The 236,564-nt window shown below is 37.5% G+C and overlaps 9 protein-coding genes and 1 long non-coding RNA gene across 19 annotated transcripts; 5 read left to right on the forward strand and 5 right to left on the reverse strand.

Moving 5' to 3' along the window:
• Positions 1-10,675: 10,675 nt before the first annotated feature.
• On the reverse strand, positions 10,676-13,710 carry tfpi2 (tissue factor pathway inhibitor 2). Its single transcript, XM_053491398.1, has 5 exons — positions 13,552-13,710; positions 13,226-13,396; positions 12,299-12,478; positions 11,520-11,693; positions 10,676-11,412 (listed from the first exon to the last, which is right to left on the reverse strand). Exons 1-5 carry the CDS (start codon positions 13,628-13,630, stop codon positions 11,327-11,329), a joined length of 690 nt encoding a protein of 229 aa, XP_053347373.1. The 5' UTR covers positions 13,631-13,710; the 3' UTR covers positions 10,676-11,326.
• A 2,630-nt stretch (positions 13,711-16,340) lies between these two features.
• gngt1 (guanine nucleotide binding protein (G protein), gamma transducing activity polypeptide 1) lies at positions 16,341-17,248 on the forward strand. Its single transcript, XM_053491638.1, has 3 exons — positions 16,341-16,473; positions 16,597-16,695; positions 16,902-17,248. Exons 2-3 carry the CDS (start codon positions 16,600-16,602, stop codon positions 17,025-17,027), a joined length of 222 nt encoding a protein of 73 aa, XP_053347613.1. The 5' UTR covers positions 16,341-16,473; positions 16,597-16,599; the 3' UTR covers positions 17,028-17,248.
• Positions 17,249-18,849: 1,601 nt separating this feature from the next.
• zgc:85777 (uncharacterized protein LOC405871 homolog) lies at positions 18,850-39,641 on the forward strand. Its single transcript, XM_053491642.1, has 9 exons — positions 18,850-19,140; positions 27,621-27,741; positions 35,684-35,813; positions 36,080-36,186; positions 36,617-36,784; positions 36,934-37,107; positions 37,536-37,697; positions 38,646-38,796; positions 39,056-39,641. The coding sequence occupies exons 1-9, from the start codon at positions 18,952-18,954 to the stop codon at positions 39,144-39,146; spliced, it is 1,293 nt and encodes a 430-aa protein (XP_053347617.1). The 5' UTR covers positions 18,850-18,951; the 3' UTR covers positions 39,147-39,641.
• bet1 (Bet1 golgi vesicular membrane trafficking protein) lies at positions 39,626-46,456 on the reverse strand. Its single transcript, XM_053491643.1, has 4 exons — positions 46,290-46,456; positions 42,720-42,829; positions 42,543-42,599; positions 39,626-40,620 (listed from the first exon to the last, which is right to left on the reverse strand). The coding sequence occupies exons 1-4, from the start codon at positions 46,306-46,308 to the stop codon at positions 40,465-40,467; spliced, it is 342 nt and encodes a 113-aa protein (XP_053347618.1). The 5' UTR covers positions 46,309-46,456; the 3' UTR covers positions 39,626-40,464.
• A 974-nt stretch (positions 46,457-47,430) lies between these two features.
• LOC128518500 (sperm-associated antigen 6-like) lies at positions 47,431-61,630 on the reverse strand. Of its 5 annotated transcripts, none has more exons than XR_008357736.1 (13): positions 61,546-61,630; positions 60,220-60,315; positions 59,082-59,248; positions 58,308-58,491; positions 57,727-57,932; positions 56,966-57,139; positions 56,643-56,795; positions 56,132-56,323; positions 48,608-48,724; positions 48,368-48,513; positions 48,055-48,260; positions 47,627-47,927; positions 47,431-47,499 (listed from the first exon to the last, which is right to left on the reverse strand). XR_008357736.1 is itself a non-coding variant. In XM_053491640.1 (11 exons), the coding sequence occupies exons 1-11, from the start codon at positions 61,568-61,570 to the stop codon at positions 48,197-48,199; spliced, it is 1,524 nt and encodes a 507-aa protein (XP_053347615.1). In that variant the 5' UTR covers positions 61,571-61,630; the 3' UTR covers positions 47,621-48,196. The 5 variants fall into 5 exon arrangements, 1 of the variants encoding a protein (XP_053347615.1); XR_008357735.1 differs by having other exon boundaries at positions 47,627-47,711; positions 47,797-48,260; XR_008357734.1 differs by having other exon boundaries at positions 47,627-48,260.
• A 45,342-nt stretch (positions 61,631-106,972) lies between these two features.
• Positions 106,973-116,629, reverse strand: LOC128518990 (uncharacterized). The gene is made up of 3 exons (XR_008357799.1): positions 116,540-116,629; positions 112,316-112,559; positions 106,973-107,144 (listed from the first exon to the last, which is right to left on the reverse strand). It is a non-coding gene; the product is annotated as an uncharacterized LOC128518990 (long non-coding RNA).
• On the forward strand, positions 114,472-131,426 carry col1a2 (collagen, type I, alpha 2). Its single transcript, XM_053492470.1, has 50 exons — positions 114,472-114,672; positions 115,667-115,668; positions 117,524-117,559; positions 117,971-118,054; positions 118,419-118,475; positions 118,608-118,652; positions 118,759-118,812; positions 118,898-118,951; positions 119,036-119,089; positions 119,415-119,468; positions 119,705-119,758; positions 120,038-120,082; positions 120,221-120,319; positions 120,439-120,492; positions 120,715-120,813; positions 120,896-120,940; positions 121,955-122,053; positions 122,160-122,213; positions 122,325-122,432; positions 122,571-122,624; positions 122,854-122,952; positions 123,405-123,458; positions 123,578-123,676; positions 123,780-123,833; positions 123,937-123,990; positions 124,081-124,134; positions 124,485-124,538; positions 124,739-124,783; positions 124,900-124,998; positions 125,220-125,327; positions 125,512-125,565; positions 125,685-125,738; positions 126,595-126,648; positions 126,812-126,865; positions 126,959-127,066; positions 127,165-127,218; positions 127,314-127,367; positions 127,500-127,661; positions 127,779-127,886; positions 128,052-128,159; positions 128,768-128,821; positions 128,910-129,017; positions 129,192-129,245; positions 129,341-129,448; positions 129,556-129,609; positions 129,693-129,800; positions 129,893-130,139; positions 130,262-130,446; positions 130,545-130,787; positions 131,001-131,426. Exons 1-50 carry the CDS (start codon positions 114,603-114,605, stop codon positions 131,145-131,147), a joined length of 4,059 nt encoding a protein of 1,352 aa, XP_053348445.1. The 5' UTR covers positions 114,472-114,602; the 3' UTR covers positions 131,148-131,426.
• A 7,680-nt stretch (positions 131,427-139,106) lies between these two features.
• Positions 139,107-157,681, forward strand: casd1 (CAS1 domain containing 1). The gene is made up of 18 exons (XM_053492469.1): positions 139,107-139,260; positions 142,056-142,152; positions 142,243-142,363; positions 147,596-147,640; positions 147,731-147,793; positions 147,902-147,946; positions 148,055-148,178; positions 148,276-148,490; positions 150,559-150,981; positions 151,558-151,647; positions 151,731-151,850; positions 151,934-152,090; positions 152,179-152,258; positions 152,382-152,483; positions 153,913-154,053; positions 154,132-154,209; positions 154,304-154,396; positions 154,835-157,681. The coding sequence occupies exons 1-18, from the start codon at positions 139,128-139,130 to the stop codon at positions 155,090-155,092; spliced, it is 2,385 nt and encodes a 794-aa protein (XP_053348444.1). The 5' UTR covers positions 139,107-139,127; the 3' UTR covers positions 155,093-157,681.
• Positions 157,682-159,632: 1,951 nt separating this feature from the next.
• sgce (sarcoglycan, epsilon) lies at positions 159,633-176,123 on the reverse strand. Of its 3 annotated transcripts, XM_053491845.1 has the most exons (12): positions 175,963-176,123; positions 169,676-169,798; positions 169,374-169,531; positions 168,174-168,246; positions 167,649-167,847; positions 166,812-166,974; positions 163,850-164,064; positions 163,288-163,314; positions 162,601-162,789; positions 162,077-162,120; positions 160,240-160,277; positions 159,635-160,154 (listed from the first exon to the last, which is right to left on the reverse strand). In XM_053491845.1, exons 1-12 carry the CDS (start codon positions 175,997-175,999, stop codon positions 160,104-160,106), a joined length of 1,317 nt encoding a protein of 438 aa, XP_053347820.1. In that variant the 5' UTR covers positions 176,000-176,123; the 3' UTR covers positions 159,635-160,103. The 3 variants fall into 3 exon arrangements, with proteins under 3 accessions (XP_053347821.1, XP_053347820.1, XP_053347823.1); XM_053491846.1 differs by lacking the exon at positions 163,288-163,314 and having other exon boundaries at positions 159,633-160,154; XM_053491848.1 differs by lacking the exon at positions 160,240-160,277 and having other exon boundaries at positions 159,637-160,154.
• On the forward strand, positions 173,374-233,275 carry ppp1r9a (protein phosphatase 1, regulatory subunit 9A). Of its 4 annotated transcripts, none has more exons than XM_053491842.1 (19): positions 173,374-173,523; positions 184,116-185,544; positions 206,099-206,231; positions 206,573-206,693; positions 209,244-209,348; positions 216,168-216,303; positions 221,940-222,092; positions 223,197-223,250; positions 224,039-224,268; positions 224,884-224,980; positions 225,939-226,089; positions 227,317-227,420; positions 228,230-228,293; positions 228,985-229,057; positions 229,306-229,357; positions 230,678-230,788; positions 230,972-230,995; positions 231,801-231,983; positions 232,746-233,275. In XM_053491842.1, exons 2-19 carry the CDS (start codon positions 184,234-184,236, stop codon positions 232,917-232,919), a joined length of 3,276 nt encoding a protein of 1,091 aa, XP_053347817.1. In that variant the 5' UTR covers positions 173,374-173,523; positions 184,116-184,233; the 3' UTR covers positions 232,920-233,275. The 4 variants fall into 4 exon arrangements, with proteins under 4 accessions (XP_053347817.1, XP_053347818.1, XP_053347816.1 ...); XM_053491843.1 differs by lacking the exon at positions 173,374-173,523 and adding an exon at positions 182,357-182,446; XM_053491841.1 differs by lacking the exon at positions 173,374-173,523 and adding an exon at positions 182,389-182,622.
• The last annotated feature ends 3,289 nt before the right edge of the window (positions 233,276-236,564 follow it).

Consider the following 236,564-nt stretch of genomic DNA (forward strand, 5'->3'; position numbering starts at 1 on the left):
TAAGAGCTTACTAATATAGCAGGGAATAATAACCATCCTGTCACATACCTGCCTTGGAAATGTGGCAAAATGTGAAAACCGCAAAAATGCATCAGAGCAGATTTCTGTAAATGTTTTTGACTGTGCTTCAGCATTCAGGAAAGCGAAATCCCCATAATCGGGTGCATGCTTCTGTCCAAGTGACTGAGGTTGGTTATTTTAACTACAGTCTATTTTCTAGAAAAATGTGAAATAAATTTATTTGAAGTGATTTATTAAACAATTGATTTATAAATGTATTTAATCTTATTGTAAGATGTTCTTTTGTAATTATTACTATACAGTACATTTATCATGAACAGACATAAACTTGAAGGTGATTTTAAAGTATATATATAGAGAGAGAATATATATTAGAGTATATATATATATATATTTGGACTGTTCTTGAACTTGGAAAGTTTCTGTAAAAAATATATAAATATGTCATTATTTATGTGTTTCACAGGGTTTTAAATATCTTGGTTTAGGTGAGGGGAACTGCCTCGACAAAAACAATCAGCAAGTATCCATGACTTTGAGAGAAAATTAAAACAATCCTACAGAACAAAACAAACCTCTCTGTTATCCACCCATCATGCATGTGCATCCATGTACACACACAGATTTACAGGTAGGTGATAGGAGCCATGATGCATATTTATGACCCTTAAAATGGCCTGGTTTTAATTCTCTCACCATCTGTTTGGTAAAATACAGCATGATAAACAATATCAAGATTTCAACACAATACACATCTTTTTTTGCATCTTCAAAATAACTCCATGATTGATATAGTGCAGATGGCTTTTTAAATGATCAGGGTTTACCTCCATTTGGGTTTTCTCATTTGAACGAATGTGCTTTGTTTCATTTGCATCTGATAAGCACTGTAAGAAGTATAATTGGATGTTTCACACAAACTTAACATGATGCTTTCCAAAGGGCACACAGACCTAAGCTGAAGGTTAGACACAGCAACCAACTTAAAGTTGTTTTTAACATATCTCACAAAATCACTTAGTGTTTCATGACTGAAGTTGTTAGGCCAACACATCCTCCCTCCAAATGGAGCAACTCAGGCTTTTTTTTTTAACATAACCAACATGTTATACAAAGTGCAGGGGAAAAGAGGTCACATCCTACCTGTTTCATAAGCAGACATAGGCCCCTACTGAATGATGATAATGTCATTAGGATTGAGTGTCTCCCCCATTACAATTTTGTCTGATAAACTGCCAGTGACCCTGCAGGAGATCATTCTTAAATCACTGCCTTGTGCTACCATTTGACAAAAATGGGACATTGTGTGAATCTCGTGAATAGAAACTAAAAACTAGGGCCTGTGTTGTTGTTTTTTATTTTCCTTATGTAACAGAACTGCATGTGCAGATAAACTGGATTTACTTAAAAAAAAAAAGAAAAGGTAAAGTTCCATGAGAAGATTAAGTGATGAGTAATAAAAACTTTAGTGAATTTAATTTAAAATTTTACGATAAAAGTTCAGATTGATGAAATTAAGGCTGAAAAGTGTAAAAACAATTTTTATTTAAAATCAATAGTCTATTACAGAAACTTAAAACTTTTTACATATTTAATTCCTAGTATCAAGCAATTCCTGAAGCAGAGAAGACATCTGGGGGTATCTGGGCTAAGCAGAAAAAGACCTAAATTTAAAACCAAAATGGATTGAAATATTTTTGCAATGAATCAAGAATCTAGAGTTTCACTTTTTTCACTTAAATGCTTAGCGAAATCAAATCATAAAAAACACAATATAACAGTATAACTCATGGTAAATAATCATATAGTGAAAGTTAGAGCATTTCCACATGCACAATGCAAAGACACCTCAAGGGATTGGTAATCAAAAGCTAGGTAGGCTAATCAGAAAAAAAGCATAATGAGTGGACTGTGGAACATTGGAAAAAGGTCATGTAGTCAGATGAGTCAAGATTTACCCTATTTCTGAGTAATGGACACATTGTAAGAAGAGAGACGGATGAAGCGATTTGGGGGCACTGTTATGATCTGGGGTTGCTTCTGTTGGTCAGCTCTAGATTCAGCAACGTTTTGTGTCAAAAAATGTGGTCAGCTGACTACCTGAATATACTGAATGACCAGGCTTTTCCATTAATGGATTTTATGGGGTTTCAAAATTTGAAAGAGTGGGTCAGGGAGCATGAGACATCATTTTCACACATGGAATGGCCATCAAGCAGTACAGACATGAATCCCAGTGAAAATATTTAGGAAGTGCTTAAGAAGACTTTAAAACTCTCCCATCATCAGTACAAGAGATGTTTCACACAATGGTTTGGTTTTCACATATGATTGCATAGTCACATGAAGTTGCATTTATTTATTTAAGTTCAAATGTGAATTTTCATTTAATACACATCTAATTGCATTAAATTACAGTATATATATATGTTTGGGTTTTTTTGCATTATGAACTGTATGGTGCTCCACATGCAGTACAGTATTCATGCAGTCCTATCTAACACACACCATCCTCATTTTCTTAACATTTAAAATGGGCTAGAACCCTTAAACATCCTTTTGTGTCCAGTGCGTATTTTAATTTGGCAAGATGCATTATTCAATCCCTGAACCACTGGATATAAGTACAGAAAAGCCACGCTTTGAAGGAATTTTAAATGATTAAAAATAAATGCAGTAATTGTGAATGCCATAGTTGGTTGGACCAATCAGTGATTGGATATGGCTGAAATCATTTAGTCTTTGAAAGCAGGCAAAATATTGCTTTAAATGTTTTATACCGCCTTCTTTCTTGTAGCACAATGGAAAAAAGTCTTCAGCTTTTACATTCTGTTTGAAGTTCAATTTGTCACTTCCACTTGCTTTAAAATGACTGAATCAAAGCAGGGTCTCCTGGTGGCAGGAATCGAGATTACCCGACGGTGTCTTGCATCCTTTCATATAAATCCATGCATTTCCATCTCAGAAAAAGTTAATCACAGATCACAGGGAAAAAATTTTAACAGCAGATAAAAGCTCATATTATTTCGATTCTTTATTAGAAGCACACTGCCTTTCTGATGTCTCGATTTAAACGTGTCTTGACAAGAAATATGCAGTCTGCAGTCAGCAGTGTATGTATCTCAGGGGAAGTGTACTGCCACCTACCAGCAGCCACTTATAAAGCATCATTTTTTTGTTGCAAATTAGATTGTGTCAATATATATACCTGCCAAGCCCACTGAGAGTGACCAAATCTTTTTTCATATAAAGACATTAGCCTTTTGGTGACTTCTTTTATAATACAGCAAAGGATTTCAGATCAATGTTTCACAATTTGTTTCTTGCGTGTGGCTGTTTCAGAGTAAAAAGAATTATAATTTTTACAATAATCACAAAAGGGATTGTAGAAGGATTTTGTGTGGGAGTTGCAAACGGAAGATAAATTAAGAAACAACTCTGTTATGCTGTGTAGGGAATTTATATTTGCTGGGATGTTTTGGCTCCAATCAATACAACATTCTTTTGACTGATCACCTGCATCCTATAATGAAATCTATTCTATCCTGATGCGAGTGCTCTGTTCCAGGCTGATGATGCCCCCATTCATTTTTAAATAGGCACACAAGCAAGCAACGAGCTTCTAATAAATAATCAATGCGATATAAGAGTTTGTGTTGCTGTTACAAGTTCTGATTAACATTTGATCAGGAGAATGGATTTATGCAAATAGATTGGACAAACCAAATTATCTTGATACTAGCTACCAGTAGACCCATGTTTAATTCAGTCATTTAAAATGATTTATTCCACAAGAGGAAGACTTCTTCTCTGGGGCCTGGTTCCTTGCATGGTCTCAGGAGCAGCCGCTGGTTCGCTTAATAGGAATTTAAATCTATATTAACATTTATGCGAGGATGCTTTGTGACAGTGATTGAATCAAGGGCTCACTGATTGGTTTGATGAGGATAAAAATAATGTAAATAATAAGCTATGATTTTATTTATTTATATTATTTATTTACTCAGTACTGTTATAGAGAGTTTGGATTGAATTTGCCTTAAAACATGAATGCAGAACTCCACCTTGTGGCTGTTTGGGCCAAAATTTAAGTAAACAATCGAAAGTAACAAGAGTCTCCAGTGAATGTCAATACATTTTATTAAGCCCTTAACATTACAAAATCTTGGGTCAAGAGTTATACCTCTTGTTCATATCTATGCACATTTCCTATTGGATTCAATATATTTACTGAATAACATTTTTTAAAATAGTGACAGTACAATAAGATAGTATTTAAGGGGTTAAATACCTGATATTAGATTTACTTTTGCTTGACATGTGACATAGCTTTTGGTTATTTGAATCTTATTTATCCCATCAATCACATAACCCAACCCGAAGTCTTTAGATGACCTGTGGTCTAAACAGACAAGCACACCAGGAGGTGCTACAGAGACATTTATACAGCTGTATTTGGTATAAAATTGATGGCTTATCCCAGTCCATTAAATGCATTCATAGGATGTTAAGTAGCATTTATACAGTAGTCTCCAAAGGCCTGTTATGACGGGGTCTATTTTACAAATTCAAACTAGATTAGATTTGTACTCAGTGAACTAAACAGGCCTAATAAAATAGCCTTTCTGAGTGATATATGGATTATGTAATCTGAGCCCCATAAATTTCACTTCGCTAAAAATTCATGGAACAATCAATATGTTCAAGCTATAAATAATAAGCCAAACATGTCCTATATGGGTATCAACACTGCATTTAATAATAAATAGCACGTAAAACTGCAAGTCAGCTAGGAATTGTCTAATTATGCTGGGAAATCAGGATTGAAATTGCTTTTCAATTACCATCTAGTACTTGCACAATTCACCATCTGTCTCACCTTTCAAATTATAGCTCCTGATTTGCTGGAAATTTTCTATCACTTCTATTTCAGATATTTGCAGAAGAGAAGTAGAATTGTGTAATTAGCCTACTAAATAGAGTTATATATATATATATATATATATATATATATATATATATATATATATATATATATATATATATATAAAAGATTTCCATACAAATTCAGGTGTATTATTTAAAAAATTCCAAAGAATACCAACTTTAAAGATCTATTTAATTTAACTTAGTTCTGCTATATTATCATCATAGCCATATGTGGTGTCAGTACAAGTGCAAGATACATGTATGACATTGCTGACAAGACAAACACATTGCCCTAAATTAGAGTTAAAATAGTACTGAGCAATTGTACTTAGATAATTGTGTTGCATAGATAATGTGTTGCAAAGGGGAACATTTAAACTAATTAATTAATGATTCAAAAAGTAATGATCTTCAAGATTTATGACAAGTACTTTGAAGTTTAAAATAACTGTTTAAATAACTGAGTAAAAAAAAAGCCAAACATGTCCTATATGGGTATCAACACTGCATTTACTGTAATAATAAATAGCACGTATAACTGCAAGTCAGATAGGAATTGTCTAATTATACTGGGAAATCAGGATTGAAATTGATTTTCAGTTACCATCTTCTACTTGTACAAATCACCATCCTTCTCACCTTTCAAATTATAGCTTCTGGTTTGCTGGAAATTTTCATTAATGTCAGCCAAACGAGTCACAAAGTACAATTACTTCAGTGTTTTGGATGACAAGTGTACAGTCACAAGACATTTCATTTCCCAAAAGAATTGTATGGTTTTAATAGTATTACTTAAGAATTAGTTGTCAAGTTATTTTCAAGAATGAGTTCATCATCAGAGGGACAACCCATGTAAGATGTTTTGGGGATAAAGTCAGAAAGGCCAGATTGAGGTGATTTGGACATGTTCAGAGAAGAGATGGTGAATATATCGGGAGAAAGATGCTGAGGTTGGAATTGCCAGGCAGGAGGTCTAGAGGAAGACCAAAGAGGAGATTTATGGATGCAGTGAGAGAGGACATGAACTTAGTTGGTTTAAGAGAAAAGGATGCAGAGGATAGGGTTAGATGGAGGCAGATGATTCGCTGTGGCGACCCCTGAAAGGGAACAGCCGAAAGGCAAAGAAGAACTCAAGAATTAGTTGTAATTGTGATAATTGGATGACCAGAATTCCAGGAGTGCATATATTTAGCATAACCACGCTGGGACATTTCTTTCTCTGTGTCAGTTCACTTTTGTTACATAAGTTTCCAATTCCAGTACCAGAATTAGATACTGTATATCAGTGGGCATAAACAATATATATTTCATGAGTAGAACTACTAAAGAAGGTAACCCAATTTCACCAATTACACCTTTACAGAAATGTAGTGGCCTTAGTGGTAGGTTTCTCACCTGCCATGCGGAAGACCCGGGTTGGATTCTAGCCAATGTCTAAACCTCAGCCACTAAATGTGCCAGTCCTAAGCCCAGATAAAATGGCAGGGCTGTGTCAAAAAAGCATTCGATGTAAAACCTGTGCCAAGCTCATGTGTGGATTGGATGGCCTGCTGTGTAGTCCCCTTGATGGAAGCAGCCAAAAAACCAACAACACCTTTAACAGGAATGTACAAATCATTGTTTTGCTATTTCTATTCACCTAGCAAAAAATCTATATAAATAATAGAAAGGTTTTGTCTGTACAGTTGTCAGAACTCACTCTTTCATTAATGTTTTTATAATTCATTCATTGGAGGATCTACAACCAGTCTCCGAAATTTCTCTTTCTGTCTACAGTGGTGTGAAAAACTATTTGCCCCCTTCCTGATTTCTTATTCTTTTGCATGTTTGTCACACTTAAATGTTTCTGCTTATCAAAAACCGTTAACTATTAATCAAAGATAACATAATTGAACATAAAATGCAGTTTTTAAATAAAGGTTTACGTTATTAAGGGAGAAAAAAAACTCTAAATCTACAGTACATGGCGTGTGAAAAAGTGATTGCCCCCCTTGTTAAAAAATAACTTAACTGTGGTTTATCACACCTGAGTTCAATTTCTGTAGTCACCCCCAGGCCTGATTACTGCCACACCTGTTTCAATCAAGAAATCACTTAAATAGAAGCTACCTGACACAGAAAAATAGATCAAAAGCACCTCAAAAGCCAAGATCCAAAGAAATTCAGGAACAAATGAGAACAAAAGTAATTGAGATCTATCAGTCTGGTAAAGGTTATAAAGACATTTCTAAAGCTTTGGGACTCCAGCGAACCACAGTGAGAGCATAAGCCATCCACAAATGGCAAAAACATGGAACAGTGGTGAATCTTCCCAGGAGTGGCCGGCCGACCAAAATTACCCCAAGAGCGCAGAGACAACTCATCCGAGAGGCCACAAAAGACCCCAGGACAACATCTAAAGAACTGCAGGCCTCATTTGCCTCAATTAAGGTCAATGTTCACGACTCCACCATAAGAAAGAGACTGGGCAAAAACGGGCCTGCATGGCAGATTTCCAAGGCGCAAACCACTTTTAAGCAAAAAGAACATTAGGCTCGTCTCAATTTTGCTAAAAAACATCTCAATGATTGCCAAGACTTTTGGGAAAATACCTTGTGGACCGACGGGACAAAAGTTGAACTTTTTGGAAGGTGCGGGTCCCGTTACATCTGGCGTAAAAGTAACACAGCATTTCAGAAAAAGAACATCATACTAACAGTAAAATATGGTGGTGGTAGTGTGATGGTCTGGGGTTGTTTTGCTGCTTCAGGACCTGGAAGGCTTGCTGTGATGGATGGAACCATGAATTCTACTGTCTACCAAAAAATCCTAAAGGAGAATGTCTGGCCATCTGTTCGTCAACCCAAGCTGAAGCGATCTTGGGTGCTGCAGCAGGACAATGACCCAAAACACACCAGCAAATCCACCTCTGAATGGCTGAAGAAAAACAAAATGAAGACTTTGGAGTGGCCTAGTCAAAGCCCTGACCTGAATCCTATTGAGATGTTGTGGCATGACCTTAAAAAGGCGGTTCATGCTAGAAAACCCTCAAATAAAGCTGAATTACAACAATTCTGCGAAGATGAGTGGGCCAAAATTCCTCCAGAGCGTTGTAAAAGACTCGTTGCAAGTTATCGCAAACGCTTGATTGCAGTTATTGCTGCTAAGGGTGGCCCAACCAGTTATTAGGTTCAGGGGGCAATTACTTTTTCACACAGGGCCATGTAGGTTTGGATTTTTTTTCTCCCTAAATAATAAAAACCATCATTTAAAAACTGCATTTTGGGTTTACTTGTGTTATCTTTGACTAATAGTTAAATGTGTTTGATGATCAGAAACATTTTGTGGGACAAACATGCAAAAGAATAAGAAATCAGGAAGGGGGCAAATAGTTTTTCACACCACTGTATATGTCTGTCTTGCATTATGCAAAACTGGATGGACAGAATTTAATAAAACTTTTGCAGTATTTAGGTATTTGCCTGAAGTTAAACTTGCGCCATGAATTAAATTAAAATATTGAGCAAAAGTCATGTAATGAGCAGTTACTGTGTGTGCTGGATATTTGCCTGAGGTTTAACCTGCATTATAAGTGAAATCATGATGTTGAGTAAAAGTGATGGTATGTACCAGATTTTATAATCTACTTCTTAAAAAATAAACTACTAATAAGCTAATTGCTCAATTTATACAAACATTTGCACGCATAGTTATTAATTAAAAAAGCTAAACATGAACATTTTTACATTGAAAAAACTTCAATTTTATTGCGCTGGAGTCATTCTAAGACTAAATTTTATCTTTATCTACATTTTTCGATTTTTTTTTATGAACTTATTATATACATTTTTATTACTTGATTTCTCGTGTGAGATTGACTCTCCAAAAACCAAACGAGGATTATATTTGACTGACAACGAGCAAGAAGTACAACTATGTAACACCACGAGAAGGTAGTGTGGCGTGGGCGGGGTTTTGATGGTCTACCATCATGCTTTGCGGGAGGGATTGTTTTGTGTTCACCCTGTTGGGAAAAAGTGTTCAAGTTAGTGGCTTCGGCCATAGGTGTGTGTGTGTGGATGATGTGTGTTTTATGGAGGTTGGATGTGGTGGATTTTGTGTATACGTGAGGAGGAAGACAATAAATTACTCCCAGCCATTTGCATTGGGCAGCAAAAGCAGCTCACTCGTCTCTCCAAGTTCCTGCATAGCGGTGAAAACGCTACAGTATGATGTTTATAAGAGCCCAGACGCAGGCCTTTAGAAGGGTCAATGAAATAGGAGTTAGTGAGAGTGCTTATTACACGCACGGGGGGCCTTCCCGTTTGGCGTGGGATTATTCAGTAGGAAACTCAAAAAGGCACAAAAGAAAACACAAAATAAACAGAGCAGCCTGCCGTCTACGCAAGAACGGACGGGGCCCTGGAAACTAAACAAAAACTTATATCCTCTCGGGGTTTATGCCCTTACCGAGGATTTATCTGAGAGAATATGAATTTGTGCATTACAGCATAAACTTAAACATAGAGCGCACGCTAAACTTAGGCATTTTCTTTTCTTTTCTTTTCTTTTTTTTTTCTTTTGCCCTGATACCTTACCGGTGCTACCTAAAGGATCACACGAAGTGCCGCGTTATCAGGACCCTTAAATAAACACGCCGCCAGGTGTGGCGCGTTCAGGCTGATTGCGCCGTTGCCTGGCAACCGCGTGTCTATAAATGGCTGTGCGTTTGCCTGTCCAGAATTCCGCGTCCAGCCGCCTGCGGATCTGCTCGTTCTGTCCCTTGCGAGACCCGCGTCGTTACACTACTCTTTCTCATTCATTGTAATTATATGAAATGACAGTAGGTTCAAAATCTTGCCGTGTACATTTTGTACAATTTCCTAAGATTTATACCATATAATGGTGTCACATCAAACACAATTTTGTAAAATTGCTTTGAGACAATGACCATTGTTAAAAGCGCTATATAAATAAAATTGAAATTGAATTAAATTAAAATTTAAGTAAAAAAAAAAAAAAGAGGTTCATCTTTGTTGCAGGCAGACATGTACGGGGGCTTCAACCTGAAATAATAATAATAATAATAATAATTGCATTAAAGCTGATCAGCTTATTTTTAACTTAAACCTTTTAACTATTTTTACAAACTCTTTCCCTGTCAACGTCAAGTACTTCAGCTAGTAATAAATAAATGTTTTAAAAAGGGAAATATTGGGTATTGATATATTTATTTAAACAGTACTGAGATACTGTATAAAGGGAGTGCTTATTGCGACATTTAGATTGCTGTTTATATGGGATTTAAAGGGAAAGCTCGTGAGTTTTTTTAGGGTGTGTCTTAAACACTGTAACATTAAAACACACCAACTTGATTTTACTCAGTGGGATTGCAAAAGCTTTATAAGAGTGTCAGCTTTGGAACGCACCTTCACTCAGACCGATGTTTGTAGAATTTTGTTCTGATTACTCACATTGTACTCGTATTTCGGGTGACAAACCTCATGGCGGTGTGTAAAGCAGGAGAAAAAAACTAACTGTTCTTTTAAGCTTCAGCTATAGAAAGTTTTAAATTATAAAAATCTTTTTTTTTGTATTCAGACAATACCTATGCAGATTTTAATAATTTATATTGTATGATTGTAAAATTAAAGCTTTCTATTCTGATTTTTATTTATATAAAAAAGATGAAATTTATTTATCTCATTTATTTTATAATACATGATATTTATACAATACCACAGACTTATTACAAATAAACTGAAGGACTTTATTTATAAATGTACACCATACAAAATATTTTTTTTTTTACAAATATATACAGTACTGTGCAAATATCTTAGGCACTCAGTGTTTTTTCTATGACAAACTGTAGAAAGCATTTCTATGGACTTTTTAAAAATTGAGTTAGAACAAACACATTTCTGATTTTTAAACATACCAGTATGCACATTATTCTGCATAAGGCAACTGCTGGGTTTCACATGAAAAAAAAAAAAAAAAAAAAACAGTCAATGTCGTCAGAAGAACTGTGGGTGGTTCTTCAGGATGCTCAATAAAACTTGTTAGCTAATTTCCTTAAAAAAAAAAAAAAAAAAAACTCCTCCTGAGTCTAAAGGGTCCTCACAGCGTTGTCACACCAAATACTGACTTTGTTTCATTAATTACTGTTTAGCAATGTTTTTCATTTTTTGAAGACACCCTTGCTCTAAAGCATTTATTCGCATGTGCCTAAGACTTTTGTACAGTACCACACACATACACACGTGTGTATATGTATTTATGTACTGTATGTATGTGTCTGTAAATTGCATATGTAAAAATATATACCACAATAAAATACTGAACAAAAATGTGGTACAACTTTACATTAAACTAAAATTATAAACATGTGTGCTTACACTAGCACATCATAAAAATGAGCACGCATTTTTCTTCTTCTAATTCTTCCAGATCGCCCACGGGATTTCTGTGGTTTGCTTTCTGAAAAGAGAAAATTGAAATGGTCAGTTCATTAATGTGGTGATAATACATAAACACATTACCAATTCATCAGTAGCATACATTTTTCAAAGTAGGTAAACACTTACCTTTAACACAAACCCTCAGGCAATCTTCCATGGAGACAAAATTGTTGTTGTTTCCTCCACTTCCTGTATACTCAAACTGTTTACATGTTTTTTTGGCAGAATCATAGTAGTATCTTGGTATAGAAGCATTGCTTGTTCCTTTGTCCAAGCCATCAAGGCAAATCACAGGTACAGCTGAAAAATAATACAACAACAGTAAAAAAAAAAAAAAAAAAAAAAAAAAATTAAGCAATAATTAAATTTTTTAATTACACACTCTGAATATTGAAGTCATGTGAAATATTGTGCATTCATATTTTAGGAAAGCGGGCTGATCTAATACATTGGTCTCTGGTCCCATACACTTACACACATACTTTGTGTTAACAACTTCTAGATGCTAGATAGGCTTAACCTGTTCAACCTGCTTTATGGCAAAAATTGGCCTTTAAATGACTTTCGTGTACTGCTTTTCTGCCCATGTCTTTGCCCCATCCCCAGTGAAATGTCAAGAAATTAAAATTAATCAATGTTTTAAATTAGAAACCAATTAATTTTTCTGAATGATTGTCTATAAATTAAACAGACAAATTTGCACCATACCCTGCAGCACACTTGTTTACTCTAATTAAAGTAAAGATAAACAAACTAATAAATTTAGCAAGCGTTTTTTTGTTTTGTTTGTTTTTACTGGTAATGATCTGTCATGATTTGTTTACTCCAGCTAAAGATATTTTCTTTCCATAATTGGTCATTGGTTAGAATGAGGTTAAAAACACAGGTGTTTGAATTTAACATACACTTTGGAGGACTGCAATATTCCATGCACATGGCACGACTTTCGAAGTTGTTATTATTTCCATGACAGCCTCCATAGAAGAACTCTTCACACTGCATGGAGGTCATGTTGAAAAAATAACGCTTGGCGATGCCAAAGCATAGCCCCTTTTCTCTTGGAAGACGACAGATTCTGGGAATTTCTGCAGAAAGAAAAAATAAATATATGTACATTTTTAATTACTGCATACATCTGAAGTAAAATTACCCCCAAAAAACTATTCCATTTGATACTAAACAAGACAATAAGTGTGTTAAGTTTCATATGTGGTCCTTCAAGAGTAAAAAAGAAATATCCAAATGTGTACATTAACATATTAGTAGTTTAACAAATAAGATTGTGAATGTCTTTGAAACATTTGACAGTAAATCTATTTTTGACAGTTGTAAACTTTTGCACTACATATTACAATTTATCCACCTACAAACCTCTGTAGTCCAATTATGGACCATATAGGCCAATGGTGACCATTGTATTTATTCCCATTTCCACGGGCAACTCGGGAAACGCCAATTAGCCTAATCTGCATGTTTTTGGATTGTGGGAGGAAACCGGGCTACACGGAGGAAACTCACCAACTACCCATATGTTTGCACTAAACATTTTAGAAATTTTGTGTAAAGTTTTATACAAAGCCCTTTTTGAAGTTGCAAACTTGCATAAAACTTTTTGCAAAGTACAAGTTAGTGTGTGTAAATGCAACTACATACTGTATATACTTTAATAAAATATAAAGACTATATGATATCTTAAAACATCAAAAATATTCAATGCACAAAAACTTGTAGCAGAAGTACCACTCTACCCCAGTGTTACCCAACTAATGAGAACTAGAAAACGGTTAGAAAAAATTCAAGTTGAACAAGCTGAACTTGCTTAGATCACGTACTCGGAATGGAGTAGCAGGTCTTAAGGCACTCTACAGAAGACTTGAAGTTGTTGTCGTTTCCTCCGCAGCCCCCGTAGCTGAATTCCGTACACTGTTGTGTCAGGGTGTCGTAGTAAAAGCGAGGTATATCCGCTTTACACGGACCATCATCCACTGGGAGAAGGCAGACTTCTGAAAAGAGATTTTTTTATGAGCAGATTTGAACCACATAACCAGAAAAGGCGTCGTGCGGAAAGCGCAGAAACTCGTTCCCAACATTCCCCAATACAAATCCCAAGCAAGCCTGGAGCTGAGAGAGAGAAAGAAAGAAAGACGTTGGAACTCACCTCTGGGTAATGGCCTGTAAGCGAATGCGCTCTGGATTAAGATTATGAGCGAAAAGCATCCGAAAAAACGTCCCTCCATTTCGTTCTTGGTCTTGGGAGTTTGTGTGAGAGAGAGAGAGTTCTGAAGTGGGGCGCTTTCCTTTATTTATAGCGGACGCGCTGATCTCCAGTGGGACATAAAAGGGCGGGCTTAATTTACTGACTAAACAGGATTCCACGAAGACTCGCCGTACTAGGTTTTGATGACGATTATTACTATTTTTCTATAAAAATTATGTCGTTTTCGAGAAGAGGGCGAGGTAAGGACGGTGACAGGATGACCATTCCAAACCCTGAAGTGCATTATTGTTAAATTGTTCAAAACATCTTCCCTACCAGTCAAAAGTTTGAAGACAAGTTTGAATTTATTTTCTACATTCTAGAACTATACTGGATTTCTTTCTATGAATTTACACATTAAGTAATTAATTAACAACATCAGCACCAGTCAGTTATTTTAAGACATGAAGGTCAGCTGTTCTGTTACTTTCTCATCCCTAGAAAGCAAGACTATGGTATATGGTATAACTTACCTCTGCTGCGGAGAAGATGTTCATTTAGAGTTACCAAAAAAAAACAAAAAAAAAATCACCAGTTAACAACAACTCAGATTAGGGCTGTTATGAAGGCTTTACAGAGAATTCTTAACAGGCACCAAATAATCTCTGTCCCTTGAAAGACAACAATAATTTCAATGGCGGTTTCTTACAGGGCCAAGTTCCCAACCACATTTTCATAGAGCTGCTGCAGGTTATTAAAAATGTAAAAAAAATCAAACGTCTCATAGACAAAGGGGGTAAATTATGAACAATAAAATCCAGTAAAAATAAATTATTTACAATGAGAGGAATAGTAATAAGAGGAATAGAATTCCTTGAATAAGAGGAATAGAATAAAATATACAGTCACAAGAAGTAGAAGTAAAAGATGGAACGAACACATGGGAAATATTATAAAACTCAGTAACTCAACACACAGTAACACACAGACGGTAACTAAAACTCAGGCTCTAACTAGGAAGCTTGGGACTGTATAAGCAATGTAACCCCTCTTGCCCTTAAGCAGTATTTTATATACAAATTATTAAACAAACATGTGGAATTTTTTGGAATGAAAAATGACCAGGTGAAAAATGTCTGGCTGGTACCAGACTACAACATCTCCTGTGTTCTGTGTTGCATGGTGGCAGCCAAAACAATAAAAGCTATAAGGATTTTTTGACTGTCAATTTTTTTTTCTTTTCTGTTTGTTAATTCTTATTTCAGATTATCTGTGTATCAGTTTTATACAATACAAGGAATTTTTCATCAGCGATATATTTACTACAAATGGGCCCATATTTCCTAATACATCATCTACTTAATGGTTTTGACAAGTGAGTATCAAGCCAATATTTTTTTGGCTGAAGTTGCAATAAGCATGAGCTATTTACAAATTATTGCTGTAACCCATATTTAATCATCCACACACCAACTTTTTTCTCTACACAGATGTGGTTTCCACATTGAATGTCTTCAGGGGATTTTTTTTGCATTACATGTTTTCATTTTATGTTATGTATTATTCTTCTATTTTTTTTAAACTAAAAACGTGTAAATCAACCCACCCTGATATATTTTAGAAGCTCTTGATAATTTGAAAAAATAACATTTTCTTTGCATAGTTTCAGCTAGCAGTGTAGCAACCTCTTGGAATATTACTCATGCGGTTATAGAATGCCTGGTCACTTTCTCTGGAGTATTTAGGAATTTGCTGTCTAGTCTTATTTAAACTGACTTTTACACACCCTAATGTATTTAATAAGCTTTGTCAAAGTTTGACCTCCCCCCCCCCCTTTCCTCCACTTTTGATACCTAGGATAGTTGGTTGTACAGATAGACAGACAGACAGACAGACAGACTGATGAACAGAAGTACTTTTTTAATCGTAAAGGGAAATTGTAATGTTACAGCAGTAAGTTCACAGACTATACAACAACATATAAGCTATAAAGTTAAGGCTAGGTTAAAAAAACACAAGGATAAAAGGGTACATTTATTTAAAAAAATTATATGAAACTCTATTTGCAATATTGCAGTCAAGGGGGAAAACTGCACATTGAGGTCCATTAATGAGGTAAACATGTTTGAAAGATAAAAGTAAAAATATACTGCTTTTATGTAAATGTAAATGGTAGTACTAACCACTGCATACCAGAAACACCATAAAAGACCTGTCATTACTAAGATGCTCTGACCCATTTGTCTATAGCCATCACAATTTGGCCCTTGTCAAAGTCACCTGCCTTACACTTGCACATATTTCCTTTTTTTCACCACTGTACAGTTACTGTACGATCAATGCTATTCACTTCACCTGTCAATGGTTTATTACGGCAGATTGTAGCATGCTTTCAGATTTTTTTTATTTAAGAACATGCCAGAAGGATAACTTTTTATCATGTTGATGGCCAAAGTGCACATCTTCCTCTAAACGTTCCTGGGGTAACATATGCATCATCAATAATTCCGATGTGTTATTCAACATGACAGAATGGGGGTAAACACAGATAAGCTTGCTTATCAATGCAATTTATAATACTGTGTCCCCTTGACCTACATTTCTACCATAATGTTATCATAACTTCGTGAACCTGGTAAATCTCAGACTTCCAAAAATTGCACAATCTATTTGCAATTTGTTAAACATTTGTGATGGAAAAAAATTTATTAAAACAATGAACACATTTAACATAATAGATATATAAATTAAATAAGAGTGCTTGCTTTAATAGGATTATGAGCTTGCTGTGTTTATACAGATTACTTTATAACCCGGATTGAGAGAGAGCTGAAGGATTCTCTATCCGTCTTCAGGGTGGAAGAGAACTCACCGTAAGCAGCAGTAAGTGTAAACCTTATTACTAACTTAATGCAGAATGTGTACATTTCTATTATTCGTTTTCCTTCCTTTTTTTCTTTTATAACGATGTTATAAACCATGTTTATTTGACTTATTTTGTCACAGAAAATGCCAGTTATAGATGTAGAGAACCTAACAGACTTGGATAAAGCTAAAATGGAAGTAGATCAGTTGAAAAAAGAGGTAAAACTGGAAAGGGAAAAGGTAAGAACTTTGTGTATTTAGAAGCTTACTCATAAGCCCACTGGTTTATATGATAAATAATAGTTTAAAAACAAAGTTAAGCATAGCAAATTGCTTTGCTTCTGATTCATAGACTAATTTAATGCTAATTTTAAAACAAAATGATGATGAAAATGTATGCTCTTTTGAAAACAAAATGATGATAAAGTCCTTTTTTATTTGGGTAGGTGTCTAAATGTTGTGAAGAAGTCATGGAATACATTCAGAGTGGTATGGATGAAGATCCCCTGGTAAAAGGCATTCCAGAGGAAAAGAATCCGTTCAAAGAAAAGGGTGGATGTGTCATTTGCTAATGTGGACAGACTAACTGCCCTTTACAATTTAGACTCTTTGCTACTAAACGTGGAGACCTGCTACTCTTTAATCTTAGCCAGAATCTTCCCTGCTGCTTGAAACAGAGAAAATACAGTTGAGGATAGATGCTAAAATTACTCTAAATGACTTGGAAATGGACGCTCTTACATCATCTTGTATATTTCCCTTTGAAGTGGTGAAATAAAAGAAAATAAATTTGTGCACTGATCGTCAGTTTTGGTTCAAGGCCTGATGGGTTGAACATCAAAATGTACAGAGGCTCTTTTAAAAATATTATTTAAAAAAAAAACGTGTAATGTCATTAGTGTCTCATTACCATGTCATCTTATCTTTGTGGTTGTGTGGTATGTTCCACATAGGACTGTACAAGGGTTTTGATACTGTTTTTATGGCTTATGTTTGCTTATACCAAAGTGTTATAAAATTACATTTTGTTTGGTCATTAGACATTCAGTTGTTTACTATAATATCAGCTTTAACAGTAGAGTCATCTATAATTTAAATCACAGGTTTATATTAATGTGCTTATTCTAATCGTTTGTAGTTTATATACTAGCTACTTTAACTAATCTAAATCTAACAATAAACAGGATTAAACATGTTTTGTTATTCAATGGAAAAAATTTACTTATTGATATAGCACAGATTTCAATAGGGCTTGTGTTATTTTATTTGTAACTAGATGTGCCTGCGACTTTGTTCACATGAAATTTAATTGCACACACAAGGCCATTTTAAAAATGTACAGCACATCCATTTTCAGTACGGCATTTTCCATTGAAAATTTAAATTACTATAACCTTTACTCTTTCTGTGGGCTGATTCCAATAAAACAAAGCCTATATGTTACCTCAAGCTCAGGCAAATACACCTGTGAAAACAAGCATTCAAATTCGTTCAGAAGGTTTTAAGGGGTGCACAGACAGACAGACAAAAAAAAAATTCAAAAACCATCTTGATGTGTTCTATTATTCATCTTAAGTCACCCAAAATTATTTTTTTTTCGCAAATATCTTCAATATGCAGACACGCTAACTTTACAGTTTGCGATATCATTGTAATAATGTAAATTTTGCTTTTTAATAATTCTAGGATTAAATAATCTTATGTTAATTTTTTTTTTTTTCATATCCTGTTACCTATATCATCCCATACTAATAATTTTCCAGTTACAGTACATGTTATAAGGCAACACAGTGGCTTAGTGGTTAGGACTCCATGCACCTACAGTGTCCGGGTTTAATTCCTGCCTGTCAGTGTGCATGGAGTTTGCATGTTCTTCCTGTGCTTGGTGGGTTTTATCTGGCTACTCTGGTTTTCTCAAACAGTCCAAAGACATGCGGATTAGATTAATTGGCGTTCTCAAAACGCCTGTAGTGTGTGAATGAGCATGTGAGTGTGTGTACAGTATGAGTGAGCCCTGGATTGACCCTGTCCAGGGAGAGGCTCCAGTGCCCCCCTGCAACCCTGTATAAAGGATAAAGCAGTTTAGACTGTGAGTGAGTAAGCAGACATTATATATACTGTATATATGCTATTTCTTATTTATATACAGTCCGCTCCACCTAATAGTTAGTAAAGACAATGAAATATATTGAATTAATAAAAAATTTAGGTAAACTGATAATTCTACTGTGCATTAGATGTACAGGGAGTGTAGAGAGCTCTTTAGACCCACAAGAGAACCAGGGGCAGTTTTAGAGACACTTGGGAACTGTAATTCGTTTATTTAACATAATAAAAATATTTATTTTTTTTTAAAGGCAAGATCAAAGTTTTCCTTGAGTCAGACCATTTTAAAGAGTAAAGCTTAGTGTAACTTTGAGCCCTGTGTGAGCAACGGCTGAGTTCTGTCAATAACACAACGCCAGTGCGCATGCGCCCTTTCAGACGGTACTGAATATGGCACTATACATCAGGGCACTGCGAATGCACTTATGTGCAAATCGCCACTTTTTCAAAACAACTGCAGTTTATCACAAAAGGCACTCATCTGAAATTGTTTCCTCTAAGCCTAAGGCAAGCGCCAAGACTGATGATCATGTTCTCTACACACAGGAGCACTTTGCATTGAAGGACTCCTTAAGAAAGGTAAATAGAGCTGCAAATAGAAGTGTACGAAACATTGGTCTTCACTTTTATTAACTCTAATAAACGTACGTAAAACTTTTGATATTTATGTATCCCCTCCTCTAAAAAATGTATATAGACCGCAGTGTTTGTTTTATTAATTATAAACCTGAAACGCCATTACTACAGTTCCAATGTAGGTAAGAGGTCACTGTAGTTATATACCGCTAAAGCTAACAAGCTAACTTAGCGCAACAGCGGATGCTGTGAGTTTTTTATTAAATGTTAAAATATAATGCTGGGAAATTACACGTTTCTTCAAATAAATCCAGGAAGGTTTTTGTTTAAATTATCTTCCCTGGTTGCTAAAAACACTTCACATTGTAACACCGACTAGACGGATCCTCTTGTCTCTAGAGGAAATCCGCGCAGTCACATGACTCAACATCACAGCGTATCTCATGAACTGAGTGGCGGCGTCGAAATGACGCAGAGGTGTGCGCCTTCACAGACACAGCTGCCAATTTTCGGTATTAGCGCATAATAATAATAATTGTTAATAACAACAATATTAGTCTCTTTGTATTTGAAATTCCATAGTAGTGAAACTATATTCTGCCATGATGTCATTATTATTTTTATTAGAAGTAATCTTTGTCATATAACAATATCATAACAGCCAGGAACACTGGTCATTAATTAATTCACTTTATTTGTGGGTGGCAGATGGTGTAGGGTTTAGCACTGTGGCCTCAAACCTCCAGGGGCGAGGGTCTGTGTATGGGGCGTTTGCCTGTGCTTGTTGGTTATCCTCACTGTATTAACTGGTATTTCCAAGTTGCCTGTAGTGTGTGACTGACTTGTGTGCCCTGCGAAGGATTGGCACCATGTTCAGGGTGTGCCATGCCTAGTGCCAATCCGAGCCCCCTGTGATAGGCTCCACAACCCTGAACAGGATAAGCAGTATAGAAAATGAGTAAGAGAAAACATCATGATAATAGTATGGTAATATTATATTAATATAATATACGTCATACTATTTTTGTTTTGCTTGACGTGTGTTGTGTCACAGGCAGTGTGCGTAGTAAAACATTTTGTGAAGCTTCATGAAATCTGTTATAAAATGTATATTTGTTTGAATATGTTGTTGGAATTTTGATATAATTTTTTTTATTATTTCAAAATGAAGCCCATTTAATTCCGTTTGCCTAAGACGTATAGTTACTCATATATTCATATTAAACCTTATGCCAATTTGTTTTTTAAAATACGTGACATATTGGTTAGCACTGTCGCCAGGGTCGGAGTCTTCTCCCACAGTCTATAGACATGCACATAAGGTTAATTTTGCGATGACTGGATGTCCTTCTACAGCCAGAAAATGGGAGCATTCACTCACTCATCTTCTATACCGCTTTATCCTGTATTCAGGGTTCAGAAAATTCAAAGTGGGTTTGGGTTTGACCTTTTGTCTGGGCCTGAAACAGTCCTCTTTGGGACCATAGCTGACTTGGACACAGTTAGCACAAAGTGAAATAAATTAAACTTTTTAACATGTAGTTTTTTATTCGTTGCCTCCTGGCAACATTATGCAGTTAGACCACTTTTGTTGGAACAATAACATGCATCGATGGAAATGTACATTCATTATATACAGTATATACTTATATAGTATATACTTATATACTGTACATTATGTACATTTTGTGTATTTGCACAAGTAGTTCCGTCACAGCGCTCCTACTGACTTGTAGGATGTGTCATCGACAACCTTTATATGATACTGTGAATGTATTACAGGCGTTCCCATTAAATCCACGGTGGTCATTGATTGTGCGTTTGCACAGGCAGTTAGTTCCGTCTTGGGCAAGGAAAAAAATGCTGACCATGGTTGGAGAAACCTTGCATGCTGTAAAGTGTTATTATTTTTGCTATAATAGTTCAGTTATTTTTTCCAGTAATTACATTGAAGCACACCCTGTCACTGAGGATGATAGGTTCTGAAATCAACATCCCCTATCCTGTTGTGGTAAGAAAGTACAATTAAATTAATGCACTGTACCGCAAAAAAATCAGGTCAAAGAAGTGGTACCACCAGTTGATGTTTTAATTTATCGGCATGACCGTCGTCAGGCTGCTTGGCTGCTCTACAAGAGAGGTTGCAGCAGCATTGGGATGAAAAAAAGGAAGGAACAGATGAGGCTTTATACTTCCACATTGTATATCGCAGAAGGCTTGTACAAAAGGGTCAAGAATCTGGCAAGAGAGGTTGTCCAGGTTCCACAACTGCTGGGAGGTATAAACAAAAGGGAAGAAAGGACCCACCACACCCATTTTGGTTCTAGAATGGGAAATGCAAGGGAGATGCACGATATACCCACAGCCAAGTGCCAAATATGTGCTGCCCATCTCTTTCACTGAAAAACACACCTCGTAATCTCTAAGCCACTGATCGATGAACCATTTGTGGCTGATGTTTAAATAAAACTTCTAATGTATTTATTGCTTTACTTGTTTCTTAATCCACTTATATATTATAGAAAACCTTAGTGTTTTATTACCCTCATAGCATGTTGTTGCCCTGAGTCATCAAACCAAAATCTGGTGGGGGGCTTGTGGGGGGACAATTTTTATAATTGATATTAACATTACCCCAAAGCTCCCCAAAAACTATTGTAAAATATTTTTTTCATTATAAAAAAAAAATTATGCCATAGAAGGATATATTATAGTGTCTCAAGGGCATACAGTATGCAGTTTTGCTGGGGAGAAACTGGAGTATCTATGCAAACGTCATGTACACATGGGTGATATATATATTTGCAACCCTAGAAATGTGAGACAACAGTGCTGAGCAGAGCCATCATGCTCTTTTGGCATAAGTATAACTGGTTTAGTAACCCTATTAGGCCATTATGTGTAGCCGATTAAAATTGATACCTTTTATGAAAATTTTACAGGTACTCACTGTCAGGGGTAAATTTGATTTAAGTCTCAGAATTGTATTTCCAGTGATACTTGGTAAAGTTCAGCAGCTGCATTCTGTGTGTTTATCTCAGGAAGGGGTGCTTTAATCAAACAATGTAAAAGAATGAAAAAGCTGCTGTAAGCAGGCCTGTAGGTATTGAGGTGGCATCTACCGTAATTGTTACTTGCGAAATTTAAAGAACTGCAAAAGGCAACTAGACAGTGCAATTCTGAAACAGGAAGGTCTCAACTAATTTTACCTATAGGTGTCAGAATTTAGATCTTAAACAGGGTCATGCTTCCTTTTCTTGTAAGTGTAAGAAGCCACTGTGCATGCATGGAATCAAAGCGTTGTTTCTCTAAATAGTGTCAATAGGAAAAGGATATTACATCGAAAAAGGATGTGGCTTTGTGTTATATTCCCAAGTGATTTGGCGTAGGTTAAAATGGGATAACTTTCTTTTTAGTTTGTCTTAAGGAAACATTGTTTTTTTGTGCTTTTATATATAAAATATTCTGTTTGTTGAATGTGCTAAAAAGTTAAATGCCCTTGACCCCCCCATTTAATGTCCTAGAATTCTTCACTACAACAATAAGCTTTTCTGTGAAGTTTCCTGAAGACCTCAATAGTTCCCGCATTGCTTTTTGTAGTACCTCCCTTCCTTTGTTGTAAATAATCTTTTCACAGTTGACTTTGGTGACTGGTTTAGTGTGGTTTTTATTACTAGGATACTTAAGAAATTGAATGATCTTTTCAGATATCTCAGATATGTTCAGTGTACTTTTGGTTCGGTTGTGAAACACTGTTATCATTGGCACATAAACTAACCTGGGACTAACTTATCAGTGTTTTTGGAAAGGGTTAGTGTGTTTTCTTCTGGTCTTTAAAACATTCCATTGTTCCATTACAGACTTTTTCCACAGGCAATAAAAAAGGGTTAGTTAGTAAAAATCCCTGCCTACCGAGGAAACCTTGTTCAAATAAACATTTACAACACATTTACCTGTTTTTAGCAGTCTACTCATTTATGTGGTTCTTCTAATCCAACCATGCACCAACAAATCATGTCAGATCTATATACTCTGTACATCCTTATATTCAGTCTATATAATTAATCTGTCCAGTCAATCCATTTGATCTTATGTTTATATTGTATCTGTCATCCATCAAATTCATCTATGCTTCCATCCAGTTCACTAAATATTTATAATCTATAATACAATAAAATATATCTAGTTTATTCATCTTTGCAAAATTCTTGTCTATCCATGCATCTTTCCATTAAGTTGATCCAATATTTTTCAATCTATCCATCCAATCTGTCTTTCCACCAATTTAGCGCATCCATGCATCTTGTCGAATCTATCCAACTATCTACTGAGCCTGCCCTTTTAATTAATATTCTCAACAATATAACAAAATATAAGGTTGTATTTAGCATTCATAGCATGTTTCTCAGGTTGTACCAATACTTATAAAGTGGCATTTCTAAAGAGGTCCTGAACAGAAGCTATACAGTTACCAATGTACACTATAGCGAATAATTAGATAATAGTAAAATGCAGTTACAGATACAGAATATATTTTGAAAAGCATTTTAATACAAATTTCAAATTGAGGCATTACAGTAGTGTAGTGGTTAGCACTGTGGCCTTGCACCTCCAGGAGTGTTTATTATTTGGTTTGCATGTTCTCCCCGTGCTTGTTGTGTTTCCTCCGGGTGCACCTGTTTCCTCCAACAGTCCAAAGACACGCAGATTAGGTGAATTTGCATTTTCAAATTGCCAATTAAAATTGTTTTAAATGTGTAAGTTGCCAAGACTTACTAAATGTACAAAATTACATTATATATTTGATACTCATGATGAATTACTTAACAGGGAACATACTAAATGGAGGGACAGGAGTGCCTATGTACAGTATTTTGACACGGGTACTGTATGACTGAACAGGAAATATTTTCAGCAGGAAAGGAAATACTAGCATGACTATGAGATGCTTGTAAAAAAGTCTTTTATAATATAAGCATGATTTTTTATGTCACGCTAGTGTTCTGTTGAAGAATTTTATTAGTTCCGTTCATAGCTCTGAAAATGACATCTTTTCATTCTCATGCTGAAGTGGGTTGGGGGGGGGGGGGGTGAGCACAGTCTATAAGTAGTTTAATCATATTTATTTTCCTTCAGAAATGTATTTTATGGGATCTCAGGCCAGATAAAAACTTTACACATTATGTCAAGGTGATTTGAGAATTGATTGATTGAGAATTCCTAACACTGAAGAGTCACTAATTGGTAAAACTTTATTAGATTGAGTCTTTTATATATAAGAATGTAGTCTTTTTTTATTATATTATATTGATTTGCCATTGAAAATGCTAAAAAGTTAAATATTTTTAAATCTAGGAATAATGCATTAGTACAGTGTGGTTCAAAAGGGTTTTTTTTTCACAAAGGCTCTCATTACAAATGATGACAGGAATAGCTGGTGTGAAAAGTAGAATATTTACACAAATTAGAGTTTCTTAGTACTGGTCCATTTTTTTTTTTTTTTTTTTTTGCTTCAATGACCTGCATGCTTACCAGAAGGTTGTGTAAATTTTGATGAGCCATACTAGAGGAAATCCATCAGTGTCTTAACAGAAAATCTGATATTTTGTACAAAGGAGTTAACAGGGCCAACATCGCAAAATTTCCTAAATTTAAACAGTGACCATAAAATTGTGCAAGATCTTTAATATTGAAGAGTCAAGTTCTAAAAGGTTCTTTTCATTTAAAATGAAAAAAAAAAAATCAGTGGTTATTTACTGTACATCTCAGACTTTTGGACTCTACTGTATGTGTTTGGAGAAACAGTTTATGCCTCACCCCTCAGGGTAATTACTACCAGTAAATATTACATATATACTCAGCTACTAAGCAACCCTGGATTAAACAAAGTGAGGTCTAGACTGGTTTTGTGTACATCCTTCCATATAACAATAGTAAAAAGGAGTTCCAGCAACATAACTTCCCCAACAACAATGAATGCTGGTCTGAAGTCATAGGTTATTGCGGTCAACGATCTCTTAGCGAGGTGCTTTTGGATGGATTGATGGATGGAAGAGGTAGTTCCTGGTCGGAAATGATCTATTTTTACGGAAGGGACCTAGTAGGAAATAATTCATCGTTAATGTATGCTACCAAACTGGAACCATTCTTGTGGTGTCGTGATTCAAGTCGTGATTAATGTCTGTTCTTTTGGTGCGGAAGTGTCGACAGTCATACTGTATAACCAACTTTCTCTTTTGGGATAAAGAAAAAAAATGTTTTCCTTTCAATTTTCATCTGTCTAGTTAAGCATTAACTGAAGCTCGTGGCCCTACATATGCATGCATTTAGTTGTTGCCACATGATTGATAGTTGCATGAATGAGCAGAGGTACAGCTGTTCCTATTAAACTGTCCGGTAAGCAACTGTGCTCATATGTAACTGGCATTTCTGCTGTTTTGTTTTTGACGAGTATACATGGATAAATGCAGTTCTATGAAAGCATGCCAGTAGTGATAGTAATCGTATACTGATGTTGAATAAATGTATCTTTGTTAATTTTGCTCATGTTGTAACTGGAAACCCCTCACAAGTTCATGTAAAAATTGTACCGTGTTCAAGTGCTTACTAATGCTAATGAGCCAACTATCTTGTTAACTGGGTTTGCTGCAGCTACTATTCGTACATTTGCATATACAATTTAATAACAGTTAGTTTTAGAACAGAGAATGAAGAAGTGCTGCAGATACCATCACTGTCACATGTTTATAACTAATCATATGGGTTCTGCTTTTAAATGTTCCCTGCCAGAAATTGGCATCCATAAGGATAATTTAAGTGGTTAAAGAGTTGTTAGTGCATTGGTGTGGATGGAGACACCACTTACGTTTCATGCCTTTTAAACTTGTGTAATACTTAATTACCACAAGTAAAACAAGAAAATTCTCCTTGGCAGTTTTGGATAAAAATAATGTAGTGTACATTCTAGTGTAAACTGGGCTTGTCGAGATCCCTTTTAGAAATATAGTTCCTGGTAGGAAATGGTCTATTTTTTGAACATCCTGAAGGGAAAAATAATTTGTTGGTAACACATGATACACAATTATAGTAACTCTCCTAAAAGGCTTGGTGACTCATAGTGATTCAAGTACGATGTCTACTTAACTCAACTCCATGTTGTTTCATCACATCAGCAGTGGTTTTCCAGCTGTTCTTTGGAAAGGTTAGCTCCCGGTCAGTTGTGGCACTGAAGTTTACTACAGCCCTTGTGGGCGATGATGCTTCTGCAGGCAGTCATGTTCTTTTGACGCACTTTAAGGTTGGGTTGTTATATCCCTCTCAATGAAAACTTGTTTTCACACGCTATAATAAAGTGCTCTAAACACTACTTTCCACTTAGGTGCTTAGTGACGTAAATGTGATCTGTCGTCATTTAAACTCAGAAGAGTGAATAGGATTTCTGCTATGTTGTAATGAGATTCCTAAAATGAGTCATATTAAGAGCTGCGCCCAAACATTTAAGGATACATTAAAAATGATTTTTACATAGATTGTGTGTGGCATCTAATATATTTGTAAATTAGCTGTTACTATAGAAAAAAACAACACTAGAATGAGAGTATAGTATTATTATAACCTGGTGATTTAATAATACAGAACATGGCAAAGACGAGTTTAAATCCGCATGGCAATGAATAAGGAGAACTAAACTGTGCAATGGTCACAGGAACTGATTTCATGGCTGTTCCACAACATAAAACTGTTAAGTGTGATGTAAATGAAAAAATTGTTAGCATTAAAATTTTACTGGATGTGCAGTTGAAAAAAAACCTGCGTCACATTGCCATCATGTGAGTCCCTTTTTACATAATGTAGTCCAGTCATCTAATGAGCCATTTCTGTAGCAAAGTGTATTAAATAGCTAAGTATATTAAAAAACTTTTACTTAACATTTTCTCTTATTATAGATATCATGTATAAATGTGTATATGTATGTGTGTGTATGTGCATATATGTATTTATTTTTTTATTCAAAGATTTAAAGATTTTTTTTTCAATTTACAGTTGCTCACGTGTTATCCAGTAGAAAGGAAAAAGTAATGAATAAGAAAAAAATATATAAAGTAAAATAAGATAGAATAGAATAATATTTAATTAAATAAAAAGAGTCCTTAAACAGTAAACACCATATTGCACACTAAATATGACTCAAGAACCCTGAAAATATTGTACAATTAATACAGTAATCTAATATATGTATGTAATAATGTATTACATATTGTATTATTACAATATTACTACAGGTACAGTATTGTCTTATAGTGTTATTGTTACTGACAGTGAATATCCACATAGTGTACGAGTTACAGAGTTGTATAATTTTATGGCCTTATATAAAATACTGTAATATTTTCACATACTAGGAAGTCAAATCTATATTATACAGGAAAAATCTCTATTTGATTTTGAAACTGAAAAGTGTTTGTACGTTTGCACTCTTCCAGCTCATCGATCAGGAGATTAACCCTCATGTGGACAAATGGGAGGAAGAGGGTCAGTTCCCTGCACATAAAATCTTCAAGATCCTTGGGAACGCTGGATTCCTGGGAGTCAGCAAACCAGTGGGTAAGCAGACTATAGTTTTAAATTAAGCTGACTGGAGGCTACAGTCGTTAACCATGGGGAGATTTGATGTATGAGAGGGCAATGTTTGATAATGGCTATTAAGGGTACACTTTTATGAGTGGACACATTCACAAAGGAATAGATAGCATTGTGCTTTTTGTAATGCATTTCTGAGGTAAAGCTCTTAAATCTATAAGCACCAACACTTTGCTTAAAGATTTCAAATGTTAATAAATGTAACTAGACTTTAATTTACCTGCTATGCCAGTTAGATATCTGGGTAAATGATTAAATCTGTATTAAGCATCAGTTCCTATTAAAGTTAACATTGGAATTCATGAAACATGAAAATCATGAAAAGTCATCATTTAAAAATAACATAATGGTTTGTGCCTCAAAGAATGAGTATATGTGTGTGTGTGTATATGTGTGTGTATATGTGTGTGTATATATATATATATATATATATATATGTATATATTCTTCTTTCTTCTTTGTCTTTCGGCTGTTCCCTTTCAGGGGTTGCCACAGCGAATCATCTGCCTCCATCTAACCCTGTCCTCTGCATCCTCTTCTCCCACACCAACTAACTTCATGTCCTCTCTCACTGCATCCATAAATCTCCTCTTTGGTCTTCCTCTAGACCTCCTGCCTGGCAGTTCCAACCTCAGCATCCTTACAATCTCTCCTCTGAACATGTCCAAACCACCTCAATCTGGCCTCTCTGACTTTATCTCCCAAACATCTAACGTGGGTTGTCCCTCTGATGAACCTATTCTCGATCCTATCCATCCTTGTCACTCCCAAAGAGAACCTCAACATCTTCAGCTCTGCTACCTCCAGCTCTGCCTCCTGCCTTTTGTTCAGTGCCACTGTCTCTAGGCCGTAGAGCATCGCTGATCTCACCACTGTCCTGTACACCTTTCCTTTCAATTCACTGTGTATATATACACTGTGTATATAATTTTTTCCTCCTGCTTTAAACTCGAAAAAAGCCATTAGCCATATACAGGGGACATAAGGATCAACCTTTGGAATTACTTTTTAATTCTTTTGTCTGACAGCTTTGCAGGTAACACAACAATTGTTTAAAGTAGATCCAACTAAGTGTTCGATAACCTTAAATGAAAAACCAGAAAAAGGGCACATTACTACTTTCTGATAAATACTAGTTAAAATCACTTCTTCTAATAAATATTAGTTCAATAAAATTTAAACAAATACAACAAAATTATTTAACTAAGCTTAACACATACTATTCCATAAACCTTTTAGCAAACATGTAATACACATTATATTACATTCTTTGTGAATACATGGAAACACTTAAATAACAATCATAACATAACATAAGTTACTCTTTCTCCCCTGTATTAAGTACAATAGCAATTAAATCAAACATTAAGTGATCAGCTCTTTGTATAAGTAAAGTGCAGTATCATACCATCAGTGTCCCTGAGATGATCGTCAGCTGGTGCGCTCCCCTGTCTCACGTTACTGACTGCAGTCTCTTACACACAGGTTTTTATACACAGTACTGTTATACTGTATACTGTTACATCATACAGTAGTTACATCATAGTAAAGACTGTGGGGTGGCAATTCTCTGTCACAGGTGGTGCTTGTATGTTGAATCCGCACCTTTTTCCCCCATTAGTGACTGTAAGGTGAGGCACACTGTGATGTCATACTCTGATTGTTTCACAGTTGTTCCTTATCGAATGACTTCAACTTCACTGATTTTTAACTTTACAAACAGTATCTAAAGCAATGTGGAATTAAGTTTATAAACCAGTGGGTAAGGAGCCTGGGGCACTTGCATTTACAAAACGCTGACAATAGGAATGCTATGCATTAGTAGAAAGGATTAAACAAGAGCTTTAAACAAAGGCTCACCTTTACATAAGATGACCATCTGGAACCTGAACTCATTACATTAGAGATACACAAACCTTACTTTTTACATTCATTGTGTATCAAGTTATAAGATAACTTTATTTATTTATTTATTTATTTGTTTTTTTTTCATTTGTGTTAAAAAAAACGTTTGTATTCCTGTTATGCCTAACAGAGAGGACTAATATCTCGAGTGCTCAGAATATTTTTTTCGGTTTAAAGCCTTGGCTCCGCACTTCTAAAATAATTTTTTTTAAACATATAAAACTCCAAATAATATCTTTAAAGTCAGTCACATCACTGACTCAGATTCTCAGATCTGATTGGTCAGAACATGCTGATTAATTTCTCATAACAGCAGTTTTGCAGTTATGACAGACGAGACATCACACCAGAACTTTGCACTTTCTCTTTGACATGGCAAGCTGAGTTAAAAAAATAATCTTGTTTCATTATTTTCTGTTATTAATGTCCAGACAGACAACAGTCATACTGTGAATCTCCCATACTACCACATCCCATAGGTCATGAGAAACCACACTGAACTCAGTGTCATGTTCACGGAATCAGTTGGAGTTAACTTCGTGACAAGGCATATTATAATGCTGGAAGGAGCCATAAGGGCTATAAAGCGATGCATGTGTTCAGTAATACTAGTTAAACAGGCTGTGGCATGATGCCAGATTGATATTAGGTGACCCAGTCTATGCGATAATACTCCTCACACCATTACACCACCACCACCACCAGTCTGAACTCTTGATACATTTACATTTACATTTAGGCATTTGGCAGACGCTCTTATCCAAAGCGATTTACAAAAAGTGCTTTAATGTTTACAACATTGGATACATACTTACACTGGGTTAACTAGGTTAATAACTAAGTACCATTAGTCAAACACATCTGAGTTTTTTTTTTTTTTTTTTTTTTTTCGGGGGGGGTTAGTCCAAGTACTGGAGAAACAGATGTGTCTTGAGTCGTCGTTTAAAGATAGTCAAAGTCTCTGATGTACGGACATCTAGAGGAAGTTCATTCCACCACCTAGGTGCCAGAACAGAAAAGAGCCTGGATGAATGCCGCCCTCGATCCCTGAGAGATGGTGGGATGAGGCGAGCAGTGCTGGAGGATCGGAGGGAACGTGGTGCAGTTCGTGGTGTAATTAGCGCAGAGAGGTAAGTGGGTGCTGGGCCATTTTTAGCTTTGTAGGCAAGCATCAGTGTTTTGAATTTGATGCGGGCAGCCACAGGAAGCCAGTGCAGGGAGCGGAGGAGTGGGGTGGTGTGGGAAAACTTGGGAAGGTTAAAAACGAGTCGTGCTGCTGCATTCTGGATCAGTTGCAGAGGACGAATCGTGGACAAAGGCAGGCCTGCCAGGAGCGAGTTGCAGTAGTCCAGTCTTGAAATAACGAGGGACTGAACAAGCACCTGAGTAGCCTGTGAAGAAAGAAATGGGCGAATTCTTCTGATATTGTAAAGAAGAAATCGACAAGAGCGAGTAAGGTTAGCGATGTGTGGGGAAAATGACAGATGATTGTCCACGGTTACCCCAAGATTGCGGGCAGTGGTTGAGGGAGTGATTTGGTTGTTGTCCATGGATATCACAAGGTCTTGACCTGGAGATGAGTCACAAGGGATAAACAACAGTTCGGTTTTACTGAGATTAAGCTTTAGCTGATGAGCAGCCATCCAAAATGAGATGTCTGCCAGACATGCTGAGATCCGGGTGGAAACCTGAGTGTCAGAGGGAGGAAAGGAGAGAACAAGTTGGGTGTCGTCTGCATAACAGTGGTATGAGAATCCATGCGATAATATGACCTTACCAAGAGACCGGGTATAGAGGGAACCATGGAACCATTGATACCATGGAGTGATGGGTCGTTCATGAACGATTCCTTCTTTTTGAACGAATCTTTAACGTGACTCAGAAGAACAAGTAGTCTCAGAGTTATTCGTTCATTTTCTACTGGGCGCGCATGTGACAACATTGCAAAACCTCTGTAGGTTATGGACAGAAAACAGAATTGAGCGGTTCATCTAACGAGTCTTCTAGTCCGAGTCCTTCGTTCTTTTGTCACGTGACTTCCATAGACGCTATGTGATAAAAGAACGAACGACTCAGACCAGAAGATATGAGAGGTGAGCTGCCCATTCTGTTTTATATGTCGTTAGCTGCATTGTAATATTTTCATTACTGAAACTAGAGCCAGAATTTATGTGAGTAGACATGTTGGGGGACTGTTTATTAAAAATTATATTTTTATTTTTACTTTTGAAAAAATTTTTGCATCAAGGTTTCATTTAACAAGTTGGGAATTCTAAAATACTTACTGTTGGCTGACTACAGTTGTATAAAATGGTTTATTTTACTGTAGCAATCGTGTTAACTCAAGCCAGTGTAGCTATGCTTTTCTGATCTTTAATATCAGCAAAGAGATTTCATCCGCCGAATTGCTGCATAATGAGTGTCTTCTGTGAGTAGAAACCCATCATCCAACACCCATGCCATAGTCAAAGTTACTGAGATCACATTCCTTCCCTCCTGATTTTAAGTTTTGAACCAAAACCCTTAACCTTTATCCACTTCATCCATTTTGACCTTATAAAAACCTTTTTTGGCTCAGGATCGCAAAATACGTCATCCTGATATTGATTCATGTATTTGTCTTACAGCATGAACATTATTATTGCTATAACATTTTAAAAGTACCAACATTGTAGTAAATCTAAGGATACAGTGATGCATGATACATTCCGGTCTTCCTGTTCAGAGTTTGTTGAAATCAATTTATATCCTCATTGGTGATGATAGAAGAATCTTTTTCCTCTAAAGAATAATAACCCCAGTGCTACAACCACTCAGAAAAAGGAAAGTGTGTGAGCTGCACCTCTGACAAGGTCGAGCAGCACATCAGTGACCCCCTTCCCTGCTGTGATTTTAACTCGTGAAATATTTGACGGTTGCTTAACTTGGCAGATCAAAAAGAATTTCTATCCTTTATCAGGTTCAGTGGTGTGTGTATGTGTTTAAACTGGTTGCTTAAATTAATTAACAGAGAATGCACTTTTTGTTTTTGTATTAAATTTTTCTGGGCCTTGTTTTTGTTCACTGCATTAACCATAATCTAATAATGTTCAAGGGAGTTCTTTTGCAACCTCTTTCAAACTCTTCTTTGTTATCCATTTACACTGCAGTCCCTTTTAGAAAAACTGGGAATTAGTTAAGACTGCTTTTTATTTGTACACTTTAATGTAGTTACAGTAATTATACTCTCCCGGGTGTAGATGTAAAATAGCGATCAATCATACTGTAATTAGAGCCATGATCATGAAGCACACAATAAAAAACAGACAATTAACTCTGACTGAACCGTTTTTTTTTTTTTTTTTTTTCATGGTCTTTGCCATAGTCAACCCCATGAGATTTTGCACGCAGTGGCTGTTTGTCTCATCAGGAAACTGAACGTTATCTGTTTGGATGCTTTACCAAAGTCAATATTCTTCTTCCTATTATCACTGCACTAGTCTTATCACTCTACAGCTGTATCTATTTCCTCTGCTTTCACTTTTTTCCTGCCGGATCCAGAGACTCATCTCCTGAACACATCAGGAGAAAATGACCTGTAGTGCTAAAGGAAATATTGTAAAGTTATAATGTGCTCAAATACAACATTCCTGAGCCAGTGTAATGGATAATTGCTCCTAAATAAGGTAGTTTCAAGGTAAAGTTTATAGTTTGTAGCTTGTGGGGTATTTGCATTGTGAACACATGGTCTAAGATACAGTATCACAGCTTTTCACTTTTCAAAAGCTTTTCAAGTTTTGTAACTATTTGTTTTACTTAATATGTTACTTACAGTACTTACAGTTTCATTATGTGGTGGTCTGGAAAAAACCCATCTCATCTGACTTTGTGGATTCCTGGCAAATGGGGGATCAGGGTTTGACGACCCAGGGTTTTACAGGGGTGACCGAGTTTTGAAATCTGCCTGTCGAGTTATCTGGGAATCTGCACATCAACTTCTGCTTCAAACAACTCACCTTTGGAATCACTTTTTAATTCTAGTGTTTGACAGCTACACAACAATTCTTCGGAGTGAATTCAACTAGAGTGGTCGATAACCTTAAATGAAAAACATTTATGCCTGTGGAGAGCAAAGGCTAGTCTGTCCAGTCTGATCCCACAAAAAAGTCAATGCAGCAGAACTCACTGATTTAAAAGGTAATGTAAGCTCTGATGAAAAGGCACCAGGACACTCAGTGCACCAGAGTCTGCCACACACAGGGCCTAGCCGACAAAGAACCCAAAGATGCCAACCCAGCATCCAAACTCCCGATCGATTGAATCGAGCGCACGTGGGATGCGGACAAACAATTCTGATTCACAGAGACCCCACTGTGCAACCCACAGCACCCAGGGGATCCGTTGCCAACGTCCTGGGGCCAAGCAGAACAGCTCACCCACAGTGGTCTTGCGGAGCTGCCCCAGTGGCACAAGGGGAGCCTAAACAATATGTTTTGCCTTGTAATGTTATGGCTGATGTGTATATCTAATGTTTATTATTGTACTTATTACTTTTACATTTTATTTAGTATATGTTAAATGCAAATGATCTCAATAGATAATAAATGCATTTGTGTGACTCACTGAAGTCTGACACAAATCGTTAAATGTAAATTTCTCCACTTTCACCTTTTGGGGGAAAACAGATATTAAAATATTTTAACTTTATTTGTGATTAAGGTACATGCAATTGAGAAACTTTTTTTTTAAGTAGAAAATTTCACCATGTCAACTTTTTTCCCAGTCCGCCACACATTTAAGACAGAACTGAGAAGGGAATTTAAACTGAAGCCTAGTTTATCTCTGAAGTGATTCTAGGACTGTCCTAAAGTTCTGAGCATTTATGTGTTTTGAACACTAGGAGGAAAGTGGGCCATAAATCATACCAGTTCTAGACAGCCAAACCCTACCAGCCCATGCAGGGCAAAAATTCAGCTATTAGTGTTACCAAGAAACACTGTTACACACACCCTTAAATAACACTCAGGACTGCGTCATTCATTCATTTCTGCTCCAAGTCCCTCTAGATTAACTTGTACTATAGATGTGATAGAAAATACAACACTATGGTACAGTAGATACAATATACTGTATATTGACCAAGTGTTAATAAAACACCACAATTCTATTTTCTTCACCTACCCTGTACATAAAGGCAGTAGTGGTAGTGGGTTACTGGGTTACTGATCGGAAGGTCAGGGGTTTAAACCCCAGTACCACCAGGCTTCCGCTGATGAGCCCTTGAGCAAGGGTCTTAACCCTGTCTGCTCCAGGGGGCGCTGTATCCTCCTAACTGGGATATGTGAAAAAAAATCATTTTACTGTGATTAATTAATTGATTAATTAATTTATTTATTTATTCTGTAGGGATATTAATACAAATTAATTTTATTTGCCTAGCACTTTTGACAAATTCTCATTGTCGCAAAGCCGCTTAAGAAATTATGAAAGTTTGTATGAAATCATGTGAAATGTGTATGAATCAGAATAATTAGATAGTCTTAATTAATCACTTTTTTAAATATGTTTTAAAAAAAATTCAAACTATCTAGCCTTTATCACTTCTGCTTGATAAAATGTAAAAAATAAAATAAATAAATCAGCCTTTGCTGTAGGTAATGGAAACTTTGTATAATAAACACATTTAAGAAATCATTATACAATAGTTGCCAGTATCCGGCTAGTATAACATTTATTCACTTTTCTGCAGGCCAGTTGTTTTGAAGCTGGGTGGCCTGTTCAAGTACTTTTTGATGATGACACACTGCCACGCACATTTTTAACATAGCCCTAATCTCTTCCTGTATCGAAGTAATCTAAATATTTAGCTTTGTGGAGGCTGCTACTTATGTCAAACTTGTCTAAAGGAAGGATAAGAAGTAATTAATGGATCGTAATATTATTAAAAGTATCCTGTATATAATCAGAAATAAAAGGAAATACAATTAAAACAAAATCATTTGGTGTCCTTTGATACTGACAGAATATGGAGGTCTGGGGTTGGACTTCAGCTACAGTGTGGCTGTGGCAGAGGAACTGGGCAACATCAACTGTGGTGGCATTCCTATGGCTATCGGGGTTCAGAGTGATATGGCTACTCCTGCGCTGGCCAGGTAAATGACTTGGTTTCACAGAGAAATTAAAAGTTACAACTACACATCTTAGATTGATTAAAATTTTGGATTTTTCTGCACTCTTCTGTGTCACTTTGGTGCACATTATTGAGGCACTATCATTGTAAATTACTTTTCTTTTATTAAAATATAAATTTTTGTATGCATTTTTTCCCCCATCACAATCTCATGAGATTTTTGGCTGAATAATAAATAATGTTCAACTATCGCTGTGCGCTATGTAACTGAACTTAGTGCCACTGTAGATTTGGATCCGAAGAGCTGAAAAAGGAGTTCTTGCTTCCGTCTATAATGGGAGACAAAGTGGCGTGCCTGGGAGTGAGCGAAGTCGGTGCTGGCTCTGATGTTGCTAGTAAGTAGATTTTTACCCCAAAGGAAAAATACAATGAGATTAACAGCGGACTTACATGGGACATAATATGTGATTAAAGTGAAGAAAACCATTTTAGGCAAGAAGAGATGTTCAGCAGAACTAACAGATAGATACACAGTGTTTTGTTCATCTGTAGTGTTTTTGTTTCTAAGAAAACAGCATAAAAGATAGTTTTTTCTATGGAGGAACAATTAAATGTTCATTTTTTTAGAACGCAAGTCAGGTTAGCCAGCCAAAGGAGCGACTGTTAGGAAACGTTTTATTTTTTTTATAAACACCATGTTGTATTTGAGCATCCTTAAAATCAGAATTGGCAGTTGCTTGTTTTTCCAATAACTTTTGCAAACTGGGAAACAGTTTACTCTAAGAATCTGTTTTGGACCGAAAACTAAATGCTGTTGTGTTCCAGGCATCAAGACAAAGGCAGTGCGCAAAGGAGACGAGTTTGTCATTAATGGAGGGAAAATGTGGACCACTTCTGGAACACAAGCTGATTGGATGTGCCTGTTGGCCAATACAAGTGATGGACCACCACACAAGAACAAGTCCCTCATCTGCCTCCCAATGAGTTTGCCTGGTAGGTATATATGCAAAACCAGGCAGCTTTTTGACCTGGTTGTGAAAACACTGGCTTTTCAGTCAATAGGGATGAATACTTGTTTTTCTATGACCAGTATCTCCTTTTTTGAAGGCGCCTTGCTTTACTCTGGGGGTGATCTGTTACAGGTATTCATATTGCCCGTAAAATCGAAAAGCTGGGCATGAGGTCCTCAGACACGGCAGAGGTGTTCTTCGAAGATGTTCGTGTGCCATGTAAAAACGTTATTGGTCAAGAGGGAATGGGCTTTACATACCAGATGCTGCAATTCCAGGAAGAACGTCTTTGGGGAGTGGCCAATAGTAAGTGCGAGGGGGGGGGTATTTCCCTTGTATCCTGTACGGAGAAATGTTCACTCCCTAGTGTTGAGAGAGTATTTTAAGTGTGACTCACTGGCTGTGTCATCTTGACATCACACGAATTGCTGTTTATAAAACGTAATATAACATACAACATCTACTTTGTAAAGTGACCTCAAAATTTGAAAATGTGTTGTACTGTAATTTGAACACGACTTCCTTCCTGATGGACAGTTTCCAGGATGACTGATTACGAACGCATATGTGGGAATCAAGTTGAGCTGGAATTTAGTTTTATTTTAATAGATGAGCCTCCGTCGAGGTCAGCAGCAAGGACATGTACCCCTGGCTATCTGGGATCCAAATTATTTCAAGCTCATTATTTTTCACAATTTTCTACTGACTCTTTTTTTTCTGTTTGTAATATAAAGTTCTAACGATGATGGAAAAAGTGCTGCAAGAAACGATCAACTACACTCGGCAGAGGAAAATCTTCCAGCAGCCGGTGCTGTACCACCAGGTAGTGCATTTCAGGTTAGCAGAGCTGCAGACTGAGATCGAGCTCCTGCGCTCTCTGCTGTACTGTTGCACAGGTGGGCCAACTCACTGACCTAAGCAATTCAAGTAACTGAAGTGCTAAAAACAGCTATAATATATTTAAATTTAATATATACTACGCTGAAAAAAAATTCATTAAACACCAGACACATGAGAAGGAGTCTCATCAACATTATTTTGTAAGGCTGATAAACTTAATACAGTGGTAATGCATGTTTACAATAATCAGCCAATTCATAAAGACAATTTACATAGTATGTTTACCCACTCTTCAGGAAAGAGCAAGTTAATAAAGCTCCGCACTCCAATGAATGAACACGGTTCCTATCAATCTAAATTAAAAAGCATGACTTGCACATTAATTAAAACAGTTTTCTTTTTAATCATCCTTAACGGCACTGAACTTCAGATAATGTGTCCGAAGGTGATAAATTCAGAATAAATTATAAAGTAAGACAAAAAAAATGGCTAAAACAGCCTTAAATCAGAAATCAATGGTCTTTGAACAAAGATGAACGTCACTTGTAGCTTTTCACTAGTGCAGTAGAAACAGGATTTTACAAAATCAGACCTTTCTTTCTTTTATTTATAGCCTCAGTAAACTTCTTACCAGTTTCTGACTTAAAACTAAACTGTATTTAAACCGCTCACTTAAGGTCAGAAATAATAAAATATATATAGGCTATTTAAATTTTTTGTTATATATTTATATATAATAAAAGCAGCTGGAGCTGCCCATTAAGCCATTTTTTTTCTTTTGCAGTTGTACTGTAAATTTGCTCTTTTCTTAAAACGTAATAGGATTAAAGTAAATATATCTAGTAAAGTTCAAATTCTGTGCTCCGACATGTATGTTTTACTGGCTGCCCATGTAATTTGAAAAGAAAACCAACGTTCGCAATTACTGCCATTAATTTACAGTCAGGAGTTTAGATATAACTCAGTAAATGTTTAGATAATGTCTGTTTTTCTCCTGTCATTAGCGATGTACATTAAGGGCAACGATGTGACAAAGTTGGCAAGCATGGCAAAGCTGAAGGCAGGTCGTCTGGCACGTGAGCTAGGAGACAGCTGTCTGCAGTACTGGGGCGGGATGGGATTCACCAGCGATGTGCTTGTGAGCAGGTTCTATAGGTGAGAACCCCTGCAGTCTCTTTGGATCCACCTCCCTCAGTGATTGTTCTTAAGTCTGTTATTAATAAATATTAAGTTAGAGTGACACCTAGTGATGTGGCTGATAAAAGCAACGGTACTTGACATGAAGGTTAAAAGATTGTAGTTTCTAAACTTTCATGGCCGAGATAAAGAAATACATAATGCCTCACAGTAACAGCTCTTAGATGTACCCCAGGTTATTATGTATTTGTGAGTGTATTTTGTATGTTGTCACCAGGGACTCCAGACTGATGTCAATAGGTGCAGGAGCAGATGAAGTCATGCTCTCAATCATCTGCAAGTACATGGATACCCTTCCCAGGAAATAACACCACTGTGTCCTATCAGTGTTTGTGCAAAAAAAAAAAAAAAGAAAAGAAAAAAGTGTTTTTAAATTAGTTTGAACTAAAGCAGAACTCATTTTGATAAAGTAGGTTTTTCAAGACCTGATTATTGATGATTTCTATTTTTAATAAAAGACTATTTTAGGATTATAAGTCACTTCCTGCCTTAACAGTTCATGGAAAACCCATCTAAATGAGTACTTACCTGAATTGTGAATATTGTATATTAAAGTCATCACACAGAATGTTTAGGCATGACATAACCCATGAGAGACTGAGTGACAGCTTTTTCAGCCTGAAGTATGGTCATACTCATGTATATGTTACAGTTTTTAAAAAAACAATTAACACACTTAATTGTTTTAGGACTTGACAGGATTGAATTGAAGTGAATAGGTAACTGATATTGCTGAATAAATATCATTTACTTGTGTGTCTGTTAAATGTGTATATAAACCATTAAATTACCTCCAACATTTATTGCCTAGTATTTTCTTACATACAAATCACATTTTTTGGAAATACAACATTTTTTATAAAGAGCTGTTAGCTTAGGACTGTGTCTGGATATTCAGAACTCATATTCTTAAATCATATGATTTGACTATGAAATGATTAAAAGCTTAGAAAAAGATGATAAGATGATTTCTTATAATTAATATCACTTACTGTTTTCCTCCTCTGAAAACATTCCATGAACAGTAAAAATGTCCTGTCCTCCCCATAATTAAGAGCTTTTGTGCTCACTACACTACAGTCTTGTCACAATTATTCTGAAAGAACAGGCTGACCGGTAGGCCAGCTCAATAAGTTGTTTATGCCAAGCATAGCCAACAAACTTGCTGAACAATTAGCTTGGCAAAACAATGTTTATCTCACTGCTTTTCTGTACTCTGACCTGCAGCACAGCCTGGATCTGCATATTTATATAAAACTAACTCTCTGTGGGCCAGTTTATATATAAAAAAACAAAACCATTAAAATATGATGCATGCATTAAACTGTGAAAAAACACTATTTCGGGATGAACAATCCTAGGAAACCGCAGCATATCTAGATTGGCATTGCATTAAAGACTATGCATCTCACTAGGAATACATAATACAAATGTTTACATCCTAAAATCATGAACCTGTAGCAGGTCCAAACTGTTAAGTGATGAAGTATGGAACACACAAGATACTTTTTACATTAATCATCTCAAAAGCATTGCAGTCCTGACTCAGTTTGTCTGAAGCAGTGGAGCATGGCACACAGGGTAGTGAACATCGATGAAGCAGGCAAATTAATTCCAGTCCGTCCATCACCTCAGTTTGATCACCCAGTAAAGAACAGTGAATACAAAGAGAGCGAAGAGCAGCATGTAGCAGTAGATTTTGGTCTGGCTTCCTCTGGACAAAAGCTTCAATCTGCCCATGGTGGCTCCCAGCAAACCACCAGTTGAGTCAAAATCCGAGTCCTATGGCAAATTAAAAATGTTACGTAAGGCTTGTTATGGGCTTAGGCCAATAGCTAGACATCATAACTAAAATGCACATTTTTAAAATTCCTGAAGTAAACAAATTCCATAAATTATTTTATCCTACTTAGATAACAACAGATTATTCAAAAATTGCCTCTGAGATAAGCAAATTCCATTGTCTATAGAACATTTTCATATGCATATATACAGTACTGTTTTAAACCACTCTTCATTTCTTCATATTGTTCTTACAAAGAGGCAGATTTTCTTGTATTTTTTCCTTTCGTCTGAAATCGGTGGAGAAGTATTCCTTTCCTGGCATCCTGGATCCACAGTGATCCAGGAATCATTCAAGCATATAAACTATCTTTAAGGCATAAGCCAATGAGAAATAGGTGCAGATGATAATGGCGACAGATGAGTGTACTGCTGATGCCAAATACTGAGTTGTTTGAACAGACGAGAGGGGAAATTAGACTGCTCCTGAGGTTGTTACATAAACAACAGACTTCTAAATTCTATCTTTAGGTGCTTTACATTTAGGTGTCTGTAGCATTAAAATATTTAATTTCTTTAATCTAACTTAATAAGAAGAAATGAGGGGTGTCCCCAAACTATACAGTACTCACACAGTATAGTATAGACACACTGACTTGAACAGCCTCCTGAACGTTCCCTCACTAAGAAATAAAGCATTTAGCTTAAATGCTTGGTATATAAACCTGGTATATCTCACAATAGCACTCATGGGTATATCTCACAATTAGCACAAATGCCTTAGGCATAATGAGACTGATCATTTAGAAGACATGACTACAACCTTTAGATTTCAGATAGGGCAGCAATTCTTGGAATTGGGTTCTGAATTGTCCAACACATTATGGAAAAGCTTATTATGTAAGGATAGTTCTGGACTGTCAATGTTATGGAAGAAATATGTTTGGGGGGTGTCATACATGACCAGATATCTTAAAATGCCTAATGAAGTTCCGTTCTAAAGAATCAACAGTAGAAATCACATCCATGTTTAATACCAAAAGAACACCCACAATGCGACAAGAACTCACAGGATTGGGACTAAATAGTTGTGTGGCCATAGGAAAACCATGTTACTAAGACTAATCATAAAAAAGATTCAGTTTGCTAGGGAGCGAAAATATTCAACTTTAAAACTATGAAAAAAAGCTCATGTGGTCTGATGAGCTCAGACAGACCCTAGCTCACCAGAGCGAAGGGTGCGTCAGGGTAAGAAGGAAAGCACATGAAGCGATGCACCCACCATGCATACTGCTTACTGTACAAGCCTTGCTTCAGTTAGTCAGGTCTCGGCTCAGCAAGATTATGTGGCAATAAAATGAATTCAGCTGATGACCTGAATCTCTTGAATGACCTGTATGACATTAATAGAGCTTTTCTTTGCAGAATGCACAAGCATGTTCCAGGATGACAATGATGTGATTTGTCAGACTCAAACAATTATAGAGTTGTCCTGTGAGCATGGGAACATGGGAACATATTTACACGGGTTAGCCTCCACAAAGTCCCGATCTAAACCCTACAGAATATTTTTTAGAATTTGTGTAAACAGACTTCACTGAGTGGATGACAATGATGTGATTTGTCAGACTCAAACAATTACAGAGTGGTTCTGGGATCATGGGAACATTTTTACACGAGTTAGCCTCCACAAAGTCCTGATCTAAACCCTACAGAATGTTTTTTAGAATTTGTGAGAACAGACTTTACTGAGTGGACTGACTCTCCAGTCACCAGGACAAAATCTTGGCCAAAACTGAATGCAACTTTGGGCAAAAATAAATGTTATAATGTTATAATAAAAGGTTATTTAAACAATGTCTCAGGGAGGTTCATGAACTTTAGGCAACTGATGTATAAAAAATTAAAACATATAAACTTACCATGTCTGTTAACATTTTATTTTGGTGTTTGACTTCAGTCCCAATGTCAATAGTGAGCTGGCAAAATACAAGAAACAATTCATAATTGACTATTTAATGAAGTACACTTTTAAAATACACCAAACTGGCTATACTCTGATACTTAACTGCAAATAATATAATATTCATATAACTTACATGCTTCAGTGCATTTACTTTGGCTCTAAGACCCTCTTGTAAATGTTCATTCTCCTCCTCATAAACGCTATAACCGCTGGCCACATAATTTCCCTGTGGAGCACCTTCACCTGTGAACCATTAAAATGCTTTGTTTTAATGAATTTGATATTGCATTAAATGCTGGTATTATTGTTGCATTATGAATAATAATACCCTTAATCACTATACTGTGACAAATCATAAATTCATGGTTTCAGTATTGTGGCAACAGACCACTTAATACCAAAGTATATGGAGCCATATGCCAAAGAAATTATACAAATGCAAGTTTCAATGGCACTCCATGTAATACATTACATTTTTATAAAATAATTGAATTGCATAATGATATATTTAAAAAAATGTATTCTTAAAAAAATAGTTTTGCCATACTGATGCATTTAAAGTCAAATAAAATGCTGCAGCATTTCTCCTCTGACCTCCACAATTCCACCCACAGCAGTACCACCCACAGGATGTTTTTGTGCAATTCTGTGTAAACTTCAGAGACTGTTTGGTTTAAAAAGCCCAAGACATCGGCAGTCTCTTAAATATTTCCCCACCCTCCCCATCTGTCAATAATCAACAAGTTGCAAAAATGCAACAAGGTCACATTTTCCCATAATAATAACCACACGAACAAGATGGAGTTAACGGAATAGTGATCACTATATGCTCTGTAAGTTATAGGCCTTTATTACTTCTGCTTTTACTTGCACAAGAACATTTTAGAAAGTACAGTATCTGTTTTTTTGACATTAGAGAGTCCAGGGAAAAGAATAGAAGGTCACAAGTGATGTGTGTTAGGCATGCACCGAATGTTCGGCAACGAAATTAAAATAAGTAAAAAGGCAGAATTTTTTTTTCCGAACAATGACGTTTTTAATGACGCGATCAAATAGTAACCCGCGTAGAGTGAGAGGCGTGCGCTTTATGCAGTAAACATGTCAGCAGTGTGGAAGCACTTTAAAGTGTCAGAGAAAGAGGCAAAAACGGCCGTTTGCAGACACTTCTGCTGAATTGTCCAGAGGGAGTGCATCTGCAAAAACGTACAGCACTTCAAGTTTAATTTATCACTTAAAATCAAGACATCCCGAACATAATGCAGAGTACGAGAAAGACACGGCTACGGCAACAGCGAATCCACATTTTTTGCACTATTCAATGCACATTTGTTGTTGTAGACATACAGAGTTACATTCTTTCAGCAGTCAGTTATAGGCCTAACATAGGCTATTCAAGAAGGGGGGCTTCAAAGATGGCCAAATATAAATATTTGCCAAATGATGGCCAAAATATTTTTTTATTTTACTAATTTATTTATTTTAAGTTATATTGTGCTTTGTTTGTATAATATCTGCTGGAATGTTAAAAAAAATGTTCAGTGTTAAAAAAATATTTTGAAAATTTATTTTTGTTATTTGATTTATTTCTCTGAAAAGCAACACAAAATAGTAAAAAGCAAATTTTTACTACTTAATAAATAATTAATAAAAATTGGCAAAATAAATGGGAAAAAATGCGAAACACCGCATTCGGCCTTCGGCCAAGCATTTCATTATTATTCGGCTTCGGCCAAGAATTTCATTTCGGTGCATCCCTAATGTGTGTGTGTGTGAGTCAAATTTAAGGTTAAGTCAGGTTTTCTGTCTTTTCAGACAAATCCCAGCTTCTGCATTATGACTGGTTAGAAGAATTCAGTCACATCTATAACTGGCTTGACGCTTTACTAATTGAAAAATGGCGAATCAATCAGTGCCCTTTCCTCAGCCAGAGATGACACAGTGGATGAAATTCCAAGCTAAAGCAAAGTATGGTGGGACAATCACCAAGTTTACTGATGAGGACTTAAAGCAAAATTTCCACCCTGGAAACTCAAGCCACCTAATGTTGTTACCCCACATGGGGCATCCATGATCAGAAAAAATATATATTCTAACAAGAAAGAAATAATCATATCGACTGTGTACATGGTTAATATTTGTTTCTTATTGAAGTAATTATGAAAGGTTAAGACCAGGCCGGATCAACATGATGTATTCTTATTCTAATTATTAGTAGAATATTAGGGTCCACGGTAAGCACACTGCTGATAACAGGTAGAAATCTGTGATACCAGCAGCTGGATTTGTTTCACATATGTTATTCAACAACAATTTGTATGGTTAAGATCTTTATTGTAACATAATAATGTAAACTAATCAGTAAAATGTAAATAGTACAAAATGATTTAAGTTATATATCATGATTCTTTTGTGTGGCAATTCATGGCTCCAAAATTGATTCTTAGCTTTTGTATTTATTTAGGTTTGCAATTGAGGTAGTAAAACACTGCAGTTCTTCTATAATCCTGCAAGTAAGTCCTTCACTTGCAAATGTTTTTTATTCCGAGAGCATGTTCATAAGTTAGATTTGTTTGTAAAACTTACAAATATAATTATTTTTATCATAAAGAGATAGTTTGGGTGTTTTAATACCGCATTATACTCTTGCAGGAGGAATCTCAGTGACACTGCCATTTTGTCTAAGCTGTTTCGGACTGTGAACTCTTTTTGTTAAGGTTGATTTACTGAAATTAGGATTATTCACCATTGGGACAGCTTTACAGAATTTTCTATCATTGTGCTCTTGGACTGATTCTTAAAAACTGGTGAGGCTGACTCATTAATCCTGTACCTCCACACGCACACATACAATATGGCGGATTTTGAACATTTTATACGTTCACTTACAGACTGACAATATTGTAAATAATACTGGTATCTGGTTTACTGCAGTGTCTACCCTTTGTACAATACATGTGAGCTACTTCTGCGATTTGTTCTCATCTACAAATGTTCGTAGATCCGTGGCCCGCTCGTATCTGCGGAAATTCATAACTTAAATGTTCCTAAGTCGGGGACTTGCTGTATTTATACAGTGGCAGGCAGCACAGCATATTGTGTAGTACTAGCTAATTATTTGCTTACTTTGTTTAGAATTGTAAAAAAAAATTCAAAATAATAATAATGGGCGATTTATAAAATCTCATGGGAATATAAATCAAATGTGATATTGTATCAGGTGATCCCTGGTGATTCCTATTCCTAATAAATAGAGTCAGAAATGCTGTGTTTTTGTCTTATTTGTTCCAAATTTCCACAAAATGTATTTATCTCTTTTGGGTTGTCAAATAATGCCTTAACTTGAATTTACTTCCTTTCTTCCTGTTTTTTTTTTTAATTATGGAAATTAAGGCCTTCTTTAAAGTCAGTTTAAGCCCTTGGTCTGGAGTTTACCCCAAAGATAACTGGAAAAAAAAGATGCTTCCACGTATGACGTTCCATCCATTCGTGCTAGCAAGTTACTCAAGTAGCCCCCTTACACATAGAATAGATATAGTACAGCTTCCTGAAATTAAACATCGGTAAGTAAATGGATGTGATTCCTACAGTACATGTCTTATCTACACACGAAAAACGGGAAATGACTGACGTGGAAAACGTAAGCAGTTAGCTGTCCTGTTAGCATGTTTGTTTGGATGACTAGCATTATTTATAAATGACTTACCCAACCCTGCTCGCCGCATTATACCTCAGTGGTGTTTTTCCACAATCACTTCAACTCTCTGCTGCTTTTTAAACAGTTTATTATGAACAGAAGATAACTCCCTCTATAACTCTGAGAAAACTCTGACTACTGTTAGCTCGGCTTTACACGTCACAACAGCCTACGGAAGCCGGTCTGGACCCTGAGTGACACGTCATCGCGTAAAGAAGAGGAATGTGGGAAATGTAGTTTCCCCGGTTTCCGCGTAACGAAAGATCTGAACTACGTATAATAATAATAATGAAAAAAATCCAGGAGAGAAATATTATCCGAACAATAATAATAATTATGATTATGATTATTATTATTATTATGATTATTATTATTATTTAGGGTTCTGCAGAGCTGCAACTTCTGTAAATAGCTCATAAATAGTGGTTTGTAAAAAAAAAACTGGCACCCGTTGATTTCCTCTTGGTTTTTATTAGTTAGGGAGCAAGGGAAGCACAGCATCCAGTGGCTGGGGTTTGGGTCTCGGATGGGAATTGAACCTAGGCCTTCCACATGGAAGGTGAGTAACCTACCACTGAGCCAACAATGCCCACAAGCAAATACACTATTTATAAAATTATTAGTTTTATGGCACAATTAAAAATGTCACTGTCGCAAAGCAGCTTTAGAGAATGAAAGATGTGTGGGAATAAATTAACATGTTTGGACTAAGTATGGACTATAAGATCACTTTATGCCTGACGAGTAAGCCAAGGGCAATGGTGGCAGGGAAAAAAGCCATGAGATGACAATAGAAAAAACCTTGAAAGAAACCAGACTCAACAGGGAACCCATCTTTATTTGGGTAATAATCCCTCTTTTTATTTTTTCATTTTTTCTTATTGTGGCCCAACCTAAACATAATTAGGGGCTCATCCGGTGCATTCCTTAAATGTGCTTGTGTGCGTGTTGTTCGTCTAGCAGTTTTTGTCTTTGTGGGGAAATTCTTTTTAAGAAATTGCTGATAAATTTAATCCTAAACAGTTCACAATTTCCTCCTGCTGTAGAGCAGTTTGAGTGCTGCTGCTTGCTGATTTCAAACAATAATAAGTGTGATATAAAAAAAGGGACTGTATGCTGAGCTGCTGGAACAGCGCATTATTCTTTAGCATCACAAGACGGGTGCTGCATCGCACTCGGGTGATCTGGGGGATTTGGCTGCAGCAAAGTGCAAAGGCTCCTGCAAGCATAGTATGTACAGTAGACAGCAGTATAAAGCTCAATAGCTACCATGAAACTAAGATAAGACTAGAAGAGCTGTTACAACAGGTAATGATTTAGGTGGTGGTAAGTTTTTTTTTACTTACCTGTAAAACCTGGGGTTTCTGAGATGAATGAGAGCAACGCACTGTCATGTGATCTTTTAGCATGTGTCATGATCGGCTATCAAACCTGCAAAATAAAAAATGCAGACAGTTTTTATGATTCGTTTATCTGTAGTGACGATCCAAAGTTTAAAGACAAGAATTTGCCTTACAGTCCACATACTGTGTCAGTGGTTAAGGTTATTTCTATACAGGAAGACCATTTTGGTAAATGGGGCACTGGATGAGGGTAGCTTGCTGCCACTCAAATTTGACAAGTAACTCTTCTATTGTATGTCTGTAGCTGTAGATAGAACAGAGGTACCTCAGTACATGCAAAAGTGGTCACCCTCTGACGCTGAGCATGACCAAAACTGTACAGGGCACAAGTTTTACATATTGCCCATGACCACGATCAAGGGAAGACCTACTTCCACATTTAAAAGAATTTATTTTGGCCTGCTACGAAGTCTGATGCCGCTGTACGAAGTCTGATGTCGCTGTACGTGATCCTGTCATGTACAGTTGATCCTGTCAAGTTGCAGGAAAACTTATGGAGGTGAGCTTTCTGTCCTAAACAGGGTGATAGTTGTCGAGCCTTTCCAGGAGTGCTTCTGAATATCCAGGTGAGAAGTACCTGTTAAAAAAAGCTTAACTATTAAAATATGTATCATAATACTTACAAGTAGAAGTTCACTGTTTCATTTTGCCATAAATAAGTGTTTATTAAAAACAATTCTAAACCTGACTATCTCCTCAGGGAAGCAGCTGATAATGGTGTTGATGTACTCTTGCAGGGCAGAGTCGTGCTCAGCCTTCATTTTTTGCACCTTCTTCAGTCCTCCGCTAGTTACAAACAACCTCCGTGCTTTACTATCATGAGGAAGAATCTGCAGGACATGAAACCAACAGGACTGATTCCCTCACACAGCAAGACATATTAATAACAAATGTTATGTGTTTCGTGCAAAATGTGGAATAGACCTTGCTGAACTGGCAGATAACGTGTTTGAGAATATTGCTGGGAGCTTCGGAGAGGAGTGCCTCCAGAGCTGGAAAGTAAGTGCACTTCTGAAGGATGCTCTTTAAAGCCTTCTTTGCCTGCATCAAGAGAAAGTTTTTAGTTGTTGTGTTACAACCAGAAACTTTGCTTTTAAAAGTGCAATTGCTCTCGGGCCTATAAAGCCAGGACACTACTGTACAATGTATTCCTAGGGACTGCATACAAAGTAGTTTATTTTCCCGAGAACTCTATACCCATGGACCTATATTTCTTTGGACCAAATATACTGTACCTAAGGTTCTAAATTCCATGTAACTACAGTACATTCCTATGGCCCTGTGATAATAGTCACTATACTGTATACCCAAGGCACTACATTCCTAAGGACTGTATACCTACTTTCCTACTCTTTTATAAATACCTGGGTGTTCAACTGAACAGCAAGCTGGACTTGACAGACAACACTTATGCTAAATCGTATCTTATCATTCCTAGGAAATAAATTCCCTATCCCTATATTTTTAGGGACTACACACCTGTAACGGTACGCCAAGTCACGCCCTCTGCTCAAGCCAGGTCATGATCTCCAGCGACTCCTTTCCACACTCCATTCCGTTGCTTCCATTTTGCCGCCTCATTCATTCATGCTCGAGCACACCTGCGCCTCATCTCATTCATCACTCGCACTCTATATAATTCTTTCTCAGACAGCGAACTCTTGCCGAATTATTGCGTGCTCCAAGCCAAGTGTTTTGTGTCGTGTTTTACTAAAACATACTTTTTTGCCTTTCACGTTGTTGACCTTTTTCTCCCCTAGTTACGCCTTTGCTTCACGATTTGGAATTGTTTGCGTCGTTGACTGATAACCCGGCTCTGAACATTTGCTTTCCCTTTCGACTGCGACTCTGTCTAAACCCATAGGATCACTGCAGCTCTGATCTCGCTCGGCTGCTGCTGCTCTCCCTCTACCGGCGCGCCGGATTCAGTACGCGCGCAGCGGACTTCTCTCCACACAGCCGCAGCTTTTGTCCAGCCTGCGCGTTCTCAGCAGCGCGCGCTCTGCTGGCCACCGCGCACGCTCTGTGCCACTCGCTCCTTTACTCCTTTCTACAGCCCCTGCTCAGCCACGCCACAGCTCACTTCAAAGTAATGTTTTTTTTTTATTTCAATCTCCTCCTTTTGACTTTCATTTTCTGCGTTAAATTAGTGGTATTTAAATAAGGTAACTTTCCTTTTGATTATAATTAATCTGTTTTGACCTTGACATTGTGCCTTAAAATCAGTTATATTGAACATTTTCTGTTGTGTCTGCTTTTGGGTCCTCCGAGCCTGCCTCACACAGACCACCCCACTGACAGAATAATTCGGCCAGAATGGACCCAGCAGACCTAGGACAGCTCAGAGCCGCCTTGGAGGCCCAGGGCACCCTCCTCGGCACACACCAAGGGGAGATTCAGCAGGTCAACCAGAGCCTTAAGCTAATGGCAGACACTGTCACTGCACTGACCTCTCAGATCGAACGGCTTCAGGTCACACCACCTCCAGTTCAATCTTCACCACCACCTATCCGAGAGCCTCGTCTGCCACCTCCTCAGTCCTACAGCGGAGAGCCTGGCACCTGCCGATCTTTCCTTTCCCAATGCTCATTGTCTCTCGAATTACAAGCCTCAACATTCCCTACTGAACGTTCCAAGATCGCTTATGTCATCACCCTCCTCTCTGGAAGGGCCCGTGAATGGGGAACGGCCCTTTGGGACGCCGATGATCCTCGTTGCACCAATTACCAAGCGTTTACTCAGGAGATGAAGAGAGTCTTTGATCGTTCACTTTCTGGCCGAGAAGCAGCAGGGCAGATGTTGAGACTCCGCCAAGGTACACGTTCAGCTTATGATTATGCCATTGAGTTCCGCACTCTGGCGGCCTCGTGTGGATGGAACGACTGTGCCATGTATGATGTGTTTTTTCACGGGCTGAGTGAGGCTGTCAAGGATGAGTTGATCTCTCGGGAGCACCCTGCGAACCTAGAGGAACTCATGGATTTAGCCGGCCGCGTCGACGCACGCCTCCGACTTAGGCGCCGTGAGAACACACAACCTCTAAGAGTCAGACCAACCACCCCTCCACAAACTACCGATCCTCTAGCGGAGCCTATGCAGGTTGACCGGACCCGCGTCTCTCCTGAGGAGCGCCAACGTCGGCGGGAGAAAGAAGCCTGCTTCTACTGCGGTCAAGTAGGTCATTTCCGTCTCCAGTGCCCATTAAAAGGATAGGCCCCCCAATGAAACTGGGAGTCTTGGAGGGCCACTCTCAAGAGAACCTCTCAGGTAAACGCTCCTTACTCCCTGTCATGATCGTCTGGAACAACCAAGCTCAACCACTTAAGGCCCTCATTGACTCTGGATCCGACCAAGACCTGATCTGTGCTGTCACTGCAAGGGAGCTGGGAATCCCTTTTCTGCCCCTTGACAACCCCCTGTCTGTCCAGGCCCTTGACGGCAGCTCTCTATCTCCCATCACTCATCGCACCCCCCCTGTCGCTCTTAGAACCTCAGGTAACCATGTAGAGACTATCTCTTTTTTTATTATGAAGAGCTCTCATGCCCCAGTCGTCCTTGGGAATCCATGGCTGGTCAGACATAACCCCAACATTGATTGGGCCAAGAATACTATTCTCGATTGGAGCCCTGCCTGTCTGTCTTCATGCCTTCAATCTGCTAGGGCTCATTCACCACCCTGTGTTGTTGTTGATGAAGTTTTAGATCTGCCCAATGTCCCGCCTGAGTACCATGACCTCCGGCAGGTGTTTAGCAAGTCACGCGCCCTCTCTCTACCACCCCACAGACCCTACGACTGCTCCATTGATCTGCTCCCAGGTACAACCCCCCCGAGAGGCCGCTTGTATTCCCTTTCGGCCCCGGAGAGAGAAGCCATGGATAAATACATCACTGAATCACTGGCAGCAGGGATCATCCGACCCTCATCCTCGCCGGCCGGAGCAGGTTTCTTTTTTGTGGATAAAAAGGACAAGTCCCTTCGCCCCTGTATCGATTACCGTGGCCTAAATGCAATCACTGTCAAGAATCGCTATCCCCTTCCCCTCATGTCATCCGCGTTTGAATTGCTGCAAGGAGCTAGTATATTCACCAAACTGGACTTGCGAAATGCATACCACCTGGTAAGGATAAGGGAGGGGGACGAGTGGAAGACCGCATTTAATACACCCACAGGCCACTACGAGTACCTAGTGGTCCCCTTCGGGCTGACCAACGCCCCTGCTGTTTTTCAAGCCCTGGTGAATGACGTCCTAAGAGACTTCCTTAATATCTCTGTTTTTGTTTACCTAGACGACATTTTGATTTTTTCGCGTTCTCTGAAGGAACACAAGCTGCACGTCAGACAGGTCTTGCAAAGACTCCTCGAGAATAAACTTTTTGTTAAAGCCGAGAAGTGTGAATTCCACCGAGAGTCTGTGTCATTTCTTGGTTTTATTATTGCCCCTTCCAGCCTACAGATGGAGCCTTCAAAGTTAACTGCAGTTACCAACTGGCCCATACCCACCACTAGACGAGAGCTCCAGCAATTCTTGGGGTTTGCCAATTTTTATAGGCGCTTCATTAGGGACTACAGCTCAGTGGCAGCACCTCTCACCATGCTAACCTCCACCAAGGTTCCCTTTCTCTGGAACATGCAGGCTGAAGAGGCATTTACCAAACTAAAGCTTAGGTTCACATCCGCACCCATTCTGATTATCCCGGACCCGTCCCTCCAGTTCGTGGTGGAGGTGGATGCCTCAGAGTCAGGAGTTGGGGCCGTCTTGTCTCAAAGGTCACTCAAGGACAAGAAGTTACACCCTTGCTCCTTCTTCTCCCGTCGTCTCTCCTCTGCGGAAAGAAACTATGACATAGGAGATCGGGAACTGTTGGCGGTCAAACTCGCCCTAGAGGAGTGGAGACACTGGTTGGAGGGAACTACCTCTCCATTCCTGGTCTGGACCGACCACAAAAACTTGGAGTACCTCAGATCAGCCAGGAGACTCAATGCCCGTCAGGCCAGGTGGAGCCTATTTTTCTCCCGTTTTGATTTCACGCTCTCGTATCGCCCAGGCTCCAAAAATGGAAAACCTGACGCCCTATCTCGACAGTTCTCCGCCCCCCACGAACCAGTGCTGGCAGAGACAATCTTACCCCCTCGTTGCCTTGTGGCGGCCGCATTCCTGGATATCGAAACGCAGGTGAAGAGGGCGCTCAATCAGGAACCAGGCCCCAGCAACGTTCCCCCTGGCCTCCTCTTCGTCCCAGCATCAGTTCGATCTCAGGTGCTGGAATGGGGACACAGCTCCCGAATTGCCTGTCATCCGGGGGGAGCCCGCACCCTATCCCTCCTGCAGCAACGGTTCTGGTGGCCATCTATGAAGGCTGATGTTCAGGGGTTTGTGACAGCCTGTGACACTTGTATTAGAAACAAGTCGACTAACAAACCCCCTGCTGGTTTCCTGAATCCCCTCCCAGCTCCTCACCGCCCTTGGTCTCATATTGCTCTGGACTTTGTTACCGGCCTCCCCAATTCTGAGGGCAATACATGCATACTGACCATAGTTGATCGCTTCTCCAAAGCTGCCCATTTTGTCCCCTTGCCAAAGCTCCCGTCAGCCAAGGAAACGGCTGAGTTAATGATCCTCCACATTTTCCGTTTGCATGGTCTCCCCTCCGACATTGTCTCCGATCGTGGCCCCCAGTTCTCAGCAGAGTTCTGGAGAGCATTTTGCAGATTAATCGGAGCAACACCCAGCCTATCCTCTGGTTATCACCCTCAGTCAAATGGGCAGACAGAGAGTGAACCAGGAACTGGAAAAAGGCCTTAAGGTGCATGGCCTCACGAGACCCAACCACGTGGAGCAGGACACTCCCCTGGATTGAGTATGCGCACAACTCTCTGCCAACTTCCGCTACTGGCCTCTCTCCCTTCCAGTGCTGCCTGGGCTATCAGCCTCCACTGTTCCCATCCCAAGAAGAGGAGGTAACCGTGCCATCAGCCCTGTCTTTTGTGCGCCGTTGCAAGAGAGTTTGGTCCCAGGCCAGAACCCGTCTCCTACGCACCATCAGCACCTTCAAACGGCAAGCTGACCGACGCCGCTCGGCAGCCCCCAGGTACAGAGTGGGCCAAAGGGTGATGCTGTCCACCCGAGACATTCCCATCAAAACAGTCTCCCACAAATTGTCTCCCAGGTTCATCGGACCATTCACCATCACCAAAGTAATTAACCCTGTGTCTGTCAGGCTTTCCCTACCCCTCTCCATGCGCCGCATCAATCCGACGTTTCATGTTTCTCAGCTCAGGCGACTGGTGTCCAGCCCTTTATCCCAACCCCCCCGCCCTCCTCCTCCTCCCCAACTCATTGATGGAGGTGAGGTCTTTACAGTGCGCAAGCTGCTGAGAGCTCGACGCCGAGGAAGGGGTCTACAGTACCTCGTCGATTGGGAGGGTTATGGACCAGAAGAGAGAAGTTGGGTCCCTGCCAGGTTCATTGTTGACCCGACTCTAATCTCTGACTTCCACCGGCAACACCCAGAAGCACCAGCTAGGACGCCCAGTGGCGCCCATAGGAGGGGGGGTACTGTAACGGTACGCCAAGTCACGCCCTCTGCTCAAGCCAGGTCATGATCTCCAGCGACTCCTTTCCACACTCCATTCCGTTGCTTCCATTTTGCCGCCTCATTCATTCATGCTCGAGCACACCTGCGCCTCATCTCATTCATCACTCGCACTCTATATAATTCTTTCTCAGACAGCGAACTCTTGCCGAATTATTGCGTGCTCCAAGCCAAGTGTTTTGTGTCGTGTTTTACTAAAACATACTTTTTTGCCTTTCACGTTGTTGACCTTTTTCTCCCCTAGTTACGCCTTTGCTTCACGATTTGGAATTGTTTGCGTCGTTGACTGATAACCCGGCTCTGAACATTTGCTTTCCCTTTCGACTGCGACTCTGTCTAAACCCATAGGATCACTGCAGCTCTGATCTCGCTCGGCTGCTGCTGCTCTCCCTCTACCGGCGCGCCGGATTCAGTACGCGCGCAGCGGACTTCTCTCCACACAGCCGCGCTCACTCTGCTGCAGCTTTTGTCCAGCCTGCGCGTTCTCAGCAGCGCGCGCTTTGCTGGCCACCGCGCACGCTCTGTGCCACTCGCTCCTTTACTCCTTTCTACAGCCCCTGCTCAGCCACGCCACAGCTCACTTCAAAGTAATGTTTTTTTTTTATTTCAATCTCCTCCTTTTGACTTTCATTTTCTGCGTTAAATTAGTGGTATTTAAATAAGGTAACTTTCCTTTTGATTATAATTAATCTGTTTTGACCTTGACATTGTGCCTTAAAATCAGTTATATTGAACATTTTCTGTTGTGTCTGCTTTTGGGTCCTCCGAGCCTGCCTCACACAGACCACCCCACTGACAACACCAAGTTCCCTCTATTTCTAAGGACAGTATACCCATGAGCCTGTATTCTTATGGACTAATATACTCAGAACCCGATATTCTCTCTTTTGTTATTTTTGTTTTAGAGTGGTTGGCATCCAGTAAGTTACATTACTGCCTCCCAAGTCAACTTTTCTCTGGCTCTCTTTTTAATGATCTGGGCCCAATATTCCTAAGTGACATATTCTAAGTTGCCTATATTTGTAGTGACTACATTCCCAGGGCCTTACATTCATGAGAACTATATATCCAGAGTCATGTATTAATTTATAATGTATATACCCTGGTCCCCTATATAGCCTGGGACGGCATTGCCAAGTTCCATACATTCCTTTGGATCATACACCAAGGACTTAAAACTCCCAGAGACTATACATGCAGGGCCATATTTTCTAAAGCAATATAACCCCATATTCATAGGGATAATAAAACCAGGGCAATACGTTCAATGGAAATATGATCATACAGCCCTACATTCCCAGGAATAATACTGTATATCTAGAGCCCTACATTATACAATATAACCCTACAATATAATCCTAGGGCCTCATATTCCTAGGAATAATGTACCCAGAGATCTACATTTTAAGGAGATATACATCAAGTGCCTAATATTTTTAATGATACTATACCCAGGGCCCTACATTCCAAGGGAATTTGAACGTGGCCCCCTATGTTCCTCAGAACTACATTCCCAGGGATCTACATGTCTATATGTTCCCACAACCCTACATACCCTGCCAGATATGTCCCCGGGGCTCTACGGACCCATGTTCCAAGGATCCTATGGTTCTCAGCGACTATATTTCAAGGGCTCCACATTTTTAGAAGATACTGAAACCCAACAACCATGTGAGTACACATTCCGTGAACCGCATACAAGTCCAAAGCTTTAATATTCCTAAATTTATAGGACTCAAATAATATTGCTACATGAAGTTTGCTGTATGTATCAGGGTCCAATATTTCATTAGGAACTAAAAACCCAAGTGTGAAAATGTTCATTCCTTGAATGAGATTTTTGTTGGTGAAAACCTTGATTTGCAGGTCCACTGAGCTCTGTGTGTCCAGGTAGAGACTCAACAGTTTGGGAAGAACATTGGACATGGCCACAGCTCTTGCATGCTCAGGAGTGTGATGGCCGATCTGTCCAAGAGCCCAGGCTGTTGCAGCCTTTACGTGATCCTCTGTCTCCTCCAACAGACAGATAGCCAGCTGTGGTACGCCCTGGTGGAATGTTCAGGTGAGCAGTAGAAAAAGCAGAAACTTCAATGCTGACAATGCTAATTTGTGACAAATTATTATAACTGCGATTTTAAACCTCAAATTATGTGATTGGATTAGATGCTGGCCAACTTGTAAATGAAAAATAAATAAATATAATGTGAGTGTGGAATTATAATGTATCGGTGGGGCAGAATTCCAGTCATCATCGCAACAGTCTTAAGGTATAATTTTCAGTTTTTCAGTAAAAAAATAAAAATAAAAATAATAATAAAAATAAAATCTATGGCAATGCCAATATAAGAACTGTACAGAGGCAGACCTTAGATACAATAACAGCCATAGCAAGGTTCTCAGAGTGTGCAGCCATGTATCCAAGCATCAAGATACCAGGCAATCGCATATTTCCTCTGGATTTAACTAAATAATCAATCACAGCTGCTACACCACCAATGTTCACGAACATCTGAGATAACTGTAGGGAAACGCACACAAACACACATTTGAGCTATACAAAATATGGCAATGCTGCTGGAAAAAAATGTACAATACACTGGACAAAACAATATAATGCATTTTTGCTCGCCAGTTGTACACTTTCGTTATTCTCCACATAAAATGCTTTAGTGGCTATTTCAGGTATACCTCAGGGGTGTGTTTTGTGATCTCTTGCATCAGCATGCTGAGGTTCTTCCTCACATACTCATCTGGGTCTTTAAAGCAGGCCAGTACAGCAGGAAAGATCTCAGCCTCCACCACCATCTCTGCCAGATCCACAGAGTGCTTAGAGATTTGGCAGAGAGCCGAGAACACGTGTCTCTACACAGAGGAGGTAAAATATACATTTTTTAGATATATTTCCTTGGGCAGGACTATTTACAATCAATACAATGTTAAGGAATACCATATAGAATATAAAACTTTGGGATATTAATAGTTCTTCACCAAGTATTTATTTTGTTAAACAGCCACACATTTTTTAATAAATTCATCTATTTATTTTACTGTACAATTTCCTTCATAAAACCTTCATTCAAAATGCTCTAATCTGAGATGCAGTAAATTGTTACTTTTTTAGGCTAGTAAGTTTTGTCTTGCTTTCCTGGGATGGTCTTATTATGCTGCTTGGGAGGGGGTTTTGCAAATGCACCGTTTTTGCAAGAACTGTTAGAGAACAGCTGACCTTCACGTCGTTAAATTACCTCTAATTGTTGTTGGTGTTTCTGTTACTTACTTACCTAATTATATACATGTAGTTTAGAAAATCTCCAGTATTGTTCTAGAATGTGGAAAAATAAATCCTTGTGTCCAAACCTTTGACTGGTGTGTCCAAACTTGGTGTGTCCAAACTGCAAACTCCAAAACCGACCATGTTGGAAAGTCTGGTCAAAGAATTACACACTAACCTTCAGTTTGGTGTCTGGGTTCAGGGTCATCTGCGCCAGGTGTACAATGGCTCCAGTGTCTACTACACTTTGTGCAAGCTCTGGTGAGTGTTTAGAGATTTCACTCAGCGTTGAAGCACCGACCCTCTTTAGGGCAATATCAGGCTCCTGGAGGCAGAGAACAAGCAAAGGAACAGCGCCTGCATCCACCACTGCCTCAGCCAATGCTGCATTATAGAAAACATCAGTAAGTGTGCGTTACTATGGCGGTAGTGATTAAAGATGAACTATTTTTCTTTAATTGCTTAAGAAAGATGCTGATTACTATGTTGAGCATAATGGAGTTTAGGCCAAAGTGTTGTATAATATACCCCATTAATGTAGAAATGCATTGCTTTGGTGAACAAACTTGTGGAAAATCAGTAACCCATTCTAGAAATAAAATAAAATGGGTAAGCAGCAGCTATTCTCTAAAGTCTAAATATGCTTAAAAAAATAAATAAACCCAAAATCTCCTACACTATTGAATTCCAACCCTCAATGTCCTCATAGCTAGTTATGCAATGTGGTAGCACATGTTGCTTTGAAATCTTCAGACTTACAGCCATTGTGAGAAGAAATGTAGCCCAGTACCCATGCAGCAGCCTCCTGCACTCCAGGATCAAACTCTTCCATGGAGCTGACGAGAGCATTGAGGGCACCGCAGTCTACCACGGCTTGTGCCAGCTCAGGTGTGTGCTTCGACACGGCACGGAGAACAAACGCTGCTGCCTTCTTATAGAAGCGCTGTGGAACGCATTTACATTTAAGGTGGAATTTAAGAGCACTCATACTGTACACCTACTGTAATTACAAACTGCAACTATAAAGGTGAACTGAATTAGAATTTTTTTTTATTACTACAATTAATGTTGCTGAGCCTAGACCTGACTAACTGAAGCAACCCCAGATCATACCACTGCCTCCAGAGGCTTGAACAGTGGCCACTATAAATGATGGGTGCATTGTTTCATGTGCTTCCCGTCTAACACAGACGTACTTATTGCTCTGGAATAGTGTGAACTCATTAGACCACATCACCTTTTTTAGTTGCTCCAAAGTCCAATCTTTATGCTCCCTAACAAACCTTTTTTTTTTTATTATCCAGACTAACAAGTGATTTTCTTATGGCGACACAGCTGTTTAGTCCCAATCCTGTGATTTATCATCATATTGTGTGAGAATCTTATTTTCACATTTCACAGATTCCTAATTGATTTTCAGGAAATTCAAATTTACAGTTTTAAAATATTAACATCAGTTAATCAACAGTTTTAAAATATTAGCTATATTGCTGTTTAAAAAAAAAATTTTTTTTTTTTTTTAGAATATCTTACATTCTGCTCGGCCATTGAGTAGACCAGCTGAGGCAGAATGTCTCCCGTTACCACAGCCCTGGCCAGGTCGATGCTGTAGTTGGCGAGTCTTCCTAGAGCCAGAGCGGCCTTCTGCTGAATGGTTGGGACTGCATCCAGGAGGAGAGGTCTCAGAAGGGACATCACACCTGGAGTGAGAAAGGGAGAGAGAGAGAGAGAGAGAGAGAGAGTGAGAAAGCGAGAATTTTGATTCCAACAAGACATCTTTGACAACAACAAATAATTATACCTTTTTAATAAGCAAAATCTGAAAACCCGAGTCAGACCCAGAATCGGACTTTATTAACTGATTAATTTAGAGTATGCAAGGAATTTTACTTAAATGTTAAGCTATCCCTTTTTTAAGTACATATTACAAAGTAAATTTGGATGTAGCAGTTTATAACACCATCATAATGGAATATTAAAGACACCTTTATTATCTCACATAGACAACATGTAAAATAAAATACAAAACAAAAACACTTGTTTGACTTTAACAAAAGCAGGCTATATACGTTAACTGTTAAAAGACAAATGTCACGCAGAAAGTTTACATGAAGTTCACGGTCTGATGTTGGTTCTGAGGTGCTTTTCTGCTCCCTGTAGTTACCGTAGTGGTAAAAAGTGCTTACCATACATAGCCTTCCTGTAAGCTTCAGCCAGTTTTAAATTCCAGCCTGCACTTCATCAGCTTGACCTCGACCCCTTATTATTTTCTTATTTAATTCATTCACTCACTTTCTATCCTTATCCTGTTCAGGGTCGTGAAAGGCCTGGAACCTTTCCCAGGGGAGTTGAGGCAAAAGGCAGGTTACAACATGGACAGAGTTCCAATCTATCGCAGGGCACAAACACTATCGTGGACCCTGGGTAATTTGAACTGTGGGAGAAAATCCTTTAAGCACGGGGAAATCATGACAACTTGAACCCTTGACCTTGGCTGGAGGTACGAGACTACAGTGGTAACAATTAATCACGCTTTAGTATTTTAATTAAATCTTTCTTTGTATTTACCATTTTATTCTTATATATAATATGGTCTGCATTTTGCATGAAAATCGCCATTATTATTATAGACATTCAATTGACAATAACACACAAAAGATCAAGAACCTACCTGCATTCTGAAGTGTTTCGATATTCTGAGGTCTCGTTGCAAGCTCTGCAACTGTTTGTACAAACCTCAACCTTTCTTTCTGGTACTGCTCAAAAACTAAAGGATAATAAATATGAACATTTTTGCAAATACTTTCTGGTAGGCTACACAATGCAAACAGTTTAATTATGCATAATCAGATACATGCACATTTTCAGTTTGATACCTTCATGTTTGAGAATGTGGAGCACTGGAGTTATAAAAATGGAATCTGTTAAAATGCTACAGTAAAAACAGTAAAGACAAGCTACACTATAATAATAATAATAATAATAATAATAATAATAATAGGCATCCAGAGAAGGACCAGCTCCAGCTGGATTCTGCTTTATGATGGTTGGAGCTACACATGCTGCTCCTGTGCTTCCAGTGATCCAGACCCCATCTGCCCTCTGCACCTACTGATTCATCCCTATGCTGAGCTGGACTTTATATTAATTTAAAGAACTTCTGGTATATTGAACCTTCAGCTGCATAACACACATGATGTCATATAATTTCTATCTGTTATCAACCAAATAAGAATGGGTTCCCTGACTGAGTCTGGTTCCTCTCAGGGTTTTTTTCTATTGCCATCTCAGGGAGTTTTTCCTTGCCACTGTCGCCGACACCGTTGGCTTGCTCATTAGAGAAATTTCATTCATTCATCATTTATTCATTCATCTCATTATTATCCAGACACATTTTTCTCACACATACACACTTCCAAAAATTTTCTACTTTTTTGTTTAATTATTTATTTTTTGTGAAGCTGAGATAATGACCATTGTTAAATGCACTATATAAATAAAATTTAAATAAATTGAATTAATAATAGCTTAATATAAACATTTGTGTATAATACTAATAAATATTTTATGAAGCACAAAAATAATCAAAAATTTTTACTGAATTAATACTAAAACTCCTATGGGAATTTAAAAAAATAATCCTAATGTAGCTTCATTTAGCTTCAAGGTCTGCTCACTTATTCTCAGGATTACCTGCTATCTATATCCTAATACTCAGACCCAGTCACTTGACACTTTCATCCTGTTCTTTTGCTCAATCATGTCACTTTGTCATCACTAGAAATGTTGTACTGCATTTCACTTATTATTATTTTAATTTTATTTTATTTACAGCTCACATTTACGTTGTGTCTACCGACTTCATGCAAGTTCTATATGTTCTGAATGTTTTATAGTGTGCATTCACAATTACAATATCTCCTTTGTGTTATTGTTCTCATTGGCATTACTTTCGGTGTCTATCAATCTAATGCGAAAGCATGTAAAATCCTCTCACCTTCTATAACGTGTCGGAGGCTCATAATTTCAATCCCACTAAAACAATCAGCGTTATGCCGGTTATTAGACTAAATAGTGTGCGGTATTTATTAAGTCTACAAACATAAATGTAAACGTTACGATTATGACATTTCATTTGTGACAACGTAGCGACGTTGCCGCTTTTTAGACTTTATGAAAAAAGATATCGATTAACCCTCCGTGACGTCACCCATAGTTTTTTGTTTCTCAACAGCGGTTTTGAAGTGTTGGAGCTCTGGTCGTCGCCATCCTGGCAGGAGCTGACTCCGCCCAAACCCGCTGCTTAGTCCATAAATGGGCATATGGGCGGAACAAAAGCAGCATAGTTGCTGTTTTGTTAAGTTACCTCAGATAAAATGCTTCGATGGCTAATGTTAATTCATATGCTAAAGCCATATGATTGAACCAAGAAAATAGAAATAGTGATTGTATTTATTTATACCTATTACAACCCAAGCAAAAGACTTGAGTAAAGCAAGTTTGAAGAATTAGAAGGCCAGACTAGTAGCAATTTGATATGATGTTTTAAAAAGCATTAGAAAAATCAAACTGAGGAAAGTTTAAGGAAAAAAAGTGATTGGTTATGCTAGGTCAAAGTGGAAATGAGCATAGAAAAAATGGACAGGATAATAAAAAAAAAAAGGCAGTATTAAAGTCCATCCCTCAAAGTAAATGCAACAAACAAAGGAATGTGGTACTGAGGAGGAATGATCAGGGTAAGTAATCAGTGAGAAGCAAATAAAGCATTTAGGCTGTTTAAAAAACTCATAAATTTTATCATTTAATTAAGTACAGCAAGCTCAGGCAAATGTTAGATGAACGATTAGTCAGCTTAAGTGGACTCATTGGAGGAAGTGTTGTGATAAAATTGGGTATTCTATCCAGGTAGAGAAGGTATGGGGACGATAAAGAAGTGAGTGTAGCTACCCCGTTCTGGTGGATGAGGATAAGATTACAGAAATAATTACAAATAAGGTGCAAATGCTGCTCAAAAGATATGCTAAGTTGAATAGTCCAGTGATCTGAGTGAAAAGGAGAAAAAAAGGGTAGGTAAAACAAAATCAGTGATGGCCCTGAGTGAAAAGGGAAGCATGGATAGTGAGCAAGATTTCCCGTTAACAATAGAATAATTAAGTAGGGTTCTGAGTAATACAGGAAATAACTTCCCTTGGTAACGATAAAATCTGTTATATGATAAAGCACCTAAATAAAGAATGTCTGGGTAAGCTGTTGTGGTTAAATAATAGGATATCGGAGGAAGGGAGGTTACCAGAAACCTGGAAGGAGGCAATAATTTTACCTAAAAGAAAACCAGGGAAAGATGCTGGGAACATTCCAGGGAATTTTATGATTAACGGGTATGTGAATGGCCAGCTGTGTGCATAAATTACCTGAAAAAGAGCTGGAATGAATCTACAGCCTTGGGTAGAAAGAAATCAGCTTTAACCTTGCTTCATACAATTCTGTGTATTTTTCTTATGATCATGGGTGGTGTCACTGTGCTTGGTCAAATAAAAATACAAAGATACTCAGATTTACCACATTAGTTATTAATATATATTGAAAGCAATGCACTTATACCAAATACTCTTGGTCATTTAATATCAGTGTGTTGAGCGCCATTTATGATTGTTTCTGTTGATATACTAACGTACAATATTCTGCCCAAATATCCAATCATGACACATAAAGTTGAAGTATAAGAAGAATTTTATTCAATATATCATATGTCCAATGTAATTCGGTTTTTGTACATGAACACAAAAATTGCCAGAATCAAAGATATATAAAGATTCACAATGTTTGCTCAGTTTCAGTAATGTCTTTATTAGATGTTGCTATTTGAAAGGTAAATAAACAGATATCTTTTGATACCACATGAAAGCACAAAGTCCTGAAGGCATTAAGTGGAAGTAGGCACTTCTGACATTGGAATAAAAGTGTTTTCATCTCTGTAGCAGGGTAGGGCTGGAAAATGAGATACTGTATATGCACATATTTTGCTAAGCACTCACACTGAGCAGAAATATGATATTGAACATCCCTGACTGTCAAACTTGTCAAAGAGAAGTCAAAGCAGCAGCTCAAGGGAGGTAAAAAGTTGACAATACTTCTAGACCATTTAATTGTGGAATAATTGACATAGATAAAGGGTTGAATTTCTAACAAGTTAGATGGACATTTTGCCTTTATTTCTTATGATGCTGATCCATACCAACAAATATAAGGTCATTTTAATACTTGCCAAAGTAAAGTGTGATCCGCTATTCCCATTTTCTGTCCTAACCACAGCTTATATACATGCATAATAGAATATGTTCTAATTATATTCATAAAAATAAAATTAATTGACATAACCTTTCAACCTCCACAAATATTGACTTACTACAGTATGGCAAATGTAGCTTATTTTTAAAGGGAAAGCCGCAGACCTTGTAAAAACAAAAAGGCAGGACTGTGAGCTTGAGCTCTGTAAACCTTATGGTCAGATGTTACTTCCTCCAACACATGCAATATCATGCTATCATTTGAAGTGAAAATGCAAATTCAAACAGAACTGGCATTTCGTATTGGCTGAAAATGAGAGTGCAATCACAAATGTTTCTATTACTTTGTTAGTATGGCAGAATCAGTTTAGGTATTGAAATGAAATGACAAATGGACTTTGCATTTGCATTTAAATTTTTGCCAGGCGTAGCCATGACATTGCTATGCACAAAAATGCAAACTGATATGCAGGTTTTGCAGATGAGCTTGAATTATGATTTAAATTATGCATACTCATAAGGGAAATATATGACTGAATTAGTATTTTTTAATCAGCTTAAATAAAGTCTGAAAAATAATGTCATAACCCTTAAAGAAATAGTGTATCAGACAAAAAAAGCACCTTTTGTTGCTGTTGTTTTCCCTCTTTCCCTGTTGTTTTCAGAGCCTGTTGTGGCCAGGAGATTTTATTGATAGCTGAATGAAAAAAATGTAAAAAGAACTTAAAGAGAAGTAATAACTTATAGTGAAAATGGCTCACTCTTCTTCTATCCAAACATGCCTAATAAGAGAAAAGCCTCCTACTGTGTGTGTGTGTGTGTGTGTGTGTGTGTGTATAGTATTTATAGTGAAGTTATTATTTATTAACCATTTCTACTATTTCTTAGTTTGTTTGTTAGTTTGTATATATTGTATGTATAATTTTGTATGTACTGTATAATACATAAGGTATGTATAACTTAAATAATTTTAATGGATAAAAGAACTAAAAACAGAGTAGCACTAGAAAGTGTGATGTGACGCTGGATTGTACTGGGATAGAATTTTACTCCCATTTTTGATGTAACACAATACGTATATTACTCACTTTTTTTTTGCAATACTTGGTTGCACAAGAATTTATTGAAAGGCAGTGAATGGTTTTGTCAAGTTTCTGGCATGATCGTCATGCTGGCTGTGAAATCATGTTCAAACTATCCAAGGTATGCCTGTTGAACTACTGAAGCATAACCAGTTTCTCCTCCTCTCTTTTCTTTTGAAAGTTTTGCTTTCCTACTGTAAAACAATAAATGTATATTCTTTAATTTTCTTTTTACTGGAGAATCAGCCTTCTCATATTTGCTTGGAAGATAACAATTCAATGTAAACCCATATGTAAATCCAAACATTAAGAAAAAACAAAGCATTTAGTATACTGTAGTTGCAAGCAACAATGATTGGGCCCAAAAAAGATGGTGGGCACAGTGGGCACATGCATTTAAAGGGAACATTCTAATACCATTATGACATAATTTTAGGTTATGAAATTTTCTAGTAAGAACTCTCAAAACCCCTGAATGCTGGAAAAAAAAAACTCAATATAATGTCACACAGGAAGTTATTAACCACTTTACAGTATGTCTCTTCCTAATTCCCATTTTTCCTTTTACAGGTAAAAGGTAAACAGGTAAAGCTTATCATTTCACCACATCATTGGTGGCGAATAAATCCTTTAGGAGGATTATATAAAATTCCATTGGGTGTGTTTTGCAAACGACCCAAAATAACTGACTTCCTGTTGAGTAAAGCTCATGGCATGCAATGGGAAAGTTGTTCAGCTCAATGAACTCTAAATGTTGTAACCTGTTTTGTGTGCGTACTGTACACGCAAGTGTGTATCGGCTCAGTGAACTTTAACTGTGTATCGGGTACTGTAAATAACTGACGTCTTGTTGAGTAGAGCTCATGGCATGCAATTGGAAAGTTGTTCCGCTCAATGAGCTTTAAATGCGCACTGGGTTTCGCATATACATGTACTGGGTTTTTGTGGTGTAATTGAGTTGTAATGAAATCCAGCATTTTTTCTATTTACTGCAGGTTTACAGGGTGACAGCTTCTTTTTAAACGTTAATATGAATTTGTTGAAATAAAGTGACTTGCCTTGGCTACCACCTTTGCATCCCCAAAGGAAACAGTAAATGAACCACAGGGCCATACTCCATTATAAAAGCAGGTGCTTATCATTCCAGGAACAGCATCACTGATTTATATTTATGCGTGCTGCTTTTAGTTGAGGCTCTTACAAAAAAAATAGACCAGGACTTTACCCTTAGACAAATTTCCCTTGGGCAGCCTGACTGTTGACGGACTGAATGCTCTAGGGAAAGAGCCATCTGCTGAGCATAATCAAGCCTGCTTTTAATAAGAAAGAATGCTTTACTTTTGTGGAGATATTTCTGAAAGTGAATAGATTAAACAGAGCTACACAATAATAAAACAGAAACTGTGGCATGTAAACAAATGAAGTTTTCTTTTAACTGCATGTGAATTGGTAGACATTTAATGTATTCATTTTACCACCCATATTCTACGTATTGAAACTGCAGCAGACTAATTAAATTAATATTTGTAACAGAACAATACCCAGGTTCATGGTGCATCATTGAAGGATGGTATGCTTAATTAAAAGCTGTAATAAATGCAGACAAGTGTTAATGAGTCGTTGGTGCTTCTAATCAAAGAAGCTTTCACTCCTTTTAGGAGACCATTTCTTACTCAAGAAATTATTGAACAAGACAAAATATCTTACTGTATCACATTTTAATGCTTTACCACTGTTTTTATACAGTATCTTCATATAATTGATACCCTAGTATTATAAACTATTAGTATTACTGTATTATTACCAGTTCCTCTATCGACATCTTGTATGAGGACAATGAATATAACTCAGGAACATTAAATGTATTGATTACAGTTCAGTTATCATTATGTTGTTTCTCTGCTGAGAAGCACTCAAGACTATGTGCTGTAGAGCAGGTGCTGCTTTATAAATTTGCCTTCAGATGCAGAGAAAAGGATCAACAGTGCCATCTAGTTTGGAACAGTGTTGTATGTCTCACTGGATTTACAGTACATTTAAAGAAACAATATAATGACACCATTTAACTGTTGTTAAAATTACTTTCATACATCTCCAAAACATTTACTCAAGTGGAAAATATTATACAGATTGATATAAACATTTGTTGCAACATGGTTACTAAAGCTTCCAAAAATATTTTCTGTCAAAATCTGTAGTGAGTAAAGGGCTATGCAACAATAGGTTAGTAACATCACTTAAATAAGAAGTAGAAGAAGGAGTAACCACTGTGAAGTATGGCAGAAAATTACTGATGCATGTAAAGTAGCACTTTAAGCATTAAAAATGCTCTGGTTTGCTAATCAGAGCTTCTGGATTTATGCCCCGCCACCGCTGTGACACCACTGTTTGGTCCTTGGGCAAGGCCCTAACCCTACACCCCTTTCAACCACAAGACTGCATGCAGTGCTTGTCCCTTGCCACCAAAATTTGGTCCAACTCTTGGGGATCTAATGATGCAATTTGTAAACATCTAGGATAAATGGACAAAGCCCAAGAAAAAAAAAAAAAGTAATTGTGGTGATGCTGATTCTAATTCTGAAATGAGTGCTTTACAAAAAAAAAAAAAAAAAAAGCAGAACTTCAAATTGAAATCATTTCGACATTGTCAATAAATCTGGAATTGACTGCATATGTGAATACAAGTACAGGAAAGCTTCCTTCAGAAATGTAATGCCCACCATAACACGAACAAGGACAAATCTGCTTGAGGAGAATTGTCAGTGATAGTTAAAATGAAGGCAAAAGCACTTCGGCTGCCAAAGGATTGTTGACTTTTACAAAACAGATTCACTTAAAATAAAAAACATTACCCTGAGGAGAAGTCTAAAGGACAAATCTGTCATGCCTGATTAAATGTGTGACTTTCATAAACATTGATTAAGTAAGGTGTCATATAAACAAAGTCCGGTGGTGATATACTGTACAGTACAGTATATATCACATATTCTATATTTTCGATCATATAATAACCACAGTTAGAGCTTCTAAGTAACTTCTAAGCAATAGTAGCAATTTGGCAAATTAATGCATCATCCCTGATAATAATCAGTTATATGGGAAAATTCCCTTCTATGGGAAAGGAATAGACCATGTTGTGTCTAGACCAAATCAAAATACGCAGCGCAGACAAATTCCCTTTTTTTTTCTTAAAGTTATTGCTAGCACAAAGGCAGTTCTCAGACAAGCCAATTTAAGTTTCACATTCTGGAAGGGAGTACCATGCTGGCTTCCTAGTGATTGATGTGGATGGAGGTCTCACTCCTTTTAGAGAGCCCTAAAAAATGCTACCGATAGTGCTGTTGTGTACTGGGATAGCTGTTACATTCAGTACATTTAGCACCCTATAACTTTGGTATGAATGGCATAGCATGAATTGTTACCACTGTCTTATAGTAGAACTTTATTCAATGTCTTGGGAATTGCTTAGCTAAAGGGTTTTTGTTTGGAATGTGTACTGTAGTTCGGAAGTTTTTACTTCTTCAAAACTTTCCCATGTTTCGGCTACTACATTTGAGTGCACACACCACTCCTCTGCACATATGCCCCCAAACTGCTCCGCATCTCTTTTTGATAAGGAACTGCTGCCACCCAGACACCATTTTCATGTCTATAGCTTCATCAAGCCTAAGGGGATTTTATGAGGTACATGCTGCAAAAGGACAGGATAAAGACATGACAGCCAAACACCCTAAAAAGCTAGTTTTTGTTGCTCTGGCAACTACAGTACCAGACAAAGATCAGTCTCGACAACAAAGTTCAAAAACATAATCCCACTTGAAGATGTATCACCATCTCAAGGAGAAAAGGATAACTTACCGATTTTAATATTGAACTTTTAGACCACTTTTTTTCCCCTACCATGGCTGATGGAATCCGTGTTGGGACCTACCCCAGCATGTGTGTTTTAGCTTGCCTGTACACAAATGAAATAGTTCAGGATGAATTGGGGGAAGGCAAGAGAAGGGTCACAGATTGACTGCAACACCCCCAGCTGTGCTTGTCCCATGGTCAACAATGTGGTCATTTTCTACAAGGACTTTTGCAAGGTGAATGCAATTAAACATTTAGTGTCTATATAGTACTTCATACTGCATTATTAATGCCCTGGACAGGCTTGGTGTGACTTTTGTTGACCAACGTTTTCGGCTGATTCCTTTTTTGCCAAAAAACAAGTTAAAGCAGCTTACCACGCTATTTGGGTTCCACCAGTTCATCACTCTTGTGCTAACTATGCCACAAGATCTAATATATTGTGTGCTACAGCGAGTTCCATAATATACTACTTTGTATATACGGTAGATGACACAACAATCAACTGTATGATCATGATTGTCAGTCCTAAATTACCTGGGACAAACAGCCACATCATCAATCAAGAAAATTTGTTGATGTGTTAAATATCAGGGCATCCTTTAGGAAAGGGGTGTCCAATCTTATCCGTGAAGGGCAAGCGTGGGTGCAGGCTTTCATTTCAGCCAAATAAACGCCACATCTAATAGTCCATCGAAAGCCAAGAAAGTCTAATTAAACAGGTGGAATCAAGTGTGACTTCAGCATGATTGGAATAAAAGTCTGCTTACACATTGCCCCTGTCTGGCTAAGATTGGACACCCCTGTTTTAGGGTCATAGGCAAGTGTTTCCCACAATAAGATGCTACTCACTGCATTAGATAAGGTTAAAATAATTTTTGCCAGCTAAGACATCTTAATCACACTTGTATTTATGAAATCGAATATTCTTATATAATGGCTTATTAAAAGCAAATGGTGACCTTTTTTCGGCTGAGCCAAAAATAAGACTTATTAACTTCTGTGACCATGTGCAGCTGTCACAGACTCCACAACTTTGTGTAAAAACCGAGCTTCCACATTGGAGCAAGTCCACTGGCATGTCATCTGAACACATGATTCAGTGGAAGAGTTAAAAGGCTTCTGTATAAAGTTGTCAACATGGTCTGTATCACAAATTTGCTTAAATTAAAATAGTAACCGAGGTAATGTGCAACATTTTAAATACATAAGAGATTTTTTTGTTTGCTTTAATTAGGTCTTACTTTGATTCTATAAAAAAAAAATCTTTCCACATAATTTCAGGGTTAACACTTTTCACTGACACAATAGATTAGCAAACACTGGATTGTTCTGGTTCTCTGGCCTTCCCTCTGTGTCTTTCAAGAATATTGATCTATGATTCATCTCCCTTCAATCTTTCCTCGAAGGGATGACACCATATTTAACCTTTATTCATGAGCTCCGGTGCACACTCTTGGCACATTAGCAAGTCTGATGCATGCAGATGACTAAAACTTTCATTCCCTAAAGTGAAATGTGCTAATACCACTGTTAGTCCCAAGGATCTCTGGAGCTCAGGATTTTTCTTTAACTTTTCTCTCTAACTCCACAATTCTATCTTAATAAATGTCTTTACAGTAAATCCAGAGTAAAATATACATAGTCTTTGACATAGTCTTTGACATAGTCATTGATGTATTTTGTCATTTCTATACATACATGTACTGTATAAACTGTATTTCATTGATTAGTAATTTATATTGGTCATTTAACATGCTTTATATTTACCTAGCTGAAGTACCTGTTGATGACAGAAAAAGAGTTTGCAGAAATAATTAAAAAGGTAAAGCTAAAAATAAGCTGATCAGCTTTGATGTACAGTAATCATTTATATTATTTCAGGTTGAAGCCTACGTACACGTCTGTCTGTCTGTCTTACTGTAAGGCAGAACTCTCTGCCTAACTTATTCCTACAGAGAAATAACTTTTGTAAGGTTTAGTATCTTACTCCTTGTTTACACTAAGTTGTCCTTTTTTATTGTCAGCCAAATACACTCCCTGTTTAGTAATTGGACAGTGAATCACAGATGAGAATTGAAAGAGTTTTGTCTCAAAATGACTTCAACATGTTAAAATTAACTTATGGCACTTTACTGCTGTTATTATTAATTATTTGTGCAGGTGTTTGTTTACATTAAGCAAGTAGCTTAATGGTAACTTATTTTAAGGTAGGTTATCAAATAACTGTTCATAACATCGATTTAACATTTTGATTTCACTTATGGTGCAGGTTGAACTTCAGACAGATATCTATATAAAGTTTGCAAAAGTTTTATTAAATTCTTTCCAGCCTTTGCTTGTTGCTGTAACAAATCTGGCTGCCAGTTATTCATACAGACATGCAGACAAATAAGTTTTAAAGAAAATGTATAGAACATAAAGATATAATTAAAAAAAGCGACCAGTGGACAAACAAAACCATGTGAAAATTTATTGAAGCTTAATAATAATAATAATAATAATAATTATTATTATTATTATTATTATTATTAGGGGTTTAGATTTGTTGCAGTTATTTTAGTGCAATCACTGAGTGCCATCCAGTGGAGGATTATGATCACTGCTATCAAAGAATTTTTCCAGAGACTGTTATGTACTGTACAATGCTTTAACTGATTAGTAAGGAGCACCAGCATGGAGGAGAATTTGGGGGAAAGTTGTCATTTCAGAAGGGTCGAATCATTGCCCTGAGTCAAGCAAAGTGAACATTAAGATGACTGGAATTGGGTTTGGATCTGTCCGACACATTAATAAAACCTGAAAGAATAATGCTAATCCATCTACTTCATAAAAGAAATGTGGTGAAGTTGCATTATAGAAAATCAACACTAGGGGGTGTTTGTTGTTAATATTTAAAGTTCTTCTTTTATTTGTTCCTTTTCTCTGCGGTTATTAGTTCTGGGAAAACTGGAAGTTAATACTGTTTTATTGATACTGTGTGCTGAAATTGATTAATCTCCTTGTAAAAAGACCTTGAGAAAGACAAAGTAAAAATATTTTTTAAACCCACAATGTTATGAGAAACTGACTATTTGACTATTTGACTAAACTGTTTCATGGCCATAAAAAAAACACTTGTTAATGAGGCTAATTGGGAGGGGGAAAAATGATTTGCAAGGAAACATAAAGATTGGACTTTGCAGCAATGGATAAAGGTCATGTGATCTGGTGGGTTCAGATTGACCCTATTCTTAAATGAGGGATGCATCAGGGTAAGATAGAAAGCACATGAAGCAATGCACCATAATGCATAGTGCCCACTGTACAAGCCTCTGGAGGCAGTGTTATAATCTGTGGTTGCGTCAGTTGCTCAGGTCTAGGCTCAACAACGGTACAGTATATGGCAATAAAATGAAGTCAGCTGATCACCTGAATGTACTAAATGACCAAGGTATCTATTCTATCACTGGTATATATATTTTTTTAATTATTATTTCTTCACATTTTACTACATCCTCTGCAATCAAAATTCTCTTATACTCTCGTTAGTTTGGATTTCTTTTTTTTTAAGTCATTCTGATCAGATTTTGACAGTCCTACACAGCCCTATTATATTATTTATATTATTATTATTATTATATTATAGGGGATTGAAACAGTTGTGATTGGAGCAGGCTGAGTAGGATGACGTCATGCAGCCGAGTCTCGCGTCTATAAGTTTTGTCTATGTGCATAAAGGGCTGATTTCACCATTTCTATTTTCCACAAGTTTAAAACTACAAAACTTGTACAACTACAAAATTTTGTGGACGTTGATGAAAATTTACACTTATGAATGTGATATTTTCCCAGTAAAATAAATACGTTTCCTATATATTCAATGTTGTATTTACAATGCGAAAAGTAACAAAATATATCACATAAGGTAAAATCAATATGTGCATTAGATTTCGAAGAAAAGAATTTAGATAAATCAATCCAAAAAGTTTTAACATGGGGACATTTAAAAAAACAAATGAACTGTGGATTTAATACTGACATTACAGAAATTACAAATTAAATAATTATTACTGAATTTGGATGTAATCTCGTTTGTGGGGTATATATTATGCAAAATCTTTAAATGCACTTCTTTTACTTTATTGGGGATACAAAATTTATAAGGTAATAGCCATGCTTTTTTCCAATTAATCTTGTTAATTAAAGAGTTCCAAACAAATTTTCCCCTCGGAGTAATTCTTTTCCTTGACTGAAACAATTTTTTTTTATATAGTTTTATGCTACACTTTGGGTCATAAATACATTTATCATTCACCAAAAAATTTGGCTTTCTTTTTACAATCACTTGAAATGATAAATGAAATTTCATTAAGTGAACCTATTAGGTATAGCTTTAACAATTGTAAGAAATTCCTTATGAACAACAGGGAAATTATATTTAAACATGAATTCAGAATAGGAATAAAATTTCCCTTAAGGATACAGGTATAGCATGTCACAAAGATAATCAATACCTTTTTAATGCCAATTCTTTAATAAAATACATTCATTGTTCCATAGCTTCTCTTTATGCGGGGAGAAATTGTGAACAAAACTAAGTTTCAATGCCAAAAGTGCCTGTTCATGAAATTTAGAGAGTTTTATGGAGAGTTTAGAAGGAGATATTTCACACGATAACAAAAATTTAAGACCTCCAACGTTTTTATAAATATTGTGTGGAATAAAGTACCAAATAGGATCGGGTGCATTGACACACTTCTTAACCCAGTTTACCTTGGAAGTGTAATTTATGTCAAAGAAATCAATCATATCAAAACCTCCATCAGCTTTCTTACCACAAAGAACATGTTTCTTCAAATGTTGATGTTTGTTTTTCCAAAAAAAAAAGTTAAACAATAGGCTATTAATTTGTTTACAAGTGTTATCATGTACAAATAATGAGAAAGATGGGTATATAAAATGAGACAGATCTCCTGCTTTTATAAAAAGAACTCTACCAAGGAAAGACAAATCTCTTTGAAGCCAATTGTTAAATATTAGTTTAGCTTTTTTAATTTTAGGAAGAAAAGAGAGAATTTCTTGGAAATGTAGATACCGAGATATTTCACATTATCTTTAATAGGTATATTATTCACGGATGTTTCAAGGTTATCAAATAAACAAAGAATTTCACATTTAGGAATAGGCCTCTGAGAGGGTGTTAATAATTTTAAGAACTTTTGCAATCTGATTTGTGTGAGATTCTATAAAGAAAACGATTCCTTTAAACCCCCGCGCTGTACCCGTTCCTGCAGACACCGCTCAGTCCTATGAAAACACACACACACATATGATCAGTCACAGATGAAAATACAATGGTGCACGGCAGTGAACAGACAATGGGATAAGGATTGGGCTGGGCTATATATAGAGACACACACAAGGGTAGACAGGTGATCTTAATTTGGTGCACACTAGGGGGAGACAAAGGGTCAGTAATCCGGTGACCCAGATCTTAACCTCTCAGACTGAGGTGGGATATTACAGTACCTCCCCCCCCTTAGGACCGGCATTCCGAGCACACCCTCCGCGTAACCGGAGTAAGTGGGAACCTACCGGCCTGATGGAATTGCCGGCGGGCGGGTCGACCCAGTGGTCGTGGTGCTGGGAGATCCGGCCGGGCTTGATGGAATTCCGTTATGAGTTCTCTACTCGCAGCTCCTTTCCTCCGGGCTGTACCCCTTCCAATCCACCAAATACTGAAGGGAGAAACCTTCCGAGCTCTTGGACAGTCCGCTCTGCTTGCCCATTCGACTCAGGGTGGTAGCCTGACGTCAGGCTAACAGTGGTTCCCAATTTCAGAAAATTGATCAGATCAGAAACAATATCCCCCCGGGATACCGTGGTACTGAAACACTGAATCGAATAAGCTTTTTGCCACCTGGAAGGCTGACGGGAGAGAGCTAAATGGAAGGAAACGACTTCCCTTCGAAAATCAATCCACCACTACGAGAATAGTCATGTACCCTTTTGACACCAGCAGATCCATCACAAAGTCCATGGCGATATGGGACCACGCTCTGTTAGGTGTAGGTAGGGGCATTAATTTACCAACTGGCAACCTACGGGGGCTTTTAGTTGTGGTATATGTTGCACAAGACGAAACGACTGTTCTCACGGTTTCCCGCAGTTTTTGCCACCAGAACTTGGGTTCTAAGAGGTGGATGGTACGTGATACGCCGGGGTGACCTGATAAGCTTGTGTGAGCCGCGATCGTCACTCGGTCGCGTAGTGGCTCCGGAACGTATGTTCAATTCGGAGGACAGTCCCTGGGTGGGACCGTGTCAGTTGGGCTATCTCCGAATCGATGTCCCACAGAATCAGAGCCACTACGAGTGTCGATGGCAAGATGGTTTTCGGATCTACGTTTTGATCCGGCGTCATGTAGTACCGGGATAGCGCGTCTGCTTTTTTATTGCGTGAGCCGGGGTGATACATAATAACAAATTGTAAGCGCGTGAAGAACAGCGCCCATCGGGCTTGGCGACAGTTTAGTCTTTTTGCCTGTTGGATGTACTCGAGATTCCGATGGTCGGTGAGTACGGTAAAGGGGTGTTTAGGCCCCTCCAACCAGTGCCGCCACTCCTCTAACGCCGCTTTTACTGCTAGCAGTTCTCTATTACCAACATCATAGTTGCGTTCGGCAGGATTCAGTTTTCGTGAAAAGAAAGCACAGGGGTGGAGTTTCTCTGGGTTGCCATGACGTTGTGACAGAACCGCTCCCAGCGCCACCTCAGACGCATCGACCTCAACTATGAAGGGCTTCTCCAGGTCAGGTAGTTTTAGAATGGGCGCAGAAGTGAAAGCTCGTTTGAGACACTGGAAAGCTGCGCGCGCTTCCAGCGGGAACTCACACAGGCGCCGCCACTGTGCTGAAGCCCCCGAATAAATCGCCTATAAAAATTGACAAACCCCAGGAAACTCTGTAGCGCCTTAACTGACTTGGGTTCCGACCATTGTTGCACCGCCTCGACCTTGGTCGCCTCCATTTTGACTCCCTGGGATCTCATGTGATAACCGAGAAATGCAATTTCCTGTAGATGAAAATCACATTTCTCCGCTTTCGCATAGAGTCCATGTTCGCGCAGCCGACGAAGGACGTCGGTTACATGCTCCACGTGTTCTCCATATGACCGCGAGTACACCAAGATATCATCCAAGTATACTATAACATAATGGTTTAACATATGTCAAAACACGTCGTTCATGAACCCCTAAAACACAGCAGGTGCGTTTACCAGCCCATACACCATCACGTTGTATTGGTAATACCCGGATGTGGTGCTAAACGCAGTCTTCCATTTATCGCCCTTACGAACACGTACCAGATTGTAAGTGCTGCGGAGGTCGAGTTTGGTGAAGATAGATGCGCCTCTGAGTTGGTCGATAGCAGCAGGAACCAGGGGCAGAGGGTGCTTATACTTTACTGTGGTAGCATTTAGACCACGATAATCAACACAGGGCCTAAGGCCCCCGCCTTTTTTTTCAATAAAAAAAAATCCTGCCGAAGCTGGGGACGTGGACCTGCTGATGAGCCCCTGCTGGAGAGCCTCACTCACATATATCTCCATGGCCCGAGTTTCTACCACAGACAATAAATAAATGCGCGAGCAAGGCGGTGTTTTCCCCGGCAGGAGCTCAATTGCGCAGTCCAACGGACGATGGGGGGGAAGTCGTGCTGCAGCCCTAACACTAAACACATCTTGAAATGCTTGGTACTCCGATGGTATAGTAATTGATAGTTGGGCGCTTGGACTCTCAATGGTTGTTGTTTGGACCATCAATGGGGATGGTTTACAGAATTTAGCGCATCTAGGAGCCCATGATGTGATGCGAGATTGTGTCCAATTAAAATTCGGGTTGTGATAGCTGAGCCAGGAAAAACCCAGCACGACGGACTGGTCAGCCTGAGGGAGCACAAAAAATTTCAGCTCCTCGGTATGACCCGGGAAAGTTAATCGTAGTGGCACAGAGAGGTGTTCAGGAGGCGACTGTTTTAGATTTTGACCATCTAGAGCTTTTACTGGGATCGGGTAGGGAAGCTTCGACACAGGAGCTCGTAGCTTGGAAAGAAGAGTAGACAAGACGAAGTTGCCAGCCGAACCGGAATCTATGAGGGGGAAAACAGACACAGTGGGATCATTGTAAGTTAAACTGGCATGCAAACAAAAAGAGTGATGAGTTTGAGGTGGTGTGTATGTGTTTACGTTTAATAGTGGACAGGTGTTGACTTTGTGCATTCCCCCCCCCCACAGTACAAACACAATCCCGACGTCACTCTTCGTCGCCGCTTCTGGGCCGAAACCAACCTGGGCCAACCTCGATCGGTTCAGGCTGGTTACTTTCGCGCGGGTCGTTGGGGGGTTTGCTGAGGCTTTCGCGGTGGCTTTGATCCGATCTTCCCGCGGCACCTCGGGGTGGGAGGTGCCTTCGTTGACCGCGGTGGTGAGTGTGCGGAGTGTGCGTAACATTGACGGCTCATGCCAGGCCGTCGATTTGTCCCTGCTGCTAGATGATGTAGTCTATCGCGGGGGTGGCATCATCCGGCAGCGGTATTCCTGCTGCATCCTGCATGGTCTGTTCATCTGTCATGTCTGTGGGTGAAGGAAGCGAACGCAGATGCAGGATTAAAGATTTAGAGGTCTTATTTCTTTTTCTTTTTCAAGTATACACAACCAAAAAAAACAAAAGAAAAAGAAAACAGAAAACTGTGGGTCTGCAGGCAGGTAGGGTTCGACAACTTTAAGCAACATAGCAAAGAACGAATAGCTCTGAAGGGGCTCAAAAAAAACCGTAACTTGGCTATGACCGTGAAGACGGTTCCTTTAAACCCCCGCGCTGTACACGTTCCTGCAGACATCGCTCAGTCCTATGAAAACACACACACACATATGATCAGTCACAGATGAAAATACAATGGTGCACGGCAGTGAACAGACAACAGGATAAGGATTGGGCTGGGCTATATATAGAGACACACACAAGGGTAGACAGGTGATCTTAATTTGGTGCTGATAACAATACAGGGAGACATGCACACACAGACACACTAGGGGGAGACAAAGGAGCGGCTCAGTAATCCTGTGACCCAGATCTTAACCTCCTGGACTGAGGTGGCAGGAATGTTACATAGAGTAGAAAATAAAAATTTGTGTTCGATGATATCAAATGCTTTGTAAAAATCTAAGAACAAAATTATTACATCAGAGGTAATATAATTTGAGTAATCTATGAGATCCAAAATTAGCCTGATATTACAGCTTATATGTCGTTTAGGCATGAAACCAGTTTGAGTTTCATTAATTATGTCAGATAAGCCTGTTTTTTACCTTTTTGCGAGAGCTAGTGATAAAATTTTATAATCTAAATTTAGTAGAGTGATTGGCCTCCAGTTGTCAAGGGAGAGAAGGTCTTTGCCTGGTTTTGGAATCAAGTTAATAAGGCCTTGTTTCATGGTAGTACATAATTCCTCATTAAGGATACATTCATTGTACATTCTAAGTAATGGTCTCTTAATAGATTCCCACAAGTATGCATAGAATTCGAGAGTAAGGCAATCTGTGCCCGGGGATTTACCCTTCTTCATAGACTGCATTGCACTAGTCAGTTTGTCTAAAAAAAGGTCATTTTCACAAACCACTTTAAACTCATTTGAAATTACTGGAGTGAATGATTCGATTTTTTGTATAAAGGGTCTTGCATAGTTTTCATTATAATTTGAGCAATATAATTTGTTAAAAAAAGAATATACGGCTTCAATCCTTTACTTCCCCCTGTACAAGTTCTCTTAAGGAAGAATGGGAGAAAGAACTACGAGTGGAAATTTCTGAGGAAATTTGGCAGAGGAGTTTAAAGGATATTAACAAACAGTCTATCAATTCTAGACACTGCCTTATTCAGTTTAAAGTTATTCATAGATTACACTATTCAAAGAAGAAATTACATAGAATTTTCCAAAATGTTTCACCTATTTGTGACAAATGTAATATAGTGGATGCCGATTTGTCCCATAGTTTTATTTTTTGCTCAAAAATTCAGAGTTGATGTGCTCTCTGAGATTTTCAGGGTGCAATTGCAGCCGGATCCAGCACTTTTGATCCTGGGATTTTCTGAAGCTATGCATTCACTATCAGGAGCACAACACAAACTGCTTGCATACAGTTAAATTACAGCCAAGAAGTTAATACTGTTATTTTGGAAGAAAAAAGAGGCTCCTACGTGTAAGCTATGGCTTGGAGAAATGATTTCTACTTTACATTTGGAACGAATTAGGTACTGTTTGAAGGGCACCTTTGAGCAGTTTGACAAAATCTGGCATCCTTTTCTCTGTTACTTTGATTTAAATACCACGGCTTAATGCATGATTTCATGTTTTAATATTCTTTTTCATCATACTTTATAAACTAATGTAAACAGGTTGTGTAAGGGATGGTTTGTGATGTGGGTCTTTGTTTTATTCAGTTTTGTTTTTATTATCTTTCTTTTCTACTTTAATTGTATTCTGTGTACATGTAATAGAAACAAAGGATGTGAGATTGTAAATTAATCATCAAAATCTTGGTTTCTCAATAAAACTTATTAGACAAAAAAAAAAAGAATATACGTATTTATTAATTGGAGGGCGAAGACTATCCCGTGTTTCCTCCGAACCGCGTGACGTCAGCCTACCGCATTTTTTCAAACTGCTTGCTCACGCACCGTTAGGGGCGGAGTAACACACTCGGAGGAAAGCGCTAGCCGCTCTTTCTGCGTGCGCGAGCCTACAGACGCCCCTGATTGGCTGTAGAGCCGTAATTAATGTGGGAGCGCAGGTACCTCTCATCCCTCCCCCCTGAGAGAGCTCTGCCAATCAGCTCTCTCTGTGCCTCCGGCTGTGAGAGGAAAACAGCATCACCCGGGGTTCGAACCAGCGAGCGCTTTACCACTGCGCCACTCGGAGGCCCCTACAATTGTAATCTAATTTTATGCCATACATTAAGAAAGATTTCCTTGTTCAATTATCAGCTCCATCCAAATCAGTCACTGTTTCATCAAAAAATAAAAAATAAAAATAAAAACCTTTCAGTCACTCTGTCCTCACATTGGTTCTCTGTCATCCATATGGTGTGTTTAAGAGTCATTCCTTGTTTTAATGATATGATAATACAAGAGTGTTTAATATATTATATTGTTAAATATACTGTATATTGAGAGCCACTATCTGATTGATTGATTGATTAATTAACTACTTAGAAATGTTTCTGTTGTGCTGTCACTCATTAGTGGCCAAAACCTTCATTACACAGCAAAAAAAGAACATTGAGCTAGCATGTCATCTTCCCATTTTATAGATTCTTTTCATTTATTTTAAAGTGTAGCGACATGCAGCCCATCAGCATGTCAAAATAAAAACCAGTTAAGTGTTTAAAAAAATAAGTTGCTTAACTAATTATAACCAGCAAACATGTTTTTAGGTGGCTTTGCTTTGTTTGTTATACATAAATAATTTAAAACTGTTATTTGTGTACTTTATTAGAAAACAACAATGTCCACTGTCAGTCATTGTCATATAATATTAGTGTTGCTGAAAATACAATTATTAAATAAAGAGCTTGGCCTCTACAATAAACAACACAGATTAGCCCTTATTACAGTTGTGAAACCTTCTTTGTAATGGTAAAAATTAATAGAACACACAAATTGTCACATTTTTATCTACAATCATACAGTACAATAGAATGTTAGGTGTTCCTGTTTAATTTTTTAAAGAAGGTAACAAAGAATTAGAGGAAAATATGCTCACACTTTACCACAACTCTAACATTCCATATGCATTATATTCTGCAAAAGTACAGTAAGATATGTTCTTTTTTTAAGTAGTAAGTTTAGGAAGCCATTTGACAACAGCCTTACTGTTGGCCTCAAATTTCCAGGGACGAGGGCTCAAATACTACCTCGGGTCTGTGTAAGTGAAGTTTGCTGACGTTTGTTAAGTTTCTTCCTATAGTAAAAAGACATGCAGGTTAGGCTAGCAAGCATTTCCAAAAGGCGCCATGGTGGTGTAGTGGTTAGCACTGTCGCCTTGCACCTCCAGGGAATCTCAGCCAGGGCTGATTCCCCTTCTGTGTGCATGGAGTTTGCATATTCTCCCATGCTTGGTGGGTTTCCTCCGAGTATTCTGGTTTTCTTCCCACAGCCCAAAGATATGCAGATTAGGCTCATTGCCATTCTCAAATTGCCCGTATTGTGTGTGTGTGTGTGTGTGTGTGTGTGTGTGTGTGTGTGTGTGTGTGTGTGTGTGTGTGTGTGCAACCTGCAATAGATTGGCACCCTGTCCAGGGTGTACCCTGCCTTGTGCCCTAAGCCTCCTGGGATAAGCTCCAGGTCTTTGTGAATATCAAATATCTATATTGAATATAGAATATCAAATGGCGCAAATAAATCACTTCTAGTTCCGTGTCCACTTTGTTGAGGTTACCAACTGTTCATTTGTAGAAAACCCTAGTTATAAAACTGTGCCAATTTCAGTCTTAGAACTACTTAAGCAATTTCAGTCACATCACAGACAAACTTTGCATCAATGTAGTCCAAAGCCCTTATTATGAATATGAAGTGGAACTGTCATCAGTCATCACATGCATTCTCATGCAGACCATGAACAATAACTTTTATGGCCAACATGTTTCCATTCAAGCAAAATTAGTTTATGCCTAAAGCGTAGGAAAATGGCAAACATCATCCCAAAAATCTTGGTGATGAGGTCACAGAGATCCTTCTACGATGAGGCTTCAGTTGCCCACTGACCTGTTTTCTGAAACTGCTAAAATTGGTGCAAATAAACTGTTCGTTTAATCTATTCTTTCGGATCGTAAGACAAAACACCTATGAGATTAATAAGAATAGACCTGTTAAGATTAATGCCCGATGGATTAGCTGGTGAAATCAACAGTGGCCTCCGGAAACACAACTGGAGCCTAAGGTTCATTTATTTCTTAGTACAGTAACCACGCAGTGACTATGTTTAATCATTTACTTTAATATCAATTAGTTTTACTAGTTTAGTTCAGGCCTTATTCACAGGGCCGTAGTTAGTTGCTGTAAACACTCGGGACTCCGCCCACAGCATAGTGGTATAATACTGTCCATTTACTGAGCTCTAACAGCCAGGGCACATTTTCACTAAGCTCCTTAAGCCTAAAAGTTGCTTCTAGTGATGAAATTTTCCAAGAAAGAAAATTCTTAGAATTATGACATTTTCTCAAATAAAATCTTAGTAAAAATAAAAATAATTCATGAAACATTTTTAGCCCAAAAAACAGCTCCAAAGTTAAAAATTGTTAAAGGTAGAGATGAGAACTTTTAAGAGGCCTAAGGGTTTCTATAGTAGAGGACACATTGGTGGAAAGAAGAAATATTCTCCAAACACTGAATGTAAAGCTAAAATTAAACACCGCTCTTCTGTTCAATTTGGTTTTCTTGTTGTTTTACTTCCTTCTATCTCTCTTGGATTGTTGGCTACATACAATCCAAAAGTGCAACTTAAATGGACTGTCCGGAAATCATGTAAACTGGTAAAAGGTGAGCCATTTTGCTCCCATCAATCTGAAATGGATTACATGTAATAAAATCAGTACAGTAAACAAATGTTAAAACAAAACCTAAATATAGTAACTACTGCATGGAAATTGGTTGCTTCAATAGTAGACACATCTTGAACATTTGGCTGTTTTAGTTAACTTTAAGATAATTAGCCTATAATATAAACTTTGCAGAAAGTATTCATGATTATACAATTTTTTCTATTAATTCTATTATCATATATTCTTTTTTTTTCTTTTACAAAGTGCGCATCTATGACCTTTATGGATTTTTTTTATCAACCAATCACAGTTGAATTGCTGCGTCACCCCTAGCAACGGGGTCAACCACACCACATGACCAACTCACTGCCTCTGTTAAGATTAATACAGTAGTTGCTGATTCACAAACCTGAAACATCTTTCCACGGCTCACTGTAGATGGCGACATTTCCCAGGGAGATGTTTATATATTCTCTCTCTCTGTGTCTCACTATTTATACTGTATGTTCCACAATAGACAATCACAGTTCAGAAATAGCATGAACAATACAATTGTACAGTAATGTGACTTGTACATAATTGTATATTGTCCAATTTAATTATCCAATAAAATTAAAAACATAAGAGTGATGTAAATAATCTTCCACATTTACACTTTTCTATGTCAGCATTTTTAATGAGAGTTTTATCCTAAAATTATTGCCGAATTAAACACTCAATTTATTAACAGTTTTTACAGTGGCGCTTTAAACACGGCTAAGAGCAATTTTAGGAAAACAATTGCGACGTTTGCAATTTCAGATCTCCCTGAAGGACACTAGGCAGAAAGACAAGAAAACTGAGGAGGCCATTGATAATATGGAGGCTGAGTCTGAGCTGAACACCAAAAACAAACAGCAGTGCACAGTGGAGAAATCAAGTAGCACATTATATAAGATATGAACCGGTGAAAAACAGGTACAGGTGATCAGGTGATACTGAATTAAGTGGTAGGAACAGATGAGGGAAGAAATAAGGTTGCTGCTGAGGTTGTGACATAAACAACCTATTTTAAAACTGTATCTTTAGACACTTTGCAAAAGTTTTGATCTACTTCTTTGATCTACTTTTGATCTACTTCTACAATTAAATTAATTGATTTAATTTAAAGAAGTATTAACAAATGTTTAACTGCAAGAGGCTGCAGAGTGTTGTATCTCTCTTTCTTTCTTTGTATCTCTATTTCTTTGTGTTTACACTATTGCCCTTACCTTATGAGGGGCAAATTGATAGTTATAGTTACCTCTACATTTTTCTGTACATTTTGAAATTTATTTTCACATTTGCTGTTTTCCAATAATGCTATACAAATATAATCATACTGTATAAATACACCAACTGTCCGGCCACAAGAAAGTCACACACTCTCACAATATTTAATTGGACCACCTTTTGCATAGATGGAAAAATCTTGTTATTCAGTTTATTCAGGTAGTCAGCTGACTGTATTTTTTAGGGCATATAATGTCTGAACCATATTAATCACTGAAGTAATTATCCTGTGGAAGATTCTTACCTATTTACTTAGTACCATTTTGGTAGTGCCTTTTTTGGCTGGCCAGTGTCGTTGGAAATGCACAACCATTGACAATGTGGCAACAATGACTGAACATATACAGTACCATAAAAGCAATCGAAAAGCTTTATAAAGCAAAAAAAAAAAAAGATTAGAATCTTAAATGTTTCACCAAGTTAGTCACCTGACTTCATTAACCAAGTTAAGCATGCATTTTACTTATTAGAGACAAAACTAAATACAGAAAAAGCAACAAACATGTTGCGACTGAAAGGGCACAACATAGACATTTTCATCCAAATATTAAATATAATCCTATATAATTTCTAATGTAAATTTATACAGTTTCAAAAATATTATTATCAAACACCTTGAACTGAACTACATCACTGTGGTGGAGAAAAAATTATGAAAAGTGCAGCCATACCCAAATTCTAATAGACGTTGTATTTCCTAAAAGGGTAATTTATTTAGTTGCTTGACTCAATTAAATAGAAATTGTACAGTACATTCCATTATTATTGTCTACTCTTATAAGGAGATGTAAAAATTAGGTGTGTATATATATATATATATTTTTAAACAGCTTTTTACTGTAATCTACGAATTCTTCATCAAGATATGCATACAGAATCAAAATTAAAAAGAAACCTCCACTCCTGGACTGTAGAAGTGGCACACAGGCCTGCCCCAACAATTTTTCTTCCTTATGCATACATCCCAGCTTTCAACCACAAGAGGATGCTGGTCTCCCATTCACAGTACATGCTAAAGGGCAGATAAAATCTATTAGATGAAGTGCTTTTAGTGTTTGCATACAATAACTACCGTAGATTTCCACCAGATAATAAAGAAGAAGAAAAAAAACTACCCATCCACAATGTAAGAAAATAATGAATTCTCAAATATTTATTATATTATACATTTTAGAATTAATTTTGCTTTAGAGTGTTGTGTGTTAAGCTGTCTGTTTTCTCTTCCCCTCCCTCATCTGGTGAAGTCATTTGGAGAAAAGATGATGATGAATGCTTTTCATATCTACATTGAACTGCAAATAATTCTCTACATATGCACTTGCTGAAAAAATAAAAGGCAACAAAAAATATTATAGGGTTTTAAACAAATATTGTTCTTTTATAGAGCAGAATATAATAAATGGTTAAGAGTATTTTTACGATATATGTGAATTGTTTCTGTAGATAAATGGTCCCAGGGGTTAAACTTGGGGTAGGACAGAAGAAGTGAGCTGCCCCTCTTTTAGTTCATGTAAGCAGAAAGTGAAGCTGAGCTATACTACGGTAATTTAATAGAAATATAAATCATAGCATGCTGTAATGTTAATACAAGCTTATAAATGTTCAGTTTAAAATGGTAAAATGCTTATTTTGATCACTTTGATGCCTTAAAAACAAGGAAAACTGAAAACATACTGTGCCATTCAAATGCAGTTAAAATGTAAAATGTAAAATGTTATATCTTACTTAACTGATCATTAAAATCACAGGATTTTTTGTGAATCAAGACTGAACCTCACTCATTTAATTATGTACCTTCCCAATTAGTTTCACTGTGCACTCAAAAGTTTAATTAAAAAAAAATATATGGCCTAGTGTAGCGTTTACCTGTTTATTACATGACTATTTTTATTAAATTAACTTGTTTGTACTGTACTTAATTATATTTAATTAGTTTAACATAAACATACCATTATTTACCATGATTTATCTTTGTCCATTTTTTTTACTTAACTATGATGATAAATGAATCATTGTTCTCAGTGTAGTTACTAAATAATTGTAGTTCAGTAATAAAATCCCTTAAGATGAATAGCTGATTCCTTTTTAGCTTTCCAATTAGTACATCCTTTATGTCTCTGAGATGTGATTTTTCCCATGGTTTTTCTGTACATATTTTGCACAAATAGGTTTCCTCAGGGTTCTCTGGTTTTCTTCCATTTTCAAAAAACATACCTCAGAAAGTGCACAAGTGCCCACTGTGCCCTTTAATGAATTGGTATCCAATCCACGTGGCTCAGGATTTACAACAAAAATAACAGTAGGGGGACATTAAATTCTGAATTATATTTAAATTATTAATCCTATTTACTATTATATTCTTATTATATTTTACTAAGTTAATTTTGCATATTCAAACTCACAGGAAGCTTAGTAGCATGACATAAAAAATAAAAGCTTGTAACCAACTGCATGATAACTTTTCAGATGCTGCATTGAAAAGCGTGCAAGCATCTTACATGTCTCATTTAACTGTAAATGAAGTCTTATGCCAGGTACATTTTAGTTTTACAACTTACAGTACATCCATACTATCTTTACCAAGGATAATTCCTTAGATTTTCTTGAGTAGTGTCCCAAAACAGCTTACTCTGTTGGACGTTTCTACATAGTACTTACTGGATAAGGGCTCCTACAATAGAACAAACTAAAGAACCCTATAGGGTTAGAAAAAAGGAGGAAAAAGCTCTGTTGTCACTCTGGGTAAACTATTAAAGGCCCTGTGTAGAACCCTACAACAAAAATGGTTCCACACAAGAACTGTGGGTAGTTTTTAATTGTAAGTTTTACTTTAAACAGAAAATTATGGGTGGCTTCTAGTGATTACAGGAATTCTGCTATATTTGTGCCTCCTATCTCTTGATTTTTAATCTTCTGAAGACCAACCAAAATAAAGGATATAGTGGGCCCGAACACCCTCACAATACCCACCTTTACTAATCAAAGCCATGCAAACACCTGCATGTTATAATTTTGCTACTACACGCTTTTGCTGTTCTTTTACTAATGATCTTTTTGCTACAGTGTTCCTTTTTCTACCCAAATGCACAGGGCAGATGCCATTTATTCTGTCCTGTTCTTCCATCCAGTACTGCGCTCTGTTGTCCTGTCTAGTGGGCCACGTCTTTGTGGTTTCATGAATTCTCTCAAGCCACCTTGTGTGAAAAGTTAAAACGCCCAATATCCAATTTTTTGCCTGTTTCAGATGACAGTGCTTATTTTATATCCAACAAATTTCAATACACTGTGACCCTCACCCATGCATCCTGATAAGATAATCCAGACATTAAAACACAAAATGGATTTTCAAATGCTATTTAAAAATGTGCAGGAAACTGCACATTGACCCTGGCACACCCTCTAACCCAGCATCCACCACATCATAAGTCTTAGCAATGAACAACTTAGAGGGCAGAGAGAGAGAGAGAGAGAGAGAGAGAGAGGGAGAAATGTGAGGCGAGGAGGGATGAGAGACAGGGAGGGGAGAGAGAATGAAAAAGACAACGTGGCAGACAGCAATGCACTGTAATTTTTGGAAATGTTAACATTACTGAAGGTTCACCTGAGGTGGCACAGGGGACTGTGTGAACTAATGGCATCAGTCAAAAACTGTATGAGTATATTATGTACACAAATACACAATGTCAGAATCAATTTAAATATATAATATATACTTATATACATGATATGCCTATTTCTGTTAAATAAATATCTTTGACCAATTATGTGCTGTTGCACTGTTGGGTCATACAAACCAGATCTAATAAACTAAATAGCGTTATTTTGTTAACAAGCTAACAAGCTGATTTTTTTTTTTTAATGTGGCACCATGATTTAATCACTAATACATCTATTTTTCCATTGACAGAGTAAGAACTAAGAAATAAAAAAAATGGTCTCCAATTTCATGCACCAATAAAAAACCTTATCCAAAGCATATCAGCCTTATCTATAAAACATGGCTGCAAGTGGAAATAGTTCGTCTTTGGTAATGATTTCCTATGTATTTAAAATTTTGCTATTTATATCCAAGTGTAGCATAGTGACACTTCTGCAGTGAAATCTGTGTGCTTTTAATGGTGCATGGTTTAGTAAAAACCCTTATAAATACTGTACCTATAAATATACAGTATAATAGCTATAAATATCCTTATGATTTCATTTTTATAAGTGCTTCTATGTTTAAAATCTCTGCAAATCTCAGCTGGCATTTTTTATGCCAGGTGACATAAATAGACATCCATAATTTAATGATAAAATGTATGGATCTAAATTTGTTGCATTTTTAGCAAGAAGTTTTATAAATTTTTTAATACTTTGTTGATTTTCCTTCAGCTTTATGAGCAACAACTCAGGTAGGCATAGAATGCATGATCACGTCTTTCAGATGGTACAGGTGGACCAGATCATGGATTAATGGATTTCTGATTTTCTTTAAATTGACATATTAATGTGTTAATGGTTAAAAGGGATATTTTAGGATTCCTTGTTATTTGTCTCTAGCACAGTCCATACTCAGACTGACCAGAAATCTGTAAAAATAAAATAATAAAATAATTATAATAAAATTTGGTGCATGCATTTTATTATGAAACTATAGTTGTCTATTCACCTTCTTCTTTTATGTTTGTGTATGTCATTGAAATGCTTATTCTTCAGGCTACGAAAGGTATAATATAAATATAATTGTAAGTAATAAACACTTTGTTAAGCATACATCAATCAGCTATAACATTAAAACCACTGCAAGGTGATTAGTATTCTATTTATTATTAATTTTATTCAGGTAAACTGGTGACAAGATCATGGACACTTAAGTCTCATTTATGACTAAAGACTAAAGAATTGCCTGGTCCAATCCCACAGAATAATATATATTATTATATAAATGGCCAAATATAAATAATGGCCAGTACAGAAAGGTATCAGAAAACTCAATGCATCAAAAACCTGTCTAAGTTTTGGGGCTTAGCAGGCAAAGAGTCCAAGATTTTTGTTCCAGCCTCCAAACTCTCCAGATCTCAATTTATCCAAACGTCCATGGAATTGGATAAAACAAGTTCAGTCCATGGAGGGCCACAACCCATAGCACCCAAAGAATCTGCTAGCAGCTAACATCAAAGAACCAGACACCACAGGACAACCCCAGAGGTGTTGTGACCTGAGGGGCCAGAGCTGCTCCGGCGGCACAAGGGGAACCTATACAAAATTATGCTTAATGTTTTGCATTTTACTGTTATGGCTGAGTAATATACATCCTCTTATATTTTGTTGTGGTTATGACACATCACTTAAGAAGGCTTATGATAGTTAACCTACAGACATGCTGGTTGACTAGTTTAATCAATGGCTTATGTGAGTTTTTGGTTTTCTTCTAATAATAATTTTAGTGCTTTTTTATATTTATTTAGGGGCTAAATATTTCCTCTAAAGTATCAAGTATCTAAATTTAGGCAACCCAAATCTGCCGCTCTTTTTATTGAACTGCTTTATTGAACTATACACACTGTCTTGGCTTAGAAATCCAAAGCATACTATAATATTATTTATAACAACACCATTTAGCCAATTCAGATGAATAGTTACAAATGGTTACTAAAGTTAGCATATGTATCTGTTTTTTAATCATTCAGATTAAACAGCTTCATATCCAAACCATACTGCACTTACAGGCATTGATGCTAATTTGCTGGTAAATATACCAAATGATTTAAAGTTAATTTGTTTTTTTTTTTGTAAATATTAAATACTGCTTGTCTCTCACTGTATTAATTTATTTACATGACTCAAAACATGTCCTTAGTGTATACTGTAGATCACCTTGTAAACCAATATAACGTGACAGGGAAGCCCCTGCATGGGGTGGGCTGTGGGGACGTTTTGCTCCTGTTTACATGTAGGTGGGCAAAATACCAGGAAGTAGGAGGAGTGTAGAGAGCTTGATAAAAGCTTTATTAGGAAAGGGGTGTCCCTCTCAAATTCAACAAAAGTGATGTATGCAAGCGCCGCCTCCCAAAATATAACCCCTATTTGATAAGACTTCTTTGCACCCAGGAAGAGCAAACCCCTATACTAGTCATTAAAATGACCACATGATCTAACCAGCAGGGGGACAAGAATAGCACCATCCTCTGCTTAAAATTATGCACCTTAAAAACCCTTGATTCCTTTCTTCTGCTGTTTATTTTCCAAGTCAGATAGACTGAAAAAGTGTGAGAGAGAGAGAGAGAGAGAGAGAGAGAGAGAGAGAAGTATGAGAGGGAGGGGCAACAATTTTTGTGCCCATGGAAAATGAATCACAGAAGCTGAGACAAGGCAGAGAAGAGAAACCCATCTGGCCAAAAAAAGACAAAAGGAAAAAGAAAACTTTTGCATGCCTTAAACCCATTTTCCTTACGTTCTTTTCATTCCTTTTCTGTTTTCTAGCTTTTGAGTTTACACCTAAAGGTAGTTGCAAAGCACTTTGGCAGTTGTTTTGTTGATTTATGACCATTTTAAAATACGCTTGAGTAACGACCCATGCCATCCATTAGGGTAGACCATATAAAGACTACTAGCTTAGACCTTCATAAAGATTAACTCAGCACCCACAGTGTTACTGCCCTGTTTCTAATGTTATGTTTTTCTAGGCTGGAGCTTGTTGTCCTAAATTCTGACCCATCTTCCCCCTGAAGGAGGAGCTCAACAGCAACTCGAACTGCAGCTGCATGACTCCAAATCTCTTTGGCTCGGTTTGTATATCATTAGGATTTTTTCCTTCTCTTTCTGAAGATGTGTACAGCAAAGAGCAGGCCTTGAAATCCTTCCTTTGGACCGGCAGCCACGTCATCTACTGCTAAAACAAAAAGAATTGTGCTTGTGAAAAAGAAACCGCATGAGCTGGCCTGCCAACATGCCTTAAGCATAAACTTTTGCCCAAAAGAAGAACAGACTTTGAAAGTAGTTACTAATAATCTAATGACATTATTTTATTTTATAATATTGAAATATGATCAGTAGTACAATTTAAATAGTCCAGCAGAACCTTGAATGATGAGAAATACTTCATGAATTTGTTAATCTTTTAATTTAACATCACCAAAGAGAGACAAATACATGGGACAAATGTAGTGCGATGAAAAAGTAAAAGAGGAAAAAGAGCATTCCGGACATCTTGGAGGAAACCCAGATGGATAAAAAGCTATGGACAGGATTTTTTAAAGCACGTCCCACTTCAGCTAGCCCTCCCTCCTTACCACTTATCTTCTTGTTCCATAACACATGCTGCATAAAATAATATGTAAAAAAAAAACATTTAGAAATACCTTACATCAAGTACTAATTCTATTAAAGTGACAAATTATACTCTGAAACATCCTGAAGCAGCAATACTCCATACATGCATATACAAAAATTTTTTAGATGATCAATGGATAGAGGATTAATGCATCACTGCATGTTTAGTTTCATTATAGAGAAACCTAGCAAAGATTAAAAAGTGGATCTCGGACACATCTGCGGCCAGTGGGGCCGATTAATACTCCCTTTGCGGCCTGCATGCACCCACATGTACACACACTCATGACACCAGCTGAAGATCAGATGAGAGAAAACACAGCAGCCATGTTGTGAACCAGCAGAGGGGAGGTCTGGATCTCGGGTAACTATTGAGTGTGTTTGTCTAGCGGCCCCAGGGACAGGCAAAGGAAAGAGTACTGCGCCAAACTCTGCAAGATTTCTCCAGCCTGCTCCAAGCTAAGAAAATATCCACTCCATCACAGCTACTCAAGATTCACAACTATATTTCCTTCACCTGAAAACAGGACGAAGTGTGAATTTGATTTGGCCAAGGATTTGTTAGAATGAGAAGTATACTGTAGATAAGAAGAGAGGATGAACTAAACTCTTATTAGGGCTCACAGGTAGTTAAATTCCACAGTAGCGTGTAGAAGCTAGCCAAGCTGTGCCAGTTGCTTTTTTACCCTGCAGTCACATTTGAACATTGTTCACCTCTGTCAGTGTGAACGTTTTATTCATAAAGGACGCCAAGCTTGATTGAATGTCCAGTAAAAGATAGTCCAAAAAAAAAAAGAAATTTCTGAAGATTCTTCCCTTTAAATATTAAACCAAAAATTAAAAAAATTACAAACATTTAAATTTAGCCTTCTTGATCAGGTCTCTCTTAAGATCAAGGCAAAGATGGATATACACTGCCTGGTCAAAAAAAAAAAACAGTGACAAATAAAATGTAAAATGTGCAAGACGTCACCGTTGGGTTAAAATGAGCATTTGATTGAGTTTTGATTGGATAATTACAGCAGTGATTAATATTCAGCTGGCAACAATTCTTTCAAAATGATGCAGTATGAAGCTTCTCTTTTCTTAAACAACTAAGTATGGAGACATTTATCGTGGTTGTGGAAAAGATGTGATTGTAGTGAAAGAAGTGATTGTTGAAATAAATTAAAAAAAGTTAAGAATTGTCCATACCATTAATAAAAACCTGGAAGGATAGTGTTGAACCATCAACTTTGCCAAAAAAATTTAGTCAGAGAAAAAAAAAATCACTTGAACATTTTGTGAAGCTGTATTTTAAAATAAATAGTAGAAATGTGACAAGAAATAAACTAGTTAATGGAGACAAATTTCCCAGAAAATGGTCATGTGGTCTAATGAGTCCAGATTGACCCCATTCCAGAGCGATGGGTGTGTCAGGGTAGGAAGGGAAGCTCATGAAGCGATGAACCTAACATGCATAGTGCCCACTGTACAAGCCTCTGGAGGCAGAGTTATGATCTGGGGTTGCTTCAGTTGGTCATGGCTAGTTTCAGCAACATTATGTGGCAATAAAATTAAGTCAGAAATATTTTCCAGGACTCAAATTGTGAAAGTGGCCCTGAAAGCTTGAGGAATAATTTTCACACATGAATTAATCACCACAAAAACCCAACTAAACACACTTGACTTGAATAAAATAGTTTTACTGTACCAATAATTCATTTAATTAAAAGTAGTAAAGTATTTTTTGTACCTGAAACCTTTTTTACATCTATCAATAGTTCAACTAATCCATAAATGTTCTATATGAACAGGTTTGAACAATAATGTTAGTCAAGAGAGAGACTAAAACTAAGCAAAACTAACATGAACAGCACCTTGATTATTAAATCAATAACTAACCCTAACCTTGCTGTAACAGTTCTTAGATATATAGTAATGTGTAAATGTTAGTGCCCTCTTTTAATTTTGTGGTTTTGTGTAAAAACATAATAGAAATTATTCACTGTTAGGCCCCGAGATACATCCTGAGATCACGTGATAGCACATAGTAGCCTTAATGTGAAGACCCTAGTGGTGGGGAGGAATTGGACACGACTAACTTAGGGAGAAAAAATTGGGGGGAAATCCTAGAAAAAATAAATAAATAAAAACAATTATCCATTGTACTGTAGCAGGTCTCGGGATTAGTCAAAAGACGAACAGCAGCATTTTTTTCACTGTGCCATTATTTATTTAACAAGAATGAAGCCAAAATGAAAAATCATGATTCAACAGATTGTAGATCTACCTTTAGCAGCAATAACTTGAAGTTATCACTCTCTGTATAACTTTATCAGTCTCTCAAATTTTTTTTAGCCCATTGTTTTTTTACACATTGCTTCAATTCATGGAGGTTTTTGTGCTATCACTTATGCACAGCTCGGTTAAAGTCCAATCACAGCATTTCTTCATTGGACTGAGACCTGGACTTTGACTGGGCCATTCCAAAACATTTATTCTTTTTTTCGATTAAGGTATAGCTGTCATGCTTTATTGTCCTTTTTAAACAAAAGAGGCTCCTGGCAACCCTTTCAAACAAACCATACTTGTTTAGTTGATGCTATCCTCTCCAGTGCTGCCTCAAGATCCAAGCTCCAAGCCACTCACCGAACCAGCTCTCCTGACAACCTTGTCTAATCGTGTGGCATCTCTACTTCTGAAGCTTCCTCCTCAGCACACTACCTCGTAAAAGAGTACACTGGCAATGACTAACTAGTAAAACATCAGCAGGAGCTTTATACAGATGAGCCTAGTCTCCTCAGGAAGAACAGCTGATTCTGATTATTTCCTTTCTTGTACAGATAATCAGTATAGCAATGTTTTGTAGCAATATAGTATATTGCAATACATTAGGATGATAAATAAAAGCCTTATGACTGTTAATTATTTTGCTTTATATAAATAAATTGTCTACTCACAATATCAGCAATATGATATCAGAAAAAAATTGTTCCTGTGATGAAAGGTGAGTATAGTGAAATTTCAAAAAGTTATTCTTAACCCTTGTGTTATCCCAATCCCAATCTATTCTTTAAAACCCATCATGGACAAAATAAATGTTGCACATAGAAATTTCTTACAAAATGTATTTCTGTCAAATACAGTAATTGTTTGATTTTATACAAAAATCTGTGCATCCATCTGCCCCAAAATTTCAGGCAATGATGATGGCAGTGGAACCAGTTGTTGGTAACCTGTTCCATAGCCTGGAAATGCTATTTCTGCTTAACCATTTGATGACGCCTGCTTGCATTGTATCAAGCTGTAGCATTCTGCTAAAATAGAGGTTAGCACTATCGCCCTGCACCTCCAGGGTCCGGGTTTGTTTTCCAGCCATGTTCAATTCCTGCCCCTGTGTGCATGGATATTGCATGTTCTTCCTGGGTTTCCTCCCACAGTCCAAAGACATGCAGATTAGGCTAACTGGCATTTCAAAAATTGAAACACTGTGTGTGTGTGTGTGTGTGTGTGTGTGTGTGTGTGTGTAAATAGGCCCCCCGTGACCCTATATACAGGATTAAGTGTTATAAACTATGAGTGAGTGAGTATATTTAACAGTTCAACAGTTTTTCTTTTTTAGACAGCTTTACTTACATTAAATGTTAATAACTGTTTAACTGCGGTCCGTCCAGGATGATGGAACAAAATGAATCTGTCTGATTTACCTCACATCTGTTTTATAGCAGACAGCAGTAATTCCTTGTTTCTGCATTTATGTGGGCGTCTGAAGAGGCTAAGGTAAAACATTTAATTAAGAATAACTGCACATAGTGCGTATCTGTAGCTCAAACACAAGCCCAATTATATACCCGGTCCTATACATATTATTTTGGTTGTTGTAACATAATACCTATTGCTATTGCTTCTCAGATCACCTCAAGGTTGTATTCTGAGTCCGCTGCTCTTCTCTCTCTACACTCACGACTACTATGCTTGACACAGCAACAACTCCATTGTGAAATTTGTGGATGACACAAGTGGTTGGTCTGATCCAGAACAACGACAAGACAGTTTATCTGGAGGACACAGCAGCACTATCTTCTTGGTGTAGGTCAATAACTTAGACTTACAGTAAATGTCTCAAAGACCAGGGGATTGGTGCTGGACTTCAGGAGAGAAAAGCAGGTCTCTCAGTACACGTCACTCAAGATAAACGGGTCTGTGGAGGAGAGGGTGACCATCTACAAGTATCTGAAAGTTCATATCTCTGAGGACTTGTCATATACACCTCATAACTCCTGACAGGTGAAGAAGACTATGCCTGGAGCCTATCCCAGGAGCACTTGTACTACCTCAGACAGCTCAGGAAGTTCAGGATCTCCTGGGGTCTGCACAAAACCTTCTACACCTTGATCATCCAATCTGTTGTCTCTGGGAATATTACTGTCTGGTATGGGAACAACAGCTTCCAGGACAAAAAGGACTTGAAGAATGTAAACAGGTGTGCCAAACGCATCACTAGGACTGAATTGCCTGATCTACAGGACATTTACTGTACATCAGGCGGTGCAGGTCCAGGAGACAGCGCATTATAAAAGACGTTAACCACCCAAATCACAATCTGTTTCAGTGGCTGCCATTTGGTAAGAGACTCTGGTCACTCAGGGCACAAACTGAAAGACTGAACAGCAGCTTTTTCCTTCAGGCTATAAGGGCATTAAACATACAACCTCGCCAATGACTGACAAATTCAGCCCACAGTCACTTGCATTAACACATGTCATTTAAATACATTACAGTACAAATATATTATCATTTAACTATAGAAACAGTTAATTCAGCAGCACTTTGTTGTTAAACTTGATGTAAAAAATATGACTCAAACTTTCATGGGACAGGATGTTTGTCAAGTGATTTTTCTTATAAAGAAGTTGGGTTTTAAGGCTTAGTTAATAATGCATCATGAAGTACATGCCATAACATTTATCATAAAACATTCTGTACAATAGATTTTTTTGGTCCACTATTTGACTGGATAAGCATTGTTCCAGGAGTGCCTATGGCCAAATCACAGCTGTGCTGGTATTCAGTTCAACAGCACTTTTGTGATTTCTCTTAAATAAAGTATTTTATAACTACAGCAAAATTAGGTATGCTCTTCTGACATTAAAAATAAACTATATTTTCACAAAGGGGAACATGACATTCTTTTAACATCTGCTATATAGTACAGTGGTATATAACATCTGCCACGACACAGAGGTGATGTGGTTCTGTCAGTCACATGATGCAGGGTTTCCGAAAAGGGATAAAAATTGCTTACTTTAATTTAACTCTGACAATCATAATACTCTAAAAAAAAAAAGGTAACTGTCCTGTGTTCTTTAATCTAACAGCCTGACACTGATGTTTCCAATATTATTACACAAAAAAATCACAAGTATACAGTTAAGAATAATTAAATGAAATAATTAAACTGGTTCCAAAAAAATAGTGTAAAAAAAAAAAGTAAACAAGTTTATGATTGTAAAATGGAATTTTATTATTCATATTCAAAGGTTATATAGAAACAAGTAGCTTTGATTATATTCTTTTGTCTCAGATAGCTAGTGTAAAAATCTGAATCCTAAAATTAGTAAAATAACCCGACTTTGTGTGCACAGTGGAATGAGGCTAGAAAACCGAGAATGGGTGTAATTTGAGAGAGATGGATCTGCTGCAACACCAGTCAGGGCTTGTCCTCACACACTTCATGACCTGAGGGTGTGTTTTCTCCATTCTCAATACTAAGAGCCCTTAAACTCGTTTTTACTTCCAGCTCATAATGCAACGCTGGCAACGGCACAGTTCTTTTTAACACTGCATTTTATTGGAATTTACTCAAAAAAAATCATGGTGTTCAATGTAGTTCTACCCTACCCCTAATTATAATATAAAGTCCCACAGTCAATTAGAGTTCCTGCAGACAAACAAGAAATAAGATAATAGGATGATAAATAGGTAGGAATTGTATAGTTAATACACAAATATTATATAAAAAGTATGATCCTTGGTCCCATAATCAGCATCATGGATATGTACATATTACTTATAAGTTCACTTGGATAAAGTCTATTTATCTAAAAAACAAACATGTGAGTATGCATCTAGTGTTTACCTTTATGGTTAACAAGAATGTATCTATATAAAAAAAAAAAATTTAAACCACTAAAATATGATACTTCTTCTTGGTTTTCAATCACACATACTGAGTAATTAAACAGTAAACTGTTTGAGATTTTTGTCAGATTTTGTCCTCAAAGAAAGCTGTGTTATATATGAATGTGAATATTAAGAATATTTTAAAACACACACACACACAGGCAAGGAAAAGTGTGTGAAACTTTTGGAATTTCATGGTTTCCTGCATCAATTTGTCATAAAATGTGATCTAATCTTCAAGAGTATTGACAAATATAATGTGGCTAAAATAATAATGGAAAAAAAACTGATCTTTTATGTCTTTATTGAGAACAACAATAAAAACATCAAAGTGCTAGTGGAAAAAGTATGTGAATCCTTGAGTTAAAGACCTCAAAAAAGCTTCTTGGCATCAAGTGTTAGCATACCTAGAGTTTAGAGTTTGGAAGTATGAGCACTAGAGCTACTTTGAGTGATAAAAAACTTTTAATTTTTTCAATTTGTTTCACACAAGAAAAATATGCTTATGTGGGCCATCCCACATAAAAAAAAATCCAAAATTAATTAGAGGATCTACGCACACTATATTGCTAAAAGTACGGTTTAATATGATGTTAAACCAAAGACGCTCATCAATGTCTTTATGGACCTTGTTTTGTGCACTGGTGTGCAGTCATGTTGGAACAGGTAGAGGCCATCCCCAAACTGTTCCCACAATGTTTGGAGCATGAAATTGTCCAAAATGTCTTGGTATGCTGCAGCATCCCTTCACTGAAAGTAAGGGGCAGAGCCCAACTCCTGAAGAACTACCCAACACCATTTCCAACATGACTGTCCACCAGAGCACAAAGCAAGGTCCATAAAGCCATGGATGAGCAGATTGGGTGTGAAAGAAATTGACTGGCCTCAGATAGAACACCTTTGGAATAAATTAGAGCAGAGACTGCAAACTAGGCCTTCTCGACCAACATTAGTATCTCTCCTCACAAATGCGCTCCTGGAAGAATGGACAAAAATTCCCATGAACACACTCCTAAACCTTGTGGAAACCTTTTAAAAAGAGTTGAAGCTGTTTTACCAACATCAAATAAAACCCTATGGATTAAGAATTAAATGTTACAAAAGTTCATATGCATGTGAAAGCATGTGAGAGAATACTTTTGGCAATATATTTATTTATATAATTATTATTATATTAATAAATAAGCTATATCATATTATTATGGTTTAATCAAGACATTAAGATTAAAGGTGTGTAATTAAAAGGAAGATGGATGTACAGTACTACAGTATATAGTATGTACAGTAGTATGACTAGATCTGAAAAAAGTTAGCAAGCATGTTAGCTAGCAGCGCATGTTGGGTAGAGAACATGTACAGTAGATAGCAGCTAACATCTATTACAGCAGATTCAGCTCACCACAACATATCTCTTTGACTCCATTGTATACTCCTTTAGTTGTAAATTAGGTCATGCAACAAAAAAAAAAGAATAGCATATTAGAAATGTTGTGTCTACAAGACTGCAAACACTGTACTGTAACTCAACAAACAGAAATTGTATTTCTACGTTGAAAATTAATGTTGTGTATTATCTACCTGGCTCAAAATAACATTCTTTCATCTTTAATTACAGTTTTGCTACTATATTTGCAGCTGTATTATGAAGACTTCCAGTCCCCCTGACTGCAGACGAGCACAGTGGGTGTCCTGATACACACTGGTCACAAAAGGTAGGATGAGACACAGGTTAAATAAAGAATAAATAAAAGAGTGCCATGATGTCTGGCATGTGTATTGTTAGCATTATGGCTGGCCATTTGATCAGCACACTATCACCCAGCACGGACTTTAAGTACACCCTGTAGAAAGACATTGAAAGGGTTAACATTTGAAGCATGCTGAAATGCACACGTGGAAGAAGTCTGATTTAGGAAGGAATGGAAGGGAAATAATCATCTTGATGTCGGCTCCTCCTCCTTTGTATAACCTAGAGAAAAAGAGAGCTAAGGCTTTGTGGACACACCCAAGAGTTTGTCTAGTTTACTTTTTTTCTCCTTAGATTGGAATGAGAGAAGCTTGAGGCAGGCAAGCTTGCATCCAAACCTCTGACAAGTCTGAGAATGGCTTATACTTTGTGTGCGTGAACTCATTTAGTTGACGACGTATGGTTATTGAATTTAATTAATTGTTAGTGAGGACATAAATCCGTTTGAAAAATGTCATTATAAAACTTCAAAAAAGTAAGGAACCAGTGAAAGAGGTGGAAAATCTGATTTCATTTATGTACAACCGCAAAGTATGCATTTCCCAACAGTTAAAAAAAAAGGGAGGGTGGGGGATCCAACACTGATATACGGGTATCATAAGATAGATGCAAAGAGATGAACAGATGTAATTTTTTGTTCCCATTTTCTGTGTTGATTAGAGAAGCACCACCTTGTCATTGCATGATGACGTCATCACATGACCAGTAACCGTGACTGGTACATACATGTGCAAGACATATATAAAAAATTATGCAAATATTGCAAAAAATATATATATATAAAACGCTTCTTGTTGGGGGTTTGTTTGTCTTTGTTTAAAAAGGAGACAAGCTGAGCAAATATGAGAGAGAAAAACAGAGTTAGTGAGAGAGACGAAGGAAAAGACTAAATATTTCAACCAGATGCTGTGGTGTGCAGTTGGATAGGAGCCAGTAAGCATGTACTCATGCTGCAGCTATGTGGTGAGCGCAGCCTCCTCAACTCCTCACCCCCAATTTGTTTCCACCCCTTTGCTTTTTGTTATAACGACAGACCCTGAGAGCTGGTTCTACAGATGAAATTGACAACACAACCCCATCACCTCCCATTTCAATCTTTTTGGAGCCAATGCCTGTGATGTGGCAGCTTTCTGTTTGCAGACATACAGGGTGATGATGCATAGCTGCTCTGGCTTGGTCAGCTCATCTACTTGTAGACTTGTACTGAGTGTTACAACAGTGACATGACCAGAATGAAATGCATTCTGCGAGTGAGTTAGCAAAGAACAGAGTTTTGAGAACTGTTTAGTTGAGAGATGTTTAAGAACAGGGGGCCGAGCCTCGACTTAGCAATGACCATGATTTTCCACTGTGTGAGCTCGCGGAGGAGAGAAGGGGAGGGACTAGACAAAGAAAGGTGGAAAAATTACAGTCGACTGAAGTTCTCTACTGGAATTTCTGGCATCATCTTCCAGACCTGCACATTTAACCAAATGGTAGGAAAAATCTGAGAAAACTTCATTTAAAAATGAAGCGTATAAGTGAAGTCTATATGATGGGAAGCAACTGGGAAAAACTTCAACAGTTAGAGCTTTCCAAATACAAATTCTCAACAACCTTCATTTATTCCAAATCACTCCTGTAAATCATCAAGCAGATTATGTTTTAGGATAAACAAAACTGATATAGTTACAAAAGCATCCGTAGATGGGCCTGATGAGGTTTTAAGACCCATATGTACTTTGTATCCATGCGTCTAATATCTTCCAGGTGCCTTTGGAAGCTTCTTACTGACCCTTAAAACCTCACAAATATCTGACCTTTACCCAAGCCTGAAATTTAAATAGTTTATTAAAAGGACAACAACTTTATGGTGGCTGCTTTTATTATAAGAAAACAAATCGACATATTATGTAGAAAAGAAATGCCTTGTGTAGAAAGACACTCTCTATACTGCTTATCCTCTACAAAACCACTGGAGGCTTGAACCCAAACCCTGTCGAGCTGGGGCACTGGGATGGAATACACCCTGGACAGGGTGCCAATCTATCGCAGGGCATATACTCTCAGACTACAGGCAATTTGAAAATGCAATTTAGCCTAATCTGTCTTTGTATTCTAGGAAGAAACCAGAGTACCCAGAGGAAACTTACCAAGCACAGGAGCATGCAAAGTATATACTCACAGACCCGAGGCGAGACTCGAACCCTCGACCCTGGATGTGTGAGGCCACTGTGCTAACCACTATGCCACCATGCTTCCTGACATGTTTTTCAGTTAAACTAAAATAGCTGAGCCACAACAGCATGGAATGCGGAGTCTTTCCTACTGATCTGAACGTTGAATAGCTTGTATAGCTAGCCTCATCTAGTTTTCTTTTCCTTTTTTTTCCCTCTGCTATTAAATATAAATATGCATGTATAATACTTAAGGTTTACATGATAATTCATCAGTTCCTTCAGCTCAGTTATTCCATCCAGAATAATCTCAGGACCCATTTTAGGAGGAACCAGAGGAAATCTGATTAGCTTCTATTTGTTGTTCTTATCTAATTTAACATGATTTTTAAATGATTTGTTTGATTTGTCATGGGATTTTTACTCAGTAATAAAATATTAACCATGTTAATTATTGTGAATGAAGGAAACATTCGTCTTTTTGTAGAGATTGCATGCACAGAAGGTCGACAACTGTTCATGAGATAGCTCTGTAAAGGTGATATTGGCAACAAAATCATTTATACTTAAGTGTAATGTTATGGAACATCCATGGAACCAATTTGTTCTTATCACTCATATTTTAGCAGATATACTCATATGTTACCAGCCTCTCTCTTTCTCTCTTTCTCTTCGACAAAAAAAATAACAACTTATTAAATTAACTTATTACATTTTTGTATTGTAGTACATTATTTCGTGTTTGCACTAATTCTGCCTTGTACAAATGACACACAATGAATATTAATGCAATTTTCACAGGCACTTCTAGTGTATGTCTGTACTGTAACTACTGCAAGCAGGAGACCTTGTCACCTTTTATTTTTTGGAAAGCAGTACTTACTTCACTATTTGTTTTCTATAAAGAACTGAAGCAGTCATTAACTAGGCACAACTACCGGCTCCAGTGTTTATCCTGCTTTCCATGCTTTTATTTCAGACAGTGCACGCCCCATCTTTCTGTCTCTGGAAAATACTGCAAAAATGCATGCCACATCATACGAGAGCAAGCCATTATGTGCAGTATGAGCATGTTAGAAATACACTATATTATCAAAATCTGCTTGGATTTTTCAATAATTAAACTTTTTAAACTTTATACAGAGGATGGATTACTGCCAAGTTATCTGTACCTTATTACATTTGGACAGCAATCCTAAAATAAAAGTTTGAGGCAGCCTGTAGAACAGACAGGAGGAAATAGTCAGAGAAGAGAAAAGCACAAAGTTGGTAAAAAGTAACAAGGGAAAGGCTGAGAGCTCACACCTGCTGCTGATAAGATAATTAATCTGTTGCTAAAAACAGATTTAACGGTTGTTAAAAAAGTGAAAATGAGTTATGACTTCAATCATTCCTTACATTGCTCGTCCTGCACAGGGTTGCGGCATACCATGAGACTCTAGGCAGGATACACCCTGAATAGGGTGCCAATCTCACCAAGCACAGGGGGAGCATGGCCACTCCACATAAACAGACCCGAGGTTGGAACCACATCTTTGACCCTGGAGGTGCAAGAAGAAGCCCAGAGGACCAGCAGGAAGTTTCTCATCTTTTTCCTGACTCAGTTACCAGCTTGATTCTTTAGGTTACACAAGCTTTGTGCTCACTAAAAATGAGGTATCTTATATGCTTACTATAAGTAACGCTCAGCTAAATTGCAATATATTGTGGCAGGTTACATGCTGATGCACACATCATATCATATACAGTATGGAGGCCTACATGCAAGGTGCTAAACTAGCTCGCATAATAAAATCCTGTCCCTTTTCAGCTGTGCCACTAAGAGACAGTGGTGTATGGAGCCTAAGGGCTTTTACACAGGTTGTGTGAAGTTTAAAAGCAGCCAGTTAAAAATGCAATTGGTAGGCAGATGGGGGTCTCATTACAAACAGGTGGCAGTTTCCATGTCTTTTTTCTCCATCAGTGATTCTGAGAAGGATGTGGTCCTGTGAACTTGAATAAATTTGAAACACATCACATTCCGTTACAGCAAGAAAAGAAATATCCAAATACAGTATCAATAAAAACAAAAAGAGGAAATTTCACCACTCTTATAAACTTTTTTTCTATTTCTAGTTCACTTTTTAATAATTACTGCAAATCCGGCCAAATATTTTTAACATAAAGGTTTTACTGTTACAGATATAACTGAGACTGATTCTGAATTGTTTAAAAAAAAAATGCATTTCTGCAATATTCAATCTAATACACTTAGAGGATTAAAACGTTTAACATGTAAAACATATTTTGAATGTTTTTTTAAACACTTCATTGTACAGTTCTTAGATGCTTAAAAAGCTCCAAGCCTAGAACCCCAACTAAAATAGAAACACTTTGTTATAGAGTATTACATACAGAAAATTTTTCGGGTTCACCCAGACAACTAAAGAATTCATAACATCTCAAGATTTGACCTAGGATAAGATAAGTGTGGTCCCTCTCTGGTAGGGACCCTATGTTGTACTCTCCAACAAACTGTAAGTACTTATTAAACAAAGTTCTTTGTGGAACCCATTTAGGATGCTCAAATTCTATAACTAAAAAAAAAAAACGACTAATAAGCATTTTCACTAAGGGTGAAGCACTTATATATTTAGTTTTGTTTCAATATACTGCTAATTTTTTTTTTTTGTATATTGCCCTTATTATTTTTTAGTTTATATTGTATGAAAAATTATATATTTAAAATATACAGGTACATTACAAAATGAACAACGTGTCTTCGTAGGGTGTTAAACCACCAAAACCTCAGCTTCTGCAAGTCTCTAAAGAACATTGGTTGGTATTTTAACAGAAGTAGTGGTGGGAAGTACTGTCTAATACATCACTGAAGATTCTCCCACTGTCTTCAGCTGGATCTGGTGAAGGTGAAGACCATTGCACATTATTTGCATCTCTTTTATTTTCATCAAACCATTCACCTCTCTACCTTGTGGATGAAGCAGGTGTTGGAAGAGACCACTCCCATCAGGATAGAAGTGTTTCAACATAGGATGAAGGTGATTGTTCAAAAGAATGTTGTATTTTTTAAGGTGACCCCTTAAAAGGTAAGCACTGTCACCTTGCACCCCCATGGTCCGAGTTCGATTCCCACCAATTTGGTCTGTGTACATAGAGTTTGAATATTCTCCCTGTGCTTGGTGGGTTTCCTCCGCATACTCCGGTTTCCACCCACAGTCCAAAGTCATGCAGATCAGACTAATTGGCATTTCCGAATTACCTGTGGTGTGTAAATGTGGGTGTGAATGTTGACCAGAGGTCCTACCTGGTAACAAAATATGGAATAAATGCAACTGTCACAAATGGTCTCCACAGTCCTTAGTTGGACTACAGAGGTTCCTAGATGGAAGGATGGACCCCTTAAAAGATGAACAAAACCATGGTTTGCTTTTTTTCTACATATTTTATCCCAAAATGGATTTTAAAAACAACATGTCACAAATAACATATAAATGGCTTTTCAACAAATGTAGTAAAAACTCTTTTTCCACCATATATTACATTCACAATTCATGTTTCCTTATATTTATTTGATGTTTTGATGCAAAATCCAGCAGGAGTGTATTTTCTCCTATCTGGCTGCACAGTCGCTATAGCTGTTTACCTCAAAGGTCAGGTCTAAGACCTCTAGGGGTTGTGTGGGGGTTGGGGTGAGTAACAACTGAACACATTTTCTTCTTCATGTCTGGGCAAACCCTTAAAATAATAAGCCTGGAATGATTCATGTAAGTTTGAAATAATGACTAAAAATGCTTGTCTAACATCTTAAAAGTGTACGGAAAATATACACTTTCTATGGCTAAGGTGAAAAAGAGACACATAGACACTTTCCATTTTGGAAAATAAATCTGACCAGTCAACGCTCTAAACCCACTTTCTTCACATACCTCACATAATGCAAAAGCACAGGAGAGGACATGTGATGTGGGAGGGACATGTCTCATATTTACATCACTAAGATTAATATTCATGAGTAACATTTCTGTCCTTTTTCCTTTTATTCATCGAGAAGGAGGGGCATTGTTTCTAAAAGACCAATAAGCTAAGGGATGTGAGTCATCGCGCTTTTGCCCTGATAAAGTTTCGTACTTCCCACACTGCTGGAGACGACTTTATCCAAGCCATGTAATTTTACCAAAGGCTTTATATTTGCCTTCTGTTGCTGGCAAAAAAAAAAACACACTGTTCCTAGGGTTGTTCACTTTTATCTCCATTTCAGAATAAATTTAACTTTACTTGGTGATCTTTATTTCGTAGCTTAAAACATACTACACAGCATTACAAAACAAGCTCCAGATAAAGTTTAAAGTGAAGCTTAAAGTGGGTTTTCCAGATGTTTAATGATATACTGCACTAAATCTGCCCTTTGCCAGAGAAAGAGTGAGAGAAAATAAAAGAGGGGGTGGGAGGTAGAAAAAGGAAGAGAGACAAGAAACAGACAGAGTGAGAGAGAGAGAGCAAGAGAGAGAGCAAAAGAGAGAGAGAGGTCCCAGACAGCTGGACTCATTTAAACTATTCCTCATGTGCTGCTCTATGGAAAAGATTTCTACATCCAGAGAGCCTTTAACCATTTAATGGCCCACCTCTGATTAGGCCTCAGGCTGTGAAGATTTTATCACAACAATAATTAAATCTCAATTTGGTTTTAATATTACAGGGCATTTTGTGTGGCGGCGGGAGTTGGGATGACTAAGTTTAATGATGATTAAAGAGAGTAAACACTGCAGGAAAGGTTTGGGATATTAAAATGTACACATAATAAACTTTTTTTTTTATCATTTTGCAAAAACATATCATGTTGTTTTATAATACAAGGACAATTCAAGTCAAAATAGGACTTTTGATTGTGCAGAATAACAGATCACAGTAATGAGAGTAAAAACTCATAACCCCCTTCTCCACTAATGCACTCATCCCAGTGTTTTACTAGTGCTTTGATACCATTAAGGTAGAACGTTTTCTTAGCACACAGGGGCCATGAATGTCTGCTTCTAAAACGCTGGCCTCCCAGGAACTTTCTTAATAGCCGAAACTTGTGGACATGAGTTTGAGCAAGGTCAGGTCTGTATGGAGAATCTTCATGGGACGGACTGCATTATGGGCTCCGAGCTACCTCAGCTTAAATCTTTATTCACATACGGCATACAAACTTCTTTTAAAAGTTTGTGCCATTCAAATGTGTCTTATCATCATACTGTGCTTGAAGTCTTTTGTAACTGTCTATAGGTTTTATGACTGTATTCACTAGAAAGTTTATCACAAGTCCTCGTTTGTGAGAAATTTATGCTTCTTGTTAATCTTGGGCTTTAAACATTTTTTTTTTCAAAAGAATTTGTTTTTATGAACATAGTCGTGTAAACAACAGTGCATAACTTACATCTTATACTTGGAGAAAACGAAATCTCCAAGAAGACCTAAGCTATGAATATAACTTTCCATTGCATTTCTTTAGTCAACACTTCTCAGCTCCTAAACTCAGCTTAATGTGCGTGGAGCATTTCACATGGTTTCCCTGTGTTCCTCTGGCCTTTATCTCCCATTGGAGAATAACCCAAACGGGTAGGTGGATTGGTTCTGCGAAAAAGGTGGACTGCTTTGTCTATGCTAAATTGCTCACTGCTGTGAATGTGTGCAGATGATGCTTTGTGATGAACTGCCATCCTATCCAGGGTGTATTCTGACAGGATATGTTCTTGGTTCATATTATGTTTACATTTACATGAAGTCATTGGGATATGCTCTTATTCAGAGCGATTTACAAAACTGCTGTACTTAATTTTTTATTTTTTATTTTTTTGGTGGGGGGATATTAAAAAAACACAAAAAAAAAAAAACACAGATAGGTCTTTAGTCATGGCTTAAAGATTTCTAGTGACTCAGCTGTACAGACATCTAGAGGAGGTCCTTTCCACCATCCAGGTGCCAACAGAAAACAGTTTAGGTGCATGTCTTCCTCGATTTCTAAGGGATGGTGGGACCAGTCGAGCAGTGGTGGAGGACTGGGGGGAACATGGGAACATAATTCATCCTCAGTAACCAACTTTCCCTGGTTTTCCTGGTTTCCTGAAAATAATAATAACATGATGAAAAAAAATAGGCAAGAATGTCAATTCAGCATTTAAAAATATATGATAAAAATTTATCATATACTTCTTTAACCAGCATTATATATATACAGTATATATATAATGTGACTGCTCCAGAACCACTAGCCATGACTAGCTTTGTTAGTTGTAATCTTAGTCTGACAATCCCTTATTTAATCTTGTTAGCGTAGCTTTTCCCAGGCTAGCCATCTAATGCTAGCAATGGCAGGGCAATCTGTGAAGTTTAAGGGGTTACTTCAGCTTAAATAGCAGAATAGCTATTTTATACCTAAAAAAGCAGGATCTGCCCAATGGAAATAAAAGAAACATTGATCCAAATTTGTACAGTAGATTTTTTTTTTTAGCAATTTATTTCCATAAAAAATTCATATGATATACAGTGAATGTTTAGTGTCTAATCTATGAAGTATCTGCATCCACAGAGAACATTAGCCAATGTATAAAAATGTGAGATAAAATTTATTCCTAATGAAGCTATCTATATTAAAAGTGACATTACATAATTTATTAATTTGCCTTAGATACAAGATTTTCTGTCTGCACAGGGAGGCTTTTCTAAATCTACAGTAATCCATGTCAAAATGTTGACATTTTCTAAAACTAAGTTAAAGTTTCATACTCTCTGGTCAGAACTGTTGCTTTTTGCCAAGCAACCCAGTAGCCATGAAAATGTATTATATGTTAGGTCTTTGCTCTAAAACCACGTCCAGAGGTATCCACTAATTTGTCGCACTGTGTATTCTAGTGACATTGTGTAGAGATATTTTTATGCCTTTTATTATGCGTTTGCTGACCAAGCCGTGAGTCATGTGGATGCTGAAAAAAAAGCTAACTATGTGTTAGGCAGTATGTGGTCCCTCCCTGCTCAGAGATTCTCTGCTCTTGCAGCACAAATGTATCCTCTGTTACAGGTAAAATATTACAGAAAGATCCTAATGCAAAGAAAAGGAAAAGTATTTAGCTTTTATCATACCAGGAAGTAAGATAGACGTCCTGATCTAAGTTTCCAAATTCACCCATGTTTGTTAAGTGATTTTTATGGAGGCTGCTCCCCTCCTCCATCCTCAGGGTAAAAGCTCTGGAAGCCCCACCTACACATTTTGCATGACTCTAGAACAGTGGAAATGAAATGGCCGGCAGATGTGCAAGTCACACACACACCAGACTGAGAGCTGAATCATTTCGAGTGCATAAAGAAAACGAGGTCTCATTAAATTGCTGCTGTTACTAGTTGCTGAAAGTCTCTTAACATCTAAGATATGTTTATTTAAACATATAATGTTGTGCAAAAGTCTTGGGCCACCACTCATTTCTTCACATTTTACTCTCAAAGACCCAGACTTTCTTGTATTTTTAATGTCGTCTTGAGGAATAGTTTTGGAAGCTTTCTGAAGGACTTTTTAGCTCAAGTTTTTGACTTTCATGTTCAGTCCAGTCCCAGTACCTGAACAGTTTCAGATTAATCTTTTCGTTTGTTAAGACAGTGAAATGAATCAGTGAGATAAAGATGCAGATGATCAGGCCAGTGATTAGTACTGTATACTGGAGATGCTCCTCTGAAGGTCGAGTGGTTGGAACAGACGAGAGGGAAAATGAGGTTGCTGCTAAGGTTGTTACTGTACTGTAACTGTAAATCATTCCGTGACTTTGAAGGGAATGCCACTGGTCATTACACACTGATATGTGCTCAGACCTGTAGCTTCAAGTGGCAAATTCTTTTCAGAAAATGTCTAAAAGCAATAAAAATAATGAGGCTACTCAGTTTTACATTATTAAATGCAGAAGAGTAGTAAACAAATAGGACTAATCAATTTCTTTTAAAACACAAATCAAGTATATTCATGGGCAGAAATGTTCAAGTTCGATTTGGTTCTCTCTTCTCTTTCTGTCTGTCATATGGAAAGTTCATTACCACAGAGTCCAGAGTTAGGAAAAAAAGGATACTCGGCCAGAGAATAGCCTGTAATTTAGAAACCTCAGTCTGCTCTCAGTCTCTCTCTCTCTCTCTCTCTTAGTCTCTCTCTCTCTTTCTCGCTCTACCTTTCACTGTGTGTGTTACACGTGTGTGTGTCCTCACCTCAGTCAGTGAAATGAGTATGTTATGAGGAGCTCCTCCTATGTAATGACCCTTTTTGTACTGCTGCAGACAATATACCCCGAATGCCACGGCAGCGAACAGCCTGCACGCTTTCCCTGCATCCTGCCTACTGTTTTAACTCAACCCTGTTTCAAGGCAATCACATTGTAGCCTCACTGTATTCATTAACGTGACACATCAACAGTTTGAGATTATACCATGTGAGCAGCACCACAAAAAGTCATTATATTATAAAGTTTTTTATACCCTTTTTAACCCTTTAATGGTTATTAGTCAGTTATTCATCTTAAAACAGATTATTTAGCGCATAATATAATAATTTTAAAAATGGTGGTAAAAGTTTGTGGTTTTTAACATTGTTTATATACAGTGGTAGCCAAAAGTATTAAGACAACATATGCCATGCGTTATAGTTCTCCCTGTGCACAAAACTGGTGATTCCAACTTTTAGTTCGAGCTTATCTGGCTGAAGAGTTGTGCTAATTACTGTAGAATCACAATGGCATAGTGGTTAGCGCTGTGGCCTCACACCTCCAGGGTCCAAGGTTTGATTCCTTCCTCTCCTCGTGCTTTGCTCTCAGTCCAAAGACATGTAGGCTTGGTGATTCCAACTTCCCGATAATGTATGAGTGTTTGTGTGCTTGTGCCCTGCAATGGATTGGCAATAGACAGGAATGCGTGGCCTTCCCTTATGCCCCGAGTCCCCGGATATACTGTAGGTTCCAGGCTTCCCGTAAGCATACAAAACTCCACGAAGACAGTAAACTGAGCTTAGTATTAAACCAATATGCCAAACTCGGGTTACTTTTTTAGGTTTTAGCGTTTTGAATCGAGAAATAAATTAAGAAATATTGCAGATACATACATGCATGCCTTTATACCAAATTTTGGATATGTCATGTTTTTGTCACTAACAGTATTGGGGTGATAGTATTGCTACCTCGCAGCTCCAAAGATAACCAAGTTTTTTATGTTTTCCTGGGTGTTCATGTCAGGTTTCCAAACCTTCCAAAAACTTGCCAGTTTGTGAACTGGTTACATTAAATTGCTCCTAGGTGTAAATAAATGTGTGAATGTATGTATTATGGTGCCATGTAACAAAGTGGAAGACATCTTTACACTCGTACCCTGACCAAGATAAAATAATTACTGGTGTAAGTATTTACACACTAATGAATAAATGACACAACTACATTACATCACTCTTGGAGTAAGCTATGTAGGTTCTAAAAAGAATTAAAAATACTGATAATTTACAGATATTAGGGCAATATAAAGAATTTTATTAGCACAAATTTTCAGGTGGTCTGTCCATACAAAACTGCTTTTTTTCTTGTGTGATTGTACTAATAGCCTCGTCTAACACAATAATGTAAATCTCCTAGGAAAACCCATTGAGGAAACCCTTTTTTACAGCAGAGTGTATTTGTCTTCTAGTTGTACCATGTGTATGTGAACACATGAGACACTTGTTGTGAATGTAACACCTGTATGAGATTCCAGCAAGGGTTTTGTTGGATTTGGTTGGCAGGTGTAATGTACACAAACACCTACATTAAATGCATGTCCCAAAAAAATTTAAAACATTTACCCACCCAGGTACAGCATGAGGTTGTAACCCACCTAGTAAACAGTTGAGGACATCTGGAACCCAGCAACATGCAGCACTGAAAAAACACTCTGAATACCACAGAGAACTATAAAGCTATGACACGAAAAAAAGGTTTCTTTGCAGAGAAATCGTCGCTAGTATCTCTTTTTTCTGTAACCTTAAAATTGTGTTCCTTTTCCCCAAGTTTTCATATTTGCTTTTAATATTCATTTGCTTAATACAGTGACAGTGGTAACTCAAAGGGCTAGGGCACTGAGTTACTAATCAGAAGGTTGGCAGGTCAAGCCCCAGCTTCACCAGGTTGCCATTGTTGGGCCCTTAAACAAGGCCCTAACCCGATCTGCTCCAGGGGCGCTGTATTACGGCTGAACCCTAGCTCTGACCTCAGTTACCCTCTGGGATATGCAAAGAAAGAATTTTACTGTTCAGTGATGTATATGCGACAAATAGAGGCTTAACAGGTTCTTGGCTATATTGGTACTGTAAGTCAGAGTGGCGCATATATATCTGGCCAATTCAGTTGAATATTAGAAATAACAAAGCAAATATTGAGTCAATACCATATGTCAATTTGTAGCATTTTCATTATTGATACGAAATGAAAATGCATATCATATTATGGACAAATTCAGCTTCTTCCTCTACCTGATTAGATGGAGATATTATTTGGTGTACTGACCTTAAAGCCAAAACAGAAGGGCCCTTACCACATTGGAGTTTTTTTCAAGTTTATTTTGACTGTTACAAAGACTCATTCCATTGGATGTAAAATAAATATTTCCTTAAGAAAGTACATCTGACACATTTACACTTCCTACTTATTGGAGCATATAGCAAAATTACCACATGAACATTGCCAGGGATAAGGTTATTAAATAAATAAATAATCACCTTTAAAATAATTAGACTAGAGCGTTCAGTGGTTATGTAAAAATTTATCTATTAGATGTATTTAAATGGCTAGCATAATCACTAAGATCAGCCTGAACCACACTGTAAGTACATGCACATTGCATATACTGTACCAGCACCAGTGTATTCTCTCACCACAGTATTCCAGAAGCATCCCTGAGACATGACATGAGTCACACTGTTAGGAGGACATATCAATCCATGTCACTCATACCAGTTATAACCAACTAACTTTGAAATGTTAAAAAATAATCTAACTCAACAAAATGTCAAACATCAGCATTCAAACATTCCATTTTCAAGGCATTCATCCCTTAAATTAGTGTTTTGCAGCATCTTTGTTTTGGAATCAGTTTTTTAAATGATGTTTTGCGTTGTGTTTTTCTCTGTATTTTAATTATACTTTGGACATGCACCTCCTGAAGGCTCATAATGTTCATTGGACAAAGACATGCACTAAACTTTTCATAATGTCATTTAGTGCATTACAGAGCTTTACATTCACCTTTTCATGGAGGTAAAGTAACTGTTACTAAAGCGAAGGTGGTTCATGTCTGACTCCAATGCAGCTCCTCCTGTGTGCAGATTTTCATAAAACATGCTGCACAGCTCAGCTCCTTGGCCATCTTTGAAACACATTTCCTCTTACATGCTCCTCCCATTCAATGCTTTCCTCGCTTCGACTTCAGCACAGTTGTCTGGATATTCCAGCAGTGACTAATATTTTACTGGCACAGCTCCTAAAAGTCCTTTGAAAAAAGAATGGTAGGAGACGCCATGTTGATAAAGCTTGTTTCTCACCAGGTTTACTTAAATCAGCCTAGAAATCTGTATACCTATAGACGACAATACATGTTTATAGTGTATAACAGAAGTGCTGAAGGAGATATTGTTTTAATACTTTACTGTTATCTAATTTAAAGTATTAACATTGTGAGAAATAAAAAAAGTTAAAATAAAACATATGAAAATATATAGGCATGATCTAATTTCCTGCGTACATCATCTAATTTCGTGTGTGTGTGTGTGTGTGTGTTTTTTCCTGCACATGCTGGGTTAGTAAGAAAGTTAAAAATGCCTAGTCCATGAACCTTCCCATACAATTAACCAATGAAACAGTTGGAGGGCTGTTACAGTACTCAGTAGTTCATTAAAGCAGATTAATGGTAAACATGGCTGCATAGTCACTGCAGGGGGATGCTTTTTCTCTGCACATTGTAGGCCCTAAAAAAAGATGTCTCCATAAAACATATGTCTCCTGAAACAAGCCAGGGCACCATGAATGTTATGTAGTGTAAGCAGTGATTATAACACTCGCTTGTAAAACCTCATCCCACCTGAAAATGGGAAAAGTAGTTTAAAAGTTTTTTTTTGCATTTTACATTATTAGCAATGTGGCATGATGTACTGAAATCTAATGCATGTGTCGTTCTAACCATCTGTAGAAAGAATGTAGCGTCTGTAAATGCAGTTTGTCTATGGCATTCTGTGATTAGGAAAAAAACCAAAAGCTGATTTTTCGAATACTTTGTAAAACATGCTGAACCTTCTATTTTCAATTGAAATAATTATAAAAATTATTATTCAGTGATAGTATAGATTCAGTTAAAAGTTGAGCAGATGCTTGTGAGTTCCTGCAGCTCTGCTTTGTAAAGAGTGAGTGGTGAAGCTTGACTACGGACATGTCTGGTCCTGTGGCCTGCTTGGAGCTGTGTGCTGAGACTCAGAGCTGAAACTGGATCTCCCTCACCTGCCTTTAGTCTTTAAAGCAAACTTCTTTAGCTCCATGACCTTAACCTGTAGGCTAAGCAAAATCCCCAGTGCAATGCTTGGTGACCTCCTGAAGAAATTATTTCTTTTTAAATGAGCTCAGGACACACCTAAGCCAGGGACAAATCAACTCTTTAACCTGGCACAAGTGTATTAGGAAGTGGAAGTTATGAAAAATGTGAACTGGGGGGTTTTCCCCAGAAATTACAATTGAGAAGATATGAGGAGAAGTTATGAAGTTGAGAAAGTTGGGGAGACAGAGGACGAAGGAAACACTGGGTTATTATTATTATTATTATTTTTTAACGCACAAACAGTTAACATATAGAGCGCAAACGTACTCAGACACAATCGACCTTAACAAACATGAGCATAAAGATTCCGCACGAGCTTCTCCGGGTTGCACCGCATCTGCCTGCTGCACCGCACCTGGTCCGCGCGCGCCTCAGAGCTCCAAAAGCGCGGCGTAAAAGCGCGCATCTCACGTGCCACCCATCAACCCGACCTGTCCTGAGCACACGGGGCTTGCAGCAGCAACAGCAGCAGCCCTAGTCTACAAACCCCTGCAAGGTTACGCCTCAAATACGCCTAGACCCCCAATAAGAAGCCTGGGACAAAAAAAAAAAAAACGCAAACGGGTTTCGGATCCCGTCTGTGTCCACGTCCTCAAAAGAATGGATCTAATTAAAACGTTGCACTCGTCATCACGGATAGAAAGCTGCCAAAGTTGGCGGGGAGTGGGACGGGACCAGGGGAGGTCACGTGACCCACCCGGGCCGTTCACAACTCAGGAGCTCTGTAGAGTTGCGCACACCCGATTGGTCCAGCGGTGGCTCTCCGACGCGCAGTCATAGGAACCTCCTGCCGTATAAATAGGGCTGATAGGACTTTGTTATTCCAGCATCACGGCAGCAGGTTCCCACTAAGTTTGGAGTTTAAGTTTCCGCGGCTGTATGTCTGCTTGAAGAGGTGAAAAAAAAACCAGGCACCGCGGCACAAGGAGTCTGCATGTCGGACTAGACATGCTCAGCTTTGTGGATACCCGGATTCTGTTGCTGCTTGCAGTGACATCGTACCTAGCGTCATGTCAATGTAAGTTTTAAATGTGCTTCTTCTGTTTTGTTTTTTTTTTCCTTTTTTTCTTCTGGTGTGTCTTCCTAAGGACCGTTAAACCTCATGTATTCCTTTGATGGCTGAGGATTCTTTTGGCTGCCTGAGGCCACTGTACTCGGAGTTGACCTGAAGAACAGCTATTCACATTGGCTATCAAAAAAGAGAGAGAAAGAAATAAAGAAAATAAAGGATTCTTGTGCGTTTAAAGGATGCTTCGTGATTTGACCGTGGATATTTTCATCTTTTGAATTTGCAAATGAAGACCAGTCACTTGACCGCAAATCATAGCCGAGTAACCTGCATGTAACAGAATTTGCTTAAGGCAATGCAATTCTAGGGTTTTTAAACAGACTTTAGTTTGGGCGTTGCAAGTAAGGTTTTTTTTTCCACGGTCCTGTAGTATATGATGATTTATTATAAGGATAGGCAACATACTCACACGCGACCCCTGCTGGACGAATTTTGTCACAGCACATTCTGGAAATTATATATTCAGGCTACTTTTTTTTATTTTACCTGGCAATACGGACGCTCTTTAGTTCAGAGAAAATAACAAAATAGCAAATAAAACAGCAGAACTAAAAATAATGTTCGTTAATAAAAAAATAAGTAATCTATAATTAAAGTAATTAAAAGTAATAAATTTAACTTTTTTCTAACAATTTCAACCCAAAATGACTTTTTTTTAATAATACATTTTATTAAATTTGTATACGTATTAAATGACGTTTTAAAACGTGCTCATCTTTGTTTAACTATCTTGAGGATACATTTTTTGTAACGTGTCCAGATGCGCCATCTAGTGGAGATTCTGTGACATAACGGCGCCGCCCTAAAGCGCACCCTGCTATTACATTGCGCCACCTCTAGTAGGCATTAGAAACGATGCGGGGCTGGTCGGAGCAGGGTAGGGGGGCGTTAGCTCCGCCCACAAGACCACTCATCTATAAGGTTGACTGGATGACCCTAACAGCTGTACAGTACGCAATTTATCCGGAAAACCTAAACAAACCAACAGGAGTTGTGACGTAGCCTACATGAGTTTCAGAACTGATTTCTCTCTATCCTCTTTTTAATTTAAACTGCATTTTCCGTTAGGTATTTCCACAGTTTCATGTCATTGTGTACAATAATAGTCCTATTATTATTATTATTATTATTATTATTATGAACAATAACAACTATAATATTAATAATAATATAGACCATTTAAGAAAAGCATGTTATTAAAAGAAACAACCATGAAGTATTATTATTATTATTATTATTGGCACTGTGGTTTCCTCTTTACATTCTAAAGAATGATGGAATGATGTCCACTTTACTCCATCTTTATGGTGCATCATTGAAATTAAAAATACCTGCTAACCAAGAAAGCTCTTAATTCCTACTTGTTCCTATTACAAAAAGTCAAAGCAATTTAATTCCTAAATGGCTAACCAATGTCACCATAAGGCCTATGCAACAGTCCTCAAATTACTCTATAAAAATAGTTTAAAGTTTGAAGGTCTAGTACAAAACAAGTATTTTATAAGGAGTGGAAAAATACAGTGGAAAAGGGACACATCTTGTTGACACATTTTAGCATATTTAACATTAACATTTAAGGCCAAAAGTTTTTGGGTTCCAAGATGATTATTAAAGCATATTTGATAATATTGTCTTATACTAGTAGTGTATTTTAATAGTGCATATTTGTCTATAGTTAATTTTTTTTCTAACTGATTATTTCTCTCTCTCTTCCCCACCCTCTTTATCTCCATGCCTTTTCACCTGACGTGTATCATCAAAGCGGTCAGTAAACTTTCATGCAATTATTCTTTAAAAGTCCAATAAAAATTCTTACCCTTGAATGTTTCCATACTGAGTGATATTCGGTGAACAGATCCATGCCAGCCTCATGTGCCACAGTATTATGTGTTATCGAGAGATTTCGGCAGTGCTGGGTTTTTTTTTTTTTTTTTTACTCTTTCCTGTCAAAAAGTGGCCGAAAGTCCCATTGGCTAATGGAAATGTCAGTGAAATCAGAAACCACTCACATCTTTTGGGCAGGCTGCTCTGGTACAATGAAGCCCTTTTAGATGCCTGTCTGAAGGGGATGTCTTTAAACGGAATCAACATGGCCTAGAAATTCCTAACCCAAGTCCTGCTACACAACAGGGCCTTCAATTGACTATATCATTTGTTTGAGATTATGGCAGATTGTTCACTGAAATATCACTTAACATTTTTACATACCAATATATAATCCTAGTTTGTCTGTAATCTAAATGAGGCCTTTGCACTCCTTAAAGCGTCTTTGCTCATTATACATTACGTGATGCACAAATCTCAAATGACTACTGTCATTGTTAATCCAGTGCTGTTTTATCCTAACCAATACTAGAGCATGTTGAAAGTTTGGAAATATGCATGCTTAACTCAGAGCTTTGTGAAATGAGATAATGCAATCCTACACATTAGATGACAAACATAAAAAGATGGAATAAATAAATCTTGCATTTATTTATTTTTCTTTTTGTCTAGTCTTATCGTAAGGTGAGCATGAACTGTTATGGTCATTGTGATGTATGTAGCATGTGGTATGTGTGAACTGAGATCCTGCTTATATAACTTGTTAATTATGATCGAGCTTAACTTAGTATCAAATCGTTGAATTCAGTTCACACATCCTCACAAAAAGCCTTAAAGCTAGTACACGATGAATGCCATATTCAGTGAAAGCCAATCGACTTCTGCTCATACATATAATGAATGCCTGACTGCAGACCTTTTAACTAAAAGTATGCTTCGCAGTGTGTGATTTATTAATATATATTTCTAATAATAGGGCCTAAGGGGAGAAAAAGGACCTAGAGGTGACAGGGTAAGTCAGAAACTACGACTCATCAATATCTATAATAGTTTTATTACTAAAAAGGGTCAATGAGCAAAGTGCTGAAAACATTACTTTGTAGAAATCATAGGGCATGACAGACACAAGAAATCATTCTTTCCTTAAATCATAATGCAACATAATAACCCTTAAGAATCTATAATTCTTATAATTTAAATGATTCCATTGGTTTGGTACTAAGAAATCACTGATCAGTCCTTCTCTGCTTCTGCCACCGGAGAGCCTTTCAAACAACAGAACTATATCGCTCACAAACAGTATTATTACACTTGCACTACATTGTTAAGAAGCTCAAACAATGTCCTGGTCAGAGTCAGCACTGAGTTCCAGGTTGAGCAATTATTTTCTATGTTTAGACGTTAATCCATTTTTCTCTACCAGGGTCCTAAAGGGCCTGATGGCAAACCTGGCAAACCTGGACTTCCTGGGCCTGCCGGCCCTCCTGGCCCCCCTGGTCTTAGTGGAGTAAGTTTACAATTCATCATTTGACGTTTTAACTTGTTTCAAAGGTTTTTGATTAATGGTTAGATCTGTAGTGTTTTTGAAAATATTTTGATTCCAATGTCCTATTGACCTGTTGTGTCTGCCAAGGCTGATTGCCTCTTAACCTTTTGACCTAATGACCTTTGAACTTTAATCAGTGTTTGAGTTTATGATATGAGTTATGCTTATATTATACTTTCTGCAACATTTAATAATGCAGTGTGTATTGATTGTTATTATTTATGTTGTTATTATTATGATCATTTTTTTAAAAAGACATTTGATATGATTATATGTTCTCTATAACAATCCATATTTGTACAAATTTGTCTCCTTTTTTAAACAGAACTTTGCTGCTCAGTATGATGGCTCTAAAGGACCTGACCCTGGCCCTGGACCTATGGTTAGTGCCAAAAGTTCAACCTGAAAATCACAAAACAATGAACCATAGCTTGTATAGGCTATACATGAATTAACACAGAAAATAAAATGAATACCCATGCATGACTTCTGTGATTTGTATTCTGATGTTTAGGGTTTGATGGGACCTCGAGGCCCTAGTGGACCACCTGGTGCCCCTGTAAGTACAGTCCCTAAAATCTCTCATTAGTAGACATAAAAGTAGATTTTATACTCTGTTATACAACCTTTTTGAAGCTTAAAAAGTGTTTTGTTTTAATACATAGGGACCTCAGGGACTCCAAGGACATGCTGGCGAGCCTGGAGAGCCTGGACAGGCTGTAAGGAAACTAATTAATACCCAGTTTAACATAGGCACACAGTAGACTTGACTTTTAATTATTTATCACTTTTCTCTTATGATAGGGACCAGTTGGACCTCGTGGACCCCCTGGACCTCCTGGCAAGTCTGGTGATGATGTGAGTGAAATCAATTAAAGAAAATTACTTTCTCAGCTTTTACCGATCGGGCATCTGATAACATTGTTTGTAACTTTTATTCAGGGTAACAACGGTAGACCTGGACAGCCTGGAGACAGAGGTGTAGCTGGCTCCCAGGTAAGACCACACTGCTCCTCTGTACACTGCACAATTAATTTGCATGTGTCAAAGACACTTGTTCTACAAAAGTCAAACCAGTTTACCTTGCTTCAACTTAACTTTTCATTTATATAACTCCTAAACATACATATATATATATATATATATATATGTTTACCGGTCTGACACCATCAGCATTACAAAACCCCATGTATATAGTTGCTTAGCTCTTACAATCAATATACATAAACCTCAGAATATTTTGCATTCTTTGATGCTCATATTGTTAAAATACAGGTATAAAACGAATATTCACGAATATTTAATTCTTGTACCTTTACAGGGTGCTCGTGGTTTCCCAGGAACTCCTGGACTTCCAGGCATGAAGGGACACAGAGTGAGTAACATGTGGAAGAATAATAATATTTAAAATACTTTATTATATATCTGATATTTATCTAATTCTGGAAAACTAATTAGTATTTATAATACAAAGAATGTACCACGCTATATTTACATATGGATATACAGTATGCTCCTTTAGATTTACTATATTTCACGAAACAACTATAATATATAAATTGTCAGATGAATGCTTCTCTATAGCGATATAAATTGTTTTCTTTGTCATAGGGCTACAATGGTCTTGATGGGCGTAAAGGAGAGCCTGGTGAGACCGGACCCAAGGTAAAATTTGAGATAAACTGATCCTTCAGACAACACAAAAAGATTCTGTTTAGATCAACAAATCTACAATGCTAGTGTCATTGTATAAGCAATGACCTCAATCTTTTCATCTAGATACTTATTAGTTAAAGCACATAACCTACAGTAACTTCAGTAAAACCAAAAGTAAAGCAAAATAATCTTTTTTGCTATCAACTATGCCTTTGTTTGTTTGTTTTTTACAGATGGCCTTTAATCCGTATACAGTAAATCCCAAATGTGCTATTTTATCTGTTTTAGGGTGAGAACGGTGCTCATGGCTCAAATGGAACCCCTGGACAAAGAGTAGGTTATGACTCATCTTTTTTTCCCTTACATGAATACTTATATAAATCTTGTAGAAAAACATTCTACCATTCCTTTATAATTTATAATAAAGTTTAAAAATGAAAAGGTCCTCATAATAAACACTTGTTTGTATAGGGTGCACGTGGTCTGCCTGGTGAGAGAGGTCGTGCTGGTCCTGGTGGTCCAGCTGGTGCCCGTGGTGCTGATGGAAACACTGGTGCTGCTGGTCCCGCTGTGAGTATTTGACCTCGAACCCTTTTGTCTCCCAGACTTTATTTTCAATAAAGTCTTATCAAGTCTTGAATCAAGTCTTTCAAGTCTAATACTATTTTGTTTGTAATCTTCCTTTTCAGGGTCCAGTTGGATCTGCTGGCCCTCCAGGTTTCCCTGGTGCCCCCGGACCTAAAGTACGTGACGTTCTTTTGTTTCAAGCTGAGAAATAGTATAGATTTAAAAGTGTAAAAAATGTGTTTTACAAAAAGTTGTAAGAAATTATTTTAAATAAACTGCTTGCATGTCTGTATTGTATACTGTATGCTTACTTAAATGAGCACCTGCATTCTTGTAAAAACAGTTAGGCATCAACTTGCCTAATAAGCTCTTTCTCTGACTTCATTATTAATTTACAGGGAGAGATTGGACCTGCTGGTCCCACCGGACCAAATGGAGCTCAAGGACAGAGAGGAGAGCCTGGACCAAATGGTGTCGCTGGCCCAGTTGGTCCTGCTGTAAGTATGCTTACTAGTTGAATTTAAGCAATGTGTTATCATTAGAGTAATGGACTGACGGCTTAATTTTTCCCCTTTGTAGGGTAACCCTGGTGCTAATGGCCTGAATGGTGCTAAGGGAGCTTCTGTAAGTATCCAGTGAGACTATCTGATTGAAAGAATGACAATAGAGTCTATTTGGAGGTGAAATGCTACAATGCAAGGCAGGATAGGGCAGGTTTATTTGAACAGCACATTAAATACACATTAACAAGCTTGTATTCTTCAAGCAGTATGGAAATACTCTAGGCTTTTCAGCGAGTCAAAGAAAATCAGCACAAAATCATAAGTTACTGTTTCCTACAGTAGGTTTGTAAGACTTTCACAAATATTCAATTTAGCTTTTTCTCACTCCCAACACCTGTACCACATTTTCAGTATACAGCTTTTAAAGAGTTGGGAAATGGGAAAAGGTAAAATTGACCCAATGATTGATTTGGGAAACATGATCTAAGTATATAAATAGTATATAAATCAGACTATATTAACAGCCTATTTGTATAAATTATATGCTTGTGTAGTGCCATATTTCAGGAACCCTTTTACTCCCTCATCTCTCATATTTATGTATATAAAATGCAATTAGTTTGTGTGATTTCCCCGTAAGCCTATGCCTTCCTGTAAACCCAATTTTAATATAGTACATGATCATATTTAGTGTCTAATCATGATTTAAAGCAATAACAAATGTAGTAACAAACAAATTACAAGAAAATGCCCATTAGGTTTATTTGAAAACATTGTTTTAGAGGCAAAGTAAATTATAATTAAAAATGTTTGACAGCTGCATAATGTGTTTTAAATAGTTGACTTAAAAAATCAAGTGTGCTGCATCCATCTTATATTTATAGTAGTGTCCTGCTACAAACTAAAAATCGGTTTTTAGGATATACTGTATGGTTTACGTTTAACACTACAAGACAATATTTAAATATTAGAACAGTTTTAATCCCCCAAGAACCACTGAGAAATAAATTTTCCTAAGAATACATTTATATATTGTACGATCATAATATTGTGATTTATTTTCTTTTATGTTTGAATTAATTTATTATAATGTGCATTTATTTGCCATCTTTAAACTCTCTGGTTGATCTTGCAGGGTCCCGCTGGAGTTGCTGGTACCCCTGGTTTCCCTGGACCAAGAGGAGGCCCTGGCCCTCAGGGACCTGCTGGAGCTGCTGGCCCCAGAGGTCTTTCTGTGAGTTCCACTTAACCAGACCCTGATAACAAAACTATTATCAAAACTATGCATATTGTGTGTCAGGACAGTTCTGAAAGATCTTTTCATTACTTCTGCCTATTAGGGTGACCCTGGAATTGCTGGAGTGAAGGGAGATAGTGGTGCCAAGGGTGAGCCTGTAAGTATAATTATAACAAGTATTTCTATTGTTAAGCATGTGATATTCATGTGATAATCATTTATATTTATGGTTGATGTGTTTTACTTAACTTGTGCTTGTTGTGTACAGGGTAACATTGGCCCTCAAGGTCCCACTGGTGCTGCTGGCGATGAGGGCAAGAGAGGCCCAACTGGTGAGCAGGGAGCATCTGGACCTGTTGGTCTGCGTGGACCCAGAGTGAGTAATATTAATATATAATATTATAGTAAAATAATTATGTATGTTATGAGTAACAGTTTTCTATGTATTTGCTAGATGTTATTTAGATATTAAATCGTTCTGTGTTTCAACAATGTCTATCCTTTTTCTGTTTAGGGAGCTGCTGGAACTCGTGGTCTTCCTGGTCTGGCTGGTAGAGGAGGACCAATGGTTAGTGAACTATGCTCCTATTAAAAATACATACTGAATGCCTGTTTGTTACGTTTGAGAAAATATGCTAAAACAGTTCTGTTCCACTAAACATACAGTATAGTGATACATATTTGTAATGAAGGCCTTCATTTTTACCTGCTGTAATATTTAAAAGAAAAACAATGCAATTTCTGGTCAAATTTAAAGTTATGTGGTAATAATGACCTTTAAAAAAATTTGCTTAAAGGGTATGCCTGGTGCAAGGGGTGCTACTGGTGCTCCTGGTGCACGTGGTCCTCCTGGTGATGCTGGCCGACCTGGTGAGGCTGGTCTGGTTGGAGCCAGAGTAAGTATTTTAGCTATAACAAAAAAATATATAGAGAGAGGTATATATACAAGGATATATATTTTTTCCAATGATGTTCACAGGAAGCCTCTCAGTAGTCAATTTAATTAATATGGCTTTTAGGCTATTAATTACTTTAATTTTCTCAGAAATGTGGTCTAGACAATCTATTTTAAAATTATGGAACATAGCATGGGACATGTTGGGATAATGGAGAGAAATTATCCAAAAGTACTTATCCAATAAAGCAGTATCCTTTTATTATTTTCCTTGCTTGTGAGTGTGGTGTATCAGCACTGCAAATTAGAAATGTTATTAAATGCATAATAAACTGGCATGCATTTGCATAACTATAGATAGGTATGGTATATACTGATAGTCATTATGCAGATTTAAAAATAGTAAATTACACAAGTGAAATTGCTACACATTAACTTGCTCTCTGGTTATAGGGTCTCCCTGGTAGCCCTGGAAGTTCTGGACCCCAAGGAAAGGAGGGACCTGCTGTGAGTGTCCTTTAGTAAAACATTATATAAATATCGATTTATCTATACAGAAATTAATTCTATAGAGAACTGTTGTGATCTAAAATGAAATCACTGATTCTGTGAATCTCTATCTCCAGGGTCCTTCTGGTCAAGATGGCCGCAGTGGACCTCCTGGCCCAACTGGACCCCGGGGCCAGCCCGGTAACATTGGATTCCCAGGCCCTAAAGGACCTTCTGTATGTAGAATTTAATACATGTTACAATATTACAAATAAGCTGTTGTCAATATTTAATAGCCAACATATTTTCTCATAATATATCTGCTGCATCCATCTCTAGGGTGAGCCTGGCAAGCCTGGAGAGAAAGGCCCCGCTGGTGCTACTGGTCTGAGAGTAAGCATCTTATAATTTCATGCTACTACTATCAACATAACAAAATCTAGTTTTATACAGTAATATAATTGTCCAGTCACTGAGTTATATTTTGTTTATTTAGGGCCCCCCTGGTCCTGATGGCAACAATGGACCTGCTGGTCCCGTTGGAGTTTCTGTAAGTAGACTTAATAAAACCAGCAAATCTACTAACCTAATATTATTGTACGATCTCTAATGGTTAAGCTGATTTTTATTTGTTTTGCAGGGTGGTCCTGGTGAGAAGGGTGAGGCAGGACCCAGTGGTGCTCCTGGTTTCCAGGTATGTGTAGAACTCTTATTTATTTTCTTATTTATTTATTTATGCCTTTTTGAAAGAATATAATTACCTACACATACCTATACCAATTGCATTACAGAGTTTACAATGCAACAGTAAAATATATTGTGTGATTAACTATGCTAACATGTACTCCTGATTATTAGTTAGGTGTTTGAATGCCTTAATGACTCTATCCTGCATATTACCTTACATTAAACACATATTAGCATAAAGTTGAAATTGGTATACATTATTGTAAATTGTACAAAAATTGGTATACATTATTGACTGTAAATGTATTATTTCATTTGTCTGTCTGAGTAACCAATCTCTTTCTTTACATTTTACAGGGTCTTCCTGGACCTGCAGGACCTGTCGGTGAGACTGGCAAGCCTGGAGACAGAGTAAGATCTTTATAAAATGGCAATATTGAACCATAATAGATCTTTCTCCAAAAAAGAAACATTTAAGAATATGTTTTTCATGCTCACATATTCTACCTCACATACTATGTCTGTAGTAATTTTGCAATATAGTTTTTAGTTCAATGAATTTGGCATCAAAGAAGTTAATTCGGTTACAAATGTGTTTTATTTAATGATAGGGTATTCCCGGAGACCAAGGTGCCGCTGGACCTGCTGGTGGCAAGGTATTGCATTTATTTTTCCATGAAACATATGCATATTCCATAGCTAATTAAACCAGATGAAAAATTAGAAGCAGAATTTCTGACCATCTTCCCACATCTTCTGTGTTTCCACATAGGGAGAGCGTGGTAACCCCGGACCTGCTGGTGCTGTCGGTGCCCAGGGACCCTTCGGTCCTCGTGGACCTCCTGGTCCTCCTGGTCCTGATGGAAACAAGGTAATCTGTGGTTTATTTGTGTCACTGATTATTTAGTATTATCTTTTTATATTGACATAACCACCAAATTTATTTAAATTTAAATCAATTTATAAATTTATTTATAATGATAATAATTTAACTATTAAAGTTTAACAGAATGTGTTTTGAAGTATACAGAGATCATACTGTTTCCCCACAGCAACACAGAGCTTTCAGCCATTGCTGTCATTTTCCTTTAGGGTGAACCTGGTGCTGCTGGTCTTCCTGGTGCTGCAGGTCCCCAGGGACCTGTTGGCATGCCTGGTGAGCGTGGTGCTGCTGGTGGACCTGGAGGCAAGGGTGAGAAGGTCAGTTCTGGAAAGATCTATCTCTTTACCTTTTTTATAATTGTGCATTCTTAGAACAAGAACTACTGTTTTAGCTACATGTTCTCTGTGACTTCACATGATGAAGACAGGGTTGGGGTTTTAGAGGACTGTATCTGACTCTCAATTTAAAAAAAATCATGATAATTTTCTCTCCTACAAATAGGGTGACGCTGGATACAGAGGTCTAGAAGGCAATGCTGGACGAGATGGTGCTCGTGTAAGTTGCAGTTTAGGTTCCTTTAAAAAAAAGTATCACATTTATCACTTAAATGTAATTATGTCATCTTCCCATCTTCTGTATGCATAAGTTAAATTTCTGCTTTTTCTACCTACCAGGGAGCTCCCGGACCAAGTGGACCTCCTGGACCTGCTGGTGCCAATGGTGATAAGGTAAAGAATATTTTCTGCTTTATGACACAAACTGCATAAAAATATCTTTTCTATTTTTTAACTGACAATTTAAACTCTTTGTGGATCTTATTTTATCTAAATAATGAAACCTCCACTGAAGGGTCAGCAAATCATCACCATGGCTACTATAGTCCACCATATAAACCCTCAGCTAGGGAGAAACCACTTATCCAGTGGACCTGCCCTGTGGTCTACATACATACTAGAGGGACAACAAGAGGATTAGGACATTTTTATAATGTTAACCATATAATATTAATTATAAATGTAAATAAAAACTTCAATATTACAAGAGAAAATGCCATATACATTGTTGACATCAATACATTGTTGACATCAACGCAATACAACAAGAATCACTATGTTGATTTTTTTTATTTTTTATATTATCATTATTATTATTATTTTTGCATTTATCGCAAAGAACATTAAGGCTTAATTAAAAAGAGAAGAGCAGTTGAAAGTTAAACTAGCTGGAAATTAGACATTAATTGATTTAGTTCTGGCGAAAACAAAACAATATCAATTTAAATAACATCAGTCTGTCACATTGCTATTGCTCTGCTTGCACATAAAAAACATGTCGGTGATGTACAATTAATGCAATGTCAGGAAGTATTAAACTGAGTTAAATTGAGTTTATGATATCACTTTGAATGTACCTCATATCTAAGAGTTTGGGATTTAGGAATATGGGAATATGTCCAATTGTTTTGATAGCAAATAAGTTTCTAGGACACTACACGTACATCAAAAATCATTTGGTTTAACAAATTCTGTTGTGTGATTCATTCATGCCTGCTAAACACTGTTAAACATTCCTGTTCTCATCCAGGGTGAGAGTGGTTCTGCTGGTCCTGCCGGCCCTGCTGGTGCTCGTGGTGCCCCTGTAAGCACTTTTCCTTTATATCAAAATGTTAAAATCCCCTCCATAAACTACTGGAAAACAATACATTTACACATTTACAAATCACTCTTAATCAATTTGTTGTAGTCATATTACCTCTGTTGTGCAGACTGCACGTTTAATTTATGTCATTATCTGTTAATAGGGAGAGCGTGGTGAGGCTGGCCCTGCTGGACCTCCTGGATTTGCTGGTCCCCCTGTAAGAACGCAAACATGTCAATGTTTGTCCTGACATGGAGTATTTATATGTTTCACCAAGGTCAAACTGACAGGATTTCCATGGCTCTTTCAGGGTGCTGATGGCCAGACTGGAGCTAAAGGCGAGAGAGGTCCCGCTGGTGGAAAGGGTGATGTTGGACCTTCTGGCCTCGCTGGTCCTGCTGGTAGCCCCGGACCTGCCGTAAGTTTAAAATAATATAACAATAAAAGCCTAACTTTAAAATATTATGGTTAATTTTTTTTCTCTATAGCTTAGTGTTTTATGTTGTGTTTCATCAGGGTCCCTCTGGTCCTTCTGGCCCCCCTGGTGCTCGTGGTGAGACCGGTCCCACTGTAAGCTCCTTTATTAGTATTACAATAATGCCTTATGGTTTTAGTTTATCAAATTATTATTCACATGTAATGTTTTACCCATTTCTCTGTTTTAGGGTTTGACTGGTTTCCCTGGTGCTGCAGGAAGAGTTGGTCCCCCTGGTCCCGCTGTAAGTTTACTAATACCTGAACACCTCAACAAAAAAAAAAGAAAAAAGACTTGAACCTAACATGTTGGATTAACAAGGGTTGACTGGCATGATAAGGATAGACTTGATTGGTGGCGTCTTCTCAATCTACAGGGTATTAGTGGACCTCCTGGACCCACTGGTCACGCTGGAAAGGATGGTCCTCGTGGTCTTCGTGGTGATGTTGGACCTGCTGGACCTCAGGGAGAGAATGGCCTGATTGGACCTCCTGGCCCATCTGGTGAGAAGGGATCTCCTGGAGAGTCTGGTGCTAAGGTATTGTTCTTAACATTCCAAATACACTATAAGTTATGAGAGTTTCATTCAGCTGTCAGTGTATACTCAAATTAATATGAACTATTTAAGCAGAATTCAATGTTGTTTTGACTACAGGGACCCGCAGGTATTGCTGGACCTAGTGGGCTGAGTGGACCTCAGGGAATCACTGGTCTTCCTGGCTCTAGAGGTGAACGTGGTACTCCAGGTGGTGTCGGTGCTGTTGTAAGTGATTTCATCTTTTTGTATTCACATTCTGAACTGTGATTACCCTGACTTTAGTATAGCTTTTAGATAGCATAATAGGTGCAGTTACAGTTATTTTTGAAATAAGTTAATTATACAGTACTACCTCCCATGGTTAACTGAATAATCTGATGTATTACTTAGGGTGAGCCTGGTAGAGTTGGCCCTGCTGGTGCCCCTGGCCCCCGCGGTCCAGCTGGCAACATTGGTCTGCCTGGTATGACTGGTCCTCAGGGAGAGGCTGGACGTGAGGTAAGTTATACTGTGCCTTTTTGGTTACAGTGCCATATACTGTATAAAGGTTTTGGTGGTGTTCCATAGCAGGAATTATTAAACTGTGTGTTTAAAATGTAGCTAATTAGATAACACCTTAAAAAACATGCAAGCAAATTTATTAGAAGGTTCTATGGAGGACTGCATATTGTAAATTTCTTAAATGTTTGACTTTTAAAACATTTATTAACACAAATAAATATGCACTTTGAGACAGCTATACTTAAAGATGCAAAATACAAGTTGAAAGCAATGCAAATTGATTTTTTTTTTTTTCTGAAATATAATTTACTAAACTTTGAAGGCCACTTTGGGAACTGCAACTGGTGAACAATTGCGGAAAATTAAAAATTAAATTTTTGTAAATTAAATCAGCACCTAAAAAGTCACATTTTATAATGTCTATATGTATCAAAAATATACATTTCATATACAGAATTTATACCACCTTCACCAGTTATCTACATCATGGCTAATCAAACCCATTAAACCTCACCAGGATAGGATAAGGATGTTATGCTTGAATAGTGTTTATGCATATGTTTCATTATAAAATTGATTGATATGTACTTTATATTTGTCTATAGGGTAGCCCTGGTAATGATGGACCTCCTGGCCGTCCTGGACTTCCAGGTGTAAAGGTAAAATTTAAACAGCTTTTTAAATTTTTTTTGTAGTCTAGATTAGTAATATGGTCACATTTTTAACTGGACTATTTTAAACTGACAGGGAGACCGTGGTGAGCCTGGATCCAATGGCCCCGTTGGAATTGCTGGTGCTCCTGGACCCTTGGGACCATCCGGTCCAGCTGGCAGGCACGGAAACCGTGGTGAGGCTGTAAGTGTCCAAGCCTAAACCACAACAAGAAGTTCTTGATATATTTCATTTATATGTTTATTTTTCCAGTAAAATACTATTTATGTTTCCTCAGTAGTATGTTAGCAACCTCCAAACTGTTGTTGACTCTATGACCCATTTCCCATCCCATTTTCACATTTATTCTTTTTTTAGGGACCCAGTGGATCTGTTGGACCAGCAGGTCCTGCTGGTGCAAGAGGTGCCCCTGTAAGTAAATTGTCTATAAAAGATCCAGAAATTTGTTAGCTGTTTATTAATACTGCTAATTGAAAAATCACACTTTTTTTTTATTTGTTCAACAGGGCCCTGCTGGAGCCCGTGGTGAGAAGGGTGTGGCTGGAGACAAGGGAGATAGAGGCATGAAGGGACTCCGTGGACATCCTGGTCTTCAGGGAATGCCTGGACCTAATGTGAGTGACATCATTCTAGAATTCTGGGCTATAATTTCTCCAAATAAAACCTAAAATTAGTTTATATTTTTCACTGGCTCAGCTGTAATAATGGCTTTACCTTACAGGGACCTAGTGGTGATAGTGGCACAGCTGGTCCTGCTGGACCTTCTGGTCCCAGAGTAAGTAACCTACCTTCTGTAAAGTCACTATTTAACTGTAGACCTTGTACTGTTAGTAACATTTTCATAATTTACCTTTATAGGGCCCTGCTGGTCCTAGTGGCCCAGCTGGTAAGGATGGTAGACCTGGCACTGCTGGTCCCGTTGGGCCTGTTGGACATCGTGGTGCCCCTGGACATGTTGGACCAGCTGTAAGTAGACATTTTTGTCCAAGAATGATAAGATGCAATTAACCTTTGAAAAGTATGTAGTGTAATTAAAAAAGTACTAACTTGATCTGCAGGGACCTCCCGGATCTCCTGGCCCCCCTGGACCCCCTGGTGCCGCTGGTGGTGGATATGATGTTTCTGGTGGTTATGATGAGTACAGAGCTGACCAGGCTGCTCTCAGGGCTAAGGACTACGAGGTGGATGCCACCATCAAGTCCCTCAACACTCAGATTGAAAACCTGCTCTCGCCTGAGGGCTCCAAGAAGAACCCTGCCCGCACCTGCCGTGACATCAGGCTCAGCCACCCTGAATGGACTAGCGGTGCGTTCTCATACTGCGTATATGTAACTCTCTTAAATTCTAATAAATATTTTTAGTACACCTAGTACTGATTTCTAACTCTTGTTCAACTAGGCTTATGGCATGTTTGTTTTGTTTTGTAGGTTTCTACTGGATCGATCCCAACCAGGGCTGCACCATGGATGCCATTAAGGCCTACTGCGACTTCACCACAGGTCAGACCTGTATCTATGCTCAACCCGAGAGCATTGCACGCAAGAACTGGTACAGAAGCACCCAGGAGAAGAAGCATGTCTGGTACGGCGAGACCATCAATGGTGGCACAGAGGTGTGTTTTATATCTCATAGTTTATAGGTTTGTCTGTTACTTAAAGATAATTCTGCTCAATCCAAAGTTACATTTGGTTTTTCCTTTTCTCTCCTCAGTTTGGCTATAATGATGAGACCCTGAGCCCACAGTCCATGGCTACACAGTTGGCCTTTATGCGTCTGCTGTCCAACCAGGCTGTCCAGAACATCACCTACCACTGCAAGAACAGCATTGCCTACATGGATGGTGAGAACGGCAACCTGAAGAAGGCTGTCCTCCTGCAGGGATCCAATGATGTCGAGCTCAGGGCAGAGGGCAACAGCCGCTTCACCTACAGCGTTCTGGAGGATGGCTGCACTGTAAGTTCAATATCCGTGTATCTCTATGTATTAGCAGGGCATATACAATCTCTATATGTAAGCACATAGATTTAAATTTCCTTTTAACTTTCCAAAAAGTTAATTTATTTAGTAAAATAAAAGCATACTTGAGATGAGATTATTATTATATTTAATTGTGACTTATATGATGTTTTACTAATGGCTGTTTCAACCTTGTGATTTGCCCTGCAGAAACACACTGGCCAGTGGAGCAAGACAGTCATTGAATACAGAACAAATAAACCATCTCGCCTGCCCATCCTCGACTTGGCACCTTTGGACATTGGTGGCGCTGATCAAGAATTTGGTCTGGACATTGGCCCAGTCTGTTTCAAATGAATAGACTCAAGATAAATTAAAAAAAAGAGAGAAAGAAAGAAAAATGAAAAAATCTCTGCCCTTCTTCTCTGTGTTGTTTTTTATACTGAATGCTGATTTCCTCTGCACATCCACTTGCTTAAGCTGGGCTCTATCGGAGAGGACCAATGGACTGAACAGAGAATGGCACAATGCAAATTAATACAGCTGCCCAAAAAGAGATGCTGGGAAACACCATGGTGTGGGACATGCCATCATTTTGTAAAAAATGAAAGAAGTGTAATAAAAATGATGAAAGTATGCATCACTTTGTGGTCTTTATATATCTTCCAAAGAGGAGGTTTAAAACCACAATTTCCAAAAGGTTTAAACTACCTCATGCCTGTATAAAGAAAATATTACCAGACCTGAACCACATCCTACTTATTGGTACTAAGGCTTCAAGTTCTGTCCCGTGTCAAAGGTGCTCAATCACTTGAAGTGCGGATATATGGTGCTACATTTACAGCTGGAGGAAACCACTTTTACTGTATTACTTTGTATTGTCTTTAAGGAGTATTGCACAGGTCCCACTGATAACCCCATTTTTTAAGCAGGTGGAAAATTCCTAAATCTGGTGTTTGCCCGGAGTTTACTTTTCATGTTTTCGTGATTTTGTTTTTAGTTTTGTTTGGATTCCTTTTTTTTAAGGCATTTAGTTCAATCACACCCCCAGTGTTCATACTGACAATCACATTTCAACCATTTAAAAGGGTATTGGAGGCCTCTCTCTCGCAAAAATGAACCACAAAGTTTATTGTACCTATTTTGTATATGTGAGATGTTTAAATAAATTGTGAAAAGTTCTGAAATAAAGCATGTCTGATGTTCTAAAACACAACATTCCATGACTTAAGTGATTTAAAGTGTTTAGAACAACTGAAACATCCATGAAATTGATATAACCACTTCAGAACTTTTGACTTCTAAACATGCAACAAGATAACAGATTCCCTTAAGGAACCAGTTCAGTCAGAAATGAAAACCTTCAGTAGGTGTCCCTCACCCCAAATTTGATTATCACCCAAAACATATTTGATGTCCAAACTTATATTGAATATTTCCTTGGATATAGGAGCTATGAGGCTATTTAACACTAAATCGAATATTCATTTTGAAATTATATTACCATATGAATAACATAACCTTTAAACCTTTGGTCACACCTCCTCTCTAGGTCTGATGCATACCAGAGTGATAGAAAGTTCTGCCGAGAAAGACATCGATTTCACCTTCACCTCGTCCACCTTGTAGCTAAATAAAAAAAAGCAAACTTCAGGCCTTAAACATTGGTGTAAGGGGTACAATGTGTACATATTATGTTTGGCTTGTTACCCATCACAGTCTTAACATGTGGTGTCTGACTTTTCCTTTAGTTTTGCACTGGTGGTAGTAGGCTAATGTAGCTAACAAATAAAAAGGCATCTATGATATTTTCTTAACAGCAACAACCTGCATTATTACTCGGCTGTCTCAAACCGTTGAATGTGTTGCCCACAGCATTCTGATAGTAGACTGGGGATAATTTGTTTCGGCACAAAGCGGCTGTATTACTCAAAAAACTTTTGGGTGTGTCTTTGTTGAAAGGGAGGAACCTAACATGAACCCACACTAGAAGGGTTTAATGAAAGGATATGTGGTTGCACTCGCATATTCTGTGTACATGAACCAAAGCGGTTGAAATACGCCCTTTATCTACACAGGATACAATTCATTATATCTGTTACTCTTACTGTTACCTTTTTCATTATTATCCACAGACATACAGTACTGTATATATTTATCTAGAATGCAAAGATTAATACAAGCAACAAAAAAAAAAAAACAATACCTTACCTTCTACTTGTATTAAAATATTGTGGCGTGGGCGGGGTTTCGGGTAATAACCATCATGCTCTGCGGGAGGGACTGTTTATGTGTTCACCGTGTTGGGGAAAGGTGTTTGGTTTAGTGGCTTCAGCCAGGGTATGTGTGATAGGGTGTCCTTCTTTTAAGCCCTCTCATGTGTCCGAGTTGTGAGATTGTGTGTTTGAATAAAATACTCCCAGCCATTTGCATTGGGCAGCAAGATAAGCTCGCTCGTCTCTCCACCATCCTTTCAGGCGATAAAAACGCCACAATATTAAAGTACCTCAAAGTACCACTTTTTCTTTATAGTTTTCTAACCTCCCCAAGCTGATGGCATTTTTAGCCCCTGGTCTAGTGAACTAGCAAGAGCACCTTCTTTTGAAGAAACTACAAAGCACTTCTTTAAACCCCTCTGGTTAATCAATTACCATTTCAGTAGATTCCGTACTAGGACAGCAACTGTGAAAAAAATACCTCAAGCTAGCTTCTGACTTAACAAAATTTACTGGATTTTCTAAAAATTATTATTTACTTATACATTATATACTTATAATTATTTTACATCAACTACTCAAGTTCTCTGGTTTCTAATCAGTAAATAGTACATCCAGAGTGGAATGACTGTGCCCTTTAAAGCCACCTTGTGGTAGAAGAGAATATTTTTCATTACTCACTCATTGTCTATACAGCTTTATGCTCTATACAGGGTCACGAGCCAATCCAAGCAAATTTAAGGCACTAGGCAGGGGGCCAATTCATCACAGTGCACACACATAAACACACATTTACATACTTATGCACACACTGTGAGCTAATTTGGTGATGCCAGTTAGCCTAATCTGCTTGTCTTTGAACTGTGGGAGGAAAAACAAACCAAGAGAGAACATGCAAACTCCATGCACACAAACCCTAGCAGGCCCTTGCAGGTGCAAGGTGACAGTGCTAACCACTGAGTAATTTATCAATCTATGCAGTACCATCGGTGGGTTGCCCCACCCACATACTACCCAGCAAACTGGTCCCAAAAATTGGGAGGGTTGCATCAGGAAGGGCATCTGATGTTAAAACCTATGGCAAGTTATGCTTGGATCACATGGTCTGCTGTATCGACCCCTTAACAGGAGCAGCTGAAAGAAAGTTGCTGTTGTTGCATGCAGTAAATTTATCACTAAAGAATGCAGTAAACCTATTGCACTTATTGGTTCAGAATTTTCAGATTAAGTGTCCCGGAGGTGTTTTCTGACTCTGTCTGTTGGTATATAAAAGAATACAATTTAGAAGGATGTACTGTTACTACTAGCTCAACAGTAAAAGACCTGGGCATAATATTAGACAGTAACTTGTCCTTTGAAAATCATATTTCCAATATCACAAACACAGCCTTTTTCCATCTTAGAAATATTGCCAAACTTAGGGGCATCTTATCCGTATCTGATGCAAAAAAGCTAGTTCATGCATTCATGACCTCCAGACTGGACTATTGTAATGCATTACTAGGTGGTTGTCCTACATCCTCAATAAACAAGCTACAGTTAGTCCAAAATGCAGCCGCCAGGGTTCTCACTAGATCCAGAAAATATGATCATATAACCCCAAAATTATCATCCTTGCACTGGCTACCTGTTACAAAATAGTATAACTTACATACAAGGCTTTAAATGGTTTAGCTCCCACATACCTAACCAGTCTTCTGATATGCTATAATCCACCACGCAACTTAAGATCACAAAACTCTGGACTTCTTGTAGTTCCCAGAATTTTAAAATCTACAAAAGGGGGTAGGGCTTTTTCATATTTAGCTCCAAAGCTTTGGAATAGCCTTCCAGACAGTGTTCGGGGCTCAGATACAGTTTCCCAGTTTAAATGTAGACATAAGACGCATCTCTTTAATCTGGCATACGCGTAACTCATCCCATAACTTCATACTCCAGTACATCTATCCTGAATGGCAACTACGCTAATTCTCTCCATCTGTTCTGTACTTTTCTACCCATCCCGAGGCATCTGGAGATTGTACCAGCTTCAGTAGACAAAGGCCAACCCTGCGAGGATCCTGAGGCATCCAGAGAAGGACTAGCTCCAGCTGGATTCTTCTTTATTATGGTTGGAGCTACACATGCTACACACTGTGCTCCCTGTGATCCAGACCACATCTGCCCTCTGCACCTACTGACTCATCCCTATACTGAACTGGACTTCACGTTAATTTAAAGAATTTCTGTTATATTGTACAAACCGGATTCCAAAAAAGTTGGGACACTATACAAATCGTGAATAAAAACTAAATGCAATGATGTGGAGGTGCCAACTTCTAATATTTCATTCAGAATAGAACAGAATAGAACAAAAGTTTAAACTGAGAAAATGTATCATTTTAAGGAAAAAATATGTTGATTCAAAATTTCATGGTGTCAACAAATCCCAAAAAAGTTGGGACAAGTAGCAATAAAAGGCTGGAAAAAGTTAATTTGAGCATAACGAGGAGCTGGAAGACTAATTAACACTAATTAGGTCAATTGGCAACATGATTGGGTATAAAAAGAGCTTCTCAGAGTGGCAGTGTCTCTTAGAAGCCAAGATGGGTAGAGGATCACCAATTCCCACAACGTTGCGCAGGAAGATAATGGAGCAATATCAGAAAGGTGTTACCCAGCGAAAAATTGCAAAGACTTTGCAGTTATCATCATCAACTGTGCATAACATCATCCGAAGATTCCGAGAATCTGGAACAATCTCTGTGCGTAAGGGTCAAGGGCGGAAAACCATACTGGATGCCTGTGATCTCCGGGCCCTTAAACGACACTGCACCATAAACAGGAATGCTACTGTAAAGGAAATCACAGGATGGGCTCAGGAATACTTCCAGAAACCATTGTCAGTAAACACAATCCACCGTGCCATTCGCCGTTGCCAGCTGAAACTCTACAGTGCAAAGAAGAAGCCATTTCTAAGCAAGATCCACAGGCTCAGGCATTTTCACTGGGCCAGGGATCATTTAAAATGGAGTGTGGCAAAATGGAAGACTGTTCTGTGAGTCACGATTCGAAGTTCTTTTTGGAAATCTGGGACGACATGTCATCCGGACAAAAGAGGACAAGGACAACCCAGGTTGTTACATGTATCAACGCTCAGTTCAGAAGCCTGCATCTCTGATGGTATGGGGTTGCATGAGTGCGTGTGGCATGGGCAGCTTGCATGTCTGGAAAGGCACCATCAATGCGGAAAAATATATTCAGGTTCTAGAACAACATATGCTCCCATCCAGACATCATCTCTTTCAGGGAAGACCCTGCATTTTTCAACAAGATAATGCCAGAACACATTCTGCATCAATCACAACATCATGGCTGCATAGGAGAAGGATCCAGGTATTGAAATAACCAGTCTGCAGTCCTGATCTTTCACCTATAGAGAACATTTGGCGCATCATAAAGAGGAAGGTGCGACAAAGAAGGCCCAAGACAATTGAACAGTTAGAGGCCTGTATTAGACAAGAATGGGAGAGCATTCCTATTTCTAAACTTGAGAAACTGGTCTCCTCTGTCCCCAGACGTCTGTTGAGTGTTCTAAGAAGAAGGGGAGATGCCACATAATGGTGAAAATGGCCTTGTCCCAACTTTTTGGGGATTTGTTAACACCATGAAATTTTGAATCAACATATTTTTCCCTTAAAATTATACATTTTTTCAGTTTAAACTTTTGTTCCGTGATTTATGTTCTATTCTGAATAAAATATTAGAAGTTGGCACCTCCACACCATTACATTCAGTTTTTATTCACAATTTGTATAGTGTCCCAACTTTTTTGGAATCCGGTTTGTACTTTCAGCTGCATAACACACATGATGTTATATCATCTTTATCTGTTATCACCCAAATAAGGATGGGTTCCCTGTTGAGTCTGTTTCCTCTCAAGGTTTCTTCCTATTGCCATCTCAGGGAGTTTTTCCTTGCCACTGTCGCCGTCACTCTTGGCTTGCTCATCAGAGACATTTCATTCATTCATCTCATTATTATCTAGACACATTTTTCTCACACATACACAATTTATTATTATTATTATTTATTTATTTATTTATTTTATTTTTTTTATTTTATTTTTTTTATTATTATTTCTTTCATTTTTGTGAAGCTGCTTTGAGACAATGACCATTGTTAAATATATATAAATATATGCTATATAAATAAAATTGAATTGAATTGAATTAAACTTATTCTCAACTAGTTTTCTATACTGTACTCAAAATAAAAATGAGTTTCCAGTCTCATTTACCCAGTGTTCTCTGGACTATACACTAGATTTACTTTGATCCTGACAAACATAAAGTGATTACTAAAGATTTTCCTTTTTAGTCCCGTTTAACCCCTTTTAACCATAAAGAGGTGGTGAGACTTAACAGGCTCCCTGAAATAGACTGTCATCCCATCTGGGGGGCTAGGTAACTGCTTGCAGCTCTAGGCCAGTAGATGGCATCTGAGGGCTGATAAACCAATTTATTATTTATTAAATAAGTTTAGGGTAAGCCATAGCTCAGCCCATGTACAATCCTGATGTCTGCGCACTACCATTGCCAGCGGCCTGTCATCTGTGGCATCACTGTAGACGCTCTGCAGTCTGCTCTAGAGTAAATGACTCTCCACCCAGCATTCACAATCTATACTGTATATAAAAACAAAAATTTAATTTGTGTCTTTGTGTGTTAATAACTGGCTTTCTTCACTGATGCAACACAAGGCAGCATGTTGTATTGTAAGCGTCTCAGGCATTCCTCTCCTGTGAGCTGCTCACAGTGAGCAGAAAGCGTCCTTCAAGAACGTAACAGTAGGCAGTGTCGTCTACAACATAGTACGTCAGGTGCTGCCTTCTGTTGCATCAGTGAAGAAAGCTAGTTATTAACACACAAAGACACAAACAAAGACATAAATAGAATTTTTGTTTTCATATACAGTATAGATTGTGATGAATGCTGGGTGGAGAGACTCACAACAGACTCTAGAATCACCTATGTGAGAAATAGTACATTACACTTCTCATTTTTTAAATTGAGTACTGCAATCTCCCAGTGGGCCTGCAGACTACAGGAGCTCTCAGGTCATCTGTGGGTCTTTAGTGCCTTTAGGTCATCGCCATAGTAATAAGATATTACTAATTACTTTTTGAGTATGAAGATGCCCTAAAGATGACATTAGAATAAGGATTTAAGTATTGAAGTCTTGAAATTAATCCTGAATACATTTGAGGTATTAACATTTTTAGGGCTTTACTGTGTTCAGAAGATGTCGATAGCACAACAATAAAAAAAATTGTGAAAGAATAACTGTTTGTGTAGGGTGTTGTTTATCTTCAGTATCGCAATTGGGCATTCGCTAGGAAAGATTAGCTGCCCCTTTTGAGTCTGATTTATCTTAAAATTTTTAATGCTCCTTAGATATCTAAATCTAAATTAAGATATACACTATGGACAAAAGTATTTGACCAAACCTGCAATGATATTGTATCCAAATACATATTCTGTGTTAGTCTGCCTTTTGCAGCTACTGTATAACAGCTTCCACTTTTCTAACAAGGCTGTCGACAAGATTTTGGAGTGTTTCTGTGAAAATCCGTGCCCATTCATTCTGTAGAGCATTTATGGCAATATCCATCTTTCCAGTTCATCCCAAAGGTGCTCGATGGGGTTGAGGACAGAGTTCCATGCGGAGCCAGTCAAGTTCTTCCACACATTACAGCATTCTTTGTCTTTATAGCCCTTGCTTTGTGCACTTGGGCACAGTCATAATAGAATAGAAAAGGACCTACCCTAAACTGTTGCCACAAAGTTGTAAGCATAGCATTGTCCAAGATGTCTTAGGTATGCTGAAGATTGAAACACCTAAATTTAATAATGAACAGGTTTGGCCAAATAATTTTGTCCATATAGTGTACCTAGGCTAAGATATACTTCTGTAAAGATGATTTGTGTCAAACTCTCCTGTCCACCTTTGTGTGTCAAAAAATAAATAAATAAATAAATAACAGGGGGCGTGGCCATCCTCGCGGGAGCCTGTCACTCGCCGAGAGGGGCGGAGCGCAAATACCGCACGTCCATCTGCTCGTTGTCATGGAGGAGCAAAGATGGCGATACTGGCCTACAGCCTGGGCAAACGGGAAATAAATCAGTATTTTAGCATTAAGAATGCTAAATTGCTGTCTCTATTTGCTGTCATTATCCTCACCGTGGTACACGCAGTCACTCGGTATTATGGAGGTGAGTGTTTCGCCAGGGTAAAACACCGCGGTGCGCGCGAGCTCCGCGCCGCCGCCGTGCAATGTTTTTAACCTGACAGCGCGCGTGAAACATTAGCCTGTGTGCTGTGTTAGCTTAGCCGCTAATGACTGCTGCAGAGTCTGGGGAACGAGCTAGATAACCTGTCTGTGGAACCTTAAAGCTCCGATGTGTTCTGATTTTGAGCTCTGATTTTAGTATGGTGTATATCAAAGTGCTCGTGTAAGAGTTAGTTATTCATCCAGCATAAGAAATGTTAGTAATGTGAGCTGTAGGCAGAGTGTTATACAGAAATGACATAATTGACAGTGGTTACAGCATCTGAGCTGAACTGTCACAGTCATTTAGTTTATGAAGAATTTCATAGCATTGCAGAATCATTTTTATTATGCAGCTTAATGAGCATAGCTTATAGCTTGGCTAATGGGGCTGAATGGTCAGGCAACATTCCTCTGCATTTGTTCAAGAATGTCATTTAGGTATGGCAAAATGTGACACACCTTGACTGGGTGGAGAACTAAAATGTAAACCTGTAGATGTCATTGTTTTTAGGAATGTCGTGCTCCAGGAGCCTTTATTTAGATCCCTGCTGAATTCTTATTACATAATTATCCATAAACACTACTAGTTTTTAGTAGTAGTGACTATAATCACTATTATGGTAGTAATAGTAGCATTTCCAAAACTTTCCTTTCTTTGAGCACTATCTGCCTGTCAGCTCGGCTTTCCCCACCAGGGATGTATAGTTTTACTTGCTTATGTTGTTTGCACAAAAACAGATTAAAGGAAACTGTAAAGTTTGCGCCGTTACCTGAATCCTCTACTCTGTGACACAAGACATTATGTTTTTTTTAAACTATTTTATAATATTATGAGCTTAGTGAATCTAATGCTTTGTTGTTGCAATGTAATGTGCGATTGTGTTATTATATGGTATTATATTATTATTTTATTATTAAATTAAACCGTGTTAAGGTGTGGTGAATTGTTTTGTAGATAACAGTGTTTGTTGATTAGCATTATGAATTATGGCAATTGGAACTTTTAAAAAAGTAAAGAGTATGTATGTGTGGCATGACTAGTAACCTGTTTTTAAACCTGTTTTTTTTTTTTTTTTTTAAGACCTGTAAACATATCGCATAATTTCAGGATGCATTTTTAACATTGTCTAAAATTGTCAACATTTTTGAAGCTAAAAGGAAAAATTAAAATTTTGGGGGCATAAGCTGAAAGAGTTTGTTTGCAAGGAAATCAGCTCTCACACATAAAAAAAAAAATAGTTTGGTTTATCTCCGGTCATCATGCCGTGTTTTTCTGTTGTTCATGGCCATTGTGTTGTGATGTGATAAAATGGAGAAAATGGGAATCATTAGTCACCCCCTACTTTGGTGCTGATTCGATTATAATTGCAATTCTATTTTAAGTATCATGATTTTATAAATTTCCAGATTTAATATAAATAGGCTTTTAAAAAAGTTTAATGAATAGTTAAATGTAGTGCGTCCTAACAACATTAATTGTCTTACTAAAAAAAACAAGTGCAGCATTTATACAGTTTATTTGTATTTGTATCTTATCTATAAATACAAGAGTTTAACATTAAACTGTGCAGCACATATCTCTGTCCTCTATCAACATTATTATGTCTAAACAAATAATTATCAAATAATTCACTCCTAACAAGCGGTATAAAAATGTGTAAATGGGTCAGTGTATTTTCTGTAGAATTATAAAGAAACGACAACGTGTTACCTTTTCAAATGTCTAACAAGTCTTGCAACTCTACTTCACAGTGAGCACGGGGGCGTGTCTCTTTTCTAAGGAACACACTTTTTAACTGATAAGCACTAAGTAATATGTGGGTTTGAGATTAATTTGCTCGCATTTAATGCAAGAATATTTCTGTTGCACCACTCGGAAGCTTTTGCGCTCTGTACGGAATTGTTCATATCTGAGACTGATTGGCTGATCACCAGTCATGGCTAATCAAACTAAAAATCTGCCAATTCTTTCATCACTATTATACTGTACATGTAAAAAAATGTAAAACATTGATTTTGATTGCAGAGAAGCGATACATGAACTGCCAACAAAAAAAATCATAATTCATACCTAAATATATATTTTTTTCCCCTTCTCTAGAGAATATGATGAGAGGATAGAGGAGAGATAGTGTTTTAAGTGTCTTCTAATTTAAATTAACTTGTTTTTTTTTGTTAGTTTTTTTTAAGTGCTGTACAATTAATTGCATAAGAATCACAGTTTAGACATGTGCAATTATTTAATCACATTAGGACTTTATTCCTATCATATTACTATGCAATTTATTACAGGTAGTATGCAGTAGTATGCAATGTTTACATATATATATATATATATATATATATATATATATATATATATTTATATATATATATATATATATATATTTATATATATATATATATATATATATATATATATATATACTGTATATTACTAGTATCATTTGTCCAATTATTTGCTGTTAGCCCCGTTTATAGTTCAACATCACATTTTGAATCCCAGTCTTTTCACAGAAAATCTTTTTTTGATCAAATGGGTTAGCCTTTGTTTTTTCTTTATTGAAGTTCTAGTCACCACATGCGGTGGTTTGTATGTCTTTGCTGAATGTATATTAACGTGGCTCTTTGAGTTTTATTTATTTATTTATTCATTTATTTTTTGCCTCTGCTGTATATCTGGGTACACAAGTATGAGTACGTGTTTTTATCCTCTTACTGCACTGTGTTTGCCAGGCCGGGACACGTGTGAGTGGCTCTTATCTAGTGGACGGTTCCTAGGAGATGATGCATGGCAGCCGTATGGCTGCATGATGCACAAGTACAAAAGCATGTGAGTCACACCACAGTCACTCTCCTATAACACACAGGGTCATTATCAGAACAGCTGTTTAAATGCATCGTCATTCTGTTCTTTTTTTAGTGAAGCAAAAGCTTGCCTCAGCAACAAGAGGATAGCATTTATCGGGGATTCTCGAGTTCGCCAGCTCTTCTATTCCTTTGTCCAGATTATCAACTCTGAGATAAGGGAAGAGGGGATCAAGGTTAGTTTGTGACTACTCTGCTAAAATAACAATTATCCTGTAAACATGGATGACAAAAAGGAATTGCTAGAAGAAATGAGGATTATCTCCCAGTCTGTAAAAAGGCAGCTTGTACACTGACTTAAAGTTAGTCATTCTCCCAATGCTCATTCTCTCCTTTGCTTTTAACCATAACTTTTCCATAAACCTCTTTTTTATTCTGATTATTTATTTTTTTTCTTAATTATATAATATGTAATACTATTCTGGAAACTTAAAGCACCTTTTGTGGACTGGAATTTATTTATTAAGTTGAACAGTGTTAAGCTGTGGTTAACTCAGCCATTGAGGTTGCACAAGTCAGTGTAATCCTAGTGTTGTTTCCAAGCCCAAATAAATGAGGAGGCTCATCAAAAAGGGCATTCAGAGTAAAAACATGTGCCAAATCAATATGCAGATCATAGGTAAAAGATTTCCATATCGAATGGGTTGGGCCCTTGGTTTACAACTACTGCTGGTCAGCAGGATACCTGTGGAAATTGGGCTATTGTTGACTGAAGAAAGAAGATGAAAACAGGAGCAGACATGCCCAGAGAGAGGGGGAAATATAAAAACTAGATATACTGTGTGTACAAGAGACCAGTTGGAAGGAAAGCAAGGCTAAAAACATTGGAGGTGGGTTCAAACTGATTTACTATAGTGTATATAATAGAAAACAAATTACGTAGGTCTAATACTGAGGGAAGAGGATGCCAAGAGTATAGGGGAAGTGAGGGGAGTGTCTGATAGAAACTGGAATCAGTTGTTTAGGTGGTAATGATAAATGTCATCAGTGCAAACGCTCCACAGGTGGGTTGTGATGTAGAAGAGAAAGAAGGTTTCTGAAATGGACAAAGTGGTAATGTGTGTCTCCAAAAATGAAAGATTGGTAATTAGTTGACCTTAACTGGCATGTTGAAGAAGGGAACAGAGGTGATGGGTGGGAATGGCGTCCAGGTGAGGCATGTGGATGGACAGATTATTGTAAATGTCACAAGGATGGAATTGGCATTGGTGAATTTATATTTTAAAAACTAAAAGGAACACAGACTGACCTGTAAGAGTGGTGCAAGATGTACTCAGGTGGACTATTTGCTGTGTAGGAGACGCAATCTGTGGAGACTGTAAGACAGTTGCAGGGGATAGTGTACCTAGAAAACGAAAATGATGAGAAGAGTAGATGGGAGTATAATGTGTACGATGTATGGTGAAGAGGGAATTGGAAAAGGCTAATGAACAGGCATATACTGTGGTAAATTGTCTGAGAAGCTAAACTCAAAGCAAGGAGAAAAGGTTTTATATTGACTGGCCAGACAGACGGAAGGGATATACTACAGGCTAGGGTGATAAAAAACGCAGATGGAAATGTACTGATAACTGAAGAGAGTATTTTGAGAAGGTGGAGGGGAGTATTTTGCGACGCTGATGAATGGAGAAAGAGAGAGAGAAGTTGGATGTGGTGGAAGTAGTGATTTGGGTAGTACTGTGAATTAGTAAGGTTGAAGGGAGGACAACTATGAAGAAGATAGAGAATGGAAAGGCAGTTGGTCTGGATGACATTCTGGTGGGGGAATGGAAATGTTTAGGAGATCTGCCTACTAGATTATTTAACAAGATCTTATAAATTGGGAAAATGTCTGATGAGCTGAGATGGGTTTTGATTTGCTGAGATGTGTTTTGAGATGTGGAGATTTGCAGAGTTGCAGCATCTACAGAGGCATAAAGCTGATGATCCACTCCATGAAGTTATGGGATAGAGTAGTGGAGGCTAGGTTGGATAGAGATGTTACAATCCATGAGAAGCAGTATGGCTTCATGCCAAGTAAGAGCAGTGCAGATCCCATGTCTGCTTTGAGGATGCTGATGGAGAAGTATAGAAAAAGTCACAATGAGTTGTGTCTCTCTGGATCCGAAGAAAATGTATGACAGAGTGCCCAGAGATGAGCTGTGGTCTGGCATGAGGAAGTCAAGAGTGGCAGAGAGGTATGGTAAGGTGCAAGATACAGTAGTGCTCAAAAGTTTGCATACAATGAAATACTTTTTTAAACATTGCCATTTATTTGGAAAATATGACCGATAATGCAAAAGAATTTTAGTAAGACTTTTTCTATTTAGGGATAGTGGTCACATGCAGACATTAATTATCACATAGTTGTTTGACTCCTTTTTAAAACCTAATTATAACTAAAATTACCCAAAACAACCCTAATCAAAAGTTTACATATCCTTAAATGTTTGGCCACATTAAAAACACAAAGGTTGACAAACACAGGTTTAAATTTAGGATTTAAGATTCAAAGACCTTTATTAATTCCAGAGGAAAATTGCTTTGCCTGGGTTACAGTTGCTTACTGTTGTTTTAAAAGAGTAATGCATTAGATAGGGCGAAGGGTGAGAAGCAAAACTTTAAAAACAGTAAATACCTTATTGCACTCAAGTAAGATGTAGCACATGAGTGAAGACTGAATTCACATATATTGCACTTGGAATGGAAGAAGGAAAAACAATCAAAAAGGGCCATCACAGTCTCCTGATATCAATATCATTAAGCCACTTTGGGAAGATCTCAAACATGCAGTTCATGCAAGACAACCAAAAAATTTACAGAAACTCGAGCACAGTATTCCACCTGAGAGAATGAAGGACCTCAGTCACAGTTATTAAAAAAGATTGCATGCCAGCATTGATGCTGAAGGGCCAATACATGATAATAAGAAAGGGATTGTTTCCTCATTTTCTTTATTGTCATTGTGTTTGATGTTTGTGTTTATAAGTCCTATAAGAAATTAAAACAAACTTGTTTTACCTTCTCGCTCATGATTAAAAAAAAATGCTTGCAAATTCTCCCAAGGTACAGTATGCAAACTTTTGAGCACAACTGTAAAGGTTGTCGAAAGGTATCGGCAAGAATGAAAGGAAAAGTTAACAGTCTAGTGAAACCAGCAATGTTTTATGGTTTAGAGACGTTGCCGCTGACAAAAAGCAGAGCTTTGGAAGTGACAAGAATTAGTATATTAGAGGAATAGTGCAGGTAGGATGGTTTGGGGACAAAGTTAGAGGCCAGATTAAAATGATTTGGGGTATGAGGTTGGGAAGGTATAAGGGGTATGTCAGAAGAACATTGTTGGTGATGGAGCTGCCTGGCAAGAGGAAAAGAGCAAGGCCCAGGAGGAGGTTTATGAATGTGGTGAGGGAGGACACATGCAGAAGGTTGGAGTGACAAGGAATGATGTGAAGGACAGAGTTAGATGGAGACAAATAGTCCGTCCGCTGTGGGAGCCCCTAACGGGAGCAGCTGGAAAGAACAGAAGTTGTTGAGCTGTGGTCAATTGTTTTATAAATGACATTGTTTGATTAGCTTTATGAATAAATGGAAATGTACTTAATTTGGGGCTACACAACATATTTGATAACATATAAAACATTGGGTATGTAAAGAGTATGTTTGTCTGGCATGAAAAGAAGCTGTAAACCTGTTTTAAACCTGTTTTTAAAAAGACCTGCAAACATGCCACTTAATTTCAGAATGCATTTTTTTTTCATTATAATAAGATGTCAATATTAATTAAAGCTAAAACAAATTAAAATACAAGCCATTTATGGTAATTAAGTTATTTATAGGAGCTGAACTGAACTCTTGTGCAACTGAACTCTTATGCAACAAGAACCAAAATGATTTTTTTTCCCTTTTTGTATATTTTTTAAAAATATATATTGCTGTGAAAAATATTTGCCCTCATCCTGTTTATTCCTGTTTTTTTTTTATTATTATTTATTTGATTTTATTATTAAACAAATGAACGTCCTAGACGTTTATGTTGTGTTTTGTGTTTTGATCCACGCTCACCGGACGCTACGAACGCAAAAAAAAAAAACGCTCTATTTTAAAGACCGTGTGAACAAGGCCTTAGTATCTGCATGCCTTGCCATAATTGATGGAATCATGAATTCTGCACTCTACAAAAAAATCTTGATTAGATTGTAACCTCAAGCTTACTTGGGTTATGTACTGGAGCAGGACAGCAATTCCACCTCTAAATGGCTCCCAAAATACTAAATTAGAGAATTGGGGTGGCCTAGGCGAAGTCCAGAATAAAATGATGGGGCGTGACCCTAAACAAGTCAAACATGGGGGTGGCCATTCATGCATAAAAACCCTCTAATGTGTCTGAATTAAAACAATTCCGCAAAGAAGAGTGGGCCAAAATTCCTTCACAGCGATGTGAACTTTTGATTGCAGTTGTTGCTGCCAGGGCACAACCAGTTGTTAGGATTAGGGATAATTACTTTTTCACAGTGCCAGGCAGGTTTGGACATCTTTTTTTTTTTTCTTAATAAATGACATCATTTGCACTTAATTTACTCAGGTTATCTTTGTGTAATATTACAATTTGTTTGATTATCTTAATCATTTAAGTATGGCAAATCATTTTACACAGCACTGTATGTAATTGTCTTTAGAAAAGACCATTGAATAACTTTAAAATTAGAGGTCACAAACCTCTTGCCATGTATATTGTCTTTTTTCTTAATGTGTCAATTTTATTTATTGTACTGAACTACACTGGGGCAAAAAAGTATTTAGTCGCTCACCAATTGTGCAAGTTCTCCCACTTAAAAAGATGAAAGGTCTGTAATTTTCATCATAGGTGCTGTATACCTCAACTATAAGAGACAAAAGAAAAAGAAAAATCCAGAAAATCACAATGCAGGATTTTTAAAGAATTTATTTGCAAATTATGGTGGAAAATAAGTATTTGGTCAATAACAAAATTTCATCTTAATACTTTGTTATATTTGTTGGCAATGACAGAGGTCAAACGTTTTGTATAAGTCTTCACAAGGTTTTTACACACTGTTGCTGGTATTTTGGCCCATTCCCCTATGCAGATCTCCTCTAGAGCAGTGGTGTTTTGGGGCTGTCGCTGAGCAACACAGACTTTCAAAGATTTTCTATGGGGATCTGGAGACTGGCTAGGCCACTCCAGGACCTTGAAATGCTCCTTACGAAGCCACTCCTTCGATGCCCGGGCGGTGTGTTTGGGATCATTGTCATGCTGAAAGACCCAGCCACGTTTCATCTTATATGACTTCTAGTCATTTTGTAATTATTTTATTTTCTTGAGATGCCTCGTTGCTTATTAAATAATTAGGACTTTAGTTTACTCCTCATTGTATTTAATCTTTTCTTCTTCTTGTCTGTGACACGGCCAGCATGAAAACATTCCCTTTACTGAAAGAGAATTTTTCGTAAACGTGGTAAGTGTTTTCTTAACAACATTTTCTTCTTCTTTTTTTGAGCATAAAAGATATAAAAAATAGTTGATTGATTGATATATATTTTTATAGGACTTTTTATGGCATGCTGAAGTAAATAATTCCATGAAAGAACAGTTGACATCATGGACAGAGGTAAAATAATAATAATAATAATAACAAAATTGCAGAATTCCAGATTGTTAACACCTGATTATTAGTGTTGCATCTTCTCAATTTGGTTTTGTCCACTCATCAATATAGAAGCCCACTTCCAAGCCAGATGTCATCATTATTGGTGCTGCAACTGTAAGTCCAAGCCACATGTTTAGATGCAACATTAGCATTTTTTTTTCTTTTTTTGCCTACTGCTTTAGCATAGAATTCAGAGTTGTCATGCTTGTCATATTTTTACAGTGGTCCATTAAACTGCACAGCGGCAGCAGCGAGTCACTTCTCCAGTACAAAGCAAACCTCACATCTATAGCAGCACCACTGGAAAAACTAACTGAGCACAGTGAAATCTTTTGGATTGTACAGGGTGTGTATAAAAGGTGGATGTTTATAAAGTGTGAAGAACATCTTGAAGTGCAAAAGGACTCTTAAAGCCTTGTTTTTCTTGTGTACTTTGCTTTTAGGTCCTGTCTATGAAAAGGTTTTAAGCGAGAATCGTAAGATGATCACCAATGAGCAGATTGACTTGTATAATGCAGCAGCACTCAGCACTCTGAACAGCAGCAAAAGGAATGCCAAGGCTGGGGTGAAGTTCCTGCAGGCCTCAAGGCAAGCTGCTATGGAGACCATCACCCAGTCAGAAGATGGCCTGCACCTTCCTGTGAGCGCAAGGAACGTGGTAGGTGATTAATTGTTTAAAGATTTAAAAAAAAAATGGAAAAAGTCAGTAGTCTGGTCTTCTGAAACAAGCACATTGCATACCTGTATGTGGGCCAACACTTTTTTATTTATCAGGGCTAGAAGGCTGCAGTACAGTATATTGGTCACCACTGTTTGCTCACTTATTTATTTTTTTCTTTTTCACTTCACTCTCTATACTTCTTTAAATGTAACATTCTTAAATTGGTTATTATTCCCTAATCAGTCATTTTTAACCACCTGCCCAATGCTGTATAGGGGTGCCCTTAAAAAAGCTCTGTTGAAGCATGGATTCCACAAGGCTTCTGAAGATGTGGGAGGTGATAGCTAGCCCCAGGATCCTTTAAGTGCTCAGCGATTATAATTCTCTCTTAGTTGGAAGCCAGAGAGGCTATGTATAAGATCAGTAAAGAACTTCCAAATAATAGGCAGTCCAAAATATTTTTGAATGCTTTGTCCAACTTTTGACTAGACTGCACCTTGTCCATTTCAGATGGTAAAGCTCTAAAAGTAAATTTTCTTATTTTAGTCTGCTTATACATTTTGCTATATGATAGTTTACTATCAGTGGATGACTGAGCCCTCTACTAATCAAAGCTACCAAATTAAACTCATGCATTTCCTTTAACAATATGTATAATAATTAAATAATATGAGAGCATAATATACAGTAGCTCCATGGTGTATTAAAGTTAGATTGAAGCTAAAATGTGCATTTATAAGCATGGCAAAATACCACCAAACCCCCAAATTATGTCCAGCAAGCAATAGAAATATTACACATAACGATTAAAGTTAAACAAGACTACAATTAATTCAAGGTTTGTGACGAAGGAGGAGCAAGAAGTCGAATTTCAGAATGGAGCAACTTTTAATCCAACCACTATCTACAAGGACAGTACATTCCAGCAGCTTAGATCTATTACAGTTTGCAGGTAGATGAGCCCAAATGCCATGTTCACCTGCTAATTCCCATTATACAATATAGTGATGCAATATACAATATAACTGATAATACACACAATGCATAACACAATTCAAGAGAAATGCGTTATTATTAAAAGAAAATAACATCCAGATAGAGATTCAGTGGGTGGCCATAATGGACGGTTTTGTCGGTTCTAGTTGTGAGGTTAGCTTACTGGTTTGTATGTTTCCGCGAACAGGAGAGAAAAGAGGATGTGCAAAATTGGTGTCCTCCAGTCTATACAGCTAGCAGACTTACAGTACGGTGTCCAAGGCAGGAACATAACTAAAGATTAATCACTGTCTATTCAGAAGGTTTTGTATGTAGATAAAGCTTAAGGTTTATGTTTTTTTAGTGAAGTTACACCTTGTACTGTATTTATTGTCAGTGATGAATCTTTTCGGAGGCAACTGTCTGTTCATGGAGTTGTAATGCAAAGTAAACAGAAAACACATTATAAAAACACACAAGTATCCTTGTGATTGAAAAGACCTTTTTGAAATAAACCCAATACATACTGTTTTTAATTAATCCACATACATGACTTATGTTTCTTTTAAAAATTAAAGTGTCTCTTTGACACTCTGACAGTACTCCACAATTAACTTTACTGCAGTTGTAGTTTTAAATGTTGACATTTGGGACAGTGTGTGCCTGGAGGCTGTCTGAACATCTGAGCTGTAAAACATACAGTAGGCATTTTAAAAGGCAGACAATTAATGACTCAAAAACAAATATTCATGTAGGCTTAAGGTGTATCACAGTGTCTACTTGTTTAAAAAGAAAAAATGGGACGCACCTTCTCTAGAAATGTGGTGTGACACCCATGAGGCTTGAGTGCCCATGATCTTGTCGCTGTTATTCTGCTTTTGAATACTTGTTAAGCAAAGTAAAGATGCTATTTGCATTTAAATATTTTTACTTGGACTAAAAGGAAATTACAGAGCATACTTAAAATGTAAGCTAAATGTTTTCTGCTTTGGTTGTTAAAAAAAAAAAAAAAGAACTCATTATAATTCTTAAAAACAATGACACCGCTCCCCAAATACTGGCTAAACTTTTTTTTTTGCTCACTCTTTAGGGGGCCATGGTTCTGATGAACTCCATATGCAACAAGATCCAGAAGCCTATCGATGGTTCATGTTGTCAGAGTGTACCGCCATTGAGTGTGCTACAGAAACTGACTGGTGGACTGTTCCTGTTAGCTGCTGTCTGCTTTTTTGTGTTGCATGCACTCGGCTACACCGGGCACTGGAAGAGCAAGCCTGTGTCTGATGTTGAGAGCGGAGAGGAAAGGAAACCTCCCACCCCTGCCGTTCCACTCATCCTAAAGAACGTGTTGCAGTCCATCTGCAAGATGGGTCTCATCATGCTTTACTTCTACCTGTGTGACCGTGCAGACATCTTCATGAAGGAGCAGAAATTCTACACACACTCCACCTTCTTTATCCCTCTCATCTATATATTTATGCTGGGGTTTTTCTACAATGAAAACACTAAAGAGGTACAGGAAATAGCCAGTTTCCCCTAAACGTTTATAAAGCGTTTGCTTTTGTTCCAGATTTTCAAGTTTTTCAAGTTTGTGTTAATTTTGCTTGAGAGCAGATTGGCCATACCGTCAGGAGGAAGGGGGATAGGGTAACATACCTAAACTCTCGCATTAATCATATTGACGTTAGCTTATCTTCGGCACCTGTGAGCTAACGCAAGCGAAAGGGGCTGGGTGGCTCTTGTGTATGACTCTATTCCCGACTTGCATGAGTGGCAGTATAAAAAAGATATTGGTCGCTCGTGTCACATATCTCAGTGGATAGCACAATCTATTGCTATTGCAATAGCTATTGCTACTGAGCTAATCAAAAAAATCATCCCGAACAAAAAAGAGAACCCATTAAGTTTTGTTTCTCCCAGGTGAAAAGTAGAATGAAAGTTCAATTAACTGTACTCGATTTAGTGAAAGGTTATTCATTATTCAGATGCCACTTTTTAAATGAAAAAAACCTGAATTTAACTAATTATCAATTAACTAATCATTCAACTAATTACTAACCTATTATTTAACTAATTGTTTATTTTCCAGGCAAAACTATTGAACAGAGAACAGACTGATGAATGGAAGGGCTGGATGCAGCTAGTTATACTTGTCTATCATATATCCGGAGCCAGTGCTGTAAGTTTTCATTTGGATGTGTTTACACTTGCTTGACAATATGATCACCATCTCATTTTTGGTATTGGTTTTTATTTTTACAGTTCATACCTGTGTACATGCATGTCCGTGTCTTGGTGGCAGCTTATCTCTTCCAGACAGGATATGGCCACTTCTCCTTCTTCTGGCTGAAGGGTGACTTTGGACTCTACAGAGTGTGCCAGGTATTTATTCTCATCCTTTTATTGATTCACATTACAGTATGTCTCATAAAAGACTAGTACCCTAAGAGTTTTGTTTGTTCTAGGTTCTCTTTAGACTCAATTTTCTGGTGATAGTGCTCTGCCTTGTGATGGACAGATCATACCAGTTCTACTACTTTGTGCCTCTAGTTACCTTTTGGTTTGTGATCATCTATTCCACAATGGCCATGTGGCCACAGGTTCTGCAGATAAAAGCAAATGGTAATAATGGCTATTAAAAATGAATAATGAAGTTTTTGTCCTACACACGTGCCACTATATTTAAAGTTCATATATTTGTGTATTTCAGGCAGCACTTTCTGGCATCTGGTACTTTTACTGAAACTATTGGGGTTACTTCTTTTTATTTGCTTCTTTGCATACTCACAGGTGAGCTCTTACACAAATTGAAACTAAATATCTCTGCATTCTTAAAGAGTCGTTATTAAACTGTCTCACTTCTTTACAGCACACACAGTAGTATTTAAACTTTCTGCCTTTCTTTTTAAACAGGGTTTCTTTGAGAGCATTTTTTCTGTGTGGCCTGTTTCAAAGCTCTTTGAACTGCAAGGCAGTGTCCATGAGTGGTGGTTCAGGTGGAAGCTAGATAGATTTGTAAGTAATATGCCTTACGTCATCCAATGCTGTATTTGCATCCTCTTAACAAAATGTTTTTTGTTTTTTTTAACAATGGTTCAGCACAGAGCATTATTGAAACAAATTAAGATAAGAATTTAGAGACAGAAATACAAAAATGTCAACTCATCAGTGAGTAAATAGAGACAACTAGATGACTACTTTATGCTCAACTTTCTGTGTTTTCTGTCAGTTTTCTTTTTTCTCTTTTTGTAAAATAAAAAAAAAATGCTTTCACTTTACTTTCCCAGGCAAAAGATTAGCCCCAAATGTCACATTTTTTAATACATTGATCACATTTTTAATGTTTAAAGTTATTACACAGTGGGACTTACAAAATGTCTGAGCAAATGATGGTGCAGTGAGAGAAAAGGCCTTGCACATCTTAAAAATTTTATAACCGGAATAAGTCAAATGTTAGTGCTAGAGTGATGCGAGGATAAAAAAAATTAAAAAAAAACATTAAAATACAGTTAGTGCATGCACAATATAAAAAATAATTGCTAAGAGATGACACTTTAAACTTATGTGCCTTAATAAAATAAATATTAATAATGTACCTTAATAATAATTATTAATAAACTTATAGGCTATGTTTACATTACCTGCCTGATTTTTTTTTTATTATTATTATTATTTTATTCTAATGTAATACAGCTCTGATTTTTTTTAGGGCTCTCTAAACAGACAAATCTGATGATTTTCAAATAAGATCTGAGTTGTTTTTATATGTGATCCTACAATAGATCAGGTACATGTCCGATATGCAGGCACGTGACTTACCTCTGCACATGCGTAGGCCACAGACGTCAGCCAGCACCGGCAGAATGGGGATTTCTTAGCAGTTTTAGGAGTAGTTGCTAAAAAAGCTCAAGCGAGGTGTATTGGTCTGGTTTGTTTTTTCTTCTGGACCTCAACAAATATACCTGGCTGCGTGCCATTCTCCAGCCAACTGCATGCCATCCCATGTATATTTTTGGCTAAACTCTTATCCATTGTTCGAAATTGTTTAAACAAGTGCTCGCATGAGCTTACAGTACAATGTGTTGTAACTAAGATGGTGCAAACAAAAATGTATCAATGTTCTGTTTCAGGGCGAGGCACATCCGCATTAGAATCAGACAAAAGTAACTTGTGATTATGAATGTGAACTTCCATGAGATGCAAATCTGATCTGACTAAAAAGATTGGAATTGAACAATGTGACATGTACTGTAGTGTGAATGTAGCCATACAAAAGGTGATCAATGCAACGCAGCAATGGCTTATCTTGTGTTAAGAGAGAGATGTGTTGAAATTACAGACGACAAAAAATGCCAGTTAAATGCCAGTTCAACCAATATATTTTTTATTAGTTGTGCTGTTGGCATGCCATCCTTCTGAGTGTGTTTCTCCACATCTCCTGCAGGCTGTCATCAATGGCATGGTGTTCGCCTTTATTTACCTGGTATTGCAGAAATATCAGGTTCTATCAGAGGTGAAAGGCGAGCCACTGTTTTCCACCAAGATCTCCAACTGCTTGCTCTTTGCATCAGTGGTTTCCTTTATAGTAAGTATGTTCCTTGTTTCAGCTTTTCAATCTTTAATAAATATTATGTTATCCAACGTGTTTTATGTCCTTCTTTAGACATATTCCATATGGGCAAGTAACTGCAAAGACAAGACTAAATGCAATGAGATGCATCCCTACATATCAGTGGTGCAGGTAATGTCTTGTAAATGTTGATGTTCCTTAAGGTGATAACCCTGCTTCTGCAAGCTGTATATTGCTTCTTTTTTTTTTTCCCCTCAACCCGCAGATTCTGGCATTTGTTCTCATCAGAAACATTCCTGGTTACGCCCGTTCTTTGTACAGCTCTTTATTTGCATGGTTTGGAAAGATCTCATTAGAGGTAAGGTGCCTGTGCCAGGAACAATCATTTGCAAACTAAAATCAGCAGTTTAAAAAGATTTTCAAAGAAAATATTTGTGAAAAAAAATAAGGACTAGAAGACTAGAGTTTTGTGCAGATATCAGAAATAGCTTAGGCTCCAATGTTGGTACTCATTGTATACCAATGCAAAGGTGAAGGTGACAGCAAAGCAGTAGAACATGTAACCATGTCTATTGCCATGGTCACTTTCTTTCAGAATTATTGGTTGAATGAAAACTTTAATCTGCTACAGTAAATGCTTTGTAGAGGTGTCTGGATATAACGAATTAACAGACACCTACAGTACTAGCCAGGTTACAGGTATCAATCATGGACATTGTAAGTTTTTTATGAGTGAAGAATATGAGAGGACAAGTGGAGTAAGGTTAATGCATTTGTCTATCTCTTGCTCTTGTAGCTTTTCATCTGTCAGTACCATATCTGGCTGGCAGCTGACACCAAGGGCATCCTGGTCCTTATTCCTGGAATCCCCTCCCTCAACATTATCATCAGCACTTTTATCTTTGTGTGCGTCGCTCACGAGATCTCCCAGATCACCAATGACCTGGCCCAGGTGGCCATTCCTAAAGACAATGCCACTTTGCTCAAGAGACTGCTGTCGACTGGACTCTTCATGGGGCTACTACTCATGCTATCTAACCGCGGCTGGGCCTAAAACATCAATTTTAGAAACAGACTCTTTGTTGACAAAGTACCATCCAGAATACCACCTGAGAAGCATGTCTTGGAGCAAAACCAATGGTGCAGTAATTTATGAAGATAGTGAACACACATTTTTACAAAATGCATGCAGTGCACTTCTGCAGTACTGTATGTGTGCTCATTAACTAACTTTTCAAATAAGCCTAAATCTCCTAAAACGCCAACTCCCGAGGCAATGGGAACAACCTCCTTTCTGTCCATGTTTTGTACAGTATTTAAATATTTAAATTAAGTTTACTTTGTACAGGAGTGTATTTGTGTCGCCTTAACGTCCTGTTTGTCTGTCTGTCGTTTCTAGTTTCTTCTTGTTTTTATGTCGAGCCCGTGTGGATGAAATATGAATGAGTTTTGAGTTTCGCACTTCATGCAGTACACACAAGACTATACGCCACCAACTTCGTCTGCCACCAGTCAGTTCATTACTGTGTAAACAAGCCCTATACTTATTGATTTTATATTTTTTATTAATGCCTTTAACAGATTCAGTCCTCCTAAATCTCAACCAGGGTATCCATGGGTCATTACTACAGTACATATAACCAAAAACATTCATGATTTTTTTTTATGGAAATGTTAGAGGCATTTAACATTGAGAAACATTTCTTTATATTTGCAAATTCCTTAAATTAGCAAATATAGAAGCCACTAATAATCCAGTAACTAGCCACACCATTCTTTAGTAAAAACAGAGATGGAGTAAAAACTAAGAGTAGTACACATTATATAGATGACTAGTTTTGTTCTTTTAAATGCTTTATATACTTCTACTTTTGTACATCTGCTGTTATTACTGAGGTATGGTGTGGTCACTTCCTGGATTCTTGGTGGATTTTATGTACTCATAAACTGTAAATAAATAACTGACAGATGATCTAAAGTACACCCATGTAATAATGTTTTCAGAAATGTTGACCTTTCACAGGTATCTCGCTTCTGTCTGGTAATGTTCGTCCATTTCTTTCTCTGCTCTTGCTACAGCGTCCCTCTGCACTAGTAATACTAACATTGAAAATACACTGATGCATTCAAAGAGTTGTTTGATATTCAGCTTATTTGATATTTACCTTTTATGTAAAACGTAACATTGTAATAGGTGTTTAAAAAGCTAGGACAAAATTCCCCAGAACCACATAATCCCACACAAAAAAAATGTCTCATAGTAGAATCTTCTTATACCAGTTGAACACACATCTGAACACTTTTTATCCGCAAAAGGGTCACTGTACAAACTACTAAAAGCCTGTTTACCCCAAGACTCTGTACCAAGAATTTAACACTTGCTATCATCACAGTTTAATACCCTGTTATTTTTATTACAATTTTAACATGTAAAAATTAACCAGTTGGGTTGAAGTTGCTTTGTTGTTATAATTCTGTGATTAAAATATTGATGATGAACCAAAAAATAATAATAATAGCAAAATGTGAGCGAGTGAGAAAATGCCACAAATTGAAGGTGTAGGAGTAGGAAAAGGCTTTAAACAGTGCAGGAGCTCCATTCAACCAATCTAAGCTAAGCTTTAGTGAAGTTATGGATTTTTATAAAAAACCTATAGCTAATCATTTTGTGCTTTATGTATGGCTCTGCTTTCAAGCTTTTAAATGTCAGTATGTACAAAAGGCTAAACCTACGTTCCCCTGTGTTGAATGTAAATCTTTTCTCTTCTACTGTGCATTGATACTGTCTAGAGGTTGTTTTACCTTTTAAAGCTACTAACAAGGAGCTTAGAAATACAGAGCTTTAATCCTTTAACTGAACGTGGGACATAATTGGAGAAAAGTCAGAAAAAAATATATATCACCTGTACATATTTTCTTGTTTTTGACTATGGCAGCTGGAAACGTGGGTATAGGATATAAGTCTGCATGCTATTAATGGTGAAAAGAAAGTTGAGAGTAGCTGTTTTAAAAATCAGCTTACTGTAAATGGTCAAATCATGAATTAACTGATCTACATTTGCATTTATTTATGCTGTTTGAAAAACTATTTGGGTGGTCAGAAATTAGTAATTCCAGAACAAGGAAGTATAATGTCCTTAGCTGGGTACAGTTAAATAGTTTTCACATATTGTGCCAATACAATCTTCATCATCCCTGTGTAACAGCCACTAGGTGGATGCTAGCTACAATTACAGAAATTTGTACTTTTACTTTTGTACCATAGTTTTGTTTCATAGTGGTAATATTTTGCAGATCTACAAAATCTGCGTCTTTTTTTTTTAGCCTTTTCTTCCATTATAGGAAGACGAGTTAACAATCAAAAAAGTAAAAGTAATCATTTTATTTCCTGAAGTGGCGTTTAAGCCAAACCGCAGCTATGATCTAATGGATTCACTCCACCTTACAGCTATTTATCCAATTGTAAATGTATGGATTTTATTTTGTAAAACTTTGTTCAAATGAATTGTATTGTTACGTTGGACCGCTGTAAAAACAAGATGCATACCACGCTGATGTAAATAATTTTTGGTCCAGAAATGTGAAGGGATGTATTTTCTTTTAGAAATGCTGTTGTTTAATCATTGTCAGTGATAAAACACCTTGCGGAACAGGTTTTGTACTGTTTTTTTTTTTTTCTCTCAGCATATCCACAGCACGCGTCAAATTCCAAATTGTTTTACATTGCCAGGCTTATTTATTTATTTATCAGTACATATTTAATATAAGTAAAAGAAGTAAACTGGAGTAGCATACTTAGTTGCAAATCTAAAAAAAAAAAAAATCTAAATACACAACGGGTCACAAACAAACATAATGTACGGCAGTGTTTTAAAAATATTAATGGCACCTGCTAATCATGTAACCTTTTTAGTATCATGTGATCTTACGACATTGTCTTTTCTAATGATCCCTTTTTTTCTTTTTGTTTTAAGAAACAAAATGGATAAGTTTTTTTGAGACTCTAGGTGTCTCTTGTTTCTAGATGTCACTAATGTCAGCACGCTAAGTGCAAAGTCTAAAGTACGTCTAAGTACGCTCAGTTGCAGCACAAATCTTGTTTTTGCCTATATGGTGCTGTCGCCTAGCAACTGATCGTGTGGCTGTCCATAGATCTGACTGTTCGAAAATCCACAGTGTAGCTACCTGAGGATCTGCCTGCTGGGAGATCTTCTGTGTTACAAATCGCTCTGGAATTTTTCACATTTCAGATTCCGAGGCACGTATACATTTCCAAACACATGCAGATTAGGTGAGAAAATACAGATGGGAAAATTATCCTAAGTATGCAGTCCTTTACTGGTGTAATTCTGATCCTTTCTTTGCTTAAACCCATCCGATCTGACCCCACAGCAGAGTCAGTGCTTGCTGTAGTAGAAAGGTATCAGAACACATCACAGCTTGCTGTGTATTGGGCTTAGCAGGCGAGGCATCCAAAGTTGTTTATTTAGGTTCCAAATTCCCCAGATCTTAATCCAAGCAAACTGGTCATAGATGAGTGGTTAGATTAAAAGCAATTTAAATATCATTATGAAGAGAAAAACTTAATAAGTCTGATATACTTCAAAGATATCTCGGGGACGGGGGTGGTGCCCCAGAGCTAGGCTTGAAGAAGCTCATTTGTGAGCACCTAGTGATTGGGACCTTACCCAAGGGCACAGGCCAAACAAACTGCTGTTCTCCAGTGGGCCCACCACTTGCAGGAGGAGTAGTAGGTGTGTGATGAAATGTGGATTGGGTAGGCAAATCCCTGGCTACAGAAAATGGCTATAAGAACATTCCCTCTCCGTACTTGGAGCTAGTATGGGAGCTAGTAAAATATACTTGGGCTCACCGAGAGAGGAGCTGTAATATTGTATGAGGAAGTCTGGAGTGGCAGAGAAGTATGTTAGAGTGGTGCAGGACACCTATGAGAGCTGTGAGACAGGGGTGAGGTGTGCTGTAGGTGTGACAGAAGAGTTTAAGGTGGAGGTGGGTCTGCATCAAGGAACGGCTCTGAGCCCCTTCTTGTTTGCTATGGTGATAGACAGGATGACAGATGAGGTTAGACAGGAGTCTCCATGGACAGTGATGTTTGCAGATGACATTGTGCTTTGTTTAATTTTACAATCAAAAAAGTAAAAGTAATTGTTTTATTTCCTGAAAATATTCCTCTGACATGTTCAGAGGAGAGATTATGAACATTTTGGTAAAAGGATGCTGAGGTTGAAACTGCCAGGCAGGAGGTCTAAAGGAAGACCAAAGAGAAGATTTATGGATGCAGAGAGAAAGGGCTACACCAAATTTCCTACACAATCAAGATTGTCTCTCCTATTTCTCAAGGAAAAAAACAAAACAAATGAGATTACTTTTTACATCTACCTTCCTTTACATTACCTACTAATCTTTTAGAAACACAGGATCACCAGTTCTTTATTCCTAAAACTGCATGACATGGACAATAATGGAAGATTCCTTCAAGATTACAATACATTTTATTATAAAAATTCACATACTTAGAGATTTGTTGACCAAATTTATTTTTTTTCACTTGGTAGCAAATTAACAAATCGCATATTTGACACAAAACACATTTTTATTAATAGCTTTATAACATTCATACTTCAAACAAATAAAATTAAAATGTTTTAATGAATGGCATTTTTTTCCAGATCAAATAGAGGAAAAATATGGAATCACTGTATCCTCTGTATTGAGGATAAAATTATATATAATTACCTTGTAATTTGCATTTAAAAACATACATATTAAAGAGAGTGCTTACAAACTTTAATAAGCTTATAAACCTAACAGTCTCTTGACTGGCTAGTTAATTTTAAATTTCACCATGAATGGTCCCTTGAATGAAAAACAGTTACCTCAAAAATACCATAAATATTTAAATAGTTCCGATATGGTCATGTAACTGAAGCTGTCAGTAGCTTCTGCTTCTGCTTGGACTACATCTCACTGGTACTGCACAGCTTTATGGAGCTATAGCACATGCAGAGTTGGCATGATGTGGAAACACAAACTACACAGGAAGCTCACAAATTCAATGCTTCAGCCACTTTCCTCTCTTCAGGAATACCATTTACCTGTAAGGAAAATCCACCAATTACATTAAAAAGTTGATGAAACAAAGACACTAGCACCACTATGATACTTATTATTATTACTTGCCTCCAGCCTTCGAAATGTTGACAAACTGTAATTATCTCCTTGGGTAGCAGTAAATGAACGAACAGAATGTTAGACAAGGAGATACTGTGACCAAATGCAGTTCATTAGTGCGGATACACGACACTGGGGGGAACCAGATCACCGGTCGGCTACAGACTGATGGCAAATTAAATGTTACTAAGGTTTTACGTCACTACAAGACAACAGAAAAACGTATGATTCCTAGCAGCAACTGGAACTGGAACTGTACTGAAGCGAAAAACACCATTCTTCCAACAACAACAAAAAAAATCTGTCAGTTGTTGTTTGGACGATGGTGGTGCTGTATAACATGCTACTACAAATGCCCCCAGACCAAACAAATGGATTATATATTATTTTTACACTCTAGCCATTCACTGAGGCCTTGTTCCCAGTGGACTAAAATATATTCATCCTGGATAGAAATGTTTCATTATGATATAATAGAGATCAGAATGTGATTTGCAATGATTCTTTCCAAAGCCAGCCAGCAATATACAGTGACAACACAGCATTTTCTTTTTTTCTGACATCTAATTGTACAGCATAGCTGCTCAGGCCTGTGCATTCTTATTGTGTTATAACAAAAACATGAGGCAAAAAAAATATGATAAATAAGATATAGCAATCATAGAGTTATATTTATATAGTTATAACATTTTACACAATATGACTACACCTACAATCAAATCTAGAATTAGTAGCAACAATTATGTCTAACTTTTTTCAAACTTAAAGTTCTAAGTAGCAAACAACGGTTTGCCACTTTCACACTTAATATTTGGTAAAAAGTTCTCAAGAGAGAAAATCAGCATGATTTAATCGTTGTGTATAATTAAGCAATATTAGCTTGCTGTGAGGAAGTCGTAGGTGTGAGTTCAGCATCACAAACTCGAGCACGATATTGCTTTTATACAACAGTTCTGCAAACACCATTTATCATCAACATATAATGATTTGTTTATTTAACCAGTATTTTGCTCCACCAACAATTATCCTTTACCTGGTGGAACTAGTGAACCGCAAGTGGCAGAGCTGCTGACTGACATTTGGCATATTTAACAGGAATGAAAGTAGTTTTACTATGAAGCCAAAATGTGAAAATAATGAAAGTAAAAAAAAAAATAAACCATGGAGGTGGTGGAGAATCCTAAAATAATTCTGAGATTTCCTTTATATTTTCACTTATTACATTAGAATATCAGCTAACTTTGGGGGTTACTGGGTTGAATTACTGGGTCCCAAATAAAGTCAAAATCTAGTGTACTATGTAGGGTTTAAATCCCTTGTATTAAACACCAAGTAGTGCCCTTGATCAGGTGATTTGTGACTCAGCCTTGTCTTGCATGCTAGTTACAGTAGCTTATTAGCTTGCAGTAGCCGTAAATAAAACAAGACAACACGGACAGTTCAGAGGCAATTTGAAACGACTTAGCAGGAATTACTAAGGAGATAGAGTGTTGTTTAACATCATAACATGCTTTATTACTGAAAGTATGTCTGTGATGGTTTAGAATGTGGGTTTTGGCAGACAGCTGTTCTTTCCTCTTTCCAGTACTGCAGACCATAACAGTCTAATTCCCCCCATGCGGGCAACTAAAAGTTTTTGTAATTAACAACGTTAGAACACCTTTGACCCAGAGCGATGCATATAGTTCAACATCCCAGTGTTGTTATGCTCTCTGTCAGATTACTCGGTCAGAACTAATTGTTGTATACTGCTTATTTTATTACATGTGCCAATAATTCTGGAGTTGTCTTCATCAGTTGTGTTTTTGCATATAGCTAAAATTATGCTGATGTGCTGCATACATACCTGGAGGCTGCTGCTGTGGTATCTGCATTTGATTTTGAAGATTTCTGTGAATAGAGACAGCTTTACTCAGGCTGCGGTATTAATTTAATAATGTGTCATTTATTATACGGAACACTGTTCCTTTGTTGTACGGACCAATCTTTTCTAATTTCTCACTTCTCTTATTTAAATCTCATGTTTATTTACTTGCTTAATGTACTTGCTTCCTCCCCACAAAGTTTCAGTGTTTTCTCAACAAAACATGCTCATGTTACTGTAATTTGAATTGAGCGGGTATTCTTTTGAAGGAAGTGGTTGCTCTTGAAGTGACACTTCAAAGGTTTTAAACAAGGAAACAGGAAATCATCTATCAGTATGAAGAATCTGTCAGAGTAAAACATACAGAACTACAATATATAACACTAACATTTGTAGACAATGTGATTATGAAATGAAAAATGTCTATCTGTTTTATGCAGGGGGAGCAGAATGGTTTGATTGCAGATAAAGAAATGCACATCTACTGTACATTATGCAACACTCACGTCTGGGTCTGCATGAGTGGCATGCTGGTTGTCTCGTAGTTTTCTGGGTGGATCGGTGGCACCACCTCTCCACTCACAGGGTTGAAAACAGGCAGGGTGGAGAGAGGCCAGGAGATCTCTCTGTTCTTTGACATGCTGCGTAGCTCCTTTGTTGACTTCTGAATGGAGCTGTGATGCACCAACTGGATACTGGAAAGAGTAAGAAACAAAACATATCAAAGCCGAGACACAATTGGACATATTATGTACAACATTTGTACATACTGCAATATAACCAGAAGGAAAAAGGAAATGCTAAACTGTGTTATGTTGCACCATACAACCAGCAAAGCACTCTGTTCAGTCTAGAAAATGAGTATGCTGTGTCATTCCTGGTCATACAATCTGGCAAAGGTTTTATATTCAGCACATCCCACTTATTTAAGTCCACAGACTGCACTTGTTTTAAACCCAGTTTGTATTTTGATTCCTAGATTTGAACCTGACACTAAGCAGCCGGATGACAACATGGCATCTTTATGAATGATGGATGGTAATGTCATGAGGAAAGACACAAGAGCATAAAACGTATGAAGACAAAAATAAAATAAATAAATAAAAAATTTCGGATCACCTAGCTAAAAAAGGACAACAGAAATAGTGAGAGAGGACAAAATAAAAGAAAGACACAGGAGAAGAAACACTTACTCTGGTGTTTGCATGTTTCTTTTTCGCCTAGAAACAAAACAAAATGTCTGAATTAAATACTAATATTAATAGTTGAAAGACAACCACACAAAAGTGAATGGGAAGCAGGTTCAGGAGTGAGGGTCTCCTCAGGCCGCAGTACATCTGGTCATTAGTAGACGTTGAAAGGACTCTCAGAACACTGACTGGCCAGTGTGATATGGAGTGACAGATGATGTATTCAACGATTAATGATATGAAAGATGAAACGTTTTGTATAAATAGCCCGACTAAAGTTAACAGAATGAATAAAACTGGATGTTGGATGAGAATGGTCGAGAATGATGAGAAAGCTGCTTTTTCATCCTGACAGGCCTAATTAAATTATAGACTGAATTAATTTTTTTACCCACTATTCATAATGAACTTTTATATATGCAGCACACCAGGTACAAGTATGATTTTTAAATCACTATAGAGGAATGTTTCGAGAAACCATTCACTGACCTTGATGTCAATAATCTAAATGTGTCTGGTTGTGTGTGTGTGTCATTACACTGAGAAGTTATCACAATGCACTTACACTCCTTCTCGGCGACAGCACATCGAATAGCCCAGGATGACAAAGAGGACCAGTGCAACGGCAGAGGGCACAGCCAGGGTGACCAGGAAGTCGGAAAAATAGTCTTTACTTTTCAGTGACTCAGAGGGCGGATTGTATTCACCGATGTCTGGCAGCACTCCAGTGCCTGGCTCTGGGCGGCTGTTGTGGACAGGAATGACTTTAGTAATATCCACCTGAGGCACAAAGGATGAAAGACGGCATTAAAAGTTGGCAAACAAGAGGCTACATCAAACTTCATTAAACCTTTTCAATTAAAATAGATACCTGACAACAATAACATTGTTATCATGGACTTGATTACATAGACCGAAAGGTCAAATAGCTTTTCATATAAAATGGACATCTAAGCCGTATATCCTCTTTTAAGATGTCCTAACAACTGAATAAGCAAACAAAAAAATGAAAATGGAGCAATTTGTACAATATAGCCTTGGCACAGAATATATTACACAGATAATAAAAAAATAACAATCATTAAAGTTAATTTTTGCTCAATAACGCACCAATTATCCTTTACTGCATCTACTGTATAAAACATTATACAAGTAATTACTTCATTATTATTATTATCATTACTTTATTTATTCAAGTTTCTTTGAGTTTGTCTGGTGGGGATGTTACTGTTTGTTACAATCCACCTTTAATTAATGGAGGAATTGTCAATGTTGCTGTTGAAAAAAAAGGGTGGTAATAGGACAACAGCGACCCTGAATACAGGATAAAGCGGTATAGAAGATTAGATGAGATGTCTCAACTTGTTCTCCCGCCAACTGGCTTCTTTTACAAGGCGACAGCTGGTACAACCTTGTGCCAACACTAGAGGGAGGCAGAACGTAACCAGAGATGGTCTTACTGTAATTATAATCACTGGCTATCAGCCCCAGGTGTCCCTGAGTCTATTTAAGGAGAGCTCTCTGTTCTCTTAAGTCATCTTTGCTGTAAGCTGGTGCTTAATTCTTGGCTGTTAATTTCTGGTAATCTTTTTGGCTAAAGTAGGTCTTGGTTTTTACATTGGCTGCTCAAACCAACTCTTCAGCTTCTTTAGCTTATCAGTGACACTTAGGTTATCATTGTGACTTAGATCTGTCCTTGTCTCAGCAAGCTGCTCACTTGAGTTGAATTCTTGCTGTGGATCCCTGGAGACCAGTTATTTATGAAGATTTTCTTTCAGAGAGGAGTAGGAATGCGCCAAGGAAAGTGTGTTGTAGCTTTTCCTGTTTTTTTTTTTGTTTTAAACGTTGGAAAGGTGAAATGATGAAATCAGCGGTAGTTGTGTGAAAGCTTTATGCACACAGACAAAACTTAAAGATGCGTGACTCTGCTGCATGACATTATCTTAATCAGACTGCTCCAATAACAACTGTTTAAAGCCCCTATAATAGACCTGTGTAGGACTGTCATAATCTGATCTAAAAAAAAATTGAAGAAATTAAGTAAGCGGAACAGGATGAGAGCGTTTAGCTTGTGAAGGAGGAAGTAAAATGTAATGAAAAAATTTAAAGTAAAATTCTGCCCCACTCTTACCTCTAAATATAAAGAGTGAGTGAAGGCATCATTGCCATCTGTCAGGTGTGTGAAACATGGGGTACGACTTGTTAATGAAGTGATGAAGTGCAGCATATAATGGAAAATCTAAAACAAACAGTTGTGTACACTCAAATAATTTATTATAAGTCTATAAAATTTATATATAAATATGATTATTTTTATGTGTATGCTGTGGATGATGCCCAGAACTCCATGTATGCAGCTTGTTTTTAATTGATTTAATGCTGCATGGTGGGAAATGTATAATTCATGCGCATGATCTGTGGTGCTGTTAGAGCAGAGTGTCATTTATTATTTCTGACACTGTCCACTATGTCAATGTTTTAAAGCTGCATCTTCACTGTTACTAAAAAAAACCCTACCGTATCAGTCACCTGCTGAGACAGCATATGACATGTTCGTATTGGACCAATTACATACCACATGAAACAACATAAAATAAAAAAAGTATTCCATTTTTGACCAAACAAACAGGCTTTTATGAGCTCTGTGTCACTTAATCTCTCCTCCACGGGTGTCTCTGGCTGAACTCCATTTCCTCACTACTCCTAACCAGTAAGGACAGTGGAGATGGCAGTGATTTCCTATTTTAGGGATTTTAAATATTTAAATAGCTCCTTCTCCTGATCTTAAAAGTAGGACCAAAATGGCAGTATTCTGAGAATCAAACCCTTTATGAAGTGATACTGGAATGTGATGCTGGTTTATGTGTCTCAGCTATAATTTTTGCCCTAACTGATTATGCGAACATTCACATATCTTCTTAAGTCACTCATTTTTACCACACATTAGTTAGGCCTTTATTTGTCACATACACATTACTGCACAGTGAAATTTTTTCTTGCATATCCCAGCATAACTGGGGTCAGAGCGCAGGGTCAGCCATGATACAGCGCCCCTGGAGAGCAGATAGGGTTAAGGACTTTGCTGAAGGCCCCAACAATGATAATTTACATTTACATTTAGGCATTTGGCCTAAACCGGCATCATTCCGATCAGTAACTCAGAGCCTTAGCCTTCTGAGCTACCACTGCCCCTTTTTACATTTACCCTTATTACATTTAATAATTTAATTGTGTATTAACTTCTAAAATCCACTGATTAAGCTGCAGCACACTATACATACAAGGGACTACTGTATAACTAGTAAAGACATTATAAAACTAAGAGTTTAAATTCCACTTGCACATGCTGAGCATTTTTCTCACATAAAAAAATCTTTTTAAACCTATTTTTAGGTGCGCCTTTTTAAACCTTCTATAAAAATGCAAGGACGGTAAGGTACAGTTTGTGTAAACGGATATATTATCCTAAATGTGAGTGCATTTAACAACACAATATAAAAGAATGTGCTTAAAGACAAAGACCTCACCAAAGAGATTTTGCACCAGTCGATGTGGAATTGAGCTCTGAACTTCTTGTCACAGCTGATGACCGGCTCCATCTCCTGACTGCAGCGCAGCTGGTTCTGTGGACTCTCTACCTCACGCAGGCACGATGAGAATGGCACATCTGCTCCCACCATCACATACACCCTAGAAATTTTTTAAGAAAAAAAAAAATAATAATATAAGGGGGAAAGTTAATGCTAGGTTAATGCAATTTACATATTATGCAATGTCTGTCTTAAAATTCTAAGCGATTGTGGAGGTTTGGTATCCATTTGGTATACCAATACTTATATTTATATACTGTAGGTTAAAATTGAAAAATAAAATGATTTATGATTAATCTATAAATTGTGAAAATAAAGATTCTACATGACAACAAATAAATTCAAAGGTAAAGAAGAAAGCAGCAACTTTGCTCTTTGCCATTATGCATTGTTGTTGCTAAGCCTGTGAAACCTGAATGTAAAAGTTCACCGCTTTTTTATATTTTCAGTAAGGTTTATTACCTTACATATATTGCCTGTGATGCATTTGATTTTATTCAATATATGTTAAGTTATGTTTTAGTATTTAATATATGTTTTAGTGTTAAATATTTTTAAGGTAGGTAGGTGTATGGATGAATGGATGGATAGTTTATTGATCCCAAAGAAAATTACTTTAATTAACAGAGGAACTGTACTTTGCACTGCCTAAGAAACAAGTACAGTAACTGATGTTGTTCTGGTACCAATTCTTTCTTCCATTCTGAAATTTCTCATCCATTGAGGGGGGTTCACTAGGACTTTATGTCCTGCAACTGTGTAAATGAAGCTCACCCTTCTTTCAGGTTGTTGATAGGCAGGGGCACACGTCCACCCCGGTCCAGTGCTGAAGTAATGTTGATTGCATTAAGCCTCTCCGGTTGCCAGACGTTCTTTACTGCACCCAGGAAGTCTCCCAGGACCTCACTGGCTAACATCTCTTCTACATTCATGTTTTTAATGTAAAACTCAGCCTGATACGGCAAGGGGAATTCTGCCAGACAGAAAGAGAGACTAGGGTCAGCTGGTGGAACAGTGGTGATATGTACAAGTGTGTCTGAAGATAAAGGGGGCAGATGGCTGATGACATCAAAGCCAGGTCACAGCTGGACATAAACAGATGCTCAGCCTAAATCCACTGTAAACTCAAGGCTTTTAAATTATTCTGAACGTCACAGGTTTTTCTACTTATCCCAGAGGTTTTAGAGTAAGGTAAGTGATTGATATTAAATTAATATGAAAAAAAAGTATCTCAAGGGCCAGCATTTAAATGAAAGGAACTCTACAAATCTATTTTATTAACTAACATTAGGATCCCACCTTCTGTACCCATGATGTTAATGACCAAATTATGCCTTGCTGTTTCGAAGGTGCGTCTGTTATAGGCAGTAATCTGTAACACATAAGAAGGGAAGTCCAACTAATAACAGCTTAGGCACAGTGCATGTCAAAAAGATTTAATATCATGGTTAGATTCTAAAAGTAAAACTCTCATATATTCTAGATTTATTACTGTACATGTAAAATTAAATATTTTAATTCTTTTTTGTTTTGTATTTCAATTATTATGGCTCAAGAAAATAAAAAAATCCAGTATGTTAATAGATTTGAATATTTCGTAGAATCAATGAAAAAGGATTTACAATAGAGAAATGTTTGATGGCCTATTCCGACCATGGCAAGGAGGTGATCAGCCTGTAGCACTGCTGAGGCATTACTTAAGACCAGGTTGCTTTGATATCAGCCTTAAACTCTTCTGTATCTTTCTCATCTTACACTTGTCAACAGCCCACAGATGGAGCTTCAATGGAGTTCAGGTAAGGCAAGCTGGTTGGCCAATCAAGAACAGTAATAGTGAGTAAAAATAATCAATCAATGGTAGTTTTGACACTGTGGGCACATGCTAAGTCCTGCTGGAAAAGGAAATTAGTATCTCAATAAAGTTTGTCAAGTTTCTGAATAGGCTTTGCTTGACAATTTTTTAAGGCTGCATTCATCCCTGTTGCTTGTGCAGCTTTTCGCTTCCAATTAACTTTCCATGAATATGCTTCGATAGCACTATGAACAGCCAGCCCTTTTAATAATGACCTGTGGCTTACTCTCATTGTGCAAGGTGTCAATGATTGTCTTCTGGGCAACTGTCAAATCAGCAGTTTTCCCTAGGATTGTGGTTGTATGTATACTGTTTGAACATTAGCTTACTCAAACCTGCAATCAAATAATTCTACTATTTTTAGATACTGGATTTTTGGACTGTAGGGCATTATCATCAAAATAAAAATAAAAAAAGACTTCTCTTTGTAATTTATCTATAATATGTGAGAGTTTTACTTCTTAAATTAAATTATTTTTAAAAACACAGTAAATGTAAAGAGGAAATGGCGTGTTCATAATGAAACTATTATATTGTGACTAAAATTATATGGATATTTTTAATTGATATAATTGATTTAATAATTGAGCAAATTGCTACTTCTCAGAATCCATCTACAGTATAATGCAGAATAATGTCTGTTGCACCTCGATAATGGTTGGTTTGCCCGCGTGCTCTGCAGTGGGGGAGCCGTAAAGGACTCCATCACTGTGTGAAGTTCGCTGGATGTAGCGCAACCACCCAGGCCTGTCTGGATATCCCTTCAGGTTGGTATTAAAGGTGATTGGGTCATTGCTGGTGTCACCTGTGAACCGATTCAGGAAAAATGGTGAAAAAATAAGCTGTGATTTTTGGGTGATGGTCCGTTTTTAAGGCTTGCATATTCTAGACATTGGATAGACAAACCAGGTGCAAGTGAATGAAATGCAAGTGAAAACATATACACTACCTAGCTTAGGATAGGGTGGAAATTCCCCTTTAAAGTATTCCCTTTCCAGGACATGGACGAACAGCACTCCGGCTGAAGGGTAGACATTCCGGTCCGAATGTGAGCGAGAGACAATGGTGACCACTAAATCACAAGATAGATAGACAGAATGTTTCATAAATTAGTCTGCTTGTAGCTGTTGTGAGCTCTGCCTTAGACAATTTCCAATGTACTGTACTTTACAAATTGGGCTATTGTACAGTACTTAACCTCACTTTATCATTATGCAATTCACAGCATGTCTGCACTGTGGTGACTCACTCATACACTCAACTTCAGACATAATACATTAGTTATTTTACATAATATTTTATAATACCAAAAAGAAATCAATAAAATACTTAAATAATAATCTTATAATACTATTAAACTATTAAACAAGCATAAAAGTCCATTAAGTTTATTTTCCATTCTCATGTATCACCATCTCATTGTTATGAGTATTTAAAGTATTAAATGCAGTACCTGGACACTCATACACCAGACAGATTAATCTTGCACAAAATGCCTTTTTTTTAAATCTTACATAATGCTCAAAAGGGTTTAAAATTTGTTAAATGTAAGAGAAGTCAAAGGTGTAAACACTCACGGTTAAATCAGCACAAGGGTATTATTAATGAATAGCAAACACAGAAACTGATACTCACGCTGTATCCTGTCAACCCTTAAGGGTTTAGAAATCACACATCACCCATATCCCCATGGAAATCATGGAAATCAAGCACCTTTACTTCACACACAGATCAGCTATAACCTCAAAACCTTATAATATTATGCCCAATTTTGTGTACTGTTCCCCAAAACATCCCTGACCCCTTAAGACATGACTCCATAAGACCTCTGAAAGTGTGCTGTGGTATCTAGCACCAGGATGTTAGCAGCAGATAAGTTGCAAGATAGGGCCTCAATAGATCAAACTGCGATCGGATCAACAACCTTGAACTCTTTGCCTAAATAAAATTATACATGGCAAGTTGTGATGCACTGAATGTTCTTATAGCCTTTTATTAACTTTTTTTTTCAATTAACTTTTTTTTTTTTTTTAGCAATTTGTGCTACCTTAGCTTTTCTGTGGGATCAGACTGGGCTGCCTAGGCCTAGGCCTTTGGTCCCCACAGACATAAATGAGCCTTGGGTGCCCATGATCCTGTCTCTAAATTTACTGAAATATAAATAAAAATAATATTGTGGCGTAGGCGGAGTTTCGGCTGGCGACCATCATGCCTTGCAGGAGGGGTTGCTGTGTGTTCACCCTGATGGGGAAAGGTGTTTGTGTTAGTGGCTTCGGCCATGTTTTGTGTGTGTGTGTGTGTTAGGTGTGTGTTCTAGCAAATATGTTTAAAAATGTTTATGCTAAGGCTAAATTGGATGTGGTTTTGTTGTCCATGCTTTTGTACAACTGTGTACTTAATAAATTACTCCCAGCCATTTGCATTGGGCAGCAAGGAAGCTCACTCGTCTCTCCAAGTTCCTTCCTAGCGGTGAAAAAAAACGCTACAATATGTTGTTAATGTTATCACTGATAAGTGTGTATGTGCAGGATCTTTTGGTAAATATCCGCAAGACGAGCAAAGATTTAAAATTAATTTTAACTTGGAAAATGAACAAGTCTTGGTTTACGAGTATCATGTATCACACATGCGCTTCTTGTTTTGACGCCGAGCATCACGTTATCACAACAGAGCCAACGGTTTTTCTCTCTCTTGTGCTGCGGAATTGTGGGTAATCGTCTCCCCTGCTGGGTCTTAGTGTGCATTTCTCTTAATGATATAATCAACATTCGTGCACACGTCTACTGTTTACTATAACACTGTGACCTCGTGTGCACGTAAAACATATTTTATTTTGTGTTTGTAAGTGCGTGTATACAGCGAGCATCTACTGTTTATTATAACACACGTGTGCGCGCTTGTGTAAAGCAAAAGAAAGTCTTCTCCATTTTCTCTCTCCCTCTCTGTTTCAGCCTGTCGTTATGTGTGTGTGTGTGTGTATGTACACACACTCTCTGCTCTACACAGAAACACTGCTCTGCCGTGATTCTTTTCAAAGGTAAAGTGCAGGTTCAGTTGTTTGTTTGTTTTACTTTACAGCGCTGATTCCGTCAGTAATGGCTAACACGAGTGTCATTAGTGATGTTCCTTGCAAATGTTTCCGGTAAAACAGTGTTTCCGTTAATGTGTGTGTGTGAGTGTGTTTGTGTGAAATTTAAATAAGAGAGAAGGCAGGTTTACTGTGTAAGAAAAGGGAGACGAGAGGGGCTGATTCTTCCTATCCTCTTACTTTAGATTCACAAACATACACAAACACACGCAAACTCACAGTGACTGCGCGCATAAAAACTGTAGAAACACTTATCTGTCTCAATTTATTTTTACTTTTTCAAGGTAAAGTGAAGGTTAATTTGTTTTATTTTTACTTTATATTTTGTAATAATAATTTTTATGTATTTATTTTTTTTAGGGTGTGGAATGAATAATTTGAGTTTCCATTATTTTTTATGGGAAAAATCACTTTGATTTACGAGTGTTTTGAAATAACAAGCCCGCTTCCAAAACAAATTATGCTTATAATCCAAGGTTCCACTGTATATTAATGTTAGTAAAGTACTATTTATTTATTTTTTTATATATAGCACTTTGAGACCCACATATGGATACAGATTTAGTTTTAATGAGTATGCCAGAGCAGATGCTGACATGAGGAAGGAACTTTAAGAGGAACCAGACTCAAAGGCAACCCATCCTCTTCTGGGTGACACAAGGGTCAGTGAGAAAAATGTAGGTTGGGCTGTCGGCCACTAGAGGTTGCTAAAAACAGGTTTCATTTAAAGCATGGTTTACATACTCAAATTGAATGCTTAAACAGTACTTTGCATCAGGAGTGTTAAGGAGAATCGGACAGTGAATCTGGCGCTATTTTCATTTTACCGTCCGTCTGCTTCTCCTTAGTGTTCTTTCTTCACATTTAGCTATTAACACGTTCACCCAATCTAAGTTCACTACCAAACCAATAACATATTCAAATATTTTAGATGTAGACTAAATTACTTTAATACCTGTCAAATCAGATTAACAAAAAAAGGCATTTTTTGACGATATATTTAAACTGGCCAATATTATTGGTTTGTTTTTTCCTATCAATTGAACCCTGCGGCTGCAGCTTATTGTTCAGTCGGCTTATTTATACAGTACCATGTCAATCTGCAAAATCTTCCAAAAAAGCTGAGAGGCTGGACAAGGCCTGTCCACTGGAGCAATAATACAATCAAATGATCAGATAATTATGCAAGTGCACAAGGCCATGTGAAGGTAATGAACACCTCCCTGTTCAAATAGATCAGCCATTGCTGGTTAATGCCAAACCCTTTGCCAAAGGCTAATGTAGGAAAGGAACACACACACACACAGACACACACAATTCCTGCAGTATAAATAGCTAACTCCAGTTTATAATTTTACTGCTTGACCTTGACCAGGCCTCACATCAGTTATGTGCCTGAGGAGTAGATACAGACTGTATAATGGCCAGAGTCAAGCACGTCCTAGTGAACTGCAAAGTCAGCTTCACACCAGCTTCCCTTTTCCGGTCAGGGGGAACTCATGCACTTCACTTTTTTCTTTTTTTTTTTAAACAGATCCCTTATGGGAATATGCTGAGCATTTACACATTTACACATCTGTTCAAAGTACTCTTATCCGGAAGTGAAAGTAAGCGACTGAGCTGGGTCTGTCTGCCGTTATAATATTGCTGCTTGAAGCCATGGATTAATCTGCCATCCACAAGGTGAACCTACGCCTGGAAAAACTCAGGTAGAACAGAACTTCAATGGCAATTGCGATATTTGCAAGATAATTCTCAAATGTTTGAATGCAAATCCATAAATGTGCAGAACGTTCTAGTATACATATAAGAATTGAAAAACATGTTGTAGATTGATAGGAGTTATGTTAAACTACAATGGGTCAAAATATGTTAATTAAAATTCTTTAAGATATTTGAAAGACACTGTTCAGCAAATTAAAGGGAAAACTGAAAGCAGAACGTTACAATCCACACGGTGTTATCAGTGGTGTTGCCAGGTCTAGTTTATTACTGAACTGCTGTTGGTTGATCATTATTATTTCTCTGTTTTTTAAGGGTTGGTAATTTTGCAAACTTTAAATTCATTGTTTTTATTTATAAGGTAAAGAATGAAACAACAAGTTATATAATTTAAACAATTAATAAAACAATAAGATCTTGATGAGGACACAGCAGCATTCCCTACCAGACACTTACATTTTCTAATTCTGAAAGACAAAATAAGCAGCATGTCATATGACAAATTACAAAACAACGAATTGTCTGTTCTTAAACTTTCCCACAGTGGAAAACACATTTACAGCTTTATTTCAGATTGTAACTGGAGACTCCTTCCATTCCGCAAATGTCTTCCATACAGAAAGTGTCTACATAATAAATATGACAAATTAATTAAGAAAAATTCTATTCCGCTTCTATTCTATATCCCGTTACAGGGTTGCGGAAAGCCTGGATACTATCCCAGGTAACATCCTGGACCTGGTGTCGATCCATCCAGTGCACATAAGCACACGTATGCTTACATAGTCACTTACACACTCTGGGCAATCTAAAAACAGTAATTAGCCAAATCCTAGTGTATTTGAACTGTGGAAGAAAACTAGAGTACCCGGAGGAAACCCTATAATATAAACACTATTTTTGTTGTTATTGTTAAATAACACTGTCTGTTAAGTCTACTTTAGATCATGTTGCGCATACACCATACAAGTCCCTTCCAATTTATTCCCAGAGAAATGGTAACATTTGAATGAGTGCATTAATATAAACATGTATTTTAAAATTCAGCTATAACTCAATATACTCAACTCCTTCTGAACAATCCAACAGCAGTGTGATATAAAGCATTCTTGTTGAAGTAAAATAGTTTTGATAAATATAACAAGCAATCACCATAAAATAACCAGAGGCTTAATAAACTTACTCAGGTTGGGGGCCATATATTAGGATTTCAAGGGACCAAGAATCTCTAGGCGCACCTCAAATAAAGAATATCCAGATAGGATTAAGAACTTGGATTGAGGTCCTGGTTCGGTTCCCTCCTTGGGCTGCGTGTGCATGGAGGTTGCATGTTCTCCCAGTGCTTGGTTAATTTCATCCAGATACTCCTTTTTCCTCCCACACTCCAAAGATATGCAGTTTGAGCTAATTGCTAATTCCCAAATTGCCCATATTGGATGAACGAGTGTGCGAGTGTGTATGTGTGCGTGTACCCTGCGATTTATTGGCACCCTGTCCAGGGTGTACCCCGTCTCAGACCCTAAGTTTCCGGGGTTATGCTCCAGGCCCTCCGCGACCATGAATACAAGAATAAATCCGTATAGACGAAGAATGAGTGAGTACATTGATGTATATTCATTATCTATATTTTAACAGTTTTAAGGTAGTTTTAAGGTAATTTGGGTAAGTAAAATTAATTAAGGATTTAAAAAAAAATCTTGCTGGTATGTATAAAAAAAAGTCCAATAAAATAAACTGGTCCTAATGGTTGTAAGGGTTTGTGCAATAGTATAAAACCATTTTAGGACCTTAAATAATAATAATAATAATGATAATAATAAAAAACTATAATTGTAAAATTATTAACATAACGTTTGTTACAATCTAGTTTGTAATAACAGTCATGATGTTACAGCTGAGTTAAAGCATACTTTTTTGAATAGTTTTTAACCTGTATGCAGACCTGGCAACCCTGGTTATAAAGCCAACACAGCAATGCACATCATATACAGTAGCTGAGGTTATGGCACGGCGCACACACACACACACACACACACACTCACCGCCCGTATGAGACCGAGCCTTCTGTGTAGAGGCGACTAAAGCCTGGATTTGACTATGGCCTTCACAAGCTATGGTTTTTTTGTTTGTTTGTTTTTTTGGGAAAAAAGCAGAATACACAATTAAAACGAGAGAACACACACAAATACAATCATAATACAGAAACAGCTCAACTCTTTATTCAACTCTGCCTAGGTGAATGGAAACATCTGGAAATTAATCCACCACAGTGAGCTCGCGCGCTGCTAAAAACGACCTCTCTGCTCTCGCGCAAATCCGTTAAGCAGTTAGCTAGCAGCCGTTAGCTCGCTAGCTCTCACCGTGGCCAAAAAAAAAAAAAAACGCTGTGAAGTGTGGGCTGTAAAAAAAAAAAGAACGCCACATACCTACTAAGAACAGCACCAAGACGCTGAGACACTTCATGGTTTAAGGGTCTCCGTGCAGCTTTGCGGTAAAGGTGTAAGTTTTCGGTGATGATAGCAGAGACCGAGTAGCCATCAGCATCTCTCCCGTTAGCTGAAATTCCTCCCTCCCTCCCACCACAACGAGCCCGGCGCATTGTGGGAGCACATCTGGCGCAGCAGCTGGAAAACACAGCGCGTTCAGACTGGAACAGAACCGAGAGGACAACGCCCAGAAGCAGGGATACACAGACCATTCATACTGCCTAGAACTTCTGCATCACTTGTACTGTACATCACTTACACTGAACCATTTAATACCATTTTTATTTATTACACATGCAATAAATGTTCTCCCTGGAAAACTTGTAATTTCCTTTACTGTATATTTAACTTGGCTTAAATATACAGTCCAAAGACGTGCAGATTAGTCTAACTGGCGTTCCCAAAATGTTCGTAGTGAGTGTGTGTGCATGTCTGTGTGCACGGTGATGGATTAGCACCCTGTCCAGGGTGTACTCTGCCTTGTGTCCTAAGTCTCTTGGGATAGCATCAGCATCAAAGTGGTATAGATGGATAGATGTATATTTACTCTCAAGATGTATTTTTAGAGCATACTGGCTCCAAACCGCCACAGTGACCCAGTGGTTAGCACTGTCGCCTTGCACCTCCAGTTTTCCGGTTCAGTTCCCTCCCGCCTTGTGGTCTGTGTGCATGGAGTTGGCATGTTTGCCTTGTCCCTGGTGGGTTTCTTCCAGGTACTCTGGTTTCCTCCCACTGTCCAAAGGCATGCAAATTATGTTAACTTGAGGTCAAAAATTGCCTGGAGTGTAAGAATGAGTGTGTACAGTATGTGTGTGGCCTGCGATGGAATGACCCCCCCGCCCCCATTCAGGATGTGCACCGCCTCGTGCCCTAGGTCTCTGGGATAATGTGAGTGTTTCTGTGTCTGTGCCCTGTGATGGGTTGGTACATGCCCCCTGCCTTTTTGTGCCTTGTTTCCTTCTGAAACTGTTGCTCCTGCTGCTTTCATGGCGTCCTGCAACTCTTTTCCTGTGACTACTGTCTTTTCTCTTCCTGCCCTTTTGTATATTGACAGTGTTTTTTTTAGACACATTTCTTGAAATAGTGGCACTACAATGCAAATGCTTTAGCATCTGTTCACACATTCAGCAAATATTTATGTATTGAGCAAAAAATTTAACATTACTGTAATACTACTTTAAAACCATAAAACCACTTTCTTTAAAATGTGAAATTCACACCAAAATTGGACACTCACCGTGCATTGGGATTTGCTCGACAAATCATGCATGTCCTCACCAAACAGAAACATTAGAAGCACAGTTATCAAAGTTAGGCTTGTAATCCTGGTTTGAAAAAAACTGACTAGAGATGCACAGAAATTGAAAATCATGAATTTGCTTATTCACATATTTACCACCCACTTGCCCCCCAAAAAGACAGTGATGTTACACTACACAGTCCTGAATGAATAGATGTACATCAAGTCTATACAGTAATACAGTAATGTTTACAGTTAGAATTAAGTGTTCAAAAAAGTAGGAACAAGAAAATTACACAAAAACCACAGTGATTATACATCATATAATGACTATACAGAAAAACAAAAAGTAAGAGCATTATTCTGGATCACTCCTTTTGTCTCTGTTTTATTAACATCATACAAAAAAATATTTGAATCTCTTATCCAGGCCTAGCAGTCATCTACTCTAAGATCACCACATGTACGTACAATTAAAGTAGTGTTACAGACTGATTAGGATCGCGGTCATATATCTTCCAATGGCAAGATGAAAAATTATTGAATTGGGTTCATAAATGGTGAAAAGAATAAAAGATATAAAACAGAAAAAAATATGCATGGCTCTCAAACCAAGTTTGAACAGCTGTTGGACAGATGATGGAACCTGACATTGTGCCAGGCTACAGTGTAATGAATCAGCTGCAGTTGAACACATGGATCTACTTCATGGGGTTGAATGAGGATGTTATGAACAGAGTCAAGACAAACAAGAAGATGAACTGTTTTATGGACCGAGTGTTTCATGGTGATGGATGACCCATGCAGGCTAATGGCAGCACAGATGGTAGACGCCCACACTGACCAGGAACACCCACAGAATGCTGTCTAATAATGCCCCCCAGACAATGTTGCCTTCTAGGCAATGTTGCCTTCTACCTGTCCACAATATATATGCATGCTCAACTTGAGAACCTGCATTCAGTTCACCCAAGAAAACTTCAGCTAAAGTTTCATATTATGGAGGCCCCTGAAAATTGTAAAAGGTTACACTGTTTTCATGCTTTCTCATGCTCAAGCTGTGGTTAATTTACATGGCCACCTTGTGTTTTGTAGCCCAAATTTCATTTGGTACTGTTTGTCTCTTTTTGTGAGCTTTTCCTGTCCTTCTTCTGCCTCTGCTTCTATGCTCTTCTCTTCATTTTTTAGATTCATGGTACTCCATTATGTACTGTAGCACTGTCACAGGCAATGTGTGTATACTTGTTCCCTTTATAAGTCAGTTGCAGCTCAAGTTCAGGGGTTACATGAAAACATATTGGCTGAACTCTGTCTGGCGTTTCACTCTATATAAACAGATTAGCCATACATTAAAACCATTAACATGAAAACGACCTAGAAAAAGAGTTCCTCTTGTGCTGCTAGGGTGGCTTTGGACCCCTAGGTGTAACTCTGCAGGACCTCTGGGGTGTGCTGTGGTATCTGGCATCAGAATGTTTGCAGCGGATCCTTTGGGTGCTGTGGGCTGTGGGCTGGGACCCCCGTGAAGCAGACTTGTTTGCATGTTTTCTCTTTGTGCTTTCTGGGTTTCCACTGGGTAGTCTGGTTTCCCCACAGTGCAACAACATGAGCTGTAGGCTGATTGGGATTTCCAAAATGCCTGTAGTGAATGATTGGGTATGTAAATGGTTGTGCCTCTGTGGCCTTCTGCAATCCTACACAGTATAAGGGCTATGAGTTGTTAATAATAATAATAATAATAATAATAATATAATAATTTGATGATGATGATTTTTTTTATTATTTTAATAATAATAATAATTATTATTATTATTATTATTATTATTATTATTATTATTAACTTCTAAGTCAGATAAAAAGCGCTCTGTTCTTTTCAGTGATCAATCTTCTCTGAAGTCTATAACGCTTCCCCCACACATTGCACTCCTTAAGCTCCAAAGCAGACAATGAGATAAGATCTTTTACAATATATTCAACCCCCTGGAGTGAGGCTGAAAAGACAGATGGCCAGACAAAGTTTCTTTGCACACCATGCATAAATGAAAATTGCCTGATACGAAAACTGTATTTTATATATATATATATATATATATATATATATATATATATATATATATATATATATATAAACCCTCAGCCTCAACCTTCAGGCTCATTAGCTATTTAATTATAGTGTTTAACAGCTACTTTGCTTATGTGTTAGTTACATAAGGCCAGGTTTATTGTTAAAACTGATTTCTGATGGTTGAAAAACTCCATAATCAGATATGGTAATTTAACTAACCATGAGTCAGTTAATATGGATTTTTTCCATTTTATTACACAGAATTAAGTCATTAAACTATTTAGATATTTAAATGAACTGATTCACTGTCTGACTAATTGTTATGTTCACTTAGTGGATCTGCAATCTTTTGTGTTTTCCTGCCTTTGCCACAAACCTCCTAGGACCAGTCAGTGGGTTTAGCCTTAAATGTTATACTGTAATAAATACAAACTTTCCCTTTAGTTTCATAGTAATTAGTGAATAAGATTCTTCAAGAACCATAAGTAAATAAAAAGCCTAATTTAAAGGGGTTAATTAACAAAAAACTGTGTAGACTAATGCAAATTGTTGTATGCATAAGTCTTTGAAAGCAAAATTATAAACTATACAAAAACATGAGGTAAATCAAAATATGTGTACAGTAGATAGAAAAACACAAATGCACACAAAATTTATTTTTAGGTTGCTAAGCAACGTCTTTCTGTGCGGGTAGGAGTAGAAAAGAAATATGGCATACCGTGCATTTATGTTCCACATCATGGCATACATATATTTTATTAAAAACATGTCTATTAGGAATATTATTAGCTCCATACTAAACACACAAATGCAAATTATAAGTGCAGGTGAGTTCCATTCATCAGACCTCCGTTCTTTTCAGGCAAACCTGTGAAGCTCGTATTAGCTGTAATCAGAACAGTTTCAGTGTTCTTGTCTTAGGGATTTTGCAACAGTGTTTTTCTTGTTTCCTCATTTTCTTTAGATGTCTATCACAACCTTTCAGTTTAAGCTCCAATTCACTATTCACCACTATTTTGTCACATGGTAGTCAGCCTCACAGGCTTCAGGCAGCTTTTCTGTTTCAGCAGGTCACTGTTGTAAAATTTTTCACCTTCAGTATATAGGCTTTACAGGATTAAATCTGACACAGGTCAGATTACTTTTGGGCCCTTAAAAGGGGGCTGCTAGTTTATTTTACTGCAAACGTTTAGATATAAATAGTGCTTCATAAAATATGGATATTATCGTTTATTGTATTGTAATTTACATTGTATTTTACAGGGTATTATTCCTGCAGGGTGTAGTCATCTACATGTACATGTACATGTGTAATGTTGTTGGGGTATGGGAAAAAAACAGAGAACCTGTAAGAAAACCCACTCTTTGTATGATAATGATTATTATATTGTTGTTATTATTAACAATGGGGAAGTGGTCGCTCAGTCGGTTAAGGCTGTGGGTTACTGGGTTACTGATCGGAAGGTCGGGGGTTCGAGCCCCAGCATCCCCAAGTTGCCACTGTTGAGCCCTTGAGCAAGGCTCTTAACGCTATCTGCTTCAGGGGCGCTGTAAGCTGGCTGACCCTGCGCTCTGACCCCAGTTTCCTAATTGGAATATGTGAAGAAGACATTTCACTGTGCTGTAAAGTACATGTGACAAATAATTGAATCTTCTTCTTCTATTGTTATTATTAATTCAGGGTATGGTAAGTGCCTTGCACATTCTGGGTTGGGGTTTGAATCTTCAGTTAGTGTGTGTTGAGTTTGCACATTTTCCCTGATACTCTGGTTCGCTCCCGCAATCCATCATTCTCATTTTGTAGACTGACTTATTGATGGGCTCATGCCCTTAAACAGTATAAGTGTTATGGAAACTGAATTCATTAATTTATTCATCTTCTATACTGCTTATCCTGTACAGGGTCAAGGGGGGCATTTGAGAACACCAATTGATCTAACCTGAATGTCTTTGGACTGTGAGACCCATCAAGCACAGGGGGAACATACAAACTCCATGCACACAGACCAGAGGCGGAAATCAAACCTGAACCCTGGTGCGAGGCCTCAGTGCTAAACACTATGCTACTAGAGCACCCACTGAATTTATTATTATAATTATAGTACGCCATACCCAAATTGCCCCCTTGACTCTGTCCAGGATACAAGGTGTGGTAACTGCATTCATTTATTTATAGATTAATCTTTTATAATGCTTATCCTGTACAGGGCCGGGAGGAGGGTATTTTGGGGACACCAATTGACCTAACATGCATGTTTTTGGGCTGTGAGAGGAAACTGAAGGATGTGGAGGAAACCAGTCAAGATCTGGGAGAAGATGCAAACTCATGCACACAGATCAGAGGCGGGAATCAAACTCGGACCCTCTAGGTGCGAGGCCACAATACTAAACACTACGCCACTATACTATTAACATTGTTATAATTATTATTATTATAGTGAATCAATGGCCTGCAATGATGCTTCGGATATTCCTGTGTGGGTTTGTGAGAGAATCGAAAGATCCCATAGTTGTTCCAGAGTGTTTTATTTATTTATTTATTTATAAAGAATTCCTAATATTTAAGACTTGACATCATGCTTTTGCATTTTCACCTTAGTGCTCTGTAATGCTTTGTGAAGTAGGATATAACAAACGGTACGTTTATAACACACGCAAACGTGCAAAATATCATGCATTCATTCTGCTCTTTTTTTTTTCTTTTTTCTTGCATCACTCTACCAAAGCTGTAGTTATGGTGTTTTTATATATATTTATTTTTGCACACTGCGGTTTGGCGGCCCCCCACTTCCCCTCCACAGCAAGCCGATTATTGGAACGAACCATTGTGTTGTAAATAAGGTTGTGCACCTGTCACATGGACACTTGCCACGTCAAAAATATGAAAGCGACACGAAAGATAGTCATGCTATATAGTATAGATCGCTCTCCGAATGGTTGATCTAACACCACGAAGCGGTGTGTCACCGGATTTAGCGATGGAAAGTCCTGTTTTTGTTTACGCCTCCCCCCCTCGTATCAGTAGTGCGCGAGAATGTCCGCAACAGCACGGATTCTGCAATGGCGTTGCTTAGAGGTGTGTGTGAAAGCGGCCGGCTCCGGTGTGAAAGCGTCCAACGGTATGTCGGAATTCAGTCGTCAAAACGAGAATAATAATTTTAAAAAAAGGATGTTCGCTGTATAGTTATATGATATTGAGGGACAATCAGGGGGAAAATCGAGCGATTTCTTGAAGGAGGAGCGACAGCTGCGTTGACTGACAGAGCATCAGTTTTTGAAACGGAGAGGATGTACAGTAAGTCAGCCTTTTGTTTTGAACACGGGAAGAGCAACAGCAGAGGACTTACAAACAAGTAGTTCCTTCTGCTTTTCGACTCGCTTTCCTGCCGTGTTTCGTGGTATTTGTCTGTACGCAAACAAGTCGAGTGTTTGCTGATGGAAAGGGTGGATGTTGTAGGCAGATGTCAGCGTCACACTCCCAGCCTGTAGGAACATCTCTGCCTCTATCCAAGTGTCGCAGTTTGGTGGCACAGGCAGGTTTTTCAAAGGGGTTCGAAACCTTTGTAACGTTCAAACATTGCTGTGTCAGTCATTTCAGCTCACTGTGATTTCCTGTGTACCTCCCTTCTCTTCATGATGTGCATTTCTGCATTGAGCCGGTGAGATGTTTGGTGTTTTTTTTTGTTTGTTTGTTTTCTCATTTTGATTTGCACCAGATGATAATGCATAGTCTGTAATTTGTGCAGTCATATACAGCAAAACGTATTTACGGTAAGATGTCCACAAGACTGAATCTCATGCTGTTGTTTAAGGCTTTAAACCCATTATTATGAAACTGACACTATGACTTAACATAACAGTGAATTCGTTCTGTGTTCGCAACACCAGCATACATACATCGATAAGAGTCTGATTTGTTTGTACAGTAACTCTCTACACAAAAAAAAAAAAAAAAAGAAGTAAAAATAACTAGAGAGGTACATTTTTTTGAAGAAACAAATTGTGGCAAAACTCGGGGTCCCCCCAAATTTCTATCAAAATCGGATCCGAATGTGTTAAATTTTATAGGTCTAGGAAATTCTTGCTCTGCACCAGATTGTCAAAGTTGGTCTCCATGTTAAGTCTTTGGGATTTTTTTTTTCGGGTGGTTAATTGCCCCCTTTTGGGGCAAATTACTGACCACCCCTTTTAAAGTCACAGCACCCCATTCCAGAATAAGCCGCACGACTTTTTGACCCCTCATTCATGGGTCTCCGACAAACTGGACTACGTCAAGCGCCAAACTTTTGTACGGAAGAAGAATAACAATAAACAGAAAAAAAAAAGAATAATAAGCCTGGGAGATAACAATAGTAGTGCTTTAGTAGTGCTTGGCTTTGCAAGCACCACTAATAATAATTCCCTGTGCGCAGTCCACCAGCCCTCGTGGCAGTGTGATGGATAGTCTGGGGCGGTGGACAGTCACACAGCTTAAATATCTGTGTTTTGTTGGCAAAAATAGTGTCTGTGTGACGGGGTTGTCCTTTTGGTCTGTCGTTATGTTTGAATCATGTGCAGTCACAGTGTTGAAAATAAAATAACTGCAAAGGCCATTTTTTGTTGTGAGCTCTATTTCATTAGTGTGCACTCAGTGAATTATGCTGCACCAAGTGCTTTTGTAAAAGAAAGTAGCCCTGCCCTCGCAGAAATGATACAGCAGTGCTTTTTCCAAGGAAACTTCAAAATGTATGATATACAGTAGCCTAACAACTTTAAAGTCTAATGTGCTTTCTTTTGTTTTTATTTTAGGGTGGTGTGATGCCATCTAACACAGAATGTGATAGTAAAATTAATGGACTGAAAACTGTCATTTAGTTATGCTACTACACCTTTGAAAGCAAATATCTCCTCCGTCGTCAAGGCGAAGATGCTGAAGACGGAGGCTTCAGCAGAGAGGACCACCTTGAGGAGTGCCTCTCCGCACAGGAATGCCTACAGAGCAGAGTTCCAGGCTCTCAAGAAGGCCTTTGACCAGCCGAGACAGGATGGCGACACGAAGAGCAAAGATCCTGAGCGGATCCGGCAGCCCCGGGGTCGGCAGTATGGGGCACACGTCAGCCGGATCAAGGACATGTTCATGCAGATGGGCACTGAGAGCACAGGTTCTGGAAGGCCTAGAGGAAGAGATGAGACATCTCCACAGAAACTTACCAAGCCGACCAATTTCATTAACCGGGCAGACGGCTCAGTGATCAAACTTCAGCATGCTGAGAGAGGTGGCAACTCAAAGTTCTCAGAGACAAGGAAACTCTTTGAGCAGAGCTCCAGGGACACATCTCAGTCTCCTGTGTACTCATATGGCAAAGATAAGAGGGGTTCTCATGAGCATTTGGATGATTGGAGGGGGGCACGTTCCAATAGGGGCAGCACAGACTCCTTGGACAGCCTTTGCTCAAGAACAGAGGCATCTTCACCAACAGTCAGCCAGCTTAGTGCTGTGTTTGAGAATTTAGACCATCAAGGCGCGGGCTCCACTTTCCGCAGAAGTCACGTAGCTGGTCGAGCTCTGTATTCGCCAGATAGCTCATTAAGACAAGGGGATGGCAGTGAGGATGATACCAGCCTTCGTCAGTCTCCACCTCGAAGTGTGTCCAGGACACGTGTTGGAAGCAAGCACACTCTTCCAGTTTCATCTTCCTCAGAAGACCTTCTCAGTCCTAGCCCTTTGTCTGAGCAGGCAAAGACCATTGAGGAGAATATGGTTCAGGAGAGGACTGTGCCAGAACATGAGGATGTAGAAATTAGCATGGCTGTAGATGGATCTTGTGAGCACAAGCAGGTTGAAGATGCTGTTGGGGGCTGCACAAACTCTACTCAAGTCAATGACACTGCAGTGTATGACAAACCACAAAAGGATACATCTGATTCAGCTGACATCAAGGTTCGAAAGGAAGTAAATGAGTCTAAAGATGAGGCGAGCCGGATAACAGCTAATCACATGGAGGAGCCTAATGAGGAATACTGTGGCAATGAGAGGGTTATTTACAATGCTGATGGAGATGCCTGCTATCAGGGCTGGGGAGAGAGCTGCACCGACATGGAGGATGATTTGTATGGGGATGATGATGGTAACTATGATCCCGGATCAGAGATCACCGAAATTCCTGGCCTTCCCGAGGAGATAAAAGAAGACGTTCCTCCAAACCGGAAAATACGGTTCAGTACTGCCTCGATAACGGTACGTTCATCAACGACTATTCTACATTGTGTTTTTGGTGTTAATTAATAAATACACTTAAAGAGCATGCAATACATTTCGGAGATATACATTTAGGACAATATGAAATTAATGCAGTAATATAATTTCAATTAATAACACTTGATACCTCTTTCTGAATATCATGGCTATTGGCAGGGTTCAGATTTTTTATGACTAAAATATTACTTAGTAACTTATTAGACGTTTAAATTACTTTTCATAACTTTTTTTTTTTTTTACTGTTTTAAATATTTGAAGAAGGAAGTGTGGCCTAGTCTTACGTACTTTAACCTTTGTAACATTGCAATTTGAATTATGCAAATTACTAACGTGATGTCATGCTGGTTTTGTTGGTACTTCGCCTGGAAATAATTGTGAATGGTTTCAATTACCATATTATATTATATTATATTTAATTTATTTTACTTCACTAATGTTTAATTCTTGAACATTACTACTCAGAAAATGTTGACAGCTCTGACAAGTAGTGCTGACTGTAATGAAACTCACAGGTTTATATTAATACACTCTTCCTAACACATTCATGTTTCCATAGTAACAATTTCAAAACACACAAGCCCGGCCTAAAAAATGCATAAAAAAAGGAAAACTATTAATATGCTAAAGTTTTCTGTGGAGAAAGTATTCAGAAGTATTCAGAGTGGAATGCATACTGTATCAGCTGCTTTGGTAAAATAATTGCTGTTTTAGGACTTAAAGAGAAAGACAAAAAGTTGTTCAAGAGTCGTAACACCGCTGCTGCTATTGGAGAATAATCAACTTCCTGCTAATAGGAGTAACTCTGCTTTTCGTTGGGCTGCATTACATCACACATGTGTCTTGTATAGAATAGAACTAGAATTATATATAATAGAAAGCTTAGTGACTGAGCTCTGAGTCCATATCTTGCCTGATCAATGCAGTGTAATTTAGGTAATGAGCATGCGGTGTCTTACACTGGCATTTGGACGGCAATTCATGTCTGTTGGGAGATGTGCACAAAAACATCTGCTGCCCTCACAGTTAGTTTTGGCTCAGCCTCTCGCTGTGTTCTTCCATGGTCTCTTGTGTTCATTTCACAGTTATTTGAAATGATTCAAGTTTAATCTCTCGGGAACGGACTGTGTGATTCATGTTGTTCTAATAGAAAGCGCAGCACTTTGTCTTCGGCTGTTTGTGAAATTACTGGGGGTTGAAATGTTCTAGTAGCAATAACATAGTGCTAAATTTATGTTTTGTGTAGTTGCTATCAGGCAATCACGCTATCATCCTTCTCAAGTCTTATCTTTATTAACTTTATCTTTATTCCACCTGTTTTTTGGCACAGCTTCTGCACACTTTTGACACATCATCACTGCTCCAACTTGGGTATGTTTGTTCAGAGCCCATGTAATGCTTCCATAAAAATGGTTGCAATGCCCCGGTCACCATTTTGGTGTTTCTGTTTCTCGTCCATCTTTTTTCCCATTAAAGTTGAGCAAACGTTCACCAATTGTGATGTTCCTCGCTTGCTTTTCTGTTTTTTTATAGTGTGTGTCGTCAATAGTCTGAAGGATAATTCTAGAAAACCTTACCAGTCAATATATACGATCAATTAAAATCTTATGGACCATTTGCACTAACTTCATCAGATCAATGAACTTTGATTTAGTCATTTAAAGGGAACAGGCCATAAAGCTGCAGTTTATGGTTATTCTGTTTACCCTATTGATTAGCTAAGATATTTCAAGCCTCCCAGACAACTAATCTACAATTAGCAAGATGCCGTCCACTCAGTAAAATAAAAAATATAAACATTTCTCTGGGCAGGATTAGGTTAATTATATATATTTTTTTATTCTAATGAATGTTGAGTCTTGTGGAGTCATCATTTACACAGGGATGAAAATACTTGTATTTTTTTTAAAGATCTGTAATGCAATGACATGCTACGTATACTATATTTCAGGGGAATTATAAGCTTATCTGAACAACCTTTTCATATATCATATAGTTCTCCTTTTTAATTTATGAATTATTATAAATTCATAAATAAAAACATTTGTTTTCCAGCCTTTTTCTTATTTTTGACAGCAATTCATGCACACATGCAAAATAACATTGGATAACATCATGCCATGTTTTACATTTCCTACTCCCCTGCTATAATTAGGGTAAAATAATGTAATATAATAAAATAATGTATTTGTATATACAACAAAAGTTATGATTTATTTTCTCACTTTACCTAAGCAGGGTCAGTAGACTGAATTCTAACCTGCTGGTCCTGCTCTGTTTTAACAGTTTGGCTTCCTCCAACAACTGTTCACTGTATTTATAGCCCTAAGGCTGTGGAAGCACAATTGTCCTCTTATAAACAGAGTAAATAGAGAACATCAATCCTCTAAAAATTGGCATTGTCTTGCCTGGGTTAACGTTTGACCGGCTAAATTGTTAAATGGCTCTTGGCTTTTGAGTTCATCAGACAAAGAGCGCACATTAATCATATGGAATATTAAATTCTACTGGGTCGCACACTTGTTTTGACCGCTTCGAACAAACAGCACTCTGTCTCCAGTTGGACTTTTTTAAGTGGTTTGGTAAAACGCAGCTGCTCCTATCAGACTGACTCAGCACTTGTCGGGCCATTTCTCCTAAACAGCCATTCAAAAATATTTTTTGAGCAAGCTTAAAAAAACGATATATATTACTTACTGCTTGGAAAATGGATAAATTATTGCAACATCAAAGCTTTGATGTTTGTGAAAAAAGGAGGTAGTCAAGGCTTCATTTAATTGTTAAGGTGAAGAGACAAGTCCAGAGAGACTTCAAGGCATCTTTTTTCCTGTTTCTGTAATACTATTGGTATCTTTTTCTCTTTTCACGCCTTTTTTTTTTTTTTTGCAGCAATGCCTTATATCAGCTCTGAAGGACTTCCAAGTCTCAGAGCTCCAGGTCCTGAGGCACTCTTATTTATCTTTATTGTCCACAGCTCTGAATCACTGTCCTCTCTGGCCTCTAACTAGCTTCGCTCTGCCTTCATGTAGCTTTCTAATTTACTTTTTGAATAACACTGACAACACAGCCACTCCTGGATGGTTATATATTAAAAGGCAATATGACTTGCAATATGACTTCCTGTAAGATTGTCGCAAGTGCTGCACAAAATCAGCATAACACTACTTTGAAAGGGTAATAGGTAACAAAGCAACAGGTCACTATGTGAGATGTGCGTACACACATGACATGTTGCTAAAATTTAGCATCATCAATGGCAATACTTGACATAGTGACTGTGAGAAGGGGCACTTGAATTGACATTCAATTCTATGCAATTAAGAATCTGTAAAGTGACAAGCGCGAATGCTTGGTTCTGATGTTTATGATTCCCTGTAATAAATCCTACGTTTATGTTCTTAATTATTCTTTCCTTTCCCCCTTTTAATAGTCAAAAACGAGGGAGAAAAATCAATCTCAGCAGGAAGTAGAAAAGATTGTTGGTACTCCTGGTGAGTTTATGTGGTTAATACAGTTAGCCAATCTGCTAATCCAGTGGACAGTGCGCACACACAGCACTAGCAAATAGGAAACTACAAAGTGATGTGAGTTATAGTAATGTGAAACATATTTGATAAACATATATAAAGGCGTATTTTGTGAGTGGTTGGGCCATTCATTCAAGATTACTACAATGTCATTTTAACTTACAAAAATGACATTGTCTGGATGGTGCCATCACAACATCATCTAAGCTTTGGATTCCTGCAGGGTGCCATGTATTTCTGAGCACAACAGCCTTTCAATCTTCCCTGAGAAGTATTTCTGAAACTCTAAAAGCAGAAGTCTTACTTAAAGGTCATATAAAATGTATATTCAGTAGTGGCATAATCTGGCACTGTTTAAGTCAGGATCTATAAATAGTGTTAAAACAGCAGGTTTCCATGAAAAGCCAGAGCTACAAAGTGAATTGTCATGAGACCCTAACGTATGCCAGCACAGAAACTGTCAAACACGGTCTTCTTTTAAGACAAAATGTGTCACTTGATTCTGATGTTACGTTCTCTAGATAACAGAAGTGACGAAATTCCCCAGCCTCTTTGATTGCGATTTGAATAAGCTTTTTAAATTAATGTTTTCATAGGTTAATGTCAATATTTAAAACGTTTGTATATAAGTAAAATTTGGTCATATTACTTTAAATAGATTACTGCGTTCTTATTCCGAAGCTTTTCCAGCCTTGTGTCTGAAAAGTTTTGAGTCATGAGCCTTTCAGTGAAAAGTGCTCACTTTATTTAGCAGCTTTCTGACAGGTTTTTGCGAGAGTTTGTTATAATGTTTTGTAAATTTCTTTTTTTTGTGTGTAATTGTGTGTAATTTAAGTAATTGTCTGTGTGCTGTGCAAAGGCCGGTCTTAAAGATTATACTGTATTTTACCTCCTATGAAATGGGCAGTAGACATAACTACATGATTATATACTGTATATTCCATGCAAATTAACATGTTGTATTGAAAATCAAAACCAGATATTGGCCAAGTTTAAAACACAGAACAATAAAATACTGACAATATAGAGAATGACACTTTTAGCCAAACGCTTACAATTACATATTGTCAAATATTGTATTAATATTGACTTGTATGCCCTTAAATCATAAGGGCACAAAGATGACCACTTTCAAAGAGGACAAGGAAGGGGCAGTGCAATGTGTAGTTCCAACCTTTAACCAGGTTTTTAACCGTGTCCAGCTCGTCAGCAGCTGCATTATTAACAGTGTTGGGGAACATTACTTTTTAAAGTAACTAATTGCATTACAGAATAACTATCATTAAGTCTTTTAGTCAAGACTTTTATAATTATTCTAGCATCATCACTCAGCGAAGTTTGGCCCATAATCTGTTAACTGTTAAAAAATAACAGAGGGGGCGGGGGCAGGGCTTGAAGGATGACTTTCACACACACACACTAACGGAATTACTGCTGTCTGGCTCATGGATACATAAATTGTCTGAAGAATGGTTAACATTTCCCCCCCGGTTTTCTCCCTTTCTTTTGTGTCTAATTCCTCCACGTCACTAGGGGGCTCCCACATTAAGCTTGTTCACGCACCGTTGGGGGCGGCGTAACACACTCAGAGAACAGCATTTGGAGAACCCACTCCTTCCGCTTGCGTGACCTTACAGACGGCCTGTATGGCTGTCTCTCATCTCTCCTCTCTGACAGAGCTCGGGCAATCAGCTCTCTCTTGGCCTCTGGCTACGAAAGGTTACAGCATCACTCGTGAATCGAACTCGCGATCTCTGGATGATAGGGCGAGCACTTTACCACTGCGCCACACGGAGGCCATACGGATTAGAGTTTTGATTACTTTAAAAAAGTAGTCCAAAGTACTCTACTTTGTAATGCATTACACCCAACACTGATTATTAATTACATGATTTGACACACCAGATAAACTTCTTATGAATAAAAGTTCTTATTCATAATTAAAAGTGATTATTTATTTTACTCCAATGCAAATGCTTGTGTTCTCTAAAACGATACGTCTAATTGTGCTATCTGGGTTATGACATGTCATGCAGTATTTGTGCAACCACTCATTCATTCCCAAAAAATAGATGAAATTTCAGCAAAAACTATGCTTTTGATTTTGCGCTGAAGGATAGCAGTCTATATTTATTTAGGTGCAGAAGAATAGAGAACACCTTTTGCCTCAGTTTTAGCTGTTTTAGCAGCTATTGCTAGCACTGCTATTAAATTCCTACGATGCTGGTGCTGACTGATGATGTCAGCGCCCTATATATGCACTAAATTTGCATGATTTTTTTTTCATTCAAGTCATATGGCAACATATCTGATACGTATCTGATCTAGGACCATTTATAAAAGTGTCTAAGCTCTGATCTGAAAAACATCAGATTTGTGTGTCAAGACAGCCATTAAAAAAATCTTTGTTATATTAGGGTTTAAAAATACAGATCCGTGTCTTTTCAGTCTGGTAATGTGAACGTAACCCGAGAGATACTTGATGCTCATGATGTGATTTCAGACATTTACATAGATTAAGGTGGCATGCATAATCAGGCATTCCAGTCCAAGAGTTAGGAGAGTGTATGTGTGCTCTTGAGCGTCCTTGTCTTCTGAGTGCTTTGAACAGCATTTTAAAGGTGTGACAAAATATTGCATCAGAAAATGCTGGCTTTGGTTGGAACATCTTGATTCCTTCATTAAATTAAGTGGATCTGAAAAGCTCCAGAGCAATTGAATGAGTGCTAAAATGACTTAGTAATTACACACTTTGCTCTTTGATCCATCAATTTTATTACAGAAACCTGTAGACTATCCATTATTTAGTTTATACCTGCATGACTACTGAACAGAAATATACAGCAGATCAGATAGAAAACGGGTAATAGGTAATAGTTTCACATTTGTTCCAATTTTTTTTTTTTCAGTCTTTATTAGGTCATGTCACAATGTGATAATGCTCTTACAGATAATATCCTGTCTTTGTTTCATTTATTGCACGCATTATTGTATATACAAAAAATAGATGTGTTGCCTGTGTTTTATCACCAAAGGTGAAGGATGTGAAGTCAGACCTGAAGTGCTTTATTGGTGTCGGTTTTGTTCCTTAAGAGTTTCTGTAGTGTAAATTCTTGAGTTCTCACTTCACTTGAGCACTTGAGAAGTCAGCTTTAATTTGATTGAAAAAACGATCTGATTCAGTTATTCTGAACTTCTGGCTTTGTGTTTGCTAACTGCCAGGTTTTGGATTCACAATGAAATTACAACATACCTCTAAAAATGTTCTGGAACACATATCCACATTATATTTGCAGAAGAACTTGCTCTTTAGTACTGTAGCCTTGCATGGGGCCTGCTAACAACCTGCTTTGAATACTTTATTTTTAGAAGGCACCAGATACGTACTGGGTCTTTGTGAGTCAGAGATTTCTTTTTTTGTGCTTTTGCAACAGATTTTGTCACTCAGGCTCAGAGGATGAGATGCACAAATGCAGAGAGAGCTTTGAGAATATTCTCCATAGGAGATGTGCGAGGACACATCCCCCAGCTTTGGATTATGGGCTGATCTCTGGTCATATAATTTGATGGAAATGTTAATCATAGCATGGCTTTTTAGTGATAACAATAATAATTTTATGGAAATGTAGAATATTTTGCTTGAGTGAAATATTTGTTAATTGTTGTGTACTGTATATACTGTATATACACTTCATAACTGAAGGAAATGTTTATTTTGTTCATTTAAAGGATTAACTGTACTGGATTATGGATAATATCTAGATGGCAAAACTGAAAAATAAGGTTCATGGGAAGGTTAAAATCTTTCCTCTCTTTTTTTTCTTTTACTAAGCACTTGTGAGAAAATCAGATTATTGAAATCTTCCTTTAATCATGTTAATTTCTTCAGTCATTTTCAGTAAGCTAGTCAGAGTTATGGTGGATCTGGAGCCTGTTTTTAACTTTTGTGCCAACCGAACTGTCTCATGGCTTTTGACATGTAAAGGCGGCAGCCCCACTGTTAAAGAAACGCTGGGCAAAAAGAGGGGGCATGACCAGACTTAATGTTTGTTTGGTATCTTATTACGGCAAAAAAAAGTCTGCTATAGTTGTTAGTCACTAGAAACCTTTACTTAAAAAATTCATGAGGATTTTCTAGCAATTGGATTTTTTCAATACAACTGATTACATGTTGCCTATACATGACAGATGTGGTACACAGAAATGACTAAGGTATATTCCTTTTTTTTTTTTTTATAATAATGTGCAATATTTTAAAAGGAGCAGAATTAAAATCCTTGAACTGAACAAAACACATGCAGTTTGGTTTTTATTTTTCCTTAGGCAAAGTCCAGGCTTCTAAGAAAGGTTTTCAACATTTCTAGCTTGGAAGAAGCTACACTACCTGGAATTGCTATTACATTATAAATGACTTTTTAAATGAATTTTCCATGGATATTCTATTCCATTGTTATTACATAAAATTTCACGTTGAAATCCTGTGGGAAAAGTTTGCCTTTTGTACAGTAGTTTTACGTCATACTTGACCTCATATAGAGTTGAATTCTTAGCAGTTTGCAAAACAGAAGCGATCACTGTGGTTCTTTTGGTCAGGAAAGTTCTTGGCTGGCTGTGTCAGGAGCGGGTACTCCCACTCTACCTTAAGTTCAGGATTTTTCAGAGAGACAGGCTTTGTTTTCACTCTGTTGTGCGTACAAAAAAAGGACTCTGTTCAGTCCTGACACACTGTCCTGCATTGTTATTCGACCCTATGGCTATATGAGAAGGCTGTACACGGAGTTGTACTGAGCTCAGTTTACACAGTGTGACACAAAAATAATTCACACGCCTCATGTTTTTAGGGAAATATTTTTAGACAGCCATTTTTAAATTGCTTTACATGCACCATGTCTAGAGGGAAGATTGTGCAAATTCATCTTAGATAGAAGGAAGAACTTTTCAATAGTATAAATAAGCGCAATGAAAGGTTTGGATTCGAGGTGGTTTTGGTAAATCATGATTCAGGGTTTGAATTCATGAACTTCATGGTGCCAGTCTGTTTCAAAAATGGATGCACAGTACAGTATATACAGAGAAGTTCATTTGCTATCTGATATGCCTTGGAGTGAGATATGAAGGAAGCAGTTGTTTATTATTTCCAGAGTTTCTTGTTTAGGCCTGTACCCAGGGAGACTCTCTCACTGTGTTAGTGAAATGTCTATTGGTTGTAAAGGAGTGGTACCGCCTCACACCCAAGATTAAAGAGTTGAACAAAGTGTGTTCCTGGGGAAATAAGTTGCAGTCAGAATCAGCAGTTTGCTTCAAAGTAAAAGAGAAAAAAAATGTTTGAGTTTCCTTTTCCAGACTTAACTGAAGGGCATGGTTTGTATGCAGAATATGGGCCTGTGTGACATGAATATATCCATATATTAATATTTATGCCTGCCATGGGGAAGTTGTTGTTGTAAAAGGTTTCCAGAGTTTTACAGCTCCAGAGGCATGCAGTGCTCAGTATTTAATACCCCTCCTTCAATCAATCAATCAATCAATCAATCAATTAATCAATCAATCAGTCAGTAGGTCAGTCAGTAGGTCAGTTAGGCAGGTAAGCAAACAATCAAATGAACAAGCAAGTCATTTAATCTAAATTTACATTTGCTGAATATAAGGTTTGGATGCTTTGCTCTCTTTGATGGGGAAAAACACTATTGTACCACACCTGTAATATATTTGTCGTGGTAGAAAACAAGTGTGTAAACTCAACATTGTATTTATTTAGTAAAATGTAATACCCCTATTCCATTCAGCCGAATCTGCTACCGACCTCTCACGATTTAAATTTAAAACGGCTCCGAAGTTATTGTGGTCGGTAACACTTACACTAGTGTGAAAAACTATTTGCCCCCTTCCTGATTTCTTATTCTTTTGCATGTTTGTCACACAAAATGTTTCTGATCATCAAACACATTTAACTATTAGTCAAAGATAACACAAGTTAACACAAAATGCAGTTTTTAAATGAGGGTTTTTATTATTTAGGGAGAAAAAAAATCCAAACCTACATGGCCCTGTGTGAAAAAGTAATTGCCCCCTGAACCTAATAACTGGTTGGGCCACCCTTAGCAGCAATAACTGCAATCAAGCGTTTGCGATAACTTGCAACGAGTCTTTTACAACGCTCTGGAGGAATTTTGGCCCACTCATCTTTGCAGAATTGTTGTAATTCAGCTTTATTTGAGGGTTTTCTAGCATGAACTGCCTTTTTAAGGTCATGCCACAACATCTTAATAGGATTCAGGTCGGGACTTTGACTAGGCCACTCCAAAGTCTTCATTTTGTTTTCCTTCAGCCATTCAGAGGTGGATTTGCTGGTGTGTTTTAGGTCATTGTCCTGCTGCAGCACCCAAGATCGCTTCAGCTTGATTTGACGAACAGATGGCCAGACATTCTCCTTTAGGATTATTTGGTAGACAGTAGAATTCATGGTTCCATCCATCACAGCAAGCCTTCCAGGTCCTGAAGCAGCAAAACAACCCCAGACCATCACACTACCACCACCATATTTTACTGTTGGTATGATGTACTTTTTCTGAAATGCTGTGTTACTTTTACGCCAGATGTAACGGGACACGCACCTTCCAAAAAGTTCAACTTTTGTCTCGTCGGTCCACAAGGTATTTTCCCAAAAGTCTTGGCAATCATTAAGATGTTTTTTTAGCAAAATTGAGTGAACTTAATGTTCTTTTGCTTAAAAGTGGTTTGCGCCTTGGAAATCAGGCATGCAGGCCGTTTTTGCCCAGTCTCTTTCTTATGGTGGAGTCGTGAACATTGACCTTAATTGAGGCAAGTGAGGCCTGCATTTCTTTAGATGTTGTCCTGGGGTCTTTTGTGGCCTCTCGGATGAGTTGTCTCTGCTCTCTTGGGCTAATTTTGGTCGGCAGGCCACTCCTGGGAAGGTTCACCACTGTTCCATGTTTTTGCCATTTGTGGATAATGGCTCTCACTGTGGTTCGCTGGAGTCCCAAAGCTTTAGAAATGGCTTTTTAACCTTTACCAGACTGATAGATCTCAATTACTTTTGTTCTCATTTGTTCCTGAATTTCTTTGGATCTTGGCATGATGTCTAGCTTTTGAGGTGCTTTTGGTCTACTTCTCTGTGTCAGGTAGCTCCTATTTAAGTGATTTCTTGATTGAAACAGGTGTGGCAGTAATCAGGCCTGGGGGTGACTACAGAAATTGAACTCAGGTGTGATAAACCACAGTTAAGTTATTTTTTGTAACAAGGAAGGGCAATCACTTTTTCACACAAGACCATGTAGATTGGGAGTTTTTTTCTCCCTTTATAACGTAAACCTTCATTTAAAAACTGCATTTTGTGTCTAATTATGTTATCTTTGACTAATAGTTAACGGTTTTTGATGAGCAGAAACATTTAAGTGTGACAAACATGCAAAAGAATAAGAAATCAGGAAGGGGGCAAATAGTTTTTCACACCACTGTAGGTTAATTTTTCAAGCATAGCGGGCACATATCAAGCCATTAGCAATTTAAACTAATCCGTAAGGACATAAAAACGACTCTACAGTCAGTTTTGACATGAGGCAATAATGAAGTGTTAGCAATATGATGACGGTTAAGTATCGAGCCATTTAGAAATTTAACAATGTTATACCAAGTCCTAAAGAAATGATAACGAATCTGTACCGTTGCTAATGACATGAAGCGAAATTACAGTGACAGTACTGACTATTACCGAGGTGTTAATGATATGATAATGATGTTATACCGTCCCATATTAAATAAATAAATCAAAGGACCAAACCACATATTGTATATATAAATATACATGTATATATTTTAGGAATAAAAATATATGGTCAGTTTCTCATCATAATTTATTATGAAATGAACAGAAATGATCAATTTACAGACAGATTAAAATGATCATTAGAAAAATAATGATAATTAGATCTTTATTGTGCATCAGACTTCAACATGTAATTTATCTTTCAATCGTTTTTAATCATCACGTTTTTTTTAATTAAAATTTAACTTTCATTTACATTTAATAAGAGGATTTTTGGCTGTGGAAGGCTGCAGAAAGGGGAAAGGAGGCGATGCTAATGCTGATGACTCGTTAACAGTGCTTAAGAATCAATACCGAGGTGTAAACGAAAAATTTATTTGGGAGCCCAAAAAACACTAACGATTCTAACAAACAGGACAGAATTCACACCGAGCCCAAAAGTGGCTGCAAGGAGCCGCTACCGGAACACAAAACAGGTGCACACAAAGGGGAAACAAACAAAGAGAGGATTATGAGTTAAACCATTTCATACCCAAAATAGAATATTTATACAATCAAATAAGAATGTATGAATATATTTCTTCAGTATTACAGGAGTTTTTAAATAACCTAAACCTTTTTCAAAATTTCATTTCATGCATGTATGTAAGCTTTTTAGCAACCCCACTATCTTTAAACGAGATTGTCTACTAGTCAGTTTAGTAATATTGCCTGCTTAGTTTGCTTCCATTGCCTGTGTTTTGTTGTGATCCAGCAAAGTTTTGCTTGTGAATCATTGACTTGATTGTCAGTGTTGCAGCCTAACCTGTTTTGTTTACACATACTATACAAGCCAGCAAGTCTTCATTAAAAACAAAAATAATATTTTTTCCTGTTTTTACGTTTGCAGCCTTCTGGGAACCTGGGTGTGGATCTGTGATTGTACTTATTTTGAGTACAATGACGTCAAAGACATTTTAAATGGCCTGTGTTTGAAAACTCTCTGCAAATCTGACTCTATACAGTAGCTCTTACTGTTTATTACTGTGAATGATGTTTTTATTAGGGTGACTCAGTGCAGCGTGGGAACAAAATAAATATTCCTTCATTTCCACCCGTAACTGATGTTACTATATATTTTTTTATTTTTAAATCAACAAATGATCCAGTGCATTGTAGCTTTAAATCTGGGAAAGGTGAATTTGAATATCACCATCACTGTATGTACAGTATCAGTAAACTGGCTTGTGGTTTGCTCGTGTGCCTCAACCAGGTCCTGTCCAGAGGGAGTATACAAATTAATACAAATTTGAAAACCAACACTCACTGAGAGATGCTATAGGATACAACACAACAAAAACAAAAAAAGATATATAAATGCAACTGGAAATAGTAGCGACCGAGTTTTATTAATATTAATAGTATTAGCAATTTACAACACAATAATTTTGGTTTATCTATACAATATATTTTACAGTAGCATAAACCATTATTTCAGCCTACTGTAGGTCTCCTGTCAGTGCTGTAATACTCTAAAGACCAGTGTTGGACCCGTCGTTTGGTGTAAGTCAGCTTTATATGACCCCTGGAAAGTAATAAAGAATGTATATGTGAGGAGTGGTTTATCTGTGGATGCAATATGTCTTGCTAAAGCTGCATATTTGGGTATAAACAATGTGGTAAGAGTGTAAGGTGACGGTGAAGGAGCCTAATATAATGTGATGGGTCAAACTGAAGTGTTTTTTAACGTTGGGCATCAATACCAATGTACTTCCAGCCCTCTATTTCTCCAAGCTCTTTCCTCTTTTCTACTTCTTCCATCATTCCTGCCTTGCGCCCTCTCTCTTGTTTCCCTTTCCCACTGCCTGGTTAATCTTTGGCCTGGGCCCCAGCAATGTGGTCAGAGGCTTCCTGGCTCAGCGCTGCATTAGATGAATACTAATAGAGGAGAGCAGAATGGTGCTGAGTGCTGGGACAGGCGAGAGGAGGAGTAAAAGAGCGGAGGCATAATGAAGAGAGTGGGAGGGAAGAGATGGATGGTGGTGCAGCTACTGTATGACTGCCCATGTTGTTCAGGGAGGATCTTTCTTGGAATAGAGGAAGAGAAAGAGCGACAGCAAAAGGGAACCGACAATATGAGACGCTCACATGACAGTTTTACAGCATAGAAATCAAATATGCATTCATGCATGCTGTACCCTCTACAACAGCTTGGAATTAACAAATATTGTTCTTTTATTCACATTTGATGTAATGCCTAGTAGAACCTCTTTAGAACAATGAAGCTTAACTATCTGTACAATTATTAAAGGGCCTTTCTTTTAAGACCTATAATCAGAGATGGCAGTTTAATTTTAAAAGCTATGTCAGTACTTTTTGTACTCACTACACTGAGATAGTTCTTTTTATGTTCACAGTTATGAACAAAAGTCTCTAAACTTGAATGTTGGTGCATTCATATTAGTAGAGGTACCTGGGTCGACTGTACATGTCATGGACTGTCAGAGAAGCAGGTAGCATATAGGACACTGACTTTAAAATTAAAAAGATAACATTTTCTTTGTGTTAAATGCAATATAATATAATGTAAGAAAAATATACAAACAGGTGTAAAAAGAGGGCAAAGATATTGTTGATATATAAACATGTATATTACAAATATATTCAGATAATCTTTTATTACTGTAAAGTGTGACCTCCAATTCAAAATTTATCTCCTTTAGGCTAAATATTTAATTAATTGCATTCCATGTATTTTTACACATTTACAGCGCATCATTCATTTCAGGGTCAAATATTCCAGCGACAATAAACTGAAATAATGATAATAGTTTAAGTTATTTAAAATCCAAATAAAGGGTTTTTAGTAACTACACAATATGTCAAGGATTCTCCCTGGAATGAATGCCAGGTAAACTTTAGAAACTGCTATAACTTTGCCTTTCTTATCTAAGTAATTTTTAGGTAGCCCTTGGCTGTAAGAGTCTTTTTGGAGTCTATGATTCATCAATAAGAAAAGTGGAAAGGTTTGTAAAGGGCTCAGCTTTGTACGAGTGCTCCCTAAAACACATTCTTTCTACATAGAACCTTAAAGAGTTCACCTAGATCAATCGAACGATATTTAGTGTGCACAAATGATGCATCAGGATATGAATAGATTTTCATCTAGGAGGTGCGCTATTTGATTTTGTTTAGTCTAGTCTTGTATGAAGATTAAATTGTTATAAAAGCTTGTTTTAAAAGATTTTCACTTTGATATAGGTGTGAGGGCTCGGTCAGAGATAAAAGACGCTAGATAAACAAAGCCCATGAACATGTGGTACTGCACTATGCAGTTACATCATTCCTTGTGATGGAGTTTCCAGGAGCATAATGCTTACAAAAATAATAGAAATTCAGAAAAAAAACTATTCTTGGTTAGACTTTGGGTTTAATTTTAAACATATAAAAATATACATGTGGTATTCCTAGACGGACTAGGGTTATAAAGATATTAGTGATGGGAAGTTTAAATCAGTTTAGTTACTCGGTTCTTTAAATCTCTTTCATCAAAATGAGCGAATCTTTTTTGAGCCATTTAGTTAATTTTCTTTAATCAGTAAACGTTCTTTAATCAGAAATAAAATAAAAAAGCTTTTTTTAATAAACAGACCCCCAAAACGTCTACATACACAAATTTTGCTATAGTTCCATTAATAAAAAATCACAATGCAGCTAAGGACATATTATGATAATTAGAATGACCAGCTCACCTCTTATACAGTATCTTCTGGTCCGAGTCGATTTTTTTAATCTATTGTACTGCATAGCGTCCATGGGTGTCACTTGACAAAAGAACGAATGACTAGGTCTTGAAGACTTATTGAAAACCGTTAAATTCTTTCCTGTGTACTGCACTGCTAAGCGTCTATGGGAGTTACGTGACAAAAGAACGATTTGGACCAAAGACTCAAAGGTAACTATTCATTTTTTGTTTTCTGTACCTAAACTACGGAGGTTTTGCAACGCTTTACGCATGCGCGTCCAGTCTCTCCGAGACTACTCGTTCTTCTGAGTCACGTTAAAGACGTAAAAAACAAAACAAAACTAATTGCTCATGAATGATCCATGAACTAAAAGATACTTATAAGAATTAGTTTGATTTTATTTCTAGAGCCATTTAATAGCCCAAGCTGATCAAAGTGCCGTACAGCTAAGAGGAATTCACATTTACATTAAATTACATTGAGGAATTACACAATCACATTACAACACAGTACAGGACAGGGTAAAACAAAACCACACTAAAAGATAAAACAAAGCATGAATCCCATTATTAAATGTCTAAATAGATACATGACAGGAAAATCACGAGACTAGGGACAACAATATACCAATGGGAAAAGATTGGTCTTTAAGAAGATCTAAATCTTGCTCTAAAATGTAGCGTATTCTGCAGTCTAGGGTAAACACCAAAAAATCTCCGGTATTTAAGTGTGACCATACTGTATGACAGAAAAAATTAATAATAAATAAAATAAAAATTTATTCCATACCTGACCAGTGGAGAGTAAAACTGGTAAAATTTTCTCCCTTGTAATCTTATGCCAGTAACACTTGCAGAAGGGAAAGCAAATACTAACCCCCATGTTAAGGGAATTGCAAAAGTCAATGTAAGATTTAATAAAAGCATGCAAAACCATCTCTATATCCTTACACAAGAAAAGATGTTAATTTGTTGAAGCATCTTAACTAATAAAATCGCCACTTTTTTCAGATTTCTGAATCCGAAATGACCCTGAAAGTTTGCACATAAAATGCATGTCCTTGCCGCTTGTCCAAGTCTTTGAACTGATGTGAACCAGGAACATAATTGATCAATGAACATTCAGGAATCCCACAGATGAGCTCACCCCTCACGTCAATGCCCTTATGCCTTTGGCGGACCGGTGAGCCTTTTTAAAGATGCTACTGTACATCTGGCAGCCGAACAACAGACAATGAGGCTGAATGCCATTTTTAGTTGGACATGGGCATTGTGGGTGTAGCCAGGCCCAGCAGAGAGCAGGAAAAATTCATTTAATAGTGTGTGGAATGTTCTGGTAGTCCTCCACTGACAGGAGAACGTGTCGACTCAGCGAATGCAAGAATCACATTTGAGCACGCCATTAGAGCAGCGTTTCCTCTTGGGAGCACTGCTTCATGATTCCTCCTCTCTGTATCTCACACACCTACACATATCTTTCTCGCTCTTTCTGTCCTGCTCTTTTTCACACTTCTACCTCCCTCCTTTTTCTCACTGTATTTTAAAGATCGTTGGCATGTTATATGGCATATGAACCCTGCATCATCCTACATCTGCCATGATTTTGAAAATACAGGAAACCTATTTATTTATTTTTTTGCCTCAGGATTGAGTACATTTATAGATGTTCACTGTCTTCATTAATGTTTCTGCGTTCTTACAAATTTAGGTACACTCTATCGCAGCTCCTTCTAAACTTGAGGAGAGACTGAATCGAGTGAACGGGCTCATACGCACTTCTATTGTTCTGCAATGTGGTACCTCAATAATGCATGCTGCTTGATCAGGCTGCATTATTGATGCTGGGAAGCGCACAGTGTCAACGCTTCTTCTCATATCACCTATTCGCGAAGCTGCTCCTTCAATCCTTCGTTTCAATTTCTTTCATTAGGAATGCTTTCACACCATCCGCTTTTAGGACATGTCCTGCATAGGATGGCTCTATTTTCTTAATGTTTTCTTCACGGAAAAGATAGCAGGGACGGTTTTATGGTTCGACAGGATTTAAACAAAGCTGGTATTTCTGGTGATAGTGACAGCTTGTCATGGTAGGCAGTTGGCTGGAGCCTTGAAGTGAATGTGCAGTGCTAATGTGATGATAGATGACAACCAAGAGCTCACCAACCATCAGTAGGTGTTGAGGGGATGTGCCACTTCGTGTTAGGAATGACAAGCAAGTGAATACATTGATTTGTTACGCGTCTTGTTGACGGAATTCTAATTTAGATTTCTTTATTTATATATTGTCTTAATGAAACCATTGGCTGTTTTTAAAATTGATATAGTTGTCACTAATCGTGAGACTTAATTGCATCAGGGTGTGCATGAAATGCAATAAGACCAGACATAGAAACACCAATGTATGAGTAGACAAACCAATGAATAAATGAAGACTGAACAGGTTACCACATTTAAGGAAGGATCTCATAAAAGAACAGTCAAACAGAGACAGGATCTAAACACACAAAAAAAAAACATTGTTACCCTTAAAACTAAAGGAAGTAGGAACCTGTCACTCATATTACTGTATATCAATGCTATATACAGTACAATACTATTATTTTCAGGTGCCATTACTTTAATTAAATGTGAAATTGTTGACTGATAAACTGTCATATTTCATCTTTAGTTTCTAATTAAATATACGTAGTGAAGGAACTAAATATAATTAAGTTAAGTAGCCTTTAAGAAGACTGCAAAGTATGCATTTTTTAAGTTTCTGTTAAAATTTGCCTCATTTTAAGTAAAACAAAACCAATGAAGAGGTTGTTAAATGTAAAATTATTGAATGGAAATTAAATGGAATTATTGAAATGAGTAATTATATATAAAAAGGCATTCAGGTCAAACCAGGACTTCTGAATGTGCTAAATAAGAAATAATTTAAAAGAGTGAAAATGACCTTTTTTTCTGTATTTAATCACCTGCTCCATTAGTCCACTCCCAGGAGCTCCTTTAATGGCCCAAACATGTGGAAATGGCTTAGAACGAGGTCAGGACTGGACAGGGGATGTGGCAACCTCTCAGCCGAGATCCTGTTATGTGCAAGTGGTGCATGTGAATGATAGTGTTGGCGACACGTTATTTATACAGGAATGACTGCAGTGGGTTCTGAGTCACCCTGGTTGGGATCGTGTTTAATCATATGTTTTGATACTACTTTTCAATAAATGTTTTTGCGGGAGCAATAAATGTTCTCCCCGTGCTTGGTGGGTTTCCTCCGGGTATTCTGGTTTCCCCCCACAGTCCAAAGACATGCAAGTTAGGCTAATTAACATTCCCAAATTGCCTTTAGTGTGTTAATGGGTGTGTCAGTTTGTTTATGTGTGCGTGCCCTGTGATGGATTGGCATCTTGTCCAGAGTGTACAGTATCTTGCCTCGTGCCATAAGTCTTCTGGGATAGACTTCAGGCCCACACGCGAACCTGAACACAAGATAAAGCGGTATAGATGATGAGTGAGTGTGTGCCTTTTATGTTAATTCCATTTTTTTCCAATTCATCCACATACTGTATATACTGTATGTGTAAAAGTCTTAAGCAAGCTTTTGTTACGCAAAGAGTATGCTACATGTCCAAGTGTCATTAATGTGCCAACCATAAATAACTACCATTAAACATAACATAACACATAAAAAAGAAGGCGGAGTTCTGTTACACTTACACTTACTACGTATACTTACTACATTTATCTGATGATAATTGTGTCTCTAGGTAGAATAGAGACAATTTCCTATAGAACTGCACAACAGCGTACCTTAGAGAATTGATGCAGCTAACACTGTGCAAACTGTGCATAGTGCAAAATACAGTACCCTAGTCAAATACAGTTTTATTGTAATATAGAAAAAAGTTTATTTGAGGTAGGATGTCTTCACTGGCCAGTTGCCATATTTAAAAATGTCACACTTGCAGCAAATTTCAGTAGAACACTATTTTTTTTTACAGTATTTAGATCAATCTATATCCTTTTTATATACAGAACTGTGCATGAACAGGATGGGGCATGAGATTAAACATAAATAGACTATTTTCATATCTGCCAATATAGACAGCTCTTTCCTCATCTAGTACAAAATGTCTCAGATCAGATTAAGATAATTTGCATGGTTCTAAACTGAAAACTTTACAGTAATTACTGTTATAGTGTTTTCATTATACAATGATTTATAATATATACAATGATTTGTATTTAAATACAAGGGCATTTAAATTTCTTGTGCATGAAGGCGACATTTCAAGCACAGTATAATGATGAGTCTATTAGTTGCAGTAAACCATTTGAATGGTGCAAACATTTAAAAGACGGCTGTATGTCCGTGAATGACAATCCTGACTGAGGTGACTGCAGTCATTCCTGTAAACGTTCACTGAGTGGAACATCTCATCCTTGAAAATCGATAAATAACTTGTCGCCAACCTGTGGAAGAGACGCATCTGTCCGTGGGAACGGTAGACACAATCATTCATGCACACAACTTGTACATTAACAGAACTTGGCTGAGAGTTATTGGCACATCCCCCATACAGTTCTGACCTCCCTCAAAGCCATTTTCTTATGTTTGGGATATTTAAAGAGTTCCTTGGAGGCCAACGTTTCAGGCATGAAACAGGCAGCTCTGGTGCACGGAGAAAACTTTCTAGCTCGATGGTATCCAAGAACTAGTAAAACGCTGGAAAAAGTGCATTAGAAGTAGTTGGTATTTAAATAGAGAAGTGATGGCGGTTTCTACTTTTATAACTGTGTTCTGTTATTCTTTTAAATATTGCTAACTGACCTTGCTTGATAGAACTGAGAAAGATGTCTGTTTACTACCTCCCTGCATAATGACCATTGGATGTATTACAGTATTTCCTCTTTAATGTCTAAGCATGTTCATAACTGTTGCACAAAGTGATATTTTCATTATCACCATCGGAAGTTGTGATCTAAAAATTACATTTATGCACTATACTGTATATATGGCACAACTTAATGTGCTTAAGGGCCCCGTTTGCTTCCTGAGCTGGTGCAACTACGATAGTGAGGTCAGTGCGAGATGCCATGAGTGGGTGAGACTTTTTCTGCATGACGGGTTGTTCACACTCCACTGCTCCGCGCCATCACTTACAGTACTCTGACAGGATGGGAAGCGACTGTTTGTGTTTCGGAAGCTGACTTTTGTTATGGGTCCAAACCAGATCAACAGTGACAATATTTTCTGCTCAGTTAACCCACCACCCCCCCCACCCGAGATAACTTTAATACTCATTTCTATATACCACTATTCATTTTTAGTGTTGAACATAAAAACTGGACCCAAGAGCTACTGCATACTGTAGATCTTAAAGTTTGTAACAGCAGCATTTGTAACTCCTTTATGATTTAGTGCACTACACAAGCCAGGCGTTTAGAGTTTTGTTCAAAGACAGTCATGGCTGTGCTTTTAATGAGCTAATGTTTGCTTGTTCTTCTCTGCAGGTTTTTAATACCTATTCAAATGAGGATTACGATCGCAGGAACGAGGAGGTGGATCCTGTGGCATCCTCAGCGGAGTACGAACTGGAAAAGAGAGTGGAAAAATTAGAACTTTTCCCAGTTGAGCTGGAAAAGGGTGATCTGTCTATCTGTCTGTCTGTCTGTCTGTCTAACAGTTGAGCTTTCTCGTTTTTATAGATACTGTATTATTTGTATTATACATTTGTAAGAAAAATACAGAATTACTTAAGTGCTCTCCATTTTTCTTCTTGCATGCCATGTATGTGCGTGCATTTAATAGTTTGCTCTAAATCAATCTTTAATATGCCATCAATGCCACTATATACAATATGATATAATGCATTGCTCTGTTAATATTAGATTTTAGCCTCCTATCGAGTGTCAGACCAGCCACCACTGTTACAGTACATGATAATGTTTTACGAATGCTCATTACAGGGTTTTTTTTCTGTCCAGATGACGATGGCCTGGGGATCAGCATTATTGGCATGGGTGTGGGTGCCGACGCAGGCTTGGAGAAACTGGGGATCTTTGTCAAGACTGTTATTGAAGGTGGAGCAGCAGAGAGAGATGGAAGGTACAGATTTTGAAAAAACTAAGAAGAGATGGGGTAAAAAGACCAAAGCACAATGTGTAGAGGGGTATATGTACTGTACAAATTTATAACATTATACGATTTTGGCTCCCTTGCCTAGTCCTTAGGCAAGGGAGGCCTTCTTGTAGCCGGTTACCTGCTTAGCCAGGGTAAGTTAAACTGAAACCAACAGAATTAAAGCAGAGTTAAGGAGCTTGTTACATGAGAAACTTAATAGTGCTTGGATGTAGTCCAACAACATGAGAACATGTGCATGGTTTTAGTGTTGCTGGTATATGCCAGAGATCACTGTACCGGTTTATTCAGAGAAAAAGACAACGCTAGTATTCAGTATTCTGTCTCATATTGCCTACAGTAGTTTGCTGAAATATGAGTAAGGATGCTTTTGGGAGAAGATTAATGTGCGACTGGAAAGATTGCCCTCAGGTCCACGGTTGTAGGAGGCCTGAATGTAATTTCCTCCACCCTTTATTTAGTCTCCGTCTGGCACTGTGCGGGTTTAATAGTGCAACTTTGGGCAAGATTTGCTGAGGTAATTTTTATTTTTAAACTTTTCTCTAATACCCACTCTTTCTAATAGAGCTAATGATTATTAGTGTGACATTAAGGCAAGGCTGAAGGTTGAGCTGTGTTTCTGCTACGCTCATAAGGAACACATTAGCATTCTGTCTTGCAAGCACTCTGCCACCTGCCTGTCTGTATAACTGAGTGGATTTGCCAGCAGCTTTGTATTCAGAAGCAGCCAGTGATTCGAGACATTAGTTTAGCAAGCAGCAAATAACAGTAAAGCAGTTAAACAAAAAGAAGAAAAAAGTGAAATGCAGTAGTCGAGAGTTTATAGAAAAGAAGTTTTGTGGCAGTAGACAGGCTTAACGTATACCTATTTTAAGCTATTCAGCAAAATCGAAAGAGTTTCAATGTCCTCTTGTACTGACACCCCCACATTATGATTATAATTCAAGTACAGTATTGTCAAAAGAAAGTGCTGTGTTGGTTAAACTGACACTGCCTTTTCAGTCCCTTAATTGTTTTCTGTTATTATGTATCTGACAGCTTTAGTACTTTGTAATACATGCAGAGATACAGTATATTGTAAAGCAAGACCCCGTCAAAACGAGAAACAAATGATGAAAAACCCATCTATATATATAATATAAAGAGCAGTGAGTACATCTCTTACCCCTGTCACACTGAGCCATGTTCCCACAATGTTTACAAAAAAATTAGATGAACTCAGTAAGAATTTTTGGACATGTTAAGGACATTGTGGAAGCAAGACGCAGAAAGAACCTGAGGACATTTTAACGACAGCATAGACCAGTTAACAGCGTAACTAATACCTCTTAGGGACTTAATTAAGGTATTACAAGCGTGACGCAGATGGGAAAGATCGGATGGCGTTCTGATTGAGGTGTCACTGGGATGTCAACAAGCTTTCACAAGTACCTCTTCAGACTTGGTAGGTCCATGCAACATTGTAGCAGTTCATATTACGTTCTTCTACCACATTTATGGCACGCATGCAGCAGATTATCAGTACACCTCTGTCACATTCGAAGAATTTATAAAAAATCCTGGATCCAGTTCTTCACACAAGTTCTGTGCATGTTACGTCATTTTTACCCAACCACTATACGCAGTGACAATGTATAAACCACATGATGCACGCATCGCAAGAGCGTTGAATGATTTCAGATGTACCGTGGGGATGCCCGTTTTTCTTTTTAGAACTTGTTCCTACCTTCTTCTATGAAATGGGATGCAGTGGGAACTTCATGGTGTTTCCATTTTTTTTTTCCTAATAATATCAATAGTCTTAAGTACAGTTTGTGATTGTTAAAGACGTTAGCAAACCTCTTCCGCTGTTTATAGAGAATGTCGGACTTGCTTTTTCAATAATGATATAATAATTAAAATACACCTATAATAACACTTTTAATTAATATAGTGTCTAGGTCTTTCACACAGTGTACAAAAAAGATGTATTATCATCATCCTCATCATGTGTTTTCTTGTAATGCACTACAGCTTGAGATATTGCTGCAAGCTTTATTTCAACCTGTATGTCCAGGAAACCGTTTTCTAATCTTTCAGTCTTTACCTAGTTGATAAGCTATGTATATCTCGCCCTATGTTTTGTCCTGTTCTAAAGTCTTACCATTTCTTTTCATTGATTTCCCGCTTTTGACTCTGATTTGTTGTAAAGTTATGCAACATGTACAAAGTTTATGCTCTAGCACCTTACACGTTCGCTCAGTGTAACTGCACGTCACATTCATATTAAACTATTCAGTTTTATAAAATTCAGCCAGTCAAATTTAGATTGTAGAAATTCATTGTTTAAACTTAAATTAAGTTCGAAACTTTGTCATGGTTTTGCTTCAATGTGTGTACAAAAAAACAACTGTGATAATAATACTTCCCGCTGATTTATAATTAGTCCTCGATACAGACCTGTTTATTAGTGCCAAATGTATAAGCATTTTTGTCATGTTTATATGAAATGTTTATATATAACATCCCGGTTTGCAGGATTAAGGTGAATGATCAGATTGTGGAGGTCGATGGTACCAGCCTGGTGGGTGTGACCCAGAGCTTTGCTGCCTCAGTTTTGAGAAACACCCAAGGTGTGGTCAGGTAAGACTCTCAAGTATTCAAGTAATCACAGAAAATATTTTATAATAATATTTTGGGATATAGGAAATAGTATATAATACTATTATATACTATTTTCTGTATCCCAGAATATAATTATATAATAATATGCAGTTTCAAGTATGCATATACACATAATTCTGAAATGGCTTCTCATTACTAGCAGCTTGATCATTTATGCTAATGTAGAATATTATTTCAGAATTTCAGTTGCTATTTTCTGCTTCTTTTGTGTGCGAGAAACACAAAGGCCACAGCTCTCATTAGTGTACTAAGGCGCCTTCAGACACGGAACAAAGCGACTCTTTGTCCTAAGGAAGCATTTCTTTCACTAAAAGAAAACACACTTTTCATAAACACCAAGACAGCACAGCATGACAAATCTATTTTTATACATATTATCTGTGCCATGTTCCCCTACTCTTTCTTTAATCACTTCTCTTCCTGAGGATCTGCAATTATTGCTTACAGTAGGGCAAAAAAGTATTTAGTCAGCCACTAATTGTGCAAGTTCTCCCACTTAAAAAGATGAAAGAGGCCTGTAATTTTCATCATAGGTATACCTCCACTATGAGAGACAAAATAAGAAGAAAAATCTTGAAAATCACATTGTAGGATTTTTAATGAATTTATTTGCAAATTATGGTGAAAAATAAGTATTTGGTCAATAACAAAATTTCATCTCAATACTTTGTTATATACACTTTGTTGGCCATAACAGAGATCAAACGTTTCATGTACATCTTCACAAGATTTTCACACACTGTTGCTGGTATTTTGGCCCATTCCTCCATGCAGATCTCCTCTAGAGCAGTAATGTCTTGGGGCTGTCGCTGGGCAACAACGGACTTTCAACTCCCTCCAAAGACCTTCCATGGAGTTGCGATCTGGAGACTCGCTAAGCCACTCCAGGACCTTGGAATGCTTCTTATGAAGCCATTCTTTCGATGCCCAGGCGGTGTGTCTGGAATCATTGTCATGCTGAAAGACCCAGCCACGTTTCATCTTAAATGCCCTTGCTGATGGAAGAAGGTTTTTACTTAAAAATCTCATTACATAGCTTTATTCGTTCTTTCCTTCACACGGATCAGTCGTCATGGTCTCCTTGCAGAAAAACAGCCCCAAAGCATGATGTTTCCACCCCCATGCTTCACAGTAGGTACAGTATGGTGTTCTTTAGATGCAACTTAGCGTTCTTTCTCCTCCAAACACGAAGTTCTATTTTGGTTTCATTTGACCATATGACATTCTCCCAGTCCTCTTCTGGATCATCCAAATTCTCTCTAGCAAACCTCAGACGGACCTGGACATGTACGGGCTTAAGCAGGGGACACGTCTGGCACTGCGGGATTTGAGTCCCTGATGGCGCAGTGTGTTACTGATGGTAAACTTTGTTACTTTGGTCCCAGCTCTATGCAGGTCATTCACTAGGTCCCCCCGTGTGGTTCTGGAATTTTTGTTCACAGTTCTTGTGATCATTTTGACCCCACTGGGTGAGATCTTGCGTGGAGCCTCAGATCGAGGAAGATTATTAGTGGTTTTGTATGTCTTCCATTTTCTAATAATTGCTCCCACAGATTTCTTCACACCAAGCTGCTTACCTATTGCCTTACCTATTCAGTCTTCCCAGCCTGGTGCAGGTCTACAATTTTGTTTCTGGTGTCTTTTGACAGCTCTTTGGTCTTGGCCATAGTGGAGTTTGGAGTGTGACTGTTTGAGGTTGTGGACAGGTGTCTTTTACACTGATAACAGATGCCATTTATACAGGTAACGAGTGGAGGACAGAGGAGACTCTTAAAGAAGTTACAGGACTGTGAGAGCCAGAAATCTTGCTTGTTTTTAGGTGACCAAATACTTATTTTACAGAAGAATTTAGCAATTAATTCATTTAAAATCCTACATTGTGATTTTCCAGATTTTTTTTCTTATTTTGTCTCTCAAAGTTGAAGTATACCTACTGTATGATGAAAATGACAGGCCTCTCATCTTTTTAAGTGGGAGAACTTGCACAATTGTGGCTGACTAAATACTTTTTTGCCCCACTGTATATGACAGAGATTAACAGCGGAGTGTATTCTTTAGAATAAATATTGAAGTTGCAGTTTAGACATACATACAGTACTTGCTGGAGTAGCTGGGATCAACAGTGTGGAAAACAGAGCTTGTTAATTGAAATGCTGCAAATGCAAAAAAAATATTTTAAGATAATTTTAATCCAGGTGCAGTTCAAGACTTAAACCATACCAGCTATAGACTGTTAGTTAATTTCGAAGCATCTGGATACATCATGTATCAGTATGAAGCCGTTAGATGGAAGAATATTTAGCTAAAAGACTAAACAGGCCTAAAAAGGGCCTGTGATAAAACTTAGTCAAATCTTTTTTTCCAAAAAAAAAAAAAAAAAGCATGATTCAGTGATTCATTCAAAAAAATGCAAAGGTGAAATTTTGTAAATGTTAATGAGTTAAAAAAACAGAAATAACCTGTTTTAAATCATTATAACATCACAGAAAAATAGCAGTACTATTTAAAAAAAACGTGCAACAAACAAAATCCACCCTACTCCTCTCCAGCATTTCATGGCCTGGGTGACTGCCGTTGCTACGGGCTGGCCTTGGCTGGGATAAAGATTCCTCAGTGAGAAGTAATTGTACATATATACTGTATCTGCAACACCTCTGAAACACTTGGCTCTGTTCTGGGATAAGGTGCGCCAAAGCTGTTTGTTTAGCAAATACTGATAGTGGTAAAAGCAGGTCAGTGGTAATCATTTCTATGAAGGTCATATAAAGTAGTAACTATTGTTACCTATAAATCAAGCAGTGTACACATTGTTGCACAGTGTTACCTACAAAAATGCATTAGGCTTTATTTCTACTATATGTTTATGTGTTTTAAACTGTTATTATAATTCAGTAGTGTTCATAAAACATTTATAACAACACAGTCAAAAAGATTCCAGTTTGTTTAATGCATTTCATAGACACACAGTCACAGGCTGTACTTTTTTGAAACAGTAACTGAATTTACACTTCATATTTACTGTATACTGTATAAAAAATATACAAATTTGGTCACAATAGATTATAGGCATTATGATAAATGGTTGTGCTGGAAATTTATCTCTCTATAACTAGAAGTGTAATTAGGAGTAAATTACATGTAATCCAGTTAATACTGTAGATGGCTGGATACTTTTGGGACAGACCTCGTAGCTATGCATTATTGCTTTTCAGTGTTTGCACAGCTCTTTGGTCTTGGCCATAGTGCATATGCATTCCTACTGTACCAGACATGCATCTTCCCTGGGGCTAAACATGCCCATTATAGATAAATAAGTAAGAAAAGAAATAAACATTAATTTCAATGCATGTGAAGAATTTGCTGCTCCTAAGACCAAGAGTGTGCCAGCGGCGATGTTTAAGTTTGAATTCCCTTATATTCACATATTCCCATGATTAGTTTCCTATTGTTATTTATTGAAATCATTTTGGAAGGGGAGTGGTGGCTCGTGTGGTTAAGGCGCTAGGTTGTTGTTTAGAGATTTAAGGATCCAGGTTCGAGCTCTGCTGTCGGTGAGTTGCCATACCCCATACTACCCAGCCACTACATGCAGTGCCAGTCCCAAGCCTGGGAGTTTTGTGGAAAGCGTAAGCAACTTGCCCTGGCACCTAGTTCTGATGATGTTCCTTCAGAGTGGTAAAAAAACAGCTTTACCTCAAATCACCTTCCAGAAATGTTAAATAAATGTTTTTTTTTACCAGCATCATCAAGCATTATACTTTTGTACTTTGTTAAATTTGTTGTTAGACCCATTTTTATTACATGCACTATAAAGGTCTTTATGATTTAGCAGTTACCATAGAAACAATCCTGTATTAAAAACACCAATTTAGTATAACCCTGTGATTTGCCTTTTATTTGGTACTGCTGCTAGAAATATAGAAAAGAATATAGAAAATTTATCAGCACCTTCTGAACTGGGTTTAATGAATAATACTGCCTAATACCCACTGGGAAAACGTAAATGCTTACACTGTTATAATTTGATACCATAATAAATACTTTGATATGTCAAGAATATGTTTATAGGTCATTAGAGACCTGTCATAGAAAGCATTATTAGTTCTGTTATCCAAGGTTTTTCTATTAAACCTGTCTGTTCTTTTTTTTTTTTTCATTTTCTCTGATTTGCGTTCCCCTTCAGGAATTCCCCTTCTTGTATTGAGTGTGTCGCCTTGTGGCCCAGATTCTTCTGTAGTTCTATATTTAACCTAGAAATTAATCCAAGTCTCTAACCACATCTACTTTAATGGTCACTGAATTTAACTGGACAGATGCATTAAAACCGACTCGAGGAATGATTGATTGGTTTCTGAGTCAGGAAAGATTTGCGAGCATTTTGGCAGAAGAGGTTAAATGGCTCGCCTGTCTGCTCAGTAAGCACACTTACATCTGACGACCAGTGTGTATGTGTGAACACTGGCACACAGGCCTGTTTCCAGGTCAGCTTTGCTGTAGAACCCCAGGAGCAGTACGCAGCCCTGAGGATTTGCTCGGCTGATATTTCAGATGTACCTCAGGGCTGAGTGCAGATACAGAGCGATCATGAGGTCCTCTTGCTGCTTTAGTTTCACACAATGGCAAGAGATCATGTAGTACTTTGGGGAAATGAGCATAGATAGTATTCTTGTCTCTTTTTATATAGGAAGTCTGTAGCACAAGGTTTAATGTAGGTTGCAGAATATATTGAGAGATCTGACATGTGGCATTACACCATTTTGATTAAAGATACCTGCAGGCCTGCCAGACATCACTACCTTTGTTGCACATGTGAACCCACAAGCATTTGCTTAAAAATAGTCCTGAAAAATGTGAGATAAGCCAGTTTACCAAAAGAGAAATATGACTGTAGATTTTGATTTAAAAAGCATAAATATTCCTGTAATAAAGCGTCAAATTTAACACTCAATTATTTTAATGCTCTGCTGTGGTTCATACAGTCTGAGCAGCAGATCAACAGTAAAGAATATTGGTCATGGAGAAGCACCTGGGGGAAAGTCCAGCCATTGTTAATATAACGAGAACAGTTTGCGTGACATCATTGTAACCTGACAGCCGAGGCGAGTGGACAGGAATGTCCATGCATGAACAATGACCACTTCACTGTACTAGTCAGTGTACTGTGCGACCGTCATATTCAAAATGACTGAGTGAGTATATGCATATGAATATATATGCATTTAGCTTAAACATCCCTCTGCAGAATCTATTCAGACAATTCAAAAGGATTTTGGGATGATGCAATGAGTGCAGCGCAAATAAAGGTGGAACACAAAAAATTGCCTATTATAAATAAATAAGTAAATAAATAAATAAACATTTAGCTGCTTCTGAGACCAATGGTAACCTTAAAATTATTTTATATTACCAAGATTAGTTCCTCATTGTTGTTTATTGAAATAATTTTAAAGGGTGAGTGGTGGCTCATTTACCTAAGGTTAATGTTGCTTGTTTGTTCTTTGGGGATCTGAGGATCCAGGTTCGAGCCCCGCTGCCAGTGGGTTTCCATACCCTTTACCACGCAGCCATAGCACGCAGTGCCGGTCCCAAGCCCGGATAAAATGGGAGGGTTGCGTCAGGAAGACTCAGTAAAAGCTGTGCCCAGTTTTGTGAAGCTCAGATGGTCCGCTATGGCAACCCCTTGACAGGAGCACCTGAAAGAAAGTTATCGAAATAACTTTCAAATGTAATGATTTTTAAATTAATGTTATGATTGTTCAAAGTTATGTATAAATTTTTAAAGGTAAATCAAGAATACTGTTTAGAATGAAAAAAAAAATTGAGTTGGAATCTCTAAAATAGAGTTAGATTTATTGGTCACTTGACAGTTTCTCAAATGCTAAGTTATTAGGGCCCAAGCACTATGACATCAGCCAAGGGCCCTATTGTCTTCCTAGGGATTTTTTTCCCAGCTTTTTGGACTTTTTGTTGTTGTTGTTGGTTATGTATTTGGTTGATGTATTTGGCTGCTCCCAGCAAGGGGTCGCCACAGCGGAATATCCAGTCCGCACTACAACTTGGCACAGGTTTACGCCGGATGCCCTTCCTGACACAACCCCTGGGGGTCTTAAAATGCTCAAAAACTCTCGACAATTGGGAGACAGGTTGGAATCTGCTGCCAATGGGATGACTGAGAATCTGGGCCCCCGGCATGGCTTGGGGACCTCACACGAGATTTTGCTGCATAGATCATACACACTTACAGTAGACATTTAGAGCTCATTGAGCTGAACAAATTTCACATTGCATGTCATGTGCTTAACTCAACAGGAAGTCAATTATTTTGCCTCGTTTGCCAAAATGCACCTAAAGGAATTTGATATACTCCTTCTAGGAAATTTATACGATCGGCACCAAACCAGGGGATGGCGATGGCGCAGGGTGCTTGGGCACGCTCATTGTTGTTTGCAACAATATTTTATTTTATTTTTCTTTTTTCAACCTAGCTAACATCTAGTTATACCTGCTGCAGTTCTGTCTGTGTTATAGTGTCCAGCATGCTACTATTTTAAACCAATGATAACAGGTTTTAGGAATATCTTAAATGAATATTGAATAGACTACATATAACTTAACACACACACATGCAAACACAAACATATGCCCCACATGCAAACACAAACATATGCATACACACTCGCACACACACTTAAACACACACAGAAGAACTATAAAGCATTCCAGCATAATAACAATAACAACCGTAGCCTGCTAACTGGCTCCTTTTATCTTGCGCAGGTTTGTGATTGGCCGGGAGCGTCCAGGGCAGGAGAGTGAGGTAGCTCAGCTGATCAGTCAGACTTTGGAACAGGAGAGGCGTCAAAGAGAGATGATGGAGCAGCAGTATGCACAGTATGATGCTGATGATGATGAGGTAAGCCTGAGAGCAGAACATCTGTCCCCTACCAGTGATATGTCCAAGCCATAGCCCGTCCTGAATTCTGAATATCCCCGCCAAGGTGCACTGGTACCGATGTACAACGTAATGTTTTTTCATCCACACTCTTATTGTTTAGCCAAGTTTTTTTTTTGCATTATCCACACTTAAATTCAGATATGGATGAAAAATGCTTGTAATGAGAGTGTACCCCTATCTCACCTACGCGGTTTCGCGCGGTGGCCAGCCATAAGTACGGTTCATCATGATTCACCGTGAGTTTTTGGCGCTGTGAGTACGTTTCCATCCTTCCGCGCAAAAAATTAAACATTTTTTTGCCGGTCCTCGCGGAAGCTTGCGGTCCTTACAAAACTTCGTGGAACGTCGCGGAAAATCGCAGCGGCTCACGGTGCCTAACTCCGCATCTCATCGTGAGTCAAACCGCATAGGTGAGATAGGGGTATAAGTTACAAAGGTTTACATAAATAACAGTTAATAATTAAAAATAAATAATTATGAACTGTCAGAGGTCATTGTATCTGAATTCTAAAAAACAGCCAATAAAACATGTAAGGTCAAGGTTTTGACTACAATTGGCATCTCTACTTAAAGAAATCTGTATCTTTCACCAACATGTTTAAATACTGTATGCTTTTATGTACGTACCAACATGCAAAAGAGGAACATAAAAACTTAATCTTTAAGCTGCTGCCACACATATTAAGTGAAAAAAGACAGCTATGAATACAAAGTACTTTATCTTGAACACAGGAATATGTATTTATGTTAATATTATACATAAATTATTTGGTGTTAGAGCATAACAGTTAGAGACGAATCATGGCAATAAACATTGGATTGGCTTTTTTTAAGTCATTTTAATATAAATAGAAAGCCAAAAAGTGTATATAATTAATGCATTTTAAAATGTGCATGTTGACAAGGGCTTTAAGTCAGCAAATGTCTAAATCTGTGATGAACAACCAAGAAAAAAATTTACTGTAGGGTATATTTAAATAGAAAAAAGAAGATTAAACTTGATACCTCATAGCAAGTCTTCATCAGCAAAGCATCTTAGAAAATGTGATACAGTAGCAGTTATGGTATGTTCAAAGATTTTTTTAATTATTCTAAGATGTGTTGTTTTTTTATGTTAAATTTAATAGACATTACCTCCACTGGATCTGATGTAAGCACTTTTCTTTTATCTTGGACTTAAGCAACTGAGCTTGTTTTCTTGCCTCTTAGCTCCCTCTTTTCTAAGAGGATTTGTTTCCATGCATTAGACTGAAGCACATTTCCATAATATGTGATGCGGTGCCATGGCACTAATGTTCTATATTAGAGCTCTGTTGATTGACTGGAGGCAAAGCTGAATCATCAGGCCGTGAAGCTGGGATACAGTCATCAGCCGAGATGCTGGGATAATTACATTTATAAGCTGCATGCAGTAAATTTCACCTTATGATTTGAAGGGATGGGAACAGTTTAGTATAATAGCCAGTGGTTATTGCATTAGAGGTTATAATGTGGGAATAACTTTTTTTTTTTAAATAGCTGTGATGTGATGTTTACAGTCGTGCTAAGCAATCTGCGGGTTCAGCCACACTAGGATTCCCACAATCTCATCAAAATCCTTCCATCGAAACCACTTCCCAAATTTATTTTAGAAAAAGAATACTCGCACAGTATAATGGCACTATTACATGACTTTGTTTCTATTTTAAAAATGACCTCTGTGAGCAGTTCCTTGTTTGGATCAAATTAAGCTACATCATAGTAAAATAATCTATAAACATATACAGTTATATTCAAAAATTTGTTTCTTTTTTTTAAATTCGATATGTTTTTTGTGTGAAAACATAATAAAAGTCATCTGATTATATGATTATAGCGGGTCACAGTGTTAGGCAAATATAAACTCAGATGAACAACACCATATAACCTTTTCACTGGGCAATTATTTATAAAAAAAAAAAGGAAAAAGAAAAAACATGGGCAATAGTACTGTAAGTACCCTCTTACAGCTTCCACAAGATTTAAGAGGATAAGTTGATTAAGAGTAAGCCGCTGATTAATTGATCATCAACAGGTCTCCATAAAAGCAGATGTTTGGCCAGTTTGCTGATCAAGAGCATTCAAGTGTGTGTGAACGCAATGCCAAAAGGGAAAGATATAAGCAATGTTTTTTTTTTTTTGGTGGTGCACGTCAATCTGTACAACGTTATAAAATGAATTCCAAAAAGATTTGGTTTTGAACGTTCTACAGTGAGAAAGATTATTTAAAAGTGGAAAGTATTTAAGAGAGTTGCCAATCTTCACAGGATTGGACGTACCAGCACATTTACCCCAAGGTCAGACTGTGCAGTGCTCAGACCCTACCGGCCTCACTGAGCACAATTACAAGAAGACTGAAGTACAGTATGGTTTGTTAGGAAGGATTGTCAGGAGAAAGCCTCTTCTGTCTAAAAAGAACACGGAAACACGACTGAGGTTCACAAAACTGTTACTGAACAAACGAGACTTGTGGAACAATGTCCTTTGGCTGAATGAGACCAAAGTGGAGTTGTTTTGCTTTAATGCCCACTGCCATGTTTGGTAAAAACCAAACAGTATTTCAGCAGAAACACCTCATGCGTCCTGTCAAGCACAGCAGTGAAGAGGTGATTTGTCACTGAAATGAGCATGAACTCCTTTGTATATTAGAGTATTGTAGAGTCAAATGTAAGGCCACCAGCTATAGCTTGGTCAGTGGTCATGCAACAGGATAATGATCCAGAGCACACCAGTAAATCTAAAAAATCAGAATGTCTGAAAAATTAAAGAATTAAGGTTTTGGAATGGCCTAGCCAAAGTCCAGACCTCAACCCAACTGAAATGCTGAGGTGGGACCTTAAGAGAGCAGTGCATAAGTGAATACCTGAAATCTTAATGACCTGAAGCAGTGCTTTAATGAAGAAGCCAAAATTCCTCCACAACAATGTGAGAGACTGATAAAGTCATAAAGGAAACAATTACTTTAAGTTATAGCTGCTAAAAGTGGATCTACTGTACAAGCTACTATACAGGATAGTGGAGGTACCTAGTATCACCCATTGCCCAAAAAGTTATATGTTGTTGTTCGTCTGAGGTTGTATTTGTCTAATACTGACACCCACTATGATAAAAAGAAAAATAGAATTAAAAGAAGGGATACTTACTTTTAAACATGACTGTAAGTGTTTCTTTTATTTCTGTAAAGTGTCATAGTTTGTGGGTAACAGATCACACCAGATTCTATTAAGCAAATTATTTCATTTTTAGAAGCTCATTTACACCAGAAATTCCCTCGTTGTGTACATTATGTAGACGTGTGTATTTGTCATTTAAGGTAAGCTGTGGTAAAGCTGTTGCATTGCATGGCTGTGTAATGTAATTAACAAACACATAAATTGTAATACATCAAGCTCTAAACATATGGTACACATGCTCCTCTTTGGAAAGATACGCATATATGGAGATTTCATTCTGTTTGTTATTTTTCAAAAATAAGACAAGCTGTGATTTCTGCCATTTTTTTTTTTTTTTTTTTTTACATTTTGTTAAATGGAACCTAACCAAAAATAAAAATAGTAAATAGTTAATTATTTTCTTGTGGGTGATTACTTATCCAACAGTAATTCAGTGGTTGATATATGGAAATATTTCTGCCAGCACATTATTTTCAGTATGGCTCTTAAATGAGCTTATTCATCATCAGATGACTTCAGTATTAATGTTGCATAACATTTATGAAACAACCGACTTATGTTATAGCAGCATTATAGCAGCATTATTCTCTCACCATCCTGACTATTTCTCTCACTTTAGTTAATATGCTACAAAGTGTTACTGAGAAACCACAAAGCCCCAAATTTGATTAAATTAATTACTATTTAATAATACTGTTTAATAATTACTACGATTATATATTTGTTTTATAAAATCCAATTACAATTACATTTCAATTACAATTACATTACAATTACAATTATTACTTGTGAAGGGGACAACTTTTTACTGTTCACCTAGGAAAGTCAAATCAAAGCTTATTAGTTTAGCAACATGATCTGCCTTAAATGAATTTTTTGGGTGACATATACTGAAACGTTACCTAAGCATTTATGTACCACCTGAGTGGCACCTTATGTTGCTCTTTAGTTCTAACAGCACTGTATTTGATTGTAGAGGTCTTCTGGTATTTATATAATGGCAATGTGATGTACAGGCAGCACGGTGGCTTAGTGGTTAGCACTGATGCCCTGCACCTTCAGGGTCTTGGCTTGATTCCCTCCTTGGGGTCTGTGTGCATGGAGTTTCCATGTCCTCTCTGTGCATGGTGTGTTTCCTCGGGGTACTCCTGTTTCCTCCCACAGTCCAAAGGCATAACGGATTAGGTTAGTTGGTGTGCCCAAATTCATACACCCGAAGTGTGTGAACGCACATGTGAATGTTGACCACAGTCCTACCACTGGCGTAAAATAGGAATAAAAACAATGGTTATAACCTTTTGGCCTCCACGGCCACTAAATGGACTACATACTGTAGGTTCCTACATGGTTGGATGTAGGGGCGTTCAAATTAAACCAAGACTGCGCAGAGTAACAGAACACAGTTATGAGAACAGAAAATTCAAACGGAAACTTTAAACGTTTGCACCATTCAAATGAGAAATTCCCGTTTTTTTTGTCTTTTTTTAAAGGTGTGTAGGAGAAAACGAATTTGCTGGCTTGTCAGTTTGCGGCCAGTGTACGTTGGGCATTATATATTAATATATTTCAAACTCTAGTACACCAATACTAAAACATACAAGTACAAAAATAAATAAATAAATAAATAAACCAGGGTAACACTACTCCTGTTGGAATCGTACTGTATATGTTTTTTTTATATGAAATATGGAAATCATTGATTTGTTGTATTGAGTATACAAAGTTTGTATTAAATGTATTTGAATTTACATTAAGATCTACCATTACAAGCATTAATTATTAAATACATCACAAATATAGTAAGACAAACAAGAAAAGTCCATTTTAAGTTCATATCAAAAAAAAAAAGAACATCCCTATGCTCACCATTTCCCCATGCTCACAAATCATCTTTCAGCTTTTGAGGACAGGTGCATTGAGATAATCAAGAGAGAGTAGGCTGTGTTATGCACTGACTAATTCAATGTGACACAGCATAACGACCTTGCCCTCCTGAGGAGGTCAGTGTGGGTGGAGACTGGTACTCTGCTCTCTGTTTTGCAAGCATGTGCTTAATGTTAATGTTGTCCCTTTTTTCATGTCCAGATAAAAATTGAAGGAAAAAACAGTCTGGTTCCGGTTGCAGCTGCAGGATCAGATAACAGGCTGTCCGTTGCCATAATCCATAATGGAATTCCGTTTCTCAGTTCCTTCAATTGAGGAACTAAAGTTAATGTTACTGCTCCAAACAGCATATTAGAAGCAATGACTTCTAATGATTAAGTTAATTAGCAAAATTAATACTCTGGGGCTTTAAGTCCAAGTTGCTTAGATACACTTTAAACTCCCTCAGGTGCCATCTAATAATTAGCATATGTGATATCGACCTGTGTCAATGAACTTTCACTCATATGCTTATCTTAGACGGGAGAGTATGCCACTGACGAGGACGAGAACGTGGGAACCGGCAGGGCAGAAAAAGACGTAACCATTGAGGTGTTCGACTTGCCTGAAAACGAAGACCTTATTTCACCATCGGAGCTGGATGCTACCAAACTCTACCAGAAATTCAGAGAGGTAGGCTTCAAGTGCACTTCATCTGGAGTAGACTAGCAAGAGGGAAATCTTGAAGTGTATGGAGGCATCAATATTATTATTATCATTATTAATATTATTATTATTTTCAGACCAGGGTCCAGATACAGATGTTTTTTATATCATATTAACAAATTTTGAAACATTTTATTTAGGGCTGTTTATGTTTACAATAGTGTTCAATTGGCTACGTCTGTTCCTATGGAAATGCATTTCTGTACAGGAGTAGCAAAATACATTCTAGGTATATCCTGGTTAGGAGCTGTTTTTTTTTTTTTTTGCCTAGCCTGCATTTGCAGCAGTGCTGGTTGCTGTTATATTCTGCTACCAGCGAACTCCTTGTGCTGCGTTTTATGTTTAAGCTGTCTTATCAGATTATTCGTACTCTAAGAAGATGCGGTAGTTCCTCCTCCTACATCCTCTTTTCGTAGAGCACAGTTTGAAGTTTGTTTTGCTTTAACTCATTATTAAGAGTGAAATGCATCTGGATCAGCCATTTTTCTTCATTAGTGCGGCAGCATACACTAAGCTTACATCACAGATCATGATGTGCTGTAGTATTTATTACACGTATGAGTAAAGGAGGCTGACTGTAATACCAGTATTATTATGTATAACTATGCACGGCTGAAAAAGAAATATGGGTATCATTTCACAGTACAAATGCAGTTTGTGAGGTGATGCAAAACAAACTGAACTGAAACTCCTTTAGATTCATACGCAGGAAACCTGTGTTTTAGTGTTCGCTGTATTCAAAGATCAGTTCTGCAAGTGGTTTTTACACAAAATCCTACTCAAGCTTAGTCATCTGTGCTACACTTTTTACACTTGACTAACTGTGTTGCCTTATACTTGACATTAAGTTAAAATCCCAGCATCTCAGTAAGCCCTTTTTACCCCAGAGTTTTTTTTTTTTTTTTTTGTGTTCCTCACTCTTATCCTTCTGTGTATCCTGATTGTGAGATAGTAGGAGGGAGAGTGTACAGTGGTTGCAGAGGCCATCTAGGTCCTAAACATTAATTCATCTTCTCTCTCTCTCTCTCTCTCTCTCGCTCTCTCTCTCCTTTGCTGACTTTCTGTCCACAGCTACAGATCAAGCACAGTGTCACTGAGGCTGAGATCCAGAAACTCAAGAGCAAGGTAGGAATTTGGGTTTTACAGCCAATTATTATACATTTACCATGTTTTTGTTTGTAGCAAGCTAAAGATATTTTCTAAAGATAATGTATGCATAATGCCTTTTAATGTGTTTATAGCACACTGTGCAATATACTTATAATTCTGTATAAATAAAAAAAAAATGTATAAATTTTAAATTATAACATAGATATAGATATATTATATAAATATAATCCATGTATCCACATGTATATGTGAATCTATTGAACCAGTATATATAAAATTATTCTTATTATCTTGATTGTCATTAGTTTAAAAAAATGTCATTAAAACACTGAATTTCACTTTAGTAAACAAATCAGGAGTGAACTGTAAATTAAGCCAGTCATCCTCAGAAATATTGACATCCTGTCTAAAAAATAAGTAAATAATAACATGCAAAATATTTTTAACAAATAAAGATACTGTTATTTGCATTTTCAAAATGTCTAGTACAAATTATATTTGGTGAAGCATTTTCTAAAAGTTAAAAACACTTATCGAGAATATCAGATGCTCTCTTTGCAAAACATTTTGACCTTCTTGATATTCTTAGCTTTGCCCTCTTTAATCCAGATCACAGATTGTCAACAGCATTTAGCTCTAGAGCCTGCATTGATTTTTTTCTGTCTTTCTTACATCTTGTTTTCTGCTGTTATACTACTTTTCTATTGAAGGGCGCCAGTAATTCTGGACTTGGCTGCACTTGTATGATTATGTTGTGTTTATTGATTGATTTTCTCCCTCTCTTTCACTCTCTCTCTTTTTAGCTGGCAGCAGTGGAGAAAGAGAAGGCCCGCTGGGAGCGAGAGAGAAGCCAACTGAAGCAGAGCATTGAAGATAATAAGGAAAGGATGTTAAAGCTGGAAAGCTACTGGATCGAGGCTCAGACACTGTGCCACACTGTCAACGAGCACTTAAAGGAGGCTCAAAATCAGTACCAAACTTTGGAAAAGAAATACAACAAGGCCAAGAAACTGATCAAGGATTTCCAGCAGAAGTGAGATCATCCGCAGAGCTTTCACATACATCCAGGGCATTTAACAAAAAAAAAAGAAACACAAGCTACCATTTATAGTTACGCACATGTTGTTACTTAATCCACTGATCCTACACTGTAGGGTAGAGAGCTGGACTGTTTTAGTGGTTAATCGTTTGTTTATTAGATTTGGCTGGATTTGAGAGACTTTAGCTGTGAAAGGATTTTCAAAATTAATTAACAGAAAAAAACATTGCATATTAAGGCACTATAATCAGAATAATCTCTTTCTGAATGTGTGTAGTTTTGGCTCTCAGAGAGAGAGCACAGAAGCTGCAGTAAAGTGACAGAGAGAGAGAGTGAGCATGCCTGTCATAACAACTACTGTACAACCTGACCAGCTTTAATTGCAGCTCAGTTTGGGGCGATTTTCTAAAAGCAAACTGCGCCTAATCTGTGAGTTTGATAAAAAATAGTTTATTCTAGTAGAGCTGGAGTGGCATAACACTAAGAGTCCTCAGACACATGGTGACTGATGTGTCCCTGCTCACGCTGCCAAACCACACACACACACACACATACACACACACACACAGATGCATGACCATCTATTAAAAGAGTATGACTCTTTTTCAGGGAGGTAGAGCTTGCCCAGAGGGAAGAGGCAGAGAAGAAGAGACTTGAGGATGTGGAAAAGGCTCATTTAGCTGAGATCCATGGGCTACAAGTGAGGGTAATTATATGCGAACACACACACACACATACATACACACATACAGGCACACAATTTATTTGGGGCTTTTACAGCTGGAACCAATAGGACCGTGTACCTAAGCAGTTTCAGATGAATTCTTTTTATTTAAGCCACAAAGTAATTTATTAATCCCTGATTTACAAACTTTACGAATTACTAATTTCCGCAGATACGAACAAACCACAGATCTACAAACGTTTGCAGATACGTGCAAATCAAGGAAGTAGCTCAGGTGTATTGTATTAAAATAGACACTCCAGTGCACCAGATGCCAACATTTACAATTATATGTAAATATATCGTCCTCCCTCCTGGGCTTATTTTAAACGAGTTCAGGTTACTCATGATGTTTAAAAAGGCTTACCTGCAGTTATGGTTTTTGGGCACATGGGGAAAGGGGAAAGATGCACCGCTCAGATTTAGCCAAGTGAATTGGTATGCTTTACATTTTATATTTGTGTCAAAGGTGTATAAGACCCAATTTGTCGGACTTAAGAACAAATCCGACTTACGAACGTGCTCCCAGAATGTAAAGTAGTTTGTAAGGGGACTTGCTATACTCAAAATTGTATACTCAATCAATTGCTTATTTAGTTGAGGCTTCACCACTGCAGTATGCATGTCTATCCTGCTATAAATCCTACTAATAGTACTTTTGCTTTATTTATTAATGTATATTTCTTTATCCATGTTAAACACTGGTTAACAATTAAATCAACATCTGGAAAAAAGTGCAAGTCTCCAGACATTCCCTTTTCAAGCCACAATGAAATGGTGGTGTCTTTTATTTATACGATATTGTAATGGAGATAAAAGAGCAGTGTATATTTACTGCAGAATTTCCATTCTAACTCAGATCATGGCTAGGGAACATTGTTGACAGTTAGAATGTAGATAATAGTCTAACAGAATCTCCTCCATGGTATGAACTGTTCAGATTGCAACGCTGGAGTCGGAGCTGATGCAGCTGATGAAACAAAACGGCATCCAGGTAAACAACAACAACAACAATGATGTCAACAGCTGCACACAACCAAGCGAGAGAGGTGCTGCGCCGCAGGGTGCCGAGAGACAACTTACTTTAGGAGGTGAGTCATAAACACACACTTTCTTGTCACTGTGCACATGAAACCCAGGAAGTCGTTCTTTACAGTAATGATTGTCTTTAAGATAGGCAATCTTAATCAAACACATAGGGTTTTTCTGTTGATGAGTTTCTTTTTGAACAGCTGAAATTTCTAACATACAATTTTAGGAAAGAAAATAGCAACCTAATTAATTTACATGACTACCAAACAAAATCACAGTTTGACAAAAACTCATTTTAGTAACAATTTTCTGTAACAAGGTGCCAGTCTTTCAAAGTCTCGAGCCACTCCTCGTTCGTTCATATTCTGCGTCCAAAGAGCCAGACTTTCTTGTATTTTTTATGTAGTCTTGAGGAGTAGTTCTTCAGGCTTCCTGAAGGTCTCACATTTTTGGCAAAATTTTGTCTTCCATTTAAAGGTCAGTCCTTGTACCTGAGCAGTTTCAGATGAATTCTATTTGTTTAAGCCACACAGTGACCTATTAATCATTCAAGCATAACAAACATCTGACTTAAGGCGTGAACCAGTAAGATACAGGTCCAGATGATGACAGATGATCATGATGATGCTGAATGTCGAGTGGTTGGAACAGATACAGTAAGAGGAAATGAGGCTGCAGCTAAATAATCAATTTTTTAATTGTATTTTTGCAGCCCATCACAGTTAAACATTTGTTCCCATTTGTTTACATTTAATAAACAAAAAGTATATAATTTAGTATGAAGAAATTAGGAGTGGCTCAAGACGTAAGAATAAGATTGCTATTTAATTCAGGATATATTGGATATATAAATGAAAAATAATAAATCCATGGCTAAATATGACACCAGTTTATGTTCTCATCTGTGCTTTTGGCAGGAAGTCGCTTTTTCCTTTGGTGCAGAGAATTTGGCTCCTTGCGACCATGTTCATTGTGAGCATGCCATAATAAGGGAGATAAAACCCGACAGGGCTGGAATAATGAATACGATGTGAAGTGACTGAATGAGGTGGTTTAGAAAGACCCTCAGACTTCACTGAGACATGCTCTTTAGAAGGATTCCCGCTGCCCTGTTTTATTTCACCTTTTCTCAATCTCTTTTTAATAAAATTCCAACAGCTCCTGAGCAATGAGTAAAGTTTGAAAAGAGGCAAATATATTTTTTAAACTGTTTTCAAGTAGGATACTGTTATTATGTTGTTAATGTGTGTCTAAATTCTGGCTCATGCTATATGTTTTAAAATCAGACGAGAGTGACCTGGTGAAGGGTCAGACGCAGATGTTTGGACCCTCCACAGGCATAGGAGACAGCAACAGCTCTACTGAGGCTGAGGACGGCCTCCAGAAGAGGGTAAGATTCACCACATATATACATGTATGCGCTAGACTGTGGATAAAGAGAAGTAGGAGTCTGGGACATAAACTAGACAACATATAGAGACTTACTGAAAATTCACAAAGTGAGAGATTTATGTATTTGGCAGATTGAGTAATTACACATCTTTTACATAACTTACCATTTTATACTCACCTGCCCACGGTTTTTAATAATTATATTCCCATTAGCCTAATAAAAACTATCACTGTGTTTTAAATGCTGTTTATGTCATTTTTTGTTAAAAGTCTGTTACTGTGAACCTGATTATGCCTCTAAAACACATGGCCAGTTCTAGCATAAAAAATCTTTACATTAACTGACATGCCTCAGCCCTAGTGGTAGTGAGTTAATCTGACATGATATCCTGAATTTCTGCTATAGGTTTAAATATAAGAGTTATTTAGGCTTTTAATCCGTTGTTCCAGGAGGAGATCAGACCTACAAATAGCAGATAATTATTCATTATAATACATCAAATGGAATTGTATCCTTAGATTAGAGTTAGAATTTGGTTATTGATCAAACAATTAAGCTATTTTACATGTTATGTTCCACAGAATCTGTAACCTTTATGCTACTCGATCATTAATGAACATTAATGAAGAAGGACAGTTCATTAATTTATGCTCAATTTGATTATCGTTTCCATCCATCATTGGCTTTAATGTTGTTGCAGCCACCCTACTGCTCAGAAGAGGGAAATGTATGTGATAAAATATAAACCATGTATCTGATTTTCTTTATTTCCCATGTTCCATGTTTTGTTTTGTTTTTTTCTGTAGAGTTCTCCCATTCTCTCCACTGTTATACCCAAGTCCTTGGCCCCCAGGGTAACTGAGAGTGAGGGTACGTATTTCACACACTCGACATTCAAAATATTCTGTCTTACCTGTGTCTATATATATATATATATATATATATATATATATATATATATATATATATATATATATACAGTAAGGAGTAAGGTATTTAGATATCCAAGAACTTGATGAAAGTTTAACATTCATTATGTGCCTAAATCAAACTTGGTTATAAGGATTTACAGTAGGCAGTTTTTAACACCACATTAGTAAACTTGCTTGTTGGTCTACATTGAGATATAGAGTTGACAGTTCAAGTGCACTGTATTGCCAAAAAGATGTGGATATCTGACTATCATACCCATGGGTGTCCATTCCAAAACCATAGGCGTTAATGTAATTCCCCACCCCCCTCCCCCTGCTTCTCTTGGGACCATTGCTTGGGGATTTGCCCATTCAGCTAAAAGAGCACTACTGTAGATCAGGTGCTGATGTCAAGCAAGAAGGCCTGGATGCATTCAACTTTATTCCAAAGTTGTTCTGTGGGGTTGATGTCAAGGTTTCGGCCAATGACTTATTTCCACATTTCTCTTAACAACCATGTCATTATGGACCGCACTTTGTATACAAAAGTATTGTGATATTGTGAAACGCGTTTGGGCCTCAATATTTTAGCCATACAGTGTATATAACATGATCGAATGAGCGTGAAAATACATCTGGGGTCTTTGCAGGTCCTCCAGTGGTTTCAAGTGGCCATTTCCAAGTTCAAGATGAAAAATGCAGCAAGAAGCTAATGGACTTGGGGTAAGATGATAAAGGAATATTAATAAGAAATCCAGCAGGATTATAATTTTAGATGTAGTGCAGGAATTGAAGGCAGTATGAAAGGGTATTTGGCTGGGAAATATGCTGTATGGCCTAAGCAAACTCACCAGGAGAACAGTACGATCTTCATAAAGACAAAGTACATTCAAACGGAAATAGAATGAATGTTTATACTGTAAACTATATGTTATTTTGTCTTCTTCGGGAACCTCTTTTCTGCGCTCCAGCTCCCCAGACCCACCAGCAATGAAACCCAACATAGGGAAAGACACAAACAAGGTATGGCTTTCCATCAATCTCCAGCTCCATTTTTACTAATTTGTGTTGGCTGTTTATTTGAGCTGTGTTTATTGATAACATTTCTTTGGTTTGCAGCAGAAATATTTTTCTTGGCCGCACTTCTTCTCCTATTCATATAACTTGGTACTCTATTGGTGGTAAACCCAGAAATATGCTCATAAAAATGAAACCATTTGTTCTAAATATTTAAAATGATCATTATTTGCACCACATAAATTTAAGCGAATCAAAACATTTTCATATTTTTTTTAGATTAATTTGATGAATCTGAGCTGATAAATTGGACTGAAGGTTATTCTGCAGTTTCTCAATGTTAAAGACTTGGCTGTGATTGAAATCCTGAATCTCACAAATTACTGCTTATGGGATTGAAAAATTTTCTGAAATTTGAAAATTCTGCTTTTATGAAAGTATTCGCGGAAGATCTATGAAAGATTGAACATGCAGCAAAAGACTTTGATTTAGATATACTAGATAGATAGATAGATAGATCTTTATATTATTTATTTAAAATATTATAATGCATATAATATATACTGCACACTAAATATTATTAAATATTAGATTATTTTTTTTTTTTTTTTTTTTTTTTTTTTTTACAAATGTTCCTTTTGGCAAATAACTAAATGCAGTATTTAAAAATGTTTCTGTACTTAATGTTATGGTATTAATAGTTCATAAATTATCTGTGATATATTTATACAGTATATATCTCTTTAGATTTAAGAGTAGAAACAGTAGTTTCTGTTATGTGTTGTCCAGTTTTCCTGATCTTTCAATTTTCCCAATCTTTTAATTTGTTCACAGTCTACAATGCCTTAAATAGCACTTAGGAAAGGATGGTTAGAAGTCATTAGACTCATTAATGAGGCACATTTAAGTAAATTACTGCAAGTGTACAGTATCAGTGGGGTTGCAACATCTGAGCTTATTAATAAGAAAAAGTGTTGAGATAAACTGTAAAACATTGAGGGTGATGCACACTTTTGCTCTCATTTTTGTGTGCTTTGTCTGAACACATTCATTATCATTAAACAAATTGCTTTGAGTTCAAGAATCTTTTATTGATTAGTATTTTCACTCCTTCTAGGAGTTTCTTTGTTGTCTGTGGTTTTCTTCTCATCGAATTAGGTTTAATTAACTAAATTAAGAATCAATCACTGCTGATTGGTGATTATTTACACTAGTGACACAATCAAACCAGAGAAATACACAGCACGCACACGCTTCTGCTATTTAGAGATAAGGAAGGCTTGGTGTGGATTTTCTACAGTTTCTGATGCTGACTGTTTTTCTCAGGCTTCGGACGATGTCAGTGTGAGCAGCTCCAGCTCAGGAGAGATGTGGGGTTTGGTCACTGAGCCCAAGTTGACTAGCCGCTCACACACATTAGTGCTCTCTTCAGATGAGGTGAGGGGGAGTAAATAGCATTTTCATCTTCATTTAAGGGTGTCAATCCGATGAGTGTGAGCATAATTTCTTTGCTGAAAAGAGGCTTTGCGAGTTTTGAGCCAGCAGATGGGGCTGTAGTATGTACTGTGAGCTCATGCAAAAGCTAACAAAGTCACTTTTTCTTTGTGCTGCGCATATCAGAGTCTGGATACAAGTGATGATGAGGTGAGGCTTTTTTAATGGATTTTTTCAAAAACATGCTTTATTATTTTTCTTGTTATTTTTCTGTTTATCACATTTCATTTGTTTGACTGAACATCATTTATTCATACATCTTAATATACACTGCCTGGCCTGAAAAATGTTACATACTGTATTTGATTACTCATAATCATACTCTTGCTGCTAAAGGGGGACCCACAAGCTATTGAATTATGGGATACATAGTATTGACCAAATAATGGCATGGTGAAAAAAGTTGTATGTTGTTATTCAAAGAGTTATTCATTTCACTTATAGTCTATACTGCTTAATCCTGTATACTGGGTAACATATCCCAGGAGACTTTGGGCACGAGGCGGGGTACACCCTGGACAGGGTGCCAATCCATCGCAGGGCAATTTGGAAATGCCAATTAGCCTAATCTGCAGGTCTTTGGACTGTGGGAGGTAACAGAAGTACCAGGAGGAAACCCACCAAGCATGGGGGGACCATGCAGACTCCATGCACACAGAGACGGAAATCGAACCTGGCCGGGAATAGAACTCGGTTCCTGGAGGTGCAAGATGACAGTGCTAAACTGTATTCGTCTAATACTAGGACATTTTTAAAGGATTTTTTTACACAAAAACACCAATGCTGCATTGCTTCAGGAATTGAAGAAGAAATTTTATATAAATTATATATATATCATATATAATGATAAATATGTACTGTAAAATAATATACACATCTATATATTTCATTCATTTTTTTTGACATGGAGTTCATGTGACTCTTTCCTAAGTCTGTTCCCCTGTGTTTGTGTCAGATCCAGGATGAAGGGCAGCCTTTGAAGCAACACCAGTGGCAGAATCGCAGTGTGCATGACTGGTCGTATCAGCAGGTGTGTCTCTGGCTCATGGGCCTGAACCTGGAGCAGTACATCCCTCAGTTCACTGCCAATAACGTGGATGGAGCGCGGCTCCTGCACCTTGACAACGATGCACTTAAAGTGAGCACACACACATGATTCCAGGGATCCAGCTGTATGTTTGGATGCATAAACAGCAAACCAGAGATAATAGTCATTAGGAAAAACTCCCTGAGACAACATTAGGGAGAAACCTAGGGGACTCAAATGGGCATCTTGTTCTTGTGCCGCCATGGGTCTCTCTGCAGGCAAATCCGCCTCACATGTGGTTGCTAGGTGACACCGCCATTGAGGCAACAAGGGGAGATGAGCGACACCTGGGGGCACACCTATACAGTATATGTCCCCAGACTGTGTGGACATTAGTTCCACACCCGGTGTGAGAGCAGATCTGTGTCACTCCGGTACAGGAAACGAAAGGAGAAAAATAATTGTAAGAGAAGGTAATGAAGCAAAAAAAAAAAAAGCTGAAAACAAAGAAAGAAGAAGTGTTTAAACCAAAAAGAAAGTGTTGAAAAAATGTTGTTAAAAAGCAAAAAATTTAACAAAGCCCTGACACTTTCAAATACTAAATGCATGTCTCGTAATAGAAAACGTCACCATATGAACAACTGCACATGTTGGCCACAGCCTGGTAAAATTAATGCAAAGATTTGCTTGATAAAATAATGGTGAAGTGGTAATTTATTTTGGTTCTTGGACGATCTCTAATGTGCATGACATCTGTAAAAATGTAGGGCCTTTTTGAATCAGACGCATTGTTTGTGAATATGGTCTCTGACTTGCAGCTCAAAATTGCAGTCTTTGCGCTCAATGCCATTGTTGTACATTTTCATCTTTTAGGATCTAGGTGTAGCCTCGTCTCAGGACCGTGCTGTGTTTAAGAGGAAGCTGAAGGATCTGAAGGTGCTGATGGAGAAGGCTCACAGGAACAAGGAAAAGCTGCAGAAGCAGTCTGGAAAAACATCGCAAGAAAGAACTGAAGCAAGTGTAGAAAAAGTGCCGCACGACCTCTGAGCCAGGAAACCATACCGCAGAGTGTCGGGCATTCAATCATTAAAATAACTGGGAATGAAAGATGAGTCTAGTCTTTTATATTACTCTAGACTGGGAGACCATTTAGCGGACATCAGAATCTCACTGGAGGAGGTACTGCTACTGAGCTGCCACTGGAAAGAATAAACCAAACCGTCCTGAATAACTGATCCTATTAACTGTTATTTTAATTGTTTTTCATTTTTTTCTGACAGATTTAAAATGCTTGTTCATCTGAGAAGTGTTTATTTATTTGCATTTTAGCCTGAAATGACTTAACAACAGTTCTAAGATTTCAAGCACCTTTAAAAAAAAAAAAAAAATATATATATATATATATATATATATATATATATATATATATATATATATATATAAAAATGTGCCATTTTCTATCAAGACCCAAGATGTGCGGTTTACTCTGTGTGAAAAATCTTTTGGCTTCACCCATAGCTGATAGTGATGCAAAGTGCCGCTGTCACGCTGTCCGAAAGCTCGAGTGCTGCTCACTGGAAATACGGAAATCTTACTGTGAGACGAAAGCCATTTCAAGTATTGAAATATCACAGACCTCGCACTAAATCCATCTGACCTTGTGGATATTGTATACCTGTAGCTGTATTAACACTTCAGTGTGCTGATTACTGTCCTGTATCCCTCGTTGATGTTGAAAAACAAAGTCTGCTTTTCAGAGCTGAAAGAAACTACAATGAGGAACCAAGAAGAGGCCTGAACATACTGTACAAGCGCGCTGCAAGAGCCGATACTGAAAAACGCACTCCAAAGATGACAGAATGGATCTCTGAGACATGACAGTCCTGCTGCTTCTTCTTCCTCCTCACCCGCTACCTGCTTTTAGTTGTCATTTGACTGAACTAGATCCTCAGCTAGCGCTGCCTTTTAAACTACCGCTGTATAGATTTTGTATAGCATAGCTGCTCCGAGTATGTGAAACCCCCCTGATTACGGTAGTCCAACATCTTAATGGTGTTCAGTAGCTGACAAACCTGCACCTAAAGCAGACATATTTAAATTTATCATTTAACACTTATTATATAAATATTATTTTATTTTATTGTCAGTGAAATGAGATTTTTAATTCATCATCAGACTGCTGTGTTGTTCATGCTCGTCAGTTTTAGCTTTAGGATCATATCATGGGGGAGGATCCAAAATACTTTCAATTCAGTATATATATATACATATATATAATACTATCAAGTATTGATTCTAATCCATTGTGATTTATTTTATGTACAGTCAATACATGAGATATTTCTATCAGATTTCCAATTGCTTATTTAATATTCAGCTATAGTTTAGTAACTCATCATTTGCTTTGTTCTTTTCGCTGAAATAATTCTGCAGCTTTGTGTTAATATTTCTACATGTTCATGTTTTCCCCCTTTATGGAGTGAATGTCTGATCTTCTGTGAACATTATTGTTTTGTCCTGCTGTAATAATTTCCATGTTTACATTTGGAATTGTGATTATTTCAATAGGAAAGCAAGACCCGCACTGCAGTGTCAGCCAGTGCTGAACCAATGTGTGAATTCTTAAAGTTCTCACAGGATATGTTGGTATTTGCTCCACATATGCTTGTATTTACAGTCATTTAGCTGCAGTGTGTTAAGAACCGTTGTCTTGTAAGGAGTTTGTTTGAATTATTTATTTTTTAAATCAAATGAAGATATTGGGGAAAAAAATCATCTCGTGTAATTTATCATGAGCAAAATATTATACAGTCATATTTATGCCATAAAGAATGTTAAATAGTAATTGGTCTATCCTAGTGATCAATTAGGTTCTCTATGTTTTTATCCTTTATTTTAATCCACCATAAATAGATCAAGATCAAAATGCTGCTTTCAGATTTCTCTGTCAGACAGCAAATACCATACTGTAAGTTATGACAGTTAAAAGCAATACGTGAACTAAAGCTTTTATGAGATGTTGTCCCTTTGCTATGGGTTAATTATATGAATGTGTGTATGCACAGGATAATCATGGGTGATGCTGGTGGTCATGATGCGTAATAATTATTAGGCTTGAGTACAGAACAGACACATGGCTGAAACTGAGTGCACCTTCTTGTTTTTTTAAACAAATGCTCCATATTTCTTCAGACGCACAAACAAGGCAGCTGTTCATCAGTTTGTTTGAAATGGTTTCTGCCTGGATATTTTCACTTCTGTTCCCAAATAGTCAAGGCTTTAGCTCTTAACCTTTGAGTTAAGGCGTAATGCAAAGCACTAAAGCTACAGAGCTGCTCCTAGAAGAAAAATCGTCTCCTAGGAAGATCTCTTTTTGCGCTCTGTTTTGTTAACTCATAGCTGCATGAAGGACCCCAAGGTGCCATGTTTCCCTTAGTTCTAGGACAGTCATACTGTATTTACCATGTTTTTATTTGTAAGAGGTTGTAGTTGTCACTCATGTTGACTTGTAAATACACCTCCAAATGACAACCAGTTCAGAGAAATACAAAGGTTTATTCCAAAACAGTGTCTGATTTTTTTCCTGTTGTGCTTCTTATATTAATAATAAGGTTAAAAAAATATATTATATATATATATATATATATAACTTATTTATTATATGTTCATACTTGGAACATACTTAATTACATCAGTTTAGTCTATTTTAGACTTGGGCTTAGACTTAATCCACCATTTTAGACATGGGCTGTGTACATAGGTCACGTTGCAGGCCATTTCTGGATGAAAATACTATTGGGGTGATGCCACACTTGGGTGCCATTTACCACTGAAAATTTTTATTATTATTATTTTTACAAATGAGAAATACTTTTTATCAATGAGGTAGCTATTTCTAATGCTTTAATTTATTTAAAGTTAACATTTATTTATTAACGTTACTTTCCAGTTATATTTTTGCTTACAGGGTTGTACTCAAGTGACTTCCTTAGGCATAATCAGAATACTGTAACAATAATAAAGAAAAGAATCTAAGGAAAACTTTTTCTTCTTCCTATGAGATTTAGAAAATTCAGATAATGTAATTTCCTGTTAAGCATGTAACTTGTGGCTTTTATTTTAAAGGTTTCTATGCATATGAATGTGTATAAAAACTGGAACACCAAAAGTCCCAAAAAGGGTGTGTGTAAACGGATAAGTTATGATCTTCCTTCACAAAGCAAACTAACTGCTGGAATAAAGCAACGAAAGCCTTTGCGTTACAACTATACTTTAAATTGTTCATGTAAATACAAATAATCCAGCTGTTTACATGCCAAACCCTAGCATGCCTTTTATACCTACATACTGTAGATAAATAACTTGTGTATACAAGAGTTTAAAAAAAGAAAAAAAAAATACACATTTTGGGACTTAAGGTGCTCTGCAGAAACGATGTACTATATTCTAAGTCATTTGCAGTATGGAAGATCTCATTATCTATGTTTAAATTATCTTTTACCTCTATATTATGCTTATGTACTGTACAGTACTGTAAATGTCATATCGATGGGATACAAAATGGCATCCTGATTTTGGAGTCCCCTTTTGAATAAATGTAAAAATTCTATTGAGGTACATTAAGACTTTTTGCCAACAGAATCATAACGCAGTTGTAAACTTTCGCTATGGGCAATTTGGGGACGCCATTTA

Source organism: Clarias gariepinus, chromosome 3 (genome assembly GCF_024256425.1).
Source record: "Clarias gariepinus isolate MV-2021 ecotype Netherlands chromosome 3, CGAR_prim_01v2, whole genome shotgun sequence".
Lineage (NCBI taxonomy): Eukaryota > Metazoa > Chordata > Actinopteri > Siluriformes > Clariidae > Clarias > Clarias gariepinus.

Excerpts from the sequence above, each read along its gene's own strand:
- zgc:85777 (XM_053491642.1), top strand. The coding sequence starts at position 18,952 with ATGGCACTATACATCAGGGCACTGCGAATGCACTTATGTGCAAATCGC. Across the intron at positions 27,742-35,683 it reads GGGAGTCAGCAAACCAGTGG|AATATGGAGGTCTGGGGTTG; the intron begins GTAAGCAGACTA and ends TGATACTGACAG. Across the intron at positions 35,814-36,079 it reads GCTACTCCTGCGCTGGCCAG|ATTTGGATCCGAAGAGCTGA; the intron begins GTAAATGACTTG and ends GTGCCACTGTAG.
- LOC128518500 (XM_053491640.1), bottom strand. The coding sequence starts at position 61,570 with ATGAGCCTCCGACACGTTATAGAAG. Across the intron at positions 60,316-61,545 it reads CCTCCGACACGTTATAGAAG|TTTTTGAGCAGTACCAGAAA; the intron begins GTGAGAGGATTT and ends ATTATCCTTTAG. Across the intron at positions 56,324-56,642 it reads TGGCTGTTATTGTATCTAAG|GGCGTACCACAGCTGGCTAT; the intron begins GTCTGCCTCTGT and ends ACATTCCACCAG.
- gngt1 (XM_053491638.1), top strand. The coding sequence starts at position 16,600 with ATGCCAGTTATAGATGTAGAGAACCTAACAGACTTGGATAAAGCTAAA. Across the intron at positions 16,696-16,901 it reads TAAAACTGGAAAGGGAAAAG|GTGTCTAAATGTTGTGAAGA; the intron begins GTAAGAACTTTG and ends TTATTTGGGTAG.
- tfpi2 (XM_053491398.1), bottom strand. The coding sequence starts at position 13,630 with ATGGAGGGACGTTTTTTCGGATGCTTTTCGCTCATAATCTTAATCCAG. Across the intron at positions 11,694-12,298 it reads ATATTGCAGTCCTCCAAAGT|CTGTACCTGTGATTTGCCTT; the intron begins GTATGTTAAATT and ends ATTATTTTTCAG. Across the intron at positions 11,413-11,519 it reads CCTGAGGGTTTGTGTTAAAG|AAAGCAAACCACAGAAATCC; the intron begins GTAAGTGTTTAC and ends TTCTCTTTTCAG.
- sgce (XM_053491845.1), bottom strand. The coding sequence starts at position 175,999 with ATGAAGTGTCTCAGCGTCTTGGTGCTGTTCTTAGTAG. Across the intron at positions 169,532-169,675 it reads TCCACCCTATCCTAAGCTAG|GTGACACCAGCAATGACCCA; the intron begins GTAGTGTATATG and ends ATCGGTTCACAG. Across the intron at positions 162,121-162,600 it reads CCACTCATGCAGACCCAGAC|AAATCTTCAAAATCAAATGC; the intron begins GTGAGTGTTGCA and ends CTCTATTCACAG.
- bet1 (XM_053491643.1), bottom strand. Across the intron at positions 42,600-42,719 it reads AAGTAAATGCACTGAAGCAT|CTCACTATTGACATTGGGAC; the intron begins GTAAGTTATATG and ends GTATTTTGCCAG. Across the intron at positions 40,621-42,542 it reads ATAAAATGTTAACAGACATG|GACTCGGATTTTGACTCAAC; the intron begins GTAAGTTTATAT and ends AATTTGCCATAG.
- casd1 (XM_053492469.1), top strand. The coding sequence starts at position 139,128 with ATGGCGATACTGGCCTACAGCCTGGGCAAACGGGAAATAAATCAGTAT. Across the intron at positions 151,851-151,933 it reads GACTCTACAGAGTGTGCCAG|GTTCTCTTTAGACTCAATTT; the intron begins GTATTTATTCTC and ends TGTTTGTTCTAG. Across the intron at positions 152,091-152,178 it reads TCTGCAGATAAAAGCAAATG|GCAGCACTTTCTGGCATCTG; the intron begins GTAATAATGGCT and ends TGTGTATTTCAG.
- ppp1r9a (XM_053491842.1), top strand. The coding sequence starts at position 184,234 with ATGCTGAAGACGGAGGCTTCAGCAGAGAGGACCACCTTGAGGAGTGCC. Across the intron at positions 209,349-216,167 it reads AACACCCAAGGTGTGGTCAG|GTTTGTGATTGGCCGGGAGC; the intron begins GTAAGACTCTCA and ends TATCTTGCGCAG. Across the intron at positions 224,269-224,883 it reads ATCAAGGATTTCCAGCAGAA|GGAGGTAGAGCTTGCCCAGA; the intron begins GTGAGATCATCC and ends ACTCTTTTTCAG.
- col1a2 (XM_053492470.1), top strand. The coding sequence starts at position 114,603 with ATGCTCAGCTTTGTGGATACCCGGATTCTGTTGCTGCTTGCAGTGACA. Across the intron at positions 127,662-127,778 it reads CTGGAGAGTCTGGTGCTAAG|GGACCCGCAGGTATTGCTGG; the intron begins GTATTGTTCTTA and ends TTTTGACTACAG. Across the intron at positions 129,246-129,340 it reads CTGGTGCAAGAGGTGCCCCT|GGCCCTGCTGGAGCCCGTGG; the intron begins GTAAGTAAATTG and ends TTTGTTCAACAG.